The sequence below is a fragment of the Coturnix japonica genome, chromosome 18 (assembly GCF_054131305.1).
Source record: "Coturnix japonica strain WE chromosome 18, WE-NBRP24, whole genome shotgun sequence".
Lineage (NCBI taxonomy): Eukaryota > Metazoa > Chordata > Aves > Galliformes > Phasianidae > Coturnix > Coturnix japonica.
In genome coordinates, this window is record NC_140680.1 from 11,039,822 (window position 1) to 11,282,088 (window position 242,267).

Genomic DNA, 242,267 nt, shown 5'->3' on the forward strand with positions numbered 1-242,267 from the left:
GCGGCCCGACGGGACCATCGCTGTTCACCTCGGCCTCACGTGTCAACGTGTCGACCTGCCACCGCCGTGACACGGCGCGGCGTGGGGCACCGAGCCCCATAGGAACGTGGCCCCACGGCCCCACGGCCCGGCCACTCGAGGCCCCGGGAGCTGCTTTCCCTCCTTCCTCCCGCAGCCACGTGCCCCGCACCGCGCCGTCACACTCCCCACATTAAGGCGGTGGTTTTCATTGAGTGCCCCCCGTGGGCGGGCAGGGCTCTGCACGGCTCTGTATGGCTCTGCATGGAGCTGCATGGCTCTGCAGGGCTCTGTATGGCTCTGTATGGCTGTGCAGGGCTGTGCATGGAGTTGCATGGCTCTGTATGGCTGTGCAGGGCTCTGCATGGCTCTGTACGGCTCTACATGGCTCTGCATGGCTGTGCAGGGCTCTGCATGGCTCTGCATGGCTCTGTATGGCTCTGCATGGCTGTGCAGGGCTGTGCATGGAGCTACATGGCGGCACGGAGCAGCGCTGCGCCTCGCGGCCATCGCAGGGTTGTGCAGTGCCGGGCTGGGCCCCCGCCTTGTCCCCCCTCGTTGTGCCCGTGGAGGCGGGGTGCTGCGGGCAGGGCCTGGTGCCGGTGCTGGGAGCCCCGTCCCGCTGCTCCACACGGCGCTATTCCCCATCCGACCCCCGGTTGTGGGGCTGACACGGTCCCTGCACACGCTCTTCCGGCCGCCACGCTCCCGCTCTGCAGCGCAGCACGGAGCCATGGCCGCCTTTGTGTGCGCACCGAGGGCTCTTTGCTCAGCCCTGCCCCGCTGCCCGGTGTGTCCGCTCTCCTTCCTGGCGGCCCTCGGGCTCTATCGCACACACAGCGCTATGGGGAGGGCTGGGGGCCGGGGGGAGCGCGGCCCCGGAGCGGAGCACAGCACAAAGGGTTCTGGGAACGTGGGGTTGGCGAGCGCGGGCGAAAGGGTTAAAGCTGGCGGGCAGGGGGAGGGCGGCTGGGGCCTGGAGGAAGGAAGCAGAGGAGGAGAGGAGCGCGGAGCATCCTGCCCGCAGGGCCCCAGGCGGCCTCTTCCCCGGGGAGCGCGGCTCGCCCGGCCCTGGGCCGTGGGGACGGGCTCTGCCTTGTGCCGGTGGCACCGCGCCCACGGCCACGCACCGCAGGCGGGCGGTGCTGCGCCATCCGCTGCCGAGTCCCGTGGGGTCCCCTGTCTGTGCACAGTGACCCTCTGCCGTACCCACAGCCCCGCAACGTCGGTCCCAGGACACGCGGGGACACGGGGAGGTGGGAGCCGGGCCCACGGAGCCGGGCGCTGGGCGGCAGCACGGCGTGCAGGGACGGGACCGATGCACAGAGCGGCGCTGAGCGGCGCGGGATGCGGCACAGGGCGGAGAAACCGGCTCCGCGCCCCGCTCCCTGCTCCCTGCCCGCCGTGCTGGCAGCCCCGTCCGCAGGGACGGCGATGGCCGCGCTGCCCCACGCCGCCTTCGTTCCGTTTATCGCCGCAGATCTGTCCCGGGAGCCGGGGAGCAGCGGGGCATCGCCCGACCGTTCCGCCGCCGCTCTGCACGGAGCTGCCGCCGCCGGCCGGGAGATGGGGCTCGCGGCCCGCCCTGCCCGCACGGCCCCGCAGCGCTGCGGCCCGGGGCTGCCGGCGGGGTGCGGGGGTGCGCCGTGCGGGGGGAGCGTGATTCTGTGCAGGGGGGGCTGTGTGCGGTACTGCGGGCGTGTGTCCACGGGAGGCTGCGAGCGTGGGGCTTTGTGCACGGCCAAGCAGGGCGGCCGTGGGGGTTTGGTTGCAGGCGGATGGCCGGGAATGCAGATGTCTCGCTTTCCTCTGCCTTGCGCCCGGGAAGCAGCGTGGGATGCGATCACGCGTGAGACTTCCCGGTGCCCTTTCCCCGCCCTCCCTTCATTGCCTGGGGCCGCCGGTATCCACGTTGGGGGGGAGGGAGGGCGAGGACGGGAGCCCGGCGCCTCGCAGCCCCCAGCCGCACCCAGCAACCACCCGGCCCCGGGGCAGAGGTGTTCTGCATCCCACCAAAGCCAGATGCTGCCGGGAGATAAGATCCCAGCGCCTTTGTTTCGGGGAGAAAAGCCCAAAGCACCCTCCCTCCCGACAACTGAGGGTCGTTAAGCGAAGGCGTCACCGGCGATGGGCTGGCATCAGGAAGCGGCTCGGTGCCCCCGGCACTCAGCATCGCCCCCGGGACTCAGGGCTCCCCGTGGGCAGCGGAGCGGCGGTGAAGCAGATCCCACGTCCCGCGTGAATCAGACCCGGCCCCGCAGCGCGGCACCTCCCGGGGCTCGGTGCCAGGGCCCGGAGCTGGGGGAGGGCGTGTGGGAACGGTGCCTCAGGAAACCAGCGGGATTTACTGGGCTACACGCTAAATCCCCCTCACAAAAGGGGCCTGTTCGTGGGGACAGGATGCCGGTGGCTCAGCCACACTTGTTTGGCCAGCAGAGCCTGGCGGATTAAGGACAATTGGTTCAGCCCTGACAGAAAACACCAGGAATGTTCAACAATAAAATCATCCTCCAGTTGGTGTGAGGCTGCAGGCTCCGGCAGCCACCCCTGCCCCACGTCCCATAGAGCCGTCCAGCCTGGTGCTCCCCAGCCCCAGGATGGAGGGGATGCACGGATGTGCAGGGCAGCAGCAGCCCCCAAGCAGTGGATGGGGCACAGTGCAGGGCATTGCTGGGATCCCAGAAGCAGTGGTGAGTTGTAAGGATGATCCTCCCCAGCCTGTGAGCACACAGAGAGGAGGACACGGCACAGCCCCATCCCCAGGCACAGCCCAGGAATGGCTCTCCTCTCTCAGGGGGCCAGGACTGTACAGCCCCCCTCTGCCTGGGCAGTTTGCCCTCCGGCATGTGAATGCCCCATTCAGGGCTGTGCTAAATGCATTGGTTCTGGCACATTAGTGGACAGCTGGGATCCTTCCTCGGGGCAGGGAGGCTGTAGGGCCAGGGCAGGTTTCACACCTGCTGGTGGTCTGGGGGCCCCGGGGGGGAGATATGCCCAGGGGAGAGGGAGCAGGGCCCCATGGCCAGGAACTGGGAGAGGGGACGCAGGGCTGGGCTCCCCCTGAAGTGGGGAGGGGGCCCTCGGACAGCCCTGAAAACACACACAATGCCAGCACAGCACAGCACAAGTGCACGGATGAGACTAAGGGGCCTTGTTCCACCTGAGCCCCAGCACATCGCTCCCCAGAGCTGCACCCCTTTGTGCTGGGGGCTGCTCCCCTCCGCTGGAGCTGCCCCCACAGCTGGGAGCTGGAGAAGGAAACAAGATCCTGGGGCTAACGGCCCGGCAAAGCCCAGCCCTCACTGGAGCAGAGGAGACGGGGTGAAACCCTAGATCCAGGCAAACAGCTGCAGCCCCTGCCTGCCCACGATCCCTGCAGAGCTGAGCTGGGTGGAGCAGGGCAAGGCGGGCACCAGGAGCAGGGCCTGCAGCTCCCAAATCCTGCTCCCAGGGGCTCCGGGGTTAGGAGAAGGCAGCGCAGAACCCATAACTCACTTTTATCGGGTGTCCTGGGGAAGGCCGAGGTGGGGAGGGGGGGACCCCACTGTGCGGGGCCCAGGGCTCTTTCCCAGCCTGGGAGCCAGCAGCAGTTGGTGGATCAGTTTCAGGGTGATGGTGGTAGCGGAGTTCACGGTGGCTTAGCACAACAGCAGCTAATGGGGAACAGATGCAACAGGACTTTGTGCTGGAGTGGGGCTGGAGGCACAGGACCCCACTTCCTGCACCTGCGGCATTGCCCCCCCTCCAGCAGCGCCTGCCTTTCTCCCTCACCCCTGGGAGCAGCCCAGAAACTGCACCAAGATCTATTAAAAAAAAAAAAAATAATAATTTATCAGCTCGATATTTCATGTACATAAATATTCATCTCTATGGCTATGTACAGAGGCAGGCAGCGGGGCTCCCCCCCAGGAGCCACTTCCATTGAAGCACTGGACAACAGCTGACTCTCCAGGTAATGCCAGGGGCCCCAGGGTGATGCCCACCCCTGTGAGGCAGGGGATGATGCTGCCAGGTCCCAACCCAGGCTGCAGGCTCCAAGCAGAACTGTTGAGGAGCCCAGTCCCCAACAAGTAAAGACCCTTACGCCCAGAGAAGTGGGGGATCAGCCCTGTGAGGATATCTGCTGGCATCGCCCGGCCCTGCTGCCCCTAAGTCCTGCCGCTGGGGCAGGTGAAGAGGCAGGGAGCGAGCGGCATCGGGTCATGGGTGAAGACAGAGTCATCGGAGGAGCAGGTGCTGGTGGTGTCCTCACAGGAAGGCGAGTACTGCTCGAAGGGCATGGAGAGGTCCAGGTACTGCAGAGGACACAGCGCTGTCACTGCCTGCCCTGTGCCCCTGCAGGGGCCATCCCCTCCTCCGCTCACCTCCTCCGAGATGGCCGCCAGGATCTTGTCCAGCCCCTCCACCAGCTGCTTGAAGGTGGGCCGCTGCGAGGGGACCGCGTGCCAGCACTCCCGCATCAGCATGTACCTGGGGGTGAGGGCAGGTTATGGGGGTGCCGCTGCCCACCCTCACCCACCCCCTGGAGCTGGTACTCACAGCTCATGGGTGCAGTTGGATGGGCAGTCCATGCGGTGCCCCTCCTTCAGCAGCTTGAAGAGCTCCTCCACGGGGATGCCAGGGTACGGGGAGCCACCCAGAGTGAAGATCTCCCACATCAGGATCCCAAAGGACCACCTGCGATTGTACATGGCACTGAACTGTGTGACTATCCCAGGCAGGGGGCTGTTCCCCCCACCCTGCCGTACCCTGCCATATGAGAGCTCTGGCCAGCACCAGAGCAGAGCTTCACCCCATGGAGCATCCCTACCCTATAGCTGAGGACCCTACAGTGCTACCTCACCCCAAAAACATGGGAGCCCTTGGCCCCCAGCACTCACACATCACTCTGGTGGGTGTAGACGCGGTCGAACAAGGCCTCAGGTGCCATCCACTTGACGGGCAAGCGGCCCTACAGGAACAAACTTCAGCTCAGCCAGGCTTATGGATTTCCATCCCACACCCTGCCCTGCACCTGGCCTCACACTCACATTGCTGGTTTTCTTGTAGTAATCAATGTCGTGGACATCTCTGGCCAAGCCAAAATCAGCAATTTTCATCACATTTTCTGCTGTGACCAGGACGTTGCGCGCAGCCAGGTCACGGTGGATGCACTGCCAGGGGGAACACATCACCTCTGGTGTGAGATGGCAGCTCCCACCCTCGGCCCCCCAGCACCACAACCCCCAGGAGATGCCCAGGCCTCGTGCCCTGCACTGTGGCACTCAGATTGCCGTCCCTACCCGCCTGGACTCCAGGTACTCCATGCCGCGGGCCACCTGGTAGACGCAGGACACCAGGTCCTTGAAGCAGAGCTGCTCCTCGTGCAGCTCCGTGATGTCAAAGGTGTAGTCGGGTGTGGGGGGCCGCCGTGCCCGCAGGTACTCACGCAGGTTGCCCTTGGCAGCAAACTCCACTATCACATAGAGGGGCCCTAGGGAAGACACACAGCACTCAGCCCTGCCCCATCCACCCCAGCACCCCCCTGCCCCTGAGCCCCTCACCGTCCTGCGTGCACACTCCTAGCAAATTGATGATGTTCTTGTGCTTGTCCATCAGCTTCATCATCTCCATCTCGGAGATGAGGTCAGCCAGGTCTTTGTCAGTGGCGTTGTCTGTTGACAGAGGGCCGTGTCACTGATGCTGGGGTGGCACCAATGCAGCAGCCATGCCCAGGACGCCACAGCACGACTGATACCTTTGAGCATTTTGACAGCCACGGTGACAGCTCGGTCCGGCCACTGCCTGTCGATGCCGTACGCCTCCGCCCGCACCACCTGCCCAAAGCAGCCCTCGCCCAGGGGCTTCCCCAGCACCAACCTGCCAGGGGAGGCAGAGCTGTGAGCACACAGTGGGGCTGACCCTGCTCCAAGCCCATGGGGCACAGTGCCCCGGCACTGCCAGCCCTCTCCAGCTCCTTACTTTTCTCGAGGGAATTCCCACTTGGAATCCAGGGGCAGGTCCATCTCCACGACGCCCGCCAGCATGGGGGCACAGCTGGAGGAGAGGCGGGTGACACGCATCAGCGACGTGCTGGACTTCCCTGATGAGCTGGAGTCCAGGGAGAACTGCGGGGACAGCACAGCAGCCCTCAGACACCTGGGAGTCACACTGAGACCTGGTGCTGCTGAGAGCAATGGGGTGAGGGCAGCCCCAAGGACAAGCAACAGGGACAGGTGGCAGCAGCAGGGCCAGTTGTCACCAAGGTGCCCCCAGCTCAGCCCTCACCTGTCGGATGAGTGGGAATTTGGAGAGCTTGTGCACTGCCATGGGCTCCAGGGGCTGCTTGCTCGACTGTGTCTGCATGCGGCACAGCACCACGATGATGAGGGCCATGGCCACAGCCAGCGAGCCCGACGTGTAGATGATGATGTCGGTGTACTTGGCCTCGGAGGTCTCAGCTTCATGCACCAGCTCTTCTTCTAGAAGGAGAGCACACGTCAGTCCACACCACGGTCCCCATGCTGCTTTCAGCCCTAACCCCAGCTCTAACCTCAGCCCTACCTGGGAGCACAGTGAGCCACGCTGACTGGTAGGAGAGGCCGATGGAGTTCCCTGCCAGGCAGGTGTACTCGCCTGCGTCCTCCATGGTGACATTGCGCAGGTACAGCACCTCCACCTCGGAGCTGTTGATATCTGCGGTCTGTGGGCAGAACGAGGGACCGTGAGCATCCCTGTGTGGGGACAAGCTCCATGTGACCCTGCCACCCCCCAGCTGCTACCTTGAGCACTTGCACGTAGGGCACCCCGTCAGGGCCATAGCTGCTGCCGTTCACCTCAATGTGCTTCAGCCACTGGATATGGGGCTGGGCATCGCTGTACACCTTGCAGAAGAACTCCACGTCGCTGCCCACCAGGGCAGTGGTGTTGGCAGGCAGCCCCGCCTGCAGGATGGGCCGGTGCGGGGACCTCTCTGCACACAGGGCATAGGGGCAAAGTCACACACAGTACCCAGGGGGGTCCCAGCCCTACCTCCCTCAGGTGCTGGGACACGAGGGCTGCTCAAGCAGAGCAGATGAGGATGGGCTCCTCTGCCTTCATCCCCTGCAGCCCATCCCCTCTCGCCAGCACAGTGGCAGCAGGGACCCCCCTGGCACCACCTGCGGACCCTCACCCAGCACATCCAGCAGGTAGCTGTAGCGGATGCTGCCGAACCTGTTCTCCACCAGACAGGTGTAGTTGCCACGGTCCGAGGGCACCACGCTCTCCATCACCAGGCTCCAGTGCTGGTGCCGGAGCTGCGACGGGGAGCAACAGGTTCAGGGGGCTGCAGCTGAGCCAGACACCAGGAGGAGAGGATGACATGGGGGGGGGCCCTTACCCGTATGCCCCCGATGCGGTGCTCCCCCCGGAACTCACGTCCATTCTTGAACCAGCGGATGCTGGGGCTGGGGCTGCCCGAGGCCGGGCAGCGGAACTTGACGGTGTTCCCCGCAGGGACAGCATACAGCTTCTTGTCCATGCGGTGAGGGTGAGTCCAGTACGGTGCTGGGGAGAGACGGGGGGCATCGTGGGATGTGGCTTATGGCCTCGGGTGGGGGCTGCCCCCAGTCGCTCCCCCCATGACAGCACTCACCTCTGTGCACATAGACCGGCTCCTCGCTGCGGTCTCCGTGGGGACCATCCCCATCACTGTCTTCATCGTCATCACCCGATGCCAGCGAGTCTGCAAAGGAAAGCGGGTCACGAGGGGTGCCCCTGTCTTCAGGATGGGGTAAATCAGGCTGTGCTCCCCTCAGTGCTGCTCCGGGCCCTCACCCACTACAGAGATGGTGAAGTTGTGCAGGACTTCCCCGGTGCCCCGCGCCCGACACACACACAGCCCCGAGTCCTCGTAGGCGACCTCAGAGATCTGCACTGTGCCCGGCTGGAGGCGGACGCGGGGCCCCGGGAGCAGCGGCCGCGACTCCTTGTACCAGACCACAGTGGCACCGCTGCGGTTAGCGTTGCAGTGCAGCTTCAGAGCATTGCCCGGCTCCAACAGGAGCTGCTGCTCCTCCGACTCCAGCAGCGGGCTCTCAATCAGCTCTGCAGCCCGGGAGAGACGCGCTGAGCGCCGCGCACAGCGCCCCGGACAGCAGGAACCCACCGCGCTTCTCGGCGTGCACAGCGCACACACACACACACACACACACACACACACACACACACACACACGTCCTGGCCAGAGACGCGTGTACAAGGGCTGGACTCTGCCCCCGGGCGCTGGGACAAGGCTTCCCCCGCGACCGCCTGGCACTGCCGCGTTCCCGGCCAAGGCCACCCACGCCACGGTCCTTCCAGAGGGGTCTGCGCCCATTCTGCCGTACTGGGACGGGAAGGAACCGGGAGCGATCAGCGTCAAAGTTCCACCACCACCTCCGGCTCCCCGCGGACCCGGCCCACGCTGGTAAAGCGGCTCCAAAGCAAATATTCAGCTCTGTACTAAACTCAAGAGCCGCTCGGAGCAAAACCACCGCTGGGACAAACCAAAGCAGCGACGGTTCGGCCGCTCCGGGACCCGCAGCCCCCGCCCTGTCCGCGTGTTCCACGCGCCGCCGCCGCGCCCCGAGCCCCGCAGCTGTCAGCACCGCGTGCGCCCCACCGCACCGCACCGGCACCGCCCGCAGCACCCAGCCCAGCCCGCAGCCGGGCTGCCGATGCTCGAAAGCACGAGAAGCGGGGCCGGGAAAAACCAGCACCGGAGCCGCCTTCACCCCCCCAGCCGTCCCGTCCGTACCTGGCTCCATCTCCCCGCGGTGCGAAGCGGCCGGGCCGACCGCCAGCAGCAGCCCCGCCAGGACGAGCCAGAGCGGCAGCATCTTCCGGGCCTCCCGTGGGAAGCGGCACCGCGGCCAGGAGCTGCGGCGCCCCGCGACCGTCGGGCAGCGCCGGCTGCGCGGAGCCCCGACGGCGCGGCTGCTCCGGCTGCTCCGGCCCCGCACCGGCCTCGTCGGGGAGGGCCCGGGCAAAGTCCTGCGGGGCCGGGCGGGCTCCGCTCAGCGCCGCGGCCCCATGGCGGCCCCGACTCTCGCCCCGCCGCGCTGTGCCGAGGGCGCGGGCACTTTGTAGGGCGGCGCTCGGGTTACGCGGCGCCGCGGGCGGCCTCGCCGGGGGCGGCCCCGGCCCCGCCCGCTGCCCGCTGCCCACCCCCCCCCCGTCCCCCGCCCCCGGGTCCCGGCCGTTTCTCGGCGCCGCCCACCGCCCGCAGCCCGCAGCCCCCGCGGCGCGTTGCTGGGCGCCGTTCCCGTGGCTGGGCGCTCGGGCTAATTGCCGCCGCTGCAATTAGCGCGGCGTTATCGCTGCCGGGGCCATCAAGTGGCCGTGACCCCCATTAGGAGTCCATAAGGCTGCGTCGTAAAACACCGCGGGGCTGCGAGGCGGGGCCGGCCCGGCCCTAATCCGTGCCATAAACACCTCTCCGCGGAGAGACCCCCGACACCGGGAGCGGTCCCGGCCGCGTCCCGTTTTCCCGGTCCGTGCGGGAACGAAGCCGGGAGCCGAGCCCCGGAGCTCCCCGCGGAGCCGCTTTGAGACGGTGCCGCGATGTTGCGCCGTCCGGGGGCTGCCGCTGTCCCCCCCCGTTGCTCGGGGCCGTGACTCCGGGTTGCAGCAGCGCCGCGTGCTGTGCTCGGCCGCTCCCTCCTGGGGTCCCGCTCCCTTCCCGGAGCCCCCACGGCCGCAGCCCCCGGCAGCTGTTCCGCACGGCACATTCCTGCCGGCGCGTGAAGCGGACGAGAACATCAATTTCACGGAGCAGCAGCCGCCTCCACAGGGCTTTGAAAAGTGCCGGAAGTGCAGAAAAGCGCTTTGGCTCCATCTGAACCAAACAGAACCAAAAGAGGGGCACGGAGATGCCCAGCAAAGCAGAGGCAGCGGTCAGGCCTTGGGTGGTGGGAGCGGCAGATCCACAGCTGTGTGGGGAGGGATGCACAAAGCCCTGCAAGGGTGCTGGGAGCCTGGGATGGGCACCGAGACCCCTCCGTATCCCTGCCTGGTTCCTGCAGTGGGGATGGAGCCAGGTGGGCACATGGGAGCAGGGCAATGGGAGCCGTGCCGGCAGCTTGTCCTGTGCCAGGATGGGGCAGTGGGGGCTGCAGGGAGCTGCTCCCCTCCCATCAATGGGGCCAGGGGGATTGGGCTGCCTCGCTTGATTTATGGCAGCAACTGAAGGCAAACAAAAAGCCCTTCAAGGCAGCACAGCCCTCTGCCTGCTGCCCGGCTCTGGCAGCGCCGCCATCGCACCGCCACGCCAGCAGCTCAACAAGGGGGGATTGTGCCAGCGCCGGATCCCTGTGCCACGGCACAGCCCTGCCCTGACACCTTGCTTTGCCACGGCACCGTGAGGGACACACGTCCCCATGGCCACTGAGCTGCCCAGAGAGAGGGTGCTCAGAAGTGAGCATGGGGTGGATGGGGCAGCAGGAGTTGCTCTACCCTGTGCCCAAGGATCCCCGCTGTTTCCCTGTGCCCAGCCAGACCCACAGCCCCGCTCGAGTGCAGGGCCCCGCGGCAGCAGCACGAATGAGGGGCTGGGCGCAGGAGCTCCATCCTCCCACCCCTGCCCCTTCCCCCAGGCAGTAAATCATCCTCGCTCCCGTCATGAAAGGCCCATGTATGCGCTGCCGGCGCAGGGAGCCTGCCTGGTGCCAACAATATTGCTCTTGGAAGGCAGCCGGGGCTGCGGGAACACAGCCGCCCCTTGTGCCTGGCCCCAGCGCTCGCCGCCGGTCCTGCTGCGGTCGCACCTGCGGCCAGCGTGCACGGCCGGCGGCTCCTGGGGGGGCCGGAGCCCGGGGGGCTCTTTCCTCCTGGAAGTTTCTCTTGGCCGCTCCTGAATGGCTGTTGTTAGGGGTGCAGGTCCCCAGCTCTCAGCACCCTGTATGTGCACGGCGTCAGGATGCTGAGGCCAAGCGAGTGGGGCCACAAGAGCCATGTGAGAATATCCCCACTGCCCTCAGCATCACTGCTCCAGCCACAGCCTGCAGCCCAATGATCAGACACACTAGTGGCTGCTCCAGCCTTGTGTGTGCATGGAAACTGGGCAGGAAGGAGCTGGTCGTGGGACACAGGTCCCAGCCCTGCGGCTCATCCTGCAGAGTGGGCTCAGGGCAGGAGCTCAGTCCGTGCTGCTCCGGGAGCAGAATGCTGAGCTGCTGCTGATCCTTATCTCCCACAGGGAGGGACCGATGAAGCAACCCAGCCAGGTTAAGGTTTAACCAGGCACCACTTGGCAAACACAATCCTGTTGTTCCCTCTGTGGAGGTGAGAATACAGGGCCTGGCACAGGGGCTGCTGTGTGATGGATACGGAGCCCCAGCCAAGCCCCCATCAGCAGGCACTGTGCTCCTTCCAAGGCAAGCAGGGAGCAGCATCCTGCAGCACAGCATGAGCAGTGAGATGCCCATCCCCATCGCAGCCCCCTGGGGACAGCCATGCCACACTCAGGAACAGGCTGTAGGGGTGCTGCCACCCAGGGTGCCGCACACCCCATGTGCTGAGCAATACTCTGGGAGCAGCAGGGTGCTGCAAGGCAAGAGCCGGGCCACCCCTGTGTTCCCAAACCCTAATGGCAAGCAGGCACCCTGCCCTACATCTGCACCCGATTTACTTGCTGGAGACAGCGGGGCCACGAGGGAGGGCAGTGGTTAGAGCTGCAGATGGGGCTGAGCTCCTCCCCAGCCGAGGGGCTCCCAGCGCCGTGCTGGGGCTCAGCTGGGCAGGCTCTGCAGAGCTGGCTATGGAAGGGCAGGGGATGGCGGCACTCCCATGGGGATGTGGCCGTGGTGGCTCCACACCCTGTGCTCGCTGCCAGCACGGAAGGCGCTGGGGTTTGGCCATGGCAGCCGCAGCCCCGGCACAGCCAGGTGCTGCCCGCAGGGCTCCAGGCAGGGACAGGAGGCACCGCTGTGGGATTAAAGGGCCATAGTGTGCTCAGCCTCCCCCAGCACACTGCCCCACTGCTGGGTCACAGCTCCCTTGGCATCACACTGAGGGTGCCCAGGATAAGTGAGGGCTGGAGCGTGCCAGCTGGCCCTGGCAGCAGGACATAGCCTGGACAAGGCACAGCCTGCAGCTGGGCAATGGGGCACCACTGCTGGGTACCATCTAGGCTGTGCTGGGAGCACATCCTGCCCCAGTGAGGCGTGGTGCAGACAGAGCAGTGGCTGTGCACCATCGCTCTGCTCCCACGCTGCCAGGAAATGGTCCATTGCCCCGTGGCTGTGATGGATGTTTTCAGCACAAGCAGCACAACAGCACATAGAAGTGCCAGCGCTCTGTGGGTGCAGACTGTCCTGCCTTCCCCTTGGTGACGTTGTGCGCCCCAGGCCACGCAGATGTGGCAGAGGAGCACAGTGAAGGCACTTGGCGGCTCCGTCCGGATCTCAGGGTGCCCGGGGAGAGCAGATGGGAACACAAACCTCCCATCCCTCCCAAACAAGTCAGAGGGGTCCGTATCCTCTCTGCTTTGCTTTGAAGGATGGCAGAAACCCAGGAATGGCTGTAGTAAAGAGGCAGCACCCAGAAGTAGTAATAAACACTCTATTCGGAGAGCTTCACCTTAGGGAAACAGCAGATACATAAACATCATGTACAGAGGAAGGCAGAACTGTCGGTACACAGTGGAGTGACACACCAGACTGGGCAGTGCTGGAAATGGATCCCTCCTGGTGTCAATGCACATCTAGCAGACACCTGCCCTCGTGCAGCGAGACGAGAGCGAAGCAGTGGAGATGGGAGCTGGAGGCCATCCAGCAGCACCAGGCACACAATGCTGCCTTTACTTCACTGCAATTTTCTGCTGGTTGATCAGCTCGCTTGGTTTAACAGGACTCCCTCTCAAGCAGGAGGCTGAGGTCAGCCCTCAGACGTAGAACAAGACTGGAAAACATCAGAAAGGCGAACCCAGCCCAGCAGTAGCCTGTCCTAAGGGGAGATGGCAGATCCTGTACAGGGTGAAGGCAAACAAAGCTTGTGCACAACCTTGAGCTGGGGGTAGGGGGAGGAAGGCACTCACTCCAAGTGCAGAGATCAGCAACCAGCTCTCTCCCATTGCTTAACCTGATCAGCACCCGCAGGGTTTTGGAGGTGCCCCCCCAGCCTGGCTCTCAGCCTCGCAAAGGCGGCAGCTGCTCAGCCTGGAACGCAGCACCGGCAGTGCAGGGCCCCACAGTGCCCTCCAGCAGCTGCTGCAGCAGTGGGAGGCAGCAGCTCTGCTCTGCACGTCCATCACCTCCACTCCTGTCAGCCAGGCAGGTCCTCGTCCTCCAGCTCCACAGCTGGGACAGGGACAAAGCCATGTGGTGCCCAACATGGAGCAGTGGCGCTGAGCACAAGGCCAGCCCGACAACACGGCCCCTGCGGTGGCCCAGCAAAGAACAGCACTGCCCTCGCTCAAGGGCGGAACATCTGAAGGACTCCTCCTAAATGCACAACAGCCTCAGATCCCCCCCTTCCTTCTGGGAGCTCTTTGAACAGACCCAGTGCATTAACACCACGAAGAGACCATCTGTCTTAATTTCTGGTTTTGAAAGACAGAACATCTCCGTGATGGTACAAATGTGTAAGAACTTTGAGGAGAGGGGTTGGGCAAGTAGTGCCTAATGAAGGACTAAGTAAGACTTGGAGGTTTCCAGCCAGCAAACAATTCAACCAACCTACACTGCACTATCCTGTTATTTCTAAACTCATCTCTATTCTTGTTTCCCTTTAAAACTCTCCTCCTCTATCAGCATTTTGCTGGCAGGAGGGAAAACGCTGCACTTACACACAGACTGACAGAACCCGAGATGGACCCTTCCTGCTCACCTTCCTCTGCTGACTGCATTCAGGTCTCGGAGATTTCCACCACTGCCAAGTTTGGCTGAGACTGGTTGAAGTTATGAAGGGTAAAGACACACACAGTGAATGATCACATACACCTGTTTCCATAGGAAACCAGGCTAAACTGTTTCTTCCTCCCACGTGGCAATGCTCAGAGTGAAGGGCTGAGCTGCCTGGAGAGCCACGAGCTCCAAGTCCTCCATCAGCCCAACGCTCCCACCAGCAGCACTGTATGTACACCATAAAACCACGACTACTTGTTAGACACCAAACGACACAGCTCCTCAACTGCAGCACTGAGAAAGGCTCTGACAGCAACCAGCGGCTCAAGGAATTCTGCACACAAACCTGCCCAGGGGAATCACCACAAGAGGTGCCATGCTGCCATTTCCTATGTTAGTTCTGTAAAAAGCCAGGCAACCCACACGGCGTCCCATTCACACTGCATAAATGCTGCTTGCTATGGATTAGGAGATCTCCTCCAGCTAAAGACACCTCTAAGCACGGGCTGCTGGCCTCCAGGTGCAGAAATCCACTATTTGCTCTGGTGAGGGAGGAGGTAGATGTTACCAGCCTGTTGCCAGACTCTCCTTACACCAGATACACACCTCTCACACTGCACCCACCTTTACAGGAAGCAATTACACAATGAAAACTACTCTAAGGGAGTGAAGTATTTGCTGTCTACCAAGTCTCTTTCAGCTGGATCCTTTTTTGGACAGATTCAGTCCCTGTTCTGCTCAACGAGTGCATACAGGAGAGTAGGGCTTTGCTTATCCAGAGGGATAATGAAACCATTGTGGGCTGGCAAAGGATGTGTGTTCTTGGGCCACCAACAACTCCAAGAACGGTGCTGCAACTCGCTCTAGAAGTCTTGGCTGAAGTAACTGTAGCCTCCTGGAGCAGTTGTTTCTTCCCGGACATACTGCTGTGGTGGGAATGGTCCCACAACCGGCACCGCTCCCGGCATCCTGGACATGGGAGGGAGAAAGAGGAAGAGAAACAGTGTCAGAATGGCTCTGAAATCTGTCAGCTGCAATCAGTGCTCAGAAAACACGGCTGCCAGCAGAGTAACAGGCTGCTATAGATAAGTCAACAACTTGCCAGAAAAGCTTCCAAGTGGATTCTTATCCTCTGTGTGTGTGTGTGTAAACAGACACCTTTAGTATGGCAGAATTAGCTATTGCTTAGCTCAAGGACCGTGAAGAGCTTCCACTACAAAGCAAGTATCCTGGCTCCTTTCAGACTGCAGAAGCTGGTCTGGAACAGGACTTAGCAGCTAAATCCAGAAGCAGCTTTCTGAAAGGGAATTATTTGGCTGAAAAAGCTGGAACAACATCCATGGCCTTAAAGTGAACAGTTACGCATGTGTGCTGGGAATGCCTTCAGTGTTATCTTTCTAGAACGGGATAAATTCAGGCTCAATGTCTGCCATCCACTGACCCTGCCGTGCTGTTTGAGAGTTGGCCTTCACAAAGAGACAGATAGGGCTTATGCCCTCCCAGCAAATACTCAGGAGTGCAACAGGGCTGTAATTCCACAGGTACACAATGCAAGATTCCAGTTTTCCTTTTGGTCTGTCTGGGAAATTCAGTCACCATTTCAGGCAGTATCTCCTAATACCTCTTTCTTCTAACCCACTAACCAGCTTCTAAGCTGTCTCACCACCCCGGGTCAGTTACCAACCCTCCTTAATGTAACGCTTTGAAATCAGAGATCTGAACTTTGCCAGCGTCCAGAGTAAGTACATTCAGTGTTAATCATTTCCCTGGCAGAAGACGAACGATACGTGCAGGGGATTCTCCTGTTTAACTCACCAGATGTGAGAGTGAGTTCAGAAATACAGTCTAGGTTTCTGGAGCGTGGTGACTATGTGCCACATTTTACAACAAGCAGATCCAAGGGAGACCAGAATGACAAGTGGACCTCCACTACATCACACTTTGCTTCTGCTCACATCCTGGTTCTTACAGAAGTGTTGTTTAACAAGAATCAGGATGGACGTGCTCGCTGCAGAGGTCCACGCTGACCTGAACCTCTAAGACACAAAAGCAGTTGAAAGGCACTTCTGCTACAGCAGCATCCTTGAGCTGTCTGCAGATGGAGCTGCTGAAGAGGCTGAGAGGGCGCAAACCTACACTGGTTAATTGGCTTCAGAGCAAACAGTACAAGCTTGCACAAAGCACATTGTTCTGCTTGCGAGGGTCAGCTTGAAATACACATGCAATACTGTATTAAAGCTATATTGAAAACAGTTTGAACAGCAAGGCTGGAGATACAGTTAAACAATACAGTTACTTACTGATTCTTGTGCTTGAAGCCACTGATGTGAGCTTGGTACTGCTCTATGGAGTTCAGTACTATGTTACATGTGTTGCAGGGGTAGCCCTTCCCAGCTGAAACAGACATCAATGTTAACACACACAGCACAGCTAGCCAACAACTTGGTGCCTGAGGTAGAAACAAGTGAGATAATCAATCACTTGATGTGTTAAACAACTGCTCAACAAAGCAAGTAGCAAATGAATAGCCTGACCAGGCAGGGAGGTCACGGGATCCCATATCCCACCAGAGCTGGGTTAGTGGTATGTGGGAAACAGGGCCAGAAAACCTTTCCTGATCAGAACGTGGGTTTGTTATCTACAAAAACAAACACCCATTTCCTGTAAGCAGTTCACAATATCAGATGAGGTGAAAACTTAGCAATTAGAACAGCAAACCTGACGTTCTAATGTCTCTGTAACTCCACTTTTCTCCCCAAGTCCCACTTCTCCCACTCTGTGCATCTCCTCACAACAAATCAAGGGAGATAATACGTTTGTAAATTTGATGTTTCAATTAAGAAAAAAAAAAAGAAAAGAGGGGAAAAAAGAAGCAGCCAAAGGAGATGATACAGAATGTCAAATTCCACAGCGCAGCGCTCTGCTAAGCCTTGCTGAGGGTGCCAATTGGGAGCATTAAACTCTGTCCCTTGAGCCCTTCAGTTACAGTCAGTGTTCAAATTAACTGCAAAAAAAAAGCAAGTCTCCAGCAATAGCTGCAGGATGCAGACTGGTGCTTCTGTGTATCACAACAGTGATACTGCTGGAATGAAAGTTCTGGGGGTCATAGATAGCAAACAAGCAAGCAAAGCAGCAGAGCTGGCCACAGCAGCCCGTAATGGGAAAGTCTTGGCATACATCCCTGTGACACTACATGCCCCTCGGTTCCGGCTCCCTGGGGAAGGGCTCTGCCTGGGAGTCTCACAAAGTAAACACTTCCTTAAGGGAAAAGGGGACACTCACTCTAGGGGTGCAGAGCAGCATAAGCACTGAGTGAGAAGCACAGTCCTTTACGGCACACTCCTGCACCCTACACAGTAGACTCATAGAGGAACTTTAAGCAGAAAGGCATCTTGGCTCTGCTGTGAATGACACTTCATCTGCTGAGGGTCAGATCCCAACAGGGATGGTGTGTTTAGAGATCAGAGCCTTTATGAAAGTATATATCAGAATTCAAGCCCAGTTTAGTAAGAGAAAACAAGAAGCTTGGGCTGGGAAGAACTGTGCTGGCATGCCAGCTTGGCATGGCTGTCAGCACAGAGAGACAAGCAAAGCGAGCAGGGAAATACACCCCTGAGTGCAGCCTGTCTCACCAGAACAGCTCCACACTATGTCACAGCTCTGCAGCCTCACCTGGAACAGCTTAAACACCACAGAGCTGTGGATGGAGATACTCCAGCTCTGTAAGCACTGCACAGAACACATCGATCACACGGCAACAGCACTGCCCACTTTCCCAGCCTGGGCTGGGGCTCCACAGCCTGAGTCACAACAAAACGGAACCACTGATCAGGCCCCGCTAATTAGGTAAAAGCTGATGGGTAACACAAGATTTGAATCACCTTTTCCATCTCCCACATGACTACACAATGTGGGAGAGAATATTGCTGGGATAATTGAGTTTAATTTCTCTTAAGTGTTACCAGTAGCTAAAGGTGGCCCGCAAAGTATTAGAATAATTAATCTTCTGCTTATGGGCATAGTTATGACAGGGAAAGAAGCCCTTGAAGAAGATTTTAAGATGATTTGTCTGCTTATTTACTTCAAGCATCCAGCAGGGTACTACACAATTCCTGGTCCAACAGAAGGATGCTGGAAAGAACAAGGGAGTTCACTGTGTGTGCTTTCACTGGACTCCAAGGGCTTTCATCATACAGAAGTACTCAAAAGGAACAGATCATAAACCAAATGAGTGTTAACTGTCTGCCTAAAGTTCCTCCTTAATAGCTCAATTTTTTCCACATTCCTGCTTGCTCCAGAGAGAGTTGCATCAGATGAAGTGCCCACACAGAGGCAGAAAGCATTCGGGGAGAAATCTCTCTGGCTTTCATGTGCTTTGAAGCAGCAGGTGCAGTTAAACCTATTTCTTCCATCTTTGCCTAGTCCCTTAGACATTTTTGAAGCATCAAATGCCACTTTTATCTTTCCATTTTGGATGCAATCCACCTAGCTGGAAACAGCACTGGCCAAAATCCCTGGATTATCTTCACAGAGAATAAAAAGGACACGTACTTGATGAGACAACATTGCAAAACACAACTCAAAGCTCCTCACGAGCAGCTACAGTCTAAAAACCTCTCCTGCTGCCAAGGCATTACAATACCAACCAGATCAGTCTTGTGAGACATCATCAAGATCCTCATGACAAGCAATTCTCCCCTACTCCCTCCACACAGAACCCCTCATTCAGAGTCCTGTCAGATGCACAGTGCTGCTCTCCCACCCTGCTCTCCAGCTCCTTACCAACCTGTCTGCTGTGAACTCACCGAGGAAGGACGATGTCGGTGCGTCAGGAGTTCGGCCATAGCGTGCCATCAGCTTGTGTTTGGTTTCTTGCTTTCTGTGTTTCTTACCTACATAATGTTGTTTTGCCATAAGGGGGTTGTTGAAAGTAGCGTGGCAGAGGCTACAGAACTTGTCTGGGTCTGTAATGTCCTTGTTCTCTTCATTAGAGGATACAGTAGAGGTGGGGAGGGTAGCGGGATGTTTCTGTGGGGGCACCACTTCTGTAGGATGAATCCAAACTCTTGGTCAGTTAAATAGAAAAAAAACCCAAAAAACAAAAAAACGAAAAAAGGTAATTTTATTTCCCCCAAACATGCATTAAACAACCAAAGAAACCAACCCAACTCAACCCCAAAACCATAAAACAGCCCCAAAAAGAAACCCAGTCAGAGGATGTAAGACCTCTGGATAAATCCGTGTTGCTCCAACCTCCTCCCTTATTGCTCCAGAACTGGAAGGCACAAGGTAAGACAACTCCCAGCAGGGGGCACAAACAGCAGAGAGGAGCTAAACACCTGCAGGCTCCTCTCACAGGGCAGCAGCAGACAGCAGAACTATGTGTGCAGCCTCCCTTCTTGAAGGCTCCTCACAGCCAGACCCTGCCTTGAGAATGGGCCGTGGCAGAAAGCGGAGGCAAAGCACGAGGTCAGGGCAAGCACACAGTCCCACTTCCCAGCCTCCGGCTGTTTGCAGCTCAGAAGTCGCCGAACCACAGAAGCTACAACCCTGTAGCTGAGCAGGCCTGACAAATTAATCTCACAGCAATGGGCTCTGTCCCATTTCTTGCATGCAGGAGCATTTAGCCAAGCCATTCTACCAAGCACGTTGTTGATAAAGGCCATGGATCTGGAGGCAGGCTGCTGGCTTTCCCTGCTTCACAGCCAACACCACACAGATGTAACAAGGATGACATATGTCCAATAGCACCTCCCAATGGAAAGTAATTACGTGCAGCATTTTCCTACTTTGAGCTTCACAACACAAAGGCACTGCAGGACAGACACACCTTCCACTTTAGGGGACTGTTGCTTCAAGTTCTTGGCATGAGTCTTCCCCAGGTAGTGAGATGTGGCCACAGCAGGAGAAGAAAAGGTCATGTTACAGATGGGACAACACTTGTTCCTGTCCTCCCCATTGGTGCCTTCCTGCTTGCTCTCCTGTGCACACAGAACGGCTGAGGTTAGGAAAAGTTTGTTACAACGAGGAACTCTAAGGCATTCAAGGAACTGAATCATCAGAGATGCTGAATGTGAAGTTGTTTGAATAAGACTTCCATTCCGCTCCTTCAGCAGAAGTGTTCCCACTTCAGATTCTCTTTTCCTCAGTCTTTTAGTGAAACACTACAGGTTCTGAGCCCAGAACAAGGCTAACTGCAGGGCAGCATGAACCAATCTGCCCCCTGCTCCCTAAGGTGTGAGTGAAGGAGCACAAACAGCGCTATCAGCTGGGCCATCAGCAAAGAAACGCCAGCTGGGCAGACAGTGGCAGTCACTGCTAGGCCTCACAATGCATGAAGGCAACCTCCTTCATCTCCCTTCCATCCATGCAACAAATCTATGAGGGTCAGGGACTACAACCAAAGCAATGACAGAAGTAGAATCTATTTCCCAAACGAGTCATGGAGCAGACGGCTGGTGAATAAACCCCTTAATGACCAAGAAGATGAAATAAAACTAAAAAAAGTGCAAAAAAAAAAACCCAACAACCCATGACTTAAAGAGAAGTGTGGTGAAGCAGGAACCCTGTGATATGCTGTCAGTGAAACAAAACGTTATACATGCTGTGATAACACTGACAGCTCCTTGCTTCTCTGCTCTTCTTGGAGGGCCCTTCAGAAAGAAGCAGCATGTGGTTCTTTAGGAGGGAAAGGCAACAGGAGCCGTACTCACCAACAGGGCTTAACCACAGAGCCCTTCCCAAAAGCTGTTCTTGGAGCCCACACCCACACAGCACAGGCTCCCCTCTCACCTTGGCGTCCAGCTTCATCTTCTTCCCAGGTGCCAGCTCCTCTTCGCCGTGGATGGAGAGATACCTCCGCACCTTGTTGGCGTGTTTCTTGCTCTGCGGGCAGCCACAGCGTTACCCATTGCTACCTATTGCAACCTATTGCTACCCATTGATACCCATTGCTACCCACTGCTACTAATTGATACCCATTGCTACCCATTGCTACTCATAGATACCCATTGAAACCTATTGCTACCCATTGATACCCACTGCTACCCATTGATTCCTATTGCTACCCATTGTTATGCATTGCTACCCACTGATACCCATTGCTACTCACTGATACCCATTGCTACTCACTGATACCCATTGCTACCCATTAATACCCACTGATACCCATTGCTACACATTGATGCCCACTGATACCATTGCTGCCCCCCGTTACCCATCGTTACCCATTAATACCCATTGCTACCTATTGATACCCATAGATACCCATTGTTACCCATTAATACCCCCCGTTCCCCCCCTCACCTGGTAATGCGCCAGTCGCTGTGACTCGGAGATGAGCAGCGCGCTGCACACCTTGCACTGCGCCTCGGTGAAGATGTGCCCGTTCTCCCGTATCAGCCGCTCCACTGCCAACACAACACAAACAACACAGCACACACCGATCTCAGCCCCATCCTCCCCCGGTGCCGCCTCGGTTCCGCTCCCCGCCCCGTGTCCCTCACCTGCCTCCTTCCCCACCGGCAGCGCCGCGGCGTCCCCGTTGCTACCCGCCCCGTCCGCCATCTTGGCCGCCCCGGTCGCTCTCGCGAGAGCGGCTTCCCGCGGGAGCGCCGTGTGCAGCACGTGTTGGTGGGGCGAAGCGGCGGCGGCCATGTTTGTTGAGGGCAGCGTAGGGGGCTGTGCGGCGCCGCCATTTGTCGCCGGGATCGCTGCAAGCAGGGAGGGGGGACTTGAACGGCTGCTGATTCAAGGCTGGAAGACCGCAACTCAATTAGTGGACACCGTTATGTTATTGCACCGTGTGAACTCAAGCAGTAAATAAGCCATCCATCCCGGCTGTACCCGAGGGGCTCCAATGGAGGCCTCAGCTCCGCTCCCCCGCTCCTTTAGGCCGCGCCGCCCGCACACGACATGGCGCCACCCGCATCGCACGGCCACGCCTTCCTGCCTCCCACGTGACGCGACGCCGACGCCGCCATCTTGATTGAGGGCAATGAGGCCTTCTCCGCCAAGTTGAGTGCGGGTAAGAGACCCGCGGTGCGGGGCGGCAATGGGTGGGATGGGATGGGATGGGGGCGGCGTGCGGGGTCCCGGTAGATCCCGGTAGATCCCGGTGGATCCCGGTAGATCCCAGCAGGTCCCGGGCCCGGCCGTGTCCCGCGGGGCCTTTTCCCTTGCGGTCAGCCCTATAGGCCTCAGCCCTGGGGCGGTACCGGCGGGGCCCGGCCCGGCTGTTGGCCCCGCACCGCCCCGTGCTGCCCGTCCGCTGTGTGTCCCTGTGTGTATATATGGGGGGGGGGGGGGGGGGGGGGGGGGGGGGGGGGGAGGGGCAGCACCGTGTCCATCCCTGTGAATGGGGGGAAATGGGGGGTGGTTGTTTCCCACACTCCAGCCTGAATCTCAAACGGCTCCAAAAAACCCATCGGCAATGAGAGTCATTCATTTGTTGGCTCCGTTTTTGAAGCATTTTTCAAGCTGTCGCAGCTCTGGCAGGTCTGGAGCTGCGGTGTCAGGATTGAGGATGATTCTGTGGGTAATTGCTTTCTGATTCATCAAAGTGATGGACGAGGGGGGACATGACAAATAAGCACGAGCTGGGGATCTTCAAGGATATCCCTAAACATGGGCCTGGGGAACGGCCATTGTCAGGGGGTCACCTTCACTGCCAGAGCGTTTGCAAACTCAAAGCTTGGATCTCAAAGCTGGAAAATATGGGAAAATATGGGAGGCAAAAGGTGGGTTTGGCCAATTCAGGCTTTGTTTCACTGGACCTGAAAGCAGCCTGGTCCTTTGCAGAAGTGCTGAAAGCAAAATGCGGCTCCTATGCACAGCTTCCTTATCTGCTTGTTTGTTATCTGCTCTGCTGCTTGTTTTCTTCAGCTCTATCAGCTGGGCTAATAAAAGCTGTTACTGCTCCTACTCACAGCCCCGCGCAGCTACAAGTGATCTCTCCTCGTCTCGTTCCCTTAGTTACATTCACACAGAGGCTCTTTGCCACAGCTCCCCTCGTTTTCGGCAGCGTTGTGGGAGTTGTGTGGTTACATCTTTTACATCTTCTTTCCTCTCCCCCCCCCAGTTTTAAATGTTGGAGGTAGGTGACTCATGGTAACTCCAGCTGATCTCTTATTTAGCGCAGCGCATCGAGCGGAGGGGAGAGCTGGTGATAGCAGCATGGATTTGAACAGGACTCAAACACAAACGCTTTGCAGTTCCTTGTTGCTGGCTGCTGTGTTTTGCTACTGACATCTCCAAAGCAGCGACCCTGCCCAGGCTCAGAACTGAAACCCCTGTGTGTCCTGCTGATAACGGGGTGCAGTTCTATTATACCAGGTGGGCATCGAGGTTCATCTCTCTGGACAGAGGGCAAAGAGACCAGTTGGAGCTAAAGATAAAAAGCAGAGCAAGTATAACTATGGTGTTCCAGCAACAGCCAAGGTTCAGCTCAGCTGGAGCAGAACAGCTTTGTTTTGCAAGAGCTTCTCTATAGAGCAGCTCTTGTTTTAATTTTCCCATCCCAAATAGACAAGTGTTTTGAGACTGCAGTGATGATTGCAGCCGCTTCTGGAGCTGTGCGTGCAGTTTGTGCAATGTTCTGTCTTTAGAGGGCTCAGCAAGTCTTCAGCGTAAATCCTTGCTCACCGAATCATCATCTTTTGTCTCCACACCAATGTGTGCAGAGGAGACAGGCAAGGGAAGCTCTGTGCTCTGCAGTCATTCAGAGGCAGCACGTCCTCTTGGTTCAACCTGGACCCAGTGCTGCTGGCTGTAGGAGGGGGTGCACCCCTGTTCTGTAGTGCTAATGTGGCTCTGAACTTTGTGCTTGCAGCATTTCCACATGTAACGGCTGTTTGCAGTTCCGCTGTGCTACAGAAGAGGGTTTGGCTGTGCGTTGTGTAACGCGGGGTCTTTTGTCGCATCTTGTCTGCCTCTTATTTTAGACCTCAGCAGCGCATTTGAGCTATTTCAGTGCTCACGAAGGAAGGCAGAGGGATCCTGGGAAGGACATTGGTCTGGGAGCCGGCCAACTTGGGCTGCATTTCCAGCCCTGCACTGTCTGTGTGTGATGAGGGGCTCATTGCTCACTGCCTTGCACACATCCTTCCAGTGCTGGTTTTGCTCAGCCACAGAATCACAGAATCACAGAATCACAGAATGACCCGGGTTGGAAGGGACCTCAAGGATCATGTAGTTCCAACCCCCTGCCTGGCAGGGCCACCAAACATACACCTTTACTAGATCAGGTTGCCCAGGGCCCCGTCCAACCTGGCCTTGAACACCTCCAAGGACGGGGCATCCACAACCTCACTGGGCAGCCTGTTCCAGGACCTAACCACTCTTCTAGTAAAGAACTTTCCCCTAACATCCAACCTAAATCTTCCCTCCTTCAACTTAAAACCATTTCCCCTAGTCCTGCTATTATCAGCCCTTTCCAAGAGTTTACTCCCTTCCTGGCAGTAAGTTCCCTTCAGGTATTGAAAGGCTGCAATGAGGTCACCCCGCAACCTTCTCTTCTCCAGGCTGAACAAACCCAACTCCCTCAGCCTGTCCTCATAGGGGAGGTGTTCCAGCCCCCTGATCATCTTCGTGGCCCTCCTCTGGACCCTTTCCAAAATCTCCATGTCTTTTTTGTACTGAGCCACCTTGTGGGGCTCCCTGGTTCCCAGCTCAGGAAGCCCTCAATGCTGTTGTTGCATTACTTGCTCTTGTTCTCATCCCAGTCCTCTCCTCCCAGTGCTTGATTCAGCATCCCATCCAAGTGTGTTCTGCACCAGGGCTATGGGGGTGGGAGGCCTGGGGTTGTGTTGGGGGCACTTGCTGGGGAGCATTAATGGCTGAAGCACAGGGGGAAGCCTGGTTGTGTTGGAATAAGGGCTCTGGGCGAGGAGCTTATCTGTTGTTGTTCCCTTGAAACCCCTTTTTGCAGTCAGCTCTAATAAAGTGTTCTTAACTAAACGAGTGGTGACAAGCACGTGTGGCTCCCAGTACTGCTAAATGTACCACGCTTTGTAATAAGGTTCTAATGGCTGCTGTATTCTGCCTAAAAATAGTAAAAAGAAAGGGCTGTCTGTTAGAGGAAATCTAAATGAGGAGGAAACAAACGGCTTTTAGTCTTTCCCTCTGTTGCAGAGTGAAGGATGCCAAGGAGAAAGAAGGCCGCGGAGGGTCCTGACTCTCGAGGTCAGGATGGAGAGGTAGAAGAGGAAGAGAAGAGGGGTGCAGCCAATGCCAAGAAGAAACGCAGCTTCGTGGACGCGTTTATTGTTATATCTGACAGCGATGGAGAGGTCAGTGCTCAGCCCATGCCAGGCCCTGCTGCTGCAGGAGCACCCGAGTGATGTGCTGGGGCGTGTTGTGCCGTTCCTTTTCTCTCCTGTGAGATGAATCCGATCCTGTTTGACTAGGAAATGAATGGTGTGCTTGGTGAGGGTGAGTTATGAGTCTGGGATTTGATAACCAAATCCTCTCAGAAGTGAATTTGAAACGTAATTTAAAAGTAACCTTTCCTCAATCCCTTTACAAATCTTTTTTTTTTTTTTCTCCGTAATTTTTATTTGATTGATTCCAGCTAAACCATAGGAACATGATTCTGTATTATCTGCAAATAGATAAGAGAATGATTCAGAACACGGGCTTCGAGTAGCTCAGGCACAGCTGGTGTCTGGTAACCTGATCCTGAATAACTGAAGTCTGAATTCTTCACCCATTGCCATAGGGGTGTAAAGGTGAACTGTGCTGAGGGTGTGACACAAAAGCTCACGTCCAATCCCTGGTGTCATCTCCAAGCCTCACCCTGCAGTACTGAGCTGTTGATGCCTGTTACACTGATGCTGGGATACATGCAAGAACTCCCAGCTGGAAAATCCCAGAGCTCTGAGAGTCTGTCCTCAGCTTGAGGTACACGAGAGAAAATTATTAGAGTCGTTTTTTAATGTGTGACTGTTGAGGCTTCGCTCTGTCTTGCCAGTGATTTGGGATCCTAAGCTGCTTTTTGTAATTCCACCATTTTCAAAAGCATTTCAGTTCTCTCTCAAGCTGTAGATCTTAAATCAAGTCCTTTTCGTTCCCACATCTGGAGCATGAGTCTCTACAATAAGGCGATTATCATGTGAGGAGGGGAAAAGCACTAGAAATAAACAGTAAAAAGCTGTAGGGCAAATGATATTGGATGTTTTTTCTTCGCATTGTCTGAGTTCTTTCCCATTGGGAAATTCCCTGAAAGAAATGGAACATATGGCAGTAATAGTTCATTGGGGTTAAACCCTTAGCTCTGCAATATGCTAAGTTAACTTCAGATGTATGCTGCATCGCTGGCCTTTATTGTGAAACCTATAAGGAAAAAAAGAAATCAGCGCCTGTAAGAGATGCTGCAGTACATAAAAGATCAGGACCTGTTATTGTCTACAATTATTCATCTCAATGTGCACGTATCTGAAAAAGAGGAAACAAACGTCTCTCCAAGCACATCTATAAAAAGGTTAGGCTCCCTGACTGTTCTGTAAGTTTGTCTATAAACAATAAATTCTGATGGCATAATCGGTCATATTACAGAAAAGGATATGCTCAGAGAGGCCGTTAAAGAGCCAATTAGGTTCTGTTTAAGTGACAACAGCTCCGTCGGTTGAGTGAGTGGATTTATTCAGTTCGGTCTCTTTCTTTCTGTGAGTCATCAGCTCCCGGATCCTGTGCCACAGTCTCTTGCAGCGTTTTCTTCTGCAAAACCACCCAAAAACTCGATTTGCATGGGATCTCAAAAGGAAAAATCTTGTCTGCTTTGTGTTACTGTCACAGCTCTTTGGTGCACGTCGAGTTGGATTTCAGTTTCAGACCCTGTGACTGTTGTTCTTGCTCCAGCAAGACCTTGTTATGTGTTTGAGAAGAGGTGTGGGAAACTCAGATCAATAGCAATTTTAGAGAACAATACATTCTCAATTAATCTTGCATCTGTTAGGACATGGTTCCTTATGAATCAAAAGCTGCAAGGACAATTTGGGCATCATTGATTCAATGGCTTTCTTCCTTGGCAGTCTCTTGGCAGGTATCTATGGAACAAGTCCCTAGTTCTGCTTCCAGACCAGCAGATCTTGTAGCAGCTGCACCTGGAAAGCCTCCAGCTTCTCACTTTTGATGATCTTTGGCAGCCTGCCTCTCCCAGGAATTTTTCAGTCATGCTGGATTATCCAGCTCATCCATGTTATTTTGCCAAATTTGCTTTCTTTGCTCATGTCTGCGCTGTGGCATCTGCAGAGCTGCATCAGAAGGAATTTTTCTGGACACGAGGCTTTTTGATCTCTATTATATATAATCCTGGATTCAGGGAACTCTGTTTTTTTTTAAGGGTCAGACAAATTAGGAACAGTCTCTCTGGCTTTGTGGAAACAAGAGGAGATGATCTCCTTTGTGCAGGCTGCTTCTTTGAGAGCACAGACGTGGCGAGGGAACAAAGTCATTCCTGTCTCCCTTGACTGTTCAAGTCCTGTGGAGCACTGGGTGCCAATAGGTGGGTCATTCACTTGAACCCAAGCACACACAGCATTCCTGGCAGCACCCAACAGAGCTTTCTATGAGCATGGCGAGTGCTGCTTTGCCTCATGACCTCCCAGCTGGGTTGCTGGTACCCATGGGATTTTCTGTAGCGTGGTTGTCACCCAGCAGGAGGGGCAGGGATGAGTGCAGATAGCTGGAGGCCCAGTCAGTCACTGTGCAATGGATCTGCAGATGCCATAATGCTGCTGATCCGCTGTGGAACCTCGCAGGGGGCTCACGTAAAGGTGGCTTCATCCATTTCTTTTGGATAGATCCTTTGTGAGCTTTGCTTGCATTCGTAGCATTCACATGAAGTCTCACATGCTCCTTCTGCCCAATCTGCCATCCATCAGCTCTGCAGCCTTTGGAGAACGTGACAGTGCCGGCTCGTTCTGCGTGGCATTCAATGCCTGCCTCCCCTCAGGCAATGAACATCCCTCTGTCTGAATATTCCTGTTCGAAGATGCTCAGAGTCTGAGTAAACACCGGCATTTATTGGTGTTCTGGATCAGATGATGTTTGGGGGAGATAGAGCATTGTTTAGGCACTGGCTGGATAAGCTGGTCACTGAAAAGCCCTCTTTTTCTTCCCTGGCTTCCTGCTGTGTGTCAGAAACCACATCTGGCAGGAGGCTGCTCGTGTCTCCTTGTTCCACGCTCCGCTTCCAGCAGGTTTGTTCTAATGAGCTGAAAGACAGAGCAGAACCAAAACAGATCCTGAACTGAAGTCAGAGACTAATAAAGTAGGGTGTGATATTAATTTCAGCAGCAGCCTTGGCTACAACCAAACGTGGCACTTCCAACATCTAATTAGCTTTTAAAAATAAATGAGTCTGGTTTTCATCTGCGTATTTCCCATGTAGGATGCACGGCGTTTCGCCGTGCCCTATTGTGAGATGGTCCCAACTGCTACTGAGCAGCAAAATGAAGCAGACCTTTTGACTCTACGTTCTGCTTCTCCTGTAGCCTTTCCTTCCCTGAGTCAATAGAAGCTGATTTCTGTGGTTGATGATGTGGATTCATAGGAGCAGGATGTGGGAGTCTGGCGAGTCGTTTCCATTTATGGGCTTTTAGAAGCAAGCAGAGCTGTATCTGTTTCTGCTGGTGGAGCTGGGTTCTTCTATGTATGTGCAAAAGCATCTTAAAGTGGGAATGTGATTTCCTGCTGTCTGTTGAAACCGAGCAGGTTAAAAAACAAGGGAGAAGAATAGCGGCTGCCATCTACCAAGTGTGTGGGGAGCTTTGGAAACCCATTTCTTCCTTGATCTGTGTACAGTGCTGACAGTGAAATTGCTCATAAGAGAGCGTCATAAATTAGACTGTGGAGCCTGACACACAGGAGGAGAATTTGGATTCCTTCTAGCCATTGCACTTTAAATTGACGGCAAAGGAGAGATGCTCTCCAGGCTGGCACTGAGCAGAGGTGTGCAGCTCCTACCTCACCTCAGCTGTAACAATTAGTTTCCCCTGGAAGTTGTGTGTTGCAGATGACCTTGTAACTAAGAGTATTGGTGGCAGTCTGGGAATATTTTAATTGATTAAGATTATTTTTGGACTAGTGATCTTATTAGAAAGGCAGTTGGTTGAGTGGCCCCCTGAGTTCCTATTATCCTTGTAGACAGATGAGCATTAAAAGGTTGGGTCAGGAGGAGCAAGCCCTGTTATCTTCCCTGCGATTCCTTGGCCCCTTCTGTTCTTAGCATCCACTCCCACATTTATGCAAAGCACTCCGGGGCCTGCGGGGCTTTCTCCCAGCAGAGGTACGAACAGCCATAAATCCTAATTAAAAGGTATGTTCTATTTTCTGGTTTTAAAAATAAAGAAGATTTAAGAATTCTTGGAATTGAGATGTGTGTGTGTGTGTATTTTGGCCCATCAGGATTAATTGGATTTGCTTCACCAGTTCGCTGTGCCGTGGCCGTTCAGTAGAACGCTGCTGAGCAATTTAAACATCTCGCTCAGATGTACGAGGTTGGTACAACACATGTCCTGCCATCGTTTTGCTCCTGCTGCTGCTCTAAGTGCCGATGTTGCTCAGGTCCCAGCACGGAGAACAGAAGCACACGCTGGGGATGCCCAAGATGTGGGCATGCCGTGACCCCCACGGCCTTGGAGGTGCCTTGAGCCCAGAGCTGCCCCGCAGTGCGTGCTGTAAATGTGCATCTCTGCACACCAACCAATGGTGAGTTTGGTGTGCTCGTAAATCACGTCAGTGCCCTGGAAGGGAGCTGCAGATGAGTGTCAGGTTGACCTTCCGGCAAGAGCAAGAGTGATGAGAAAAGATTGATGCCTGGAGAGGAGAGCTGGGGATTGGCAGAGCCTGCGAGGATTATATTGCCCCGGAATTTGCAGCACGAGTTTAGCACTATCAGATGAGTGGAGGGAGAGGAGGAAGGCTTTTGCTTTTCCTCCTCCAGCACACGCTCCTTGCTGTGATCCCACTTCCTCAGGGGTGAGCTGCCCACAGGGATGCCTCAGAAATGAAGAACAAAACCCAAACTTGGTTGGGGATGAGAAGGAGCCTAAATAAACACCCTTAACGTGAGCCGGAGTGTGCTGCTGGCTTACTATAACCGGGCTCTGATGTTGGTGGGAGTGAGGAGTGAAGCAGGTATTAGGGGACATGAAAGCTGTGATGTATTAGGATTTCAGGAAACCACTTAATGGCACATCTTGCAAAACCTTACTTGGATAAATAATTCAATTTCTTCTAGATAGTAACGTTCCTGGATTGAAATCCTGCTAAAGGACTGTCAGCAAAGGCTGGTGATGAAGAGAAGAGGCTTGTTCAGGGGAGATGTAAAGCTGAGGCCGGGGGGATCAATACGAGGGCTGTGTGTGTTTTAACACCCTCATTAATGATCTGTGAGAAGGAGCAAGTGGTGTATATACATTAATAAAATCTGCAGATAGAGCTAAAGCTGGAGACATCTGAACAAAACTCAGCGCTGAGGTTCAATCTAAAGGACTCCGCAGGTTACAAAACGTGGGCAGAAGGAGCTGCTGACATTGGGAAATGAGCAGAGCCTCCCTTTGCAGGAAAACACTGCCCCACTATGAAGACCCAAAGGTGACATGAGGCAGAAGTGTGGGGCAGTCTGCTGTAGGTGTCATGGACAGCAGCACCCCAAGTGGGGCTGCAGATGGAGTAATGTGGAGCCCTTTCCTGGCCAGGCGTGGGTGTCTCTGCCTAAAACGCTGTGTTTGATTCTAATCCTACCTGATTTAGAGAGACAAATTGGAAGGGGTCCAGGGCCAGCCTTCAGTGATGTATATGCCCTCACTTAAGCTGTTAGGACAGCAACTTGCATAAATGCGTGCCAATTAAGCCTGTGACCATTCTTGTTGCAGTCAACGTGCTTAAAGCAGCACGAGCTGGGGTTGTTCTCATGGGTGATGTTGCTGTAGGCCACTTGACTGCAGATTTCTGAAGTATTCAAGCTTCAAAAATGACACAATCGTGGCAGTTCTCAGGGCGCTGCGAGGATAGAATGGCACCAGAACTAAATACAGCTGGCTTCTACCCTTGGGGGTCCCCAGAAATGGCTGGGATTCTGTTTTTGGCCACCGACAATGGTGTGGGCTGAATACTGGTGGGCTGAGTACTGGGAGCTGGATGGCAGCAGACAGCCCTGGCTCACAGGTACGAGCCATTCACTCACAGAAAGGTTTTCTTTCTTCTTTCTGAGAGCTCGAATACCCAAGTTTTAGCGAGGCCAAACACATTCCCTCTCAAATCATAGGCAGCAGGTGCAGAGCTTGGTGGTGACTGGCACGAAGTCTATTGTCTCTCCTACTTCTCTGTTTATGTCAGTCTGTAACTCTTTTTTGCTTGTTATGCTTATCACACTGCTTTTAATAGTTACAGAATGCGCTTGAATTATGTTTGAAATTCAAATTTCACACAAATAGCGGCTCGTTCTTGAGCCAGTGTTTGTGTCAGCGTGGTGGGGGGGAGGGAGCTGGGAGTATTTCCTACATATTGGATGCGCTCACCATATTTTTTTTCCCATTGCAGCAGGAGTCAAAGGAAGACAGCGGATTGCAAACGAAAAGAACAAAACAGCAGCTGGATAGAACCAAGTTTGCTGCTAAAAAGAAAATTGCACGTAGGTCTCGAACGTGGGGCTGGGGAGGCTGACTGGGGCTGGGCAGCTTCTGCTGTTTGTGTTTGAGGTTATTTCCCTTGCAGAAAGGCTTTGAAGGGGCTTGAGACACACAGCTCCCCTTCTTAGGGGTAGAAGCTGCATTCTGAATGTCACTTGCATGCACCCCGTTGCTTCCAGAATAGTTATTCAAGATTGTCTGTACCTCACCAGGTTTTGAGATCAGCACATCAGCAGTGCTGTATGCAGTTCTGGTCTCTGCATCTCAAGGACAAGGAGAGGACATCCAGGGAGAAGCTGCTTGGGTCGTCATGGGATGGAGTCACGGGCTTGGGACCCCCCAGCACAGAGAGTGAATGGCTGTAGCGTGGGATCAGTCTGCATCAGGAAGCAGAGCAGAAGCTGAATGCAGAGCTGTTGTTTACCAGCTCGGGCAGCCAGGGTGCACTCAGTGGAAATAGCAGGAGAGAGGTTTAAAATGGGTGAAGGCAAGTAATGCTTCACGCAGCGTGTAGTGATCTCCTGGAACTGCTTGTCACGGGAGGTTGTAGAGAGGTCAGCATCAGCAGCTTTAATGAGGGATTAAATGCATTCATGGACAGCAGGTCTATAAACAGACGCTAGAGGGAATGGGCTGGAATGTTCCTGCTAGCATCCCTCACAGAGTGGCTGTCAGTGCTGTGGGTATACAAGCAGAAGGACTGCTGTCAGCGCTCTGTGTTGCTCCGTTGGTTACAGACACTGGGTGAGGCAGGCTGCTGCTCTGCCCCAGCACATGGGCTCACGTTGTTGTGCTCCGCAAGGCAGCCGGCCAGCCTGCATGTTCAACTCAGACAAGTTCAATTCAGACCACTTTAAAATGAGAGTGAGGTTGTCTGCTGCAGAGCACAGAGCAATCACTGAGCAAAATGGAGCCCGCCGGTGCTCTGCGAGCGGCAGCAGTTGGGCTCATCAGCCCTCAGAGGGCTTGTGCGAATTAAATTGTTTTTAATAGAGGCCTGAGGCCATGGCACAGAACAGCCTGGCTCTTGGTGGGAGCTGACATCCTCTGCGTGAGCCTGGCGTGGGAGAGGGGGGAGAGGGGCTGAGCTCTTTCATTCCCCTTTCTCCTCAAGGAAGCAGCACGCAGAGCTCTGCCCCTGTGTCACGGGGACTTGTGCTGCATTTGTAGGTGCTGAGACTCCTGATGTAGGTCTTCCTCTTTCCTTGGTGGGTGCCAACGTGGGGCACGGCTTCATTGCAGCATGGGGATACGGTGTGCGTGCGGTGCTGGCTCGCTTCCCTCCGTCATCGCAGGCTGTAATTGGACTTTTGGTGTTTGCCCCTAGGCAAATGAAGATTCGAAATAGTAATTATTTTTTCCCGGGGTCTTTAAGTGAATCCTTTGAGGTGTGAGGCGAATTGGGCTTTTGTAACCATTTGGTGCTTCTGGGTAAAGAAAACACTTTCTCCTTCAAACTGGAAAATTGCAGATATTTGCAGGCTCTGGTTATGAAGCGTGTCCTCCCATCTTCGCTTTGTTGTGGTTTTATTCCTTGTAACCTAAAGCCATAACTAAAATCTATCTGTGACGTTTCATCCCGCCGGGATAAATGGGAGTATAGAGACGTGAAGAAGTCTCCCTCTCCTTTGCTGGATGTACTGGGTGCTTTCAAGCAGGCTTCCATGTTTGTACTGTGATTGCACTTTGGGTGTGTGGAAATATGGAGATCCTGCCTTCCCATTATTTTTGAGTAAATCTCTTATTAGTAAGTGTTAGAGCTACAACTAGCGGGGTTTTGCATCTCATTCACTTTGCAAATGTCAAAATGGAACATAAATCGCTTAGCAAATTGCCGTATTAGCATTTAAAAAGGCTCTGAAATGCTTTAATTTGTTTAGGGCTGCCATGTCTTAAAAACAGCCTCCCCCTGACCCTCCCTCCCTAGGACAGCATCCAGTGGCCTCCAGCAGCCTTCAATGGCCTCCAGCAGCCTCCAGTGGCCTCCAGCAGCCTCCAATGGCCTCTAGTGGCATCTGGGAACCAGAGTGAGCTCCAGGCTCCTGCTGTTCACTCCCAAAGCAATACTTGCATGCAAGCAGTGGCCACAGCACTCTGAATCTCTGATCTACCGCCATGATGACCCCAGAAATCCATCTCCAGTTGGTAGAACATGGAGACGCCGGGCTGTGGCACACAGACCTGCCCCAAGCTGCAGGACGATGAGCACGTTGGCTCTCTGGCAGCCTTTCTATTGCCACCAACACACCAGGTGGAATTCAACTCGAGCGTTCCCCGTCCCCGGAGCACCTACTCCATTGGAACGAGAATCAAGTGCGTTTTGTTTGTCGCTGGTTTCTGTGCCAGAGGCAGCATTTGTCTGGCACGTTCCCTGTCCCCAGAGGGGAAATTGCTGTGCCAGGGAGGGAGAGGAAAACAAAATGTACAGTAGTAACTCGCCAAAAAATGTTTCTTTACACTGAGCTTCATGGCTGTTGATAGCCCGAACGGGAGAACACTTAGGCCCCCGTTTTAATTTAAGCACGTGGGAAGTCTCGTGTTGTGGGAACCATCACATGCACCCGTTCCCTTCCACACGTCAAAACGAGCGGGGTCTGGCCTAATTGCCATGATGGTTTGGGCAGGGAAGCAAGTCACGTACCCGCTGAATGCTTGGGAGGTGTTGGTATTGTGCAGCGCTGCCGTGGGGACAGGAGCCTTCTCCTACCCTGGGCTGTTGTGTGACTGCCATTAAAGCAAGCGTGTTTTTCCCTGGTCCCTGCTGGCTGGAACACTGCAGAGTGACTTTGTCCAAGGACAAAAGATCCCCACGAGCCCTGTGTGTGCTGTTGTCTGCCTTCGCCTCAACCGCCGCCTTAATTCTTCAAGAAATTATTAAAGAGAAATTACGCGTCCAAACCTAAGTGCTGATTTAGTGGGACATGTGAGGAGATGTAACGGCTGGGAATCAGAGCAGCCAACAAATGCTGCAAGGTGCACGGCTTAGAGCTGTCGGAGCCCATCGGAGGGGAAGGCTCTCGGTTTGTGTGTGAGATGGCTGTGCAGGATTCTGCCCGAAGGAAGGAGCGGGTTTTGAAGGAGATCTGTCAGTCTGTTGTGAGTGTGAAGACGCATTTGTCAGCTCCTGAGAGTGCTGTTGAGTTGTTTTCCACGCTGCGCTCTGTTCTGCAGGCATCGTATATTTTGAGCGCAGTGGAAGCGTTGGATTGAATCTAAGTAAATAAGTGTTTTCCAAAGTCAGTAGCTGCGTTGTTTTGAAATAGCCGGTCTCAGCTTCTGCTTTGCTTTGAATGAGGAATATTTCGGGAAGAAATTTGCTGCTGGAATAGCGGTTTGCGGCTGTAGGAAACCTGTTCCCCATGCATGACTGACTCAGTGATGCAGTGGAGTAATGATGTGAGCAGAAGGGGGATGTATGCATGTAAAAGATCCTTCATAATACCACCGAGCAAGTAACATTATCCTCCATGGAGCTTTCCACCTGCAGCTCGGGGTGAGCAGCGTGCGGCTCTTTTGCTCTTGGTTGGGTCCCCTGTGGTACTGCAGACATCTTTGTGTCAGAAGGCAGTGAGACATGCTATTTGGCTGGAAGTAAAGTGCATTAGGGAGGATGTGTCTTTATCCTGCCTTACCCCTGACTCTATCCTGTATAAAACGAGCACGATTTGGCAGTCTTTATCCTCCGTCCTTTCACATGTGTTCTGTAGCTCTAGAATATGTTGTTTGGTGAAGGCAGTAAGACATTCCCTTAATATACCCAAGGAGTCAGAGCTCAGACTGCTGTAGAAGCCCTAACTGGAGTTCCTGACCTATGTTATTTGTCTGTTTAGTGCTGCTGATGCCTTCCCAGGAAAGCTGAGGTTTAGCTGCTTTGCTCTGCATTCCTCCTGGGGGTGTGGGACTCCGCAGACATCTCTCAGGATGTTGGATAAACGTAGGGTGTTTGCATACACCTACAGCTGTGACATGACATTATCCTTTTTTTCCTACTGTAGAGATGACTGAAGAGGAACAGTTTGCACTGGCCCTGAAAATGAGTGAGCAAGAAGCCAGACAAGTGAACTGTCAGGAAGAGGAGGAAGAGGAACTCTTGAGGAAGGCCATTGCTGAGAGCCTAAGTGTAAGTGTGCTTCTGTGAAGAGGCTTACTAGGGTTCTTCAGCAGTGTCGCTTTCTGTGCTTGCTTTGCCACGCTGCACAAAAGAAGACTTTACTGGATGCCTTGCAGTTTCCAGCAGGAGCTGGAAGCAAAGCGGTCACAGGGTAGATGTTCTGTGCCATTCCTAGTGAGCGGCACATGAAGTCTCCTGTTTTGGGGTACTCTGATTTGACCTGGGGATGCAGCGTGCAGGTTTCTGTAGTCCTTGTTATGCCCTGCTGATGGAATGCACCTATTAGAAAATCAATCTCTTGTCTTTCAGAGCTGTCAGCCCTTGGATTCCTCTGATACAACCCCGCAGTTGTCTGTGGATGTGCTGGACACACAAGGCCAAAGCCACCCCGCTGAGCAAGAGGGCTGTGGGATCCTGGGAGGCCTTGCATCTTGCCCTGTCACCCTTTCCTCCAAGGGCAGCTCCCACTCACAGAGCACCAGCACTGATGGGAGTGGACAGATGGATGTTGCCCGGAGCCCCCTGGTAGTGTTGAGGAGGTTAAGCCAGGAAATCGTTGAAAGCTCACTAGTATCCAGCATAATCGTGTCTCCGGGGAAGAGCCAGCCTTTGACAAGGTCAAGCGAAAAGTCTTCCTCGCCACCTAAGAGTGATTCTAGTCCCCTGAGAGAGGACTTCATCTCTTTGAGTCCCACCTTTGGCAGGGTTTCTTCAGGTTCCTGGCGGCTGACACCTCGGAGACTGTTCACAAGCCCCTCTTCCAGAGCAGCAGACCACAAACCAAAAGAGCAGCCCCTGCCCTGCTCTGACCATTCTGCGGGAGAAGGCAGTGCTGGGAGCTCAGCCCAGCTCCTGAAGAGCTGGACCACAGAGCAGGGTGGCAGCCGCAGGATGAGCGGTGCTGGGGCAGGCACTAAGCACACCCCACACTCCAGGCGTGCTGCCACTGTCTATGTTAGCACAGAGCAAGCAGAGCAGAATGAGGTGTCCAGCTCTTCTCCTGAGCTTTGCATGCTGGATGTGGCGGAGAAGAAGCACGAGGAGGAGGCAAGAGACACAGTGCACTATTACTGGGGCATCCCATTCTGCCCCAAGGGGGTGGACCCCAACCAGTACACCAATGTCATCTTGTGTCAGCTGGAGGTTTACCAGAAAAGCTTGAAGCAGGCTCAGAGGCAGCTATTACATAAGAAGGAGTTTGGTAACCCAATTGTGCCCAGTTCTTCCTTAAGCCAAAATGAGCTCGGGAAAGGAGAGCAGATAAGCAGAGAGAATGGGGTTGCAGATGACACAGAAGATGGAGATGCAGGCACTCAGAAGGAGTGTGAGAACATCACCTGGCTCCTCCCTTCAAAGAAGAGGGAGGCAGAAAGTCCAGGGCACAGTGTGGAAGAAGAGAAGAACTCTGCATCTGATGATGAGCCAACCACAAGCTACTGCCAGGTAAGAGCTCTGCTGAGCAGCTGTTGAGCAACCATGTCTTCCCTCCATTTTAGGGTTCAGTCTCTTCTGCAAAGCAGGCACTGCTGATAAGTGCTCCTTGTACGTTTCGAGGCTTCCTCCCTAACCACGCTGCTTACTGTGAGAGAGAGAGGAGCAGGCTGCAGGCTGATTGGCAGCACGCAGTGGTCGGGCCATCATGCAGCCTGGCAGCTGTCCATCGCTGCACCACTGAGATAAAGACTTCCAGCTGACACTTCCCTTTCCAAGGGGTGTAGCCTGGCAGGGCGTCAGGATATCGAGTGCAGAGACAGCATGTGCCCCTGGCAGCTCCAGTAAACCAGTTAGGAACCTGCAGGGCCCGTATTGAGAGCCCTGCCTTTTCCTCTGTGGCTTTTGTCCTTGCAGTGCAGCCTTCCCTCTTCCATCCACATGCCCATTTGCATTCATTTACCTTCACCCTGCAGGTGCTCTTTCCCCTCATGGTCCTGCATCTGGCTGCAGCTGGGGGGTGGTGGCTGTGCCCTGCTGCACGTGTGTGCTGCCTGCCCAGGGTGCTGTGTCACAGCAGCACTGCTCGCTGTCCTTGGAACCGTGGCCGGGCACCTTCTCCCCACTCCTGCTTGTTGGGGCTGCTAGACGCTAGGTGTCAGCCTCTGTCTCCATCAGGGCTCTCGTTGGAGCGGAAGGCAGCTTTCTGTCACTGCTAAGTTTAAACAGATTGCAAGTCAGATGAAGTATTTATTACTGCTGTATTTTAGGTTTGTGTCAGCCTTTTCCAACCCTCATTTTTCATAATGACTTCACTCCCAGATCATTGTATAACTTTATCTTCTCTACGACTGAAGCCTCGACTCTGTTGTTCCTGTTTTCAAGTGTATTTGATCATTTACCCTGGTGTTAGAAAGATACTTAACTTGTTTTGTGATATTTATATTCTGTCTTGTAATATTGAGCACTTAAGAAAAACGTTATGTCTGCATTTTCTGGTTGCAGAAAAAGTGCAGAGCAGTCTGTGCTGAAAAGTGACTTTCCATGACAGTGCTTTGGCTGAGGCTTAGCAGATATGGATTGAAGCGAGCCTTAGAGGTGACCTGCAGAGGAAAGAAGCCGACGTGTGCCCTCCTCCATTTCTTTCTAAGATACAAAAGCCCTTAAGATGAACTGCTTTTTTTTCATCCACACCTTTTCCATTTGGGGTGGCTGCAGATCTGTGCATGTGTGCACCCCAGGAAGCAGCAGCAGCTGGGGGGGCATGAACTTTGAATCCCTAGTGTAAACTGTGGGGTATTGTTTTTTGTTTTCTTATGATGCATTTAGTGCTAACATCTAATTAATTCTTAGGGAGAGAAGAGGTTTTAGTGGTGTTGAGTGGGAACTTGTAATCTACTCATCCTGACCAGAAGAGCTCTCAGGGAGCTCTCAGTGGATGCAGATTTGGTCTTCCTGATATTTTAAGGTGAAAAACCAAGAGGAGGAGCGAGCTTTGAAATAGCAGCCCCAGCCCCACATTTCCCAGCCTTTCATTTACTGGAGAGAAAATAATTTCTAAATACCCTTTCATCTGCCTTATCACTCCGAGCCCGGGAGGCTGCTCCCTTCTCCCTTCGCCTCTCTGCCCAGTCACATGCTGAGGCCAGTGTAGGTGATTTACTTGCAAGATCGATATGTTTGATGTTTGCTTGTGCCTCGCCTCCGTTTTTTTTCCTCTATCAAATCCAATTCCACCGGCAGTGACAAAGCAGGGACGCAGGGCAGCACTGACCCCTGCTGCAAGTGATGCCAGGGACCCTCCAATGCCACAGGGGGTTGCTTTGCTACGGGGACAGCGGGAGGTTTTGGGGTGTGCAGGAGCTGGAAACATCCCTGGGGGCTCACAGATGTCCTTGGAAAGCACCATGCCTTGTACCAGAGGAATGAGGGTGCAGAGGAGCCACCTCAGCACACCATGGGTCATTGCTGGGAGGTCCCATCAATGGGAAGCCGCTCTATCACACCTCAGTGCCGAGCACATGTTCCTTCATAGCTTCTCAAATAAGGTCAGGGGCCTCTTTTGACAGATTCAGAAGAAAATGACCCAGTTCTGTAGAGTTGGAATCTGGTGACCTGAATTAGTGCCATACCTTAAACATACCTACCACGCAAAACAGCCTCATGACGCAGCATTGTGATCAAGGCAGAGGCATTGTTAAGATATCTGCAGTTCAGTGGATAAATAAATAAAAATAAAGGAGGAGCTGCTGGTATTTTATGTTAATGATGAGTTAGGCTGGGAAGAAATAAGAACAATATAGATAAAACAGAGGGAAATCTGGCAAGAGAATCTGTTTGGGGACTGGTGGTGATGGAAGTTGAAATCTATGGCAGTAATCAGGCTCTGAGAGGAAGGGGGAGAAAAATCCTTTGGATTTCTTTGAGAAATGGCTTGAGAAATCACAGGCCTGACAGCATGGGCTGCTAATAAAGCGTTGTAATTCCATCTGATTAGAGAATGGCAAGTGTAATATGCACACTGAAGGAGAATAAAGGGATCTGGGTAATGACTGGCGTGCTAGCCTGACCTCAGCAGTGCACGAGGCTTTTGAACAAATTTTAAAGGAAAGAATAAGTGGAGTCATAGAGGTAAATGAAAAATGGGATGAAATGCGCATGGCTTTACAGGCTGTAGATTGTGCAGGTTAATCTGTTCCCTCTCTTTGATAGGACAGCTGATTTCCAAGCCAAGAAAAATGCAGCAGATCTTATCTACACGAATTTCAGGAAAGTACTTGTGGTGGTCAAACATCAGCTGTATGTGTTGATCAGGTCACCCAAACTCAGGCAAATAAATACAAAGCTGGAGCAGGTGAGGGCTGCAGGAGGACAATAAACCCTGGAGGTGTAGAAGGGCTGTGATTGCTGCCAGCTTCAGACATGGGGAGGAGGCAGGGGCTGGGAGGTGATGGACAAGGTTGGTTTGGGAATGGATGGACACAGGCTGTCCAGAGCACGTCTGCAACACATCATTGCTGAGTGAAGGGAGGAACTGAGTCAAAAGCTGACTAGTTCAGGATGGATACTTACCATTTCTGGAAGAAAACCCATGCCATGGACAGAACTTGGTGACCCAGCAGAGCCTGTCTGGCCCTGTTAGCTGTGTGCATTGCTTTATATAATATCAGAATTCTCCTTTTCAGGCCTCCCAGGTGCTGTCCACAGAGGGTGTGCGTGGAGATGGGGAGCCCATGCAAACCGCACAGAGGTGAGGAGGGGTAATTCAACACATGGGGTTTGTGGGCTGGCTCTGTAGATGTGGATTCGTCCTTTCTCTTGGAGCAATTAGAAGCACGGGCTCTCTGAAGCCAGGCTGGCAGCAGCAGACCTTGCTGAAAGGGCTGCTACAGCTGCTGCTCTTATATCCCTGCAACTACATGGCTCTGGAGCACTGTGCAGCTGGGGAGAAGAGATCACTTACTGTTGTTCCTGTATAAAACGTGCAAGTGCATCGTTGTACAAGCGAGATCTTACTGTACAAGTAAGAGGACTTGATCCTTACCCTCTGCAGCTAATTCGACATGGTACAGTAAAGCTGGAGAGACGGGTAGATGAGCTAAAGGTGAGTTAGAGCAGTGCAGTCACGTGGGCTGTCTGAAGGCACATATGCAGCACGGTGAATGGTTTACTGGATTTCTGTGTGTATTTTTATATTCTCGCTGTACTGCTGATGAGGAAAGCAGGGAGGAGGAAGCCAGACGGCACTGCCTATCAGCCAAAGATAGAGTGCAGTGCTCCAGAAAAACCACTTCAGCAGATGACAGGTGTGGGACAAGTCAACATGACTTCCCTCACATTTAAGTCTAGTCGTCTTTTTTTTCCCTCTTCTTGTGGGATGCAGCTCTGCAGTGAAGGCTGTGAGAGAGGAAAGCGAATGGGAGAGGATGCAAGGAGTAATTTGCAAGAGAGGGCAGAGAGTCTCATGGTTCTTTTATTTGCTGGGTTTTGTAATTTCAACCCATTCTGGGACAGAACGGTCAACTTTCCTTAGATCTGACAGTACTGGCCCAAATAGCTGGTATCAATCTGCAGAGTAGGAAACCCTCTGCTTCCTGTAGGCCACTCAGCCTGATAGTTCTATGCTGTGTGCAGAGCACGGTAGATTGGGATTTTAATAAATGATTATAGGCTTTGTTACTGGGAGATAGTTGGTGTAGCAAGAAATGTGGTTTGACTTCAAATTGATTAGCCCATTTCATAAATGTCATAGCAAGTTGTGTTGTGTGAGTCCTTTTGAAGTGAGCCCTGATGTTAGACACAGAGTAAAACACGCTCAGCCTGGATTCATAACAAATGCTCTGAGATGCTTTATTTAGAGAGAAAAGCCACTTGTGATTTCCTATCAGAATTTTGTTATTTATCATAAATCAGCGGTGGCTGTTCTCTCCTCTCTGAGGCCTGTGGTTGAGCTTAATAAATCTTCTGTTTGTCAGGATGGGGATTCGTGTTTTTAAAGTGTGCTCTTGCATACTTGATCAGACTAATCAGGAAGCCATACAAAACGCAGAGAGTGTCAGCATGGGTGCCAGACTCGCTCAGCAATGCCTGCCTGCTCCAGCAAGACATTGTGTTGTGCTGGTGGGAAAAAAACAGCGGAGAAGGTTAAAGGGAGAGGGACAGCACGCTGCGGGGAGCTGCCGTGCCATGCCGGTGCAGCTTTGCCGCAGGGAAGCCCAGTGTTGTGCTGCATCTGTGTGCCTTTCCCCCTAAGGATTCCCTTCCTCAGAGGGCAGATAGCACAGTGCTAATACCCGCACAACTCCCAGAGCTAAGAGCAGAAAGAGTCAGGAAGGACCCACAGCTGTGAGCAGGTATGCTCACTCCCCCCACGTGTGGTGTTAATCCTTCATGTCTTCTAATCAAGGACCTCTCTAAGCTCTAAGAGTTCTTCTAGTGGTTTCTGTTTAGAACAGCATTTCATAGCAATATTCTTCTCTGTTATCCTGATCATTTCTGGCTATCAAATAATGACCACCTGGAAATGACAGAGCAGTCTGAGCTGTGCAAGGCAGGCAGGTGTGTGCTGTCACACTGATGGATTGGAGATCTATATTACATTTATGTTTTGAACAGCGTCTGCACATTGACCCCACTTGGCAGTAAGAGGAGCCCAGACATTGCCAGACAGAACTCTGCAGAAGAAGAGATCTCCGTTTGCCCAGGTAAAAGACACCTGGGAATGTTCTGAGTTTTGAACTGAAAATCATACACTTCTAAAATTCAGAGGGAAGGGGAGAAGTTGTTCAAATCAAACCAAATTTCCTTTCCAGCAGTGTTTATCCAGGCTGGAATTATCCAGGTAAGTTTGGATGATCTCTCTGGTTTTGGACCCTTTTTCACTAAGGCAGCGTCCCAGTTCTGTGCACAGGGGCAGCTGGGTGCTGGCTAATGGAGAGGCACCATCACACCCATCAGCACGGAGGGACCATTCCCAAGAGCCAGGTGTGCTCTCTGCAGTGCTATCAATAAATTGTCACGTTTTTCACTGTCAATATATGTAAAGCACGACAGCTGAAATAATTTTGGTCATGAATTAATTAAACCTGTTTGGTGCCAATTCTTTTTTTCCTTCCTTGAGCTCTCCTATCATGTTCGACATTTTCCAGTTCAGAGTTTTAGGGGAAGGAGCTCACCAAGAGCCTGCTCCTGTTGATGAGCAGCTGTGGGGAGGTCATAGCTTGGAGGCATGTTTTGTTGCTAAGGAAAACATGGAGGTCTGAAGACCGTAGGATGGGAGCTCTGTTTGCCTTGCTTCTCAGATAGAGCAGTGTACTGTTCTTGCATTGTCTCCATTCCAGCAAGCATCCCACGTGTCTAGTCTCACTCCCCATGAAGCTGCAAAGCTGCAGTGGCTTTGTCCTCACACCATTGTGCTGTGACTCTTAACCCCTCATCCAACTGTGTTGTTGCACGTTGTCTGATAACATTTGTGAGAAGCCTAAAAAATGTTTTGTAGCTGTGAAATGCCTCACAACAACAAATGAGAAGGTTTGGGGGCTGCAAACCTGTGCTGACGTGGGGCTGTCTTTCTGCAGAGACCCAGCCGAGTCTGTCGGAAAGCATCGAACCAGAGAGAGAAGAGCTTTCCTCGGTCAGCAAAGATGCACCCATGCAGGTAAAGAGCCTGGAGCTGGGGATGTGTCCTGTTTGCAGTGCTGCTTTCTTCAGCTGGGCCATGCTAGCACTTGTGCCTGGTAGCTGGGTGCATGGGCTTGGGTGGCATCCTTGTAAACACTTCACACTTCCTCTGCTGCTTCATAGTTCGAATTCCTTTGGCTAGGGGCTGTGTGCAGCTGCATCTGGAGCCTTTCAGCCTTGTAGCTGGAGAGTTGTTATAAATTCCAGTTTGTTCTTGTATGCTGCACAAACTGCTGTGCTGAAGGACATTGTCACTGGGAACAGCAGCACTGTTGCTGTGGGGCTCAGGATTGTACAGGGACCCCAGCAGCTGTGAGAGGGGTCCCAGTAAATCTCAGCCACACATATTATGACACATTCTACCCCGTTACAGTCCTCTGTATGACATTGTTGTCTACAGACTCTCTCCAAGAGGTTGGGATAAAGACAACAAGGAGGTGTTGAGAGCTGCCGGTGGTTTACAGTCCAATGAGAATGAGCTGAGCCCCAGAATCCTGATTTGTATGCAGTGATAGCTCCCAGCAGCAGTAAGCCAGAGGCAGGGCCATTCTCTTACCTCCCAATCCAGATGTGCGCTGTTGTGTGGCTGCTTTCCCTGTGTTGTCACACCTGTGCAGCAATTGCCTTGCAGCTGTCACTGTAGCGACATCTGACTTCAGTTCCTGCTTCTGATAAAACTCCGTTTGTCTATTAATTTAGAGAGCGATATCAAAGGGGTTGCCAAGTACTCCTCTGGCAGGGTACATGAATACAGAATCATACAGCTCTTGACAAGAGGATTCATTTGTGGAAAGCTCACTCTGGAAGCCTGCAGCTTGTACAGTGCATCTGCAGCTCCCGTGTCTCATTGTCACAGGCCTCTTAATAAACCAGGTTCTGCTCTCGTGTGCCTTTCATTCTGCAGGTATCTCAGAGCACCGCTCAGTCAATTAGAGACTGCAGCGGTCCTGTGCACAGCCCTGGATCCTCAGCCCCAAGGGCACAGTCATGACCCATTTGGCTGTGGCAGGGCATTGACCTGTCCCTGCCGCTGTGCAGAGCGTGCCCCTGGGTCTTGCACCTTCACCTGCACAGCTGCTGGGCACAAGGTGAGCAGCACAGCGCATCCCAGGGATTGTCACAGCGTGGTCTTTGGCAGCGGGTACCAGCCGTGAGCCTGCAGCCTTGCAGGGAAGCAGCCATCACATAGATCAGCAGTTAGCGTGAAGCAAGCATGGACCGTGGGGACAGAGCTCTTCCTCACGGCTGCTGAGCCGGGGCACAGGAGCCTTGTTCCTGAGCTCAGCCTCCAGCATCGCTCTTGGCTGGTTGCTGGCTGCTGGCTGCAAGCACTGTATCCTGTGGGCAATTTTCTCTGCTAAAGAGGAGAGGCAGCAGTCTGTGCCTCCGACAGGGCTGTGCAGTCAAGGTTTTCCAGGCTGTCACCACAAGGTTTTGTACGTGTGGATTTGGGACTCTGGTGTCTTGTGTTACAGAACGTTGCATTTCCATTTAAAATTAGTGATTTATCACCGAACGTAGGTGGGCAGGGTGTGTGGAACCAGTGATCTCCTCAGACTGATTTAAAAATGGCAGCTAGCAGGAGCAGCGCCTGCTGCTTTTCCCGTCCCTTTTTTTGCTGCGTTGTCAGACCAGAATAACGCAGGTTTGATCTGATCATTCATAGTTGACACATCCTGCTTTTTATGACTCCTCTTTGTAACGCGCCGCGGTGAGGACTTCACAGGATGTAGTGACACTGAGAAGTGAGAGCAGGCTACAAACGCTAATGCTGTGAGTGATGCGCTGCAACAGCTTGCGTTGGCTGGAGGGACTCTGGTGGCAACTCCTCCGTAGAAATCTGGTGCTGAGTCTCCCTGGAAATGAGCGCAGGGTTTTTGGGGTCAGTCCCAAAGCCTGTCAGACAGCGTCGGGGAGAGTTTTCTGACTCGATTCTTTGCATAAGACCCCATCGTGCAATTTCTTGCATCGTTCTTTTGAGACAACAAAGCCCTCTCCTTCCCTTTGGGACATAAAAAGGTGGATGGATGCTCAGGATCAGACCCTTGTTTGGCAAAGCAGTGTTACATGACAATGTGCTCCAGCAGCACCGAGCATCCTGGCTGGCCCTGGTTACTGCTTCCCTGATATTACACCATTGAAGGGATGCAGGCAGCAGTTTTACTGCACAGTGGCTGCATGTCACCGCTTAGCCTCAAGAACAATGAGCTCTCCTTTATTATTTCCCTTCAGGTTTCTTCTACATGGTTAATATTGAAATATTTATTTTAATGGGGGGGGGGAAATGGCTCTTTCTTAAATAGGAAGAGATTTTGTAGCAAGCCTGACTAGGCAGAGATCTAATTGTGAGTGATATGGCAGCAGTCTGCTGTGTCTTGGAAACATGCACAGCGTAGGGAGCAGTCTGTGTCTCTGTGGGTGTGTAGCAGAGCACCTTTGCAGCTGTGTAACCAATGCAAAAGGCAGTGCTGGTAAGTGAGAGTGGCACCCTGTGAACAAACATGAGCAAAATGCCATTGTTAGCAATGCTGTGTGACACGGGTTGCCTCTCTCTGTGCAATGTCCTCTGGACGAGGAGGAGGAGCAGCCCAGGATCTGAGGCCCCGCAGCCTCCTTTCATCCCAGAGGAATGTTCCCAGACAGCGCAGCCTCTGTAGTGTGGATCATGTCCAGGAACTGATGAGCGCAAGTCAGGTGTTGAACTCCCGCTTTGCCCCATGAATTTCCCATCAGTTTCGCTTCTGAGCTTTCCTGATTAATGGAAGCCTTGCCATTTTTCAGCAGTGGTGTAGGTGATGTTTGCCTTAAGTGGTGTGCACGGCTGTGCAGGGAGGTGTCACCGTGATTCAGCAGGACACACTGCCTTTGGAAGAAGAATTAGGTATTAGAGCCCTGCAGTTTACTCAGGTGGTGGTCTTATTTCTGACCTGTATATGAAGAAAAGAAAATAAAACTTTCCAAGAAACAATGAGTTTATGGGAAGGTGAGCAGCTCCAGCTCTGCGGTTACCAAGAACAAAGGAAGGAGAAATCATCTGTCTCTTTTCCCTCTATTTCTCCAGGCTGGTGCAGATGGTGGTGCTGACAGGACTCTGTCTGAGGGCAACCACATGGCTGACCACGTTCCATGCCCACTGTGTGACCGAGTGTTCCCAGCTGCGGAGATCGAGCTGCACGCCATGTACTGCAATGGCATCGCCGCCACGGACAGACCAGGTGTGCCATGCGCTCTGTCTGTGCATCTGCTCTCTGTGCTGGTCCCCCTTTTCCTGCTGCTTGCAGTTGGGTTCTGGAGTCCTGTTCCTCTCTGGGTATTTGTGTGTGATGTGGCAAGTTAGGTTTGTCTGCCCTGCCTTGGTCCATCTCTGGGCTGGTCTGCAGAATGTCAGTGGAGACTCTGGTAGTTTCTAGGACCTCCCTCACAGAGATCTCTCTGATCTCTTTCATAACTGACCACGTTGATAGTCCTTTGGGAGGTCTATAAGCTGATTATTGCACAAGTATTTAGCCTTGGCTACTTCACACAGTACTCCCAAGACAAATCAATTTCGTATTTTGAGAGGACCTGCAGAGAATTTGCCAGTGGTAGAAAATGGCACCTCCAGAGCCATTCGGGTGAGCATCCTTCAGGGCTCTCAAGAAATGAGAATGTTCTGTAATGCTCCGAGTACAATCTCTGCTGTGCAATGAGTCTGACATTTGCGTGTGCAAAAATGGCTTGTTCAGCAGGAAGGCACTGCAGAAAAGTTTTCCTCTGGTTCCTCCAAAATTGCAAAATGATAGCTATTGATTTGGGAGCTCAGTTTTTCCTCCTTCATGTGAAGAGTGAGGCAGAGAAGTGTGGTCAGAATGCCCATATTAAATCCTCTTGGCAGCCTTCTCTGTGTCAGGTTTCCATAGCCAACCTTTGTAGAGCTTAACTGAACAAATACACCGGTTGGTTATCAATGTATTCAATAAGTTATGTTTTAGCTGCTGCTTGAAATGTAAAGTCTGTGTTAGCACAGTGTCAGGTAATATCAAAGTGGTAGCTTGTAATAAGATTAACTTTTCAGGTTGTGAATATATAATTTTCAGTTACATGCTGGGTTATTAAATACAGCCTAAATCTGTGATGTTTGAGCAATTTGAGCAAATCAGAGCTGATACAAGAACTGTAACATGTACATTCCTCTAGCAGGAAGAAGTTTCATGCTGCAATCTTAATGCAGAGTTGATGTAGTTTTAAAATACGTGGTCCCTGTTATACGGAATCACTGGGGATGTGACATGGGTCCTTTTAAGATAACACGAGCCAGAGTAGCAGCTGATACTGTGTGTGCTGAATCCTGGTGGGGAGTTCTCTCTGCAGGCACAAACCAGCTCCTAAAGCAAAGGGGCACATTGTGAATTGTCACAGTTTGTCTCCCTTCCTGATAAAGGTCTTATCTGCACTACAAAACGGAGCAGAGTTTTCAGTATGCCTTTCAGCAGGAGCATCTTTGGCCCCGTGGTAAGCTGGTCCCAAGTGTGCCTGGATTGTGAGCGTATCCATTGATCCTGGGAATCCTGGCTGTGATCAGGAGGAGGCTTAGAACTTTTTGCCTGTGCAGGGGAATTTGTTTGTTCCTTTGGTGTTGGCTTTCAGCAGGGCAGAGTTCAGAGCTGGCCTTTCCACTCCACCTCCAGACTGGTCTCCCTAGGGATGCTTGTAAGGGTGGCTATTTTGAAATTGCTCTGCTGCTATTCTGCCTTGTTCAGAACAATTCCCCTAGAAAGAAAACTAGCCTCAAATAATGGAGATCTTGGTCTACAATAATGGCTCTAAGCCGAGCAGTGGTTCTGGGACAAAATCACAGGAATTTGGGTTTTCCATTGCCAGCTATTCTAGTATTTTCGCTGTACAGACCAAACTTTATTGCCCATAATGCCTGTGCTGTTTGGGCCAAGGCTCTTCATGTGGTTCCGTGTGCTCTGAGATGTGCACTTGAGCCTGGAGGAGAAAACAACATGGAAGAGAGGTACGATGATGCCTTTGGCTTGTAGGGCACCTCACTGCAGTTCCCAGTGAGCAGACAGGGACAGGCATCCCACAGAGGTTCCATTTGATGGACTGATCAGCAGGATTTGGGATGAACTCATAGGGCTTTAGCTCAGCAGAGGTGAGACAGTAGCTTGATGCATCTGTGCAGGGACAAAAGGACTCTGCTTCCAGAGCTGTCATGTTGTCACCTTTTGCTAGCGTAACACTCACAGGTAAAGGTTATGCATGGGGGGAAAGAAAATCATTCAAGTGTTTTCTATAAGGAGGCCAGCTCAGGCTGCTGGTATTTAAGAACAGGCTTTCCAATGAGGTAGCTGGGCAAGAGGGGCTACGTTTCATTCCCTTACAGATGTCTGTGGTTGCCCTGGCTGGGTGCCCAGACCACCACACACCTGGGCAGTACGGAAATCTCATGTTGAGTTTCCATTTTCCTGTGGTCAAAAAGGAAGGGTCTGCTGTTACTTTAGCTGTGGCATTAGGCTGAGGAAGGCTCACATCTCAGGTTTCCAGCTCAATGGCTGCTGCTAATTCCAAGTGAATGAGTGAAGCGGTGGAAGTGTTGTGCCAGCTCCATCCTCCTTCCTGCAGCCAGCTGAAGGGCTTACATGTGTGAGAGGATCTCAGTGGAGCTGCTGATCTGTTGCCTGCTGCTGCCCTCCATGAAGCTGCTGGTTTCCCTCTGGATGTGAGCCTTGGCTGATACTGAGCACATCAAACACACTGTTCCCATCGTCCTCCTCTGATGCACTCCCACCTTCCCAGTTCCCATGTGAGCCTGGAAAAGTGAGGATTTGGTCTATTCCTTTTTCCCCAAGCTCCAGTACAACCTGGTGCAGCTGTCAATCTTCGGAGCAACAGCAGCAGTAGTGGTGCTGTTAAAAATCTCATGGCATCAATAAAGTGGCACTGATACAAAGAGTAATGGAAAGGATGCAGAGAAAAGCTTCACCACTTCTTAAGACAAGATGCCTGCAAGCCTGCCATTGCTGGGTCCTGCACATAAAGCAGTGTGGCTGGTAGGGAGAGCAGGGGAAGGGGGCTGGTGTGTGTTGTCAGGGTTGCCAGTGCACCCAAGGATGCAAACAGTGGGGGCTGGCCCTGCTGTGCCTCCAGAGCCGCTGGCACTGCTGTCCCCATTCTCTCCCCACACTTCTGCTGTCAGCATCACAGCTGGGGGTCCTCCCCAGGCACCTGCAGGCTGATCCCAGAGATCTCTAATGGGCCCATTATGCCAGATGTGTTCACTGCTTTTGAAAGAAAATAGAGCTGATTAACACCTGAGCTAGTGCACGAGGCTCCTGAAATGGTGCTAAAGGAATATTAACAAGTGCACGCTGCTTCAGAGAGCAGCTTTCAGCACGCTGTCAAATGCTTGTTGTTGGGGCTGTGGGCACGCTGGGTGGCTGGGGGGCTCGCTGTGGCCATTAGCCCTCCTCATCAGGCTGCCACTTCGAATCTGGGCCAGGCCAAGTCAATGAGGTGTCTGCCTGTGAGAAATGAGCCGCTGGAATCAGCCATTGCCCACGGGACAACATCAGCAACCCAGGAATGCTCTGGAAAGGGAGTTTTGCTGAAGCTCTGAAGGATTTCCTTTGTGCTGGACAAAATTTTGTGCCTTCCCATCTTCCCAGCTTTGCCATGCTTGTAGCTTGGACTCCAGCCTCTCTGATGGCACACAGCATGGCAGGTGATGTTTCTGGGCGGTGCATGGGCTCCATGCATTGCTCCTGCATCCCACGACAGCTGCTGTGGAGCTGGAGTCTCAGATGTCCCTGGCGGAGCAAGCTAAGCTATCTGATGTGCTCCCTGAGGATCTTTGCTGGTGGCGTGTCAACAGAGATATGCTGAAAGGAACTCAGCTGAAAGAGACAACATTTAGACGTGCTCCCTGCAGATGCCCGGAGAGCAGGTTTGGAAGGGCTGCTTGGGCATGTGGAAAGAGCAGAAACTGTCAGAGCTGCTGTCAGCGTGCTGGTGGGGCTGGGGTCTCTCTGGCCACCTACAGATCCTTATGGGTCCCTTCCAATTTGGGGCATTTTGTGATTCTGTGGTTCTATCCTGCAGCCACTGGAGAGCAGTGCCAGTGCAGCTCTTCGTCCAGCACTGTGTGCAGGCAGTAGTAAAGATCCCCTCTGTTTTGCATGGGAAGGGAGACCATGGGACGCAGAGGGCCTGGTGCCCCTGCAGCAGGCAGAGGGTTTGCCTTAGCAGTGAGTGGTGCAGCCATGCTGGAGCAGCAGTGCATCTCCTCTCCCAGGCTGTTGTGCTGCTGTGTGCCAACTTCAGAATGACTGTGAGCTGTTGATCCAGCTGTTTCTGTCAGAGGACAGGTTGGGGTGTGACACGGAGTGCTGTCTTCCAAGGCCTGGAATTTAACTTCTTACGTATCCCTCTGAAAATTGTCCAGCTGCCCCTTGGCTGGAAGGAAGATTGTGCCCATCCCAGTCCAGTAATTGTCTTGCTTTGCATTGCTCAACTGAAAGGGATTGAAAGGCGATGCTGGGGATGGATGGCAGTAACCATTTCTGTTTTGCTTCCAGTGCTCACTCGGGGTCGGAGAGAGTCACGAAGTAAAGCTGCAGGCGGTGAAGGCAGCCAGGCATCCTCAGATTCTGACAAGTAAGTAGGTATGCTGCTCTTCCACATTGTTTCTGTGCTTCAGTTTCACCACGTCTCTGCATAAATGCCTTTGTCCCCATGTAAACGCTGGCTGTTGGCCTTGTAGTGTTGTCTCCCTCAGAAACTGCCTTTACTCAGTGCTTATTGTCGCAGTGCTGTGGATGTTTACATCAGAACAAAAGAAATTTGCTGTTCTCAGGTTGGTTACTTTGCACTAATTTCCTTTCAGCCAATGCACAGTGGGTCAGGGTGCTGTGGTCTCTGACCGTGGTGGGGGAGCTGTAGTTAAAATGCTGCTAACTCAGCTGGTTTCTTCTGGGGGATTTGAGCTCAGTAACCCTGGGAAAAGAGGAGGCCGGGACGGGGAGGCTGTCAACATGGCACCTGTAGTGATATTCTTAATTAAATTAGACTTTCAGAATAGCAGTGGCTTTGTTTAATCTCTTCCCATGCAGCCCCTCCTCCTGCCACCCACACAAAGCATCATAAGAGAGGATCTGACAGTAAAATCCCTGCTATGGAAGCAATTTTGCTGTTACAAACAGTGGATGGCAACATCACTAATGGAATTAGGCTAATTATAGAGAGGACAGCTTCTGTTTAGACACATTATCTGGGTAATCAGCACTGACTGGAAAGAAAATACGGGAAAAGTGCTGCAGAGTTTTGCTCGATGGGGGCTCTCCATATGCATTTTGGAGCCTGGAGTGAGTTTTACTGAGAGAGAGCTGCTTATCAAACTGAACACGATGCTGCTGGGGTTGTTTCTTGGGGCTCTTGGCCCATTCCTGAGCAGCACTGCAGGTGGATGCTCTCCTGAAGAACCAGTGCTCTCCCCTGCATGGCATGGTACCTTCAGAGCTGGTGTGGAAGTGGTTGTAGCTGTGTAAATCCAAGGCTGACCTCCATCTCCTTTCACCCAGGCTGATTTTCTTCCTAGGCACTCAATTGTCCTGAGCCTGGGCATCTCCTGCACAAATGAGGGGGTTTGAGGAGCACGATGCAAGAGAGAGGGCACCTGTGCCAACCTGCAGCAGGAGTGTGTGCTATGGCACGTTGGAAAATGGAGACAGTGCAGAGAAGGACTTGATTTACTAGTCAGACAAGTTCATCCAGCCCTGGTAAAAATGCCTCTCTGATTTAACACACTCGGTTTGCTTTTCAGGCAGAATTGAACTCCCTTTTGCAAAGCCCTCGCACTTCATTTCTGTGGATTTTGACAGGGTGCTTTACGTCTGGGGAGAAATCGGCAGCGTTGGAGATAGTTAGATGAGCAGATTTGATTACCGTCCCGCTGCTGCAGCAGGATGCAGAGGAGCAGGCAGGGAAAACCGATAATCACTCAGTCTTTGTGATTGGTGCCGGCCTGACCCCACTGAGCCAGCCCCGATCTGGTGACACATCTTCTCAGGGCGCGGTCCGGAGGAGGAAAGTCACCGCTGGTGGCTGGGAGCCCAGCGCAGGGCGAATCCTAATGCGGTGCTCTGTCCTTTCCTGCCTGGCAGGTGTGAGAAGTGCTACCTCTGTAAGTCACTGGTGCCACTGCTGCAATATCAGAGGCACGTGGACAGCTGCCTCCAGGCTGCTAGGCAAGCTCAGGGAACCAGGAAGCTGCGAAGCACCAAGGTGAGGGGCGACCCTGCAGACTGTCTGCTTTGCACTGGGTTTGGGGCTGGGTTGCCAGCAGGAGCCGTGTCCCTGGTCCCAGGGGTGAGCTAATCCAGCAGAGCTGCCAGCAAGCTCTCCAGCAGGCAGCCAGCCAGCCAGCATCGCTGCCAGCAGCCACAGTCCTGCAGCCTTCCTTGGCTGAATAGAGACACCGTGGAGGGCAGTGTCAGAGTGACAGGCGTATCCGACTCCATCCTGAGCCCCTTCCCATGGGGAAGACTTTAGAGCCGAAGTGGGAAGAGCAACTCGGTGCCTGGAGCATCTCAGGAGAGCTGCAGGGAGCTGTGCTGGGGGTGGAGCAGGAGCCCTGCAGGCAGCAGCTGGCGTGTGGTCCCTCACAAGGTGCTGGTCCCCACTGTGCCTGCTCCTGCTTGTGGCAGCCCGGGGGGAGCGTGGGGAGGGTCCTTGTAGCCTTCCCACTGGTTCCTGCCAGCAAAACCCTCACGCAGCAGCTTTGCCTGCACTCAGCAATGTGATTCTCAGCATGAAGATGCAACATGATGTCTTAGTTTCATATAATCCTTTAAATCCATCACAGGCCTCAGCCCTTTGGGGATTCAGATGCAAATGATGAGATTTCTGGTTGGTGATTTTGGCTGGGATACAGCCAAGCTCTGCGTGGCTCAGAGCCCTGTTAGGGCACGGCTGCCCCTGCATGTGACTGGCTCTGGGAGCTGTTGGACTCCATCCCTGTGCCCCGTGGCCACCTGGAGTGTGGGGGTCCTGCCTGTGGCCACTGGGGATGGTGCCAGTACCGAGGCCCTTGGAGATGGCTTGGTGAGGCTCTGGGTTCCCTGTGTCTCTGCCTCGTGCTGAGGTGGGAGTTCAATGGGAAGCGGTCACACTATGGGAGAGCTTCCTGGTGGCAGCGCTGGCCTTGCAGGTTCCTCCCACAGCCCATTCTGGGGTGCTCAGCAGCTGCAGCCCAGCAGCCAGGATGGCAGTGCCCTCTGGGGCAGCATCTGGGGTGAGGAGCAGTGAGGTGAGGGGACTTTGTTGGGCCAGCAGGGCTGAGCACAGCCAGGCAATGTGACCTGAGTTCTGTGCACTTGTCTGGCTGTGGCTCTGCTCCTTTACATGGCTCTGCTTTGTTAACTAACACCCACCTTGCAGCAGGGCTGTCCGGTGGTCTGTGCTGCACGGGCACCCAGGATGGCTGTGCCCCTCATAGCAATGCTGTGACTGTGTGCTCTTCTTCCTTGACAGGTTGCGGCAAGGCACAAGGGGGGACTCCTCAGCATGTTGGAGCTCTCGGAGAGCAAGTCTGCAGGTGGGAGCTGCTTTCTGTGCCTGCCAGCTGGCTCAGGGCTGCACAACATCCCTTTTCCTCTCTCTCTCTCTCTCTCCCTCCCTTTGGGGGTGGGTGGCTCCGAGGTCTGGGATGCTCCTGGAGCCTTTTGGGGTCGAGGGTCTGTTCTGCATCCCTGCAGTACTCAGTGTGCTCACAGGGCTCCCCGAATTACTGGCTTTGGGAGGGTCGCGGCGCTGCCCCACGGCTGATGGATGCTCCCATTGCAGGTGCTGACACGGGGACCCCCATCCCTGCAGTAGAAGACCGAGGGAACCGCCCGGCGCTGCCGCCCGGCGCCGAGGATGCTGAGCCGGCCGAGCACAGCGCTCGCTCCCTCCTGCCCCCCCCGTCCGACCCCCCCCCTCCCCGTGCCGGGCGCCGCAGGAAGCGCAAGTTGTGAGCCGGACCCTCCTCCCCCTTTTCTACGTTTTGTACGATGGGCGCAGGAGCGTCGGGGAGGAGACGCGGCGCGTTTTGTATGTGCGCGTGTCGCTGTGCTCTGCTCCAGAGATGGAAATATATTTATGTATGTTTTTATGAAGCTGCGGCGAGAGACGGAGGAGCGCTGCCGTTTGTCTGCGGGGAACGAGGAGGGGCGGGGGGTTGTGGAGCCGCCCGCTGCCCGCACCGCGTGCCCCGCATCCCCGCCGTGTCCGAGCCGCTCGCGGGGCCGTGGGTCCCCATTGGCCTGGGGCGGTGCGGGCCGCCCAATGATGTGCGGGGCGGGGGGGGCCGCGAGTGCTGCATCTGTTGCCGAGGTAACGGCGAGCGGCGTTAGCAACCGCCCTGCGACCCCATCGTGCTCCATCGCAGCCGCCGGACCCCCAGCCCACCATGTCCAGCCCCACACGGCGCAGTGGCTCCCCCCGCAGCTCCAACCCCGCGTGGCGGGGGATGAGCCCCGAGCAGAGGGGTCGGCCGACCCCGATGCCCGTCATGAACCGGTGAGGGCCCGTGGGGTGAACGGCGGGGGACGAGCGGGGTCCCCCCTTGTGTCCAGCCCCTCCCTCCCTCCCCCCCCATGGTTTGAACGCCCCCTCCCCGGGGACAGACCACCCTCCTGCCTCTTGCAGGTGCGTGGGCTCGGTGATGTGGGAGCTGCACACTTCGGCATACGGCCCCAACAACGGCCTCTTCGCCATCGTGGGGCACAGCTGTACCCTCTACTCCCGGGGTCGGGACAGCGACCACGGGACTCCGCAAAGTGCTGTGGATGCGGAGGGGAGGTGGGGAGGCACGACCGGGATGGGGGACCCCTAGGCCCGGTGTGGGGGCTCAGCCGGAGCTCAGCGCTGCCATTGCTCCCTCCGTGCAGGGCTCCGGGGAGCCTCCAGATGGGAGCTCAGGACAGGGGTCCGTCCTGCACGCCGGTAAGCCCCGTCCCTGCCCCGTGTGCGCGGAGAGCCGCCCGCAGCCCTAACGAGCCGTCTGCAGGTGCAACGGGCGCTGCTGTCGCTCACCCCGACGCTGGAGAAGCTTCAGGATGTGAAGGGCTACGTGCTGGAGGCCCTGGAGCGGGGGATGAGCCAGCAGGGCCAAGCGCCTTCCCCCATGAAGATGCTGCCCACCTTCATCCGCTCCACCCCCGACGGCACCGGTGAGACCGCTCTGCTGGGGGCATCACCGGGCAGGGAACGGAGCGCAGTGGTGCTGGGTGCTGAGCAGGGCTCTGCCTGATCCCATCTGTGCTCCCATGTAGAGAAAGCCGACGTGCTGGTGGTGGAGCTGTGCCAGAACCATGTCCGCACCGTCTGGGCTTCCCTCACGGGCGGCGGAAACCAGAACCCACAGCTGATGCACCACATCTTCGAGATTCCAGTGAACATCCCGCAGGGCCCCGGGGAAGCGGTACGGGTGGCAGGCAGTGCTCAGGGGGGTCCCGGGGTAGGGGGGCAGCTGCCCACCCGTGCTGTGCCTTCACAGCTCTTCGACTTCATCGCACAATGCCTGAAGACCTTCCTGGGGGAAATCGGCAGCCCCGAGACCCGCCTGCCCCTGGGCTTCGTCTTCCCATTCAGCTGTAGGCAGATGGCGCTGGACAAGGTGAGCCCGGCCCTGCGCTGCGGCCGCCTCTGCTCCCCGCTGTGCTGAGGAGCAAAACCTCATCCTTGAACTCCCTGCAGGCTGAACTCATCTCCTGGTCCAAGGGCTTCCAATGCAGCAATGTGGAGGGGAAGGATGTGGTGCAGCTGCTGCAGGCGGCCATCAGCAGGCAGGAGGTGGGCGCTGGGTGGGGGTCCTGGCTGGGTGGGCTGCCCCACACACAGAAGCTGATGGTGCCGTGCTCCTGGGCAGCTCAACCACGTGGAGGTGGTGGCCCTGATGAACAACACGGTGGGCGCCATGATGACGTGCAGCACACCACAGAAACCTTGTGAGATCGCCTTGGTTGTGGGTGAGCAGTGGGGCTGGGGGCTGCAGTGGGGCTGGGGGCTGCGGTGGGGCTGGCGGCTGCAGCGGTGCTCAGCCCTCCTCGATCCTGCAGGTTCGGGCACCAACTGCTGCTTCATGGCCGAGTCACGCCTCTTGGAACTGGCGGATGTGACCAGCGGGCGGATGTGTGTCAATAGTGAGTGGGGCTGCCTGGGGGACGACGGCGCACTGGACAACGTGCTGACCCCGTATGATCACCGTGTGGACCAGGAGTCCTCCAACCCCGGGGAGAGGAGGTGTGCCACTATAAAAGGCTCCTGGGGCTCCCCATGGGCACGTTGTGCCCTGCTGCCTTGCTGCCCCACAGGGCTGAGGGCTGTGCCCAGGGAGGGGACTGACACCCTGCCGCACACAGGTTTGAGAAGCTGGTGGGCAGTGTGTATCTGGGGGAGATTGTGAGGCACGCCATAATCACACTGGCCTCTGAGCAAGCACTCTTCGTCGGGAAAAACACCTCTGCCCTGGCGAACAGGGGCATGCTGACAGCACAGCAGGTCCTGGGGATCATGGAGTGAGTGCCCAGAACCACAGGTGGGTGCCCCCCTCCCCAAGCAATCGGCTCCACGAGCCAGCACGCTTCTCTCCTTTGCAGCAATGAGAACGGCATGGCCAAGGCTCAGGACCTGCTGGAGTCTCTGGGGCTGCAGCCCAGTGAACAGGACTGCTGCCGGGTGCAGCAGCTGTGCCGGGCCGTGGTGAGCCGTGCCGCCGCGCTCAGTGCCACCGGGCTGGCGGCGGTGCTCAGCCACATGTGCTACAGCCGGCAACAGGAGCAGCTGATGGTGAACGTGGGCGTGGATGGAGGGCTGTACCTCACCAGCACCAGGTGAGGGGACGTCGGGCTCCTGGCCACTCGGTGCCTCATGCCTGGCCCTCACCGTCCTCTTTCTGCTGTAGGTTTGGTGAGATCATGCGCAGCGTGGTGGGGCTGCTGGCCCCTGAGTGCACGGTCAACCTCGTGCCCACAACTGATGGCAACGGGCTGGGGGCAGCCATAGTGACGGCGGTGGCTCTGCGCCTGGCGGCACAGCAGAAGAAGATGCAGCAGCTGCTGGGCCCGCTGCAGCTCAGCCATACCGATCTGCAGCGTGTGCAGGCACTGATGATGCAGGAGATGGAGCGCGGGTTGGACAAGGAGAGAAACGCCGAGTCCTCCCTCCGCATGCTGCCCACTTATGTGTGCCACACACCTGACGGCACAGGTGAGGGAGTACAGTAGGGACAGGTCCTGCTGGGGTATCCGCGGTCCCGCTTGCATCCCCTATATGCTCCCCACAGAGAGAGGAGAATTCCTGGCGCTGGACCTGGGAGGGACCAATTTCCGTGTGCTGGCGGTGAACGTGTCACAGGAGAACATCGACATGTCCAGCAAGATCTACGCCATCCCCACGGCCATCATGCAGGGCACTGGCGAGGCGGTGGGGCAGCACACAGGGATAGGGCGAGGGCTGGGAGCTCCCTCAGTGCCACCAGAAATGGGGTGGGAGAGATCCCCCACCCTGCATCCCCCCACTCTGACTGCAGCCCCTTCCCACAGCTCTTCGACCACATCATGGACTGCATTATAGACTTCCAGCACGAGAAGCAGATGAGGGGTCAGGCCCTGCCACTTGGCTTCACCTTCTCCTTCCCCTGCCAGCAGCTGGGCCTGGACAAGGTGAGCGGTCAGCTCTGGCCCCGGGGCGTGGGTAGGGTGCTGGTGTGGGATGCTGCCCACAGGGGCTGACCTGCTTGTCTCCATACAGGCTGTGCTGCTGAACTGGACCAAAGGCTTCAACGCCTCTGACTGCGAAGGGCGTGATGTGGTTCAGTTGCTGCGGGACGCTGCGCAACGCAAACGGGTGGGAAAGGGCTGGGGATTTGTCCCCTGATCCCGGTGTTGCTGCCCTGCAACCCCCTGGTGACACCTGGCAGAGCTGTCTGGGTGCTGCTGAGCCACATGTCCCCATCTCCTGTTTGTTTGCAGAACACAGCGCTGAAGGTGGTGGCTGTGGTGAATGACACTGTGGGGACCATGATGGCCTGTGGCTACCATGACCCCAAGTGTGAAATTGGCCTAATTGTGGGTGAGGAACACCTCTGACCCCCCAGGGTTCCCCACTGCTCACCACATATCGTGTGGCCGTGGGTGCCAGGCTGTGACACTGATGCTGGGCTGCAGGAACGGGGACCAACACCTGCTACATGGAAGAGATGGCAAAGGTGGGCACCGTGGAAGGGGACCAGGGCCGCATGTGCATCAACATGGAGTGGGGCGCCTTCGGGGACAACGGCTGCATAGATAGCTACTTCACCAACTTCGACCGGCAGGTGGATGAGAAAACCATCAACGTGGGCAAGCAGAGGTGGGTGATGGCTGTGGAGTGGGCAGGTGCTGGGGGGTGCTGGGGGCACCGAGGCAGCAGGGCTGTGCCCGGGGCAGGTTTGAGAAGCTTATCAGTGGCATGTACCTGGGTGAGATTGTGCGGCACATCCTGCTGGCACTGGTGGAGGAGGAGGTCCTGCTCCGTGGCAAGTCGTCCCAGAAGCTGAAGAACAGAAACCTCCTTCAGACCAAGTTCCTTTCCACCATTGAGGCGTAAGTGTTGCAGTCCCACATGTTTCCATAGCCCAGATCTCCAGGCAGCACCCCAAGAGGGGCCGCCACGTGGAGACGGTGACAGCGATGCTCACAGCAGCCCTGGGTGGGGATAGCCCCGGCTTGTCCCTGCTGCAGGTGCAGGCCATCCTGCGCGACCTGGATCTGGACGCCAATTACGAGGACAGCGTGCTGGTACGGGAGGTGTGCCAAATCGTGTCCCGGCGTGCCGCACACCTCTGTGCTGCGGGGATGGCCGCCGTGGTGGAGAAGATGCGAGAGAGCCGCGGCCTGGAGCAGTTCACTGTCACCGTGGGGGTGGACGGCACTTTGTACAAGATGCATCCATAGTGAGTGTGCCCACCAGGTACCTGTGCCCTATGGGGGACTTGGGGCAGCCCCAGTGGCACTCAGCCCCTGTCCTTCCCCACAGCTTCTCCCAGAACCTCCATAAGATGCTGAAGGATCTCGCACCCCGCTGCAATGTCACCTTCATGCAGTCAGAGGACGGCTCGGGGAAAGGGGCTGCACTAGTGGCAGCGGTGCATTCCCGTCAGTCCAACCAGTCCTCCTAACAATAAAACGCTTTGCTCTGCACCTGTGAGTCCCAGCAATGGGTGTTATGGGTCTGGGGCACAGCACAGAGCCCCACGTAGCAATATATATCGAATTTATTTACATTCACGTCCGCCAGACCCCCCCGCCCCGCGGCACCGCTATGTACATAAGGCCAAGTGTAAATACTTGAATGCACTTAATACAGAATTAAAAAAACGGTCTTTACACAACACGGCACGGGGCCCGGGGCCGCCCAGCCCCAAGCGCAGACAGCACGACGGCACCGCACGCACCACGCACACACGGCACCCGGCCTGGCCCCCAGCACCATGGGGGTGCAGGCCAGTAGCTGTGGGGTAGCAGTGGGGCCCAGGGGCCGGCCAGGGCCCCAACCCTGCCCCACAGAGCCCCGGAACTCAGCACTCGGCTTCAGACACGGCAAAGAGGGTACCGTCCTGCTTGCCCACCTCAGCCACGGCGGCAGCCAGCTGTGAGAGGTTGCCATTGGGGAAGTGTCGGGCCTCCCACAGGTTGAGGATCATGGCCGTGGGGCTGGGCTTGGAGGCGTAGAAGCTGACATGGCTGTGGGGCAGAGGGATGGCATTGGGGTGTGGGGATGGAGATGGCCCCGCCATCAGCTCCACCCCATTCTCATGGGTACCAGAGTAGGGATGAGGGCAGACATCCCCTCCCCATCTCTGAACCCATCCCACCTGTCCAGGTTGAGTTTCTGGGCCAGCGTCCTCCAGTCAGCCCCGCGGGCGCATGGCGTATCCAGGCTGCTGATAATCTTCTGGCGGATGAGGAAGGGGATCTTGAAGGCACTGGGACCCACCAGGGCCGGGGAGCCCACCTCACTGTCAGGAATCAGCCAGTCCGAAAACCTTGTGTCCTATAAGGGAAGTGCCATAGGATGAGCGCAGCCCAGGGGCGCTGGGGGTTCCCCTTGCCATGCCCTCACCTTGGCGATGTTGCAGTTGATGGTGAAGCTCTGTCCATCGCCTTCCACCTGCCAGATCCAGATCTTGCAGGCCAGCTCGCAGGTGCTGGGGCTGAGGCGCTCCAGGGTGAAGGTGCAGTGCAGGTAGGGCTGCAGCCCACTCCAGATGTGGTAGAAGGGGATCTCCTGCAGCAGAGCACGGCCGGTGGTCACAGCTCTGGGTGCTGCAGTGGGACCCCTCACTGTGTTCTCCTTACCTGGTAGCTAGCAAGCAGCTTGCTTTTCCAGAGGGAGCTGGGCATGTCGTGGATGGAGAGCCTCAGGTTGTGGTAGCTGTCCTTGAAGTGCAGCACACGGGGGGCTCCGATCAGCTGCCCCCCCATCTGCTTCTCCAGCTGCATCACCTCCTGTGTGCACAGACCGCATGGGGCAGGGCCCAGAGGGGGGAACAGACAGACACCCCCCATCACACCCCAATACCTTCAGCGCGTCCTGCGTGTCACTGAGGCAGTAGACGCGGATGTTGTACTCGAGCGAGGGGCAGGCGGTGGGCGCGAAGAGGACCAGCTTGAGGCGCTTGGAGGCCGCCATGCTGAGCGACTCGCCCACCAGCGCGAAGCGGCCCAGCTGCTCCGTGAAGATGTAGCATGCCTGTGCCTCCAGCTGGCAGTAATACAGCTCGGTGCGCGGCTCCGCACCCAGCTGCAGCACGTCCTACAGCACCAAGACATGCCATGTGAGCACAGAGACCCCCTCGCTCCCCCCATAGCAGGAACCCCCACCCCAGTGTGTACTCACCTCCCACGTCCCCTCGCACGACTGCTTCTTCAGCCGCAGGCTCCAGTGCTCAGCACCTGCCTCCACGCAGTGCCCCATGGCCAGGATGGCGGGGCGGGTGAGCAGCACGCCGGGGGGGCCGCAGCTGACGATGGGGCTCAGCAGCGTCTGGCAGCCGGCGAGGGGCAGCCTGGAGGAGGGACACGGGGTTGGGATGGGTTTGGGGTGGTGGACAGCCCTACAGCCTCATCAGCTGCTGCTCCTGGCAGCTGGAGGAAGGGCACAGGGCTGGGTTTGGGCTCGGTGCGGTGGGCAGCCCCGTAGCCCCATCGCTTGGCAGCCCCATCACCTACCTCACCTCCTCGTGCTTGTGCAGCGTGAGGTACACCTCATAGATCTTCCCTCGGGGGATGGCGTCGGGAGGGATCAGCAAGCTGACACCTGTGGGATGGGGTTGCTGAGCCCATCCCCGGCACCCCGCGATCCCCCTGCACCCACCGTACCTGTGTTGGGGATCATGAGCCGCCCCCCCAGGAAGTTGAAGGTGCCGTAGGCCATGTTGGCGGTGCCACGGGGCAGCGAGCGGAAATAGCTCTGGGTGGAGAGCCGGGCCATGAAGTCAGCGCCTTCGGCAGCAGGGGAGCTGTGGTGCAGCGTGTGCCGCCCGGCACCCAGCGGGCTCAGCAGGTGTCCATTGGGGAGCTGGAGCTTGGCAGGGCCATCCTGGCGTGGGCACAGTGAGCCCTGGTAGGTCATGGTGGTGGTGCTGAGGTCGGGCTGGATGGTGAGCAGGTTGTCTGCGGCACAGAGTGGGGCTGTGGGGCTGGTGCCATTGGGCATGGGCACCCCTGAGGGTCCACCTGCAGCCAAGGGCCTTTGGGATGCAAAGCACTGACCCTATAACACTGCCTAGAGGGCACTCGGTCACTTCCCAGGGACTCTGTAGGACACAGAGCGCATTCCCACAGCTCTGGGGGCACAAAGCACTGACTCTTTAACTACACTCCCCACGGGGTACTCAGTCACCTCCCAGGGGCCAGATGGAGTGCAGAGCTCCTACCCAGCGTCTAGAGGTCTGTGACACAGTAAGACCCCATCCACAGCCCAGAGACCCCCCAGGGACTGGGGAATATGGTGTCCCAGCAGCAGCGTGAGTGCACAGCCCTCACTCACCAGCCTTGCTGGGCTTGATGCTGACAGGCTGGAAGCCAGTGGTGAGGATGGAGGAATCTGCCACGTCGGCGTCCAGGCCGCCCTTCTTGCGGCAGTACACCAGCACGCCCACCAGCAGCAGCAGCACCAGGCATACAGCCACAGCAATCAGCCCCACGTACAGCGCCAGGTCCTCGGCACCCGGGGTGGCTGCGTGGGGCAGAGCATCAGCACCCCATGGGCACACTGAGGGTCCCCCCCATGCCCTCCCCACGGCACTCACTGGGGCTGCACAGCTCAGAGGTGCAGTTGTGGGTCTCCAGCTCGGGGCCGTGGCACTCCTGACCTCCGTTGCGGGGTGCAGGCTCCGAGCACTCGCGGCTCCGCCAGTGTGTGCACTCAGCCCCACACACCGACCACTTGCTCCACTCCGACCAGTCTCCATCCACTGTGGGTACAGCGGGCATCAGCCCTCGCCACCATCCCCTGTGCTCCTTCCCTGTGCCAGGGCTGAGATGGATGCACCCACGGGGGGCACAGGGGTACCTGGGCAGAGTGTGGTGCAGGCGCTTTTCTGCACGTTTTGGCCCTCGCAGAAAGCTCCCCCATTGAGGGGTGTGGGGTTGGTGCAAGTCCGGCTACGCTTCTGCCAGCCTCGTCCGCAGCTGGTGCTGCAGCCTGACCACTGCGTCCACGTCGACCATCCGCCGTTCACTGTGGGAAGAGGAACCCATTGGCTGAGGGATGCCAGGAGATGCTGGGGTGGCACGGTGAGCAGGGAACAGCGGGGCTGTACCATAGACAGTGATGGCTGCAGAGGCACTGCGGCGGCGCGCCACGATGTTTTTGGCCACGCAGGTGTAGTTGGCGGTGTCGGCCAGACGGGCCTGGCGCAGCACCAGGCTGTGCTCTGGTGTCACCAAGACATTGGCATCCAGCGCCGGGTCCACCAGCTCCTCATTGCGCAGCCACTCCACCTGCAGGGCATGGGGATGTCACTGGGCACAAAGCGGCAGGCAGAGACCCCTGGCACATCACCCCCAGCTCACCTCGGCAGGAGGGATGCCCTCAGGAGGGCGGCACGGCAGCACAACACCCTGCTCGATGGACACCTCCCTGGCTGTCGGCTCCTGCTCGAAGTTCTTGCGCAGATCTGGAGAGGTCAGAGGTGAGCAGGGAGGGGTTCCATAACCCTGTGCCCTGTCTTCCACGGGGACCCACGGGGGCTGCTCCCGCACTTACAGGCAATGCGCACGAACGCCTTCTGGCTCTTGGTGGTGCCGGAGGAGCTCCACGCCACACACTGGCACCAGTACTCCTCCAGACCGAAGAGCTTCTCCACTTGCTGACGGGTGATCTCAATACGCACCTCCATCACGGGCAGCCCTAGGATGGGATGGGGCACATCACCGGGGTCTGTACCCATCTGCAACCCCAAGAGCGATGCAGCATGCTCCCCGCACCCACAGGCGCTGCTGATGAGGGGAAGCAGTGCCACCAGTGCTCACCAGTGCCACGGTCAGTGCTGCGCTGTGTGACGTGGTCCCCCTGGTGCACCCACTCCCCGTTGCACTTGAAGTAGATCTGCGTGGCGGGGGTGGCACGGCAGGCCAGGCTCACCGCCTTGTTCTTCACGATGTAGACGTCGTCGGGCTCCAGCAAGAAGTGAGGCAGCAGGTCGGGGGATGCGCCTGATGCAGGGCTGGCCGCCGTCACGCTCTGCTGGGCGCCTGCAGGGACACGGGGGCTCAGCCACCTCCAGGGACACCAATGGCCCCACGTCCCACAGCTGTCACCCCCCCGCCATGCCAACAGCACCCCCCATCCGTCAGTGAAAGGAGCAGCACGGTAGCTGTGCCCACTGAACCCACACCAATCCCTCATGTCTGCACTTAGCGCTAATGAAAAACAAATGGAGTGTGACCAATAAGGGACATCGCTCACTCCCCCAGGGCACAGCACAGTGCCCGCTGCTCTCCAACCCCTGAGCATCACCAGGGCTGTATCCTGCCCAGCGCATTGCTTGGTGCTGTGGGAGCCACACATAAGGGCAGGGACACCACGGGGACAGTGACACTGGGGACAGGGCACATGGCACGGCCTGGAGGTGCCAGTGTCCCCAGCCCCACTCAGGCACCACTGCAGAGAGAGTTAATAAAACAGGGCCCTAAATAAGCATTTGATTAACAAACGATAAAATAGCGATTGTGTCACCGAATGAAGCTGTAATTGCTGCTGCTAATTGGCTGGTTAGGATTTAATAAGCAATTAAATGGGATGGAATGCGCAGTAATTAAGTGCCTTCGTTTGGCACCCACCCGCTGCCCCCCATGTGCCCGCTCTGCCCCCACTCACTGCATGGGGCATGGGGGCTCCTGCCCACCCACACAGCGGGGACACAGGGGGTACTGGGGTCACAGGCATCCCTTGGGCTCTGGCTGAGCCATCTGGGGGTGTCAGCACACACTGCTCCCCCTGGATGGACGGGGTCTCTCCACGGCAGGGAGCGGTGCTGAGCAATCCCAGCTGCTATGCCCACCAGGACGGGCAAGGTGCGGCAGCTCATTTACACGGGGAAGATGAACGGCCACCATAACGCGCCGGTTATTACCCCATCAGCACTTTTACAATGTCACTAGCAATTAATTTAATTAAAACCCCTGTCTGGGATAGACAGGCATTTCATATTTCACTGCTTTAATGACCCCCCCATCCGCAGCCTGGGGCCAGCCTGGGGGTCACGGTGCGGACATGGGCTGCAGTCCCCCCCCGCAGCGTGGCCACGTGTGCCAGTGGTGGCACAGAGCCCTGTGGTCCCCACGGCTCATCCCACAGGCTTATCCTACACCTCCCACCCATACACCCTGAGGCTGTGCTGGGCAGAAGGGTGATCCAGTGCCAAATATAGATGAAATCACCACTTTGCTCTGCACAGCAATCAAGCTGCCGGGCTGCGGCTGGCATGCCGGTGAATGGGCGAGCGGAGCTCTGGAGACCTGCCTTTCATCACCCACAGAATGAGGCCAGAGAGCTCTGGGCTGGGTGTTTGTCCATCCCAGCTGTGCGGGGGGATGTGGGAGGCAGCACCCCAGGAGCCCCCCACGAGGTGCCTGGTGGGCAGGGTGAGATCAAGGGCAGCAGACCGTGGGGATGGGCACCGAGCACAATGCAGCACATGGAGCTCCTGGGGGGGAATGCCATCCTGCAGGGCAGTGCCACAGCACAGGGATGGCAGCCAGGGGTTTCAGTGGGGCTGCAGCCATGAGGCAGAGTGGCCGTGCTGTGGGTGCTACATGCAGCACGAGCACCCCAAGCCTTGCAGGCACCCCAAGCAGCCCTGGCTCTCCCTGCACCTCAGGCACCCTGAGCACAGCCACCCCAAACACCATCAAGGTGCCCCATGCACCAGTGGTGTCACACACACTGTGAGCACCCCATGTGCCACCGGTACCCTGAGCACTGCACACCCCTCGCAGCCCCCGGGCAGCCCCCGCCGTGGGCACACGGAGCACCACGGACACCCCACGTGTGCACGGGACTCCCACACTGCGCGCTCGGCCTCGCGCTCACCTGCTGCTGCATCACCATGGAAACAGGAGAGATGCTCATGTCACCTTGGCAAGCGGAGCCGCCTAACTTCAGGGAGGATGGGGGACGGGGATGAGGGGCTGTGGGTCCCGCTCCCCCCCAGCCCCCCCCACTGCAGAGCAGGGAGCACAGCCCCATGCAGCCGCCGTCTCAGCAGCAGAGCAGGTAATTGGGATGGTGGCTTGATAAATCATCGCCAGTAAACCGAGTGCATTAGGCAGGGCTTTATTATCAATTATCCCCCACCCACGTGGTCTAACGAGCACACCGGCAGCCTAATGAAAGGGCAGCGTGCCTGGGCCTGGACACGGGACTTTGGGGTGCTGCAGGGCCAGGTGCTCCCTATACCAGTGGGGGGGGGGGTGTGGGCACCCCTTCACCCAGCACCCTGGATGCTGCCCCATAAACACAGCTGCTGCAAAGAGATGCAGGAAGGTCAGTGTGCTCTTGGCAAGGACCAGCTGCCCATGGGTGGCTGCAGCAGTGCCACCAGCCCCATGCTGTCCCTGACCCCAACACCCCCTCCCCATCCCCACAGTGGGGACCCGGCTGCCAGCCCCTGCCCCCTCCAGCTGTGGACCCCCCCCCGGGGATCTCTCCTCATCACTGTGGGCTCTGCAACCGGCAAATTAAATCCCCAGCTGGAGCCCCATAAATCGCGCCCCGCGCCAGGCCTGGCACTCCATTAAAATGAAAGATATCCTCACACTTTGCAGGCGCCCGGCCTGCACCCCGGCAGCAGGTAATTAAAGCGATAATTGCCGCTGATTGCACCCGCCTAAACGAGGGGAAGGAGGGTGGCCGGGGGGCAGAGGATGCTGGGCCAAAGGCTGCCAGCATGGGCTGGCGATGGGGTCCCCTTGGGCAGGGGCTGAAGTGGCAGTGCCAACCCTGTCTGGGAGCAGAGCCAGTGGGGTCGGACGCCAACGCCGGGCAGGAGCGTGCCCTACAGGTGCCAGCCAGCCCCACGGCCACGTCCTGCAGCGCTGCAGGAGGGGATCACAGTGTGCCCAGCTCCTGGCAAGCACATGGCGGTGTCTGGGCGCTGATTAAGCGTGTGGTTGTTATGAATGAATTAGTCAGGCGGGTTTGCATGACAATGGAACTGCCTAATTACGGATTTTAGCTGATAACTCTCTCCCCATTACATGCAATTAGCATGTGCCAGTGTGGGCACAGCTCTGCAGGCTGCACCCTCGCACCGCCAACGCGGCCCAACGCGTGCCCACGCCACAGGCACAACGGAGCATCTCAGCCACTGCACTACAGCACCCACTGAGCTCTGCTCATGGTGCCTCCCTGGCCCCAATCCCCCAGCAGGACGTATGCTGTGCTATGGTGCCATGCCAGCCCCACAAGTAGCAATAGGAGCACAGTGTGAGGAGAGGGTGCCAGCTTGATGTGGCGCCTTGGGACTGCCCTAGCTCCATGCTGGCACCAGGCTGTGCTGGGGATGGAACCAGAACCGGGAGAGCTGAGCGGCTTCTCTGGCTCTTCTTTAATTGGCAGTGAAGAGCAAAGTGTGCTCTGTCCCCGCCGGGAGAAGCGTCAAGGTCACCCTCAGCCCAGGGTCCCTGGTTGCAGTGGGAGGGGAGCTGGGTGGTAGGACACACACGGCCCTGGTGCCAGGTCTGGCTCCATCCCACCCACAGGTTTGTGCCTACATAGCAGTGACCTGCAGCCCCAGCATGCCACAGCCCTGGGGCTGGGAGGGAAGGGGCTGGGACCTGAGAACGCCCCTGGGATGGGGAAGGGATACCCACGTGCCCTATCTGCAGGGCAGCACACAGCCTGCGGGAGCAGCCACGGTGCCAACAGCCAGAGCAGGGCAAGCACTGAGGGTGGGATGCTGACATCCCCCAGGCACCGACACCTGGGTGGCCCCAGGTGGGGCAGCACCCCTGGCCCAGCCCCAGGCACCACCTCCAGCACCCCATCCCCTCCCACCAGCACCTGCCAGGCTCCTCCAGGTTTGATGTAGTGCCAGCCCCACGTGGCACCCAGCCAGAACAAACAGCCCTGGGCAGGTTGTGTCTGCTGCGCTCGTGCTGACAGCTGGCACGGCAGCTTCCCAGCCACCCCACGAGCAGCAGCACTGCCCTGCTGCCTGCCCCATGTGGGATACAGCGAGCTGGGGGGTCAGGCTGTGCTTCGGAGGTCCCTGAAAGGGGGGTGCCGGGAGGAAGGGAAAGGGTTCTCAGGCAGCGATGGGAAGGATTCTGCCTCTGTCTGCTGGAGCAGCGGCTGGACAGTGCAGCCCTGTCACCTCAGTGCTGGCCCTACCTGCTGCCCATGGATGAGCCCCAGCCCGTGCGGCTGCTGCTGCCCTTCCCTGCGGGCACCGAGAGCAGAGCGAGGTCTGAGGATGGTGCTCCGTGGCTGCAGACAGGGCCCCGGTGCAGGCACCTGGGTACACAAATCCCCCAGCATCTCTATGCAGGGGAAGAGGTGCCACACGGCGCCAGACCAGAGGGGTGCTCAAAGGTCCATCCCACCTCGCCGAGCAGCGGACACGCGTGTGGCTGGGCTCTGTCGCGCCGCGGCCGGCTGTGAGCTGCCTGCCAAGCGAGCGGTGCTGGCGGGGGAGCTCCCGCAACGCGTTACCCCGCACGGCTGGCACCGCCACCCCCCGGCCGCACAAATCATCCACTGCACACCCAGCACGGGGAGCAGTCCCTGCCCCTCCTGTGTCCTCCATCTGTGGGTCACTGCGGCCCCGCGGTGCCATGAGGATGGCCGCGCTCCATGCCCAGCCGGGTGCTGGTACCGCGGCACCCTGCGGATGCGGAGCTCTGCACCCAAAGGGGCCGCAGCCGGGGGCATCGTGCCACCCGCTGTGCCAGCTCTGCAGCGTCCCTCTGAGGATGGAGCCATGGGGGGAGCGCTGGGTGCGGGATGCCCGGCCAGGAAGGACGTGTGCGGGAGCAGGGGGATATAGCCCCCCCTCCCCGTAGTGCGGGGTGCGTGCCCAACTCAGCCCAACCGGGCACCACCGCGCCAGCTCTGCGCATCGATTCCAGGCTGGGGGACGTCTGTGCTGGTGGCAGCGGGGTGGTGGCCGGGACCCCAGGCTGCAGAGGGTCCCCGTACCTCGTGTCTCTCCCCGCAGAGCTCACGTCCAGCTCGGGCGCAGCTCCCCTCCCCCAACTCGGTCCTTTGTCTGCAGCCGCCACTTTCAGGCTAACGTGACACCTGCCAGGAGCCGCCGCCACCGGCACCTCCCTCCCGCCCCGCAGCCCCCGGCCCAACGTTGTTGAGGGGAGGCGAGGGGGGCCGAGCCGGCACAGCAGCTCCCGTCCGTGCGTGCGGCACGCGGGGGACAGCCGGGCTGCAGCGACACCCGCACAGCTCCACGGACCCCACGCCGCGGCCACCCAGACTCAGTCCCCAGGGCGAGGATAATCCCGTCCCCCGCGTCCCACCCGCTGCTCGGGACCGCACGCACCGGGTGAGAACCGGCGGACGGAGCCGCTGCGTTTGGGACACCGAACGACCCACGGAAGAGAGGAGCCGCGGGGCGAGGGGACACGCGTGGACGCGGGGCGGCAGCGCCCGGCTCGGGGAACGGCGCGGCGGAAGATGCCCCGTGACTCCGCGCCGGGGGAAGCGGGCACCGCGTACCGAGGGCAGCCCCCCGCCGGCCCCCACCCGTCGCCCTCCCGGTGCCGCTCTCCCGGGTGACCTTGCCGCGCGGGGACTCACCGGCGGCGGCCAGCAGGGCAGCGGCGAGCAAGGAGACGAGCGCTCCCGGTGCTGCGGCGGCGGCGGAGGGGGCCCGGCGGCGGCGCGGCCGCGCACCCATGGCGCGCCCCGCGGAGCGCTGCGCGGGGCGGCGCGGGGCGAGCGAGCAGGCGGCCTCAGCGGGCCATGCTGCCTCCGGGCACGGCCCCGGCCCCGCCGCTGCTGCCGCCCGCGCCGCCCCGCGCCGCTCCGCCCGGCGCCGCCAATGCGGGGCGGCCGAGCGCGGACCCGCCCGCGGGAGGGACGGCGCAACAGCTGGGCGCGCCCCCGCCGCCAAGCGGGCACGGCCGCCCCCGCCCCGCGCCTGGCACCGCACGGCACCGCACGGCACGGCACGGAATGGGGCGGCACGGCACGGAATGGGGCGGCTCGGCACGGCTCGGCACGGCACGGCACCGCACAGCACAACACCCCGCTCCCGCCCCGCGCGCCGCCCTCCGGCACCGCACTGCCCCCCCCGCACACACAGGTGGGGCCGCTCCCCTCCCCGAGCAGCGCCCCACGCGTGGCACCGCGCTGCACGCCCCCCCCCACGGCGCGGTACCCGGACCCGGTGTGCCTCCCGTGGCGCCCACGGAAGCGGGGCTGCTGGGGACACGTGCCACCCGCTGACACCGCCGGGCACAGGGGGGGGCACCGCCGTGGGGCTGCCCTCCCTGCCCCCCCTCGTGGGCCTCATCCAGGGGGAGGATTTATTGGGGTGCTCAAGCTGACACCGACCCCCGTGGCAGTCAGAGCCCGGAGCAGCTGAGCTGCCCCTGTTCCCATTGCTGCCCTGTCCCCAATGCTGCTTCTGTCCCCGTTGTAGCCCCTGATCCCAGCGGCAGGACCACGGCAAGGGGCAGAGCGAGGAAGCAGCTCCAAGTGCGGTGTGGAGGTAATTTCATTAGCAGCTTCAGGAGCAATTAACAACCGCTCTGGAGCCTTCAAGAGCTGCAGCAGGTGCTAAGGCAGCACGCATCTCTGTTTGTCCCACACAACACCGGCAGTGTGGGGCACAGCAGAACAGCCCTGGCTGCGTCAGAGAGGGGAGACCCACTCAAACCTCCCGCAATTAACCCCCCCCATCGTTGGGGTCCCCCATGCTGATACAGTCTTGTGTATGTATGGGGCACATGGGGCAGCACCCCGGGATGCTCCCAGCCCTCCATCCTACACCTTGGAGTCCAGCACATCCCTCACATGGGTGGGTTTGGTGGAGAGAACCTTCAGCCCCATATCCGTGCATGGGCAGGAGCCTGGCACAGCAATAAGCCCAATTCTTCAGGCTGGCTCATTATTACTAATGGCATTCGCATGGAAACAGGATGTTTTCACTCCTTGCGGCTCCATCTGCTCCTGCTGCAGTCACCACACACACGTGAGCTCTGGGGGGCTGCCATGGGAACTGGGGTCCCACTGCATCCCCAATGGGGTGAAATCCCATTGCAGCATGGGGACCCCAGCCCATATTCTGGACCCCTTGGTGTGGTGTGGGGCAGGGATGCAGGGCTGGCTCTGCCCCATTGGCATGGTGATGGTGCTACGTGTGTGCCACGCTGGCGCTGGGCTCTGCCACACGTGTCCCTTGTCACCCTCAATGTCCCTGCTGCGCCGTGGCCCAATGTGGCAGAGCTGTCACTGGGGAAGTAGCTGGGCGCGCTGACGAGTTAATAGACACTAATTAATACAGATTGGGGAGATCACTTTCAATTCTGCTTGCTCTCCCTCTTGCTGTGGAGAAGCCAAGGGGGTGGACAGGCTGGATCCAGCCCCACTGCCCTGCCACACCTCGAGGACAGCACCGTGTCCCCATTGCACCCCACGCAGTGAGGTGATGAGGTCAGGGTGGTCAGTGCCTGGACAGCAGGACGGGTGTCTGTCCCACAGCCACAGCACCCTGGGGGAGCGCCAGAAGCACCAGCCCCACTGGGTTCTGTAACTGGATTATAACTCTGAGTAATTAAGATGGAATTAAAAATTAATTCTTTTCTCCAGCGTGCCGCGGTCATGGCTGAGCCCTGTGCTGCCTTCGTGCCAGGGCTGATGCCCAAGAGCTTCTGTGTTGGGGCAGAATGGCACCTGGGTGCTGGTGCCGAGTGTCCCCAAGGGACAAGGCTGCATCGCTGGGCACATCAGCAGCCCTCAGCACATGGCTGAGGTGCAGCCGAGTACAGCCCTACCCGTGACCTGGGCAAGGCCAGCACCGAGGATCCCCACACTGCCTTGAAACGCTGAAATATATCGATGCCTGAGCTCATGTATAATGGATTGCCCTCGTGCTTCTTCCCCATCCATTCGTGGTATTTAAGGAAGTAGAATATTAAACACCATTGTATTAACAAAACTGCCGACTGCCTCTAATTGAGTTACAGGGGGAGAAGTGCTGACGAATAAACAGTGCACCATGCGTGGCTCTGGTGGGCAGGATGCAGCTGTGGTGCTGCATGGCACAGCATGGGGCACAGGGCACAGCATGGCACAGCATGGGGCACAGCATGGCACAGCATGGGGCACAGCATGGAATGGTAAGGGAAGTCCCGACCCTGTCCCATGTGATGGGGATACTGGGATGCAGAGCCCGGAGTCTGAGCTCATCCCATCCACACGAGGAAAAGGAAGATTATGAAAATGCAAAGTAAATAAATATGGATGTTGAGGACCTAATTCTGATAAGAGGATTTTCAAAATTAGCCATTTGCAGGAGCAGATTAACTGCGTCTGACGCTGGGGGTGGGAAGGGCCCTATGGAGGCACAGCACACCCGGCCCACCCTCCCCACACAGAAGCACTCGCTGCTTTTGCAGGAGATGGGTTTGTTGTGCTGGAAAACAGCCGGGTGTGAGACAGCCCAGGTGTGGTACCGGTACCACCATTCCTACCTGGGGACATTGTGACACTGAGCCAGGTACCACCTGGGCTGGGATGGAGGGGATGGGGCAGCGGGCAGCAAAACCTCTGGGCTGTGCACCCCATACAACCCCACACAGTGGGTGCCCCACCTGGACAGGGTGCTGTGAGTGGGGCTGGGGCCACGTCCCCCCACAGCCAGTGGCACCAGGAGGCTGCCAGGGCTGGCGGAGATTCTCCACATCCTCCGTCTCAGATTTTCTATCCAGGCAGCCAAGCAGAAATCTCATTACAGCCCGGCACAAAGGCAGCGTCCCTGAGCGTGGCTGGGAGCTGGCGCAGGCACAGCCATGAGCGTGTCACATAGAGCAGGATGGGGCCCTACCCTTCCTCCCCTCCACCCCGCGGTGCCCCCATAGCCCTGCAGGGCTCTGCACTCAGCTGCCCCAGACCCCCGGAGCCCCTCACCCTGACCCACCCACACTATGGGGGCGGGTGTTCATCTGATGGGTGCTGATCCCAGGGCAGGGTGCAGCCACCCTTCTGCCCACAGCTCCTGCAGCAGCAACAAAGGCAATTAATTAGCCGGGCGGTCGGAGAGCTGCCGGCAGAGCACTCAGAGATCGATGGGTGCATCGACTGCTTGGGAAATCCCAGCCCTCCCAGTAGGTGCAGCGCTGTGTGGGGGGGAAGGGGGGGGACACAGCCTGCAGTGACTACAGCCCCATAGTGAGGGACAGCAGGGGGCACACAAGGAAAGGACGGGCACACGTGGCACTGCAGCCCTGTTCCCTGTGCCATGCGGCGAGGACACGGCTGTGCTAATGGAGGCCCCCCCTTCCCAAGCTGTTCAGTTGCATCTGTGTCACAGGGAGATGTGAGCTGCAACCTTCGAGGGGGTGTTACTGGTGGGGGAAATGATGCTGTGCCACGGGTAGTGTCCCACTGCGCCCCAAGGCACGGGCTGCACACGTACCATGCTGCAGGAACAGCACGGGATGGGGTACACCAAGGTCATCACATGGGGACAGCAGAGCAAACCCCAAAGGCCCCGTGGCCATAAGGACGTGGGTCAGAGTGGAAGGACGCTGACTGCAGACCTATGGAGTGCAACACCGCAGCGATGCCTGCAGGCCCCCCCGGCCACATGGCTGCTGTCCCTGTCCCCAAACCACCCACCCCCTCCCCCCACCCACCTCTGCCAAGTGGGGAAGTGCCAGCCTGTCCCTGTGGGGAAGGAGAGTGCTCAGCCGTGTTGCAGGAGCGCGGCTGCTGCCGTCATGCAGATGAGAAGTGACAGTGAGGGACCCTCCTCAGGTACAGGCTTCCTGCAGCACAGGGCACAAGATGCTGTCCCCCTCTGCCCCTCCTCTGCCTCCGGCACTGGGGATAGTCCTGCAGGCACTTAACCCTTTCCCTACCACACAGGCCCCTCTGTGCACATCCCTCCATGCAAACACCACGGGGTCATACCCCAATGTGCAAACCCTGCCTTGATACCCTGGGATGGGGCATGGGGGTGCAGCCCCTCCCTTCCGCTGTGTGTGGGAGCATTAGCACAGAGGGTCCATGGGCCCCTCTCTTCCTCCTCCTCCCACACTACCTTCCGTCTCTGGGGAGGTTGTCATGGGAACAGTGCATTGTTGGTACCCCTCACCATGGGTACCCTCACCACGTGCTCTGCTGCTCAGCCTGCACCCACACCAGGATGGGGTGGGCAATAGGGGTGATGGCCCCCACAGGGACTCCAGAGGTACCACGGTGCTGCTGGCCATGCCCAGAGGACCCCCTGCACATCCCACTTCCTCCACTCATTCACCCCTGCTCCCCAGGAGCACAGAGTGTCCTTACAATCCCTGGGGAAAGGAGATGGGTGCTGGCTGCACCCTGACCTCATCCCCAGCCCCAACCCCAGCGCTCCCCTTGTCCTCTCTGCACCCCCAGCTCTGTTGTACCCTCCCCCCACCATCCTCAGCTCTGCTGCCATCTGCCTCTCCATTTTGATCAGTATTAATTTTTAATTATGATTATTGACAGGACAACCAGTGCAGCTGCCACATGGGACAGCTGAGTTGTGTGACACTGCTTCGAGGGGCAGCCTCAGCTCTGCTGCTCTCTCCAGGTGGCCCTCGGCCTCCCCTCTACCCATGTTAGTTGTCCCAAAGTGCCCCCTCACCTTGCTGTGCTCCCTATCTCCCCCAGCTTCCCAACAGTGATTCAGGGTGCAGGAGCTAAGGATGGAGCTCATAACACCCCTAAAGGTTGGGCACCTCAAGGGGCTGCAAGGATGGGGGGAGACCCTCAAGGACAGGGCTGGCAGCAGCCCCTGAAGCAAGGGAGAGTAATGGCCTCTATCACTTTCCCAGTCATATGGAGCCCCACAACAGCTGCAAACAAATGGTAATAAACCACAGCAGCTCACAGCCCACTGCCCAGCTGGGTATCCTCAGCCTCCCTCCTGCTGCTATGCAATGGGAGCACCCAAAGGGCCCAGCTCCATGCACCCATGGTCCCCATCTGGGCACCCCCCTTGCTGCCCCCCAGCTCAGGGGTGCGGGAATGGAGACATGACCTGCAGGACAAGGGGGAGAAGAGCCTGCCAGAATGGGCAGTGGGGCTCAGCCCCATAGCAATGGGAGTCGTAGGACGGCCGCGCTGTGCAGAGGGGTGGCAGCCCGCAAAGCTTCACGCTGCCCTTGTGGGGCTACAAAGGGCCATTAACGCCGCGTGAGATGGAGCTCAGCACCCGCAGACCTCCCCCCATCCCGCTCCATCCCCGTCACCCCACAGCCAGCAACGGGCGGGCGGCACCACCGCGTGGTTCGGGGCCGGCACTGCAACACTGCAGCCCCTACAACCGGTCCCGGCTTCGCTGTCAGCCCAGGGCTGCCCCCCCCCCGTGATGGGAAACAACCCGAGTGCGGGTGGTGACACGGGGACAACCCCCAACAACAGCCCGCCCCGTCCCTACCCCCAGCACACACGGAGCCCGCTAAGCTGCAGCCATTTATTGAGGGGTCGGGCAATGGGGTCCCGCTCCCTCCATGCTCACACCACAAACTTGTTCTTAGTGAGGGATCCGCTCTTGGTGGCCGTGTCCGCGTGAGCCTGGTACCCGATGGCCACCTTCTGCGACAGCCCCAGGTGCTCCTTGTAGATACGCCTAAGGGAGAAGGGTGGGGGACTGTAGAACGGGGAGCATCACCCACACAGTCCCAACGCCCAACTCTCCACCCTGCTCCATAGAGGAGAACGAGCTCAGGGCAAAGCCTCGGGGACAGCCCTACCGCCGTGGGTCAACCCCACCAGGAGCCGCCCCGCCCCTCATTACCCGATGTGAGTGACCCCCTCTCGGTTCTCCGCCTCCCGGGTCCAGATGGCGATCTTGTCTCCCTTGGCACGGATGTTGATGACGGCCCCGCACACTTCATCGCTGTACTCATCGAACATCTCCCCGATGAGGCACAGGAGCTGCGGGGAGGAGAAGGACCCCAGGCTGGGCTCAAGGCTGCAGCAGGGGCACGTCCCTGCCCCGACCCGGTACGCACCGTCTCCAGCCAGAAGCGATCCAGCTCCGTGTGCCTCTGCTGCTTAGCGAGGGTGATGAGCCATCGCCCACCACGCTTGTTCTGGCTGTCCTCCCACATGGGCTCGATGCCATCCTGGGACAGAGAGGGAATGCTCACAACAGCCAGGGCCAGTTAGGGGCACAGGGGTGGGGTCCAAGCAGCACCCTGTGCCTTATAGCACTGGGGCACAAGGCCATCACACCTTAAAGAGGGAATAGTCACAGCCTGATGTCAGCTTGCTGGCCAGCTGGATGTGAGTGTACAGCCTGCAGCAGAGACACAAGGAAAGCAGTGAAAGGAGCTGCCCCACAGACACCCAAACCTCCAGACCCCAAACCTCCCAGGGTGGGGATGGCACTCACGCCCAGAAGTCCTCCACTGTGCTGAACTTGGTGACCAGGCGCAGGTTGGCCTGCCACATCTTGCTCTTGTCATTCTTGAAGAACCACAGGGCCCACCTGAAGGACAACAGGGCTGTCAGCTGGGCTGGACCCCTCACCCAGACCCCTACCTGGTGCTGAGATGCCTCCTACAGCCAGAACCCAATACCTGTTTTGCAGTGGGTGCTTGCCCAGGCTCTCTGCCACCTGCAGCTCCTGCTGCTGAGCCCTGCGCCTGCGTCGCTCCTCCTGTCTCCTCTGGGGAAACAACACAGCCACCCCAATAGGGAACAGCCCCACAAGTCAGAGTTGCCAAGTACCCACTGCCCATCCCAGTCCCATAGAAACTGTGGGATCAAGAAAACACTCACCTGCTCCCCAGAAGCCATCCCAACCAACACAGCCCTATCTCCACCCTGTGCTTTTAAGGGCTCTCAGCTGGGTGGGATAAGGGTCCTGCTGCAGCTGGGGAGAGGGTGTGGGGCCTGTAGGGAGGGAGCAGGTGCAGGAAGTGGAGATGTAGTGGGACAGGGTGGGACCAGAATGTATTGATGAGGTTGGGGGAGTGGGATAGCAAAGGGATAGGCTGGAATGTGGGACAGGGATGGCATGGGGTGGGAACAGAGTGCAGCAGGGCAAGGAGTGGGATCAGGAGTAAGGAAATGGTAGGGAGAGGCCGGGTCTGTGCTGAGTTGTGCCAAAATGTGCTGTGTCAAACTGTGCCAAGCTGTACCATGCCAAGAAGAGCTGAGCTGTGCTGAGCTATATCATGCCAAGCCATGCAAAACTGTGCCAAACCTTGACAAAATGTGCCAAACTGTGCTGAGCCGTGCCAAGCTGTGCCAAGCCAAACCTTGCCTAATGATGCCATGCAGTGCTGAGCTGTGCTGAGCCACCCCAAACTGTGCTGAACTGTGCCAAACCATGCCAAGACATACCCAGCTGTGCTGAGCTGTGCTAAGCCATGCCACACTGTGCCAAACTGTGCCAAGCTGTGCTGAAATGTGCAGAACTGCACCGTGTCAAACCATGCTGAGCTGAGCCATGTTGATCCAAATTGTGCCCAGCTGTGTCAAGTTGTGCTAAACTGTGCCCTGTTGTGCTGGGCCATGCTGAAACATGCAGAACCAGACTGCACCGAGCCATGCAGTACCAAACTGCACTGAACCATGCTGAAATGTGCTGTGCCAAACCATGCTGAACAGTACCATGGCTTCACTTTGGGCACAGTCAGCCAAGCAGTGCCAAGCTGTGCAGTGCCAAGCTGTACCAAGCCATGCCAAACTGTTGCAAACTGTGCCAAGACGAGCCAAAATGTGCATGGCCAAGCCAAGCTGAGCAGTGCTGCAGCAGGGCTGAGGCACACCGCGCCGTGTGGTGCTGAGCCAAGCCATGGCCTGCCAAAATGTGCTGTTCTGAACCATGGCGAGCAAAGCAGAGCAGTGCTAGCCACCCTCGTACCTCACCACACGAGGGCAGTACATTCCCGTGCACGGCCCGGTTCGGCCCGGTGCTGATTCAGCCCGGTACCGCTCGGCATGGCCCGGCTCGGCTCGGCACTGCACGGCATGGTTCGGTTTGTCACGACTCGGCACCGCTGTGCTCGGCACGGCTCAGCACGGCTCAGCACGGTTGTTCCTGTCACGGCTCAGCACGACTCTGCCAGCCCAGCACAGCTCAGCTCGCACGGTCCCCCCCGCGCATCACGGCGCATCACGGCGCAGCGCAGCGCAGCGCGGCTCCGGCACAGCCGCACTGAGCCCGCCCCGCCGCAGCCCGGCCCGGCTCGGCCCGGCTCGTGCCGCGCCCCGCCCGTCCCCGTGTGCCCGTGTGCCGCCGAGCCAGGTCGGGCAGCGCGGAGGGAGCGGGGCGGTGCGGGGTCGGGGGGCGGCGGTGCGGGGCGGGGCGGCTTCAAGGGCGCGGGGATGCGCGGGGCGGGCGGGCGCAGGGCCGGGGTGAAGCCGTGCGGCCTCTCCCCGCAGAGCCGCCATGGAGGTGTTCATGAAGGGCTTGTCCAAGGCCAAGGAGGGGGTGGTCGCCGCCGCCGAGAAGACCAAGCAGGGGGTGGCTGAGGCCGCCGAGAAGACCAAGGAAGGGGTCCTCTATGTCGGTAAGGGCCGCCCCGGCCTGCCTGTCCCCCCCCCTCCCGTCCTTGCATCCTCCCGCATTTGCCCTTGCATTCTCTCGCCCATCCCCCCGCTGTCCCCCCCTGTCCCCGTACCCCCGGCTCTCCCCCCTCCACGCCACCGGCAGCGCCGGGGAGCTCCGTCCGCAGCGCTCTGCCCGCGGGGATGGGGCGGGGGGGGGGGACGCAGGGGTGGCACCCCGAGGATGGGACCCCCGCGGCTCTACGCCGAGGACTCTCCGGGGCTCATCGCTGGGCTGCGGCGATGCTCGGGCACTGCGTGCGGGGAGCTCCGCTGGGATGCGCTGAGATGTGCCCGGCTTGGAGCGGAAATGCCGGGGATCCGTTTGTCCATCCCGGGAGAATCCGTGCCCCGGAATACACGCGTGTGAATGGTGCAGCCGGGCTGCGGCTTCGGGCTGCTCGGAACTGGGTGCTGCCCCATCCTACGGGGCGAAGGGTGGCGCGGTGCCGAGCGGGGCTCGCCGTGCCCGGGGGCTGCCCCGGGTGGGGGCTGCGGGGTGCTCCGAGGCCCCGTCCCGCATTAGAGCTGCCCGCACCTCCGGGCTGCCCCGTGCAGCAGCGCAGCCCCCGTCCCGCAGGAGGGACCCGCCGGCATCCACAGCCCAACCGAGCCCTCCTGGGGGCTGCGGAGAACCGGGGGCTGCTCAGTGCGGGGCGCTCTGACCCCCCCCCGTCTCTCTCTGTTTCTACCCCCAGGGAGCAAAACCCAAGGCGTGGTGCAAGGCGTCACCTCAGGTACGGTCCTTCCTGCCCCCGGGAGCGTGGCCTCGCTAACGGGGTCGGGGCAAAGCGAGGGGCTGATGTCACCCGGCTAAAGCCACTTACATAACGGGGCCCGCAACGCAGGATTTGCGGCAGTGCCGCGGCCCCGGGCACGAAGGGGGGCGGAGGGGAGGGAGCCCCGTCCGCCTGGCTCCGTCAGCCCCCCCGGGCCCCTGTCCGCGGCTCGGGGCGCACTGACACGCACCCCCGGCTCCCGCAGTGGCCGAGAAGGCGAAGGAGCAGGCGTCCCAGCTGGGAGAAGCGGCGTTCTCGGGCGCCGGCAACATCGCGGCGGCCACGGGGCTGGTGAAGAAGGAGGAGTTCCCCGCGGACCTGAAGGTGATTCCCCCCCTCCCCGCACACCGCTGCGCCGCCCCCCGCTCGGCGGGGACCCCCCGGTATCACGGAGGGTCCCCATCGGAGCGTGCCCAGGAACGGGGACAGGGGGAAGGACGGAGGGTCCGGGGGACCCTCGTGGCGGCTGCGTGCGCGGCTGCTGCGGACGTGTGCGCGCGTGGGCTCCCGCATGGCGGCGCGGGGCCGGCGGGGCGGCATCGCCGCGTTGCGCCGCGAGGTGACCTGACAGCTGCGGGAGCTGGGGCGGGAGGGGCGGCGGGTTGTGCTGGCTTGAAGCTTAACCCAAAATAGCAGCAGCTGAAGAAATGAGGCCACGGCACGAACCGCCGCCGCGCGGGGGAACCGGCCGCCCTCCTGCAGCCGCTCTGCCCGGCCCCGGGGTGGGGTTACCCGCCCCGCCCCGCCCCGCACGGGATGCGGGATGCGGGATGCTCCGGCAGCACGAGGAGGGTGCAAGGCTCCAGCTGGCGTCACCTGCCTGGGATGAGCGTTGCGGGGATGCGCGCTTCCACAGTCATTTTTCTGTCCCTTCCCGGTGCGCTGCTCTGAGCACCGGGTGCCCCGCCAGCATTCCCACCTCGCCCCGTGTCATTCTGTCCTGGCTCCATCCCACCCCATGTGGGCACGTGGCTGGTTCCTGCCAGGTCCCCCTGGTAACCCTGCCCCGAGGGGGTGACGTTTGGGAGGTGCTTGCGAGGAACTGACCACTCGCTTCACCCCCAGGCCGAGGAGGTGGCCCAGGAGGCTGTGGAAGAGCCGCTGGTTGAGCCGCTGCTGGAGCCGGAGGGGGAGAACTACGAGGAGTCCCCACAGGTGAGGGGACAGGATGGCAACGTGGGGGTGCGGGCTGTGCTCAGTGCCCCGGTGGCATCACGGTCGGGAGCGGAGCCAGGAGCCTGATCTGGAGCAGGGAGCCTGGAGGTCAGGCGGGTGTGATGCTGGGGGGCACAGAACTGTCCCAGCTGGGTTTTCTCACTGCTCTTTCCTTACCCATCCCGCAGGAGGAATACCAGGAATACGAGCCAGAGGCATAATGGAGCCCTGTCCTTGCCTCTTCCACCAGCAGCACAACGAACCGCCGGTAGCCCCCTGCTCCTCCCCAGCCGGCCCCGGTCAGCGCCCACGTTCCGGGGAGGAGCCGGGGTGCCCCTGCCCCGTTCGCTCACAAGTTCTTCCTCCAGTTCCGTTCCAAGGGACCATGTCCATGTCTCCGTACCGTGTCTAGCAGTGAGAACCCGCCGTGTCCGAGCCCCGCAGCCTCAGGGTGTGCCCGAGCCACGGGCGCTGCCCGCAGGGGCTGCTGTGTGTGTGTGTGTGTGTGTGCCCGTGGTGCCCGGGCTTACAGCTCTGTTTCCCTCCCAGCGCCGTAAGCCCCGGCCGCATCCTGGTGTGTCTGTGTGTGTACAAAGCATGTTTACCTGCGCGTGGGCTGCTGTACATTTTGCTTGCATGCGTGTCCCCGTGGTTCTGCTCTGGTCATCGTGGAACTGGTTTTTCTTTTTTTCTTTTTTTTTTTAAATATATCCCTATCTCTATTTATGGGTGGACGGGTCTTTTGCCTTTGTGAGCCCTCGGTGTCCAAGCCCGCTCCCCAGCCCGCTGGATGGTGACGGTGCCCGCACCCTCCCCGAGGTCCCGTAGTGCTGACGCTGTGTTGTGACGTGGCATGGATATCCCCCCGCCCTCGTTGCTGGATGTGCAATACGAGTGCAGCTGCCAGTGACACAGCTGCCACCGTGTCCATGAATAAAGCCAACTCTTGTCTGTAGCTCCCTGGTGCTGGTTGTGGGGTCCCTTGGTTTGTTCCCTTCTTTGGTGGCAGGGATGGGAAAGAGTGCGGGGCTGGGGCATGCACTGAGAGCAGGTCCTCATGGAGACCAAACTCTCCTGTCTGCTTGCTGCTGTCAGGGCAGTTGGCAGCACTATGGATGAGCTGGGGATGCAGGCAGCATTCCTGTGCCACCTGTGCTGCCCCAAGCATCAGGGCATCCTGTGCCCACCCAGGGGACGATCTGTGCCCCTTCAGCTCCCAAGGGGCAGGGCCCCAACCCATCCTGGATCCCCAGCCAGCCTGCAGCCCCTTGGCTGCAGCACGGAGTGGAGAGGTTGTGCAGAGCCTCCCCCCGCTGTACTCCCTTGCCAGTTTTACTGGTGAACTGAAGCTTGCAGCAGTCAGCACGGACACACAGCAGGTTTGCTGATGCCTGCAAATCCCTGCCCTGGCTCTGCTCCCTGTGTCTGCACCAGCTGCAGCAGCACCTGCAGCACCCACCACTGGTGCACTGCTGGGTACGTCATTAAATGGTCTGAGATGGGGCTCTCCCTAACATTGGCAGGGCTGGCTCTCTAAGCAGAGCAGCTTTCAGAGTGGATGTGGGCAGTGGCTGAAAGCATGACAGACTCTGCAGGTTGGTGTGGGAGGCTGGTGGCACCCACTGAGCCAGCTGGGCTGTGTCCCCAGAGCCAGGGTGGGACTACTACAGGAGCAGCCTCTGGCACACTCAGCTGGGCTGGGGGCTCTGCACTGAGAAACACAGCCCCACAAGCCCTGCTGCAGTCAGGCTCTGCCTTGGCCCCACTCCAAGCTCACCCACAGCAGTGTGACACTGCAAACACTCAGCTGTCCCATAGACTGCCCTTGTTGGATGAGCAGGACCACTGCGGTAGGAGCACTTATAGCCACACGGACCCCCAACTCTGGCAGTGGGACAGTAGGGATCTCCCCTCTGGCTTTGTTAAACCACTGCTGCAGGCCACACTGCAATGATTGCACAAGGCAGTAGCTGGACTCCTGCTCAAGGTGAGGCAGCCATAGATAACGTGGTTCAGGTTCTTCAGCCACTCAAGAGGGATACAGCCACCCCACCTGCATTCACACAGATGTCCTGCCATGGGCAGTACTACACTCTAGGTCACTCCTAGGGGCAAGGCTCTGAGTGCTTCCTCCTCACCAGAGCTTTGGGGGGCAGCAGGTGCTCAGACCTCCTGTTTTGCACAGAATGATTAATGGCTCAGCCTGCAAAAGACCTTGGCTGTGTCAGAGTCCCAGGTTCCAGCATGCCCCATCCCTTATGTTCCCTAGAGCTCCCAGCACAGGGTGGAAGCTTGTTTCTGTAGCAGTTCTCCGTTTTTCTCACTCTTATCTTCATCCTCCAATTTTCAGTATCAGTCAACACAGTGACTCCCAGTATCTTCAAGGATGACACTTTCTCTGCCTTAAGGAGAGGATCTGATTAAAGAAAGACTGAGGCCACAAGAGCCAGCCAAGGTCACTCAGTGATCCTTGCTCCTGTCTGTGAAATAGAAGTAGGAACCCTCATCTAGCAGCCCCCTGAATGTTTTGGCTCAGTACAGACTAAGAGCTGTCAGGACAGAGGCTGCCTTGGCGAGCAATAGGATTGTGAAAAGCAGACCCTGGTGGGACAGGGGCTTCCAGCTCAGCCTGTTTTCATCACCTCAGTGCTCCTGAATGTGATGTTCCACGCTGTTCAGCTTCTGAGAGCTGATCTTAATAGGAAACAGATGCAGAGAGAAACAGCCCATTGTGCAGCACCTAGGCACAATCCGAGCAACCCTCCAGCACCTCACACTGATGGGTGCTGCGGCACCAGAATGAACAAGGGCCATAATGGTAGCATGATTCTCGTTATGGGAACAGATGATTTTGTACTGTCTGCCCCAAAGCACTTGCTAGCTTGCTGCAGCTCTTCAAAGCGGTGATGTTTCCTAAGACACAAAAACCTCAAAAACGAGTAAAATGTTACACACAAGTAGACGAGGACTCCATCTTTTTCATCCTCTACCACATCAGCCATCAGGGGGATGCAGGGGAAGGGCAGGAATGAGAAAGGCAGGATGGTGAGCAGCAGCCTCAGTCCAAAGCCTCCTTCCCCTCAGCAGGGAGCTGCGATGAGGAGTGTGTTCAGAGGAAAGCACCCTGCCGCCAGCTCCTGGTGCTGGACTCAGATGAGACTTTAGCTTCAGAGCTTTCAGTTCTTTTCCACCTCCAAAGAGCTCGGTGTGATATGCAGTGGGCCAAGCTGCAGGCAGTATGGGTGGTGAACAGCAAGCACTGGGGCAGCAGTGGCTGGCAGAGAGCAGCAGCTGCTGGAGTTGCAGCAGGGGGAAGCACTTCCCCACAGCTGTCAGCAAGACTTGGCTGCAGGGAAGGGAAAACCCTTCCTGGAAGCACAGGGGAAGAAGCAGGGCTGGCCCTATGAGCTCCCAGCCAGCTGCCTCCAGGTAGTGCCCGACCAGGCACCAATAGATGGGGGCTGCACCCACAGCCAGGATCTGTGCAGTGGGTAATGGAGGTGCCAGCTCTCTCCACCCCGTCCAGCAGAGCGCAGCGTCCTACCACCTGCTCTCTGCTAATGCACACACCAGTGTCAGTCACAGCTTCCATTTTATGAGTGTTTTATACTGGACGGCTACAGAGAAACATTGGAAATGTCTGCACAGTCTGAACAGTGCTGCACCCTTAAACCTCTGTGTGCAGCATATATAAAACATTGCACACAGGAGTGCCAGCTGCTACTGCAAGTTCCTCTGTCCAAAACCTTACAGTGGTTTTACTTGTAGGAACATCTGTTGTGCAATCAGGGGATGGGGCAGCACTGGGGACCTGGTGCTGAGACGTGCACAGCAGGTATGGGACATCTCCTTGTGGGACACTAATGGCAGAGATTATGCTTCTGGAAGGAGAGAGGATGGTAGAGGACATCTGTTCTAGATGCCATGCAGCATCCCTCATCCAGTGGTGGAATGTCAGCCATGGAGCTGACACTCCATGGAGCCATGGAGTTCTCACACAGGCCTGGGCATCCTGTGAGTCTGGTTAGCGAAGAGCAAAAGTCAATGTGTTCCCCAGTCCAAATCCTCTAGATAAGCACCCTTAGTTAACAAGTGTGTTTCCCAAGCCTCAGTTTCCCTCTCAGTTCAGCCCTAAGCCTTGGTTAAACAAGGGTGACTCACTGGCAAGGGTCCCTGTGCATAAACCCTCCAGCACCCACAGATCCTGAGCTCCAAACCCCCAGTGTTGGAGGTTACCCAGTACCCCAGCACAAGTGTGTAGGTGTCAGCTATCCAGGACATCTTCCACTCCCTGGTGCTGACATCAGGGACCAGCACATTAGTCCTGGGCCCTATGAAGATGGAAAATCTATCAATTCCCATCTTTCCAATTCAACTACTTTGCTCCAACCCATGGCATGTGTACAGCTACATGGCTTCCACAGGCTGACCATGTTCTTTCTCAATGGGGATACGACCACTCTTACCTATAAGTCCCTTTTTGTCCATCTCTACAGTAAAACGCCGCATTGTTTCCTCCAGCAGTTCCTTTTAGTGCAATAACACTAAAACACAGTTATGACTACAGGCTTAAAGGTAGAGAACCCTTCCCTGCTTGTACACAGCACACCCTGCTGCCAGCAGGGACTTAATTCACAGCAGCTGAGAGCTCTTGCTGGATCAACAAAGAGATGTGTGATCTCTGGGTCCCTCTGCCCCCTCCCAGCCCCTCTCTGCTTTGCAGCTTCCCCCAGCACAGCAGGCAGCAGGGGAGCATCCCTTTCAGCGTGTGTCTGCCTGCATGCACTGAGCCATAAATCAGAGCTCACCACCCTTCTCCCCCACCCCGAGCTGCTTTTCACAGCGGCTGGGTGAGTGTTACTCACCACAAGCATCTTCCCCCCGCCTGTCAGAGCGCATCACTGTGACACACGGGGAGGAAGGGCTGTGCAAATGGAGCATGAGTTATGGGCCGTCAGCAGGGGAAGGAGGGGGAGAACTCACAGAGCGTTTATTGGGGCTGGTCCTTACATCCCTCAATAAGAACATCTGGAGGGGACCCGGTGGGGCCGTCAGATGTTCCCTGCATGGACCCCTTGCAGCACACAGCTCCTTCCTAATGCTGCGTGGAGCAGATTTGAAGCCGGGGCAGGATGCGGGATGAGCCTGTCACAGGCAGCAGCAGGCAGAGCCGAATCCATGACAACACAGAGGCTGCATGTGAGATTCACAATGTCTGCTGCTCCCTGCTGAACGCCGGCGTCCCGCAGCCCGGCGCTGCATTCTGCAGCCGCAGCAAGCATTGCCCTCACACATCTGTGCCCAAAGGAACATCCTGCTCTCTTTGAGCTCTTCTGATTGTTCAAAGCTCCTAACGAGCTTTTCTGACTCACTGCACCACAGCCCCATCCCGTGCCCAAGTCTTTGCTTTCCTCTTGTACTTCTCCATCACGGCACATTTGTATGTCGTTAATGCAGCCGGGGCTTTTACTTCACCGACACCGATTGAACAGCAAAAACGAACCCCTGGGAAAAGAGAGAGAAGAAAGGCAGAGTGCAGAGCCTGCACAAAGGGCACGGGGGGGTGGAGGAGAGGCTTTGGATCTTCTGAAGCGGCAGCATCTTGTCACAATGGGTGATCAGAGATTGTTCAGCTGGGTTTGTTCCTGCACACACTGTGATATCCTAACAGCAGCCATCCTGCAGCTATGGGGCTGCTGTGGGGGGCTCTGATAGCACACCTGATGAGGGAGTATGGGGCTGAACCCATTGGGCTCCGAGCAGCTGTACTGCTGCAGGGCAGGGTTAGGGTGTGATACACTCTTAGGGTTAGGAGCCAGGGGGATGTAGGACAGGCCACATGCTGACAGCTGTATGGGAACAGCAGCAAAACCAGCCCTAGTTCTGCACTACCCTCCATTGCCACATGGACCCCAACATGGCGGCCGCATCCGCTGCTCAGCTCTCTGATTGGCTGAGAAGTGGCAGGGTGGCCGCCAGAGGGCGCTGTGCAAAGCGGCGAGGAGTCTTTCCTGATTGGCTGAAGCTGGAAATAGGGGGCGGGGTCTATGTTGGGAGTGGGGATGCTGCAGCAGCATGGCGGGGCAGCGCAATGGGGGCAGCAATGTGGTGCTGCCCTTGCAGGCGTCCTGCTGGCCCCATGCAGCTCCATCCATGCACCGAGTCCTGCCTGTGAGCTCCATGGCCGGGCACCATGGCTACCTGCATCAGTTTGGGTGCAGGCCGGGCGGTGTGGGCACGCTGTTGCATTCACGTGTCGCTGCCCGTGTGCGTGGGAGGCAGGGCCGTGTCGCACAAGGAGGGGGCTGCCATGTTACCTGCGCCCGCAGCCCCCTCCCCGCAGGGAGGATGTGCTTTTCAGGCAGCTGCCTGGCTGCCTCCCGAGCCGGGAGCGCGGGAGTGTGTTGCCAAGGCAATGGGGACCATCTTACTCATCCTCCTCGCTATTGTTATCCTGCCAGCCCGGAGGTGCCCGGGTGGGGAGAGGAGGAGGAGGAGGAGGCAGCTGGCCAGGGAGGAAGGCTGGCTGCAGGGAGGGGAGGAGATGCGTGGCCCCCCATATCACCATCTGATGGGGGTAGGAGATGCTGATGGGTGAGGGGAGAGCAGAGCGCAGGGAAAGGGCAGGTGGAGTGCGAGTCGGCAGCCCTACATCAAAGTGCTGGGCAGGGGGATAGAGGGATGGGGGGAGGCACCGTCCCCTCCTCTACCAGGACCTAAGTCTACCCGTGGTGTCTCTTGTCACCCTGTGCCCCTCTTGACCCCCTAATCCCCCGTATGTCAGCGTGGGGTGTAAACTCACAGCTACGTGGGATGTAAACCCAGAGCTGTACCAGGCAGGGTGCACCTCAGCTCTGCTGCAAGGGGGGACACGGGACGGTGAGCACAGAGCTGGGAGCAGCACAGGGCACGGGGCACAGCCCGGCGGTGTGACAGCTCATGGCCGTGCAAACACCTGGCAGCTCCGAGCTCTGCTTTTGCATCGTGTGTGACAAGCAGTGCAACAGCCGGCACGAGGTGCTGCGTGCTCGGGGGTCCAGGAGCGGGGTCTGATCTCTGCAGGCACCGTCTGCCCACGTGTGTCCCTGCTCACGCGTGTGCCACCCCGGCTGGGCGGGTTGCCTGTGGTGGTGTGGGGGTGCCCCGGGGTTGCAAGGCTGCGCTCTTTATTTTGATATTCTTCCTCCCTATTTTTAGCATTCGGGGTTTTGTTCCAGCCTCGCTGTTTACTGGGAGGAGCATTTCCACTGCCAACCTCCCCTGTCTCCAGGCAACCAGGTGTGCCAGCTCCCACCGCGCTGGCGCCGACACCGCACCACCCTATAGATCTATAGGGCTGGTGTGGGGGGTTAACGTTAACCTCAAGGCAGAGGAACCCTACCTCAGGGTTAACATTAACCTTCCTGACCCCAGACTCACAGCCCCGTCTGCTGCAGGGACCTGTTGCAGCACCCTCTCCAAAGTGGTCCCGGTGGCACCCATGGGTGCTGGGATGGATGGGGTTGGCCAGGCTGGCACATGGCTGTGGGATGCACCGTGGTGGCTGTTCTTCCCTCAGTCTCCACTGTCACGGAGGTTCCAACGAGGTGGACTCGTGCTGACTGGGGCTCCACGTGAGGTGCTGGTGCCCTCCAACACCCCATTGCACGGTGCCATGTGGGGGGCTGACCGCGTGCCCCCACGCGTGGGGCAGTGCCATCTGCCAGCACAGCATCCCAGCGGCAGAGGGGTGCTGGCCCTGCAGGGTTGTTGGGGGGCAGGCGGGGCCTCGTGGGGGGGGTTGTGAGCCCCGAGGCGATGCTCGCGGGCCGCCTTCCCCCCCGCAGCGCGAGCGGGAGTGCGTGGGAAGGAGTTAGACAAAGCCTGAGCCCGGGAGCAGAGGCAGCGCTGCCGGGAGGGAGACGGGGACGTTCTCCCCTCCCCATCCTCCCCCCCGGGCGAGGGCTGAGCAGGAGCCCTCCTCGTCCCCTCCGCGGCGGCAGAACGGACCGGCACGTCCCCGTCCCTCGGGCTGGCAGCCGCGGGGTGCAGCGGGCAGCGGGGCAGCGCCGGTGGCCCCGCGGTGATGCCCGGCGGGGAGGCGGACATCTCCGTCACCAGGTAGGAGGGGGACGGGCCCCGTGTCGCTGTCACCCCCACCCACGGGACGGCACCACGGGGCTCGTGCCAAGGGCCGAGGGGCAGCCGGCCACGTGCCCCCCCCGTACCCAGATGTAGCACGTCCCGGGGGCGCCGGGTGGCTGTGCGGGACAAGAGCCATTCCCGCACCCGGGGGCTGCGTCGGGGGTCTGGCGGGGCGAGGATGTCACGACCGGGAGATGGGGATGGGGGTGAGGTCCCCGGGATGGGGACAACGCCAGGACGGTGATGCCAGAATCCCCTCCCCCCCCCCCAGACAACCGGGCCCCCAACACCGGAGCGGGCGGTGCCGGTGCGGGGCGCGGACCGGGGGGTGCCGGTGCGGGGGGAGCGGCCTGGGGCACGGTACCGCCCCCGCCGCCGCCGCCGCCCCACGCATGCTCCGCCACCGCCACCGCGCCGGAGCGGAGCGGAGCGGGAGGGGACCGGGCTGGAGCCGCCGCCGCAGGTAACAGCGGCCCCGGGGCGAGCACGTGGCGGGGCCGCCCCGCTCCTCCCGGAGCCCCCGGGGCGGCATCGCCGGGACGGGATCGGCCGCCGCCTCCCACAATTCGGGGCTGCGGCTCGGGCGGCTTTGTTCGCGGCTCGGCCGGGGCGTGCCCACGCGTGTCCACGAGTGTGTGTGTGCCCGGAGCCGTGTGCGGCGGCTGCGTGCCCGTGTCTGCAGGCGGGAGTGCGTGTGTGCGTGTGTGCCTGCGGGTGCGTACGCGCGTGTTCGTGTCTCCCCGCGTGCACACGAGTGTGCCCCGGGCACGATGCTCTGAGGGTGGGTTCGGGGCGGCTGGCAGCCGTGCGGCCCCGCGGGGAGATGTCACGGGTGGGACCGAGGTGCTGCGTGGGGAGAAAGGCACGGGGGGGGCGGGGGTCGTTTGGAGACGCTTGTGTGACACCGGCTTGTGTCCCCTGTGCCACGTGGCCCCGTGTGAGTGTGGGTGCTCCGTGCAGGGCAGGTGTGCACCGTGCCCAGCTGCACCCCCTGCCCTGCCTGGCACTGCCCCGCTGTGCAGCCTGCAGCCCCTCCCTTGCCAGTGGGTGCCCTGGGCTGGGTACCTTTGTGCATGGCCTTGATGGACGCTCCGTGCTGAGCATCCCCAGGGCTCTACTGGGCACCACAGGTTGCCCTCCAGCTGTTCTCCCTCTGCAGGATCTCCTGGCCACGGCTCCGTGACCCCAGCAGCCAGAGCAGCCCCTGAATCCTGCGTGTGAATCGGTCGCACCAGGGAACGGCTGTGTTTGTGGTAGGTGGCTGACGCTGTGCTCCCCTTCCTGGGGTGGGCACTCTGCTGGGGCCCTCTGGGCACTGCCAGACCTGCTGTCACCTGTGGCTTGGCAAGAAGCAGTTGGTGACTGACGGAGCCCAACTCACCTTCCTGTCACCTCTCTTACAGGACTAGCATGGGAGAAGCCTTCCCCGGGCATGGGCAGCACTAGGGATCCTGAGGCCCTGCAGCTGCTGAGGCGTGAGGCTGAGGATGCCTGTGAGCCCAGTTCCAGCTCCTCGGGCTGCCCGCCAGTGGGTGAGCGCTTGCCCAGCTCTGGCTGCAGCGGGGATGGCCGTGCCATGAGGACCTGCTGCGTGGCTGAGCCCGAGGCCCTGGGCACTGCGGAGAAGGTGCCGGTGCCAACAGGACCGGGGAGCTGCGGGGCACCCGGTGGCACTGCTGCTGCCTGCGGCCCCATGGAGCCAGGGGGAACCCAGAAGGAGAAGGCCAACCCCATGCCCGCCCTGCCCGAGCCCTGCCTCAAGACACCCAGCAAGGACGCAGGCAGCGTGCCGGCTCCAGCCAAACACGTGGCATTCGTGGAGCCATCGGCAGGGGCTGAGCTGCCCTCCCCGATGCCAAGCCAGGAGCAGCCCCAGGGTGGTGCAGGGGGCAGCGAGGCCCCCGAGCAGCCCCAGGTTGTTGGGGAGGAGGGCAGAGCTGACAGGAGCACCGAGTGCACCCAGCAGCCCCGGACTGCCAAGCTGCTCTGCGGATCCTACTCGTTTGAGGTGACCCCCCCGCAGGACGCCGGTGTGCAGGACATGGGGACACAAGTGGACAGCCGTGCATCCCTGGTGTCGGTGGCACTGAGCCCCATGAGCCCCCCAGGTGGAGCCGCTGCCTTCACCTTCCCCAAGAGGGAGCTGGGCTCTGCCCCACGCCTGGAGCCCTCCAAGAAGGACGCGGAGATGCAGGTGTCCATGCCCGTGGAGACGCGCTCGGTGGCCACCGGGCCCATGACACCAGTGGCCAAGTCCCCACAGGCCTCGTACCCTGAGGTGCACGTGAAGGGGGTGGCAGAGGAGGCTCCGGAGCCCATCCGGGAGGTGAGCTGGGACGAGAAGGGGATGACGTGGGAGGTGTACGGGGCCTCCATGGAGGTGGAGGTGCTGGGCATGGCCATCCAGAAGCACCTGGAGAAGCAGATTGAGGAGCACGGGCGGCAGGCGGTGGCCACCCCACAGAGCACTCGCGCCAGCTCCATCAAAGGGGCTCCCCGCAAAGGTGAGCCCAAGAGGCAGCCCAGCATCTTTCGGGCTCTGCTGCAAAATGTCCGGCGGCCACGGTGCTGCTCCCGCACCGGCCCGGCCATGGAGTGAGCTACTGCACATCCACGTGGGATGGAGGGGACACGGGGAGGTGTCCCTGCCCTGCGCCCCGAGACGGCCGCTGCCAGCGTGCAGCGCTCCAGGTGGGTGGTGATGGAGTGCTGCAGGTGGGATGGGACGTCTCCTCTGCTGGGGTCTCCCCAGCCCTGGGACACGAGACAGGTGCCACCTCTCTGTGCAGGGGGTGGGGGCCTGGCCGTGGCTTAGAGCTGGGCTGGTGGGCAGCAGCAATGACAGCAGCCCCCGGCTGCCCACCCCACTCCTGTTCTTGCCACATCGGCATCGTGTCCCACTGCTGTGCCCAACAGAAGGGCTGTGGGGCTGGAGCACGGTGCCATCAGCTGCTTGTCCCCATCACTGCAGCTGGGGGCAGCTGGGGAGGTTGTCCCCGTGGTTCCCAGCCCTCCCTGGCTGCATTTGAAGCACGGGAACCCTGGTGCTGGGGAAGGAGCTGTGCTGCCTCCCAGCCACACTGCTGTGAGCAGCACCCAGAGCCCCCAGGCTGTCCCTCTGTGGGTTCCCCAGCCTTGCTTGCTGCTCCCCCCGGGGCTGCGCCAGCTGCAAAGTGCTGCCACTTTTTACTGCTGGGATTTTGCAGGGGTGGGAGGGAGGGGGGGCTTTTCTTGAACCGTGTTTGCATTTTTGGAGCTTTTTAAGAGACACTTTCAGCCGTCAGCCACCTCCTCCCCAGCAGCCTGCGGGGCTGCAGCTCTTTCAAAACACTGTTCCTATATCCCTGCCCTGCTGGGCAGCACCAGGAGCAAAGTGGGTGTGCTGGGGGGTGACACCCCTCTGCCAGCAGCACCTCGGTGTCAGTGCCAAACTGTCGGGCCCCACATCTTGCCCTGCCCCATCCCCACCAGCCTGACCCAGTGCACAGGAGCGGCCCCACAGAGCCCTGGGAGCACCTGAGCTGCAGGAGGCTGCAAAAATCGGGGTGCTGGGGAACCCCTGGTCCTGCCAGTCCACTCTGGCACTATGGCTTCATCCCCAACTTTCATTGTTTAACTCTGTTTGTTTTCTGGGGGTGTGGGGGGAGGAAAGGGGTGGGAGAACTACACTTGTCAGTCGGGGTGTTGGGTAATAAAACATTGCAGAAAGCTCTGTGCTGCCAGCACCTCTCGGTGGGGATGTGTGGGGTGACAGACAGACAGCGGGGTGGCACAGAGCCCTGCAGTGACACCAAACCCCTCCAGCCTGACCTCAACACACCAGGAGAGGGGACCCCCTGGGGCCTGCACCAAGGGGCTGGTGGCCATGGGACGCTGTCACCACGTGAGATGGGTTTATTGCCGGGATTGAACACGACATCGCCAGAGGAGCTGCCCGAGTCCCGCTCTGGCCCCTCTGCGCCCCGTATGCTGCTCACAGGTCGGTGGTGTTGAAGGCAGTGTTGATGTAGGCCATTTTGGGGGGATCCTTCATGTTCAGGGCGGCCGCCAGAGCTTCGTCCTCAGTGGAGTCTGTGGGATGTGGGCTGCCTCTCTGCAAACAAGCACAGTCAGAGGGGGGGGGGGGCAGGGACACCCCATCCACCCCCAGAGCTGGGATGGAGAGAAAGGGGCACGAGGGTCCAGCAGTTTGTGTGCCACCGCAGAATGGAGCTGGGCAGAGGGGGCGGGATGCCCTGCCTCCTACCTGGGCCTTGAAGTTGTCCTCCTTGGGTGAATCCACCTTGTTTTCATCCAGGGAATTGATGCTGCAGAAAGAGAAGGGTTAAGAGGTGGTGGCAGCATGGGGATGTAGGGTAGCAGCCTTGTGGCCTTTGGGGCTGCCTGTAGGGCTCACCTGGCCACCGAGCTGGTTTCTTCATGGAAGCCCAGGTCATGGGATGGGTCCAGCGAGAGGTTCAGCATGGGGTTGGCCCTAGCCAGGGGTGGGTGGTAGAGAGTGTTGGGGTCAGCCTGTGGGGTCAGCGATGTGGGAGCAACATGGGGACAGGCACAGGGAGCCCTCGCTCACCTCTCAGCGTTGTACTTGTTGGTGCCGGGGATGCCCGCTCCCTGCACCACAGCTGGGCTCAGTGTCGTGGCTGCCTTGAGAGCCTTCATCGCACTCAGCTTCCTCTTGTAGCTGCAGGGATGGTGATGGTGAGTGGGGATGTGGGGACAAGGGGTATGTGGGGACCCAAACTGGGTGCATGATACCTCCGGATGGTCAGCACCAAGGCCAGGATCGCGATGAGGATGAAGAGGACCAGGAACGCTGCCAGCCCCGCAATGACACCAATCATCTGCTTCTCCTTGCTGGGCTCTGTCACCTCACCAGGGCCCTAACACACAGTGGAGCTAAGGGTGCTGTGTAGGCACGAGGACCCCCAGTGAACCACATGGGGCTGCTGCCTTGTCCCTGCAGCCCTTGCCCAGCCCCACTCACGATGACGGCCAGGCCCAGGTTGATCAGGTTGGCCAGGACCAGCGGGTCGCTATGGATGAGCCTGCCAAGGGAAGGGAAGCGGGATGAGCAATGGGGTGGGCAGCAGTGCTGGCACACACACAGCTCCCTCCCCACCACACACAGGCTCAGCTGGTTGACGTCCAGTGCTGTGCCATTGCTGTAGACGAAGTACACCTCCATCACCGACTTGGGTTGCACCCTGCAGGGACAGGAGGAAGTGGTGAGCGGGCTGTGGGGCACAGTGCCCTCCCCATGGCCAATGCCATCGCTGCACCCCTGCTCACTGAGTGGCACGGCTGTCCTCATAGCTCCGGATGGCTGCCACATAGACCCCTGCCTTAGTGGCACTGGTCAGGGCCCTGCAATGAGGTTATAGGTGAGGTGTGTGTATAGGGAGCAGCAGGACCTGCAGCCCCAGCCCCTGCCAGGCCTCCATACACTCTGATGCTTTCCAAATTGCTCTGCACTTCATCCACTGTTGTCACAAACTGGAGGTGAATGCGGTAGCTCTGATCCACTGTGAAGATCTGTGTGGGGATAACGGAATGAGAGGGGCTCAGCAGGACATGGGGCATCCCCAGAGAGAGGATGGGGTGACACTCACATTGAGAGTGGTCTGTGTCGCGTGCTGCGGTGCTGCGCTGTCCCGAGCCTCCACAGTCACCTGGTACTTCCCCTTCAATGAGCTGTCCAGGTTGCTGGCTACCCTGAAGGGATGGGGACATCAGCATCCCATGGGGCTGGGTCTTCCGAGAGCCCCATCCTCCTAGCACGCTCAGGTCCCTCTGATGGGGACCAAGGAGCAGGGGGTGCCCTCCATCCATCCCTTCCACGTGGCAAAGGAGCTGAGCTGGGCTCAGCCCCACACCATGCAACCCCCAGCTCAGCCCGGCCCCATGGCATTACTGGATGCTCCCGGTGTAGCCGTCCTGGTCAGCTGAGGTCACCACCTTGAAGAGGTTCTCAAAGGGCCGCTTGGCCCCATCTTCCTGCACAAACACCACGCTGATGATGGAGAAAAAGATGGTTCCTCCCAGCCCTGAGTCGGCATCTGTGGCCTGTAGGGATAAAGTGTGTCAGCAGCACGGGTGGGCAGGGATGGGTGAGCCCAGCTCCTCAGAAGCAAGTACAGCTCCTCACCTTCACAGTAGCCACTTGCAGGTCCACTGGAGAGATTTCAGGGACCATGACTGTGGAGAAAGACAGGGCAGTTGTGGTGCTTTGCAGCTAAGTGTGCTGTGCACCCCATGCCCTGCATGCCCCATGGCTCAGTACAGCAGGTGCAGCCCTGAGCTCCTCCTGCTGCTCTTCATGGGGAGCAGCGAGTTGTCCCAGCCCGGACACCACACTGCTCACAGCCCTGGGGAGCTGGGCAGAGCCACACAGCAAAGAGCAGCTCAAGGATGCTGTGTCCTAAGCTCCTCTGCTCACCGAAGGTCCCAGTGACAGGCAGGAAGATTGGCGCGTTGTCATTAATGTCTGTGATCTGGATCTGCAGGGTTTCTGCCAAAGACACAAACACAGAGCTCTGGTCAGTCCTGCTCTGTGTCCTCTGGGAGCCACATTCCCCCAGAAGGCCCAGATCCCTGTGGCAGAGACCAAAGAACTGGGGACACCTCCCCACCAACCCAAAGGGACCAAAGAGCTGCGGGCAGCCTCCCCCCATCCCAAAGAGGCGCTCCTCTGGGGAAGCAGGAGCCCCAGATCCCATCTTCCTCCCTGCCCTGCTGATGGTGGACACAGGGTGTGGGTTCTGCCTGTACCGTTCTGGCTGTACTGGTTGCCTTTCTGAGTGTAGAGGTCTTCAACCCGCATGGTCAGCAGGACCACGTCACACAGCTCGTAGTCAATGTCCAAGCTGTTGGCCAACACCGAGCCATTGGGCAGCAGCACAAACCAGTCCCAGCACACCTCCCCAGCGCTGCTACCACCCTTATAGCAGGCGACCGACAGCTCCTCGAAGACCAGCGAGTGGTTGGTGTCTGGGTCAGAGGCGACCACGGTGTGGATCACACCTTGCTGCGTGCCGTTCTCACTCACGCTCACACCCTCCAGTGAGGATGGCAGGATGGTGGGCGGCTCATCGTTGACATCGAGGATGTTGACCCGCACTGAGACGTTGGCCACGTTCCCTGCATTGTCTGCTGCTGTGTTCTCCGCCAGCACCACCAAGGAGAAGAATTTATCCTGCATGGTGTCATAGTCTACAGACACATCGGGGTCAAGGAAGAGCCGCCCGCTGTAGTTGCCCGGCCCCAGGCGGAATGAGCTGATCAAGAAGTTGCTGGAGCCGGTGCTCCGCTCCAGCTGGAAGGAGATGCGGGAGTTGATCTCTGTCCGGTCAGCATCCGTGGCCATGACTTCCCCCACGAAGGACCCTGCAGGTGAGGCAGACTCTCAGTGTCCGTCTGTCCGACCCCACGCGCTGTTTGTCCCACAGCCTGACCACCCTCCTCATACCGTCAGAGCTTTCAAAGACGAAGAACTCATAGGACTGTTGGAGGAACACTGGCGTGTTGTCATTCACATCCTGCAGGAGATGATAGCCCATGAGCATCACTGTGCTGGAGATAGGGGTCTGGCACGGAGCAGGGGACAGGAGCACGGACACCTGCTCCCTGCTCCAACTGTGGCACATGGGAACACGTTGCCACCTTTCCACCTGCTCTGGCTGTGGCCAGTGCTCACCGCCACAGTGATGGTGACGTTCACCATCGTGCTCTGCTGCGGCACCCCGTGGTCGTACACCTCCACTGTCACCACCAGCTGCCCCTCGTCATCATCCACGGCCTCACGGTCCAGCGGCTCAATGCTGTGCATCTCTCCAGTGATCTGGTTGATGGTGAAGTTGTTGCTGTACAGCCCTGGCACGATCCTGTAGCCCAGCTCACTGTTGGGAGTGCCTTCCTCATCATTGTCGATGGCCTGCAAAGCGAGCACCAGGGGGATGGAGAGGGGTTGTTTGCAGCCCAGGACAAACCCTGGCTCCTCTGCTCATGGTGCCCACCCTGATCTGTGTGCTGACGTTCTGCCCCTCTTCCACGGAGATGAAGTAGGAGCCAATGATGACGGGCTTCTCGTCATTCTCATCTAGCACAGTGATCTCCAGCAGCGTGGTGCCCGTCATGTTGTCCCCGTCCTTGGCTTGCAGGTTGGCGTAGTACACAGAGCGCAACTCCCGGTCCAGGAGGGACCCATTCCTCACCATCACCACCCCGCTCGTGGCATTCACCATGAAAATGTCCTGGCTGCAGCACACACAGACCCATCAGCAGGGCTCCAGCCCAGGGCAGGTGGCACCCACAGCCCCCCAGCAGCTGTGCCCCACGTACATGCTCTCCGGGAGCAGGTAGTAGGTGATCTGGCCACCAGCTCCGCTATCTGGATCATAAGCCTAAAAGAGAGCAGGAAACATCAAGAGAACCTGCTTCAGTGATGGATGTGAAGCACTGGGTGTGGGCACTGAGCACCCCAAAAAGTGTCCCCAAGGGTCACACCGTGATGTTGGCAATGACGGTGCCATCAGGGCTGTTCTCCGGCACTCTCAGGTTGTAGCTGCTCTGTGGGAACTCAGGGATGTGGTCATTGGTGTCAATGATGTCAATGGTCACGGTGGCTGTGGAGCAGCAGTCTGTGGGATTCCCTGTGTCATTAGCAATGAGCTGTGGGGTGAAGTGACAGTGTCTCACATGGGTCCCCAAGTAGAGACAGCTGTCACATCTGGCCCAGCTCCTCTGAACCAAACAAGCTGTTGTGGCAAAGCTCTGCTCTGCTCTTGTCCTTGTAGGGGAAGGGCTGTGTCCCCAGGCACGTGGGGAGGAGGGACCCACCTGCACCACCATGACGTGGGTTAGCTCATAATCCACAGCTGATGGGTTTTGCACGAGGATCTGCACCTCCCCTGTACCCACGATTCTAGTGGGGGAGACAGTGAATGCACTGGCACTCGCACCCTGCAGGTACAGCTCAAAAGTGCCATTGATGCCCTGTTGGGGAGATGGACATGAGGTGAGGGTGATGGAGCAGTGGCACAGCAGCAAAGCCCCAGGGACGGGCTCCCACCTTGTCTGGGTCATGCGCAACGATGTTGAGGTTGGACACAGGCACTTTGGAGGAGGAGTGCTCCACGATGCTCCCTGTGAAGTTGCTCTGGGTGTCGTTGAAGTCGCAGTTGGAGAAGGAGCACTGGTAGAACTGAGGCTTGTTGTCATTGACATCAGTCACCAACACTGTCACCAGCGTGCTGGCCTGGGCCACGTTGCCATAGATGTCCAGGTTGCTCTCACGTGCCTGTGCAAGCAGAGGAGCAGGTCAGGCCTTGTGGGGCGAGGAAAAGAACGGGTGTTTCATGCTGTCCCACTCACCATGACCTCCAACAGCACCTCCTCGCTCGGCAGCTGCTCACGGTCCAGCAGCTGTCTGACAGTGATGGTGCCTGTCGTGTCGTTGATGGCAAAGGGGGCACTGGCATCTAGGGGACAGCAGGGGCCAGGTTCAGTCATGGGGAGGGTTGCTGGCTGCTGGAGTCCAGATGCAATCCCCTGGGTGCCCACCCTACTCTGTGCCCCTTCACTCACTGGTGATGCTGTAGGAGATCTTATCGTTCACCCCTATGTCTCTGTCCATGGCCGTGACGGTCAGCACTGTGGTGCCCTGTGGGGACACAGCCATCAAGGCACAGCCTGGGGACACCTCCAGCCCCACGGCAGCAGGTCAGGCTGCTCACCACTGGGCAGCCCTCGGGCACGGAGCCGGAGTAGGGCTCGTTGAGGAAACGTGGGTCCAGGTTGGGCACATCGATGACGGCGATGGACAGGTAGGTGCTGCTGTTCTGGATGACCGTCTGGTTGCCCAGCATCCCTCCGCCATCCTGGGGCACAGCACCCATTAGTTGCACATCACCACGACTTCACACCCACTGCCCCTACCTGGACAAGATGTCCCTCACCTGGGCAAGGATCTTCAGCTGGAAGAAGGTGTTCATGGTGTAGTCCAGCGAGTTGTTCAGCACCACGCTCCCGTTGGATAGGATGTAGAAGAGCCATTGGTTCTTCGTGGTGTCTGGGATCACCTGGAAGAGAACGCTGACACATGTCAGCAGACCTGGCCCATGGGGAGCCCCCACCACACAGAGCTGCGGTGCTTACCTCCTGGATGCTGTAGCTGACTCTGGCAGCAGACCCAGTGTCAGAGTCATTGGCAAACACGGTGTAGATGATGCTGCCCACTGTTGTGTTCTGGGTGCACAGAGAGGCAATGGTGGCATTGCACAGGGCAGCAGGGTTAAGGTGCTGAGCCCAGCCCCTCCCAACCCCATCTGGGGCTTAGGTCTCTGCATGAGCAGGGATTGCAGCCCCACTCCCTGTCTGCACCCTGAGCTAGCCTTGCCCTGTCCCAGGCTGAGCAGCTCCATGGGCACTCCCTGGTGTGTGAAGGAGAGGTGAGGGCAGAGTCCCAGTGCACACCAGCCCCAGTAGCACTGATATGACTGCCAGGAATACCATCACCAAACACCACAACCACACGCCCAGGCGCAGCGTCACTTCATGCTGTCACCACACATTATTATTTCCTGTTGTCACCAGGCACACCCATGCCATGGGAATTACCCTCCCATGGGGCTAACAGGTCCCAGGAAGGTACCTCGAGGACAGAGGTTTCATAGGGCAGGTATTGGAAGATGGGTGCGTTGTCGTTACGGTCATCCACGATGATGGTCAGGCGGCTGGTGACCTGTGGGGAGAGCTTGGATAAGGGAAAAGGAGCCGGCCAGCACTGCCCCCCTGGGCAAAGCCCCACTGAGCATCACAGTCAGCATTACTGAGACCCTGCGGAGACCCCACTGTGATCCCTGTTCCCACTACTCACTGCTGTATTGATCCCGTCAGACAATATGACAAAGATGTCGAGCTTGGCCTTGGACTGGGGAGGGAAAGTAGAGCTCAGTCAGGGCAGGCAGAGCTCAGCCTCAGTCCGAGGGCTCTGCCATTCATCCCCATGGCCCCATCTCCCAGTCCCTGCTCTCACCTCACGGTCCAGCAGGTTTTTCAGTGTCACCACACCTGTCTGTGCATCAACTTTAAAGTAGAAGGAATCTTCCCCAGTGATGTCGTAGGTGATTGGGTCCCCATCTAAGTCATAGGCTGACAGACTGAAAGCAATCGCGCCTGGGGACAAGGGGAGAAAGGCATCGTCATCCCCAGGCTCTCCCCCCATCCCAGCAGCCCCCCCGCAGCCGCCCCTCACCTATCGGCAGGTCCTCAGGCACGTACACGAGGGTCATGTTGAAGATGGGAGCTGTGTTTCCTGAAGCTGCAGGGAGAACATGAGCTGAGTGCAGGGGATCTCCCCCTCCTCACCCCACAACTCCCACTCCTCACCCTCCCCTGCCCAGCCCACAGTGCCACTTTTGGGGGTCATGGATGCCCCCAGGGAAATGGGATGGAGCTGGAAGCGTCTCTGATGCTTCCCTGCAACCCAGGCCTGCACCAAGCAAAGTCCTCACCTGCTGCCAGGAGGAAGGGGAGCAGCAGCAGCGGGTGCCATGCCATCCTGCCCAAAGCCTGTGGAACACAGAAGAGAAACTGGGGCATGTTCCGAGCCCCCCCACCATGCCCACTGGAAGAGCATGGGATGGGACTGAGCTGCCCAAGGGAACAGGTCCCATCCCATGGGGATACAGTGGGGGGATGGAGCTGGTCTGTAGGTTCTGGTGACCTCAGGAGTATCTGGGGACCCCAAGACCAGCTCCTGAGCACAGCTGAAGGCTGAGTCACTCCAGATCACTCCAAGCCCCACATGGAAGCCCCAGAGAGAGCTGTGACACCCCACAACATCCCCCTCTCTTACATCACCGCCTATGGGCAGCCCCCACAGCTCACCCCCTCCAACAGACATTCCCCCACCCCAAACCCAGACTGCAGTGCCCATGGGGGGTCGTGCTGGGATCCCTTACCTGCAGGCACCTAGCCGGGATGCTGCCGGCAGCTATGCCGTGCTTGCACCCTGGCAGCACTGCAGAACTTTGACTCCTGAAGTAAGCAAGTTCATCAATGATTAACTGCAATTAAGGGGTGAGAAACTGCTTTCTCCATTCTCCTCCCTGCTGCTCATCACCCAGCTCTGGCCCAGCCCAGCAACTGCTCCCCAGCTCCAGCCCCCTGTGCTGGGGACCATCCCCGTGGCTCATCCACCCCAACCCGCACCCTGGGGACTCTGCCTGTAGGGCTGCAGGGGGACCCCAAACCCAGGGCACTGGGGAGGGGCTGAGGAACTGCCTGGCATCCCCTGGGCTGGAGCAGGGAGGTCTCACCAGGACACAGGTGGGCACCGACCCAGTGGAGCTGCCGCTGGGGCCTCGTGCATCCCCCGCTGTGAGGTTCCCTCCCTGGGGGGGCCTAGAGGGCTCAGCTCTGCCTCCCTGACCTACTTCAGCCCTGCTGGGGACAAGGGTGGATTGTGTGGCTCTGCTCATGCAGAAGAAGGCTGGGATGTGAGAGTGGGGGGAGGCACAGACACAGCCTGTACTGGCTCTGCAGGACCTCGGGCCTGGCCCTCTTCCTTCTTATACACTGGGGAGGATCTCAGGGGGCCAGGAGCCCGCACAGCTCTGCACACCCCAGGACACCCAGCCAGGACACCCAGCCTGCTCTAAGGCCCCACTGCACCCCATAAAGGGCCAGGACTGGGGTGAAACTCTTGAGGGCTGGTCCAGGACAGCCCCTACTGCTGAAGGGTCACTGTGCCCTCGTTCCTCGAGTCCCTCAGGCCTGGTGCAAGGCAGCCCACTGCAAACCCTCCTGGACTGTCCCAGGACACCCCCAAACCTTCTAAGGGTTGGCCTGGGATGTCCCCAGCGCCTCCATCCCCATCCCTACCCAGATCCACATCCTATTCCCAGCTCCATCCCTGTCCCCATCCCTGAACCCAGCCCTGTTCCCGTTTCTATCCCTATCCCTTTTCCCATCCCTGTCTCCGTTCCGTTCCCATCTCTGTTCCCATCTCCATCCCTACCCACATTCCCACCCCGCCCTTCCCCCTGTCCCTGTAGTGCGCATCCTCTCGGATCATTACGGCTCTCACCCCGCAGCGCGTTTTAGTTGCGGCTCTTTTAGGCTCATTACGGCGCTGGGGCCGGGTTGGACGCTCCCACCTGGTGGCGGCGCAGGGGGCGGCCGGTTCCATCGGCTCGGGATCGCAGGGGGCGCCGTGAGGCGGGGCCGAGGCCGGAGCGCGAGCGGCACCGGGACGGACACCGAGCCCGGCGGGCCCGGCCGCCGCGCCATGCGAGCGGGCTGAGCCCGGAGCGCGGCCGGGGCACGAACCGAGCGGCCCGAGAGCGGCGGGGGCGGCGCCTCCGGTAGGTTGTGGGGCGCGGTGCCGGGCACCGGAACCGGCGGGGGGGGCGGCGGAGCCGGGGCAGGGCCCAGGCGGTGCGACGGGGGGAGCGGCACCGGGACCGGCACCGGGAGGGCGCTCCGGCGGGGCCCGGTGAGGTGTGAGCGCGGGCCGCACTCGGGGCTGTCGCCGTGTGGGCCGGGCCGGGCTCCGTGCTCGGGGAGCACCGGGCGGCGGGACGTGAGCGGGGACGGAGCGGGGCGGCCATGGCGGCTGTGCCGCGGGGTGGGTGCGCTGTGCTGCGGGTACGGCAGCTCCGTCCCGCAGGGCCCAGCGGTGCGATGCGGGCCGGGCCGTATGGAGGCCGCAGCGGGACGGCACCGAGCGGGGCGACCGCAGCACCGAGCGGCCTCGCTCCCTGTGCCGGCACCCGGAGCCAACGCGGCTCGGCCCGGGGCTGCACGGTGTGCGGTGCGCGGCTCCCGCATCCCGGAGCTGTGCGTGGGCTGGGGCCGGAGCCCCGGCAGCAGCAGCAGGAGGAGGAGGAGGAGGAGCGGCCGTGAGGGATCGGGCTGAGCCTGATGTCAGTGCGCTGCATGGCGGGTAATAATGCACGGTGCAGTGGAAATAATAAGGCCGGCTCAAAATACGGCGAATGCGGAGCGCAGCACCGGGCCTTTGTTGGCACCTTTGGGTGCTGCTTTGAAGGCAGCGGGAGCGGCTCCGTACCAACATTAGGACACGGGGAACCGCGGCCCGGCACGTCCCGGTGCTCGGATAAGGGGCAGCGGGACGTTGTCCTTAACCCCGGTGTGCGGGGTGGCTGCCCGGTGCTGCCCGTCCATCCCCGCTGTGCTCGGCTCGTGGAGCCCGGCACGGCCCGACTGAGGCCCCGCACTGCGATGGGGGTGGGCAGGAAGGGGAGGAAATAAATGGTGAGCGGAGCGCTCGGTACCGCTGCTCCGTTTGTTCCGCTTCTTGCAGGAGCTGAGAGCAGCCGCTGCTTTTTTGTCTGCCCGAGCTGGGCCTCGTCCCACTTGGCCGTGCTGCAGGAGGAGCGGTGCTGCACACAAGGCTGCGTTGCCTTTGGGGTCGGGGCCGTGTTTATGGGGCTCCCGCTGGTTGTCCCCTCGCTGCAGGGAGCAGCACGGCCCCATCTGGCTGCTGGGAGGGATGTTCCCACCGCCCCGACCTGATGTGCTGCACGGCTCCGCTCGGCGAGTGCAGAACAAAGAGCTGAGAGAGGAGACTTTGCAAATCCCCATTGATTTGCACAGTGGAAGCTGCTCGCTGTGTGTTTGTGTCTGCCTGCCTGGGACTGGGGCTCTGCGAGGGGAATTGATCAAGCTGTAAAACCCAAAGCCAGCTAATGAAATAGGGACTATGGATTTTTATTTTAAATGGAAGAGAGTTTAGGAGAGATTTAATTAGCGCTGGTTTATGGGCCTGTTACAGGAATGAAGTAACAGCCAGCAGGTAAAGCCTTGGCTTGTAGCATTGTATCCAGGTGTGCGCTGTTGAAGTCCTGTATTAGAGGCTGGGTGTGAAACAAAGCCATGGGATGCAGAGCGGGATGAGGTGATGTCCCACTGATCCCATCAGGTGTCCCAATGAATGTCCATGGGGCAGGAGCACACTGACATCATGGAGTGGTGTTGATGCAGGCTGGGCTCTTGAACCAAGGCTCTTCCTCCCCCAGATGTAGCACAGGCTCATCCTTGTCCATCAGAGGGTCCCATCTCCCCACGCTCACTGTTCCCTGTGCATCTCCAGCAGGCCACGGGCACCGAGCTCTTGCTGAAGCCTGCGTGTACCTGTGCATTGCGTGTGGGGTTTGTAAATGAGCGCTGCAGAGCGTTGGGATTTGCTGGGCTTAGATGTGTGTCCGACACCAGCGGTAAGGCTGTCACTACAGCCACTCCTACTGTGTGCATCCACTTGGCTGTCACGTGAGCCTGGCCGCGGGGCTTGGCTGGGCAGCCAGCACTGGTTATCGGCAGCAAAGCACGGAGCTGTTGGATGCTGTTGGGTTTTCATCTCTGAAGCCGGTTGCTGGCAGCACACGGCACCTTCCCGCTGTCCCTTGGCTCCCTGCGTGCAGCCCAGCTGTAGAGATGTGGCTCGTCACCTGCCTGGTGCTGGAGGGAACGTTGGCTGGATGGTTGGCTCAACCAGGTGTCCTAGAGCTGGGTGCTTTGGGAGGGCTCCCTGCTTGGCTGTGTGCGAGGCAGGAGCAAGGGGAGCACTGCCTACAGTGCTCTGGGAGCCTTATTTTTCCAATGGTGGCCTCAAGCTTGACCACATAGAGCAGAGGGGCTGGCCATGCTGTATGATGAGCTGCCTGCTCTGTGCTGATCCTGCCTCGAGGTGAGCTCAGGCTCCAGCACCTCGCTCTGTGGCTCAAGGAAGGGGGTTTGGCTTCACTTCTTCCTCCCCCAGCCATGCAGGCACAGATCCTGCTCCCCTCCAGCAGCTTTGCCTTTTCCCTGCTGTGCCGGTGCAGCTCCCCAGCTGCGTTTGCTTTTTGATCCAAGTGCTTTAGTTGCTTTTCTCTGTGTTGCCTGCGCTTTGGGCGAGCGGTGAACAATAAAAATGTGCCGGCGAGAGCTGGAGCAGAGGTCAGCCGGCTCCTGTGCCCCAGGCTGCTCTGTTGTCACTGCACGGTCGCGCTTTGTGCACAGGGGCTGTCAGCCTGGAAATCATGGTGCTGTTTTTTTCCCCCTCTTAAAACTATCCCCGGGCACTGGTGCGGGGTTTTCTGTGGGTGATGCACTGGGGAGGTATGGCAGCAAACTTCCTTCGTGCTTAAGGCAGCGGTCAGTGCTTGTTTAGGTGCATCTTGAAAGCAGAGCCCTGGCAAATTGTAAATCAAGGACAAAAGAGGGCAAATAGCAGCTGGAAATTGTCAATGTACCCGAGCTCCTTTCTGAAAATGATTGCTGCAGGTTGTTGGTGTCCCCACAGGCTGCCTAAAATGCAAAACAAAGCACCCAACCCAACTTCCTGACCGTCCCCCACGCTTTCAAGAGGTGTTTTGTTTTGAATTGCTTGCTGCCATCCATCGGCTCCTGGCTCTGTGTCCTTTTTGCCAGGTGCTGCTGCTAGAAGAGCAGTGTGAGCGATCCGGCCTGTGCCCAGCAGGCAGAGCAGCAGGGAGGTGTCTGGAGGCTGCCCCTGGTGCAGTGTGCTAGGCTGGGTGGGATGCTTGCAGAGGGTGAGGGATGCAGGCTGTAACCGTGCTCCCTTGGGTAGCTGTGCTCTGGGGGAGATGGGGTCTGTGCTTTAAGGCAGAGATGGATGAATGGAGAGTAAACACACGAAGGGCAAAGCAGCGAGGAGTCCTGAAGCGTTGTGCCCTGCAGAGGGAAGGAGTGGCAGGGCCTGGGGGCTGCCCAGGTGGCGGAGTAGGGATCAATGTGGAAGTGCTGGCTCTTCTCCACCTGCCCATGTACAGCTGAGCTGTGGGGCTGCCTGCAGCAGGATGGAAGGAGACGGAGGTGAGCATAGTTCACGGTGCTTGTAGCCATGGGACGGGGCCAGTACAGGCTGCTGAACACCTTCTGACAGCTGCTTGGGCTGGAGCACCCCATGGGCTGGCTGAGCTGGGTGCTTCCCATTGCTGCTTCCCATTGCTGCCTGCTGCTGAGCTACAGAGGTACCTGAACAGCTGCACCACAGCCTTCTGGTCATGCTGCTTAGGTCGTGCAGCTGTTTCTAGGGCAGATGAAGAAAGGTGGAGACATGTCTGCAGATTCCTGTCCTAAGGAAATGAAGGCTGCGCAAGCTTACTGTTTATTTGTGAGTCCTCTCTCTGCTTTGAACTTTCTGGCTGGTTTCAGTTAAGATCAGCAGCGCAGCATCTATTTCAAAGGTCTGGGAAGGAAGAGGCTGCTAGTTCTCCCTCTGCACTGCAGCTCAGCCTCGCTATTAGACATCAGAGAATCCACGTGGGAGAGAGATCGACAGGAAACTGGGTGTTATCAGTTCCGCTGCCTGTGCAGCTCCTCGCTCCTCATGTCAGCGTCTCCGTGCGTGTGGCTGGAGGCGTTTGATGGCAGTGCTGGCAGCCCGGGGGTGTGAGTGGGTGGTGTGCGATCGCAGCGAAGGCGTCCTTGCCTCCCCTGCCAGAGAGCTCAGCTCCAGCAAGGTGTGCAAAGAGGGGGGGGAGCTCCTCTCCCCAGCAGGAAAGCACCTCGCCGTGCAGCACCCGCTGATGTTGGGGTGTCCCACGTCACCTTGTCAGGTTTTGTACAGGGTGGGGATCCTCCTGCTGTCCCTCCCCAAATGTTGGGAACTCCTTGGTGCCTGGTGCTGGTTTCTTTTTGCTTGATTTGCAGGTGGTGGGAAGGGGGGGGGGGTCTCTCCTGGACTTGGGGAGGGTACGACTGGAAGCTGATGCCGTGCTGAGTGTTCAGGAGAGGCTGGGGGGGAGCCTGCTCCCAGTGGGAGTTTTCCTCATATCACTCCAATCGCCCCAGCTAATCCTGTGACAGACCTGACCTATATATGGGGCCAGGGAGGTGGCACGTCTGTAGCAGCAGATGGTGTCGCAAAGAGCCTGGGCTCAAGCGGGCTCCTATTGTGCTGACCTCTGGCTCTTGTGAGGAAGAGGATGGGCTGTGGGGTGCCTGAATTCAACCTGTACAGTTCTTTGTGACAAGAGCTGGGCATGTGCAGCCTTCACAGGTAGGAGCTTCACTGGAGGTGTCATTGGCTGATAGTGAAGGGCAGATGAATGGACTCAAGCCCTTGTCCTTGCCCAGAAGCACTGGCTAATGCTGTTGTCACTTGGGCTCCTTGTGTTCCTCCAGGCTTAAATCCACATCAGGATGCTGTCACACCAATAGTCAGAGTGGCCTTTTATATGGATGTCTTAGTGGCTGTGTGTCGTGCTGTGACCCTAAGACAGAACAGGGCAGGTGTGAGCTGAGCCACCTCCGTGTGCAGCCACAACCACTAGGCCTGGCCGGGCACAGGGCACAAGCACAGAGCTGCGTTCCATCTCCCCCCATTGTCCCGAGGACATCGATAGCTGCTGGCCGTGGGGGAGCTGGTGCTGCTGGAACACGCTGGGAGGGAGTGTGTGCACAGTTATCTGTCATCTAGGCCTCCGTGTGCTGTTTATGCAGTGTGTAGGACCAGGCTGTGTCCTGGCCACCTTGTTAATAGCACTGCTATCTCTGCCAGGAATTAGTGGCAAGCTCCAAGTGCCACCTCCCATCTCCCTCTTCATCCCTGGAGCCAACAGTGGGCACTGAGGGTGGTATCAGCTCCTGGGCTGTTCCCTTCTGGGCTGTCTGAGCAGAGTGACCCTGTCGCAGCTGTGCCCCCTGCCCAGCCATGGTGCTCAGTGCCCTGGGGAAGCCCTGGGGCTGCTGTGTGTGACTGGGGTGAGGAGGCGGCCATGAGAGGAGCCGTGTGCAGGATCCTCCCGGTGGTGACGATCCTTCTGAGCTGTGGAACCATGACCCCGGCTCTGTTTCCCTTTCGAAGGGCTGACGTTCCAATTCATTGGCTCCTTTTGGTTGTGAGCACGTTAAAGCCCAGCTGTCGGGCAGTGCTGTGTACAGCCATGACATAGCGCTGCCAGCTGCTGCCTCTCGTACCTGCTCGTTTCTCGTTGCCGTAAGGCGGCAGCCCGGCACGGATGCGGCTCCGGTTCCCGGTTCGGGCCGTGCTGCGCGGTGCCGGGGTGTCCCCGCTGTGCTGGGGGCTCCCGGTTGTGCTGTCGGTGTGTGCCGGGGGTTCTCCCGTTAGTTCCGTACTCAGTGCCGTGCTCCGTTCCCCGCCGCTCATCCCCCCGCTGTCGGCTCGGTTTCCCGTTCCCGCCCCGTCCCGCTTTGCCGCTGCCCCTCGTGGCGGCCCGGCCCCGCTCCAAGATGGCGGCGGAGCGTGACACGCCTGGTCACGTGGCTCTGGCGCCCGCTCTCTCCCCCCTCCCGCCATGCGCGCGCCCCCGGCCCCTCCGAGTGTTGTGGCTCGGGCCGGTGCCGCCGCGCCTTAAAGGGGCCGCACCCCCGTTCCCGCACCCGGCGGCGGCAGCTCCGGCCCGGCCGGCCCGAGCCGCGGGTAACAAAGAGACACCGGAAACGGCGGCGGCGGCGGCGGGGAGGGGGCCGGCAGGGCGGGAGGGAGAGGGGGGGGTAGGGGGGGGGGCGGCAGGCCCGGGCCCGGCGTCGGCGAACAAAGAGCGGCGGGAGGAGGCGGGGGCGACGCGGCGGCTCCACGAGCGCGGCCCCGTCCGGCGGTGCAGGTAGGGCCGGGGGCGGGGGGGGCGGCTCCGGGAGCGGGGCGGGGGCGGGCGCCGCCCCCCGACAGCCCCCAAATGCGGCGGGGACACCTGCCCCGGGGCGGCGCGGCGGGGCCCGGGGCCGCCTTTGTTATTGCTTTTGTTTGGCGCCGAGCACATGGCCCCGGAGCGGCCGCTCTTAAAGACACAGCTCCGCTGAGCCACGGCCCGGCCCCGCTCCGAGGGTCCGTGCGTGGGGGATGCGGCACTTGGGGCGGCGCCGTGACCCTGCGCTGCCGTGGGGACGGAGCCTGTGGGGGGGGGGGGGGGCGTGGGGCCGCGGCTCCCGGCAGATGGCACCGAGCGCCGCTAACTTTGTTCCCGTGCCCGGTGGCCGCCCAGCCCCGGCCGCGCGTGTCCGCCCACAGCGCGTCCCGGCTCGGGGCGCTGACCCCAGGGTGTCACGAACACGGCCCGTGTTCGTGGGGTGGTGAGCGGGGACACGGGGGGGACCCCGGAGCAGCGGTGAGGACGGACGGCGCACAGCTCTGCGCACCACGGCGGTGGGACCCGGTGGGATGCGGGCTGCTCCGGGGGCTCCTGCTGTGGCGGCTTTGTTTGAGCCCAAAAGAGAGATTGCTCTCAGCTTCACAAGCAGCATCCCGGGCTGGGCTGAGAGCAGCAGGAGACACTGCACGGCGTCAGGCTGTGACCCCTTGCAGTGACGCGGCCTTTTGTCCTTCTGGGGGCACCTCCAGCCTCCTGCTGTGCTGCTGCCGGGCTCAGGGCGCTGCACACTCAGCCTGTGCCCATGTACGTGCCCAGCACATGGAGGAAGGGCTGGAGCAGGCACTGTGCAGGGAGGTGGCCGCCAGCTGGGTCTGGGGACAGCTTTGAGGATGGAGCTGCTTGGGTCGGAACTTGTGCCACCTGGTGCTGCAGGGACACGGGGGGGTGTGGAGCTGGGGAATGAGCAGCCCCAGGAGTGGGCACCTCCTGGGAGTGATGGCACATTGCTGCATGGCAATTACATGGGGACACTGGCCCAGCTGGGTGCAGGGTGGTGGGACAGTGCCCCAGTGGCAGCTTGCAGAGGGTGCAGAGCAGACACACAGGAGCCCTGCAGGACAGAGCACTCCCAGAGCAGCACTGAAGCCCGCTTGGCTGCAGACACATTGGTAGTACCCAGTCCCATTAGCAGCTCAGGGCAGTGCTGCAGCCACCAGCCTGCTTTTCTCTGTGCCAAAAACATGTGCTTCTGTCTCACTCGGTGTCTGTGTCTTGCATGGGGAGGTCACACAGCACAGGGATGCTGCCTGGGTATCCGATGGGGGCTGGGCTCTGCTGTCTCCAGCCCCAGGAGTGGTGGTGGGCCCAGGTCTGGGTGCCAGGGGCAGTGGGCTGGGCGATGCTGGGGTCATGCTGCACTGTACATAGTGCTGCTGCCTGGAGTCAGCTCTACGCCTCTCCCCTATCCTGTATCAGGGAGGATCTGGGGCTCCTGTTTGTGCTCCAGCCCCGTGCTATCCTAGGGGATTATAGGCCATGACCCGCTGTTGTTCTGCAGGATCCAAGGTGCTGGTGTCTCGCCCTGCCTGGAGCCTGAGGTCCCGCGTGTCCATCCGCCTCCCGACGTCACCAATGCGACCATGGGAACTGGCAGTGAATAGGCGGCCTCCCTCTGCCCCTTTTAACCAACGTCGTTTCTCAGGGGGACCCTGCAGCAGCCCTGACCACCTCCGGCGAAGGTACGGGGCAGCACGGAGACCCAGTGGCCATCGTGCCTGTGTGGGGACACACTGTGGGTTGTACATCCTGCTGGGGCAACCGCCAGCACCTGGTGGGTTGGGGGAGCTCAGGGTGGGGAGCGTGGCCAAGGGGAACATCGTGGGGGTCCTGTGTTGAGGACGCAGGGTGGTGGCACACACAGGGCGAGTGGAGCTGGAGGTTGGCAGCCAGACGAGGAGCTCAGCCCTGATCATTGCACTGCTGGGCGCTGACCCTGCCCGGGGGTCACTCCTGCTCTGTTTCTCTCCTGCGGTGGCCCCGCAGCCCCCCTGTCCGGCGTCAGTGGGGACGACGCGACCGACCTCTGGCAACCCTGCTGGGCCAGGATGAGACCCAGCTGCACCCTGCCTTCCCCCAGCAGCCGCACATCCCTGTAGATGAGCCCCGCGCCTACGCTCTCCCCAGCACACCGCCACGAATGCTGCACCCGGCCGCTCACCCGCCCCACCAGAACCCATTCATGGTGGATCTTCATGACCAGGTAGGTGGCGCAGGAGCAGCCCTGGTGCTGAGACTGACCCTGCGCCTGTACCTTGGTGTCCAGAGCCAGCTCTATGACATGGTATGATGTATCCTGTGGTCCCCTTTGGTGCTGGTGGTGGGAGCCCATGTCACCTTGACTGCTGGTTATAAAGCGGGGTCCAAAGCTCACATGGAGCCCAGCAGGATGCTGCCTGTGTCCCAGTGCTGGTGCTTCGTGTCCTGCTGCTGCCCCTCCGGGATGGGGACAGCCCAGCTGGGGCCGTGTCCTCTGCCCACATCCTCTATGCCTTGTCCCCAGGTGCACCAGGGACCCGTCCCTCTCTCCTACACGGTCACCACCGTCACGACGCAAGGCTTCCCCATCCACACCAGCCAGCACATCCCTGGGTGCAGCACCCAGCAGCTCCCAGCATGCTCAGTGATGTTCAGTGGACAGCACTACCCGCTCTGCTGCCTCCCGCCCCCGGTGAGTCACGGTGGGATGCAGAAGGGGACACCTGGGGGTGACATTGCCCAAAGGCTGTTTGGGTGCCACCCTGGAGCGCAGGGGCTGTGGGCGTGGGGACCATTTGATGCTCTGAGGCCGGCAGCAGTGCCCCTGACCCCCATTTCTCTCCAAACCCTGCAGTTGATCCAGGCATGCGCCATGCAACAGCTCCCAGTCTCCTACCAGACGTTCCCTCCCATCATCTCCAGCGACCATTACATCCTGCACCCGCCCCCGCCGCCAGTGCCCCCCCACCAGCCGCCCCACATGGCTCCCTTGGGGCAGTTCGTGCCTCTCCAAGCCCAGCACCCACGAATGGTGAGTCGGGGTGGGACTGGGGAGGTGTTGGTGCTGCAGAGCCAGGCGTGGGGCCCTGGAACAGAGAGTGGGATCTCTGTGCGGCCCCCCAGGTGGGTGCAGTGCTAATGCCAGTGGATGAAACCTGGGACACACCTTCCAGCCTAACAGTTTCCCCTACAGCCTCTGCAGAGGATAGACAATGATGTGGACCTGCGAGGGGAGCAGCACCCCATCGCCGGCTTCACGTACCCCCCATCCCACCACGCTCCCACGCTCTCCCCCTCCGTGCCGCTGCATTACCTCCCCCACGATCCGCTGCACCAAGAGCTGCCATTCGGCGTGGTAAGTGCCCGTCCCGGTGCTGGGGGATGCAGGAGCTGTGGGCACGGCCCTGAGCCCTGCTCTCTCCCCACAGCCATACCCCCACATGATGCCCCGGCGGCTGAACACCCAGCGGTACCGGCTGCAGCAGGCACTGCCCCCCCCGCCGCCCCCTCCGCCGCCCCCTCCGTACTACCCGAGCTTCCTGCCCTATTTCCTGTGAGTACTGGGGTGGGGGGGATGTGGGAGGTGTGGGGCAGCCGTGGTGCTTCTGTCCCCATGGAGGAACCCTCGCTGAGGGCCCCCTCCTCCCTGCATGCAGCTCTATGCTTCCTGTGTCGCCAACGGCCGTGGGACCCACGATCAGCCTGGACCTGGATGTGGATGACGTGGAGATGGAGAACTACGAGGTGTGTGGCTCCGCCACCCCATGGGGTGACCCCGGCATTGCGGGGTGGCTCCAATGGGGCTGAGCCGTCCACGTCTCCCCGCAGGCATTACTGAACCTGGCCGAGCGGCTGGGGGAGGCCAAGCCACGGGGACTCACCAAAGCAGACATCGAGCACCTCCCGTCGTACCGCTTCAACCCCGAGAGCCACCAGTCCGAGCAGACCCTGTGAGCCAGCGGCGTGTGCGGGGCGGGGGGTGTTGGGTTGGAGGGGGGTTGGTGCTGGGTTTGGGCTCACTGCTGTCCCTCCCCAGGTGCGTCGTGTGCTTCAGTGACTTTGAGGCCCGGCAGCTGCTCCGCGTCCTGCCCTGCAACCACGAGTTCCACGCCAAGTGTGTCGACAAATGGTTAAAGGTGGGATGGGGCTGTGGACACCCCTGACCCCAGTGGGGTTTTGGTGGGCTTCGTTCCCTGCAGGGCTCTGCTTCACCGCCCCCTTCTCTCCTTGTTCCCCTGCAGGCAAACCGCACGTGCCCCATCTGCCGGGCGGACGCGTCGGAGGTGCAGCGTGATGCGGACTGAGGCCGGCGGGCGCCGAGCCGCACAATTCCTTACAGGATGAGGACGTCGTTCCAGGGGCGGGGGATGCTGCCGGGGCCTGGCCGTGCGCTTACCCCCCCCAGAGCCTCCTCGGACGTGGTGAGCGCTGAGCAGCCCGGGCTGCGGCCGTTCCTCCTCCTCCGCCGTGCACGGAGCCGCCGCAGGGTCTGAACGCTGTTGTGCTGGTGGCGGCCGCGTCCTCCGTGTCCTCCGCACTCCAAAGACGCTGTCGTCGCTCCATCACTCTGCAGGTCTTTGTACTCACTAGGAATTATTACCACCTCCCCCCGTTCCTCCATTTGTGTTGGTTTTAGGGTAGGTCGGTTTTAGTTCTTTTTTTCCCCTTCCTTTTCCTTTTCCCATCACATTTTGGTTCTGTGGCCGCTCTTCCCCTCGGCGGCAGGAGGAGAGCGGAGGGCGGCGGGGCTGGGGTCACTCTGCAGCGCTCCGAGTCCTTCCCAGGCGGGAGGAGGCCCCGGCCCCATCCCCAGCCCCGACCCCGCTCGGTCCGTGCTCTGCGGGGCGGCCGGGCCCGTTTCCCCCCGGGGCTCCCGAGCGCCTCGTCCTGCGGGCCGGGCTGCCCCGAGTCGTTTTGCATGATTAATTAGCGAGGAGGAGGAGGAGGATGAAGGGGGGGGGGGCGCAAGGAGGGGCTGCCCTCCCCGCGGTGCCGACGCCCGGGAGCCTCCGCGCGGCCCAATGTAAATGTTCACAATATGCATGCATGTCTGACCAGCTTGGAACGTGGTCTTGGCTACGTGTAGCCGGCTGTGGGGTGAGGGGGGTGGGGAGAGGGGTTTTTGTGCTCAGCTGATACTGCCATGCACTGTACTGCACATGTCCGCAACGCCTCTGCAGGACCGTCAGGCTTTCCGGGCCGTCCCCGCGGGGCGGGGCGGGGCGGCGGGGCTGGGCCCCGGCACGGCGAGATGCGGGAGGGCGGTGGGCACCGGGGGGCGGTGCGGGGCGGGTCGCTATTGGCCGGCTCCTTTTGCCTCCCTTTCTCGGCCACCCGTCTGCGGTCGAGGCCGCTCCGCCGGCACCGCTGGGCTCGGTGCCCCCTGGGCAGGATCCCGCCCCCCCCCCGTCCCTCAGTGACAGAACCAAAGGAGACCCACATCGCAACACGGAGACGCCCCCCCTGCCCCCCATGTCCCCCATGTCCCCCATGTCCCCTCCCGCCCTCGCGGTGCCCAGGGAGCCAGGAAAGCCTTACGGTCCTTTGACGGCGACTCGAAAGCTCACAGCTCGTGTGCTGCAGAATTTATTCCAATGAGCAGCTACAAGTATCATTTCAGAAGAGAAAAAAAATAAAAGCAGGAAAAAAAACAACAAAAAAAAGAAAAAAAAAAGAAAAAAAAAGAGAAAAAAAAATCCTAAAACAAAAACCCCAACAAAAAAAAAAATCCAAGAAACCAATTATTTAGGGTGTTTGTGATTGCTGACTGCGCTGTAGATACCACTGTTTACCAATGATTTCCTGTGGTGGGATAGTGGACTGTTTACTGTTCTATATACCAGTCCATGGGCCGACGGGCCCAGGACGTGTGTTCTGTGTTAGAAAGTTTTTATATATATATATATATATATATATATAAATATATATATATAATTTTTTTTGCTCTGTTACTTGCACATTTTACAGTTACCTCATTTTTTCCCCCCATGTATGTATTTGAAAAACAAAAACAAACAAAAAAAGGCTAATATATAGAAAAAAAAAACACAAAAAAGAAGAAAAAAAAAAGGTTCTTAAAGCTCTAAAAAGTGTTCGGTTTCGGTTTGTTTTTATGTTCGTTTGGTTTTATTTTTTCCTTCCATTCCATTGGAATCATCTTGGTTTTGTAGCATTTAACATTAACTAGTCTGTTGTATTATATATATGTGTATTATACTGATTGAAATTTTTAACAGATTTGTACTTTTTTTAAGATGAAAGTTGCTAGTTCTGCTTGACCAAGTAGTGCAATCATTATTTTTTTTAATGTCGTGGCTGATTTTGAGAGGGATATTCACTAATAAATGTATGATGTATACCAAGGCGCCGCGCCCGGCTCCTGTTGTGCTGTGGGCAGCCAGGGGTTGGGTTGGACTGGGTTGGGTTGGGCTCTAACTCCATCACCCCAACCTGCTTTTAAGGGGTAAGGGGGGGTTTGGCACCTAGAGCTGCTCCCACCATGGGCTGAAAGGAGCTGGTGGAGGAAGAGGAGGAAGGTCTGTCCGTGTTGAAGAGGACACAGAGTGCAGTGCTTAACGAGGGGGGTGCCCTCTTCTCCCCTGTGTGTCTCATAGAGGCTGCACTAAGTGTAACGCCACAGCCATCCATCCCAGAGTGAGAGAAGCCATGGGGGAAGGAAGAGGCCCCTGCTCCCTCTCCCCATGGCCAGCAGCTCCCCCAGCAAAGCCCGTCACATAGCAGGTTTAAACCCACCCCTCCATCTCTCTCTGCTGTCCTTACTCCCCTCTGCCCTCCCCAAGGACCCCCATCCCTCAGCAAACAATGGAAGCTCTCCCTTCTGCTCAGCCCAGGACAAGCTGGAGGCACCCCCATCCCATCCCACCCCACCTCCCCCTTGTTATGTATTATATCTGTCTTCAGCAGTTCTGCTGGCCCAATATAACCAACGAATCTTCAAAGCAGGCCAGAAATTGTGCAACCCCCCCCAGTGCTGTGAGCAGCAACCCCAGACCCGCAGCAGGATTCCCTCCACCGTGCCCTGTTCCAGCCGGGCAGCGCCGCAGTGTGTAAAGCAGAAAGCATCGCACGGACATGCTAGAGGCAGAGTTTATTACACTACGCAGGCTAAGAACCCTGGGCAAGGTCCCACACAGGTAAGAATCGAACCAGCTCTTTATCAAAAAAGTTAATACTATAGTCAACCCCGTTCTCCTTTGGTCATTACAAAGCAAGAGAAATATTAAAAGAAAAACTATTTATACAGAGAGGGAAGCTGAAGAGATTCTTGTCCAGCCCTTTCCCAAACCCCACTCCCAGCACATTCAGGTGCCCGGTCTTCTGGCTGGCAGGAGCAGCAGAGCATCAAATCCTCACAAGGTATCGGGTTGTCGGGGTTTTATTATTATTGTCATCAATAAAAGCAATAATTACCAAGAGCTGCCATTCCTGTTCCTCCCCTTGGAAGGGAGAGGGGCAACACGGGATCCCCTCCCTCTCTGCCCTCCGAGCGCAGGGGATGGCTGTGTACATGGGTGTGCCAGGACGTGCACACACTCCCTCTTGCCAGCGTGCACACGCAGCACAGCTGGCACAGGCGTCGTGGTCTCTGATCCCTCATTTGTACGCAGTCTTTTAAAAAAAAATATCGTATTATAATAATAATAATCTGAATTTTCTTTTCCAATTTGTGTCTTGTGGAAAAAAACAAACCAAACAAAAAAACAACAAAGAAAGTGTCAATCGTCCGTCAGGTCCTGCACAAAGAGGACTTCCGTGTGGCTGAGTCCGGCCTCCTGCAGCGTGGGGGGGTTGGGCCACTCCTCTGTAGGGAGGCAGGGCAGGACGCGGCGAGGGAAGTTGGCTTCGATCTGGAACTTCTCAGGGCTTTCTTTAAGGGAGAACAGGAAGTCGTGGATTACCTGGGAGAGAAGCACAGGGATAACTGCCAGCTGGGGAAGAGATGATGCAGCTGGAACGTAGCTGTGGTTGTAGCCCTCCATGTTATAGACACAACGCAGCCATGGTCTCAGCATGCATGGAACCAGACTCATCCTAGAATACCAACTCTGGCTCCTCCTATACTCCATATTGAACAGGGAGCAACGAGAGCTTTGCAGAAGAGTTTTGTTCCATCTTTTTCCATAATCTTTCTCTTCCAAATTGAAGAGATCAGATCCAAAGAAACCCTCCTTACCTCTAAGCAATATCAGTGGAACAAAAGGTTTGTCAAACCCCTTGTGGAACCTCTGAACCCAACCCACAATGAGAAGCAGCCTGTCAGCTGTGCCCCACGCTCACCGTCAGTGACTGCGTGAAGTGGAATCGCCGCTCCACTCTGGAATCGTTGGGCAGCTTGAAAATGATCTTAACGCTCTCTGGGTCATCAGGATGTGGCTCAGGAGGAAGACATTCCGACTTCCGCTCCTTCTCCTCCTGCAGCGTCTGCAAAGTACCAAGTAAGGAAGAAGAAGCAAAGGAGCAATGGGTGTGCACTGAGCTGACCTTGATGCTCGTCCCTTGCAGCACAGCTTCTCCAGGAGGCTCGGAGGATGCACAAGCCCCAAACAAGACCAGCAACTCCAGTCTGACTGGAAAATCCTACTGCAGACACTGCTCCTACACACCGCGAGCATCCAAGAAGAGCAGCCATCCAGCAGGCAGCCTGCACTCACCTGTCGCCGTCTCTCCTCTGCTAGTTTTTGCTGCTGCACTTCCTCCTCCTTTCTCTTCTTTCTCTCCCATTCTTCCTTCTTCTTACGTTCTTTTTCCTGGTCTGCACGCAAGGATGCCAAATAAGCCTCATCCTGTTGTTGCCTCAGTACTTGGGTTTGGTTCCTCTCTTCCCTACAAAGATGAGCAGGAAGTGATCAGGGTTAGCAGGCCCCACCAGTGAAGGCAAAGCAGGCCAACGGTACAGCCTCCAACTCTCAGGAGCACCAGGTAATAATTCATTTAGAGCACACAGAACCATGAGCAACCAGAAGGGAAGCTGAGTCCCTGCACTCCCTGGCACACAAACTCCTCCCCTAGGTTGAGTTGAGATTAACGGAACAAAAGATCTGTCACCCACTGCAGTCTGCCAGAACAGACAGATGCCACATAAGCAGTGGCTACAATTTCAGCATCACACTTTACACTGTTCATGGCTTTATCTCCATCACATTAACTCCTCGTTCATTTTAGAAGCCAGGAGCATCAAAACATGTTATAGGGTTATAGGATCCTCCACAGAGAAGGAGCAGGCAGGAAACCAGGTGCCGTCCTACAATGGAGTCTGCACATTATTCCTATGGAGCTATCAAGAACAGCAGCTCACATTAGCGAGGCAGCAGCAGCAATGCAGCAAATGCTGTTAGAATTCAGGACAGCCAATGTAGGCAGCACTGCTCAAAAGGAAGCTGGCTGCAAACACCAGCTCTCCTCCAACTCCTTCCCTCCTGCTTGGCTTCTGCTGCCTATTTCCAACCCTCACCTACAGCTCCAGCACAACACAGGTTTGCTCCAGCTGCATATAACAGTAGAACAGTCAGCCTCACCTGTCAGTAACAGGCCTGTATGGGCAACACATCAGACTCCCCAGCTACCGGGTCTCCTGAATTTATAGACCAGTGGTTCCATTGGGAAGAGGAGAGATCATGTACTGTGTTACTGATCAGGAGACACTGATCTACGTGTCTACACATAGCATCTGGAGGGAGGAATGGGGCAGAGCAGAGCCTGCCTCTCTACGATCAGCATTATTATTAAGCTCAGGTTCTGTCACACCTTTCCAGGCGTTCAGACACCAGGTATGTCTGGTTGGCATCCATGATGAACATCAGTTGATTAATAAGGTCATCAGCCTGGATGAGGCCTTCTAGCCGCCCAACTACAGTCATCCTGCGATCCTTCAGCATGATCACAGCCAGGAATGGATACGTGTTCTCCCGCAGAGCCTGGGAAACTGGAAGACAGGCACAATCGTTATCCCTTCCAGAAGGATCAGCAAAGGGGCACAGCACAAATGTTTTCATCACAACGGCCTGGGAGAGCAGATTCCAGAGCCACTATCTCTTCCAAAGCAGAAAAAGCCACAGGTTTCCTTTTGTCAACTGAAAACTGATAAATGAGCAGAACAAGGAGGTGGCTTGGAACACAGACAGCAAGGGGACGGGAAAAACAAAACCAACAAACACCAAAACAACCAACTTTCAAGCTCTAAAAAGTTTCTTGAATGTAAACAAGAAATATATTGCTCTGAATGGACACTCAAAATGGGACAAGAAGCTCTGGGTTTAGCTGCAGGAAGTAAAACACGGGGAAACACTTGCTGGTATTAAGGATGGCTGCGCTCTGGAAGACACTGCAATGGGGAAGATTGTTCATCAAAGGCATTTTAGAACAAAATTAGATAATCTCTGCCAGAGACAGACCGTCCTGAAACAGGGGATGGGCAGGTTAGGGGGGTTCTAAGTTCACACCCACTAACTCCCATTAACAAGCCACTGAGAGCAGCTTAAACACCTGTAGTTAAATACACGCAATTAGGACTGCCCAGAAACACATGGAACAGTTGAGGTTGAGAGTAGTAAGTATTCCTCTGCAATTAACTAGGCCCTATGAGATATCACACCAAACCAGCATGTAGTTTCCCATGCAGTCTTGTGACGTGCTCATCTTCTTGCACAGAAACCAGCAGAGCGTTTCAAACACATGAATCTGTCAAAGAGCATCTGGCCTGTCCCAGAGATCACAGGGTATAGGTAAAGCTGAGGAGGGACACACTCACCTCTGTATCCCTCTGGTTTATTGGTTGAGCAAGCCCAGAAGAGCATTCTAGTGTTTATGAGGGCAACCACCTCAGGTACGCACAGCGTATTGCTGGTGGATGAGAAGAGATGATGTGAGTAAATTTGCACTTAAGGTCCAAGGACAACAGTTTGGAAAACATTCCTACCTACCGGCAGAATTCATCCGTGTCTTGGTGGTCATCTCCATGAAGGTAAACCAACAGGAAGCGCAGCTCCCGCTTGGCATCGTTCAGTGCCTTGGCATAAAAACAGAGAACGTAAAGTTACAGGGTCCCTAAGGGAAAACAGCACCCACAAGACTTGTGTGAAACAACCTGGCAGCGTTCACCTGGGCCATTTCTCTGCCAATAACCGGTTTTAATGAGGCATCAAACGGAGGATGAACATACCAGACCTTCCAACTCAACCCTCATTTAAGAGGACAACAACTATGCTCTTCCACATTCCTTTTGGGATGTGGCTTTGGAGAATGTTGAACTCAGAGCTGGGTACACAGCTATGCAAGCTGACACCCCTGCACCTCCCCACCAGGCTGAGCTGGCAGCAAACAACCCTCCTTCATGCCTCAGACTCACAGCAGGTAAGAATGAACCTTCCACTAGAGCCTGTACAGGATGCAGCCATCACACCACATCAAATGAAAATGTTACATTTAAGAAAAACAAAGAGGCCAACTCAATAACGCTGCGGGCTCCAACGAAACAAACTCAGCAACAAAACTTTCTGCATATAAAATCTGCGGATTCCACCCACCCAGGAGCACTTCTTAACAAGGCCACATAATAAGTGTACAACAAACTCCTTGTTTCGCTGGTATTTAGTTTTGGTAGCCTAACCATTCCATGGTTATTTAAGTTTGGATTCCAGGCAAGACAGAGGGGCCTAGAAGAGCTGTGGAGGCAGAAAGCTCCATCATTGTGCAGCATGGAACAGACAGACACCACTTTCTTCTTTGGCACTTGGGAAGCAATGCGGATCCAACTGCCTGCTGGAATGCTCAGCAGGAGGCCCCTTCTCTTGGCCAGGCTGAGAGAAGCTGCAGAAGAGGCAGCACCCATGGGGACATCCTTCCTTACCAGTGAGCACTACCAGCCCAGATCTAACATTTGGAACTCTCACCTCATGTTATTTCTTGAGCAGCTCCCTCTGTCAACATTGAGGCCTTGCACCAAATTCTGGAGTTACATTATGATACAAGCCCAGGCAGCCAATCCCAATTTGGTGAACAGAAGGACAGATTCTGGCACACCACATCAGTTTACAAAAACAAAGACAGGATTACAAAGAATAGCTGTTGGCTACAGAGCCATACAGACGGTCGAGGAACAGTCAGAGCAGCTTTGCTTTCCAACTTTGCAGGCTTGGCATGTTAACAAGCCTGGCAGACACTGGTTTTCTAATACACTTGTTCACTAACTCTCCCAGTGCCCTGCTGAAGAGTTTGGAGACAAAACACTGGACTTCAAGAAGTGGTTTTGCCATGTAGGCTCCGATACCATGTGGTAAAATCCCCACTCTTCATCTCCCCCACATCTACACACTGACATGTAACACTGACCTGGCTGTAAGTTCCCTGGTAGAAGACAGGGTGTATCCTCCCATATTTTTCCTCAAACATATGAATAAATGAAATAATGTCACCCACTGGGTCAGTAACCCGACTACGAGGATCAGGACGTATAAAACGCAGAGCAAACCTAGGAAGGAAGCAAAGCACACTGGAAATTCAGCTCAATGACTTTCTGAAAAACAGGTTTTCTTTTCCACAAACAATCACTGGCATTCATAAGAAGGAAAAACCACAGTTGAGTCCCTTGAATGTTTATAATTCAAATTGCACTACCTGCTCCAAAAGAACACAATTGCAACAGAAAGGCCCCCAGATTAGCACAGGTTCAACTGGAGCCTGGCCCAGCAGGACAGACTTTGACACCACCTTTTGTCTCCCTTTTGCACTCAAACTGAAAACCCACGTGGAGTTGAAATTCCACTTCAATATTTCACTTTCTGAGCCACAAAGCATTATTTTCTTTTTCCTGCAGCACATTTTCTCTCTTGCCAGTGTAGGTGCTTAACAACACTGCATATTAAGTCAGCTGAGCAAACAAACAAACGGAAATGCTCATCTGTCATTAGAGTTAAAAAGATCCAAGTGATAGAGGTAGGGCCAGATCTAAGTGTGCCTTGATGCAATCGATACATGAGTCAGCAGAAAAAAATGCTTACCTAAATATATCAAGTAATGTGTAATAGGTAAAACGGAATGGAAGCATTATGAAGTAGTAACCCCATCCTAAAAGGCCCTGCAATTACAAAAGAAAGAATTAGAACATCGTCACCAATCCAGCACCGAACCAGTAGAAATAGAGAAGTATACACCAGCATCAAGCACACAGAGAGAACAGAGGCTCAAATCATCACACACATACACACAAAACCAACCTCAGCAACACTTTATGGCTTTGGAGAGGTTAAAATTTAAGTGATTAATATGTTTTACCAAGAATTCAAAGTAATGCTTCTGAAAACTGGCGTGACTGCTTCACTAAGCAATGGCTTCACACTCAGTAGTTTTCTTAACTGTACAGAGTGATTAAGAGCCCACAAAGGGCCCATGAAATATGTTCATGACACATGAATACAAATAACTGGAACTTGAGAATTTGAGCTTTTTATGGGGTCTGAAAAGAGAGATAATCACTGCCATCACGAGCGGATAATTCTTCATCCCAACAGAACCTACCAACAGGGAAGACATCCTATGACATGAGAAAGGCTGTCTCATTGTGAATTACACAACAGAGAAAATGGCTACAGAAATAACAGAGGCTGAAGGAATTGCTCTATGTTTTGTTTTTAGAAGACAAAATACTCAGAAAGGAGGTAACAGCTTGTAAAGAAAACAATTCCTTTCCCTATTTGTATGTCCTGTTGTTCACAGAGCAAACAAAGAGACAAGACAAAATCCACTCTAAGATAACTTACCCTTGGCTGTGGCCTTGAAACAACATAGCTGTAGATCCTGTGGTCTGCTGTATTGACCTGCAGCGGTCGAGATGGGGGTGGGTTAAAGACACTTGGGACACCTTCTTGCTCATTTAACCGGTCCTGTACAGCTGCCTTTAAGACAAGAAAGAGCAAAGAAACATTTCAGGCAATTAAGGGTACAGAATGTGTGAATATTTTGGATGCATTTACCCACAGACCCAGAGCATTCCAACTCAGTACAAACTGGAAACAGCAGCACCCATTTCTTTGTGGAAAACCTTCTACATGACAGCCTACATCTGCACACTATGGGGAAGAACAAAGCAGCAGACAAGAGACCGCAGCTCTAAGAACTCTCCAGCAGCATCACAATACTTTTATAGCAAGTTACTAATGTACATGCAGGGGCTAACAGGTTAAGTGTTACCATGAGGAAGCCCTCTCCCATCCCAAAGCTCATGTGAAGCTGTACCTCTATATTCCAGTTGTGCTGCTCCAGCGTGTGACGACATTGGTCCATGGACTCTATGCCAGTCAAGTCCTAAAGAAGGAGAGTAAAAGCAACTGAGTGCCAGGGAAGCCTGTTGTACAGCACAGCTTTTCTGCAGGATGCAGATGGTGATGTCTGTGAACACAAGGCAGTAACTTGATATACATCCTCATGTGCAATCTCTATTACATCTTGTGCTCCTATTAGCTGTTCACATTCCCTTTTACTTCCACTTGTCATTTTCCTGATTTCTTGCTTCACTTTAAAGCCTCCGAAGCCATCTCGACAAGCTGACTATATAAGAATGCACTGAATCAGGATTTGCTGGAGGACTGTGTATATATTCCCACTGTTTCTCCTATTCAAGTATTTAACACCAAGTGACACTATGGACAAATGACCTATTCAGTGTCGGAGCTCAGTTCTAACTTTAAGCATTTCCTGGCCACTTTCACAATATCTGAACAGATCTCTACCTTCTACTGGGCAGAAACCATTCTGTTGGACAGAGCTGGGCTGTTTGACTCACTGAGCTTCCCAGAGACTTCCATGAGGTGAACTTCAGTCCTTCCTGGCCATCACTATAGCACTACTGCCGTGCTGATGGTGTGTCTGATCTCACAAGCTCCTAAAATGGCACAACTCCACAGGAGTGCAGCTCCACATCTTGATATGTATGTTCTCAACATGAAACAGAAGCAACAAAGCCACCCAAATCCCACTCTTCTGATCAGCAAAGCCGCATCACGAAACACTGCAGGGCAGGAGCGAGAAATCCCCTGTGTAAGGGCAACTAAGAGCTCAGCACCTTTTGGAATGTTGCTTTGATATGCTCTGTGAGACAGAAGGATGTTCTGGAAGATGTGGGCTGTTCAGAACAACCTGCATACACTACAACAACAGCACGAAGACAGTTTAACTGCCAATTCACACAAAGCTTCATGGTAGATGCTGATACTGGTCATTCACACTTAACCACTGTTAACCCTTTTCTCTGCAGTACCTTCTACTGTTACTGTGTCAGCACAGCAGGGGATGAGAGACTTGAAACTTATTTGCTACCCATATCCATATACAATATCTTATAGTTGAAAATAAAGCAAATCCCATTGAATTAGTGCTCTCATACAGAAACCTCTATACAAGTGTAGGTCTAAGCCTGAGATAATGGATAATAATATTCAGAAGACAAAACACCGTGTCCAACAGAAGACAGGGAAGTTCAGCATTACCTTCTCAAACACCCCTCAAACACTGCCCCAAAATACACCACAGCTGCTGCTGGGTATCATTCTTTCTGTCTATCACCATTGAGACACTGCTCAGAAGCCCAAAACCTCCTTAATCCTGGAGTAGTGAAAAGCGCAACTCTACACTTCAAAGACCAAAGGGATCCCCTGGATGGACAAAGGTTGTATGCTGGGCTTACGAAATCCTCTCCCTCTGCAGATATGGTCCTATGTTGAAACGCTGCACAAAAGATGCAAATCCACCTGGCACTGCTCTTAATTCCCAACCCCTGAGAAATCCCACAAAATCCCATTTCCAATGGTAAGGAATATCTGACTTCAAGCAGCAAAATAGCCTTTAGCAGAAGAGTTTCTCTGTGCATATTACAGCAAATGTGTTTATGAAAGTTTTGATCGATACACGATGCACTGAGTGCTAAAGATCTCTGGAGTGTCTTATTTCCCCCTTCCTCTTTGAAGAGGTTTTCAGCCTCGAGTGTTTGATTTTCCCCAGCTGTTTTTACCAAAGTTTTTACCATAACACATCACATAAACATCAGCAGAGTTAATGCAAAGTATGTATGTGTAAGGGAAACTGTTGATCACAGCCTGAACCTCTGATTAACCATCTGAGGTAAGTGATGGGTCAGCTGTGGGAGCACAGGTGAAGGTAATTGAGCTGTATTCCCAATAGGGCTGTAGCCTGGCTGCACCTCCCCTAGATCCCATTTAAGGGCTGACCACCACTAAGGCCTGATCTCTTTCTGGAGATTGCTCACATGTGGAGTTTTGCAGTGAGCCTTGGCATCGGGAGCATCCATCCCTACTGTGAGCCTCAGCATCGGTGAGTGTTTGTTGTTTATCTTCTTTTCTGCATAACCTCTGCTTATCTGTCAACTTTACAATTGTACAATTACAACTGGACAGTGTGTAAATTGTACAATTGTGTATTTAAACAGTACAATAACCCAGCTGACTCAGGCCAGAAGCAGGCATCTATTTCTCTACCCTGGAAACAGTGATTTCCAGCACAAGGGCACAGTTCTTCCTCCACACTTTCCTTTTGGCTCCTAAATGTAACATTACAGAGGGCCTCCTACTATTGCTCTCATCTTTGCTGCCTCACGCTCTTCTCTCCATTCCTTATGCTTTACTCACGTTGCTGTAGCACGCCTTCTGTGGAAGTACAGAGCTCTGCCACCACAGAACGCTGCACAAATGACAACAACAGTGTGTTACAGTGTTCCTTTGCGCAGCTCTATGCTTCCTTGAAGAGTGGTAATGCCTGAAAGGTTTACAAGCTAACAGGAGCAGTGCTGTGCAGTAGCATACAGATGACTTTTAGCAAGACAACCATCCTCCCCAGACAGCAGGTGCTACTTAATACACAGTCAAGCTAAAGAAAAAAAGAGTCCCCAGATAAGCCAGCCATTGCACAGCCCCAGGGAAAAGCCTGCACAACCTAAGAGATGGGGGAGCAGGATGCTGGTGTTGAAGCCTTCTGTACTGCATCTCTCACACCAGGCTCCACACAGTCTAATAACTACCCATTTTATCCCCTCTGCAGCCCAAGTGTTTCACCCTCTTCAAACTGGGGCTCAACAGGAAGCTGGGCTAAAATATGGAACCTCCTCCCAAGCCCACAGTCTGCTCTCCATGGTAATACCAGGTACAAGGAGGAAATGCATGGGATTCTTTCAGTTCACAGCTGCCCACAGGGCTTTGAAAATAGCAACAGGGAAACTGATGAGTGCAGCTGGTCCTATCTGTCCAGATTCAGCAGGTTAAGCGCTGTGATGTCTTATTGCATAAGCTTCCCTCCAGCTTGTTTTGCTTCTATACATGAAGCACAAAGCAAAAGCTTAAGCCTCATACGCTTACCAGGGAAACAGTAATACCAAGAAAGTAATTGCTGATGCTCTTGCACCTTATTTGTCTGTAAATTAATAAATTAAGACTGTCCAACATGCTAAATCTGGGGTAGATATTTAGACAGGATCTCTATACTGAGAAAGACTTGAATTTAAGGTTATAGAAAAATGCTGCAGTAGATTCAGGAGTTTTTTCAACCCTCATGGCTCTAAGATAAAGGTTGGGAAAGTGTCAGGAATGATGAGGAGCATTTGCACCTAAATCAAGCCAAGGAAAGCAGGGCTGGATGCCTCCAAGGACCCTTTAAAATACAGGTACCTACTGAGATAATATCCTTAAATGACAAATATATATATATATATATATATTTTCCTTATTTATTTAAGACTGCAGTCCACATGACACCATATAATGCCTTACAACTGAAAAAACAAACCCTAGACACCTGAAGGCAATTCTCGTTGTCTGACAACACAACAGGTGAATTACTTTTCCCCCGAGCAGCCGCAGCAGTTCAGCTTTAGGGCAGTTTTCACCCCAACAAACACATCTGTCAGTTGCCTCTTTTGGGTCCCCTGCAGAGCAGAGGTTGGGACTAGCTCACGTCATGCAGTGGGATGAGATCACCGCAATCCCCAGCGGACAGCACCACACTGGATGTGTGAGATACGGCTGGTTCATGGGCTGGACTCCATAGAAACTCACGGACTAATTGACTGTGCCAGGAAGGCCTCGTCACTCCCCGCTATGAACAAAGGGCCGTTTGCAGCTCACCTGATTCAAACGGCCGGGCCTGTGTTCACTCAGCGCTCATTTCCTGCCTTGCTAACGAAGCACTGAGGGCACAGCCCTGAACAAAGCCCCGGACTAACACATCCCCAATGGAGTCTCACACTTGTCCCGTACCGAACACCGGGACACCGAGCACAGGCCGCTCCCCTCTCGCCTCCAGCCCAGCCTGGGCCCCGCACCCCGGTACAGCCGCACTCTCTCCAGGCAGGGCCCGTATGAACCCCCAGCCCTAACGCAGGCCGGCAGCAGCCCGGAGGCGGCAGGACGGGCCGGTGTCCCCTGCACAGCACCTGGAATTGTAGCAGCTTCTCGGTCTGTTCCGCCGTCAGCTCCCGCTCCTCAGGCGCCGCCATTTTCCTCCGCCTCTGACCCGCCGCTCCGTCACCCACCGGAAGTGACGCAGCCCGCTCGCACTTCCGCTCGGCTGAGCGGCCGGCTGCCGTTCGTCGATCGTGACCGGAAATGTACGAGTACTTTCCGGAGATTGCCGAAGCACTCTCGGAGCTGTCCGGAAATAGCCGAACTCCATTCACAGTGACCGCGTGCTCGATCCTCCCTATTGGCGCACGAAGATTCCCGAAGGAGCCATTCGGCTATTTCCGGAGATGGCCGGTAACACCCGCTCAACAGCCCGCGGGCGGTGGCCCCACCCAAGATGGCGGAGGCGGAGCCCGCTCCAAGATGGCGGCCGCCAGCGGTGTGTGCCCCGAGTGTTCAGAGCCCAGCCGACCCCTCGGCCGGCACAGAGTGCGGGCACTATAATGGCAGCCCCAGCTCCTACAGCGTGAGGGGCGATGAGATGATGCTGAGTTGTGGGAGGGGGGAAAGGGGAGGAGGGAAACGGGGCCGCCCCTCCGTGATGTCAGCGCCGTGGCCCCGCCCGCCGCCGCCGCAGTGACAGCTCCGGCCGGGCCGAACCGAGCGGGCGGGTCATGGCCGACGACTTCGGCTTCTTCTCCTCGTCCGAGGGCGCCGGGACCGAGGAGGATCCGGCCGCCGCCTTCCTGGCCCAGCAGGAAAGTGAGATCGCGGGCATCGAGAACGACGAAGGCTTCGGGCCCAACGACGGAGACTCGGCCTCCGCCCCCGCAGGGCAGGGCGCCCCAACGGAGCCGGGTGAGCGCCGAGCAGCACCGGGCGGGGCCTCCGCCGTGAGCACGGGGTGGGAGATGGGGTATAAAGGGGGGCTGGGCCCCGGGGCTTTGCCCCACCAAAGGGTGGGGGGGCCCTCCGGTGTATTCGAGGTTCCCCCGAGGTTGGGGGGTCGCTGAGGTGGGATGAGACATCCGTGTTCGGCTGGGTGGCCTCATGGCTGCACTCATAGGCAGGAGAGCGCTTTGGGGTGTAAAATGGAAGGCGTTTCCATTGTGAACATCACGGTCCTAGGCCCAGCAGGTAGAAGGCATTAATCCTGATCTCAAGCCTCCATATGAGCCCCAGCCCTGCTTTTAGGGGCTTCAGTAGATAATAGGAGCTCAGTGGTCTGTTATCCGCAAGGACAGAGATACAACACTGTCCTCTTGCTTCTGCCCGCAATGCAGGGAGGCCCCCAGGGCCTCTTTGGCCTGTCTGTAGAATGGTGGTTTCAGCTCTACTTACAGAGTCAGATCTGGGCCTAGGGAGCTGCTGCCAGCCTCCATGCTAAATGCAGTCATGGAGCTGGATGTAGTTGAAGCTGCGGGGTGAGCACCGTGGGGACAGTGCTACCTTGAGGTACTCTAGTGCTATGGCTGTATGTGCCAGCAGGCCAGCAGAGGCCCCGTGTTTGAGCATGGTCATCATTGGAGAGAGCTCAGGGCCTGAAGTCTTTCATCAAAGCTTCTTTACCCAGTGGCAGAGGGCCACATGCAAGGCATCAGTATGCAGCTCTTGGGGCTGAGAGGGAGAAGGATTGTGCTGCACTGTTGCTGTGAGCTTTGTCCCTGGCGGTGCTGCATTCCTGTCGCAGGCATAGAGCAGCTCTGCCTCTGCTGGGCACTTGGCTGACAGCTTCTGGGTCACCCATCTGTGTGCTGAGGGAGGCAGCTGCTGCCTTTTACAGAGCTGAAGTTGGTTGTTTTCTTACAGCCAGAGCATGATGTCCAGCCCTGTGCCTGGGGGAGTTTCCCTAATCTTCAGAAAAGATTAAAAAGAAAAAGCAGTGCAAACACTATAAAGACATAGAGTGCCCTGGAAGTTTTGTCTGGGAAAGAGGTGCTGGCTGAATCCCTCCAAGGACGGGAGGCCACAGCCTGGCCCAGATCCTGCCTCAGGAATGGCAGGAGTCCCCACGCATTCTCTGCAGCAGCAGCTCGGGGAGGGTTTGTTGTGTTAATGGCTCTGGACTGTAGAGCAGCACACTGTCCTCTTCCCATCGCTTTCCTGAACAGTCTGTATGAAGCAAAGGGGATCTGGGGTCCTGCTACAACTGGACAGGGACAAGTATGTTGGGAATGTGTCCTCCTCTGGATACTGAAACCTTGCTAGCCCTAACTTGAGCTCCAGCACACCAGCACACAGCTCTGCTGATGTCCATTACTTGGACCAGCATAGGATCTTTAGTCTGGGACCCATATATGTGAGTCTGTTGTGGATAGTAGTATTGGGTTGGGAATGGCACATCTGCATCCCCAAAGAACTGGCTTGTTTCTGTCTCGTGAACCCCAGCTCCTCCAGGATCATTTCAGTTGTCACAGTTGTGTTTTTCTTCCTTATTTTTTCTAGCTGGTTTCCAGAATGGAGGAGCCACTGTCAATGGAGATGTTTTTCAGGTGAGAGCTCAGGCCCATGTTCTGGCCTGGTGGTACCAAGGAGGATTAGGTGGGTGTGGGGGGAAGATTGCAAACCCTCTGTTCTCTACAAACTCCTCTTTTTCCAGCCTGGAAATCTCTTGGAGGCTGTCAGGGATGTTTGAGAGCATCTCCTGACTGAGTCCAGATCCAGGACAGGGTTTCCAGAGGCGCCTCCTCTGCTAACACATGGCTGTAGCCTTGCCACCAAGTCCAGCAGCGTCTCTCATTAAACTTGCATTCCCCACAGCTGAGGGTGTTTCAGGGGGACACCTGTGTGGGTCTCATCTCCTTCTGGGACCATGTAGCCAAGCTGTGCAGGGTACAGGAGAAGCTGTGCCAGCTCCTGACAAGCCCCCTGTGCTTTGTCTGTGTGTAGTCTACAGGATGATAATCACATCAGATCAGAGATGGGATACACTTAATTAGATTGTGGATCTTGGAGGAGAGCCGTAATCCTCTTGCTTAGCTCCATGTCAGCCAGCAGAAGGGTTTAGGAAAGGTGTTGATGTGGCACACAGCGTGATGCTGGGCCTGGTGGGAGCTGTGCAGGCTGCTCAGCTTGGAGAACCACAAGAGGGTCCCGCTTGTGGGCTGGTGGCAAAACAGAGAGCAGTGTACTTACGGGCCCTGACTCAGCTGGGCTCTTTCTGTCTATTGTGGCCCAGCCTAAGGTGGCACTCATTCTTAGGGCTTGCAGCTTAAGTGGTACTTTGGGGCACTGACAAGTGTCCTGGGCTGTCACCAACCTTACGTATCTTGGCTTGTCTTGGTGCTGGGAGTCTGGAGTCCAGTTCTGCATTGTCAGCCCATTGAGAAGGCTGGGCTGGGCTGTGTGAGGAGCTGATGCTGATGGCGAGGTGCTTGCATCCTGCAGGAGTCCAACGGGCCCACAGATGCCTATGCAGCCATAGCCAAGGCTGATCGGCTGACCCAGGAACCTGAGAGCATTCGCAAATGGAGGGAGGAGCAGAAGAAGCGCCTGGAGGAGCTGGGTGAGTCCCAAGGCTGTGCGTGGCCATGCTAGTTGTACCACAGAACATGGTGATTGAGATCCTTGGGATCCCTTACCTAGTGGTGATTGCACTGCACCCAAGATGTGCCTTTTGCCCTGTGCCATGTGGGTGTCCCCACCAAAGATCTGTCCTTGGATGCAGGGACACCTTTCAGAGAATGTTCTAGTGGGGGCTGGGGGCAGGTTTGGGGTGTCAGTTGGTGACAGTCTGTCTGATGGGGTCTGTCTTACCCTGGCCTTAGATGCGGCATCGAAAGTGACTGAGCAGGAATGGCGTGAGAAGGCCAAAAAGGACCTGGAGGAGTGGAACCTGCGTCAGAATGAGCAGATGGAGAAGAACCGAGCAAACAACAGGTATGTTGGGATGAGTATGGCCCTCTAGGGCCGAGACAGGCAGGGCTCAATGGGAGCAGCTGTTGCAGCCAGATGTGCCTTTCTGTAGTAACCGGGGAGCTCTGTCTCCATAGTGGACCCAGCCTTGCAGAGACAGGCTTTGCCAGACCATGCCCCAGTACTCCAGGCAGCTCTGGTGGCTGTTCAGAGCTGCACTGATCTCGACCGAAGGCTGGGCGAACACAGCAGGATTTGAGGGACTCCTGTCCCATGCGTGGGCCTCACTTTGAGGCAGGGTTGGGAAGCTATGCAGCCCTGTTATTGGCAGTTTTTTCTGATGCTGTGTGTGGCATGGTGAATGGGTCACGCTCCGTGGGAGGATGCTAACCCCCTCTCTGTTTCTCTCTTTCTAACCCTCTGCCTGCCTGTCTGCTCTGCGTTCTCTCTCTGTCTGTGCCTCGGGGCTAGGATCGCTGACAAAGCCTTTTACCAGCAGCCGGACGCCGATGTGATTGGCTATGTGTATGTGTGTCTTACAGACCATATTCTGCCCTGCACGGTCTGGGGGTCCTTGCCCCAGTACTTTGGCTGCCCAGTCAGGAAGGGGGGGATGGTGGGAGGTAATGGGCCCTGGTGAGGTTCCAGAGGGAGAATGCTTCAGCTGGAGCACCTCTAGATGCTTAGGAAGCAAGCAGAGCTCTTTGAATTGCCCCCTGGAGGAGCTGGTTGAAGGGACAAAGCTGTGGAGTTTAGGGCCTTTAAGGGACTGTCCTAAGGGTGGAAAAGTCTCGAGAGCAGGCAGACGCCCCAGTGCCCCTGGATGAACAATGTCTTAGGTGAGTGCAGCCAGCAGCAGCCTTGAGCATCCCAGGTCACTGGATCCTAGAGGATGCTGAGTTCATTGTCTGGAGCACTGAGACAGGAGATGGGGACACAATGGGTTCCCAGAGGGGAGGGTCTCCTTGGAAAGAGTTCTGCCAGTGACAACCCTCAACATCTCTGCAGGGCCTCGGAGGAAGCATTCCTGAAGGAGTCCAAGGAGGAAACTCCAGGCTCCGAGTGGGAGAAGGTGGCCCAGCTCTGCGACTTCAACCCCAAGAGCAGCAAGCAAAGCAAGGATGTCTCGCGGATGCGCTCGGTGCTCATCTCCCTCAAACAGACACCCCTGTCCCGCTAGCTGCCATCTGGCACAGCCAGGAGTGCAGCAGGGCAAGGCCCTCATATGGCCTTATCCTGCTGCTCACCAGGGCAGATGGCATCATGGGGTCAGCCCACACGAGGGGCCTATGCCCTACCTGCCCTCTGGTCTCTGGCGTGTACCTTGGCTGTGCTCAAGTCAATGGTTGTAACTCTCCCCATGGTTTTCCTTTGCTTAAAAGGTGCATTGGTCTCTTTTTACACTTATTTATTACTGTGGCATTTCCCTGGGAAGTGACGCTGGGTGGCAGAGCTGAGTTAGCAGAGGAGCCTCCAGCCAGAGTCAGCCCAGCTGCCTGGCAGGGTGAGAGGGAGAACACCTCCCACTCGGTGTCCTCCATCTCATCCAGGGCTGCACTCAGAGCAAACTTGCCCACCTCCTTTATCTGATATTTTGTCCCAGCCCTGGGGCAGAGATACTGGGGGGAGCCTTGGTTTCTTTCTACCCTCCTGTGGGTTTTAGAGCAGAACTGGCTGTAGGGCTGGGGTTGAGGAACAGCCTAGGCTCATCTCCACAACACAAGGTCCCACAGGGAGCATGGCAGAAGCATGATGCCCCAGGGCTGGTGGGAATGGAGGGATGTGAGTGTGGGCACTCTACCTGGCCATGCATTCCAAAAAGTTAGCAGCTGTATTGTCGATATCCCATCTGCCCTGTGGGGCTGCTCTTGGCAGACAGCTCTGTGGTCAAGGGCGCTAAAAAGAGGCTGCAGGACAAGCAGGCAGGGTGCTTCTTGTCCCCTCTACAAGGCCACTGGCTTTGGGAAGGCCACTGGAAGATGGAGTGCCAGGCTTTGGGGGTCCTTGGCTCTGCTCTGTGCCTTCCCCTACTCTGAGGGAGGCAGCTGGAGGTTGTGTGGCTGCAGAGAAGCAGGTAGCAAGGTCCAGCTGCTGTGGGATAAGCCAAACCTCCAGCTCCCTCACCTAGAGGTGTGTAACGGGATTAGGCAGAGGTTTGGTGCTACGGCTTTTACTGTCCCTGGAGAACAAATCACACATCTATCTGCAGCTGGACAGCTGCTCTGTGGCTTCAGTCTGGCCCATGTGCCACTGGATCTGCACACCAAAGGCAGCATGGCAAGATGTAGGTCCTGCTCATTGCCTCATTAGGTGCACTTTCCAGCCCAAACTCACCTTTTTCTCCTTGCTTGGCAGGTCTGGCACTGGCCCCTCTGGCTTTGAGCCCCAGCCCTGGAAGGGCTGCTGAAGGGGGTTGATGGGTCTGCTTACACCTCGCAGCAGAGCAGCTTGCTGTGAGCTCATGCCCCTCCACTGGCCCATTGTGGATTGGTGAAGGGCCTGCAGCAACAGCCTGAGGGGACATGGAGCAGAATGCATAAACCATTTGTCAGAGCTGTGCTGCAGAGCCCTGTTCCACCAGTAAATTCAGTATGCAGAGCTCTCTTGCACAAATCAAGGTTGTCTGCCTTACTGCTTCAGTGTTGGAGGGATGACCTGGCACTGTAGCTGTGGGGATTGGGCACAGCAGAAGCTCTGCAGCTGTCTGACAGGCCTGGAGAATGCTGTCATCTTTGGTAGTGGGCTGGAAAAGGGAATGGGTATGTAGGAATAACTTTGTTTTGTGCTGGAATCGAGCTCCCTTGTCTGCAGGGCTGATCACTCCTCTGTGTCTCTGCACTGTAGCACATATAGGCATCTCTGCTGTGGTGCAGGATGGACCCAGGGATCTGGCTTCCTGCATCTGCCTTTCTTTGCAGAGCAGCTGGAAGAGCCTCTGGCTGCGCTCTGGGCCTGCAGTCCCAGCAAACAGGCTCTGCAGTCCCCTGGCTGCCGTGCACCCTGTGTCGGGCAGGGCATCTCGGGGAGCAGTGCCCACTGCTGTTCTACATCCCTTTGGCTTTGGTATATGTGACTGTTCAAATCACCTGTTAAAATAAACCGACATCTCCAAACTGAGCCTACAAGGCACTGTTGTCTTTATCCTTCAGCATGTGTGCTTAGGAGAATCTATACCTGCAAAGCCTGCAGGAAGGACAGTGCTGTTGGAGGATCACATCCTCAGGCTACAGGGTTTGCTCTGAGCTGAGACAAGCAGCAGGATGAGGGGGCAGCTGCTCTCCTGTGGGACTCAGAGCCCCATATGTGATGATGTTTGCCATAGTGAGGGAGATACAGCTCAAAATGCAGCTCCTGGGAATGGGATCCTGCCCAGCAGTTGGTCCCAGCTCATGTGATGCAGCAAGTCGTGCAGAAGTGACCTCAGAGAAAGCAGCTGAAGCACCAGTGCTTTGCAAAGAACACGAACAATCTGCTTGGGAACCCAAGTTGTTTGCACAGGGTGTTACACCTCGTGTCCTACTTGTGTCCTACCTGCAGCTCAGAGGCAGCAGTGCCCGCTCCCACTCCTCCCACACTATTGACTTGCCCGGCCCTGCATTGCTCTGCAATCCCGTATCGCTCAGCTCTTCCCTGTAATTCACTGTTACCAGCTGCACAGATTGCACCTTCTCCCCAAACAACTCCTGCACTGATGAACTCTGCCCTGATCAAACCACAAACAGAGCCGTTCCTTCACACCCAAACAGCTTTTTCTCAACAGCCTGATTAAAACCACACCTGGCTGCTGGGTGGGCAGACACGGCAGCAAGTAGGGAAGCACAGAATCAGCACAGCCCACACGTGAGGTCAAACAGAGCTCTATTAGCCTCGTTTCAAAGTGCAGCATCCCCGACCCCGGTTCCAAACCCCGCAGCCGTCTCATCCTCCATCCATCCATCCTCCCGCTCAGCTCCGTGCCTTCATTGCGGTGAGCACCATTCCCCCCAGCAGCGCCGCCAGGGTGAAGCCTTGAGCCGCCACCCGAGCCCGCATCATGAGCTGCGAGTGCCGCGTGTTGCCCCTCTTGAAGCTGATGAGCCCGTATGTCAGCACGCCCAGGGTGCACAGGCAGCCTATGGACAGACACACACACACACCATCAGACCGGTCCCCCTCCGTCCCCGTAGCCCCGCAGGACCCGGATCGGGCCCCCCCGAGCCCTCACCGAGCGGCACCAGCGGGTTCTCGCGTGTCTTGCGCAGGAACTTCTCCTTGAAGCCCTCATCGCGATACACCGGCACCGGGACGGGCTCCAAGGGCGGGGGAGGCCCGGCCGCCATGACTGCGGGGACAGCGAGCGGTGTGACCCTTCCCACCCGCCGTACTCCGGGGGTGTGCTGGGAGTTGTAGTTCGTAGCGTGGTGCGGCGCTGCGGCGGCTCTAGCACGCAGGACTTTGTTTCCCGTGGTGCTTTGCGGCGCGGCCCAGCAGCAGCGTGGTGCAGCCATGCCGAAAGCCAAGGGGAAGAACCGGCGGCACAAGTTCGTGTATCGCCTGAACAGAAAGCGGCTGTACCGCAGCGCCAGGCGCAAGGCCGCGCCCCGCATCGAGTGGTGAGCGACGGGATGGGGGTTGTGTGGGGCCGGGTGGGGGCACAGCCGTGATCGCTGACCCTGAGCCGTGTTGTGCCATTGCAGCTCACACATCCGCCATGCGTGGGACGCCAGCAAGTCGGTGGCGCAGAACCTGGCCGAGATGGGGCTGGCAGGGGACCCCAACAAGGCCGTGCCCATCGGCAAGAGGAGGATGAGGGTGAGAGAACGAGGCTGTGCTGAGCTGAATGGGGGAAAAGGGGGAAAATGGGGGAAAAAGGGAGGAAAATGGGGGAAAAAAGTTCAATCTGGGATGTGGGAGAAGTGGCTGCTTCGAACTGCACAAGGAACGTGTTGGCAGCGCTCTCCAATCGCCCTTTACATTCAATAGCAAATGGGATCCTGGGCTCCATCAGGAGAGGGGTGGTCAGCAGGGATAGGGAGGTGATTGTCCCTCTCTACTTGTGAGGCCCCATCTGTTGTACTGTGTCCAGGTGTGGAGCCCTCAGTACAAGAAAGACATGGAGATTTTGGAAAGGGTCCACAGGAGGGACAGGAAGATGATCAGGGGCTGGAGCACCTCCCCTATGAGGACAGGCTGAGGGAGTTGGGTTTGTTCAGCCTGGAGAAGAGAAGGTTGCGGGGTGACCTCATTGCAGCCTTTCAATACCTGAAAGGAACTTACACCCAGGAGGGGAGTAAACTCTTGGAAAGGGCTGACAATAGCAGGACACGGGGAAATGGGTTTAAGTTAAAAGAGGGAAGATTTAGGTTGGATGTTAGGGGGAAGTTCTTCACTAGGAGAGTGGTTAGGCCCTGGAACAGGCTGCCCAGGGAGGCTGTGGATGCCCCGTCCTTGGAGGTGTTCAAGGCCAGGTTGGACGGGGCCCTGGGCAACCTGATCTAGTAAAGGTGTATGTTTGGTGGCCCTGCCAGGCAGGGGGTTGGAACTACATGATCCTTGAGGTCCTTTCCAACCCGGGTCATTCTGTGATTCTGTAATACAGAGCATGGAGACAGAGAGTGATGAACAGGAGCAGAAGACGCTGGTGCGGAAGCCCTACGTCCTGAGCGGTCAGTGCTGTGCGGTGTCAGCAGGTTCCCTGCTGAGCTTTGGGATCCAGGGGGTGTTTGGTCTCTCACGGTGTCTCTACCCTCTGTCTAGAGATGGAATTTGAGGCCAGTCTTCCCGAGAAGAAGTCAAATACACTCTCCAAAGACCTCATTGACTATGTGCGGTACATGATACAGAACCACGGGGAGAACTACAAGGTGAGCACTGGGTGCCTCAAAGCAAGGAACAGCTCCGCTCGCTCCTGGCTCTTCTGAACAACAGGAGTTGCCACACATCCCTGCCCTGGCTCTTGGTTTGCTGTCAGCTGATTGCTAAGGGGAAGCAGCGCTTTGAACCTCAGCCAGCACCTGGCGGGCACAGGCTGCAGCCTGCCTGGAGCGTGGCTGTGCAGATCCATGTTTGCTGTTCTGATGTGTTCTCCCCTTTGTCACAGGAAATGGCTCGTGATGAAAAGAACTACTACCAGGACACTCCCAAACAGATCAAGAGGAAGATCAGCGTGTACAAGAATTTCTATCCCGAAGAATACAAGGATTTTGTTGCGTCACTCAAGCAGGAGAAGATGGAGGTGCAGTGACTGCTTCTTTTTGTCCTCTGCTTTGCCTGCAAGCACAGACTTTGTGTTACCATTTCTGAACCACAGACAGGTGACTGTCACTCATCGTCTGTGGCAGCTGGGTAGGCTGAGCTGTGCAAAGCGATGGAGGAAGGACCTTCATTAGACAGCGTTATAACCAGGCATGAAAGACTCTTGGCTGAGGCTTGTGGCACGGAGACTGAATGTGCCACACCACTCCCTTCTTTCTGAGTGCGAGCCAGCGTTTTTCCACCTTGTTAAAATAAATTACTGCTTCATGCTGGTGGGAATGTTTTACCTGTGGGCCTCCATTCCTGCTAGAGCTCCTAGCAGTGACGTGTAGTACACAGGCAGCATGCGTGTGTTACTCTCTGTGGCTGTGGGGCTGGGGGCTGCAGTGGGTAGGCAGTGCCTTAGCTGATTTCCTTGTAAGCAGCAGGGGCTGCTTCCCCCAAAGCAAAACCTCTTTGCCTCCGGTTTGGGGAGTGTGGGCTGGTGGCACCTTTACTGCAAGGAGCCAGAGAACAGAGCCAAGTCATCAGCCTTGTTTATTCATAAGAGGAAGGAGCAATGGTATAAAAGGTTTCACAGCAGAGCCCAGCTGACATTATTTCCTTACCCCAAGTGCTCCCTGGCTTCCCCTGTCAGTTTCCCAGGGCTCGGTGCTGTGTCCTGATTTCCTGCTGCAGACGGGGCTTTCTGCAGCTCCTGAGACGAGGACGGAACAGGCAGCAGAGCAAACAGCACGCTCATATTCCCTGTTCAGGATGAAGCAGGGTGCCTTGTACCTGCTTTCATCTCTGCTCAACAGGCTTTTAAATACTTAAAATACTCCCCCTGCTTGGGAAAGGGCGAGTTGTGCTCAGCCCTGGTGAGGGGCTCCTGCCTATGGCTGTGCACCAGACCAGCCTGGGCTGCAGGGCAGCATCACATGGCTTGGCGTGTTTGTCAGGAAGGAGAGCCCACGTGGCCTTCATCCACAGGAAAACTGAGAGCTCTGCTGCAGGCAGAGGGGCTGTTTCTTCCCCTAGATCCTGGGTAAGCTCTGTGGGCTGATCTCTTCCTGTGTGAGCAGGGAGGGGGGCTGCATCAGCCACATCAGCTCCAGGGAGCCCTGTGGGGGGCAGGGGCATCATGAATCCAGACCCCGCTGCCATCACAGCAGGGGAAGGGATTGCTCCAGCTTTCCAGGAGCTTCCTTGTGGCTGCACGCTGCCCTGCGCCTCCTGTCCACCTTATGGGCTTCCTTTCAGACAGCAAGCTGGGTTCAGCCCCATTTATTCAGTATTCTGTGGGGCTGCTGTTTAAGGTGCAGGGCCCTGCCCTGTGCTGCTGCTGCTGCTCTGAACTGGGGGACACATCTGCCTTTCCCCTGAGGTAGAGAGCAGAGCCCGCTGCTCACATCCCTGCATGCAGCCATGTGTCAGCCCAACCCCAAACACTGCAGGGTGCAGTCCCAGCTCCAGCAGCTCCCTCCATCCCAGTGGGATCCTGCCCACTCAGGGCTGGGACAGCAGGGTGACCAGCAGGTTCTTCACGTGCAGGACGCTGGTGGCTGTGCTCAGACTAGCCCGAGTCGCACTGGTGGGCAGGAGGAAAAGCTCCCGCTGCTCGCTGAGCAAGTGCAGGGCCAGCTCCTCCCGCAGCTCCTCCGTGCTCAGGGCATCGCTTTTATCCTGTGGGCAGAGAGGAGGCAGATGGGGAGGGTGGTGTGGCCACGAGCCCGTGGGTGGGGAGCAGCACACTGCATGCCGAGCCGGTTGCTGGCTGGCAATGCAGCCCTAGCAGGGATTGCTTGCTCTTGCAGTGGAACTACTGTGCAACCGAATGGGAAACAGCAGCAGGCATGCACTTGGCTGTCTGCCTGGGCAATGGATTTCCCCTTGGGGTTTCTGCGTGCTGCACTCCTGAAACTTATTTGCAGGGGTGAAAGGAGCAGCACCCACACTTGTGATCGTGTCTGGAGGACGTGGGCACTGAGAGCACAGGTTGTGCAAAAGCCGGGGGATTTGGGTCATAAGGATTTGCCCTCGAGGTCCCCAGGGAGGGATGTTTTGGTTGCAATCCATGCTTAGAGGCACCCACCTGCTTGTTGGCCAGCACCACCAGCGGCAGCCGGGGCTCCTCAGCCAGCAGAGCGTGCAGCTCCTGGCGTGCTGTCAGCAGCCGTGACCTGTCCACGGAGTCCACCACGAACACCAGCACGTGGGCATCGCTCAGGTAGAGCGGCCAATACGCCCGCAGGTTGTAGCTGCCACCCACTGTGAGAGATGGGCAGTGTTAGTAACCAGGGGGGATGAGGGTCTGCTGCATCTCTATGGGGACAGAGTGGCCTTACCCTCCAGCAGGTCCATCTCCAGCCCCTCAACACGCAGCTGGACAGAATTGAAGCCCAATGTGGGTGGGATATGAGTCCTGGCCTTTTGGCTGCAGATATAGTGCAGGACGCTGCTCTTCCCTGCTCCATCCAGCCCCAGCACCAGCACCTGCTTCCACACCACCTGCAGGCAGCACAGACAGAGCGGGGCTGCTTGGGGGCCCCCAGACCCCACACATCCTTTCCCAAACTGGGGGTGTTCTGGAGCCTCCTCGCTCCCCAGGAAGGGCTGGGGGGTCCCATTGATACCCCCACCCCGAGCCCCCTTCTCCAGCTGGGTGTGCTCTGGGGGGGGGGCTTCATATGTAGCAGCTTCAGCACCACAAGGAATGAGCCCCCACCCCATTCATTCCCCTGCCCCATCCCGGCGGGGATCCCAGCTCAGTACAGCCCCGGTACAGTCCGACGGGCGGCGGTCGGAGCCCGTTACCGTGTTTGCCGCCGTGTCTCTGTCCCGCAGCTCCCGCAGCTCCCGGTCCCACCATCCATCCCAGGTACCGGGTGGTTCCGATCCGCGGCAATAGAGCTTCCATGCGATGAACAGCAGAGAGCCCAGCACCACCACGGCGGCTCCCAGCGCCAACGTCAGGCTGCGCAGGGCGCCCGTCGGAGCCATGAGGGACCGGCACCGGCACCGGCAGCGTGCGGGGCGGCCAGATGTGGCCAGATGTGGCCGCCCACGGCGTCACCGCCGCGCTTAAAGGGGCCGCTCCGACCGGGGGTGGAGAGGGGAGGGTCGGTGGGTCCTTAAAGGATCCAGGCGGGATTGGAGGCGGCGCTGCCCTTATACACGGTGTGACCGTGCAGGGATAGGGGCGGGGGGCGGCGTTAAACTAAACTAAACTAATGGCTCCTCGTCCCGTCGCACCCGCCCCGTGTCCGACTCACGCTCCCTCCTCGCGGACTACATCTCCCGGCGTGCTCAGCCGGAATCTCGCGAGACCCAGCGCCTATAAAAGCTCTCCGCGGAGGGGTCGGGCCCACTCGCGTCTCATCGCCGGGCCGGGCCGCGTCGCCGCCATGAGCGCCCGGCAGCCGGACACCCCCGGTAAGGCCTCCCCGCCCCCGCGCCGTGTGTCGGCCCGGCTCGGGCCTGGCGCTGAGCGGCCTCTCTGTTCTTAGCGCTGGAGCAGCGCGTTGGGGCCGGGGCCGTGTCCGGCAGGATGTCGTTGCCGCTCGGGGTGCCTCGCAGGGCCTTCAGCTACGACGACGCCCTGGAGGACACGGCGCCCATGACTCCGCCGCCCGCTGACCTGTGCGCCAACGTGCTGTGGAAGGAGCCCGTCAAACCTGAGCGCAAGTACCAGGAGCTCGCCAAGGTTTGTAAGCGGGATCGCTCCTTATCGGCACGGCTGGGCTGGGGCTCCGTGCTACGGCTGAACTGTTGTGTGTGTGTTCCGAGGGGCCTTGTCGCTTTTTGTGGGCACAACACTTGTCAGGCTCTAGTTAAATGTAATTAAAGCAAAGCAAGTGTCTCAGGGGATGCTTCCAGTGCAGGACTAGCTCTTATAGAACATCTCTTTAGAACATCTTGAACACAGTTTGGACAGAAGTAAAATAACCTTGTATTCCCTTGAGCTTAACCTTTACGCTTGGTTTTACAGCCTTTCTTGTGGAAGTAGCCCAGAAACTGTGGTTTGGCACAAGGAGCAAATGCTGCGGTCAGGGAACAGTGACCCCTGTGTGAGCAGGAGGCAGTTTGTGCCAGCGGCTCCTTGTTTCCTGGCATCTTTGTTGCTGGGATCTGAGTGTCAGCAGGGCAGCAATGAGCACTGGGTGCTTCCAATAAGAAACTGAAAACATAAGAAATGAGGAGAAAACAAATGCTAACCATCAGACGGCAGCATATGTGACTGCTGTATACATGCAGGTGCTTCTTTGCTGGCTGCTCTGCTCTCACCCAGCTGACCTTGCAGTCCAATTTGCGGTTATGTAGATAGAAATAGATCCATTGAACTGCTCTGTACTAAATGTAGCAGTTGCTGGCTCTGAGCTCAGTGTGTTCTAAGATGTTGGGTGACAGTCACTTGTTGCTAAGAATGATATTCAGGCTTTAAGCTTTCCTGGGCTATGGGTAGAACAGCACGTGGGCTTTTTCTGTAGGACAAAGGCTAGCAGTTCTCCCTGGTGTTTCATTTAAGCACTTAGAGATGCATCATGACAAAGAGTTGTGGTAGTTCCTGGTCTAAGTCTATGCCCTGTTTCTTCTGCACAGATTGAAGAAGGGGATGCTAACATGAACGCGCCTGTCATCACTCCTTCATCTTCCACTGAAAGCGTGAATAAGGTACCTGTGGTGAAGGCCAAGGCCACTCACATCATCATGAACTCTCTCATTACAAGTAAGAGCTCGCTGTTCTGTAGCGGTGACTAATTGGGTGTGGGCACATGAATGGTCCATCAGTGCATTGAGGTAACTGCCAGAGCTCCTGGTTGGGTTATGGATTCCTATTGCCTCTGATCTGAAAGTGCACCAGGTTTGTGGAGGACACTCTATGAGGAAGCAAGGAATTAAAGAATAGACCCATGTTTACAGCCTCTGTTTTTCCAGGTGCTTTAAGCTGGGTGATGAGGGGGAGTGTGGGAACATTCAGTGCTGATAGGGCACTGCAGACCACACCACATTATGCTGCAGCCTGGTGTTGCTGCTACTGTATGTTTGCTTATTAACTTGCTGTTTCTAACTGATAAGTAGAGCTCTGCAACTAACTGAAGTACTGTGGATGGTTGATGTGCTGAGCTAATGGGGCGCTCGGTGGCATTTCTGATAGTAGCAGCAGGTGTCCTGCTAACAGTAATGCTTTAGAAAACAAGCCTCATAAATCATGAAGATTTAAAGCCTAATTGGGTCAGTTGTGTTTATGGAGAGAACATTCTCATTTGCAGCAAGGGAAATTAATCACATATTACCCTGTGCCTGCTGCCTCTTAACATCTGGGATTCATTTTTTTCCCTATTATCAGTGCTTCAAAAGACTTCTAGACATGCTTAGATCAGCATTTTGAAATAGGCTTAAGCTTGTATTGTTTCTGTCTTGGCTCAAATTAGCAAATAATGTCCAGGAATAGGGGCTTACTGTTGGAAAGCAGCTTTTGTTCTAGACCAATGGCACAGGGCTAACCTGGATAAAAGCATAATAGCCTAAAAATGTTCCTGTGCAGTAAGAAGTCAGGTACTGCAAGCTGCTAATGAACTGTAAATAACTGTAAATAGAGGCAAATAGCCTCTAGATTTCTCATGTACTGTCTCACTGTCCCTGCAAGTAACTTTAACATGGAACTCTGTTCTTTTAAAGACTTTAAGCTTTTTCCAGCAACTTTGTTTTTAGGTCTCCTAGTGAGTAAATTTCCAGTGCTGGCAGCAAAGAGTGCTCATTTTCTAAGTGCTGAGGCTATGTCAGCCTGCTGGCTGCTGACTGTGCTTGGCTAAAGTAGCTTGTTTCACCTCATCCAGAATTGCTGTGGGAATCTTTACCACCTGTTCTACGTGTGTGTGGCAGATCAATGTGGGCAGGATTTCAGAGGATGAGGGGGCACTTGAAATATTCATCTTACTGGGGTCTCCTAGATTTAGGAAGTTGTAATTAGCACTGATGCAGCTTGTTGGACGAGGTGAGTTTAATTACTGATGATGCATTTTGTAATACTTCCTCTGATTTGGACAAATCGCTGCTTCTCTGAGTCACTGAGCCTTATGACTCAGGATAGTTTTCCAGTATATTCTGTAGCTTCATCTTGCTGCCTCTGTCAACTTGTTACAGTATATAGATATGAATGATGAAATGTCTGTCTCTTGGTCACTTCAGTTGTCTTTGTTTGCTAGAGCTGTCTGTGGGGTTCTTCACTGTGAACGTGTGCTCTTGTTGATTCCAGAGCAGACTCAGGAGAGCATCCAGCGCTTTGAGCAGCAGGCCGGGTTGAGAGATGCTGGCTACACTCCCCACAAAGGCCTCACTACAGAGGAGACCAAGTACCACCGTGTGGCTGAGGCGGTCCACGTAAGACTTCTTTTGCTTTGGCTTTTTATGTAGGCTGTGTACTGGCTTTTCTTCCATGAACATATAACTTAGAGCATAGCTGTTCAAGTGTGAGGCACTCCCAGATCTTACAGTGCGGAACACCACTAATGAGAGGGTAGGGTGAAGGAGGTGACATTATTTTAGTGACATCTAAAATAAACGTGCTTGTTTTGAGCATTTTAAAGGTCCTACTCATAGCTTCCAGGTTGAAGTTTGATAGTCTAAACTACCTCCATCTCTTCCTCTGCTACTTTCCTTCAGTGTTTAAGTTATAAAGTACAGAAGTACTTCATATGTTTGTAGTGGGCTAAGCAGTGAATGATCTGAACTTAAGGTTCTGTTCACTGGTGCCTGAGTGTTGCCAGGCCTCATTTGACTCTTATAATGAATCCAGGAGTTCCTGGTGTGTGAACTGTGATGTTGGAGTTCTGCGCTTTTGCAGTACAAATGAAGTCAAATTTTCAACCTGAACACGTTCAAAATAAGCTGTTCTATTTAGGTTGCCTATTCCTTGAAACAAGCCAGACGTAGAGCACTTGTAAACCTTGCATTTCTGGTGTGGAAATTGGGAAATGAAATTGAATTTGCTTCTAACTGGAAATAAGATGAAGGTGTTGGATTAATGTGTTTCTGGAGAGCTCGGTTACCCACAGCAGTCGTGCAGTTGCAGTTCAGCAGTGAACCGTCCAAGTGTTCTCCTGCAAGGTCAAAGTTTCAATAACAGCGTTAGTGAATTGTGTTAGCATGGCCTGGATGGCTGCAGGAAATGTTCAGAGAAGGTGCCTGTGTCGTCAGTGTTTGAATTGTAACTGCCCTTCAAGTGACTTCTCTGAAGTTCAGTTTGTACCATCTGAATGAGTCGTAATAGCCTGGCTCATGCGCACCCATTTCATGATCTTCTTTTTTTTTCCTGAATGTGCTTTTTAAACACAGCTCAACTTTGTGTTCTAAGAGCAGTGCTTTCATCTTTTTCTCATGGGGCACTTCTCAGGGTCTAATTCTCCTAGGCTCCTGTACAGGGGTTGGTCTGCCCTTCATTACAGAGCTTATGGGACTCAAAGCTTTTGCTCTAGACAGGTGGCTGCTGTGACACTGAGACTTGTCACCCTGCAGCCAGCAGCTCAGTGCCTGGTAAGTTAACTCTGCTGCAATGCAAGCACCTTCCTGTGAATGCTGGGATTGAAGCAATGTGCTGCTGCTGCTAAGACTCTGAACTGCAGAATGAGTTATGTTATCTTACTGCAGCTTGGAGTATGTCTTGAGCATAGTGGACTTCTGGAATGCTTGTATGTAACCTGGGAGGAAGCTTAATGGGTATATGCAAGTACTGTAATATTGTGTGTAGCTTGAGGTGAGATATCACAGATGAGATTTAAGTGTTATAATTGCTCAGTTTTGACTGTAAAACTACCTTTGTTCCTTTTGCCTGGTACTTAAGATCTGTTGCTTGTGTATCTCTTGTCTTTCTTAACAGAAACTAAAAATGCAGAGTGGAGAAATGACGAAGGATGACAAACAGGCATCATCTGCTCAGTCCACTCCAAGCAGCACCCCCCACTCCTCTCCCAGGCATAAAAGCAGGTACGCTGTTTCTGGCAGATCACTTCCTCTGCTTTCCTGCAGGCTATTGAGGTGGGAGTGAGGGACCATCTAGGAGGTGAAATTCATGGGATTGCTGTGTATTCATATTATCACGGAATGCACTGAAAACTCATGGAACTTGAACATGCCTGTCTTTATCCTGATTGGTAACAGATCTGTTTAACTTGCTCCTGGTAACTACATGTATATTTCCTGGTGTGCTGAGACCACCTGAAGTATTTATTCTATTTATATATATCAGTGATTATTTTTTTCCCCTCTAGGGGTTGGTTTAGTCAGGGATCCTCTGCTTCTATTACTGCCCCAGACTTTGTTGCTGTGGAAGCTGGTGGGGACAGGTTGCCGTCTGAAAGGTGGAGTTTTTTTGGACCCAAAGCCATCCAGAAATCCACCACTGATCCAGGTATGTCCTCTGAAGTCTACCCTGCAAGAGCCAGGGGAGAACTGTTAAAGAGCAAAACTGCAACTATTTCTGTTCACCTTGGGAATGGTGTGCTGTTCAAATCAGGACCTGTGCCAAGAGCAGAGTGTGAAGGTGGCAGCTTTTTTGCTCTTCAGCTTTCTTGGCTGCCTGGTGAAACCAGGACTGGAAGTGTTGTTCCTTGATGTAGAGTAGGTTTTAGATGACATGAGGCTCTTTGGCACTGCATAAGACTTCCAGCAGATCTGGCTGTCAGTGGTACAGTGCTCTGTACTGATGGGAGTAGAAAAATGACTTAGCTAGTTTTCTGGTTCTTAATTGTGATTTGTTTTCATCAGGAGGCTTTACCATCCAATCTTATAAGGGTGCTCAGAAGCCATCCCCAATGGAGCTGATGCGTGCTCAGGCTACTAGAATGACAGAGGATCCGGTCACCTTCAAGCCACCCAAAATGGACATTCCAGTCACAGAAGGGAGGAAACAGTCTTCACATTCCCATAATATCAAACCTCGGGATCTGAATGTGCTCACTCCAACTGGATTCTAGGAAGAGTGGTGTCGTTAGTAGGCTACAGGGTATCTTAGGCTCTGCTTTCCTGACCCATTGTGCTGCAGTAAAACAGGAATATCTCCTTTCCAGCTTTCCATCTCAGAAAAGGAAACAACTGTGACTGTCCTAAATTCAGACCTCAATTGGTCATGGAAACACTCTTGCACTTATACTAAACCAATCTAAACCATCCTCTCTGCTGTACTGCACTAGTCCTGTGTGCTCCCCAGTGCACTGTGCTGCAGTAAAACCTTGAACTGCGTTTTGTGGGAGAGGACTGCATGTAGTGTGCAATAGGCTGGCTTGTCTACCTGTAGTCTGTCTTGTCTCATGCTCAGTGCTGAAGTTCTGTCAAGAGGACGATGGTTCTGTCTGATGTTTACAGAACACCAGCAGAAAATGGTGAAAACAAGCAGGGACTGAAAACTGGATCATTAACTGCCAGGAGAAAAGCTACTCTGACAACATGATAAATTGGCTCTAAATGTGCAGCTCACTTCAGTTGTCACCTTGTAGTTCAGTTAGTACTTGTTCCTGGTTTAATTTCAGAGGAGTGGAGCACTGTCTGTTCTAAGATGCTCTTATTAGGAAGGCAGGGAGGAGAATCTAATGGAACTTGACAGTAATAATGAAGAATTGTTTATCTTCCAAGTCTTCACATTCCTCCAAAAATGGGGGAAATGACCAGAGCTGGTGTGGCTTGAACCATGTGATCTTTTCTGTGTGCAAAACAGCACTGCCCTGGCTTGTCCTAGACAACAGACTTACAGTAGTTGTGGCACTCTGGCTTGATTGTTTTGGTTTTTTCCTAGCATCCTGTGTGAACCGTGTGTAGAAGTGTTTTAGGCATCAGTGGCACTTCTCAAATACAGCTGTTTCTTTTTGTTTTGTTTCACGAGCATTAAATTGATTTTGCAGAGCTGGCAGAAGGTGAAGATCGAGACTAACCATTCCTTCATCCTCTAGTACAGTGATACGTTGTTTTTTGGCCTAGTCAAACCCAGTTACTGCAGACAGTTAACGCTTTCATGAATAATGGAAGGACCTCTTAGCTACCAGCCAGTCCCCTGTGCACTGTAGGCAGCATTGCTGTGATTGTTACCTGTCCTGTGGCAACCAAACATCCTCTTTCTTGACATCATGATTGTTGCAGAGTACCCTCAGCCAGAAGTACTTTCTGTAGTTGTAAGAGTCGCACCTTCATTTGAAGCTTTTCTGTTACAAGGACTCTCAGAATTGACTTAAGGTAACAGTTGTGCTCTGGAGCTTTTGCCTGCTCCAGCCATCCGTCCATGAGGGTGAGGCAGGATTGGCTCACATTGCTACCTGCTGTACCCTCTGAATAAGTGCATTTTGTTGCTCTGCTTCATTATAAGCTTCAACAACACTGCCAGGTATTGAAAATCTCCCACTCAACTGAGCAGTTATTGTCACCAGTCATTTGCACCTTGGGAATTGATCTCTTATTTGATATTAATTTATTGTCTGTGTCATGTCTTTAATTGTATGATTTTTGTTTTTGTTTGTTACAAGAAAATAAAATCCTTGTGAATTGAGGTCTTTGTTTATTAGCATTGGTAATGTGCGTATAGAAGAAATCTGAGGCTGTCAGTATCTACCAGTCTGCTACTGGTTTACAAATGGGTCAAGGCTCAGCCCTATAAGGCTGTAGTAACATGCACTGTGGTAAAATACTTGCTGTGTACATCTCCTTTTTGACTGGGGGATTAGATTTAAGACCAGATTCAGTTCTGCTTTTGACTTTTAATGCTGTTTTGTCAGCAAAAATCTTAGTATTTTCTTGAGCTATTCAGGTGATTGTGTTGTTTGTGCTGGTGCTGTGGAGGTGGGCACAGATGTAGGAACCAGGCTGATACATGCCTAGAGTTACCCAGCTCTTGGTTGTGTCTGTTTGCTTTGACTTTGTTTGGTTTGGGTGCTGCTGTGGCACTTACTGCATACATCTCTTCTGAACTGGAGGTGACTGGGCTGAATACTGATGTAATGTCTGTCTTTGAATGTTTGCAGAGCTGAAAATAGTAGAATAGTTCTTTGAACTCCTGGTTACTCTTGTATTGTCTGTTGCTGTAGGTCTTTGTTGTGCAGACGAATCTCGTTTAGTTGCAAAAGCTGTGCTTAAAGGGTGTTCTCTTTGTGTGATATTCTTCATGTATCTTGCTTGAATTTTTGTCCTGGTATCTCAGCAGCATATCAGAAAGAACTATCCCTAACTGGTCCTTCTGGAAAGCAACTTCTGCCATCAGGCTAGTACAGAAGTCATTTCTAGTAGTATATAAGAACTGGAAAATACATCAAAATTGAATACATCAAGCAGGAGAAACAGCTTCCTGTAGCAAGAAATGCTTGGAGTTTGTACTGCTGGAAATTCTTCTGGCCTGTAACTTCAAACACGACTTCACCTCTCCCTGCATGACATACCTCCGGATTAAAGGGAGATGATGTAGAACAGATCTCCCATTTGCACATCTGCTGTTTGGAGAGAGGCTGACTGAAGAGCCCTGGATCGTGGCTGGCTTTAACTTCTGCTGGATTCCTGGCTGTGTAGCCAGCACCAGATCTACAGTGTATTCAGTGCTCCTGTCAGGACTACTGCATTCCTGGCCATCACCACAGCTCTGTTCTCCTGGACTCTGTTCTCTTAAGGCTCTTAATCCTCTTCTCTGGAGCATGCACTGCAGAATGGCTGAGCTGCCAAGGTTTGCCAAGCACAGGGGCAGATCAAAGGGTGATGGGCAGATATGGAAGTCTTACTCCCATTTGCAGGGAGATCAACATCTGTTACTGATGAACTCGGGACCTTCTGTGTAAGTACCCAACTGCTCTCTGACCTCAGCTGTGACTCATACTTGAGTTGGTGGCATTGGGTACTCATCTTCTTGATAGTACATACTTGACTGCACTGCAGGCACTTCAGTGCATTCTAGAAGTGCAGCCCTTCCAATGGGTGCTGCTTGTCCAGTCCCATCCCTTGCCATGGCTGAGGTACCTTGCTTGAAGTCACATAGATGTGTTTGATTTGGAACAGAAAGGTTCATCCCTTGAGGACTGAGCAGCGTGTCTTAGAGATCTTGGCACTGTGAATCTTCTCTCCGAATTCCACACTGGTGCTTTTCAGAAGTCTATCAGCTTTTCCCATGTACTGAACAGATATGTTGGCATTGTGCTTGCTGTGTGAACTGCTGTCGCTTAATGGCTGCTTTAGTCTGATGCCATTCCGAGGAACAGCAGCAGAGCTTTGTGTCTTTTGGGCAGGACACAAAGATGGAAGAGCCAATAAGTAGAGAAACAATTTATTTTTTTCAGATACACAAAGTGCTTTGTAAAACTGTAGGATGAGACAAGTTGGAAAGGAAATTGAGGCTACAAACCAGTGACTTCTTTGTCTAAACACTCAACAGGACAGATGACATGGGAATCTGCAGCATGAGCCAGGTCTTTACATTCATAGCTTTGTGCTTTCTGCCACAATGGTTGGCTTCATCAGGTAGCAGCGACAATGAGAAACATCTTTTTGAGCATGCACACTTTGTCCTTGATCTGCACAGGAAGGGGCTCCTCCAGGATCTGCTGCATTCGGCCGAGGAAGTCCTTTATCTTCAGGTGAATGTCCAGCTGGCTGATGTCATCGTCATCTTGGAGTTTGGGCTTAGCTTTCTTAATGATTAAGTCCACCCGCTCACTGAGTGAGCTCCGTAAGTGCTCTGCAAGAGGAAATGCTGTTGGGGGGGGAGGTAACACAATGGGCTATCTGACCTGTTAAGGGTCAGATTGCAGAATCCCTTAGGCAGCACTGTGCTGAGGTAAAGAACAGCTGGGAACTGCACAGTCTTTCATTGCTATCCTTGATACTTCTGCTTGGCACTGATTCCTCCTCCTCAGTCTGCACACAGAAAGTGCCTGAGAAACCTTGAGGGAGCAGGACTATATAGATCCTTCTTCTAGTGCTAGCACCAGACTGGACTAGTGGAGCCTGGAAGGCGTCAGTGAGCTTAATGCTCAAGATATGTGATCATGGGTTTCTCTGCATTTATCTGAGAGCCTTATTAACCCCGGTAAAGCAGCAGAAGTTGGCAAGAGACTTTAAGGAGTTTGTTGTTAATTTTGACTTGCCCTACGCTGTTCTAAACCAGTGTGTATGCAACTTAGTTATACTCTGCTACCCGGCTTTGCAGTGCTGGGGTTGATGCTGTAGGTTGCAGGCTATTTCTCAGCAGCTAAATGTGTTGTGTGCTCTGCATGATGTGTTATCATTTCTTTGCTCTGAATGCAGAGAACAGTTATTGGCAAGAGTGGAAGCGTGTTATCTTTCTAAGGCTGTGAGCTCACTAGTGATGAGATGAAGAAGTATTCCTTGGGCTCTTCCACTGCATGAGACCATGTTTATTAAGGCCAGATCAGGCTACTTACCTGTTATTACATTTTGGTAACTTAGCAGCAGCAAGCTCAGGTATTGCAGCAGCTCATCCCATTGTTGCCATGTAGCTACTTCACCCTATGACAATAAATGGTATTTGGTTTTAGGAGAGGTTTTCTCAGGAGAGGCCATGCAAGGGAGAAGGATGGCTGGATACCTGGTATTGCAGCAGCACAGAAGAGTGGCCTAGAAAATAGAGGATCTTGGACAGAGACAAGGGCAGGTTTGTGGGCACATCACAACTGTGCTGGAACATCAACTCGAGCAGTTTGCAGCGCAGCAAGTTGCTCTCCATGGTGTTTAAGAGGGCTTCCCTGCAAGACAAAGATTTACTCTGATGGAGACAGCACAGCCTGACAAGGAACAACTACTTCAGTGTGTTCCTTCATCAGCTGTGCTGATGTGGATTACTGCCTTTTAGTCCCACTTTGCAGTTCTGAGGTGAGAGAATCGGTTGTTCTCAGCATCATGCTGGCCTGGTAATACTGATGGGATCTCTCAGTCCTACAGCTGTGTTCGTGCTGGCTGGGTCAAAAGTGAGTCCATCTTTCTATGCTCCATACTACTTAATGCATCCAGAAACAGGGAGTAAGACTATTGTTCAGAAAGGAAATGCTGCTTTGCACATTTCTCACCTTTGGCTCCTTACGGCAATATTCAGTAAAAATGGGAATATTAGATCTGCGATCTTACAGGAGCTGCAGTTGGGAGATCTGTCCACTTCCACTGCAAAGGACAACATCCGCTGGAGGAGGAGCATTGCCCTAGGTAAGAAAAAGAGTTAAAACAAAAACCAAAACCCATTGGTTTGCAGAGAAGATGCACTGAAGATGGCATCTAGTTCAGCCTTCTGCCTTGGAGTGAGAGACATCAAGGAATGCATCAGGTTACATTTGTTTTGCTTCCTACAAAGCCCTGTGGTGTCTCTTAGAATATATTAAATCTGATGCTCTTGGAAGCAGAGCCAATTTCCACATGGACATTAGGGGAGCTCTCAGTGGTTGTACTGAGTGTTGGTAGAGCAGCATGGGGCAGCCTGCACTGTGGGTTGAGAGCTCTGGCCTCATTTAAGAGGAAGGCATTCAGTGAACCAGCTTCCTGCCAGGCAAGAAAGTCTCTTGCTCTTTTAACCTGGTCTTTACCTGCCCTTAGAGGAAAACGCTAAGAAAGTTGACCACAGGTACAACCTGGCTTCCTTGGTAAGATGGAGACAGCAAATGGACTTGCTTTTCTAACTTGGACCCCATATTATCATCAGCAGGGAGCCAGCATTTGTGGGACTTACTTCTGGGCAATGAATGTTGGTGGAGTCAGCTGTGCTTGGTCAGTGCTGGCTGGCTGTGCTGCAGATGAGCTACCTTTGGCTTCTGCTGACAAGCGTGTCATGTCTTGTGTCTGCTCCTGCAGCTGGAAGGAGCTGACTCCTGTCACTACTGCAACCAACCATTCAACCACCTCCCTGGGACAGAAACAGGAGTGTTAGATGGGCCTGGCTTTGCATGTTCTGACCTCTAACTCCACTTGGAGCTTGAAGAAGGACTACGAGGATGAAGGATATGTTATGATTGGACAGTCTTTTCTTTTTTTGTTTTAAAAAGAAAAGTCTGCTTGTGGCTGATAATGCCCTTGCATCATCTGTGGGGTTTTTTTTTATGGTCATAAACATGCTCCTTTTCTTTATAGCTGGCCCCTATGCTTTACTTTTCCAAGCTTGTTTCTTGAAAGGTCTGAGCTGGAGTCTCAACAAACATTCCATAAGCTCCTGCCTCTCTGCAGCTAATGTAAGTATGGGAGAGGAGAACGCATCCCTTACTTGACATTGTTGAAGCATGTGTCACAGGAAAGCACTTTCTTGGTTATTGACTTCTGCAGCAGGTGCAGTCTCAGGTTTTGCTGGAAGTCATCCTCCAAGGTCTGCACCACGTATTGCAGGAAGAGGAGTCGTCCAGGGAGCTTCTCCTGAGGGCACACAGAGATGGTGTGAGTCTGATGGAGCTGCAGGGTGAAGAGCAGTAGGAAATGTGGCTTTTTGGGAATGAGGTGATGTATGTGACTGAGGAATAGTGCAGCTGTTCTCTAGGAGGGGTTGCATGGTTTCAACGATGCCCCAAAGCCTTGGCTGGGGCTGTTCGACTTGGGCTTCTGGCATATTGCTCCAGTTCAAAATGATTTTGTCTGCTGCTGTGGTTTCTTCAGATTCATCAACCTGCCTGCAGTTGTGCAGCATGTTAAGGGGTACCATGGATAAAAACACTTGCTACCTTCAGCAGCTGCGATAGAACTGCACACTGGACTGAGCTGTTGTGCAGCAGAGCAAGGCCAGGTGATGCAATGGGGCAAGTACCAGGTACTGGGAGATCCCTGCCTAATGTGACGCATGTAGTGCTGAGTACCTGGCTCTCCATGGTGTGTTTCAGCAACGTCCAGTCCCATCCTACTGTGGTGGTGTTGGCTGGATGGAGCCTGCAAGGACAACACCATCTAATTTGTGCTGAACTGCCACACTGTCTGCCTTGATGTCAAGCATCCCACCCACCCAACCCCCCCCTTCTATAAGGTAACCCTTATACTGGGCACCTAACCAGCCCCAGGGCACGGTGGCAAAGGGAACACGTACATTTGGATCTTCATCAGCAGCGTGTAGGTGTTCTGGAGGATCTCCTCCTGGTGGGTGTGCAACAGGATGTGTCTGATCAGATGGGAGATGATTTCTTTAGGAGGGCAGTGCTGGCTGGAGATGAAGTCACTCAAGAAATGCAAGGTTCCCTCCAGGAAGTTCTCCTCCATGGTGGTGCGTACCATGCTCATCTTACTGCTGGGGATGAGCTCAGGTTTCCGCTGTGTGCAAGGTAAGGCAATGGGTGAAAGCCAGCCCCCCACGGTACAGAGGAACCTAGCAGTGATTTGAGGCCCACCATTAAGAGAATTGCAATAGCCAGAGATCCCAATGGCCTGGCAAAACTTCCCCTGGAAGTTTTTCCCCTGCTCTGAGTGGACCTGGCTGGGCAGTAGCTGCTCTGAACCCATTTACCTGTGGTGTTCCCCTGTCAGATGTTGCACCGTGAAAGAAGAGGTGCTGGACTCCGCTCCTTCTGAAATAGCGCAGTTTGTTCAGCCAGGCCATGCTGTCAGAATTAGTCCTGGCTGAGGTCCCATGTCGGATTGCTCCTTGTGAGACACCTGCTTCCAAAAAAGTCCTTTTGACCTTCCCTGGGCTCTTGGTGACGCTGGCTGGAGCAGGGCTCAGTCTTGGAGGGAGCTCCCTTCGTTGGAAATGAGGGGGACTCTCCTCTATGCTGCGTGTGCTGCCATTACTGTCCAGGATGGGGGGGGGTGGTGAGAACAGCACTTGATCTGGCTGTGTGTTGGTCAGGGAACTCAAGTCAGTGTTATACGTGGTGGTGCTGTAGCTCGGTTCTTGCTTGCAGGAGAAGCTGTGGTGGCTGAAGGCAGGAGAGAAGCTGCTCTTGTTGTCTGTTTTTCCTGCTGTGTCTGTACCAGGCCATGTGGGATAGCCGTGTAAGGGTGCTGCAGGGCTCAGCTCTGTGTTCGTCTCCGTATTTTTCTTTGTGCTGAAGCAAAGCTGGGGATGAGACGTGTGTGTGATGGGGGGAGCACACAGCTGGTCCTGGGCAGTACAATCTGCAGCCGGGGGAGGACTGCAGGTGTCCTCCTTTGTCAGGTCAATGATGGGGATGTAGTTCCATGGCAGTGGCTCTGAGTTTGAGTCCTCCTGGGTGAGATCAATGATCTCCTGTGGGGACAAAAGGGTCAGTCAGTCAGCAATGATAACAGCTGGGTGCCTCGCTCCTCCCCTGCTCAACTGGGGATCCCTTAGAGAAACCCGGAGCCCGGCCATGGGCCCTGCACCCCGCTAACAGCCCCCCCTTGTATCCAGCACTACCTTCACATCCATCGCATCGCAGCACGGCTCTGGAGCTACGACACCACGGAGCCTTTTGTCAAGACCTGCAAAAGAAAACCAATTTCAATCCATGTTTCCTGCCCGCGGCCCTTCCGTCTCCCCTCGTAGGGCGCCGTGCAGCCCCGATGCCCGCTCTGCCCGCCGCGTCCCCTCGTTACCGGGCACCAACTGCCGTGACGGAACAGCGGCCGACGGATGCCCGGCAACCCCCCGCCCTCCGTTCTGCTGGGGGTCGGGGCTTCATAGGGCCGGGCCGGCGGAAGCTGCGTCAGGGCGGCGGGGCGGGCGGCGCGTTGGGGCGGGATGGCGCTGTCTCCGTACGTGCAGGCCATGCAGGAGCTGTTCCGAGCCAACACGCGCAGCCGCGAGTTCCCGGCTCACGGAGCCAAGGTTCACTCCGTGGCGTGGAGCTGCTGCGGCCGCAGACTCGCGTCGGGATCGTTCGATAAGACAGCCAGCGTGTTCCTGCTGGAGAAGGACCGGCTGGTGAGCGGGGGGAGCGGGCCGGGAGCGGGTGGGACTGAGAGACGGAACGGGAGCGGGGTGCTGGGCAGGGCGGCCACCCTGCAATGCTTCCAACACATGGCTGTGTTGGAAAGACCCTTAAGAGCCCCCCCAGCCCTGCTATGGGTGGCTCACGCCCCCTCAATCGAGCTGCCCTGGGCCCTACGCGTGGCCTTTGGCACCTCCAGGGATGATGGGACTACGGCTCTCCTCCTTTTCCAGGTAAAAGAGAACAACTACCGAGGTCACGGTGACAGCGTGGATCAGCTCTGCTGGCATCCCAGCAACCCCGACCTCTTCGTCACCGCGTCCGGGGACAAAACCATCCGCATCTGGGACGTCCGCACCACTAAGTGCATTGCCACCGTCAACACCAAAGGTGGGGCCCCTGACATTGAGAGGTCTTTGCTGCTTTTGGTTTCCTATCACACTCTGTTAAAGGGTCACGGGAGCTTGTCTGGAATCTATGGGCAAGAGGCTGGTGGCTGGGGAACGTGTGTGTGCAGAGAGATGTGGCAGAAGTCTGAGTTTACATGGATTCATAAAGCAGCCATTCTTATTAATGGGTTGATTAGCCCAGCTACCGCCTCTGGCCTAAGAAATGTGAGTCTTCCAACTGTCAGGGTTGAGAATGGAGTTGTAAGGTGGCATATCTGCAGCACTGCTTGGTCCTTGTTCACACGCGTGTACTGTTGGATGTTCTGCATATCGGGGATCACTGGGTTAAGAGGGTCTTTTGATTTGATCTTGCTTTGTGGTTACTGTGTCTAAAGGGAAGGGATGGCAATGCAGTCATATTGGCTCAAAGCTACAGCTCTCAGTTTAATTTTCAGTGCAGAGTTTCAGTGTTAAATTGCAGACCTGGCAGTTCTTCCCATCTGGGAGTGATTCAGAGTTAGCAGAGCAGACTGTGGCCTCAAATCAGAAACAAAAGCCTCCTGCCACTGTGACTCTTGCAAACTGCTGGGTGGAAATGGGACCTGCTGCTTTTCTGTCCCTCTAGGGGAGAACATCAACATCTGTTGGAGCCCTGACGGGCAGACCATTGCGGTGGGGAACAAGGATGATGTTGTCACCTTCATCGACGCCAAGACGCATCGCTCCAAAGCAGAGGAACAGTTCAAGTTTGAGGTGAACGAGATCTCCTGGAACAACGATAACAACATGTTCTTCCTCACTAATGGGAATGGCTGCATCAACATCCTCAGGTGGGTGCCTGTGGCAGCTGCTGGGCAGGGTACCAGGGTTGGCTGCCCTCGTGCATCGCTGCTTGTGGAGGCAGTTTGCACCACTCTGCTGCTTTGGTGGAACCAGAGTCCCACATCCCAGTGATTCCCAGTCACTGTGATGGCAGCAAACTCACCCTGCAGTGTTTTGTTTCACACCTGGTCCCTGCATGTCTCACACCTGCCCTGCTTGCACAGCAGCCCTGTGCTTCTCTCACTGTTTCCTGCCCTCTCCCTTCATCTCTGCAGCTACCCAGAACTGAAACCCATTCAGTCCATCAATGCCCATCCTTCCAACTGCATCTGCATCAAGTTCGATCCCATGGGGAAGTACTTTGCCACAGGCAGTGCTGATGCTCTGGTCAGCCTCTGGGATGTGGATGAGCTGGTGTGTGTGAGGTGCTTCTCCAGGTAGGTAGTGCTGTGTCGGAGCTATTTGCTCCCCTCTCTGGTGACTCCATGGGGGTTCACTCACTGTCAGCTTTGCTCTAATGCTGCAGGCTTGACTGGCCTGTGCGAACACTGAGCTTTAGCCATGATGGGAAGATGCTGGCATCGGCGTCGGAGGATCACTTCATTGACATTGCAGAGGTGGAGACAGGTAATGGTTTGCTTTTGGGAAACAGAAACAAGGGAAGCTGATGGAGGTGTGCTGGTGTGGCTGGGAGGGCACGGGAAGAAACGGCTTGGCTGTGTGCAGTAGAGCACCGAGAGGGGGAGCCTCTGCCTCATCAGACCGCTGTCGATATGCGTGTCATGTCCATGCCTTGTCACCAGGCGATTAAAAGGCGCTGAAGCAGCGTTTGTTCCTCCTCTGCCCTGCGTGGGAGGGAAGAGGCAGGTGTTTAGCTGCGTTGTGTGCTGCGGGTCAGCCTGCAGTGGAGAGCAGGAGGCTCCAGGCTGATGTGGGCCCTTTTCTGTGCAGGAGAGAAGCTCTGGGAGGTGCAGTGTGAGTCCCCTACCTTCACTGTGGCCTGGCACCCGAAGAGGCCTCTGCTGGCCTTCGCCTGTGACGACAAAGATGGCAAATACGACAGCAGCCGAGAAGCAGGCACTGTTAAGCTCTTCGGGCTCCCCAATGACTCCTAATGGAACTGCAGCAGGGCAGGGAACCAGGGGCCACAACACTTCCCCACGCTCGGGGATGGAAGAGTGCTTAGTTAGCATAGGATGGGGTAAGGATGTGGGTCCTCTCCTTACCTGCTTGTCAGTGCCGTCCCCTTTGTCTCAGCTCCACGTGTGCTGCTCTCAGAAGCATTTGTAAAAAGCAGCTTGTGTGCTGGTGAGGATGGGGGGTGCCATCTCAGGGCTGCCTCATCCCTGGGCATGGAAGATCTGTTCCAAAGGCAAACAGCCAAAGAAAATCATGGAATGTGACTGCTGGAAGGGACCTCCCGAGGTGGGAGCGCTGCTCCAGGGCAGCAGTGTGGAAGCCCCAGCAGCAATGAGCAATGATTGTCCCTTCTGTCCTCCCCCATAGCCCGGTGGTGAGGGCAGCCATGGAGCACAGCCTGCCCCCTTCCCTATGCAGAGCATCACAGGGGCTGCATGGGAGGGTGTGGGATGTGAGCTGGGGTCGTTCCCCCCCCAGCTGTGGGATTTGTGTTTTTTGTATTTGTGGTTGTTTTTATAATTTTGATAAATCCTCTTCCATAACGAAGTGCCTGCAGCTGCTGTGGACACAGGAGGAGATGAGTGGGGAAAGGAACGTGGTGCTAAGTGACTGCTCCCATTACCCCCACGGTGTGGCCGCGGGTGGGCCCCACTGGCAGGGGTCTGTGTTAAGGACTCGTCCCCATCTCGTGTCACCCCACCAGAGGGCGCTGTGCCCCCACACTGGGGACAAGATGATGAGGGATGCTGCACATAGGATGGGAACAGCCACACACAACTGTCCCCATCCCGTAACCCAGCCCTGCCCTCTGCTCCAGCTAACAGCACCCACACCAATGGAGCAGTATTGTGGTGGCAGCAGAAGGCACCTGCCTGACCCACGGCTGCCGGCCTAAGGCTGAGCTGTCCCTGTGCCCCCCATCCCCTCTCCCCCAGCGGAGCAGAGCGGGTCCCTTCCCCGCCGTGCGCTGGGTCACGTTGCAGGCAGTCACTGGCGCAGCCTGCCTGTGATGGAGACCTTGCCTGCACGATCTCTATCATTTCCTAGCCTAATATTTCCTTCTGACAGAGGCTTTTCCAGGTGACTGCACTGCTGATGCCGCCTGGGTAACAGCTGAGCTTTTTGCTGTTAAATGATGGCAAATCAGTCGAAGCTGAGGCTGGCTGCAGGCAGAGCCCTCCCAAGCTGTGCTGCATCAGGATTGCAGTGTGCCAGGGGCCCTGCTTGCCTTGGCTTCTGCTCCTGCTCTTGGGGAAACTGGGATTGAGGTGCCTCCAGCCTCAGCCCCAAAAGGTTGTGCATAGAAAAAGAGCCCTTGTACCCTGTGGGTGACTCCAGTTAGTCATGGGGAAGGGGCCCTCCTACCGTAGCCATGGGTCTGCAGGATGGGCTGCAGAACCCTTTTGTCCCCATAGAGGGCACTGGGAAAGTGGAGGCAGCTGGGCTGAGGGCAGCACTGGGGGACTATGGAAAGCCTTTCCCTCCACCTGTGGGTTTCTGGATGCCATGCAGGCTGAGGATGAATCCCGTGCCCTCCAGTAACCTGCTGAGTGGCTGGGTCTCAGCTCTGGTGGGAGATGGAGGGATGGGGAAGGTGACAGGGAAGTAATGGCTGAGAAGAGGCCGGAGCAATGTACAAATCCCTTTATTTTATTAGTTTGTCAAAGACTAGTTCGAGCAGGATGGTCACAGCATGACTGCGAAGCCCCGAGCTGCCCTCTGCCAACCGGGAAGGGCTGGGCTGAGTGGCTGGGGGCTGTGGCGGAGGAAGCATGGGGGTAAGGAGGACAGGAGCACAGTACGGCAAGGGACGGGCCGGGGCGATGGCGTGCCCCTGCTGGGGCGCAAGCAGCAGCTCCTGGGACGTACCCGGGCAGCTTTACCTGGAGGAGCTGCGTGCCCAGCGCCGGGGGGGCAGCCCGGGACAGGCTCTGCGGCCCCCAGCCCCGTACTGGGCTTATTGCAACCCGCGGGCACGGCGCTGTCAGCTCAGTGCTGCGGGCAGCCCCGGGGACTGCGGGGCTTTGGGGTTCGAGGCGTGAGCAGCGGACACGAGGACGCATGGAGCAACGGGGCGCACCCTGGCACACAGACACTAATGCGAGAACGGGGCAACGGGGCCGAGACACGGACGAGCGAGCGGTGGGGACAGCGGGGACGGGGCAGGGGGACGAGGCAGGGAGGACCCTGCCCCGCACGCGCCTTTATACACGGTCAGCGGAGCGCGGCGCCTGCTCCTCCCGGTGCTGAAGTATTGCAGTCTAACTGATATGGCTTTAACTATGGGGCCAGAGATGCGGGAAGGGGGTCCCCTCCAACCCCCCGATGCTGCGGCACACCGGGCAGCCCCGGGGGACCCCCGTGCCCGGGGATCAGGGATGGGGGAGCTGCGGGCAGGGCGCCTGGCTTTGTGCTTTGGGCTTGGCCCAGGGCAGGATGGGGTCGGGGATGGCAGTGCTGGGGACGAGGGCAGGCACGAGGAGGCCTGCCCGGGACCCCTGGCAGGTGGGGGTGTGTGTGTATGGGGGGGTGTGGGCAGAAGGGCAGGGCTGAGGGCACGGGGAGCTGCCCCGGGGTCTGGTGGGGCCTGGGGTGCCCCCAGCCCGCTGCCAGGTTACATCAGTGCATTTGGTCCCGGTTCGCCCTGTCCGGCCAGGGACGCTCCCCTTTGGCACGGCGTGGTCGGGGGGCCCTGCCTGGACAGGATGGGATGGTTTGGTCTGGTTGGGGGACGAGGGAGGGGCAGGAGATGGAGAGGGGGTGCAGGGACCCCCTTGGGGCCAAGGGAACTGATGGAAGGGGGGAGGGAGGAGGGCGCCCGTGCCCCAGAACCCCATGGCAGGGTCGGTGGTGCTGTTACTTCTTGAACATATCCTGCAGCGGGCCGGGCAGGTACTTGAGCACGGTGTCCAGGATGCTCTCCTCCTCCTCTTCCTCCTCATCCCCGCAGCCTGCCGGGATGGCTTTCTTGGGGCGCGTCAGGCTGCCCTCACATGGCTGCTCCAGTGCTGCCTTCTCCTCCGCCTCCTTCTCCTCCTTTTTCTTCAGCCCATACTGTGGGGACACAGGCTCTGAGTGGGGCGGGCAGCACGCAGTGCCCATGTTGCACCCAACACCCGTCACCTCTCACTCTCATCTCCCCAGCAGCACAGGGAGCTGTTTGCCCACCTTGTCACGGATCTGCTGCCGGACTTTCTCCCTCTCGGCCTCCATGCGGGCATGCTTGGCTTTCCGCTCCTCTTCCTGCTGGCGCAGCGCTTCCTGCCTCTCCTCCTCCTTCTTCTGCGCATCGGGGTCCTTCTCCTCCTCGCCCCCCAGCATCTTCCCCATGTCCTTGGTGGCCCCTGCATAGCATGATACTCTCAGCCAGTGCCCACAAAGTCAAGCTGGGCAGGGAGCCAGCCTGCAAGTACAGCCTGGGGTCCCCTCATCCCCTGTGCCACCCTCACCACAGCCGGCTGCGTTTGGGCTCTGGGTGCTGCAGGGACGGGGAGTGCTGCGGGCTGCCAGCACTGCCCTACTTCAGCGTCAGCCGGGGGAGACGCTGGCAGCTCCAGCACCGGCACCCAGGGGACCTGCTGGGGAATCCCACACCACCGGGAGAGCAGGGATTCCCTCACCAGGCGCTGCCGGCTCCACCAACAGAGCCCTGGAGGGCTCTGGCAGCTGCTCATTCCCCCACTGTTGCCCTCCCCGACTCCATGCTGGGTGTGTTGTCACCCCACAGTGTCACTCCCAGGGGAGATGTTCCCCACTCACCGCCCAGCGCTTGCTTCATAACGAAGTCCATGGTGCCGGTGTGTGCGTGTGGCTATGCCAGTGCCCAGTGCTCATCCACTGCTGTCCAGGCTCTCTGACCAGGGCCACCTGGGTACAGAGAGAGGGAAGTGGTCAGGGACACCAAGCCTGGGGTCCGCACTGCCCTGGCACACAGGGACCTGGCTTCAGGTGGATTTAGCAGCCTGGTGCTGCCTGTAGCAGGGTGGCAAGGGCATAGAAGCACTGAGTACCACTGGAGTGACACCCACAGTGCCACCAGCACATCCCTGCACGGTGGGGGCAGACCCAGCCTGGGCATCACAACATGACCCTGTGTGCGTGTGTGTGTCGCAGTGCTTGGGCTCTGCAGGTGGGTGGAGATGAGGCTGCCGGTGGGTTAGAATTGCTTTTTGGGGTTGCAGATGTGTGTGTGCGTGTGCTCTCCATGTATGTTTGTGCAGCTGTGTGTGCTCAATGTGAGGTGCATTCACAGAGCTGTGTTGATGTGTGGGGCTACATGCATGCGTAGGGTTGGAGCTGTGTGTGGCCACACTGCGGGGGGTTTGCAGGCTGCTCGTAAGATTTGTGCGTGTGAGTTTGTGGGTTCACAAGCCGTGTGTGCACGGGCTCGTGTGTGCGTACAGGTTTGCAGGTTGTGTTTGCATGCCGGGTGCGTGTGTTTGCACACCGGTGGGCTGCGTGCTGGGTGTGTGTATAGCACGGGGGTGTGTGTGCGCGCTGCTTTGCAGCCTGTGCTGCGCGTGTGGGGGTGTTGCAGGCTGCTGGAACGCTGCGTGTGCACGCGGGTGGGATTGCAGGCTGCGTGTGCACTGCGTGTGCATGTAGGAGTGCTCTGTGTGTGTGTGTGTGTGCGCCCTGCGTGCCCTGTGCGTGGGCGAGGGCTGCGCTGATGCTGCGTGTGCACTTTGCAGTGTGTGTGTGTGCCCGGTGGGTGCCGCAGCCCCACGGATCTCCCCCAGCTCCCCGGGACTCCCGGCGATGGGGACAGTCCCTACAGCCCGGGGGGGGGGGAGCGGGGAAGTTTGTTCCTCCCTGCGCCCGGGGGAGGATGCGTAGGGGACACCGAGGACGCGGAGACAGGAGGGGAACACGGAAAACGGGGGGGAGCGGGACACGGGCAGCACGGAGCGCAGGGAGCGGGATGTTGGGGCGCGCGGACACGGAGGACGCGGAGGAAGGGGGGAACGCGACATGCGGGAACGGTGCGGGAGCGCGGGGACACGGAGGACACGGGACGGGGGGGGACGCAGCGCGGCCGCAGGGGACGCGGCTCCACGGGGACGGCAGGACCCCCCCCCCTCCCTCCCGCTCCTCCCGTTGTGGACGCGGCTCGCCCCGCCCGGTGCCGCAGCGGCGGCGCTGTCCGTTCAGCACCGGCACTCACCGGCTCCGCCGCCGCTCTCGGCCGCCGCCGCTCCGCCCGCCCCGCCCCTCCCCGCCCCGCCGCGTCCCGCCTCCCTCCCGCCCCTCGCCGCACGCGTGGGCCCGCCCGGGGCGACACCCCCAGCTCCGCTCTGTTCCCGGCCCCGGAAGGTGGGAAAAGAAGAGACTACGGGACCCCCCCATCCCCATAGCGGGACGACCCCGGGAGAACGCTGCCCCCGCCGGGACCCCCCGCTCCCCAAGTGAAGGGATGGGGGGAGCCGTCCCCCGACGTGTGTTAATGCTTCACCTCCGCAATCCACGGGCAAAGCCGGGCACTGCTCAGCCGCATCACCGCGAACAGCATCACCCCCAGCCGTCCCTGCACCCCGCACCCAAACGGGGTGACCCCTTCAGCATCGCACACCTGAGCCTCTGCGTATCTACCAGGCCTTCATGACCCCACCGTGACTAATAGCAGGGATGTGGGGCACCGCGGGACTTCTCATAGTCCCTGATACATCGTTTGAGCCTCAGCACTCCCTGCAGCCACACAGAGTTCCCAGCCCCATATTCGTGGCACTGACTCCCATGAGATGCTGGGGACACACGGTGACCTTGTAGCCCCTGTATCCCCATGACTAGGGCAGAGCTCAGGGTCTGCAGGTGCCAGGACATGTGCATGTCTCACCCACAGAGCTGATGTACCATCCATCCAGCCCCGGGGTATCAGGAAGGGAATGAGCTCATTGCAGATGGGACTCTGAGCCTGGCAGTGAGGTGAGGCCCTGCAGCCCTGCGGGGGTGCTCACAGCCATAGCCCCTCTATGAGGCACACAGCGCTGGGGGAACCCTCATTTCTGTCCTACTGCTGCCACGCACAGCACAGCTTTAGCACAGGGAAAGCACAACCAGCACACATCCCACCTGCTCCCTGTGCCCTCCACCTCTTCCCACACTGCCCAACTGCTTTGTTTTCCTCCACCACGGAATAAATGCCCTCTGCCTCAGCTCCTAACCCTGCTGTGAGCGCTGGGACAGGCCTTGGTCTGTCCATCCATCCATCCATCCATCCATCCATCCATCCATCCATCTGTCCGTCCTGCAGCACCCCGCTCTGCACGCTGACGTCAGCGCTCCCGGCAGCCGGGCGGTGGGCGGGTGGCACCGCTGCTATTGTATTAAAAATAATACAGCGGAGCACAAATTCATTACAGATAAGTGTGACAGCCAGGAGGAATTAACGAGCCCGTCTCTCAGCGCCTGACAAACGCCTCCTTTTGTTCCTGGGATGGGTCCTTGAGTCTTTCAATCTTTGGAGACGCTTCGGCTCATTGAGCGCGTCCTCCCCCCAGCAGCTCCCATTGCACCCATGGATCTCTCCCAGTTGCAGCTCTGGTTCTGCACCCCAGCAGCTCGGTGCCGTTGGGTTATTTATGCTCCCTCCGCCCCCATCCCTGCAGAAAATACTGCTTGGCCCCTCCACGTCGCGCCGAGGGATTCGAAGTGGTTAACTCCATTTGCAAAGGCTTTGTTACGTCGGTTTTCCCTGGGCTGCAGCGTGATGCGATGCGCAGCGTGCCGGCTTGGCGGCTTTTATCAGGTTGTCTTCTGGAGGTAATTGGGTTTTTCAGGAGCCTGCTTAAAATTCGTAACCCGGCCTCTTAAACAAAACAAAAACAGCGGAGGGGAACAGGGGAGAGGAGGCACAAAGCAGCGGCAGCTGCAGCTCTGCAGAGTGGTCCCGACCCCTCAGGGCTGGCACCTGGCAGAGACAGGGCTGGGGATGGGGACCGGTCCATGCGTGCTGCAGCATCGGGTTGGAGCTGACCTTCATAGTGCAGCATCTGAGTGTGGTTTGGGGCATGCAGCGGGCAGGAACAGCCCTGCCAACCCGGGGTGACACATAGAGAGGGTCACAGGGTCACCACCATGCCGTGCTCCTGTTCCCTGCCTCGGACCCATCAGCATCAATATTGCAGAGCTGGCTGCATTGCTATCGCAGCCCCTCGGCATTACTAATGCAGGTTGCCCAGGGGAGCACGGGACACCCCCAGCCTGGCCCTGCCAGCTGCTGGGTGCTCCAGGTGCCACCGGTTCCATGCCACGGGGCACAGCGTGAGCTGCGAGTGGGTGTGGGGGTGATGCTGCAGCAGATGGTTGGCGGAGCCGATCGCGGCATCGCACGCAATGAGGGACGCACACATCCCCCGGCGGCCGCGTGCAGGAGCTGTGTGTGCACTGGTGCTGGCTGTGGGTGAGGAGGGGACCAAAGCTGCAGCCTCCAGCTGCTCCCAGCACAGTGTCCGTGTGTACGCAGTACAGCTGCGCTGCCCTCCTGAGCTGCCCTAAAAGGCGGCCTGTGCAAGAGTGATGTGAGGGATGGACATCGCCTGCGCTTGGGCTCTACTTGCTGTTCTTTCCAGGGCTGACAGCCACCACAGCCCCACGGCTCTGCCACCTACAGCCCTGCCTGTGTCAGGGACACCAGCACCCTCCTGGCTGTGCACTGCAGCAGCAGCTCTCGGAGCATTGTGTGGCCGCTGCCTCTGTGCTGTGCATCGTTAAGCAGCAGCACTGCAGCCCCTCGCTGCTCATCCTGTACGGGCTGCATGTTACCGGGCTGGGGGAGCGGCTGCTGCTCACTGCAGTCTGGCAGCAGATTTTACTTCACCCCTTCCCACCCCGTGCTGAATACAGCCCCTGTGCATTCAGCCTCAGTGCTGCACCCGCTCTGCTTCCCCCAGTTCGTACAGCATTCACATCCCGAGCACTGTGTATAAAGGCACACTTGCACCGCGTCCGCCCCATCAATATTTATGGCAGGCACGCACACTGCACAGCTCTGCAGGGGCTGGCATGGAGCTGGGCGCAGTGCACCCGGCGCCGTGTGGGCAGAGGACAAAAACCCCCACGCAGCCCATATCCTCACCCCATTGCTCCCTGTCCCAGCAATTGCCTTTGGGGTTGCAGCCATCCCATGCACATCCTGACCTACCGTCCCTGTGGCCCTGGCAGGAGCCATCCAGAGCCAGTGCTGATGGTGGAGGTGGCCAGGGCTGTGTAGGGAGCGGATTCTCAGTGTCCCCCAAGCTCCTCTCTCAGGCTGAGAGTTGGGGTGGGATCAGGGCATGTGCCAAGGAGGGTGAGCTCCTTCCCTCCTGAGATGGCCACCCCACCATGGGAGAGCTCTGGGGCTGAAGTGCTCCATAGAACCAGGGACACCTTGACCTCCAGTGGCAACAGATGGCCGCATGCTGGGGGTCTCAGTGGTGGCAGGGAGGACATCTGGGTGGCTGCAGCATGGTGGGGGCAGGATGAGACCATGCTGAAAGCACATGGAATGGGGGACCCTGTGCTGAGGGGGGGCCAGGAGGGATGCTGCCATCTCCCCCCCTCTGAAGCCGCCCCCAGCCCGCCTGCATGTGGGGTTTCCGCTGCGGTGTGACGCCGGATGAGCACGGCGCCGCTCCAAGAGCTGCTGGGGCTGTGGCCAGAAAACCATTCTTGGCTGCTGCCAGTGGGGTTTGGCTCATACCTTGCCCATCTGGGGGCTTTCAGAGGCAGGAAAAAAAAGAATTGAGAAAAGGAAAAGCAAACCAAACCCCCCCCCCTGTCCCTGCACCACCTGCAACATCACTGCCAGCTCTGTGCCTCACATCCACCCCATCTGAGCCCCATCAGAGCCAGAGCCTACCTTGGTGTGCGCAGTGTCCGTGGCCTTCAGCACCTAATGCAGCGCTGCGAGGGGCTGCCGGGGACGGGTGGGCATTGCAGGAGGGTGGGCCTGCAGAGACACCGATGGCAAAAGGGTCAGTGATGGGGGACCATCCCCTAACGCACGGGGTGCTGGGGCAGAGGGCAAAAGGAGGGGTTATCACACTGCACCAGATACCCAGCTCTGAGGATGGGAGTGATGCACTAACAGAGCCACCCCAGGGTGAGGAGGGAAGTGGCAGCCATCGGGAGGTGGCAGCGTGGGGGTCTGTGCCCCTCTTGGACCGAGGACATGGCTGCTGCTGGCTGAGCTGCAGACAGACACCTGGCAGTTCGGATGCCTTCATTAATTATTGAGAGGGCTCTCAACTCTTGGAGGGTTTTAAAAATTTGCATTAACTCTGCATTCCTCAGCTTTCAAGCAATGATTTTCTTCTTCGGAGGACATAATGGTGGGTTAAAACGGGGGGTAAACAAAGCCTGGAACAAAGGCTGCAGTCTGAGAGATCCTCCTCTGGGAGCCCAACTTCAGCCCAACTTTGAAAAGCTTCTGCCTGGGGTTCTCCTTGTCCTGAATGTCCTTGGAGTGTCCCCATCGTGCTGGGGAGGCTCAGGGGATGCTCCTGAGGATGGGGCTGTACAAACACCTGGGCATCATCTCTGAGTGATCTGCCCCCATGGTGCCACCCTGATGAGTGGCACGAGTGTGACATGGGGTGTGGGATGCAGGGAGCGGGTTCCTGGGGTTGTCATAAATGTGTCCTAATACAGAGTCACCTCCTTTCCTGCACCCCGGGGGAGGGAGAGGGGGATGCACTAAGCAAATTGAAGGTAAATAATGGCCCAGGGGAGAAGAGGAGGAGACAGACTCGGGGAGAGAGTGCCGGGTTTGTGGATGTGGTGCTGGGTTGGGGGATTCAGTGCTGAGCCTGGGCATGTAGCAGCCTGTGGGCAGTCAGCCCCTCACACTCTGCTGGGACCCCCATGGAGACCCCTAAAAGGCAGCTGCATCCCCGGGAAGCACAGCACTGAGTGCTCAGCCTACGAAGGGCTCGGCAGCAGCGTGAAGGTGACCTTTGCTGGGGACAAGCGCTGCCTCCTGCGGGATGTGGGAAGAATCGGAGCCGGGTGGGATGGAATGCAGAGCTCTAAGACTGGGGCCAGCCGGGATTTGGGGCAGCTCAGTGTGAGGGAGAGGAGCTGTGCTGGGACAGGATCAGTCCCTGCTGCGCTGGCTGTGTTCTGCGGTGCACATCAGATGCTGTTCTTTGCTGAAGCCCCAGAGTGTGGTCAGAGCTGGGCACTGCCTGCATGGGGATGTGGAGAGATGCAGCCCTGGGGGGGGGGGGCTGGGGGCCATGCTGGACGGGTCATCACAAGACATTGATTCTGGGGCCAGATCAATGTGGCTGTTATTTATTTATTTTATTTTTGACTGTCTTTGTAATGAGCAGAGCCGGCCAGGATCATGGAGCTGTATCTCACCTGGACAGATGGAGATAGACAGCAGCTCTGGCTGTCCATGAGTCTGCCTGTCCAGACAGTCAGATGCCAACCACAGCCAAGGCAGAAGTGACGTAAAGGGAAGGACAATGCAACTGTGCCAGGACAGCCCTGGCTCGGGGCTGTGGTGCACTTGGATCTGGAGGGGCTGCTTTTACCCAGCTCAGGGCATAGCTGCAATATACGGGGTGGTGATGGAGATGAGACCACCTCCCGTTCACAGCACCCCACGGTCATAGCCGGCCTTGTCCAGCCCCTGGGATGCCAGAGGGAAGTTTGTGGATGAGGAGGAGAGGGGTGCATGGGATGGGGCCAAGGGAAAAACTCTGTGACCTGTTTGGGGCTGGCAAAAGCCTCATGCCCAGGCACTGTTTATTGAGGTGGGAAGGCACAGAGCTTCTGCACTCTGGGGAAATGGCTTCAAAGCAGAGTTGGGAAAGCAGAGCCCATCCCCCAGGGATGTACAGGGCTGCATCTGAACCAAACCTTCAGCCCCCAAAATCTCCTGTCTATGGGCCAGGTCAGGGGTGGGTACCACTGCTGCAAGGCTGTGCTGATGGGTGATTCTGAGCATTGGATAGTTATTTTTACAGGAGGTGGGGGGCAACATTTGGGAGAGATGGGGCTGGTGGCAGGAGAGGGGACCTGCAGCACAGCGAGGTGACAGTGACTGCTGGGGATTATAACCTGGGCCATGAGGCAGAGCCCAAAGAGCCCGGGGAGGTGTGTGGTTGGGGCTTCCGCAAGGCCAAGGCAGGTGGAAGGGAAAGCTCTTGGGATGGGTGAGCGGAGCGCTCACGTGAGAGCGTGGCTGTTTACTCTGGCTGAGCAACCTGATTGCTCTCTATAAATACACCCGGCGAGTAAACACCAGGGAGGGAGCAGGAGCATTTAAACTCATGGTTGATGCTGGCAGAAGAACAAATGGGAAGGTCTGGCCAGGAACACACAGAGCTCCTGCGGCTGGCTGTGCAGTGCTGTGCCTGGTCAGGACAGCCTTGGGGACAGCTGGGGCCCCTCGGTGGGGATGTGTCACCTGCTGTTGATCCGAGTGGGGCACACGGGTGCCCAGCAGAGGGTTCTCTGCAGACAAACAGCGGTACCCAGCCTCTGCTGGGACTCAGCTCATGTGCTAAAATCATGATGGGAAACTCAGTTCAGGTTCCCAAAGGGCTCCTGATGAGTGGCACCAGGCCTGGCAGGCTCTGCCTGCCAGTAGGCAGTGATGAAACCCAGGAACGAGCCAAAGTGTGAACCGCAGCCATCCTCCAGCACTACAAGGTGTTAATCGCTTTGTCTGGTTGGGGTCATTTCAATACTAATGTTCTCACGCAAGGCAATCGAAGAAGCAAACAGCCCACAGCCGAGGGACATTTTTCTGTGCCAGTTTATCTCGGCTGAGCTCTCACATCTTCCCCAGCTTTGCAGAGAAGCCCTGAGCCATCAGCCCTGTTCCGAGTGAAGGCGCCAGCCCTGCTTTGCTGCTCTGAATCACCACGCCGGTGCCTGGGGCAGCAGCTGCCCGGTCACGCTCCCACCATGTGGGTGGCACTGCCACTGCATGTTGTCAGGCCTGGGTCACGGTGGCCACCAGCCCTGTGTGCTGCTGGGGACACTGCAAGGGGAGGGGATGGAGTTCGGGGTGCTGGCACCCCCGAGAATCAGTGCAGCAGGATGGCACCCCGGGAACATGCAGCAGGATGGCCCAAGAGGGGCTGGCACAGCCGAAGGGGGCAGGATGGGAGGGGAAGGTGGTGATGGGGAGTCACGGGATGAGCCCGGCAGGGCACCAGAAGCTCCCCCCGGCAGGAGGCTGCAAGGAGCATCCTCGAGAACAAGCAGCGGAGGGAGCAGGTGGCCTCTCCTTGCCCACGGCCCTGCTCCACAGCCCCAGCTCCGCAGTACAGCCCTGGGGGGTGACACCCCGGCGGTGACAGCCCTTCCCCTGCCACACGCACCGCATCCGCAGCCCCTACCCAGCCTTGCGGAGCGGCATGGGGGGGGGGGGGGGGGCACACCGCGGGAGCAGCGCTCAGCCCGCATCCTGCATCTGCATCCCGCGCTGCTCATCCCGCACCTCGCACCCCGCACTCCGCATCCTGCTTCCCGCATGCCGCAGCCCCGCGGCCGCCGCCCCGTTACATAAGCCGGCGGCCCCGGGAGGCTCGGCGGGCCGGTCCCCGTGCCCGAACCGCCCGCCGGGCCCTGGCCCCCCCCTCCCCGAGCTCTGCGGCACGGCGGGCCCGCCCCTGGTCCCGGCCCCGCTCCCGGCCCCGCACCCACCTGGTTCAGCGCGGCTCGGTGCGGTGCGGCTCCGGTCCGCCCCGTCCGCCCCCGGCGTAGGGAAGAAGGAGCCGCCGCCGGAAGGGAGGCGGGAGCCCTTGCGGTACGGGGGGGCCCGGTGCTGGCTCCCCCTCCGCCGCACGGCCTCCCGGGCGGAGCCGGCTCCGTGCCCGCCTCCGGCCCGCCCCGTGCCCCCGGCGGCAGCCCCCCGCTCCCGGCGATTCCCCCCGGTACCCGGTAATTGCTCCCGGTACCCAGCAATCGCCCCCGACAATTGCCCCCCTGCATGCAATCGTCCTCCCCAACAGTGCCCACCTCTCCTTCCCTCCCATTACCCGGCCATGCTCCTGGTGCACATCAATCCCCCCCAGCAGCCACCCACCGCTACTCCCCGTGCCCCTCAGTACCCCCACTTCCCATCCTTGATCCCCATCAGTTTCCCCTACTATCCGCCCATCTCTCCTGCTCCCCCCATCCTGCAGCAATTCCCCACTCAATATCTACCCCCAACCAGGGCCCAGCACTTTGCTCCCCCAGATTCAGTGTCCTTCTTCCATGGCTGCTGTCCCACACCATGGGGACAAAGCCCATTGCTGGCCATGAGGTTGTATGGGTGCCACCTGGGATACGGGGTCCTCTATGTCTGCTGGGTATTGGGTGCACCACCCCAGCAGGCAAAGCACTGTGGGATCTCCAAAATCTGAGGTTGGATGAGCAGGGCAAGTGCAAGGGATGGGGACCAGGACCCTCATCTTTGTTTCTGCAATAGGTTCAGCCATTGGCACTGCTGATCTCCCTTTGGAAAGTAGGTTCCCTCCTCTCTGCCCTGCAAGGGGCACAGGATGGACACGCTTTAATGCAGCGCAGCTCTGTGAGGGTCTGCTGCTCACATTTCCCTCCCCATGGCATCCTTCACCCCCTGGGCACAGTGGCATGGGGTCAGCCAGCCCCACTGCCTTGCGTGCCATGCTGCTCGTCGCACCGCCGCCGCTTGTCATGGCCTTCATGCGGGGATGGTGCAGGCTGGAGCTGCTGATGAATAAATCAATCCCCCTCGGTGCTGAGGCTGCAAAACACGGCTGCGAACACAGGAGCAGCACTTGGGCCACGGGCCTGATGGCCGAGGAGGTGCAGCTGTAAATCCCCTGTGTGGGCACTGCGTCCCAAGCAGCTGAGTGGGAAGCTCTGATTGCTTTGGTGCCATGATTTATTTATTACAGTGCTCCATTGGCAGGCTCACACGCTCTGCCCCACATTCTGCCCGGATGCTCCTGCCTGCAGATGGGAGCGATGGTGGGAAGGACTGTGGGTGCTGTGGGTCCCTCTCCTTCACCATGCCATGCTGTCATTGTCAGCCTGCTGTCACCCAGCTGCCATTGCCGTGCCAAGGATCCTGTGCCCCTCTGTGTGAGCGGAAGGATGATGCTGTGCCGCTGACCTTTCCCCAGCTCTGAGAGCACTTTAAGGCTCAGCCAGGCTCCCGCTGCTTCCCCTGCGCTGTGCCAAGAGCAGAATCATCCTGTGCCCTGTGCTGACGTGAGGACAGAAGGAGGTGCTGGGACACCTCCGTGTCACCCCGCAGCCACACTCGCTGCTGGTGGCTCTGATTTGCCTTTGTCTGTCGCCTCCAGCTGCCTGCACCGGAGGAGATGGAGCTGCAGGGTGCGTTCTGCTGCCGTGCTGCTCATAAATAAACCCCGGTAATGAGTTGGGCTTTGGTGGATGGGCAGGTGGGGCAATAATCCCCCGATTAAGTGGACGAGGAAGGCAGTTAAGTGCAGAAAAACCACAAATAAACAATAATAAGAATAATTTAGGAGCAGGGAGGAGCTGAATCCCTTCGCCTTTCCCGGGCAGCACGCAGGGCCAGGAGCACTCTGGGAAGTGTAGTTTCCTCCCTGCTGACATCCTCTGCTGGCAGGATGGAAATCTCTCAGCCTTTCTCTCCATTCCTCCCTTTGTTCCCAATTCAAGAGTCCCATGGATACCAAGGCAGCTCCCCTAGGGACTGAGAGCAGGTGGGGAGCTGGGCTGCAGCTGGGTACCCCTGTGCAAGGGGTTGAGCAGGGAGCCCCCAGGGAGCATCACTTCTTTCCTTCTCAGGATGGAAACATGGGTTAGGGGAGGGGGGTTCTGCATGGTGTGGGCTGTGCACTGCAGGGCTGTGCAGGGTGCTGGTGGGGTGCAGACTTTGTCCCTGCACCCCAGGTGGTGGCAGACCCCCCGGTGAGCCCAAGCACTGATTTGGCACTATTGATCGTGGCTGCACGCCACGTGTGTGTGCATGATGCCGAGCTCACAGGACAATCAATAGTCGTTTTTCTCCCCAGCCTTCACCCTGCTAATGGAAACAGCTGCCCTTATCATTTCTCACCCAGGTGCTGGGGGCTCTCACGTCATCCTCATGGTCCAGGTGCTTGGGTAGCTGCACTTAGCCATAAGCAAACACTTTTAAGCAGAGGTCCTGCAGCTGCAGGAAATGTGCTTCTGCGGGATGGTTGCTGCCCTCGGTGCACATGGGGGCAGGAGGGATGCTCAGCCCTGGGGAGGCAGCGCTTTGCCACGGGTTCTGCAGCAGAGGAGGGACTCAAGGCAGACCCCATAATCCCTGTGTGAAGTGTAAGTAAGAAGTCGTTGGGGTGTTTTCTCCTCAAGCTGGGAGTGTGCAGCCTGGTCCTTGTAGGGAGAGGCAGGGCAGATCCATCAGGGCTCCCGCTGTGCAGATGAGTAGTTGCAGTCACAAAGCATTGCGGAGTGAAGCCAGGGAGAAGGTGGCTGCGTGTTCTGACGCTGGGTAACGGTCAGGTCCAGCCCCGTGGTACCGGGTCCGGGTGGTACCGGGTCCGGGTGCTGCCGTGATCCGGTTTCAGAAAGCGGGTGAGGAGATGCTGCCCTTCACGGCACGCTGCCGAAGATCGATGTGTTTTTGAAGTGAAACTCGGAGTTTTTACCCGGAAACAACGCGGACGCCTGCTCCGAATGCTAAGCAGCTCCTTGGGAGGACGTCCCCCAGCACAAAGGGTAGCGTGGTGCTCAACCCCCCCACTCAGCTCCGCGCTGGAAGAGCCACAAACCAATGCACGCACCAAGGCAGCCCTGCGGGGCCTCCTGCACAGTGAATGGAAGTGATTTTCACCTCCTTTCATGTGTAAAACCACGCTGGAGAGCAGAGAACAACTCCCCAGCAGCACGGAGGGGGCTGCACGCTCACAGCAGGTGACCCAGCTCAGAGCTCGGTGCGGGGACAGGAGGGACCTGGCACACAGCGCTGCTCCGTGCCACCGAGTGGGGATGTGCCACGAGGGCAGAAGTCACCGAGACCGATGGCGGCTCCTTGGGAACCGCAGTAATCTCATTCCGGGAGCAAATCACATTCCCAGCAGCCAAGGACATGTTAGGTCTTAATAAAAATGGTAATTCCCGGCAGATTGATTTGGGAGCAGGGAGTGCTGCTTGCTTCCCATCGCTGCTGCCCTGGGGGTTGGAGGTGGTGATGGGCAGCAGCGTGGGGCAGCACTGGGTTTTGGGGTTATGCAGCATGGGCTGGGGGTTGGTACAGCTGTTACAGAGCTCCCTCTGCTCTCATCCTGTAGGACATGGCTGCTGTGCCCTGCCCCAGTGTGCACCCAAACGGCCCCGAGGGTCAGAGCTGTTTGTTTGCAGTTTCCTAGGAGAGAAATCACGTTTAGGGGGGGGAAAACAATTAAATTAATTAATCACACACCTGAAAAGAAAATGTGCCTGCTCAAGTGCACATCGGGGATAAATGGTGTGCTCCAAATTAGACAATTTACAGCTTGGGTAAGTAATGAGAAAACCCATCCTGGCGTGAAAGCAGAGTGGGAGAGAGTGACCTTGGCTCAGGGCTCCCTCCCTGCACCCCAGAGCCTGCATCTCTCCCACTGCACCTTCATTGCTGCTCACTCCAAGCCCCACATTGGCTCAGCTCTGCCAGTCAAGGTGGCTCCTTCCCTTCAGTTTCCAGCAGGGGTTTGGGGTGAGTTCTGGCTTCTTTTGAGTTGTGAGCTCCCTCAGGAGCAGGTCTCAGCCCAGAGATGGCAGAGAGGAGGAACAGACAGGAAGGGGACAGATGGAGCAGGGAGTGGAGGGAAGGGACCCCAGCATAGAGGGGCACCCCACTGCGCCCCAGCCCCCCCTGGCCTATGCTGGCCCTGCAGTCCTCCACTGTGCAGTGCGTGGGAGGGCTGGCAAGGAGCAGGCAGCTCTCCAAGCTTTCCAGCAAGAAGAAAATCATTTTTTTTTCCTCCCTTATTTTTCTGGGTAGGGCGTCCCAGTGCGTTCTGCGATCATGGGGATTTAAAGGGGCTGAGCCCTGGTGTCAGTGCTCTGGGTTGGGGCAGAGGGGATGGTTGGGGTAGGTGGATTTATGTCACAGAGCTCAGCTCTGCTCTGTGCACGGGCTGTGGGGCTGTGCAACACACACAGGGACTTTGGGGTCCCCTCCATCCCACACCCCTAAGCCTCAGCTGAGCAGCCAAAATGTGACTGAGCCAGTGCTGGGGGGAGGTTAGTCCCCCACAGTTCCCACCTCTGCTGGGAGCCACCTCCGAAACCAGCCAGCTAATGATGCGTTGATGCAGCAGATGGGGGCCCTGATGCTGTATGGATTAAGCATGCAGATGGATGTACGGCACTGCGGTGCCTCCTGGCCTCCCCGCTTCCACCCCCACCACTCCTGTGATATTTGGATCCCCGGTCTGAGTGCGGATGAAGGGCAGGCGGATGGGATGCTCTCTCTGGGTTCTGTGGGGTTGTGGCACAGCACCATAGGCTTTGAAAGCTGTTCTGAGTCCTCAGATAGTAGACTGGGGCTATCCAGAGAGGTTGCTCTGCATTAGCCCACTGCAGGAGTCCTGCAGCCCCCCTTAGAACTGCAGAGTCCCCCCCTTCTCAACATGGGAAGGAAACTCCCTCCACCTGCAGCAATGCTCCCCTTGTCCCCACCGCTGCGGCGCAGTGCAGCTCCGTTATCTCCAATGCCTGGGAGCAGGGAACGGATTAATATTCATCACCAGGGAGCGGAGCATATGGAATATGAATAATGCTAATTGTGCCTGTATAGATTTAGCGTAAGAAGCTTCCATGCATTAAGGAGGGAGGGAATTAGCCCTTCTCCAAAGTGTTGCAGGTTCATTTGCGGTGAAGGAACACCCGCCCGCCTGCGGATCTTGGGAAGCAATGGGGATAAAACTTCTGTCCCACGCCAAGTGCAGGGCTGGGGATGTGTGGGTGGGCGCACACCCCTGCACAACACGAGAGATGGAACAAAGTCGGTCACTGCAGATGCAGAGGAGGAAAGGAGATGCCTGCAGCTGTGCAGCCCTGCTGCCGTCCGTGGGCTGCTGCTGCTGGACCCCCACCTACCTGCACAGCAGCTCTCAGCCTACATGTGCTGTGTACTCCTGAGGCTCACAGCTGCCCCTGTGCAAAGCAGAGCACTGCGTAGCCAGAGCTGAAGTGGTTGCAGCTAATGAGGCACCGGGGGGTGAAAGGATTCCATTTCTTCACCATCCATCCCTCCTGCCCGCCGGGGATGGTGCTCTGTGCCCTGTTTAATCGAATCAGCTCATGGCAGCCTGGCAGCTTTAATAAGGTCAAGAGGAGAAGGTTGATGTGTGTAGCCCGGCAGTGGGCTGGGTGCTGCGGGGATGGGGACATGTGTGTCCCTCTTGCAGTGTCACTGAGCCCCCTCTGTGCCAAGTATGGGCACATGTGGGGAAGAGCTCAGGTTGGCACAGGGCTGCCTGTGGAAATTCTTCAGCCTGAGGATGGGAAAAATCCAGGTGCTGCTTGTACCCAGGATGTGCCTGTTGTCTGCAGCATCAGGGGGAAGGGGAATCACTGCGTGCATCTCTCCTGGGCCACCAGTTGCAATCTTCCCATCCTTGACCACTGTCATCTCTCCCCCTTCTCTTCAGAATCACTGAGAACGTGGGATTCCTATTCCTGCACTTTGATCTCTCCAATTTTCAGCTCATTCTGGCTGCCTTATAGGCACTAATCCCTCTGCAGGCATCGGAGAGAATCCACCTACACTTCATGCAGCAATCACTTAAGTCTTATTGTGTAAATAAAATCTCAAACACGAAATCCTTAATCCTTGATGGCTGAGCCTCCGATACCCGCTCCTCCGTGTCCTGCCTGATAGAGGGTGGAAGAGGGGAAGGCTGTGGCCGTGCTCACACATATCCTGGATCAAGCATCTGTGGATGCTTCTAGCCCTGGGCTTTTCCTCTCTCCCCACTGGTCTGATCCCCTCCCCGCTCATTGCATTTGTTCGAGCTCAGGGGCTGATCAAGCCGGGTGATGTTTGGAGTCTGGGAATATTTCAAATGCAAATTCCCCTTTGGTAGATCGTAGAATTTGCTCCTTCTTATGAAGGGAACCTCTGGGAAGAGCTGAGCTTGGCGGCCATCAGGGCTGAACACAGACCTCTGTTGGAGGGGGAGGGAAATCACTGCCTCTCATTCCTGCTGCCTTTTTCTCCCCCTCCCCGTCCCTTCGTTCCTGGGCCAACACTTGTGAGATAACCGTCACTGTCACCAGGAGCAGGAGGCGGCTCAATTTCCCTCAACCACAGCTGGAGAGCGGTGAGGTAAGGGCTGTGGGGTCAGCAGGAAATCCTGCTGCTTTCTGGGTGCCAGGCAGGGAGGGGGGAATCACGGTGGCTCTTTCTGTAAGCCCAGAATTGATGTTTCCCTCCCCGGCGATCAGGGTGCTGCTGATATATTATTGTCTCTCTCTCTCCCAGCTCTGAAATTAAAGCTTTCACCACTTTTCTCACTGCAGTGCGTGTGCGAGAGAGAGAGATTTACACTTTGCTTCCCCGTTCAGAAATGGAGCGTGATTTTCCAGTGGCTGCAGACGTGGGGCCTGTCCTGATGCATTGGGATGGGCTGGGGGGGAAGGAGCCCCCATCTGCTACTGGAGCTGCTAATTTCCCCCCTAAACAGACAAATGAGAGCATCTCTAGGGAACAAAATACAACAAAAATAGGACTTCTGCCAGCCCCATCCAGGATGCAACATGCAGATCACGTCTCGTTTTGGGGATGGGAGGGAGAAGGGGGTGCAGAGGTGCACAAAGCAACCTGGATATGGCAGGGTGAATCCCTCAGCTTGCAGCTCTGGGGGATTTCTGGAGCTGTGCATGGGTTAAAGGCACCCAGCACACTGGGGCTGCAGCAGAACGCCGGCCCCTCGCCTGCCCAGCAACAGTTTCACCAATGGGGAGAATAACAACAGAGAGAAGTTCAGTGCTGTGGGGTATCTCTGGAGCTTGTGCTGCAGGTATGGGGCAGGTTGGGGGCACTCTGCAAACAAAGACACCCTGAGGAGCATCCGGAGCCTCATAAATAAATGCTGGGTGAGAAGGAAAAAGGATTTGAATTTCAACTTTGATGCATAATGTGCTTTCTCTCGAAAAACAGCCTTCTTGGCAGGGACCAGGCAACTTCCCACTAAATCTCCTGGAAAAGCGCGTTACCAGTCGCAGAGATAAAACCTCAATGAAACATCAGTGTGCTACCAAACTCACTGCTCCCTCCCCAGCCATGTGTGCCCTGACCCTGGGGGTGCCTGGGCTCCTCTGGCCCCATCTGAGCTGAGCACCAGGAGGGTGTTGGGGTGTATCCAGCCCCTTAATGAAGGGTCTAATCACCCTGGAAAGAGCAGTGGACTTATCTCAACCTTGAAGCAGGCTGAGTGAGTGGAGCGGGCACGCAGCCCTCGGGGAGGGATGGCGGAGGGGGGCCGAGGGGGCCTTTTTCCTTTTGAGCTATTTGCAGATGTATCAACGGAGAGAACAAAACCCCACAGCTCTGCTGGAACGCCTGTCCCCGTTGTCCCCAAGGTGTCCCCGTGTGCCCTTGCTGCCATCCCCTGTGCGAGTCCCATCCTCCCACTCACAGAGGGCTCCGTGATGACCACTAAAATCAGGGCAGGGGGGCTGCTGGCCAGGGCATGTGGGCTCTATGGGGTCCCCTCTCCTGCTGAAGCCACGCGGTGAGCACAGTGGTGCAATGGGGCTGTGCACAGAGCCTGCCTCTCCCTCAGGAATGAGGACAAATGACCCAAATATAGCCTGGGGTCGGCACAGCCCAGGGACGTGCAGGAGATGAGGATCATTTATTGCTCTGCAGTGTGATGTTTGCAGGGAAAGGGAGCCCTGCGCGGTGGGCATTGCTGCTGCCACGGAGGGAGGGGACTTTGTGAGCTGCTGAGGGAGAAGGATTTCTCTGGCTTGGCTTGTTTTGCTGCAGAAAGGCGGTTTCAGTGCTGAGGGTAAGGGAAATGAGACAGAAAAACGCCTCCCATTAAGCAAAAAGGATGGAGAACCATGCGTAATGGTGCTGCTGCAGGGGCTGCGGGCACTGGGTTTGCATCCTCACACCAGTGCCTGCAGGAGCAGCAGCACACACACAGTGTGCCATGTCCTGCTCCATCACCACCCCATGGACACGGGCAGCTCCACTGTGCCATCACATCACTCTGCCTGTGTGGTGTCACCCTGCGTGGATTCAGTGTTGGCCGGGGATGCTCCTGCTTTGCCGTGTTAGTGTGGGGGGCTGGTGGTCCCCAGCCTGTGGGCTGCCAGTGCTGGCATCTGCAAGGTCCTGGGCTTCCCCACTGAGGACATGGGGTGTCAGTGGCTGGACGGATGGACAGGTCTCCATCATGCAGCTGTGGTGTCATCTTGGTGCCTGGGGACACCAAACCCTTGGGACCTGAGCTAAGGGCGGACTTCTGGGAGGTGCTTTGAGGTGGGAGATGATACCGGACTCCGAGGACCCCGGCACTGCTGCCCTGTGGGGCTGGAGGTGACCTGAATGGGGACACGTTTCTGTCCTACTTGTGCCCTCTAGTGGCTCTGTCCTCCCTCCGGTCCCACGGCCACATGCCCGGCGGTCCCACGGCACGGAGACCTCAGAGCCAGAGCTGTTTGGTGTGCGATCCCATTGCGTTTTATTGAAGAAAACTAAATCTTGGGACTTGCAAAACAAAGTTTCTCTCTCTCTCTCTCTTTTTTGTTTGCTTGGGGCTGCTTTCTACCTTTCCATCTCTGTTTAATTACATGAGAGCCCAAAAAACCCCAACAAGGATTTCTTCTTCTTCTTCTTCTACTGATGTTTCTCTTTTATATAAAAGAAATAAACCAGTCCTTTGCTACACTCCTGGGAGGGGGACACACCAGAGTGCCCTACAGCAGCTCCTATATCCCCTCCCCACAGCCCTTTCTGTGCCTTTGGGTCCTACCCGGAGCTGTGGCTGCATCCCTGAAGAGCCCAAAGGATGGAGGTGTCCCTGCACACTTGGCTGGCAGGAAGATATTCCTATCTGAGAAAGCAGATGTTGCTTAGGAGCTTTCTAAGCGCTTTCTCCTCCCTCTCAGAACTGCTGCTTGGAGAAAGAATTTAATCCCCTTTTGTTGCACATACAGGGGAGAACAAAACCAAATGCCACCTGGAAAAGTTTCCTGCTGTTGTTCTGCAGGGTTTGGCACCAGGATCTGGATGAGCTGTCACTGCAGTGGATGGGATCAAAGGGCGACAGGTGCTGGCACCTGGAGATGGGCTTCACCCCATGCTGACACAGCACCAACCCAGCCCCATGGCATCAAACCAAGCAGCACCAGGGCTCTGCCAGCGTGGTGAGGGGCTGCAGGGCTGCAGCCACGCAGCTGTTCTGCATTTTGGATTTCTCCCCCTTCCAGCCTCGTTAGTATTGAAATTAAAAACAAGTGCTTGCAAGTTGGTGGCTGTTCTCCAGGACCCCAATTAGTAAATCTCTTCATCCCCCCAGGGCTGCAATCTAATAATAATAAAAAAGAAAACACACAACAACCCCAAACAAGCCCCAAACCTTGTTTGATGGATCGGGAGTGCTACCAAAACAGTCGGGAGCGGCTCTTCCTGCTTAGTACGGTAATTAAACACTTCAATTGCAATTATTTTTGCAATTAGATCAGTCTCTAATTGTTATCATAGGTGGCAGAGCTTTGGGTGGGGTGCGTTTTTCAGATCTTCCTCCCTGAGTTGGGGGGGAAGGGTGGATGTTATGGGTATTTCTGGCCTGGCACAGGGTGGGGGGGGGGCTATGGGACAGAGAGGGGCCGGGTCTGGAGCCGCAAGCAGAGGGAGCTCCGAACACATAATGCTGCCCGGTCCGGGGGGGCTGAAGCCGCTCTGCTGCCCCCACTGCCCCCCCCGCTCTTGGAGTGCTGTATGTGAGCGCAGCGGAGAGGAAGGGGTGGGTACAGAGGGATGGATGGAGGGGGGGGGTTAGAGGGGGCTCTTCTCGAGGCAGAGTGTGCTTGGAGAAATCAATCGTGCCGTTCTGCCTCTGTGTTAAACGGGATTTTATACGGCTGAGTTCTGCCCAGGCTCGCTCGCTTATATCCCGGTTTTGCAGACTCGGCGTTGAGCTGCTGCGGGTTCGGAAAGAGCCTGGGGCAGCCTCGCTGCTTGGTGGCTCCCGTGACTCTGGGTCATCTCTCCTTGCCGGGGGGCTGAGGGTGTGAAGACCACAGAGAGCAGGGGACGCCCCGTATCCCCGAGGTGGAGCTGCTCTTTGCCCCGTGAGGATGCTGCAGGGATGCACGTGTTGTGATAGTGGCCGTCTATAGCCCCCTGCTGCCCTGCCCCACCGGGACCCTCTGGGAGGTGGATGTTTCCCTTTGACGGAGCACCGGGGGGCGCAGTGCCTGTCCTGGTTTGGGCTGTCTGGCACCGAGGTTGCTGCTATATCTCCTTTTCTTTGCTGTGCCTGATCCCCAGACCTGCTGGGGGTGTGCCCTGGCTCTCATGGTGCAGGTTCTTCTGTGCTCCTGGGAAGAAACGTGGGCAGGCAGAGGCCTTTCCAGCATCATCTGGGGAGGCAGCAAGTGCCACGTACCAGCACAGGGATCCTACAGGGGAACAGAGAGACCATTCAAAGCACGTGCAGGTATTTCCTTGCCCCATGTTCCACTTCCTGCCGCACGAGGGATTCTGCATTAAGCACTTGTTGTGGTTGGGGGGGGTCTATGGTGTGATGCTGAGAGGATGTTCTCAGCAGAGTGCAGCTGTGTGCTCAGAGCTGTTGAGGGGCAGAGCTCAGCAGTGTTACCCAGAGCTCATCTTCTGATGCTCCCTCAGAGGAGCTGTATGTTGCTTTGTGGCTTTCTCTGCTCACTCTTCCCCTCTCTGTGGGCCAGCAGCAGTGGCTGTGCTGTCACATCTGTGAATAACTGAGTCAAAGTGACACTCGTGGGCGTGCTGGGGTCAGCAGTGCTCTGCCTCAGAGTGATCCCTCTCCCTCCTTTGCAGGTGGGTGCTGCAGGGCTTTGCTTGGCTCCTGTTGAGGTGCATTCAGATCAGCCCTCGCATGAGGTGATGTTTCCTGTCCTCACTTCTATGTCAGAGAGAGGAAATCTGTGGCCGCAGCAGGACCTCAGATCTGCAAACCTCTGCCTAGATTGACTGTGCTTTGCCGTGCTGATTAGATTAGAAATCTCTTGGGGGAGGTTGGCATCTGGTCTCTGCTCTGTGGAAACTAAATGTTGTTCAGAAGATGTGTGCACAAAGAGCGTGACTGGAATTGGCTGCTCCTCTATTCTGCTGGCTGGGAGGTTTGGGACACCTCCAGCTTGGGGTTGGGGTGGTGGTGATTTCTCCCCCTGGGAGCAGTCTCTGTGCTGTGCTCTCCCCATGCTGTCACCTCCATATGTCACAGCCAGGGACTTACACCCCAGTGGGGCCCCATACTTGGGGCTGTCAGCATGACCTTGGCAGGGGTGTGCTCCTCTAGCCTGCCATGTATGGGTGACCTCATTTTTCACCCCCTGGGCTCAATCAATACAGGAGAGCCCACGTTATCAGCATGCAGAGTTTGAGAGAGAGAGAGAGAGCGTGGAGGTCAGGATGACCTTGCCCAGTCCTTGCAGGGGAGGGCTGCACAAAGTGGCTCTCGGGAGCTCAAGGGTATCCCATTGCACAGGGGCAAATGGCCATATCCTCTGCATAGTGCTGCTGGGGACAGTGGAGATAGCCAGTGTCAGTGTCTCAACCTGGCAGCCCAGTCAGGTGGTGACTTATGGCATTAATGTAGGCTTGAGAGAAAACAGTGTGCTGGAAAGCTGCTATTTGGCACAGCTGCCTCTGCAGTGCGTAGTGGCAGCTCTAAACATGGACAAGGGGAGCTGGCAGCATCTTCCAGAGCATCATGAAGTGTTTTCTTGTGCCCTTGCACTTCAAGAGCAGCTGGAGAAAGAGAAGGGATAGCTCTGGGCAGCTGCCCTGGGTTTGGAGAGCAAATGCTCCCAGAGGGAGGATGTACCTCTGGTGCTATTGTTCCCTGCATGACTGACTTTTGGGATGGGATGTCTTGACCTGGAAAAATGCAATGGATGTTCCCATTCATTAAACACAGCAGCACCCTGAGACCCCAGTCCTGTACTCACCCTGCAGACCTTGCCTCTACTCTCAGGTTTCTCCCCAAGGGAAATCCAGCTGCGTCCTTTCAGCCTTGCAGGGTGATGGAAGAGAGCAGCCAGGAGTGGAGGCCGGGAGGTGGGGTGGCTGAGGCTCATGGGAAAGCTCTGTCACTAGAAAGAGTGAAATTGCACATGGAGATGTAAAGAGATGAGTTGGTGCCAGTGTGGGTGAGCCTGAAGGCTTTGCTCTGCACACACCAGTTGATGCCTGCATGGAGTTGAGCCCATAGGAAGGAACAGGATGTTGTGGCTGGGGCAGGTCCCGTCCCATGAGAGTTGGACTCTGCTTTCCATTACTGCTTCTTCAGTGAGTTCTTTCCCTGCTTAATGTGTGGCAGGAGGTGAGGAGTTGCTGCCCTCCATTGCCCTGCACACTGCCCATGGAAATGCAGGCTGTGTCACAATGGCTGTGGTGCATGCTTTTTCCATACCGGGGATGGGGCTGACCCCTGTCCCTGTGCTTGACATCCCCTGAGACCACTCAGATTTCTCCAGTGCTCTTACTAATGGTTGCTTGTATTTTTCATGTACTTTGTAACAGGAAGGAACATAATGGGTAATATTTCAAAATGCTTTCCCCTGAACAACCCCATGGGGCTGCTCTAGGCAGAGCTCTGCTGGGCTCCAGTCTTATTTGGAGGGAGATATGGGTTTGTCAGTGATTTGTGCTGTTCTGTCACTGTGGCTGGAGGAGAGGGACCGTGTTTCTATGAGCTCAGGGTGACGTTGGCTGTAGGGGTCTGGGTGACTCCTGCATGGTCCTGGGGTCTCAGACACCCAGTATGTGGGAAGGGGAGGAAGTGGGAGAGGCCCATGCCATCCTTGGTGCATCATTTCTAGGTAAGTGAGTAGTCAGATAAACAGGGAAAGTAAAACCAATAACTGAACGTTCGGCCCTCAAATTGATTTTTATCTGATCACAAGCAGAAACCACAGCAGTGATGCTGGCTGGTACGGGAAAGAGCTCTCTGGTTTTTGAAAGGTCAAGAAACATCCCTGTCCTTGTGTCTTCCCCTCTGCTTCCTGCAGTGCCCAATATGTGCCCCAATGCAGCACTGCCTGCTATTCAGCCTCTTCCCTCCAATGTTCTGCTTCATTTGGGCACAAATCCAGAGAGGAAACATTTATTTCTCCTGCTGGAAAGAGGTGAGAGATGCTCACCTTCTTACTGATCTCATTCAAGTGCACTCAAGTATTAGAAAGGAGCCAAACCCGCCCAACTGACTGAGCCCCAGCACCCGATCCAGCCTATTGCTGTGTCCTCCCCCAGTGTTCTCTGCTCTCCCCTGGGTATGGGCTGTAATGCTGTGCAGGAACCAGCTGCTGTTTTGCACTGCACAAACAATTTAGTTAAATAAAATCCCACGTGGTGCTCTACAGGAGCAGCACAGGTCTCCTTCCAGCCCCATCTGTGTCTGCAGAAGCATCTTTGCTGTGCCTGGTGTGTGTCTGAGCCTGATACAGGCTGAGCCTTTCGCGCAGCTCTGCCCTCTGCTTCACCTCCCTGCTTTCTCCTTCCTAAGGCTTCACACTGTGTCTTGGGAATGGTATCAAGGACACGTGCAGCAGGGAGTGAAAGAACAGCTTATCAGTGGGATGGAAAGTTTCTGGGCTATCGGGAAGGGTTATCAGTTGCCACTGCCTAGAAGTTAGATTAAGGTTTGGGAGCAGCAGTTCACATCATGGCACAGCATGTGTCTGTGTTCTCCTTATCTCAGGTGGGCCAAGAAGGTGCAGGCTGATCCCATGGGATGGGGATGCCTGGGCACAGTGCGTGTTTCCCATCCATCTTCCCCATCACTACACCCCTTCCAGGGTCCTGTCCCTGGTGATGCTTGGGGTACTGCTGTGGGGAGATTTATGGCTCTATGTGTGGATGTTTGTGTTCCTAGAAAAGTTTGCCAACCTAATTTTAGCTGTTTTTGCTCCAGAGATGGGAATGGAACTTGCTGTTGGCTGAGCTTGCTGCTGGGGCAGACTGAGAGCAGCAGTGCTGGGTGTCTGAGCTGATGGGGTCCTAGGAGACCAGCAGTGTGATTGTGGGGGGCTCTTACCTCTGCAGGGCTCCATCTGCCAGCAAGGAGCCCTTCCCGTTCCTCATCTCCAGCTTCAGGCATTTCCCCTCCTGCCCATCCAGGCTTTCCCCGCAGCTCCTGCCCCGGGGCTGACTCTTCTGTAGGGAGCAATTGGGGTCCCCTGTCCTCCAGCAGTGCAACAAGTGCTGGTATGCCACCCGAAAATCTCTGTTGAACGTCCCATAGAGGATGGGGTTCAGTGCTGAGTTGGCGTAGCCCAGCCAGAGTACGATGGACATGGGTGTGCCTTTCACACTGCTGTCCCCCCACACCCCTCGGTATGTGAACACTGTGAAATAGGGGAACCAGCAGACAATGAAGGCTCCCATCACCACTGCCAGCGTCACAGTGGCTTTGTGCTCCTTCACCATGGGTGGCATGGGGCTGTTGCTGCTGCAGCACCACGTGTGGTTTATCCTCTTGGCCTGTTCCCTCGCTATCTTGAATATTCGGTAGTAAGTGATGCACATGATGACCAGAGGGATGTAGAAGGTGAGCAAAGAGTCCACCAGCCCGTACACAGAGTTCACTTCCAGCTTGCACTCCCTGGTGCAGTTGGGTGTTGTGTTCTGGACCGTTGTCCCATTGGTATTCCATCCCAGGTGGATGGGGAGGAAGGAGACCATCAATGAAACTGTCCAAATAACAACCAAGCCCACGGCCACGCGGGATGGAGTGACCAGCTGCTGGTAGCGCAGCGGGGTGGTGACGGCGAAGTAGCGATCCAGGCTGATAATGAAGAGGTTGAGGATGGAGGCCGTGCACAGCATGACATCCAGGCTGAGGTAGATGTTGCACAGTGTGCTGCCGAAGGGCCACTCGCTGGTGAGCTCATAGAAGGCAGAGAAGGGCAGCACCAGCAGGGCCAGCAGCAGGTCGGTGATGGCCAACGAGACGATGATGCAGTTGGTCAGGCTGCGGAGCCGGCGGTCCAGAGTGACGGCCAAGCACACAATGATGTTACCACAGAGAGTGAACATGATGAGCAGGGCCAGGCAGGACCCGACCAGCAGCTGCAGGGGGAAGTCCATGGTTTTTGAAGGGTTTGTGAGGTTGCTACATGGATCCATCATGCAGTCGCATGGGTGGAATGGTTCTGCTCTCAGTGACTCTATAGATGCTTTGAGTGAGCCTCTACTGGGCAGTCCTGGAATTCCTTCCAAACCAGTCTTGGGCCTATGATGGCCTTGGAGATCACAGCAGGGTCCCCTTCGCACATTCAGCCTTGTCTACTGAGCATGATGTGACAAAGGAATGATGTTCCCCTGCAACTTTCTTGTGTGACTGGGTCCATCTGGGGCTGGAGCTGATCCCCGTGGCACTGCTGGTGGGTGTCAGCTGCTCCCTTCTCTCATGCAAAGGCCAGCAGGATCAGATGCTATGGGGTCAGGTCCCACGGTGCCTGGTGCCTGCCTTGCTCTGTGTGCTTGGGTCAGAGATGGTGGCCAGCAGTACTCATCAGGGAGCTCCTCTACCACAGGACAGCCTGCAAAGATAGCACCAGGTCAGGGCTATAGTGGGCAACAGTCCCTTGGGCAGCCCCTCCAGAAATAAATTGGGCATCTGCATCTCCCTGGTGCCTAGGCTCAATTAGACCTGAACTGGAAAGTTCTTTGGCAGCTGGGGACAGCAGACCCTGCTGGCTGCCTCTCGCTTTGGAGTGCCCATGCGGTGTAGGGGTGGTTTCAGAGGAAAGAAGTTCCTACAGGCTTGTGATATGAAAAAAAAAAGGGCTGGATTGAAATGAGGAAAGAGCTTTCCAGAGGGAGCGGTGCACTTCATTTATGCACTCTAGTAAAATTAATCAGCACTGCGTGATTCATGAGGCTCCGCAGCTGAACTTCTTAAACTCTGTGCCTCTAACAGCACTTTGAGCAGTTCCATGCCTTGTGCTGATCTCTGCTGTTAGCAGCCACGTGGCTCAACCAGCTCAGGGAGGAGATCTCCCATTACTTAGAGGCTCCTGCTCTACCCCAAGCAGAGCAAGATACAGGCAGGTACCAGGTGCTCTGAGGGGAATTGGGAGCAATGAACTCATGGAGGTGCCCCACATCGGGGCACTGGGATGAGGGTTGCAGGGAGGTGGCAGAGTGGCTCCTCACCTCCTGCTGCAGTACGGGCTCTTGCCATGGAAAGCTCTTCGTTCGTGCACAAAAGGATCATGGCATAAGCTGAGCGCTGCCTGCCTGCTGAAGGCAGCCAGGAGAACAGGTTGTTCTCAGAGAAGGGGGTATTTCCAAGTGAAACGGATGTTTTTCCCATTGCTTCTAACGTGCTGGAAATGGCAGGATAAATTATAGGGGGAGTAGCAGGTTTAGAAAAATACAGTGGGTGGATCAAAGCCTCCCGTGTAGCTGCTCTGCCACCCACCAACAGCCACTCCTGTGCCAGCTCACGTGGGCTTAGCTAAGGCTGTGCTCGTGGTCCAGCATCACTGCAGGGCAGGGGCACTGCTGCCTTCCTGGTGCACGTAGGGAACCTGGTCATGGTGCCCAGTCCTGGTGATGCTGGGTGAGACCCTCCTGGCAGGTTCTGCTCCTTCTGCTGTATTCAAAGCCTCCTGTGCAGGCCATGCTGACGTGGGGCAGCTGATCCTGCAGGCTGGGTCAGGAGGAGTTCTGCTCCTGTTAGCTGAGGGCGAGGAGCAGGCCCTCTGTATTTCTTGGGCAGGGAGTAGGAACATTTCCAAGTGTGACATGGAGCTGCCATCCATGGGGATGGAGCACCCATCTCTGCTGAGCTGCTACGAGCCTCTGTCCCTCCATGGGATGGGTCAGGACTCATGGGGTTGGGTGAAGGATGCTGCACCTTGGGCTGGTTCTAAGGCACAGCACTTGCAAAGGCAAAACCTGAACCCTAGTGTGAGACTGCCCTATATTCCATATTGTCTCAGGGAAACGTTCCCCAAGTGATGGCCACTGACACACAGCTCTGCAGGAGGAGTGGCATTGCATGGCGATGCATCCTGGCCTGGACCTGTTTTTGGTCAAAACTCTTTCCCCCGAAAGCAGAGAGCTGAGCAGTGCGGTGCTGCTGAGTCACCTTGTAGTTCCTTTCCCAGCAATATGGGGCTCTGACTGGACTCTGTCACTGCTGGGAGAGCTGGTCAGGCACCAGCTGTCTTCCTACAGACACTCTGGGGTTCCCTAACAGCCACATACTTCTGTGCTGTTTTCACTGCTTGGGGCAGCAACCTTTGCCTTTGGACCCTAAGTGTGTGAATTTGTGACATCCCATCTGGTTTCTGTTGAATTTGAGAACCTTTGCTTCATCTCCTGTAGCCATGAAGTCCCTTTTAAGGTTCAACAGTTCTCCGAAGATTCTCACCAGTACATTTTCTTAGAGAATTTCCATGTTCTGAATCAGGAACTCTAATGAAAGCTACTAAACAAAAATGTGTCTCTACTCTGATTTGTAAGGAACTATTTAATAGCCTTGAGTGCATTAGCTTCTCCTGTGGCAGCACGCTACAATCTTCTCCATCAGCCCGTCCTTTAACCTCACAGCTCCTGCAGTAATTCCTGCCTGAATGGATGCTTCCTGTTCTGTGGAAGCGTGTGGACTTTTGATCGGCTTTGTTCCCATATAAATGCTGATTATCTCCTCTAGGGCTGTGGCTGTGATTTGTTCATGAGAAATTCTCACTCACTCTCCCTTCTTCCTCCTCCTCCCTCACCTTTTAGCATCCTTTCCCCTGGTATTGTACGTTCAGGCACTTTGAACGCTTTTGCACGGAGGCAAATGGGATGTTGCACCTGGTTCTGCAGTGCCGGTAATGTTTGTTGCTCCCCATTTGTGTATTCCCTCTTCTGACTTAATAGGTTTGTGGCAAATGTATTAAAAGCAGATGGACAGGAGAGAGCACTTGGCGTGTGCCTGGACATGGCATTGGCTTTGGGGAGCATTTCCAGGTCCCCAGATCTGAGAGGTCCCCCTCTCCTGCATTAGTATGGAGCAGGGTGCTGGGACATCTCACATAGGGGCAAAACTGATTTCCTGACCCCACAGAGCTCGTGGCTTTTTCCAAAACTGTGCTCAAGTGTTTAATCAAGAGATTAAACACTTGGGTTCTGTGAGAGGTGCTTGTGACAGCGTAGTGCAGCGGGGAGGGGATTTTTTGCTGCCCCTAAAAAGGATGTTTGAGGTTTGGTGGTGGGGAACAGGCAGGGCTTGGGGGGCAAAAGGACCCCAGCAAAGGGCTGTTCCCATCTGGTGCTGTAAGCGTGCCCCACGTACACCAGCAGTTGCTTCCTGGGGGATAAGCAGAGGGGCTGGGAGGCAGAAGCCAATCCCATCAGGGCTGCAAGCCCTGGGAGAGCAGGAGCTATGTGTATAGGAGTGTTCAGGATAACCCTGAATGCATTCAGCCCAAAGACTGATACAGAAATAGGCAGAGAGCCTCCAGCACTGCAAAAGTTTGTTCTTCAGCAACTACATGAGAGGTGAAACTGAAAACAGAAGTGCTGGGCAGGCAGACATGATTTTTAGCTGCAGAAGTCAGAGCAGAGAAACTTGGATTCAGTTTCCTGCCCAAAGGCCACAGCTGGGTTTGGGGCACAGCATCCCTCTGGTCCTGGGGGCAACATCCCCTCCTGTGCCCGGGTATCAGCCCCGGGAAGCAGAGCAGCTGGGTCGGAATTGGAGGAAGGGCTTGGGCAGCTCGGAGCAAAAAGTTTACTTAGGAGCAAACCTCGTGGGGATGCTGCTGGGAAGAGGCTTGAGTGCTGAATCAGGGCAGTGCTGCTGCCCCGTGCCCCCTCTCTAACCCTGCTGTTCCCCCTCTGTCCGCTCCCACCAGTAGAAAACCCCAGGCTGCCTTCTGCTCCGGGCAGGGCGTGATGGAGATAGCACAGAACGCAGAGCGGAGCACACTCCCACCCAGCGACCCCTCTGAGCTCTCGCTTAGAAATCCCTTCAGCAGTGGAAGAATCAAGAGAAATAAAAAAAGTCAGGCAAAAGCTTTACCTGGGAGCGGTCCCGGAGTTGTGCAGCCCTGCAGCAGGTGGGAGCGAGGATCACCCTGTGCCGGAGCAACGCGTGTGCGAGCGGCAACCGCCCGCTCCTTCCCTCCTCCTTCCCCACCAATATCCAGGCAGCGCAGTGAGTCACAGCACCGGTGGGTGGGATCAGAACTCTGAACTCAGGCTCCGAGGTTACCAGCCGGTCCAAGTCGAAATGCTGGAAGGAGCCGGGCACGCTGCTTGTAGGGCTGCTCTGAGCCTCCCCCAGCGCATCCCCGAGTAGCTCTGCGTTGGCTGGTGTTGCTGCTCTCGGTGCAAACCTGGCTTTGCCGTTGATGCGAGCTTACGACGTGCTCAAAGCTCGGGCATCTCAGGGGGCTCGGAGAATGCAGGGAGAATCGAGGCTCTTTGGTTGCACGGGGAAAACAGAAGCAAAAAGGGGCAGAAAGCTGCAATGCGGAAGCGGGGAGCCCCGCTGCTGGGGTGTAAGTTTGCTCCTTTTGCAGCTCGAGGTGACAGGAGCAGCCCGTGCTGCTGTGTGTGTCCCAGGCTGGTGGCAGGGGTGCTCTGGGCTGAGAGCAGCGTGGGGCTGCACCGAGCTCTGCCGGAAGCATCCACTGCATGTGTGGTGTCACAGGGAGTTGAGCCAAGTGATAAGCAGCAGGGGTGGCCCTTTGTGCTTCTGGTGTCTTTCACTTGTGGGTTTCCACAAATACTAACTGCTGGGCCAGCTGTGTGGGGAGCTGCTCCCCCTTTCTGCTCTCCCCCTGGTGCTGGGCTGTCTGTGAGCTCCGTGGAAGACCATTTCCATTGACCATTTCCATGCCTCCCCAGTGAGCAACCAAGGGGCTGTTGTGTCACATTGCTCACCACGTGCACCCTGGGCTTCCCATGATGAATGGAGCTGGGCTGCAATCCTCACCTCCACCCCAGCCAAGCAGAGACCCCAGCAGCCCTGGTGCACACAGAAGAACGGTCTTGGTGTGTTTGTCTCCACAGACCCAAACCCAGCTCTGTATTTCACAACCTGGGAGTCTGCTGGAGCTTCAGAGTGTTCCTGTTGGCTGGCAGCAAGGAGGTGTGTGGGGAGGGAATGCTCTGCAAAACAAGGCTCAAATCTGCTCAGGAATGTTCACCATCTGAAATCGCTGGGGTGTTGCCTCCTTCTGCCCCTCAACTCTGCTCAAGGAGGGATCTTTTGGGCTAGAATCTGTCTGAGGATGGGAAGTACCCTGTAGGAATATGGAACTCTGGTTATGGGGGCAGAACCCCCTTCAGTCCCATTGCCCTTATCTCTTTCAACATAACGTTCTTGCTGCCTGGGGGCAAGAAAACCCCGCAGGCTCGGAGCTGAGAAAGCTCCATCTTCCCCTGGGGAGCTCACAGGGTTCAGAGCCCCATGAGGATCCAGCATGTGTAGTGATGGCAGGGACATGGGAGCTGGTGGTTGACCCACTGCTGACGACATCAGGGCTTGCCAAATAAACTCGTGGGCTGGGATATTCCCCATGTGGGCAGTCTCTAATGGGCAGTTTATTAAAGGCCAAGGCAATGCTGGGAACTGGGTGTTGGGAAATTACAAGTGAAGTTAGGGAAAGTCTAGGACTCCGGGAATAGAAGTGTAAAGTTTGGCAAATGAGGGGGCTTTGGGAAACTCTGACGGGGGCCAATGGGGCAGCATGGGGCTGGGGGTCCTGCTGGGCTCCAGCCATGGCCGGGTGGGCCCACACTGTGCAAATGGGACTTGTGAAAGGCTGCTTCCTCTATGGATGGGAGAGACTGATGGCTCACTCTGACCATTAGGACACACAGTACAACTAAAAGATGAGGATCTCCTAGATGTGTTCAAGTGGTTATACCTATCTGGAATGCTTGCTGGTCTAGGAATATCTTTGTCCCCAGGCACCTTTGCTATACCCAGACCAGGGAAGAAAAGGTTGCTCGAACCTTTTCCACCCTCCCGGATGCTGCAGTGCTGATCCCAGTCAGGCCCAGCAGGATCCCATCTGCTGTGCTGCAGTGTCAGACTGTGACGTATTCCTGTATGTTCTCATAGTGCAGGGAGAGGATGTTAGAGGTTTATTTCCAGTTTGCTGATCTAGACAAAGCTCTCCAGGCTCTAACAAGGACTGGAGGGTGCTGGATTGTTGGTATTAAGCACCCTGCAGCTGGCTAAGGGCTACATGTTTTACACTGATTGAAGCGGGTCCTCACCTCACCCTAGTGCAGCTGCCCATAGATGACATCTGGGGCAGGCATCTATTGGGGTGGCTGAAACCAGCTGTGATCTTAGTGGAGGCTGCAGAGCTCCATAGGTGAGGAGGAAAGCCTGTTTTGCAACCGTGAAGTAGGGCAAGAACCTCCCGACCCCTGAGAGGAGAAGCAGCCAAGGGCTTAGTCTGCAGAAATGAAGCTTAATTTAAATTTACTCACTGTGAGAGTCACATGCTGGAAAGAATTTCTTAAGAAAGTTGAGGTCAGACAGAGACCCAAAGGCAGCCTGGAGCTCAGCACCTGGCAATGCAACACACAGCCCTTGTGCAGCCACCAGTGTGAGAAGAGCTTGGGGTGAGGGTCCCACTGCCTGGATGGGGTCACTAAGTGGGGTGAAGGCTGAGGGACAGCTCTGGGGATACTGCTATGACAGCACCAGGCATATGGGTCGGAGCCATTGCACTGTGCAGGAAGGGCACGACCAAGGCCTGCAGGGAGCACATATCCAAATATATATATTTTTCCCTTACACAGCCTGGAATGAGGCCAAAAACCTAGGGCTGGAATCTCTCTCCAGACAATTAATTATTGTGGAGAGACAATTTGTTAAGCAAGAGAGGCTTTTAATTTGCAAGAGCTCATCTATTCTTATTGTATCTTTTAAGCTGAAGGAAGTGGAGTTGATCAAAATAGGCTGGGAATAGAAGATTTTAATTTAGAGGCTATGTTCAGTGTGCTGACAAAAATAAGAAGCGGCATTCTCAGAAGAACATGCTCCCCCCAAAACCCGGCTGGAGCCCGCAGGGAGTGCTCAGGAACAATGCAGATCATTAGGAATATGCTTGAAAAATCTTTTAGCAGCTGGATTTGCTCCGAAAAGGACCATCCTCGGATTTATGGGGTGAGCCTTTATCTTTCCTTTGCACAGCACTGAGCTATTGTGCAAAGTATATGGCAGCTCTGGAGTGCGAGGTGATGGTGAAGGAGGGTGGGATGGGTTGTGGGTGCCCCATCCTTGAAGGTGCCCAAAGCCATGGATGGGCCCTGGGCAGCCTGAAGTGGCTGCCAGCCCACAGCAGGGCTTGGGGCAGGGGGGGCTTTGAGGTCCCTTGTGATTCTATGATTCCAAGAAGGATGCGGTGGCTCTTCAAAGCCATCTGCCTGGTCTCCTCCTTGCATTGAAAGCAGCTATATATAGAAACCTTTGTGAAGTTGCACAGTGGCACTTTTCAAAGGAATTTTTTTTTTTTCTTTATTTTTTGCTTTGAAACAACTTCTTTAGAATTGTGTGCTTGTTATTTGTGCAGTAGGTCAGGCTGGGAATGGAAGCCATAACCCTTCCTGCCATGGTTCTGAGTCACCTACAAACATCCCAACTCACTGTCCAATTGTTTCGGTAACTCCATGCACAGAAGTCATTTCTTGTCTAGTTTAAGTGCCCCACGAAATAGCCACTAACTGGAAACTGCTGCTTTCTATCTCCAAAATGAGTGTTGTGCCCTCAGGCTATGGGTATGTGGAAAGGAGCCTTGCTGCAAAGGTTGCACGGTGGCTGGAGGAGAGGAGCCAGCCCCCAGGCAGCTCAAATGGAAACAGAATCAACTGTGAAAATAATAATAATCTGTAATGAAGTGAAGGCAAAAGGGAAAGAGGGTAGAAATTAAATTAGAGCTGTACTGGTTCCAGCAGTCCCCTGTGGCCCCTTCCGGGCTGGCGGCAAATGGGCCTATGGGGCTGTTCCTGTTGGGGTGCAGGAGGGGGAGAAATTCAAGGGTAAATCACTGCAGATCAGCAAAGCACCTCTGGGCTGTGCAGCAGGAGCCCATCAGCAGCTGGGGCTGTGCGCTGCTGGTGGGCTCCGCTCTGTTGCAGATGAGGCGTGTTGAAGACATGACTTTCTGCTTAGCAGAGATAAGGATTTTCCTGGAAATACAGAGAAACCAGACAGGAACTCAAGTGCTGCAGTTCTGGGAAGGAGAGGTAGCACTCATACATGTGCTGAAGGAAACATTCATGACAACCTGTCCCACACCATGACCCATGGCTAGAGCTCGCTGCCTTCTGACTCCTGATCCCAGAGGATGTGATGCTTCCCACTTCCACCTCCTCTCGTCTTCTCCTGCCCTCTGCACACCTGCAGGACATTAGAAATAGCAAGCTTTTGTTTTGGATTGCGCTCGGCCTCACTTTAATCCATGCTCCATCCTTCCTGTACAGCAGCTCCATTTCTTCTTTCCTTCTTTTCCTCTGATGTGTAAGGCTAAAACTTCTCTCGCTATTTTTCTTCATATCTTTTGTAAGAGCCAATTCAGCCTGACCTCCGCTGTTCTCCCTTTATGCTTTGGGCGTTTCAAGACATGGGGGTAGGCTGCCCTTCTTCCTTTGCAGCATGATCTCTTCACCCTTTTCCTTATCAGCTCTCTCCATCTTTTCATGTAGCTATTTCCTTAGCCAGTACAGAAGCCTTTCCTGGGCTTGAAATACATCTCAAAGATTGGGCATGTCCAACCCATGAGAACTCACTGAGAATGGCAAGCACTGCCATTGAACCAACCTGATGTGCTGGTTTCACAATAACAAGGACACATATCCCACTAGTTTTATGGTGTTGCTGCTCTCTTTTTTATATGTTTCAAGAAAAAAATTAAAAATTAAAGTAAGCTCCCAAGGATGGGGATGGGAGCTGCTCCCAGTGGTCTGTTTGTACCCCATTCTCTTCTTATTCTGGGGAGCCACCATTACAGAGTGATGTTCAGCCACTGTCCTGCTCTGCTCCCTCTGAGCTTTGAACTGCTGTTACAAAGACGGGGGACACAGAAGGAAGCACCACCTGCCCCTCCTCTTGCTGCCTGGTTTCCAAGCGGGGCAGGCAGCGTGAAGATCAGCCATGGCCATGCTGGAGGGCAATGAGAGAGCATGGGAGCTGTGTGGGATCTGGGGCATGTGGATCCCAGAAGAATCATTAAAGAAGGAATGGTAACACAAGGCTAAGGGCAACTGGAGAGCACTGTTTTCTTTGGCCACACGTAAAACAGCGAAAGAAAAAGGAAGGAAAAGGAAGAAGAAAAAGCAAGACCAAAGCCCAAAGATTCTGTTCAAACACTAGAGGAGTTTTGGACAGTCCAGCCCTGGGATTTGGAACTGTTTCCTACCCAGTTCATTAGCGGGTTGCTAATTAGTGAGGACAGTTTCCTGTTAATACCCAGGGAACACCAGGTCCCCTCTAAGAGCCCAAAAGCTGGGCTGGAAGTGTGGCTGGGAGCAGCAGTGAGGCTGCAGCGTCCTGTTCTGCAGTGGGTCCAGCTGTGGGAAGGAACATTCATCCTTTGACCTCCAGCATCAATGTGCTGAGGGGCTGCAGGCTCCCATCACCCAGAAGAACAGCAGGCTGAGGGGGTAGTGCCTCAGCTCCTATGCAGCCCTCCTCCTTCCTAACCCATCTGCCACAGACAGATGTGACCACAACGTGATGGCCTTCCTGTTCCTCTCACTCTGCAGGGAGGACTGATGTCCTTTGGCAGCTCCAGGACTGCAGCCTGAGCCCAGCCCTGATGCTGAGGGTGCTCTGATGGTGCAGGAATGCTGGAGCAGACATTGCTGGAGCACCGGAGGGTGGGAGATGTGTTCCATCTGCTCAGGATTAGGAGGTACATCCACAGACCCAGCAAACAGGAGTCCATCACTTTGCTGCCAACACAACTTGTTTTTCCAAGGCGTAACTGTTGCCAGAAATCCATGGAGTCAAGACCCGGCATTTCTCTGCTTCCAAAGAAAACTCACCCCAGTTTACTTTACCTCCAGTGAGAAGAGCTCTTGTCTGCAAGAATAAAATCAGAAAGAGAGCAACCTCTGCTTTCCTCTCTCATTTAGTAACAACAAATGGGGGGATCACCTTGCAGGGGCTGGCAGCCTGGCTGTGCTCTGGGCTGCACGTGGAAATCTCATCCGTGCTCACAGGGTGTTTTATGCATCTTTTTAACCTGCTGATCCTTTCCCGGTGCCTTAGGCACTGCAAGCAGCATGACAAGCTCACCACCACGGCTCAGCAGCATGCTCATGTGGAAAATCCCTGGGTAATTTACCCGGAGTGGGATCCTCTGATTTGCTGACATCCCTCATAAACAGAGGCAGACATGAAAGGAATGAATGCAGAGGTGCTAATTTGGAAACTCATTTTGTCTAACTGCTCACAGAAGTGGTAACGGTCAGCAGGGAGCCCCAGTGATAAATAATGGTTGTTGAATTCCTGAATTGACTGTAAATTGGCATGAAGGAGTGGCATCCCCTGCACGAGGCACAGCTCAGTGAGTTATTCTGCACTACATCCTCACCAGGTAAATGCAGAGGTAGCTCAGGCAGCAGCTTCTCCTCCCGTGGGTACAGGCCATGATTCATAGCAGCCACTTGTTTATTTTGAAATGTCTTTTCTATATGATAAATACTTTGGAAATGTCACCCTGTAAGTGACTCCGGAGAGATTGGCCCCGTTGGAGCCTTTGGCTGCAGCTTTTGGCTGCACGTCCTTTGAAAGGCTGTTTAAGATACATGTCATGTTAGGCAAACTGTTTGCAGGCTGAAGCCATCCAACAGCCATGAGCAATGAGTGCTTCATGCACCAGAAGATGTAAATCTTCCCTTAATCCTGCCTGCCCTTTGGCCAGCTTGTCCCCAGCCACTCCGGACTTAGTGCTGTGTTCCCCTGAGTGCATATCATCCCAACTGCTGGGCAGCAGTCACTGCTCCGTGTGCATGGAGAAGTGCAGTGGGCGGCTGTGGGACCCACACTGAGCGTCTCAGCATGGTTTCCTCCATAGAATTGGGAACAAAACTCTGTCCTGTCTGCGACCTCTGGCTCTCAGAAAACAGTGTGAAGCAGTGTGAAGCCACCAGCTGAAAATGAGTCAATGACCCCAAAGCTGCAACTGAAGACACAGCCCATAGTGATGAGTGCTCTGACTGCAAGGTCTGCTTCCTCTCCCATGCTCCCTCCCATCTAGGACTGATCTCTATAAACTCAAAACAAACTCAGAGATGACCACAAGAGCTGCTATTGTAGCCAATGGGAACTTTCCAAGCTTCCTTCAGCTGGGGCTGGAGCACAGCTTTACAAGCCAAAAGGCTGATTTCAGGATTGCTTCATTCAGCAATGTTGGGAACAGCTAATAAACACTACTAAAAGCTTGCTAATAGCTTTAATTAGGCTGCAGCTGATGCTTCATAAGTGGTTCTCTTTCCTCTTCCACCCCTTCCTTGCAGCTATTTCCTGGTGGAGCTCAGGAAGGTGAGGTGCACTAATGCTTCTTGGGGAGACACAGCTGTGAGATTACATTTTTTGGTGGCTTTTATTTTTTGTCGGGGTCTGTTACAGCACCATACAGCTGCTGGCTGGGGTACAGATGGGACATTCACCTTGCTGGATGGGAATGGGCATAGTGTGGGGGTATGGCAAACTAGAGGTAAAATGAAAACACAGCTCTGAATAGCAGTTTACCTTCATTGCTGCGACCCTTCCTGGCTGTGAGAACCTACAAGCTGTGTCCTTCAAATCACGTAATCTTTGTCCCACCTTGGATGAAAGAAACTGTGATAAAGGGGTTTGAAGAAGGAGTTCACCTTAAAGTGAAAACTTTGTTGTTGCTGTAATTCATTTTCTTTTTCCTTTTTTTTTTCCCCTTCTTTTTTAACCTTGAGGGTTTCCTAAAGCAGCAGTGATTACACATTGAGGCATGAAGCTGCCTTGTGGCACACAAGGCTTTTAAGCTGCTGCAATGCTGATGAACCTGGCTGTGAAGCTACAAGGTCATGCAGGTCTCCAGAACCCATCACATCAGCACAGAATCTATAGGCCTCCAAATACACCCCCAGCAGCCCCTGACTCAGAGTATCATGTGCTGCGTTTCTCACCCAGATTCTCCACTTACAGATGCTGGCTTCCTTCTATGTGTGAGCATTCTGAGCTGTTGGACACCGTGGGCTCCTGCTGCAGCACTGTGGAAAGCACTGTTTATCACATCACAAAGAGAGGTGGGTTGTGGAACCTTTGTGGTGACTGAGGCTGCAAAGCTGAGGGGTTCTGCTGCTCTTTGGCTCAAGGGTCTTAATTCTGGCTCTTTTCTCCTATGCTTTTGAGTACGGTTCTTATAATGTGTGTGAGCAGCCTGCTGTGTGGCCTCCCTCCATGGGGATGTATGAACCTATCTTGAAAGCATCTTTACTTCAAGCCCCCACAGAAATCAAACCAAACATACTTTGGAAAAAACACGCATGCAGATGACTTGGAAGTGGCTCTTGTATAGTGCTGTCATTGTGTGCAGGCAACTGTCCCCAGCTTCTGTGTCCTTAAAAGTAAGAAAACACAGCAATAACATGAGCAGGACTTTCCTCCTTACAGAGATCAAAGCAAGGAGCAGGCTGGATTCTCGTGGCAGTGATAGCTTTTTGAGTGATGCTGTCATTGAAACCTCTTATGAAAGAAAAAAATAAATACAGGCTTCTGTTGGGAAAGGAAATAAGTACTGTTCCTCCCACAGCCCTGGGCAGTGATTGCAGAACCTGGGTTTGTGTGCGTGGCTTGAGCTGAGGGTTTGTATTTCCCCATGAGTAACACCTGGGAGGAAACTAGTGTGGGAAGCAGAGGGAAGCACGATGAGCTGTACCTGTGCATGTGAGGGCAGGCAGTGATGGCTCAGTGCAGGGCTGGTGTTCTTTCCCTGCAGTTGGGCTGTTGTGAGAGCACTGCATTATTTCAGCTTCAGCATCTCCTTGGGATAGCAGTGATCTCAAGTGGTGTGTGTGTTTCTCAGGGTGCAAGTGAGGTTTGCAAAGAGGATGAGATCTGCTCGTTCATTTGAGAAGAGGACCAGCCACATCTGGGACTAGCATAGGACAAGGTTTTTTTTCTCCAGCCGCAGGGGTTATTTGAGTTCTGAAAGGAAAGCTGAATTTGTCATATACAGTATGTGGGACTCGAGGGAAAAACATTCCTTGAAATCTGACTAAAGACCTGGCACATTTTATTTTATTTTTTTCCTGGTGACAGCGCTGCTGACCTCACTGATCTGAGTGCTCGTAGTTCTTGGCATCCCTTCCTGGCTGCTCAGGGATGGCTGCACTGCAGCCAAAGTAGCATCAAATATAGCTCATAAGGTATTTGATGCCCGGAAGAGATGAGATTTACTTGAGAGCTTCCTGTGCTTCTGGGAGTTGTGCTGCCCAAAGGGACTCTAAGGAGGCATAGAGGTCACGGTGGGTTTGCTCTGTCCCAGCCCCTACCTATGGTGGTGCTGGCTGAGATGTTTCAGCAGCTGCTTCCTGCTGGGATGTTGTAGGTGTGGGGACATTTGGACTCTGGGAGCATGCAGAAACACCCCACTGCTGTGGAACCAAGGAGGTGCTCAGTGCTGTATGAGGCTGGGGAAACAAATGCTTCCTTTGGTAATTTGCACCAAAAAAAATCTATTGGGAGCACAGCTGGTAGAATTGCTGTACTGACTGTGGGTGAAAAAAAGCCCCACAGATCAAAGCAAGCAAGTTAGTACTTGAAAAGGATGGAAACTTTTAGAGTGAATATCAGGGAAAAAAGGAGTCCTGGGTGTGCTGGAAGCATATGCTGCTTCCTGAGATGTGGATCTGTGCTGTTGGCAAAGGCAGAGCTATCTGTGTGCTCAAGCCTTGGTGGATGTATGGGTGTTCTGGTGCCTCCTGCCCTGATTTTGCAGGTCTCTGAGATTTTAACAAGCTGCCCATGGAAATGGTGGAGTCCCCATCCCTGGAGATGCCAGTATGGTAGCAGTTAGTGAGCATGGTGGGGACAGTGTGATGGTTGGACTAGATGACCTTAGTGGTCTTTTCCAACCGGAATGAATCTGTAGTTCTATCTTCTGCCTTAGGGAATACGAGTTTTGATGGCATTAGAAATTGCCCTGCACTAGATTCCTTGTCTCTAGTGTAAGCCATGAAGTGGGAAATGCTGTGCTCAGAGTTCCTCAAAACCTGCCCTAAGTGTACAGAGCAGGGGATTGTGTTGTGGTCAGGGATGTCAACACATCCGATGTGAGAAAGGGCAGGAGATATTTCAGTTCAGGAATTCCTAGGAAACTGAGGAAAAGGAAATCCTGGAGGCTCCTGGTTGACTCAAAGGAACTGCTTTCTTTAAAAGGGATGGAATTATAGAATATCCCACTTTTGGAAGGAACTCATGAAGGTCATCGAGTCCATCTTTTAATTTATAGGTTTGTTGAAATAGAACAATTCTGAAATGGAGAAATGATGGGGAAAGTCCATTTTTACAAACTGCCAGTGAAGAAAAATCAGAAATGTCAGGAGGAAAAAAAAATCCAGCAGCCTTGAAGAATTTCTAAAGAAAACTTAATTTCACCAAACAACTTCACCGGGGGAGAGAGGTGTGGTCCTGGGCTGGGGTGTGCAATGCAGGCAGGAGGACTTGGGGAAGGAGATGCCTTCACTGTCACATCAACCAAACAAATACAAATCACTGTCCCAAGGTTTGCATTGTAAAAACCTTCCGTGCCTGTTTTTGGAGACAGCTGCATCCCAGGGGCTGGAAACTGCCAAAGCCTGGCAGCGAGCAGGCAGGGCGGTGCGGATGGATTTTCAACCATTATTCGGATGTCACCTTGTCAAAATCCCTACGGACATTTTGCTTCATTGCCCAGACCCTGTGCTCATGGGAAAGCTGCACGTGTCCCAAGCAGTTCTGAGCTGGGTCTGGCATTAGAGGCGATGCACGCTGTGCCTGGCACCAGCCAAGCCTGTCTGATTATTCAGAGGAGAAACGGAGAGCAGTGCTGAGTGGTAGTTATTAAAGCAGGCACCTGTGGATCCCGCACAGTGTGCTTGAGCTCTGCAAGCCCACACAGGTTTGCACAGTGTCTCGTACCAGCAGGCAATATTGGTGTCGTATCTCAGGTTTGGACAACATAATTATCAGCACACCGCACCCCCCTGCCTTGGTTTAACGTGCTGCCAGGGTTGCATAAGAAAAAGAGGAAAAGAGGGGAAATTAAAAAAAAGGAAAATAGAAAAGTTGTGTTTCCAGTGTACAGACAGTAATAGAGGTGTTTGTATGGCGGTTGTGACTGGTGTAATCTTAGTTGTTACGCAGATCTAAGTGGGATTTGAAACAGTCAAAGATGCCAAAACACATGTCAATGAGATGGATGGTCTATTAGGTGCAGCTCGTTTGAGTCACTCGTTGCGGGGAGGATTCTACCTGTTTAGTGGTGAACCAGCAGTGCTGCATGAGAAGAGATGGGTACACTCAGCCTTCAGTCCCAGCCTGGGCTGCTGCCATCCCCCAGTGAGAAGATGTGGCTGTGGGGACACAGTCCTGGCAAAGCAGACTGACAGTGTCAAGCCATTGATATCTTCCATGCACATGCCACGTGCCTGCTTGTCCCTTCAGGGAACAGAAGGCACTTTCTTGTCTCCAGCCATGGCCTTTATGTGACATTCGACAGTGGAAGCCCTAATTGCATAAACTAGTGACTTGCAGAGCGTGTGCTCTCCCAAGGCTGTCTGGTGTTTGTCAGTGAAGGGGAGACAAGCAAAGCTAGTTTCAGGGCCAGCCGGTTTATATGCTTTTGCTAAGTCAGTTTGCTGCTGGTGGAACTCTAATTGACTCAGCTGTGCTCTGGGAACCTCTGCTGTGCTGGGCAGCAGCTCTGCACAACCACCTCTTGCTTGTGCTCCCATTGCTCTGCTGGAGGGGTTTTCTCACTCTCTTTCTGCTGGTTTTACTTCTTACCCTGTAATTACTTAATTCCAAAAGAGAAAAGAACCAGAACAAGAAACTTGAATAGAGAGATAGATGAAGAACTCCTTTTGTACCAAAGATCGCTGGGAATTAATTTGATGTCCTCGCCTCGGTGCAGTCCAGACTTCATTAAAGCATTTGCACAACTCCTGGCAGCTAAGCGTGTGGTGGAATAATTTTGGTCTCCCGACAGATTGAATTGGTATCTGCCTTTGGGTTTGGCTGGTCTCATTTAGGAAGTGTTTGTGTTGCTTGCCGCTGCACAGAAGGGACTCTTTGTACTCCTTTGCATAACAAAGCGGTGCGCTCCTTAGCAGGGCATGCAGCGGCAAGGCGGATGCAAAGGCAATGGGTTCCTGCTGAGGGTTTGCTGAATAGGTTGGGGAGTGGGAAAGCAATGGGATATAGCGCCCATGGCTGTGAAAACAGGATCTGAGCTTGGCCCCTACGTGTCTCTAATGGGGGAGAGGGGAACTTTAAAAAAAGCCAGGAGCTGAAGCTAAGAGGGTGGAGTTTTCATGGGTTATGTTGGGCTGAGAAGCACCCACATGGTGCTCCCCAAGGACCCTCATCTACCTTGTGTGCATAACTGTATGGCATGCAGACCCTTCCCTGCTGGTTTTGTATCTGGAGCAGCCCAATGTGTTACCGTGATCTGACTGGGACAGGTTGACCCAGGAAAATGCGTTCTGCTCTGCTGTGTGCTGCCAATGGCTGGGCTCCCCAGGGAGCAGCCGGCTGTGAGCTGTGCCAATGTGTGACTGAATGTTGTTCTCATTAGGAATGGTGGGAGCCTGTTGGGCTGCATGAGAGTGGCCAATCATAATAAACACTTCCAGGAATTTAGCTCCTTGGTGTCTCTTTGGATAACGTGCACACCGTGGGACTGCTGGAAATCAGCCTGAGGTGGTTTTGGTGGGGGGGATGTCTACTTGCTACAATGGCACTGCAGGAAGAGCTGTTCTAGTTCTGCTAACGTAGCAAACAGTGCACATGTCATGATGTGCATTGTGGGTGCCCCCATCCCTGGAGGTGCCCAAGGCCAGGTTGGATGGGTCCTGGGCAGCCAGCCCACAGCAGGGAGTTGGAGCTTGGTCATCCTTAAGGTCCTTCCCAAACCAAGCCATCCTATGACTGTGGGATGGAAGTGGTGGCCCCAACATACTGCTGGAAGGTTATTTTGGGCTGGGACTGAGCTGCAGTTGTTGCCTTTTGGTTCTGCTGGGGAGCATGGACAGCTCTCTCTGTCACACGTGTGTGCCGCAGGGCTCACTGTGGCATTATTCTCACTTACATGCACATAATTATATGTAGCAACTTCTTTGAGATAGTTTGAGGCAATGTAATGACTGTAATTAGGCTGCCACACGGTACAAAAAAGAAAAAAAAGAATCCCAAACACGGAGCACATTGAGCCAGGGTGAGAGTAAAGTTTAGACAACCTGAGAGTGTCCCCAGCAGAGCAGGTTTGTCCAAAAGTAACAGCAAAATATACAGCCCTGCAGTAGCATCAGGCTGCACAAGGAGAGGGCAGCTGTTGTCTCTGGACAAAACTGCTGCCTGCTGCAGAGCAATGCTGACCCCAGCTCTGCCCCACTGCTCCCCTGGGACTGGAGCTGCAGGAGGCTGATAGCTATGGACAAAGAGCTGAATTTCCCTCCTGTGGTCTAGAACCAGCATGGAAGCATCAAGATTAGAGAATCTTTACATAAACAGGCCAGCACTGGAAGGAGGAGAAGTATGCATCCTGGAGAATAATGACTGAAATGTCAGGCATTTATTAAATCAGTCCTGATGTTGACAGCTGAGCCCATTAATAGGATTCTTGATCAAAAAAACCCCAAAGGCAAATCTGATTCATAAATATCCCAGTTGTTCTTTGTGACCTAGTTTTAAGATTCTTAAGAAAGGGGGAAAAGGAAAAGTTCAGAAAATATTTACAAATGCTAGAAATGAAGGCTCGTGTTGCAGCTGGTGACTATTCAGGCCTGCAGCGAGGCAGGGACAGCAAATAGAGCACAGGAAGGTGAGCAGAGACCTGAGATGTTGTCTGTTAGTGGAGATGCATGCTGATAGAGATGGAAAGAAAGGAAATGATTTACTGAAGGCAGGTAAAGCAGGAGGAGTGTGAAGCTCATCAAATGTATAAAAAGCTACTGCAAAGAGGAAGAAAATGTTTCTTCCTCTGCCTCTCGTGGCCAGGAGAAGATGTCATGAATGTAAGCCAAACCAGAAAGACACAGATGCTGGGAAATGGCTTTTTAGGTGCGGTAGAAATTCCATTACTGGAAGCCTTTGAAAAGAAACTAAAAAATTATCTGCTACAGTTAGCTGTGCTGTGACTTCCTTGGGCTCCTTCAAGCCTTATTTTCTAATAATGCATTGATTTATGGCTATTACCATGATACTGGAGTGATGGGGTAGCTTCTGATTGTATTTTGGAGGGACTTAATGCCAGGGCTACAGTCAGATGAGGTCAGAGGCAGCAATGGGGTTGCAACGCCAAGGTCTGGCTCTGCTGATGGGACCATGGTTCCTCAGTCCTGCTAGACCAGGTGTTGGCCAAGCCCTCCAGTTGAGGTTGCCAGGCCCTCAGGTCCACCACCAGCTCCTTGCAGGCTGCCTGATGGGAGGTCAGAGGGAGCAAGAGGGAGGAGAGCAGTGGCTTGTGCCATTCACATCTCTGTGGTGCCCCAGGGAGCCGTGCAGCCATGTTCTCCTGGTGGAGGACATATTGTGCTGGAAGCGCAGTACTTTGCCTAGGTGGGCCTTTGGGGCTGGAACAGCCATTCCAATGTCCTTATTTAAATTTCATTGATTTTTCTAAAGAATTACGTCTCCCTTGACAGTCTAGAAATAAAACCTCTTGCCCCGACTGGCACAACAGCCTCATGATTTCTATATATTGATGAAGCGGATTCACACTGTCTTAACATGGGCAAGCTATTCTTCAGCACGCTCGATCACAGAAAGAGAAAATTACATTTATGCACCTCCTGCCGCTCTCCTTACATTTCCCATCCCGGCCATACAGGGGCAGGTGTTGCTGTGAGCTCCCACCTGCAGCCTGCCCAGCGAAGCCGTACAGCGTTGGGTTTTCACAGGAATATCTCCTCCCCATGTGGGCATTGCCCAATTAGGCACAGTGCCAGAGTACGAGTTGGCAGGGATATTTTTAGTCATCCTCCGAGGTTCCTTTCCGCCTCTTGGCTGAATTGAAACAGTTTGTATGGCAGCTCTCTGCATCCCGAGCTGGTTTCTGGCTCATTTCTCAGGGTCGGGGAGTCAAGGAGCTTCTAGGAGGACTCTTCAAACTTAAATACTTTCAGCAGCAATGGAGAACAGCCTTCACGCTCCATCTATGGAAGCTGTGTACCATGGCAGGCTGGCGTGTTGTGCTCAAATGGTGCTGTTTTCTGGCTTCCACTTTGCTGGCCATTATGTGTATTATGTGCCATTACGTATGTGTGTGTGTGTTGGGGTTTCAGGTGAGGAAGCCTTCGAAGGTCTCAGGATGACTATCCTGCTGTTTCCAGCATGTGCAGTCCATGCAGATCTGGTTCTGGAGGTCATTCCTGTGCTTGCATTTTGGTGATGTCATTCAGGCAGTGTTGTCATAGAATTGTTGTAGACCACCAAGATCAACTAGTTCAGCCATCAACCCATGATCGTGACCACCACAGGCGATGTCATTCAGTGCCCCATATACCCTTATCTTAAACACCTCCAGGAGTGGTGACTCCACTCGTTCCCTGGGCAGCCTGTTCCAATACCTTCACCTCTCTTTCCGAGAAGAAGTATTTCCTAATATCCAACCTGGTTGAACCTCCCCTTGTGCAACTTAAGGCTGTTGCCTCTTGTCCTGTGGATTGGGTTTTCCAGAAACAGGTGAGAATGACAGATATAGATGAGACCCAACACCTGACAGCCATGTGCTATGTCACACCAGGGAGCTGCACGACCCACCCAAGCCCCCAGTGATGGGTATTTGTTTTCATGGGAAACTTCCACTGTCAGGACTGGTTACAGCAGGAGACCTTGCTTTCATGAACTTTATTTCTGGGAGTGACAGCTCAGCTAGGCAGCTCTAAATATATGTTCCCCGGTCCCGATGTCCTATTTAGGTCAATGCCTGTGCTTTGCCTTCAAGAGAGCTGGAAAGCATAGGCTCACCATTGTGGATAATTAGCTGCCTCTGAGGCAGGAATTATCTTTAAAAGGAGTTGAGGTGGGGCGGAAAGCTTGTGCCAGATGTGGGGCCAGAAAATGCTTATTTGCTTCTGTGTATGCAGGTGTGAATGACTTTTCCTAACAACTTCCAGGGAAGTAGTAAATGGATGGCTGCTTTGCTTTCCCGGCGCTGGGAGGCTATTTATCAATCCAGATTAAGAAGGAACAGCAGATGGGACACTTGCTACGACTGAGCCACATTATCTTTAATCTTTCAAACAGTCTTTTCAGGGAAGGACCTTGCCCTTGAACTCTGTTGTAGTTTAGCTGCTGTGCTCATCTCTTTTGTGCTGCTGGACAGCATCACTTGGCTGTGTGAGCAGCTCTACTGCTGCAAAGCTCTCAGGCGTGTTGGTGGCTGCTGAGCACCGAAACTGCTGGGCAGTGGCTGTGGAATAGGGTGGTAGGGTTGAGGTCTGCAGCTGGTGCAGTTGTTCTGCTCCATGTCTGCACATTCCCAAGCTGCCTGAGCACCAGGGCATTCAGAAGTGCTTTCAGCTCAATAGAAACTGCAGTGAAGCTGTGGCTATGTTTAGTGTCTGGCTGGGACTGGAGCCGCTTGTTCTAGCATGCTTTACATCAGGTGTTTGTGTCATCTTGCTGCTGCTTGTCCCCTGCCTCCTGCCTTACAGCCAGTAGCTGGCCCTTGGAATCATTGCCCTGGGCTTCAGCACCTTTTGTGCCTCTGAGGATGTTAGGGACATAGGGAGCACCCCCTTCCCCAAGGCAGGCTGTTGTTACCCTTCCCAAGCATGGATGCTGACTTCAGGAAAGAGGATTGCTGGGGATCTCTGGTTCATGCATTATTTCTTGGTCCATGAGAGTGATATTTGCAGCCTACAAGATGGATGCTTGCACTGGCCTGATGTCTTTGTCTTTAGGCTGCATTAGCACCATCTGCCAGGAAAGGAGAGCTTCCAGCACCCACCAAATGATGTGGGCATCATCATGCCGGGGTGTGTTGGGAAGGACCTGACTTGTGGTTTTCTGTTGGTGGTATTCCTTCACACAACTAGTTATGTTCTTATGTTTTTGGAAGAGGCCTGTGCTCCAGCCTGCTTCCTGCTCAGCCTCTGCAAACAGGGAGCTCCTCTTGCCAGCTCTCCAAACTGGGTTCGGTGTAGCTCCCTGGAAGAAAACATCTCCTGGAATGGAACACATCCTGCAGACTGTGCCCCTGGCAGCTGCAGCAGGGGCAAGGAGGGCTCTGCTTATTTTCAGAACAGAAAAGCAAACCTAATGTTGGAAACTTGGTTAAAATAGAAGCCTTCATACCGGGGAAGGCTGTAGTGGGTGAAGACTGTGCCTATGCTGCCTCTTTCCAACACAAATAGTTGGAAACTACCAAAATTCCTGAGTTTCTGCTCAGCTGAAGCGTTGTGTTATTAAAATTCCTCAGTGCTGTTCTAATCTTGACTTAGCAGTTTGTTATCTTGACATTATAAAGTCAAATGCCATCAATGATAGGAATAAATATTTCCCTGTGGAGGAGGGCATTATCAAAGTTGATGTGGGGAGGTTTTCCTTAGTTAAATCCCACCGAAATTTCTGCTGGCAGAAAAGTCTCAGTTGTAAGAAACCAAGCAGCAAATGCTACCCAGGGCCATCTGTCCCTGGCTGCCTGGCCATTGTCACTGTCACGTCCCTGAGGCTGCTCTCAGGCCTGCTTTGGAGATACTGACCAGAATATGACACTGTATTGAAGGACTCCTACCCCAGCATCAAACCCTGATGGAGGTTTGTTTAAACCAAAATTGGGGTGTGAGATGGAGGTGGTCTTTTCTGGGAGCTTGCCACCAGGTCTGCCCATTGTGCAGGGTGGCCCTTGGGGCCATCTGTTACTGCTTGTTGATCTCAGGCCTGAAATGGATCTTGCTGTGAAATGGATGTGACTGACATTTAGCAGAAATCCTTGTCCTTGTCAGAACACTGCCTGGGGAGATGCAGCACTGCTCAGCCATCCAGCCAACATTACCCCTGTTTCATGAGCTCGTACAGCACCTCACTCCATCAATAAATGCTCTTGGCTAATAGTGGGTGATGCTTCCCAGAAGTAGCATGAGCAGGAAAGATGTTTTGCTCAGCATTAGTTGGCCTCAGTGCAACCCCCAGTAGTGTTGTCTGGGTGCAAGGAACCAATCTGGACCACTAAGCTGGATTTGGCCACGCCACAAAGTCTAGGAGCAGTGAGCAACAGGGGGCCAAGGCTGCCCTCCTACATCCCCATCTGCAGAGAGCTCTCGGGTAAATGCTGTGCTCCATCCCTCATGATGCAGCAGAATCAGAAACATCCCAGCTGAGGGAGGTGCGCTTCCAGCATCCCCTTTGAGCAAAGGCATTGATGCAGTGTGCACTCCTGAGTGCATTTGGGGCTTCCTCCTTCAGTGCATTAATTTTACATAGGTGCAAAGTGAGCCGTTTTTCATCTCTCCCTTGACCGCAGACTTGCTGGCAGACCTGGGAAGAGGCGCTGTGCTGTCCCCCCACCCCCCGGCTGCATCTCGTCATTTCAAGTGAGTGCTGGAGCTTTTTTCTCAGCCTGATCGTGCTTTTTTTTTCTTCTTTTATGCATCAGCCACCTCTTGAAGGAACGGAACTCATAAGGACGCAAAGAGAACTTCAGCAGATGTTTCTACCCAAACTGAATCTCAGGCTTTGCTAAGAACAAAGCATTTGATTTGCTCAAAAGACAACCAGATATCTGTTCAAGGGCTGTGATTCGCGAGGAACACCGAGATGCTCCAGCCCATAATGAGCCCTGCTCAGATATACCGGTACTCCGTACCCGTCGGGCCGGATTTCACGCACCGAACCGGATCCCCGCCGGGCTGTGTCGGTTCGCCGTGCCCGCTCCCGGGTTTGCCCCGGTCTCCAGCTGCGGCCCCGGCCCGACTCCGCGGAGCAACAGCGGCCTCCAGCGCCCAAACCTTCTCCCTCCGCATCCCAGCCCCGTCCTCGCATCGGCTCCTGCTCTGCACTGCATGGAGAAGGCAGATCTGCCACCACCGAGGGGGACCTGTTGGACCTCATCCTGGCAGAGCCCTGGAGTGGGAGCTTTGACGCCTTTGCTTTTAGCAAACGTCATGGAAAGTTACGAGGATGCTTAAAATATCCTCTATGGGAAGCTTAGGAAAATGGGATTCTTGATGCTAAAGAGAGACTCCTCGGTAAACCAGGAGTCTGATGCTCTTCTTGGCAATGACTTGGAATTTCCCCTGGGGCTCCATCAGTCCTCTCTGTGGATGTTACCAAACCTGCCCATGTATTTTAAGGTATTTTAAATGTTGGGGAATGGGGTGTGTTGTGTGTGTGAGAAATCCCAGAGCGAGTCAATTTTGTGCTTCCAGTTTATTTGGAGTTTGTAGAGGTGAGGAATACCTTCATGCCGTCTTCTCAGTCACAGCAATGCCTTTGGTTTCAAGCAGAGCTGGAGCGTGGAGAGGGCTCTTGGCACTTCCCCCTGTTCTTTATGCGCACGTTCGTGTGTCTTTGCCTGGAAGAGAGGTTCAAAGTGCCAGAGGATGCCTTCAAGTCCCTGACACAAAGAGCCTGGCTCAGGGGACAAGGAAATAAGTGAAAATACTGCTTAATTCTTCCTTCAAGCATTACGTTTAAGTAAGCCACAGCTCTTGACAGAGAGTTCAGGGTTACCGTGGGCATAGGTTAATATTAATTAACCAGTAAGTAGAGAGCTGGCACTCCCCAATGCCTCTGGGCAGAACAGTCTGCCTCCTTGCTGCAGGACCAATGTCAGTCACCTCCAGTGCCTGTCTGGCTGGAGATGCTGAAGGTTACGACTTTGTGTGAGTTTTTGCAGACAAATGCCTGTCACAGTGCCTTGCTTGTGTTGGGCCTGCTCCCAGCTTCCCATCTGACTGCTTCTGTAGCAAAAATAAGGAAAATAGTTTTGACACTCCTCAATTTCCCCCCTATGACCATGGAGATCCCCATCCCCCCCAAAGCTGTGCTCTGCCACAGAGGGGACGTGGAGCCCTTGATGTTGCATTGCTCCCTGCTCACATGGCTTCAAAGCCTTCCTCGCTCTCCTGGTTCCTGGCCAAGGCCCTAACGATGTTGTGTCTGACGAACCTCCCACCCCCATCTGCTGCACAATGCAGCCGGCAGCTGGTGCTGGGCTGCTGGCTTCCAGCACGGTCATTACAGCCGCGCCGTGTCATTAACTGCAGTGCCTTCATTTGGAGATCCTGCTCAGCACCTCAGCCCTAATGCATGTTCTTTAAGTGTAAAAGAACAGAATGTGGGGCTGGAGCCTGGGTTAATGAAGGACGGGGGCCAGCCAGACCAATGGTTCTCATCCAGGCTCTTTGGTGATCTGGACTCTGTTCCTTGTTATTGCAGCAGACATTGCTCCTAAGAAAATCAGAATTTGGCTCCGCAGCTCTATTCATCCAGGGACTGGAATATGAGCCCCTGTTGGAGATGTCTCTGCTGATGGATGACAAATGTGGTCACCCCAAACCCAGGGTCCACTGGGGAAAGCCAGTGTGAAGCTCTCTTAGCCCCGCAGACTGCAGCACCTGCTTATGGTACAGACTCACTCTTCCCAACAGAGATTTTCAAGTACTTAATAGCACTGAGTTGGAAGTAATTCCCTCACTTGTCTGCCATGAAGCACTTGCAATATATAAATATACTCAGAATTACCTAGGGCCCAAGTTAGATGAAATGAATCAAGTCTTGCCAGACACTTCACTGGCTTTTGGTCCCGGCCTTCTGCAATCTGGCACCAGCACAGATTAAATAAAGGCTTATTCTTAAAAATATCCACAGCAAATTGTAACCTTTCAGATGCAGAGAAGACAGAAAGCAGAGCTCAGCTGTAAACTGCTGGTGTGAGAAGCGGAGTATTTCCTCCACCCGAACAAATGCTTCTCTGCCTGCGTGTGAAATCCGGGCAGGCTTTGCAGGTTTTGCCATTTGTCTGAGCTTCTGGACAGCCTCCAGCACAGCCTGAGCTGCAGCAAAGCTCGACAGCTGCAGGTGTGGGGAGATGTTGGCCATTTGATCGCGGTGTGTGGGCAGATGGGTGCTGCGAGGCACAGCCTGCAGACCTATTTCACAGCCGGAGCCCACGTGCTCCGAGCAGCCTCAATGGGAGGCCAGATGTGTGCCAGATGTGCTGGGCTCGCTGCCCACACTCCACCCAGCTGCATGCAGACAGCCTGCTGTCTAGGAAATCCCGGTGTCATCATCTGTGTGGTATTTAGGCTCGGAGGAGGCCTGGATACTTACATGTTCTGAATGCACAGCAAGCACTCGTTGCCATACAGGACGTTGTCTGTGCCACAGATGGGGTCAAAGTTCTTTGTACAACCTTTCCTTATGTCATAATTGCCACATGCTGCCTGGAGACAGGAAAGAGAAATGCTGAGAATATCAAATGTGCTTTCAGTTTACTGAAGATGCTCTGCGTTCCCAGCAATGTGCATGTTTTGTCTGTCTTGGTAACCCGTCCCAGCTTGCTTCGCATTCTGCTATGAGCTGGTGGGCACTGTGTCATCATCCCTTGGCAGCTGAACTCACCTGGCACTCCTGCACACCCGCGGCAGTGCCAGCACTGAGCAAGTAATGCTCCATGGGCAGTGTCTGATCATGTTATCCCCAGGTTTTATTTCCTATGGCCACAAGAATACCTGCCCTCATGCTTATAAGCTGAAGAACAATGGGAGTTTTGGTCTCCTCTTGGCAGGTAACAGCAACGTTCAGCTCTTTGTTAACAGTTTTCCTTCACTGAGTGTGGGAAAATGCAATGGAAAGCCAGTGCCATCCCTGGGATTTGGCTGCGGTGCAGCAGGTGGAAGGAGGTTTGCAGGCACCCGCGTGCACTCCCAGCCCAGCAGCTCATGTTGCTTCACTCTATGTAGCAAGAGTGGAACCCCGGTGTACGGATTAGTGCTCACTCCCCAGAGTTGTCCATACCCTCGTGCTACACAGAAACAGAAGCCTTCACCTCTGTTCCTTGGTCACCAGCGCCGTCAGGATCAGCACTCCCTAGAGAAAGCACAGAGAGAGAAAAGACACCTTAGCACCTTGCTTCACTCAGGTTGGTTTCTAGGGGTCCAAACAACATACTTCAACCTGAGGGCTTTGTGTTTTCACTCTGACAGCTTTGCTCTTTCAAAGGCCCAGCAAATAATTTCCTCCCTCGTGTCTCCCCTATTTTACTTCTTTCCCTCAGCAGAAAGAGCATAATGATGCAATTCTTTCCAAGGCCAGATGTGCACCCTGTGACTTTCCATGCTGTTTGTTCCAGCTGCCAGGGAGCAAAGGTGGCTTTTGTTATCTATTATAACACGTTCATGGGTAACTGAGAAACTCCTGTTGGTGCTTGGCTGCTCCTGGAGTTAATCCAGGGCGAATTTTCTGATGTCAGAGGTTCTGAACCACAAGGAAACAGAGCAAAAGGCAAGTTGGTCTCTACCAGAAGGAGAAATAGTAGATTCTGAGGTCTTACACCAAAGCTGGTGGGAGCAAGATGTGACTTTGTTGGGCTTTTCTATGGAGAAGCTGGCCCTGAGCTGATGGTTGGGATGCTGTGGGTAGAACCCATGGTGGGTTGTTTTTCATAACAGCCTGGATCTATCTGGCAGAAAGCAGTACTGGGAAGGTGGCTTTGGGTTGCCTATATAGAACCAGATCTCATGTACACAAAGCATTTAGACTACATCTACATCAGCTGCCAGTGTGGCCCAATAGCAGTGGGTCTGTAGAGTGAGGTGGTTTGTTGCTGAGGATCTGGTAGTCGCACTTCTGTGCTTCAGGGGTTTTATTCTGAATTAGCACCAGTCCAGTCCCAGGAGCTGTGGCTTTGTATGTGCTTAGTTCATATAAAAGGAGGCCATGCTTTGTGCTCAGACTGCTCTGCAATGGCAACTGCAGCACAGAAAATAGGATGATGGAGTGGCTTCAGAAGCGTTGGGAATGAGCTCGCTAATGCAGAAATCCCTGGTGAGCGGGACCTGGAGAGCAGCAACAACTCATGTTCTCATCCCTCTGCACCATATGGGATTTTGAAAACACAGTTGGCTTAAACATTGACTTTGGAAACAAGAGCTGCATTTTCCCTTCTATAGATTTGTTTCCTGTCTTCCTGGTTTTGCTTTTTTTATAACTAGAATAGCACCTATTTATTCTAAAAGAACTGCATCTTCCTAGAAATGACCAGCTCCCACCAAATTCCAGCCCCAAAGCAAGTGTCAGACCAGCAGCTTTGCTCGCTGTGGGAGTCGGGCACCTTTAAAGCTTCTCTAGGCTTGCTCACAGACCACTGCTTTATGTCTGTTGGCACTGCAGCACTCTCTGGGGAGCACTGCTGCTCACTGCCCAGCAGCAAGGCCCCAGCACAGCTGGCCCGTTCCCAGGTTCGCCTTCCCACGTAGCAGGCTCGGAGCTGGAGCAGGGAGAGGAAATGGCTCCTAAGCAAAATGTTGCACTCACCTTGGGTGAAGCAGGTTGCTAGGAAGAGGAGCAGGAAAACAGCATTTGTTTTCATGGTCGAGATGATGCTCGACTGGAGACAGCAAAGAGGAAACAGGACACTGCTCTGGATCGCGGAGATGTCATCTCCGGCCGCATGTGCAGAGACCTTTATACTTTCCCACCGCTGGCACCACCCTCCATGGCCAGCTCCACCCCGCAGTGTCATGATGACCATGGTGAAAGTACAGGGACAACGCCAGGTGGCAAATGGCACGAGGATCAGAGCCTCCCGACGCCAATGGCGGTCACAATACTTATCAATAACAACGGCCGGAGCCACATATCGCTCATGGGGCTGCAGGGAAGAAATGAGGTTGTACAAGAGCCAGCCTGGAGAAATGGTCAGGAAAGCAAGGGGACACCTGCATCAACTGGACTCCTCTTGCCATGAGTGTGCAGCTTTGATGACCAGCCCTGCCAGACGCAGGGCTCAGGGTTGTCACAATCATGGGTCCTGCTTGGACAGATGGAGGCAGCAGCAGGAACTGCTGCTGGAGGGCAGAGAGTCCATATGTGCCATGCGGCTGCACGTGTAGAGCTGTGATTCTGCCTGCTCCTCTCTCTGGTTGCAGGCTGAATTGAGCTGAATGGGTTGGGTGCTGCTCCCTGCTCCTCTCCCTGCCTGCGGGCTCCAGTGAGCACTGGGGATCTTCTGCATTTACTCCTGCAGTGGTGCGCTGCAGAGAGTGGATCAGTCCCTTGGGCATTAGAAGGATTAATTAATGTTTCTAAAGCACTTTGATATCTCAGCCATAAATCACTGGAGAAGTGCAAAGCAAATTATTACTAATGGGGGCTTATGACTCAAAGACAGATTTTTAATTAGCTGAGCAGAAAAAGTCAATGCCAAGAGCAATTCAAGGAGCTGTTTGTGAGACAGAAATCTCAGCTCACGCAGCTGCCCTGCTGTCCAAGGGAGACCCCAGTCCAAATGCAGCCCTGGAGGATGCTTCACTTGCCAAAATGTCCCCTGTGAGATCGCTTACACAGAGATGGAGACTTCTCCTGCTCTCACTTAGGTTTCCCTCTACTCTCCCTAGGACCATCTGCTGTAAGAACTACTCTGAATGGCATTTTGCATTTCATTAAGGGATTACTTAAAGCTGGTGTTGGGTGTGACCCCCTCAGCTGCTGTGAGAAGCCTGGCTTGGTGCTCTGTGGATCACTGTGGGCAGGAATTGCCCTTTGGGTACCTGGGACAAAGCATTGCTCTCTGAGGAGTGAGGTATGGCCATTTGTTAGAGCTGAAAAGCATTCATTTAAGTCCAGCACTGTACCTATTGCTCCTCCAGTATAGCAGACAGTGCCAATAGATGCTTGGGTGTCACTTCCCAAAGCTGGAAAAAGACTTAGTAAGGGTGTTTATGGATATGGCAGGCCAACTGGGGATAAGATTTTCTTCTTCAGTCTTTAACATATGTAAATAGAGCAGTGCTGCAAAGGGTTTCTCTGATTATCCTTGTTTGGGATGTGCCCACTCGTGGTAAAATGTGTTTGCATATTTTCTAGTTTAGAGAATCTCACTGTAGCCAGGAAATGTGATAGTTTTGATTGTCCAGAAACAGAAATGTCTTTCCTCAGATTCCTTGGAAACATTCAGGCACATCTCCAAACTTGAGTCTGGTGGGTAAATCCTTGGTGTTTACAAAAGCTGATCTGCAGATGGGTACTGTTGGTTCCTGGATCACTGCAGGTATGTATGATGCTGTGGTTTTCATCTCTCCTTCCTCTGCAAGCCAGATGCATCAAAGCAGGGACCAGCTGCCTCCTGGACACTTCTCACCCTCTGATTGCTTAAGCTCATGTTGGATTTGCAGTGACTTAACTTTGTGTTAATGACCCTTCCCAGAGCTGTTGGAGATTAAGTGTTTTATTACTGAAATGTGTAGTAGAAACTCCCCATCATGCAAGACAATGAGCTGAACTTGGTTATTCCAGAACAAATGGATCCAAACCAGCCATTTTAAGGGCAACTCCCTCTGCCAAATGGTGAACAACATAACACTGCTGCACTCAAGCACAAGGTTTTTAATGCAATTTCTCTGTTAGCAATTGCCCTTCTTTCCCAAATGCCTCCACTGATGCCTATATGTTTGTGAGATGCCTTCAAAATGTGGCATTTCAGCTCTCGTCTGATTGCCATATATTCTACATCTCTCTGGAAAATAAAACAGAAATGCTCGGGGCTGATTTGAGCAGGGAGGGATGAAAAAGAGCTGTTAGCTGCGATGGCGCTGAGTGCTCCTGGTAGAGGGAGCAGGGAGATGTCTTCAGCAGTGTGGGCTTTCTCGGGATGTGTCACCTTGTCAGAGCAGTGTGTTCCTCCAAACACATCAGCTGGAGGAGTAGAGAAAAATGAGTCAGGCGCGCGGTGTGACTTGCTGAGCACAGCCCCCAGCGTGGGGAAATGGGGAGGACAGGCAAGCTCCAAGCAGGGGCTGCAATGGGGCAGTCACCATGTTGGGTGCTGGCTACCATAAGCAGTGTGGGACAAAGGAGCTCTACAAACCCTTTTGCTGTATTGTCCAGGCTTCCAGAAGGCTTCTGTAGGGGCAGCTGGGGAAGGAGAGATGGACACGCTGAGCCACCAGGTCTACCTTGTGGTGGATCAGCAGGAAGAGATCATCCCCCTTTTGCAGGTGGGATATCTGCACCATCTTTTGGCCAAATCAGAGCACTTCCAAGTTGTATTTTTATATGTTTTTGGTGCAGTATGATGTTGCAAATGAATGAAAAATTACTTTGAAGAGGAACAAAAAATCTGTGAGCTCACCTACCTCCCTGGGACGGCCCATCCATGACAAGCTGGAGGAGCACTTGTTGCACCAGGGCTGGAAATTACTTGTTGTTGAAGGTTTGATCTACTGAGAAAAACCACCAGTGCCCGGGGGGAACTGCAACAGAGTCATGAGTCGAAAGCATTCAAAGGTCACAAACCAGGTCCAGATGATTATGAATCACAGCTTAAAAACTGCAAATGGTTTTTACCCTCTGGAAAAGGAAGGCATTTACCAACAGACTCATTCGGGGTGGTTCACATTTTCCAGCCTTCCTCTGAAGCTGAGAGAGGGAATGGGCTGAAGCAAAAGCAGAGCTGCTCTTGCAGTGCTGATGCCTGGGAAGAAGGTGGTAAAAGGTTATGATTGCAGAGCTTGATGTGGGATGAGTGAAGACTGGAGAAAGGCTGGTGCAAATGGGAACACAAGAGGTGTTACAAGAGCAACTTCCCAAGATGGCTGAAGCTCTCATGAGTCCAGTTCCATAGAGCTCTGATATCTGACAGGTTTGCCAGGCCTGGAGCTTGTTGGTGTGTCCGTGATCTTGCCTGTGGTATCCAGTTTGGGTTTGGAAGCAGCTGGTGAAGACAGGGCAGTTGAGCAACCTTCGTGGCGTGCCCTTGGGGGGAAGAGGGACATGGTGCCCATGGAGAAGAGTGGAAGATGTCTGGAGGAAAAGTGAGGGTGCGGCTGTTACCATTGGGCACAAAGGAAAGGGTAAATCACTTTGCATCAGCAAGGTGAGGGCTAGCTGCTGTGCAGTGATCAGCTGCTCTTGCATCCCAAGGATGCTGCTCAAACATGTCTTTTCTTAGGAAAAAAAAAACCACTAACAAACCAAACATAAAAACCAGCATCATAATTTGGCTATTTTTTTTTTTAATCCATAGCAATTCTGTCTTGGATTCTTTGCCATTAAAGCTCAGAAAACTGTTTTGTTGCTCTGATATTGAACACTCTGACAGTTTGGGAAGCGGGATCCTGTGACTGGCTGGTGTGAAAATATCGCTTATTTTCTCCAGCCGTAGGAGACTCTTTGGAGCTCAGAACAGTACATCAATTTGTTTTCTCCTCTTTCCTGAATTGAAATGCTGTCCCTGGGGCCTCTGGTTTCAGGGGAGGAGGCTGAACGTAGCCACAGGGAAGAATTAGCAAATGATCATTTCTACTTTTACCAAAGCTTCTGTTTGTTACCCTTCAGCAAGGGCAGCGCAGCCACGATAACGACCTTTGGAAATCTGCAGGCATCGGCGGTTTCGCCTGCGGATGGGGATTGCTGACAACACTGTCTGAAAACAAAGGCATCGCATAAATCATAGCTTGGGTTGTTCAGAAGAGGTCGTGCCTGAATGCCAATCAAATGCTTCCTGAGGAGGATGGATGTGATGGGGACAGGCGATGTGTTAGCGAGGATTACTGGGCTGAAATTGCCTCGGTTGCAGTTGCACAGTTCCCTGGCGTGGTTGTGAGCCCCCAGCCCAGCTCCTGGCCCATTTGCTTGTGCTCTCCTACTGCTGCAGTGACATCAAACCACGCTCAATCCCCAGAACCTTTCCTCCCAGCTGCTGTGGCTTTACTGGGTGAGGGCATGTGGCTGGTGGAATAGCTCTGAGCTGCGGTCACTCCTGGTCTCAGCAGTGGCTTGAGGGAACTGTCCCTTGCAGAGGTGGTCCCTGCTCATCCCTGCAGTGATCCGAGGCAAAGGGCAGCACTAATTGCTTGTGCCCCTCTGCTCAGCCCCTGGCCCATGAACAGTGGGAGCATGTGGGGTCAGACCCCCAGCAGCTGCAGCACAGAGTTCTGCTTTTCTCACTTTCCTTGGCAATTTTGAGGAAATTGCATCATTTTCCCACTCTTACAGAAAATGCCAAAAGCAAAGAATTCCTTTATAAAATTGCTTTTTTTATTAAACCCTTTCTGCCTCCTGCCTCCACATTCAACTGCCCCCGTGTCTGCCAGGGCAATCCAGGGCAGAGCAATTAAGTGCTGTGCTCAGTGATTGGATGAATGTAGTTTTCAGTATCCTCCAGCAAAAGACTCCACTTTTCTCTGAGCTAAGAGCAGCCCCCTGCCCACTCCTTTCTTACAGCTGAAGAAGATAGGAGGGTTTGGCACCTTCCTCTACAGGTCACAGACTCCTGGAGGATGATCTGGTCTGATCTGACCCCAGGAATGATCTGACCAAGCACCACATGTGTATTGTCCAGGGCTGGATCTCGCTCAGTGGCGGGTGCAGAAGTGGTCAGGTCATGGGAGAAAAGATTGAACCAGAGCCCTGCGGGAGCTGTACAGCATCCATCCATCACGTGGTGATGGAGTCAAATCACAGGAAGGATCATCCCAACCCAACTCCCCATCACTGGACAGGTTTATAACCCAACTGTAGGAGGCAATGCTTTCCATGGAATGTTTCAAAAGGCAGCAGACAAGCAAAGCTGTCCCCCCTGTGGTCCTTAACTAACCCGACGTTCCCATTTCCAGTAGTGATTTTTAGGCTGCTCTCAGTGGAGGTCTGAACTGCAGAACATTTTCACATTTCTTACATTTTTTTTCCCCCAATTTCATGAAAACATGAAGTCCAAATTCTCGCTGAGTTTTTAGACTCTTTTCCATCACTTTGGAATCCAACTGATAAACAAGTGAACAAAAAATTGCAAATGACTTTCAACACGACCCCAGAAATATTTGGCATTTCTGGTTACTCCTGTGGGTTCCATTGGCAGAGCTCACAGCTATTGATCCCCAGCCCAGTACTCAGGAAAACACGATTGTACTTCTGATCTCCATGAAATACGGAGCTCAAAGAGGCTGAAGCTCTTAGGTCTCACTGCACTGTTTTGGACAATTAGAGAGGCCAAGGTTTTCCAGCAGAGAGATCTCAGCCTCTTAGAAATATGGGAAAAACTAGCTATTGAAAAACAGAAGGATGCAGAAAGGAAGGGAAAAGTAATTCAGACTATGAAATGTGGCTTTCATTTTCTGGCAGCATTTCTTCTCGTTAGCCACGGAGAGGTTTTAAAATGAGAAGAAGGGTTTTTCTGCAGTCTGTTAGAAAGGAAATGTTTGGAGGAAAAGGAAAAAGTAGTGGATGTGGGTTGGATCTGGTGATGCTGTTTCTGTTGCTGGACTCTGATCTTGAACATCTCAAAAAAGGGAGAGGAGACCTTGGCGGAGGTTGGAAATGCTGCTCCTGTTTCCAGAGTTGGTTTTTCCTCGAAACCTGACTGCTATGAAGCACCATGAGACACATGGAGTGTTATTTCAGGAGTTCATTTATAAATTTGGATCGAATTCATGACAAGCTCTTACCCTGCCAGCATCTAGTGCTATCTCAGGTTGCCGTAGCGGCAATAAATCTGCATTTATCATCGTATTGATTGTTCCTATCTGCTATCTGGTGAGGGTAAGCAATGCTTCCGGATCCCTCCAGTGCCACACGCAGGAGTGAAACCTCCCCAAAGCTGATAAACGTTGGTTAAACATCGATAAACCTCAGCAACCTGCTGCTGACCCTTGGGTTGGGCTGAGGTTAGATAAGGCCCAATTAACAGCTGCTCCACTTCTTAATGACTGCTTGAGCTTGAAGACAGAAGCTGAAAGCTGAAGGCAGTTGAAATGAGGGCATCGTGGTGCTCTGGGCATTTGCTGATGGCTTTTGCTTATTGTCCCTCCAGGAATGTGCTTTGTTAGGAGTGGACGAGGACCAGTTTGGGGTCCCAGCTGGCAGTGGGAGGACATGGCTATGGGGTGCTGGGGTTTGAGAGCAGCCCGGCCATGAAAGCAGTGTTGTGGCTCGGTGTGCTTTCAGCTTTGGTCAACGGCCTTGATTAAAGAAGGATTTTGTCTTTGATTTAGGCAGCCTTTGAACATAGTGCCTAAACATTTCCTTTCAATCAAGGGTTTCCCTTTGATTTCTGCATGTAGTCAGCTCCCTGTGTCCCTCAGTGAGCTTTCTACTTGAATCACTTCCCTAATATATGTGACATTATTTTTGATGCCCAGTATATTTGCAGCCCAACCATGGGAGCACTGCCATCAGCCCATCAGGGACATGCAGAGCACTCCTTTTGCTCTGGTACTGGAAATGAAATAACCAACTGCTGAACCTTCTTTCCCAAGAAGCTTTCAACTTGGGTTTTTTTCTCTACACTAGGAAGATGCTGCCAAGGCTTGTGGCTGCTGCCTGCAGGATGCTTTCCCTTCTCATCCTTAATTATCCCTTCCAGGATCCTCTTCATTTCTTCCTATTTTTTGAGCTTCTTGATGCCTTTGGCTCATGGCTTCACACCTCCCTTAGCAAGAAGCTTGGTTTTTCTGTGCAAAGCCAGCTGAGGTTCCCATGCTATGCTTCCGGAGTAAACACCTGGAGAAGCTGGAGAAGAATCCCATCCCTTTTCTGAGCTGAAGGCAGCCCCACTGCTGCTTGGGGCAGCTCTCCTTCAGTGATGCTGAGGCAGTGATGCTGGGCATCATTGCTTTCATGCTCTTCTGTTTCTTTAGTATATAAATCACGGAGCTGGGGACAAGTTGGAGCTGCCCTGCTGTCCCCCAATCCCACAGCTGGGCCACAAGGTCCCCCAGTCTCAGTACGCCAGGGGCTCACTCCCAGCCCCTCCAGGCATGCAGCACATTGCCCCTTTTACCTCCCTGTTCCCAGGCACCAGCACTGCAAGAGCAGCTCTGCTTTTGCTTCAGACCTTTCCCTCTCTCAGCTTCAGAGGAAGGCTGGAAAATGTGAACCACCTCAGTCGAGTCTATTGGTAAATGCCATTATTTTAAAGAGGCTTAATTACTACTTGTGGTTTCTAAGCCATGATTCATGATCATCTGGACTTGGTTTGTGATCTCTGAATGTTTTTGACTGGCGACTGCCACAGTTTGCCCACACATATGGAGCTTGATCTTGGGAGGACAAATCCAGTTGGGATCTCTGGCTCCTGCCTGGGCAAGATGGGCTGGGATGGATGGGATGGGTGGCCAAAAGGAGCTCTGGCAGGAAGGCTTCTTGCTGGAGGGGCACTGCTCAGGGTGCAGGTCACGTTTCCACTCGATACAGAGGGAGCTGAAATAAAAGATCTGGTCGGTGCCTTCTCCCATGCCGGAAGGAGAACAGCTGCTCAACGCTGTTAGTGTTAAAAGCCCTCAATTAGGAGGAATGCTGAGGGACAGCACAGGAAGCCAGAAATAGCTGAAAGAACTACTGCGAGGTGCTGTGACATGGGGTGGCACCCCTTCCTGCCCAGAGATGGACCCTTGATCAGGCTGTCAGGAGAGTGCCCTGTAGGTGTAGTAAAATAAAGGGAATTTGGCTTCACATTCAAATGATGCTCTGCTCTATTTTCCCACAGATGCTGTAATTTATTTATTTATTTTAATTACACAGAGACAACCAATTTCTCACCTTGGAAATAAAAAGCCTCTGACATCACCTGCTGCTTATCTCACTGCAGTGACACGTCTTTTCTTTCCAGGCCTAAAGAGCACAACCCTGACTCCAATTGCAGCTTAATTGCTATCAATCCTGTTAATTGAATTGGGCTCTCCTGTGACACTTAGCACTGACTGAAGGAGGGAAACAGGAAAGAAAAAAAGCTAAAATCTGGGAAACAAGCTCAGCTGGCATAAGGGGTGTGGCTGTTGGGAAGCACAGAAGCACTTGGCCCTCTGAGCTGGGCAGGTAAGGTTGGTTTGGGCTCATTGGGAAGAAATGGCTCCTGGGCCTTGAGGAATCTATAGGCTAGATCTGTAATTAAGGTAAATTCCAAATATTGATGAGATTTGGGGTTGTGGGGGGCTTCCTGCGCCCTGGTTGTACAGAGCTTGATGTGAAAGCTGCTGTGAGTTCTGTACTTTCTGTTTCAAAACCAAATGTTCAGGGGAGCGGAAAAGGTGAGTTTTGAAGATGTGTTTCTCTCCAGGTGGACTGCTTGCAGATGGCTCTGCTGTTGGAGGTGTGCCTGCAGCTGCCTGTGTTCACGGCCAGGCGGGTTCTTAGTATGTGCCAGGTCTTGGGGGAGCCCTGCTGCGCTGGCATCTGTGCTGGCATCTGTGCCTGCCCATGGCTCCTACAGCACCAGGGGCAGTGTGTCCTCTTTACAAACAGGTTGTTCCATGCCATTTTTTTGTGCTTAGACCCTATCCTATATAGGATTCAGAGACCCCTGGCTCCTAGTTTGTGCCTTCTGTGTGTTCCCAGAGCTGCTGAGCATTGCTGGGCTGTGGAACAGGTAGTGGGGTGTGTTTGGGGGAGTGCTGCCAAATAACAGCATGGGAAGATCTTGTATCAAAGATCACGTAAGCTCAGATTGGAGATCTGAGGTGAGTCAGAGGTTTAATTTAATTAGTTCTAAAATTAGAACAGAGTCTCTGTAAGGGGAAGGCAGGGCAGGAGGAAGAAGATTTAGGGGTGTGCTTGTAAGTGAGAGTTGAGGAGTATGGGCTGGAGCTGTTTATGTAGACTGATAGCAGTGTCCCTGTGGGCTTTAATATATTTAATAAGCATGTTTTGAGCACAAATTAGCATGCACAGCTTGGTATTGCCATTTGCTGTATAACTTAAGCTACTCAATTAATTTCTGGTTTTGCTTCCCGTGTGAGCGATGTTTTCTTGCCTTTTGTCTTTCCTCTCTTTATAGTTATTGCAGAAAAGAATATTGCCTTTCAGCATGTGCATATTATCCAGTACCTGACACAATGGCAATGGGGCTTGTAGTGACTGCTGCAGTGTAAATAATCAGCAGTAATAGTAGTTCATACACAAAGAATGTGACAACACGTATCTGGAGATTTTCTCTTTTTGTAAATGAGCTTTAAGTATCCTAGTGAATCATTTGGCCTCTTTCACTTCTTTAAAGCAAGTGCTGATAAATTTTGGTCAAGGAACAAGGTGAGATGTGACCCAAGGGTCTTATTGGCCCATCAGAAAAACAAGGAAGTTTAGGAATGGCTTAGGAAATGAATCTTTTGGAGGGACCACATCTAACTGAGAAGAGTAGGGTGAAGGTTAAGAAATTGGTGGATCCTTAATCACATCTTCAACCATTAAGAAGGTTCTGGTAGTGAAGGCTAAGAGCCTTCCAGGTCCCTGAGGGCTCTGGAGTCCTGCTCTTGGCCTTGCCTGGGGCTTTGATTCTGTTTGGGCCATGCTGCAAACATTGCCTGCAGGGATCATAGGGAGTTTGTGAGGATGTTGCATCACTGTAGGGCTAAATCCAACCCAATAACCATTATCAACAAAAACAGGAGGTTCAGGAGGGTCTGTCGTGATAGGACAAGGGGAAATGGTTTCAGATTAAAGCAAGGGAGATTTAGAGTGGATATAAAGAAGTTCTTTATGATAAAGGTGGTGAGGCACTGGCACAGGTTGCCCAGAGATGTGGTGGTGTGCCATTCATGGAGACATCTAAGGTCAGGGTGAATGGGGCTGATGGAGCTGTGGGTGTCCCTGTTGACTGCAGGGGAGTTGGTTAGAACCTTTAAAGGTCATCTGGTCCAACTCAACTGATTCTATGATTCAGCATCGAATCCCATGTTACACTGATGGCCTTGGTCAGGCAGTGAATGGTCCAGCATCTGTGTCTGCCCTGCACGTGTTCATAGAAGGAAGTAAAGGAGCAGCTGAACTTGGGCTGTTCCTCTGTCACCAATGTGAGCTGAAACAGGTTTCTAGAAAATAAGGGGTGATGTGGGTTGGTTATCACAGGGTGATACTGCCTGGAGCCTGTTGGCTTGCAAGGTGCAAGTGACAGCAGTAGCTTGGGTGGATCACACAGTGCAGGGACACTCAGTCCTGGACTGCAAACACTGAAGCTGTCCTGCTAGGAGGGCTGGGGACAGGGTGTCAGCAGGTGGCACTGTGTACTGCACCTCGGGGTGCTCCTGCAGGACCTGGGGAGCGCTGGTGCAGATTTGTCACCACTGTGGAGGTGGGTGAATGGTGCTATTAGATATTACTGTGACATCAGGTCTGTGCTTAGTGATAAATTCAAAGCACATTATGTGTTGTGGCGTTCTAACAAGTTTTTCAGAGTGGTTCTTGACACTAAGCGCTCCCTTGGGATGGTTTTGTGTCTGTAATAGAAGAAAGGTTTCTACCCCCATTTCCTCTCAGAACTGCAGTTAGAAAATAGTTTCATCAGCCTGAAATTCTCCTGCTGCTTCAGTGAGATACTGGAATCATTTGGGGTATTGATCTAGCATTGCTTAAAGGCTGCTCCTCTCCATCCAAAAGGCTTTGGGATCCCTACATCTTCAGAGGATTTCATGAGTAATTTGAGACCTTAGAATGAATGGTAATGGATAATTGTCTGCAGTCAGCATTGGGCTGTTGGAAACAATGAGAAAAATGAACTGATACTTCCTTGTAAGCCCTGAAATTGTGGGCTCTCACTGCTGGCAGAGCAGCAGAGGAGCCAGAGTCCCGTTCTAGGTCAGCAGTGTTGCAAAACAGAGTGACTTTCACTGGTGTGCTATGGGGAGCCCTGAGGATGGAGGTTGTTGCAGGAAAGAAAGGGAGCTGGGAGCAGCTCCCAGCCCTGCCTGAGCCTATGGCACTGAGCAGGAGCACTGCTGGGGCTCAGGTAAATCCTGAGTGTGAAAGCACACCTGGGTGTCCTTGCATGGAAGTTCTGACCCCCATCTGCTGGGTGATGGAGTGCTGCCCATGCTAAGGATTTCCTGCAGGCTTCAACACAGAAATGCTCATTTCAGTGACGGTGGTTTTTTTTGGTTGTTAACACCTTGGAGGTATGTGATGGACCTGGTGGATGTGGGTGCTGATTGCATCCTGACTGATGTAGATGATGGCTCCGAGGGGGAGTGCTGCTCCTGGTGGCACAAATCCCACCCAGGAAGAGCTGCTGCTGTGCTGTGTGCTGCTTTTGTACAGTCTCCAGGTGGAAGCTGGCTGTCCCTCCAGCATGCTTACCAATAATTCCAAAGGTTGTGAAGTGCCCTAAGCCAAACTTTGCCTGAGCTGGAGAAAATTATTTGGGAGGGAAGAAGTGCAGAATGAGCTGGGATATTCTGCACTGATTCTTAGCAAATTCTAAGCACTGTCAGTAGCTCATGTCATTCTTTGTCAGCGTATGTAGCTTCATTTATGTCAGAATTTGTCCTCACACCAGATCCAGCCCCATTGGCCTATGCTTTCTATTACAAAATGAAACATTTATCATCAGCCTGCTAAACGCGCTTATTTTGTGTGTGTCCTTGGCTTTCTGGCTGTTTCTGGGCTCTCTGCAGCAGAGGCCAGCTCTGAGCTGAGTATCTTGGATCACTTTCCTTTCAGGTCATTGACTGATGATGAACAGAAGGTGCTTGTGAATCCAGCTCATACGTGGCATGGAGAAAAACAGAGGTGCTTGGTGATAGCCCTGCTTGGCCAGCTGTGATAGTGCTGCAGCAATTCTGTCAGTCCAGGTGCATGCATTCATGCCATGGCCGGGGGCTGGGAGCTGAGCAGCAGCTCTGGGAGCCAGCTGGAGTGGTCTTATGACAGGCACTGAATTCTCCTCCCAGATGGGGAAATGGATAAAAATAAAGATGCTTGCCTCCCTCTGAGGGTGGTGAGAGGATTAATTGGTTAATGTTTGTGAAGTCCTTTGAAGTCGAAATAGGACAGATGAGTGCCAACCAAGATTGCAAAAGCTGGATGTGTCATGTGGAGGTAAAGGCTGTGCTGAGAAGGCATTGTGAGCCTTAAACCTTCTGTTGTTCAGATGTCAGGTGCTTCCCATGTTCAAAAGCAGTCAAACAAAGGGATTAGAGGGATTTGAGAGTAGCAATTGCAACAGGGACCTTTCCCTTCTCATTAAGTACCTGGCTGACCTGGCTTGCAGGGATGGGGCCGTGGTGTCAAAGCCCCATTTAAAGGACAGTCTGGCTCTGGATGCGGTGGTGACAGCACCTGATCCTCCCCGTGCTTGGACCAGGGCTGCGTGGGCACAAAGGGGTGACACGTTTTGTGATGAGTGAAATGGAGTTCCGGGTTCAGTGCAGGGGAAGCTGAAGATGGAGTGGGGTGGGGGTTGAGCAATGTGGGTACCCTCCCGGGGGAGGAGCGTGAGAACCAGTGCACCTGAAGCAAGAATGTGTTTGGAGGCCTGAGTAAGCCCTGGCAGGTGCGGGTGGAGGTGCTGGAGTGCTTAGCCTGGGTGTGTGCCACCCACTGGTGCTTGCTCAACTGGCTGCAGGAGGAAGCGGGATGTTTGCTTGGGCTGAGCCTGGCCAAGAGCTCCAGGCACAGTGGGATGTCCCGTTCCCAGGTGGTGTGGCTGGGGCTCTGGTTTGGAGGCAGAGCTCTCCTGGGTTGTGTGTACATGTTCTTGGTTGGGGGTGAGCTGTCTGCATACCAGGTGTGGTGGGGTGTCACGTACACAGAGCATCTGCACCCCATGAAGTGGGATCAAAGAATGCTTTCCCCTCTGTAGGTGACTGGAGAAGGCAGGGCAAGACTTTGTCCCATAGGGTGGGAGCAGAAACAGAAGCCCCAGCATCGGAGCTAACTGTTGGTACCTATGCTATCCCAAAGACTTGAGACCTTTCTTCTGGAAGAGTGGAGCATGTGGCGATGGTGCAGCATTCATCTGCTACTGCTTGTGGACTCTGCTGTGGTTCATGGTGCTCAGTCCTCATGGATTTGTCCCTTCATTAAATAAGGAGAAATGGAGATGATGGGTCAGGTCTGAGAGGAGTGTTTGGGCAGGAAACATGGAGCCAGGCTGGGGCAATGAGCTGTGGGCTTCAGGCTGGGATGAGAGCTGTGCCCAACTTCTGGATGATTGTTCACCATGTGTGTCAGCACTGGTTTCATCAGGAGGGTTTGTCTCTTGGACTTAGTGCACAAGACACCTATTCTTTGTGCTTCACAGAGCAGCTTTCCTGTTTCTGGGTTCAGCACGTGGAGATGGACTGGTGCTGAGATGGACCTCCAGTGGGTCTTGGGGACAAGCCAAGGGAGAGCTAGACCGAGAGCCACCTGGTTCTGAGGCAGCTCAGAGCTCAGCTGCAGCCCTGCATCAATCATCAATATCTGGGCAGCGAGGCCTTCCTGGAGTGGGCTGGGTTCTGGCAAGCAGATCAAAGGGATTTGTGTGGGAGAAGCTAAGCAGCCTCCTGGGGAGGAGCAGCCAGTCTGCAGGGAGGCTGGGTGGCCAGGTGGAGCTGGAAGGAGGGTGCAGGCATCTTTCACTTTCATTGACTTCTCCTGTAAACCCAAGCCAAGAGATGGCATGGCAGCTGGCACCAGGTTTTTGCAGGGTCCATGCTGCCAGAGCAGGTGGGATCCCTCCATCTGAATCTGTTCTTGTATGGGATGTGTGTGCTGCTTGGTCGGTACCATGCCTGCTCTGTGCCATCCCTTCCCCTCAGGAAGGATCCAGCTGATGACAATTTGTAACAGCAAATGCCTGTAAATGGGGGAGAGCCTGGGGACCTGTTTTACAAGGGTCAAACAGATGTAAATAGCTTTTCTATGAAGATTTCTGCTCTACTTCCCTTGTCCCAAAGGCTGTAGCAGCCCCGGAGGAGGCTTCTTTTTTGCGTTGGTTACTGTACCCTGCTGAGGACTCAGCCCACACAGCCAGTTTTGGGCTCTCTGAGGTTTCTTCAAAGAATCAGCCAAATGTTGTTTGTTTTATGGACACCCTCATAACGCAGATGGGTTTCCCAAGGAACAACCGAAGTGTTGGCGGGGGCGTGGGGGGGAGAAGGGGGACTGAGGAACTCTTCATCTGGGTTGGCTCATGCTTAGTGCTTCGGATGGGTTTGTTATTCATCGTGTACCCATTACTGCCTGGGGCCTGCTTAGCTCCAAGTTTTTTTTCCCTTGAACCACATCACTGCAGTGCTGCTGAGTGCTTGTTTGCTGTTGCCATTACTGCCTTCACTCTAAAGTTCTGGGAGGAGGCAGGTAAACTCCTCTCAGCTGGAAAACTGTAGCATCAAGTGAAGTGATGTGCAGATGTGGTAGTCTCATTTTGTGAGTCCTTATAGCTACTGCTGTGAGAAGGGGGTAACAGTAGGAAAGTTTAAAGTTTTGCCCGCAAGTCTTGTCCTGAGTGTTAGTTAGATGGGGGATAGCTAAATGAATCCAAGGCTCAGCTCCAGGGAAGGTGAAGCAAGCCCTTGTGGCCAGTGTCAAAACTTGGCTTTCTTCATGGTTCAGCTGATAAAGAAAGGATGCTGCTCTTACATCAGCATCTCCTGGCTATTGGGAAAATTAGTATAAAGACCCTAGGTGTTGGCCAGACTGTTCCATAAATAGCAGGTATTCGCTAATGGAAGTGTAGCACCTGGGGCTCTGGGTGGGATTTAAGTCAGAGGTGGGAAGCTGATGAGATAGTGCCTCACCAACCAGCATTTACTATGGGAGGGACAGCTTTGTACCAAAGCTAGGTCCTAAAACAGACATCTGTGTAATAAGGCACTGCAAAACCATGCTTGTGGGGGAAGAACATGGGCTAGGACATAGTCTGCTGACAAGGAACAGGTTGCTTATTTTCATGTCGCTAATTTTCTTGTATCCTCTACTTGTTGAGTGTGCCCTGTCATTTACAACGCAAATGACCCAGTTTGAGTGGATGAGTTACATCTTTAAGTTGTGTTGATGAAAGACAGCACAAGAATCTCAGACTTTGCAGAGGTTCTTTTCACTTAAGTTTGATTTGTTTGGGAAATGTTGTGTCTAGAAGTGAGAAATGAAACTCATGATAAAGAAGTCAAGTTCACTGAATGTCCTGAAGTTATCCTGGCATCTGGACAGCTGTGCTTTGTTCAGAGTTGGGCACTGACTTTCCCACATCTCTTTGGTTTCCTCTGTGTATTTTTTTTGCTTTTGAGAGCTGTCTTTAGTCTTGCTTATTAATTCTGTTTGCTGTGGTGGTACCAGAGGGAGCCTCTGCCACTGGCAGCAGAGATTTCAGTCTAATTTGAAACAAGATGTAACAAGGGAGCACGCTCTGGAGTGGGAGGCAGAGGGTGTAATGAGATCCCAGGTCTGATAGTTTGTGTATTGCACAACATGATATGTTTGAGTGCCTTGTTTGCAAACCTCGGGTGCTTCTTTGTAAGTTTTAGGGAATGACATCGACCTGAAGGTTGAGTGTAATACCTAAGGAGGAACAATGTTTTGGTTCCAGCTGGCCCCGATCTATTAATTTGCCTTTATTTTTGGAGATGAAGTTCAGCAGAGGGTGGCGTTTAGAACTGGGGCACAAGGAGTTCAAGGGTGATGCCTGTAGGATAAGCTGCCAAGGCTGCTGGTGTTGCTGAAGCAGAGCAGTATGATGAGAAATTAAACAAGAGTAGCCAAGGCAAGAGGCTGTAGCTCTGGGAAAATGCAAAGGTGAGGAGAGCAACGTGTTGGTTTGAAAGGGAACACAGGGAGTTATTAAAGGAAGGATGAAGGATAAGCAAGGATGGAGCTTATCAGCTGCTTTTAAAATGTAGGACGTGGGAAAACCGGGGGAAAAGTGTTGGCATGCATCCCAGGCTGCACTGACTTATTTTTAAACAAGGAATCTATCATTGAGATGCAAGGACTTGGAGCAGCTGTTCAGTGTGCAGGGATGTGAAAGTCCTTGGGCATTCTGGGAGCACAGAGAGGAAAGAGCCACTTTCACTCCTTGTTCCTCTGCAGGTGAAGTTGATGAGCCCCTCCCTGCTAGAAGAGCCAAATATTGCCTTTTGATTTATTCCTGTTCAAATTAGCTTCCCTCTGCCCTTGCAGCTTGTTCTGGTTCAAAATGTCTGTGGTTACCATAGTGCTGGGGATTTGGCAATGGAGCTGTGACTCAAAGGGTTTGACCTTGAGCCTTCAGCTCAAGGCAGCTGGCTGGCAAAGGGGACCTCATTATCAGGAGGAAGGGGCTGTTTCTGGAGCTGTGCTGCCCTCTGAGAAGGGTGTTCCTGGGCTCTTCTTTCCACCTGTAAAGCAGGTATGACAGAGGGCAAAGAGTCCTTGAGCAGAGGATGCTGAATCTCCCAGCAGACAGCTCCCAGGGCAGATCAGACAGGCTCTTATAGGGTTTGAACCAGTGCATCTCTTTCCAGTCATTGGCACCAGTGAGTAACTGGAGCTCCAGTGGAAGCAGAGCAAGTGGTGTTTGCTGGTGGCAGAGAGAGGGTGCTGGGTCCTAGCTGTGTACTCTGCCCTGGCTCTCAGCGCTGGTCCAGCAGCATCCCGCATGGCTCAGCTCTCTCAGGCACCAGGAGAAGGGATTATTTCTACAGCGCATAAAAGGATTGCAGGGTTTGGCATCTGCTTTGAGGCTCTTGCTGCCAGGCTTAGTAAAGAGGCTTAGGAATGCTCAAACCAGGGAAATTAATCTGCTGCATCTCTCGTCAAAAATAATAACGAGTGGGCTTCAAAGGAGGAGGAAAATCTTTGTTTTGTAGCCTGTGCCTTGTCTTGCTGATTCTTAACCTTGCCTTTTTGTACTGGAGGAAGAGAGAGGAAAATAAATAGCAACTGATATGTCTAGGAATAGAGCTGGCAGTTGGGTGGGACACCTCCAGTGTTGGCCAGGGGAGGAGGCTCCCAGGGAGTGGGGGCATCTGTCTGCACCTGGGCTGCTGCTGTGGTCTGCTGAGGGGTAGGGCACCTGTGTTGTGCTCACGCGGCCGCCCGAGGGGCATTTAATGGAGCAATCATGGTAATTAGTGAGCACAAGTTTTTCCACGTACCAAACATTGTCGAGGGCGGTCATTCAGCCCCATGCTTGTTATTGCAGTGAGTGTTGGGCAGGAGTGTCCTGGGAATTTGTCACATCCCAAGGAGGGGGGAGAGCCCATCAAAGTGTCCCTGACTTGCTGATGTTGGCTTACCACCCTGAAACAAAGGACTGATGAAATAGCATTAGCCAAGCTGGTCGCTAATGAGGGCAGAACATCTGGAGCCAAGTTTTGTTTATACCTCTTTGTTTTGTCATTGTTAGGGAGACAGAAGAGGAAGTGTCACTCAGGATGTAAATCACGACATCCAAACAAAGGGCTGACATCTGGGCGTGATTCTGGATTTCATGTGCTGGGATTCTCCTGAGGTTTAAGCCCAAAATTTTAGCCCAAGATGTTGGCTATTTTTCCTGTTTTCAGAACGTTCAGTGTCAGTTCAGGACAGAAACCAAGGAGCAGTCCCAATCCCAGGTCTTGGTACACAGCAGCTTTGACCTGGAGCACACTAACTCCTTGATACAACATCACCCACACTGGGTGCTGGCTCTGACCGTGGTCAGTTGTGGCTGCTGAGGGGAATAAACAGGACAAGCACGGAGCAGTTCCTCCTGAGATAAAGCTTCCTGTGGTTTTGGGGATTCACCAGCCAGAGGCTGCATCTCCATCATCACATTTAATAGGCACTGATGGACCAGTCCATGAGTTTAATTGGCTTTAGACTCCCTTGATGTGTTTGGCATCCACAACATCCTGGGGCGATGAGTTCCGCAAGGCAATTAGATTGTATGGAAAAGGAGGGAGGAAAAAACAACAAAAAACCAACTTCCTTTTCTTCAAACCTCCTATATGAAAATTTCCTCTAGCAACCTTTGATTTGAGAGCTGTGAGTAACTTAAAAATCTGTTTTCTTTGGGCACTCCTGACTTTAGACAGTCAAACCCATACCCTCTTTGCAGTCTGACATTTATTTGTGACCTTACAATGTCTCCATGATACAGCCCTCAACACTAATTGACTGAATACGGATAAAGCTGTAATGTGCAGGTAGATAATAAATAGCTATTTTTTTCCCATCTACATTTTTAACACTAAAATTAATCTGCCATTTTCTTGTCCAGCAGCTATGTCACGAGTGACTTATGTTTTTCTCTCAGATGATTTGAAGCTTTGAACTCCTCTGAATCATTCAATTTGTTCCTTTGCTAATCTCCTTTTACAAGTAATTTATAATAACTTGAGCTGCAGAGATTCCTGTTGGGTCTCGCCTTTGCTGTGACAGCTGACCTCTTACTACTGTTTTAAAAATCATTTTTAAAGCTCAACATTTTCCTCCTTACCTTAATTTTCTTAGGAGCTCAGAGGGCAGATCTTAGTATTGTTCTATTGGAATTAAAAGCCCATCATGTCAAGCAGTGCCACTGCTTGTCCACTGTTGGTGGAACTCTCCTGGGTGGCAAGACAGGACTTCCATTCCCCAAACCTGGCACGAATCTTCCATAGTCTGTCCCTTCTCTCTGTCCTTGCTGTGTTATTTGGGATGAGCTTTGCTCTCTTTGCTTTGGAAATGCAGTTTGGTTTGGGCTGGATAATAGTATTTGAGCTCCTTCAGCCCTGCTGGGTGTTTTAGTACGCTTGTGACCCAATTTTACTGGGATTTGTCCATTTTGTTGTGAATAAAAGAGTTATTTTAGCTTTTCTGCTATAATGTTATTGTCCTTGGAGGCTCCCTTCTCCCTGTGGAGAACATCCAAACTTCTTTTATTGATGCCCACAACTTGAAAGAACTTGCTCATAATATCTTTGGTTGTACTTTTTGGTGTGAGCTGAAGGTTTTGTGTGTTTGATTGTTCTTATATTTTTTGCAATGTGTCCAGTACCTTGACTTAGCCCTGAATTACTGCTGGTTGTCCCATTTGATGCAATGCACACCAACTTTTCTGAAGTATTTTCCCTATGGAGATACATGTGCAATGGTTTCTTCAAATGGTTTTCCTGCCTCTTAGGCGTCCTTTTTCCCTATCAGCTTTTCCTCTGTCTTTGATCAAGTGACTGTGTTTTTAGCAGCTCCTTCTTTTCAAGTTAAACTTAGAGTAGCAGGTTTGCAAAACTTCTTCTTCAAGACTGTTGGTTTTAGGTTTATTACCAGTGGTTCTTTGTATCTTAACATTCAACTCGCCGATATTACTGGGTGTTACTTGGACCATAGTGAAGGAGTGGCTTTTTGCTTCAGAGGTCACTAATTGCTGTTGGAGAAGCAGTAGCTTCTCACCCTACATTTAGACATCTTTCCATCCTGTCACCATGCGTATCTGGGGAGATGGACATCTTCTGTTGTTTGTTCTTGCATCCTGATGTTTCCATCACAGCCTCATTTACCTTCCTTAGATTTGTGGTCATTGCCCTATTCTGGATGGATGAAGTAACACTAATATTACAATGCCTGGGCACGGGACTTTAATCCTAGGGATTCTGTGGCACTTGATACAGTTAGTTTGGTTGTGCTCTTTGATCAACTCTCTTTAATGTATAGCTCCACTCCTCCACCTGCCCAGCCTATTCCCATTCCTGTATAATTTGTTGCCACTCATTACCACATCCCACTGCTTATCTGCCTTCCACCAGATTTCTAAGGTGTTGGTTATGTTAATAACCCATCTGAAACCAGGGCACTGCCGTTTGCTCGTCTCTTTCAGACCCTTGGCACTGGGATAGAAGTGTGTACGTGGTGTTGTCTCATTCTGTTCTCTCTCTGCATGCCTGAGAGAGATGTTGTCTGCTGGGACTGCAGTCTGCTGTATCCTCCCTGACTGTTCTTGGCAACTCTCCTATCCCTTTATTCAAGGATACAAAATTTTCATGACTTCTCCACTGGAGACTGCATTTCCCCAAACCACATGTCTTGTCAAACTCTTGGCTTTCCTGCAGTATCGAGTTTAAAAGACCTCCTTTATGTGCCAGAAGCTTTGATCCATTTTTACTTGGATTTAGTATTTAGATCTCTACTGTACGATCTCTACCTATTCGAGCCTGTTCTCAAGGTACAGTTTTCTGACCTCTGCAGTGCCTCTGGATTTTTCTACAGCACACTGTAGGATGCTTCTCAGTAGTTCTGGCCTTTAGCCTGCCAGCCACCAGCTAAATTTTGCCTTCTTCTCCTCCATCCTGTGTTGGTGGTGACCATGTGGACCACACCATGAGTTCATCCTCAGCTCACTGGGTAGGGGGCAGTCCAAATGTGAGACCACCCTCTTGGTGTTTAGCAGGGAAGCAATGTTCTCTTGCTCAGCTTTTTCTATTGCAGTAGCCTTTCTCCTGCTATTTACTGAATTCCCCATCTTCAGAGGAATATTCTTAGCATGGCAGAATACTTCTCCCTCCTTCAGTGGCTTTGGAAGGACACTGAGTTCTCCATAATGTCCTTGGAAGAGTCACTGCTGCATTTTGGGTCCTGCTTGGACCCTGCAAGCATTTGTTTGGGCCACTCCTGCTACAGGGCATATAACTTTGTCTTTGAGGTCCTTCATAACGTTGCAAGGATGACACATGTCCTGCCTGTGGCCAGCCTTAGCATGTTGTGATTTTGTGTGTATGGTGGAGTATAGAATGAGAATGAAGAAAGACAAATGCACACTGCATTTGCTCTGAAGTTATTTTACCCCCCTTAAGTCTTTCTCCTCCCCCTGGAACTGACAGAGAGGGGGGGAGGAAAAAATAGTGGGAACTAACACTATTATAAACACCATTATAGGCATGATGCAATGTGCACCTGCACATTTAGGAGAAAATATCACAACAAAAATTCCCCAGCTCTCTAACTAAATGAGACTTATTTGTTTATTAATTAAATCTTCAGCCTGAAGATATGCTAATTGCCTTAGATGTCAGTCTAATCTCTAGGAGAGCATCTTCAAAAGCATGTGGAAAAAAGCCTGGGGCATGTGGATGTGGTACCTCTCTATTTCATTTTATGCTTTACCTTGAAAACAAATAATAAATTCTATTAAACTGCTTGTTTTTGTGAGCCTGGGGATGGGATGCAGCTCTATGGTTAGGGTGGGATTTAAACCAGTTAATTAGTCAGAGAAGAGCAGTTAACCAGCCAGAGACTCGCTGTGAGTTAACTCTTGTTTCAACTGGGGCAGTGTTTTTATTCCAGCCGTTTCTTTCAGCTTGATGGATTCCTGTGGACCTCTCCAGGGAAGGTGAAATTCCTTCAAAACATTCACACTGAGTTTCACTGTTGTGCAGCTGATGGGAACTGCTCTTCTTTTGCTTTCACAACCCCTGTGCTGGTAGTCTATTGACTAATGGATTTTAGGCAGAGATCCTAAAGATGAGATTGCATTGGCAAAGTGTATAGACTAGGCTGAAAATTCACTGGTGATGCAAAATGCCCTGGACTGCTGCTCTTCTGCACGAACCCAGCACTGCTGAATGGAAACCTCTTGTTTCCAGCCTGACTGTGCCTAGTTGCAGCTTTTAGTCTTTGGATCCTTTATTCTTCAGTCAGACTGAGGAGCCCATTAGCTGTGACAGGCCAATCAGACTCTCCCTAATTGATCTAGTGATGCGGTTACTAGTGACGACAGGCAGATGAACTTGATGACCTGGGAGCTCTGTTCACTTCTGTGCTCCATGCAGGTAGTGCAGTATTAATGTGAGAGTGAATCACAGTATATCTGTCCTACATCTTTGGAAGCAGGCTCTGTGGCATTTCCAATAAGGCGATTAACAAGGCACAGTGTGTTCCCTAAAGTCAGTGCATTGGGCAAAACAGCCTGTGGGGCCAAACATGGAGAATGAGTAGAAGAGATATAGGCTTTGGGGACTGTTCCCCTCTGCTCTGCCCTTGTGATGCCCCATCTGGAGGTCCTGAGACCCCCATCACAAGAAGGTGAGGAGCTGTTGGAGTGGATCCAGAGGAGATGCTCAGAGGTCTGGAGCACATCCACTATGAGGGGAGGTTGAAGGAGCTGGGCATGTTTAGCTTGGAGAAGAGAAGACTCTGGGAGTCCTCATTGTGCCATTCTGGTACTTGAAGGGAAGTTGATATGCAGAAGGGAGAATGACTTTTTGACTGGTGAAGTACCAGCCTGATCTGGTACATCTGATGCTTGGGGAGCAACTCTGCCTGTGGCAGAGTGTTGGAGGTGGATGATCTTTAAGGTCCCTTCCAATCTAAGCCAATCTATGATTCTATGATTTTATTTTTTTCCAGGTGCTAAACAAAGGGCAAATGCAAACCCAGCCCTGGAAGGGATCACAGGCTCAGGTATTTCAGCAGTCCACCAAGGAACACAGTTTTGTTATTGGTCTTGAGTTATTATGGTCAGACACTTGGAGTATGTTCAACTAAGATGTTGTATGTTTTAGAGCACAAGTGAGCACCCATGGGAGCTCGATTCCCTTGTCAGATACTGCCCATGTGAAGTACCAGTCACTGACTGGCAGAAGAGGAGAAAAGGGCTAGGTTATGTTCCAAATGTTCCTAGAAAACCTTGAAATAACATTGATTTGGGTCTTTCCATGGCATTGTTTCAGTTCTGAGATGCTGTCAGTATTTGCCACTTGCTGCTCCCAGTAGCTAATTTGTTAATCGCTGCTAGTGAACATACTACTTTCCAATGCTGTCATTAGGTGTTCACTAACCTATCTGCTCCACCACCAGACTGGTGACCTGGTTGGACTGGGATGCTTATTAAGCTGAAAATGGGTACACAGGCTAGAGTGTTGTGTGGAATGATGTTATTAAACAAGCAAAAAGCCACAGGTAGTTAAAGGTAATCAGGTAAACCTCAGGGCTTCCCGTGGTGACTGCATTCCTGCTGCAGGTATAACAGAACTGCATATGGATGAGTGCCTATGGGAAAGAATGGTTTATAACAGTACTCAGGGAAAGTGGTTGGCTTAAATGTGTGCTGAGCTGCCATGAAGGTGCAAGTTGACTGAAGGACGCTAAGGATATTTTTTGCCAGGGTTTGGGAGAGTGCTACAGATTGTCAAATAAGATGGAAGGGAGAAAACAACAGCAGAAGTGAATGGCCCACAAACTCTTCAGTAAAGCTTTATTTTAGGCATGGTGTGCCCTTGCTTGCTGGCACTTGGATGGGGGCTTGATGGGATGTCTTGGCAGGCTTTGTGCAGCTGAAAGCAGAACCAGAGCAAATACTTGACTCAGCACAAGTTTCTTTGTGTATTATAACTAGTGTCTTGAAAATCCTTTCAGTTTGGTGATTCCTCTCCCCTCTGAAGCATCATGGACTGCTCTGTTGGCTTTAAGAACAATGAACTCTTTAGCAAACAGGTATGATTGAAGCTAATGATGCTGTTTCACGCTGTGCCTCTCTTTCCAGATGTGACTAAACCTTCATGCAAAGGAACAAATCTCCTCTTAATCAGGTACTGCCACGGCAGATTGGGGAGATGTTGTAGTGTCTGAATTTTAACGGGGATGCCACAGAGATATTCCACAGCTTCTCTTTTTTCAGGCAGGGCTTTCCACTAAATGTAAATCATCAAAACTTGAGAGTTGTGTGAATTGAGGAACATAGAGTGAAATAAGATTATGGAAATCCTTATGCAAACATATTTCATTTTCAGTTGTGGCTACGTTTTTATGGAAAAACTTGGTTTTCTATGGAGCACTTTCCAGCAGTTCCAGTCACAAACCACAGCGCCAGATAACGAGTCATGTGGAAAAACTCAGGTGGAAAGTCAATAGTCATATATGCGCGGAAATGCTTTATTCTCAATTACTCTCTATGTGGCACTGAAATGGGGGTTTTTCCCACAGCTTTCCCCAGTGGAACAGCTAACACTGTGATGGATCACGTGCGTGGATAAGGGTACTTGCCATCAGGCTGGCAGTGGGATATGGTGGAGATCTGAGTTTCATGGTGCAATTAGCTGAGTGGGGTGTGGTGATACTATAATCTAAGAGCAACCAACACCCACATGGGGCATGTTTTGGCTACCTGCTCTTTCTGCACCGATGGGTACTGGTGCTTGGGCCACCACGCCCTGCGGCCAATTCCAACATTATAGTGTCTTTGCCACTAATAAAACATAAATAATAATTTTGTGGAGATGAAAACAGCATGTTCTTGTCCCTCCTTGTTCAGGCTGGTGATACGGGTTGGTGGATGGCATGGAAGGGCCTTGCTGGAAGGCAGGTTGCTGGTGCCCCCCCCCCTTACTGTAGCAGCATTTACAGGGTCCAGCTGGTGGCATGAGATGGGGCAGCCTTATTCAAATGTGTCATTTTGCATTGTGTAATCCTTTGTGTGCTGTGCCTGTGGGCTCGCTGCTGCTCTTCTCAGTGTCCACGGGAAACTAATCTCAGGACAGATTTTTCATCCTCTGTTGAAATTCTGCTGTTTCAGCAGCCCAGTGACAGTCATTGTCTTCTATTTCCATGTGTGAGTTGAAGCCAGACTCAGAATGACTCTACTTTGTCTCTGAACAATGGGGCTGTGACTTTTGCATGACGATTCCGGCTTGTAGCTGGTGTGCCACGCTCTGCTTCTAACCGTGGCCCACAACTGGTGCTCGGTAGAAGCTAGAAAATACCCACAGTGAATCTAGGCAGTTATGCAACCCTGCACATGAAGTAAAATTCCTTTCTAACCCCTGCAGGCGATCAGTTTACGCCCTGAATGATGAGATTTTGATTACCCTTATCTAAGCTACAAATACTGTTAACGGCCATGAAATCAGCTAGCTCTGGTAGGGCCCATCAAAGCATGGATCTTGGTGGCCTTCTGAGCCTGCAAGTCCTTTGCAGCTCAATGGGATGTCATGGTGCCTTGCCGTGGGAAATCCCATCACTGTGCAGATGTTATTTGCTGAGGCCCTGTAGATCAAAACTCAACCACCTCCAGCACAGCAGTTTTTAATGAGCAAATACTGCCCTGGAAAGCGTTGACATTGGGATCGGCAGGCTGCTTCCTCCGAGTTGGTGGGAAGAGCTCACTGCTTCGATGCAGAGACTGGTTCCAGCATCCTGTTGCCCCAGCCTCACATGGTATTGGTTATAGCTTGGGGAGCAGTTTTGCTCTCCCACTGAGCACACTTCCCAGGGCAGCTCCATTCTTCTATGAACAAAAGCAGTTGAGCTGCAGGGAGACTCCTGGCGGGAAGGTGGGACCTTTCCCTGGGCCAGACTGGGGTAGTTGCATGAAACAAGATGTGTCTTTCCTTTGGTTTTCTGTCCTACATTTCACATCCAGAAAAAGAGCATAAGAAAAAATCCAATCTGAGACAAATTTCCTTGTACCCTTCAGCTTGGCAGGAAGGAGGGATTGATTAGCTGGTAGGTTTTCAAGGCTGGCTGAGATCAATAAGACCAGTCAGTCCAGTGTGCTGTGCAAATCAAACCGCAGATTATACCAGTGATTCCAGTACCAAACCTGTCTGGGAGATAGCATTGTTGTTGTGACTTGCAGGAGGATCTCTCACACCACTGGGATGAATGCCAGTAGAAGACCAAGGATGAAGAGACCGAAATAGGTGTGACCAAAAGGATAATGTGGCCTTCTGCATCTTAATATACCCACCTGTGAAATGCAAGTAATAACAGGGGAACCCTGTAGGGATTCATTAGTGCTTTGAAGATGGCATGTGTTACATGCTATTCCTGTGATCTTCCAAAGTTAGCCTCGTCCCTGCCTTTCAGATGTGCACTGCTCGTGGTTGCTCACTTCCTGCTTCACTTCCCCCTCCTCCCCAGCATCTTTAAGCTAAGTCAGCAGTGGCAAAGGCCTGTCCAGAACAGTCAGCACCGTGCTGTGGTGGCTCACAGCCTGGGAAGGGTTGCAAAGGCAAGGCCATGCTCTTGTTTAAGCACGGGGTGCTGGGGTTTGCTGTGATTGTACTGCAGATGTGACAAGGAGATTTGCTCTGTGTGTCACCAACATTTCATGCTGGAGTTTGTGCAACTGACACATAATGCAGCTTATAATCTGTAGTGTTTTTTTGTGGTTTTAGGGCTGATCAGAGTAAAAAGGTAGATTTTGGCACAAAAGGGTCCCACCCTGGGCATGCTTCTGAAACTTCTTGCTGTCTTTCTGTGTGCTCTAGGATGAACAGGACTTGCTGTGCAACTGAAATTCTCAGAACTGATGAAGTCAGGAAACTCCCATCATTCTTCTGGCTTCCAGCATTTTGGTCTCCTTTGTGAACTGGCAGGGAGGGAATAATGCCCCAGGATGCTTAGAGTTAACACAACAGTTGCTGCATTTGCAGCAATGCAGCCAGGTGGCGTGCAGAGTCAGCTGCTGGGATGCTGAGTTGAGCTGCATAGCCTGCACAAGGGTTGGGAATGAGCCACTTGGGAAGGACGCTTCACTGAATCAGAGTGGTGGAGTTTCATTTTGGGTTCAGGTAGTTCATCCTGGCTGAAGGGAGAGGAATCATGATGTAGAACCTGGGTAACTGGTGTTGGTGGGATTTCAAGATGACCAGGACTTGCTTCTGTGGAGATCTGGGCAAAGCTTGTATGAGACCTGTTGTAGCACTAGGTACAAACAGGGGAGCTCTGAGGCGTGATATTGTAGTCTGGAAACTCAAACACATTTCCAGTAGTTTGGGATTGACTGTCTTGCTGGCTGACCACTTCCTGGGTTTTGGCTGTAGAAGAGGGTGTAAGCCAAAGAGTGTCATCTGATGTCTTAAATTTCATTCTTTCCTGGGATGTGTGCAGATCTGGTGCCTCCCAAACTGTGCTGAAGAGATGGATGAGAATCATGCCTATTGTAGCATGGGGTAGGTACGAAACTGGGTACCAGTGGAGGGGAGGAAGCCATCCTAATGTGGTGACTGACAGCAAAAATATGTCCTCTCAGGCTCTAAGTGAGGCACCTAGGTGCACAGAATGGGGATAGTCAACATGCAGAGATGCAGCCCAAAATGCTGCATGTTCTGGCTTGCAATGTTACATGTGCCAGCACAATACCCTTGACATTCTCTAATTGAGAGGTGAGCCCAAAGAAGCTGCAAGGAACCTCTTGTTCTGAATCTAAAGTGTTAACAATGCTGAGTGGCTGATTAAAAATGGGGAAGTGTCTTCGGAGTCCTTGGGCTTTGAAATATCTCACTCTGGAGGTGCAGCTCATACTGCAATGCTGGAGCTGAGAGCTCTGGACTCTGCTTTGGCTGGAAAGCAAAATATAATCTGCTCTACATTTGGTTTGTTAAATATGCCAAACAGCTATGGCTCTTCTCTTTTAGCCCTGAGGGTTTCTGGCTTGAGAGAGAGATGTAGCGGTGGGCTGGGAAAGAGAAGCTTTCAGTATTTCAGAGAAAAAATTGTCAAGTACCGGTGTGGATACAGACCCTCTGAGAGGGGAAAAGAGATGGTAGGGAGGTAAAAAGCATGCAAATTAGGACAGAAAAGGAGAGCTCTGATGGGAATAATGAGTAGTTTTATTAAAAAATGTTAGTTTCCCTACTCGCGTTATTTCTCGTTGGACATGAAGAAGCTCATTTCCCTGGAACAGAAGCTGAGCTGTGGGAGCTGGTCTCACAGGGTGTCTGAACAGATGGGGAGTGGTGATGGAGGGTCAGTGATGGAGCAGGAGCTGCTTGACAGGGAGCCCTGGGACCATCGAGGCTGCGGTGGGATGAGCTTGGCAAGCAGGGCTGGTGGAGCACGGTTGTGTGTTGCTTTTCCAGTCTGGTCTAAGGACCCAACAGTGACATTAGGTAAAGTTTCCTTTACTCATTGGGAGCCATGATAGAGGTGCTGAAGCCACAGCACTGATTTGCAGGGATGTAGGGTTTTCAGGGCAAAAATAAAAAGGAGAAAAGGTAAACTTTAGCACTGCAAGAGGGACAGTCCCTGGGAGGAATTCCAAAGTAGGGAATGGAACATGATTTGGTTCTTATTAGGGCTCATTTTACTCCACAGCAATGGCTTTGGAGATTTCAGCCAAAACACAATGTTATTCTGTGTGAGAATGGGCCTGCACAGCTCCCACTCTTGAGCATGGAGCACACCCTCTGAACTGCTTGGGGTGGACACCAGCACCTTGCTGGTGAGGAGCTACCAAGGCAGAGAATTTAAACATTTATGCTGCCAGGAAGCTTTCCCTCAACTAAAACATCCCCAGGTGATACAAAACCCTTCTGGGCTTCCATCTCACAATAGTTTGCCTAATGTTCACGTTGCTCAGCCTTTTTTCCTCCCTTGTGTTTTCCCGGTTGCTCCTCCATGATTATTTTTATACCACTTCACATCTTTTTTTCCAACAGAGGGTGTAAGATAGTGGACCTAGTGAGAGCTGATCTACCTGGGATGGCATCATTTATAAGCTCTTTTCTTCCAGAATTGAAGCTGAGAAATGATCAAAAGTGTCTTTGCAGCACCTCTTGCTCCCAGCTGCTTTCCATGGTGGCTCAGCACTCTTTAGCTTTAAATCAAGGTTTCCAAGATGCTGTAGCAAATTTAGTGTTAAAGCATCAGGATCTTCTCTCCTACAGCGCGTCTGATCCTGCAATGCAAAATCCCTTGGAAATGAATGGGCTGACTGGATTTCAGTGCAGGACCTTAGACTGTATTGTGTAAATCCATCAATAGAAGTAATCAAGTACATTACACAAGGTTCGTTTAATGCGCTCTTACTGTCATGTCTCTTTATTCTGCTTGGGCTTCTTGCAATTCAAGTGCACCAGAGTAAATTTCTTAAACTCTATGGCTTTGTAGAATTCTCCCTATTCCCTTACATCATGTTTTGTTCTACTGATTTGTTTCCAGGAGGTTGTAATTGGGAAGAAAATTCTTTCTTTTTTTTTTTTTTTTTTTGGAGATTTTATGCTGTTTTTGGAACTTCTGATGGTGGTGTGGGTTTGAATCATAGACAGGGTGTAAGGGATGGGAGAATGGAATGAGATGCAGCAATCATGGGGCTGTTCCGGGGTCAGGACCTGGATCTCTTCCACCTTCCTTGACTACTTCCATCTTCCTTGTGCTGCCAGGGCCAGGATTTGCTCTTGCTTAGCCAGTCCAACTGGGTTCAGTATCCACGGTACTTCCTTCTGGAACAGGGTGGTCAGCCAGTTGTCTTAAATCAACACG

The 242,267-nt window shown here is 54.9% G+C and overlaps 21 protein-coding genes and 2 long non-coding RNA genes across 62 annotated transcripts; 11 read left to right on the top strand and 12 right to left on the bottom strand.

Annotated features, from left to right (window-relative positions):
* Positions 1-3,822: 3,822 nt before the first annotated feature.
* FGFR4 (fibroblast growth factor receptor 4) lies at positions 3,823-9,113 on the bottom strand. 2 transcript variants are annotated; one of them, XM_015876405.3, is made up of 17 exons: positions 8,777-9,113; positions 7,816-8,085; positions 7,634-7,723; positions 7,379-7,545; positions 7,172-7,295; positions 6,780-6,970; positions 6,562-6,700; positions 6,286-6,479; positions 5,980-6,125; positions 5,756-5,877; positions 5,562-5,672; positions 5,301-5,491; positions 5,049-5,171; positions 4,899-4,969; positions 4,558-4,695; positions 4,383-4,488; positions 3,823-4,313 (listed from the first exon to the last, which is right to left on the bottom strand). In XM_015876405.3, exons 1-17 carry the CDS (start codon positions 8,856-8,858, stop codon positions 4,167-4,169), a joined length of 2,412 nt encoding a protein of 803 aa, XP_015731891.2. In that variant the 5' UTR covers positions 8,859-9,113; the 3' UTR covers positions 3,823-4,166. The 2 variants fall into 2 exon arrangements, with proteins under 2 accessions (XP_015731891.2, XP_015731890.2); XM_015876404.3 differs by lacking the exon at positions 7,816-8,085.
* Positions 9,114-12,565: 3,452 nt separating this feature from the next.
* ZNF346 (zinc finger protein 346) lies at positions 12,566-21,440 on the bottom strand. Of its 2 annotated transcripts, none has more exons than XR_001558241.2 (7): positions 21,368-21,440; positions 21,168-21,271; positions 20,655-20,747; positions 19,693-19,843; positions 18,668-18,907; positions 16,163-16,311; positions 12,566-14,831 (listed from the first exon to the last, which is right to left on the bottom strand). XR_001558241.2 is itself a non-coding variant. In XM_015876244.2 (7 exons), the coding sequence occupies exons 1-7, from the start codon at positions 21,426-21,428 to the stop codon at positions 14,726-14,728; spliced, it is 849 nt and encodes a 282-aa protein (XP_015731730.2). In that variant the 5' UTR covers positions 21,429-21,440; the 3' UTR covers positions 12,566-14,725. The 2 variants fall into 2 exon arrangements, 1 of the variants encoding a protein (XP_015731730.2); XM_015876244.2 differs by having other exon boundaries at positions 16,163-16,256.
* Positions 21,441-21,842: 402 nt separating this feature from the next.
* On the top strand, positions 21,843-54,358 carry UIMC1 (ubiquitin interaction motif containing 1). Of its 16 annotated transcripts, XM_085519262.1 has the most exons (14): positions 21,843-21,888; positions 22,997-23,195; positions 24,993-25,150; positions 31,407-31,497; positions 35,491-35,615; positions 35,916-37,049; positions 40,223-40,287; positions 42,153-42,241; positions 43,115-43,194; positions 46,279-46,432; positions 50,780-50,858; positions 52,364-52,484; positions 53,733-53,796; positions 54,045-54,358. In XM_085519262.1, the coding sequence occupies exons 3-14, from the start codon at positions 25,001-25,003 to the stop codon at positions 54,215-54,217; spliced, it is 2,325 nt and encodes a 774-aa protein (XP_085375388.1). In that variant the 5' UTR covers positions 21,843-21,888; positions 22,997-23,195; positions 24,993-25,000; the 3' UTR covers positions 54,218-54,358. The 16 variants fall into 16 exon arrangements, 14 of the variants coding, with proteins under 14 accessions (XP_085375388.1, XP_015731719.1, XP_085375389.1 ...); XR_014935660.1 differs by lacking the exon at positions 22,997-23,195 and having other exon boundaries at positions 50,780-50,866; XM_015876233.3 differs by lacking the exon at positions 22,997-23,195 and having other exon boundaries at positions 24,975-25,150.
* A 155-nt stretch (positions 54,359-54,513) lies between these two features.
* Positions 54,514-59,425, top strand: HK3 (hexokinase 3). 4 transcript variants are annotated; one of them, XM_015876227.3, is made up of 20 exons: positions 54,520-54,761; positions 54,891-55,043; positions 55,133-55,187; positions 55,252-55,414; positions 55,517-55,665; positions 55,741-55,860; positions 55,941-56,036; positions 56,113-56,212; positions 56,303-56,486; positions 56,606-56,761; positions 56,843-57,076; positions 57,148-57,452; positions 57,529-57,668; positions 57,788-57,907; positions 57,996-58,091; positions 58,217-58,316; positions 58,412-58,595; positions 58,673-58,828; positions 58,945-59,178; positions 59,262-59,425. In XM_015876227.3, exons 1-20 carry the CDS (start codon positions 54,652-54,654, stop codon positions 59,401-59,403), a joined length of 2,997 nt encoding a protein of 998 aa, XP_015731713.1. In that variant the 5' UTR covers positions 54,520-54,651; the 3' UTR covers positions 59,404-59,425. The 4 variants fall into 4 exon arrangements, 3 of the variants coding, with proteins under 3 accessions (XP_085375386.1, XP_015731713.1, XP_015731715.1); XR_014935659.1 differs by lacking the exon at positions 57,529-57,668 and having other exon boundaries at positions 54,514-54,761; XM_015876229.3 differs by lacking the exon at positions 54,891-55,043.
* A 56-nt stretch (positions 59,426-59,481) lies between these two features.
* On the bottom strand, positions 59,482-69,953 carry UNC5A (unc-5 netrin receptor A). 2 transcript variants are annotated; one of them, XM_015876230.3, is made up of 16 exons: positions 69,546-69,953; positions 63,764-63,985; positions 63,498-63,641; positions 63,305-63,408; positions 63,052-63,232; positions 62,802-62,969; positions 62,539-62,703; positions 62,277-62,465; positions 61,607-61,900; positions 61,457-61,544; positions 61,125-61,293; positions 60,807-61,040; positions 60,584-60,733; positions 60,348-60,512; positions 60,100-60,278; positions 59,482-59,968 (listed from the first exon to the last, which is right to left on the bottom strand). In XM_015876230.3, the coding sequence occupies exons 1-16, from the start codon at positions 69,643-69,645 to the stop codon at positions 59,803-59,805; spliced, it is 2,718 nt and encodes a 905-aa protein (XP_015731716.2). In that variant the 5' UTR covers positions 69,646-69,953; the 3' UTR covers positions 59,482-59,802. The 2 variants fall into 2 exon arrangements, with proteins under 2 accessions (XP_015731716.2, XP_085375387.1); XM_085519261.1 differs by lacking the exon at positions 62,277-62,465.
* A 5,453-nt stretch (positions 69,954-75,406) lies between these two features.
* On the bottom strand, positions 75,407-76,948 carry EIF4E1B (eukaryotic translation initiation factor 4E family member 1B). Its single transcript, XM_015876413.3, has 7 exons — positions 76,734-76,948; positions 76,532-76,620; positions 76,345-76,440; positions 76,185-76,248; positions 75,962-76,075; positions 75,745-75,884; positions 75,407-75,576 (listed from the first exon to the last, which is right to left on the bottom strand). The coding sequence occupies exons 1-7, from the start codon at positions 76,749-76,751 to the stop codon at positions 75,462-75,464; spliced, it is 636 nt and encodes a 211-aa protein (XP_015731899.1). The 5' UTR covers positions 76,752-76,948; the 3' UTR covers positions 75,407-75,461.
* A 1,182-nt stretch (positions 76,949-78,130) lies between these two features.
* On the top strand, positions 78,131-81,398 carry SNCB (synuclein beta). The gene is made up of 6 exons (XM_015876414.3): positions 78,131-78,207; positions 78,345-78,472; positions 79,208-79,246; positions 79,494-79,612; positions 80,354-80,443; positions 80,632-81,398. Exons 2-6 carry the CDS (start codon positions 78,352-78,354, stop codon positions 80,662-80,664), a joined length of 402 nt encoding a protein of 133 aa, XP_015731900.1. The 5' UTR covers positions 78,131-78,207; positions 78,345-78,351; the 3' UTR covers positions 80,665-81,398.
* A 6,878-nt stretch (positions 81,399-88,276) lies between these two features.
* On the top strand, positions 88,277-92,275 carry GPRIN1 (G protein regulated inducer of neurite outgrowth 1). 2 transcript variants are annotated; one of them, XM_015876115.3, is made up of 3 exons: positions 88,277-88,543; positions 89,727-89,820; positions 89,971-92,275. In XM_015876115.3, the coding sequence occupies exon 3, from the start codon at positions 90,000-90,002 to the stop codon at positions 91,164-91,166; it is 1,167 nt and encodes a 388-aa protein (XP_015731601.1). In that variant the 5' UTR covers positions 88,277-88,543; positions 89,727-89,820; positions 89,971-89,999; the 3' UTR covers positions 91,167-92,275. The 2 variants fall into 2 exon arrangements, with proteins under 2 accessions (XP_015731601.1, XP_015731599.1); XM_015876113.3 differs by lacking the exon at positions 88,277-88,543 and adding an exon at positions 88,981-89,030.
* A 171-nt stretch (positions 92,276-92,446) lies between these two features.
* Positions 92,447-101,671, bottom strand: CDHR2 (cadherin related family member 2). Of its 3 annotated transcripts, none has more exons than XM_085519271.1 (32): positions 101,655-101,671; positions 100,078-100,135; positions 99,819-99,884; positions 99,600-99,739; positions 99,441-99,494; positions 99,216-99,305; positions 98,720-98,809; positions 98,521-98,643; positions 98,299-98,442; positions 98,150-98,225; positions 97,937-98,043; positions 97,635-97,862; positions 97,403-97,558; positions 97,070-97,234; positions 96,905-96,966; positions 96,580-96,820; positions 96,261-96,497; positions 96,033-96,102; positions 95,336-95,950; positions 95,004-95,075; positions 94,713-94,762; positions 94,479-94,630; positions 94,177-94,279; positions 94,011-94,099; positions 93,857-93,931; positions 93,694-93,771; positions 93,552-93,612; positions 93,323-93,447; positions 93,138-93,248; positions 92,964-93,041; positions 92,814-92,874; positions 92,447-92,660 (listed from the first exon to the last, which is right to left on the bottom strand). In XM_085519271.1, exons 2-32 carry the CDS (start codon positions 100,121-100,123, stop codon positions 92,541-92,543), a joined length of 3,885 nt encoding a protein of 1,294 aa, XP_085375397.1. In that variant the 5' UTR covers positions 100,124-100,135; positions 101,655-101,671; the 3' UTR covers positions 92,447-92,540. The 3 variants fall into 3 exon arrangements, with proteins under 3 accessions (XP_085375397.1, XP_015731589.2, XP_015731588.2); XM_015876103.2 differs by lacking the exon at positions 101,655-101,671 and adding an exon at positions 100,885-100,942; XM_015876102.3 differs by lacking the exon at positions 101,655-101,671 and adding an exon at positions 100,528-100,614.
* A 58-nt stretch (positions 101,672-101,729) lies between these two features.
* On the top strand, positions 101,730-113,821 carry RNF44 (ring finger protein 44). Of its 7 annotated transcripts, none has more exons than XM_032447457.2 (11): positions 101,730-101,931; positions 109,706-109,886; positions 110,191-110,407; positions 110,708-110,875; positions 111,038-111,214; positions 111,377-111,538; positions 111,612-111,736; positions 111,840-111,927; positions 112,012-112,133; positions 112,220-112,319; positions 112,425-113,821. In XM_032447457.2, the coding sequence occupies exons 2-11, from the start codon at positions 109,780-109,782 to the stop codon at positions 112,485-112,487; spliced, it is 1,329 nt and encodes a 442-aa protein (XP_032303348.2). In that variant the 5' UTR covers positions 101,730-101,931; positions 109,706-109,779; the 3' UTR covers positions 112,488-113,821. The 7 variants fall into 7 exon arrangements, with proteins under 7 accessions (XP_032303348.2, XP_032303349.2, XP_032303351.2 ...); XM_032447458.2 differs by lacking the exon at positions 101,730-101,931 and adding an exon at positions 101,940-102,062; XM_032447460.2 differs by lacking the exon at positions 101,730-101,931 and adding an exon at positions 102,032-102,067.
* A 1,455-nt stretch (positions 113,822-115,276) lies between these two features.
* Positions 115,277-126,716, bottom strand: FAF2 (Fas associated factor family member 2). Of its 2 annotated transcripts, none has more exons than XM_015876107.3 (11): positions 126,635-126,716; positions 122,434-122,502; positions 121,959-122,093; positions 121,200-121,276; positions 120,532-120,670; positions 119,124-119,209; positions 118,952-119,043; positions 117,949-118,126; positions 116,856-117,027; positions 116,482-116,625; positions 115,277-116,102 (listed from the first exon to the last, which is right to left on the bottom strand). In XM_015876107.3, exons 1-11 carry the CDS (start codon positions 126,695-126,697, stop codon positions 115,920-115,922), a joined length of 1,338 nt encoding a protein of 445 aa, XP_015731593.1. In that variant the 5' UTR covers positions 126,698-126,716; the 3' UTR covers positions 115,277-115,919. The 2 variants fall into 2 exon arrangements, with proteins under 2 accessions (XP_015731593.1, XP_085375403.1); XM_085519277.1 differs by having other exon boundaries at positions 122,434-122,586.
* Positions 126,717-127,222: 506 nt separating this feature from the next.
* Positions 127,223-133,574, top strand: CLTB (clathrin light chain B). Of its 2 annotated transcripts, XM_015876119.2 has the most exons (6): positions 127,223-127,460; positions 129,048-129,094; positions 129,990-130,107; positions 130,370-130,481; positions 130,929-130,982; positions 131,466-133,574. In XM_015876119.2, exons 1-6 carry the CDS (start codon positions 127,277-127,279, stop codon positions 131,635-131,637), a joined length of 687 nt encoding a protein of 228 aa, XP_015731605.1. In that variant the 5' UTR covers positions 127,223-127,276; the 3' UTR covers positions 131,638-133,574. The 2 variants fall into 2 exon arrangements, with proteins under 2 accessions (XP_015731605.1, XP_015731606.1); XM_015876120.3 differs by lacking the exon at positions 130,929-130,982.
* Positions 133,575-134,298: 724 nt separating this feature from the next.
* Positions 134,299-134,805, bottom strand: HIGD2A (HIG1 hypoxia inducible domain family member 2A). Its single transcript, XM_032447463.2, has 2 exons — positions 134,662-134,805; positions 134,299-134,569 (listed from the first exon to the last, which is right to left on the bottom strand). Exons 1-2 carry the CDS (start codon positions 134,774-134,776, stop codon positions 134,403-134,405), a joined length of 282 nt encoding a protein of 93 aa, XP_032303354.1. The 5' UTR covers positions 134,777-134,805; the 3' UTR covers positions 134,299-134,402.
* Positions 134,806-134,930: 125 nt separating this feature from the next.
* On the top strand, positions 134,931-136,970 carry NOP16 (NOP16 nucleolar protein). Its single transcript, XM_015876121.3, has 5 exons — positions 134,931-135,049; positions 135,134-135,248; positions 136,036-136,102; positions 136,194-136,300; positions 136,537-136,970. The coding sequence occupies exons 1-5, from the start codon at positions 134,943-134,945 to the stop codon at positions 136,678-136,680; spliced, it is 540 nt and encodes a 179-aa protein (XP_015731607.2). The 5' UTR covers positions 134,931-134,942; the 3' UTR covers positions 136,681-136,970.
* Positions 136,971-137,210: 240 nt separating this feature from the next.
* On the bottom strand, positions 137,211-139,965 carry ARL10 (ARF like GTPase 10). The gene is made up of 4 exons (XM_015876118.3): positions 139,488-139,965; positions 139,019-139,181; positions 138,766-138,941; positions 137,211-138,356 (listed from the first exon to the last, which is right to left on the bottom strand). The coding sequence occupies exons 1-4, from the start codon at positions 139,671-139,673 to the stop codon at positions 138,180-138,182; spliced, it is 702 nt and encodes a 233-aa protein (XP_015731604.1). The 5' UTR covers positions 139,674-139,965; the 3' UTR covers positions 137,211-138,179.
* A 74-nt stretch (positions 139,966-140,039) lies between these two features.
* KIAA1191 (KIAA1191 ortholog) lies at positions 140,040-147,204 on the top strand. The gene is made up of 7 exons (XM_015876116.3): positions 140,040-140,105; positions 140,180-140,376; positions 141,273-141,399; positions 142,930-143,054; positions 144,550-144,656; positions 144,941-145,080; positions 145,437-147,204. Exons 1-7 carry the CDS (start codon positions 140,078-140,080, stop codon positions 145,643-145,645), a joined length of 933 nt encoding a protein of 310 aa, XP_015731602.1. The 5' UTR covers positions 140,040-140,077; the 3' UTR covers positions 145,646-147,204.
* On the bottom strand, positions 143,547-154,292 carry SIMC1 (SUMO interacting motifs containing 1). Of its 6 annotated transcripts, none has more exons than XM_085519273.1 (11): positions 154,167-154,292; positions 153,988-154,052; positions 153,115-153,837; positions 152,701-152,921; positions 152,477-152,546; positions 151,897-152,042; positions 151,369-151,542; positions 150,719-150,847; positions 150,241-150,397; positions 150,077-150,161; positions 143,547-143,773 (listed from the first exon to the last, which is right to left on the bottom strand). In XM_085519273.1, the coding sequence occupies exons 2-11, from the start codon at positions 153,997-153,999 to the stop codon at positions 143,580-143,582; spliced, it is 1,911 nt and encodes a 636-aa protein (XP_085375399.1). In that variant the 5' UTR covers positions 154,000-154,052; positions 154,167-154,292; the 3' UTR covers positions 143,547-143,579. The 6 variants fall into 6 exon arrangements, with proteins under 6 accessions (XP_085375399.1, XP_085375401.1, XP_085375398.1 ...); XM_085519272.1 differs by lacking the exon at positions 143,547-143,773 and adding an exon at positions 148,944-149,370; XM_085519275.1 differs by lacking the exon at positions 151,369-151,542.
* On the top strand, positions 152,270-152,631 carry LOC146757935 (uncharacterized). The gene is made up of 2 exons (XR_014935664.1): positions 152,270-152,406; positions 152,501-152,631. It is a non-coding gene; the product is annotated as an uncharacterized LOC146757935 (long non-coding RNA).
* An 11-nt stretch (positions 154,293-154,303) lies between the features above and the next one.
* THOC3 (THO complex subunit 3) lies at positions 154,304-157,394 on the top strand. Its single transcript, XM_015876117.3, has 6 exons — positions 154,304-154,494; positions 154,735-154,891; positions 155,516-155,720; positions 155,988-156,149; positions 156,239-156,339; positions 156,664-157,394. Exons 1-6 carry the CDS (start codon positions 154,312-154,314, stop codon positions 156,825-156,827), a joined length of 972 nt encoding a protein of 323 aa, XP_015731603.1. The 5' UTR covers positions 154,304-154,311; the 3' UTR covers positions 156,828-157,394.
* Positions 157,395-158,481: 1,087 nt separating this feature from the next.
* Positions 158,482-169,637, bottom strand: CPLX2 (complexin 2). 2 transcript variants are annotated; one of them, XM_015876407.3, is made up of 5 exons: positions 169,498-169,637; positions 165,692-165,781; positions 160,612-160,719; positions 160,021-160,196; positions 158,482-159,906 (listed from the first exon to the last, which is right to left on the bottom strand). In XM_015876407.3, exons 3-5 carry the CDS (start codon positions 160,640-160,642, stop codon positions 159,709-159,711), a joined length of 405 nt encoding a protein of 134 aa, XP_015731893.1. In that variant the 5' UTR covers positions 160,643-160,719; positions 165,692-165,781; positions 169,498-169,637; the 3' UTR covers positions 158,482-159,708. The 2 variants fall into 2 exon arrangements, with proteins under 2 accessions (XP_015731893.1, XP_015731894.1); XM_015876408.3 differs by lacking the exons at positions 165,692-165,781; positions 169,498-169,637 and adding an exon at positions 162,017-162,138.
* A 9,720-nt stretch (positions 169,638-179,357) lies between these two features.
* HRH2 (histamine receptor H2) lies at positions 179,358-189,148 on the bottom strand. 2 transcript variants are annotated; one of them, XM_015876415.3, is made up of 4 exons: positions 189,030-189,148; positions 184,044-185,550; positions 181,957-182,100; positions 179,358-180,423 (listed from the first exon to the last, which is right to left on the bottom strand). In XM_015876415.3, the coding sequence occupies exons 2-3, from the start codon at positions 185,135-185,137 to the stop codon at positions 182,082-182,084; spliced, it is 1,113 nt and encodes a 370-aa protein (XP_015731901.1). In that variant the 5' UTR covers positions 185,138-185,550; positions 189,030-189,148; the 3' UTR covers positions 179,358-180,423; positions 181,957-182,081. The 2 variants fall into 2 exon arrangements, with proteins under 2 accessions (XP_015731901.1, XP_085375404.1); XM_085519278.1 differs by lacking the exons at positions 179,358-180,423; positions 181,957-182,100; positions 189,030-189,148 and adding an exon at positions 183,002-183,125 and having other exon boundaries at positions 184,044-185,292.
* A 2,870-nt stretch (positions 189,149-192,018) lies between these two features.
* Positions 192,019-208,516, top strand: LOC146757936 (uncharacterized). The gene is made up of 3 exons (XR_014935667.1): positions 192,019-192,140; positions 197,163-197,263; positions 207,820-208,516. It is a non-coding gene; the product is annotated as an uncharacterized LOC146757936 (long non-coding RNA).
* A 61-nt stretch (positions 208,517-208,577) lies between these two features.
* On the bottom strand, positions 208,578-212,829 carry LOC107320453 (pancreatic secretory trypsin inhibitor-like). Its single transcript, XM_015876338.3, has 4 exons — positions 212,703-212,829; positions 211,216-211,256; positions 210,498-210,610; positions 208,578-208,737 (listed from the first exon to the last, which is right to left on the bottom strand). Exons 1-4 carry the CDS (start codon positions 212,755-212,757, stop codon positions 208,662-208,664), a joined length of 285 nt encoding a protein of 94 aa, XP_015731824.2. The 5' UTR covers positions 212,758-212,829; the 3' UTR covers positions 208,578-208,661.
* Positions 212,830-242,267: the final 29,438 nt, after the last annotated feature.

Coding starts and splice junctions, on each gene's coding strand:
- FGFR4 (XM_015876405.3), bottom strand. CDS start 8,858: ATGCTGCCGCTCTGGCTCGTCCTGGCGGGGCTGCTGCTGGCGGTCGGC. Junction 5,172..5,300: donor AGTACCTGGAGTCCAGGCGG/GTAGGGACGGCA, acceptor TCCCCCTGGCAG/TGCATCCACCGTGACCTGGC. Junction 4,970..5,048: donor ACTACAAGAAAACCAGCAAT/GTGAGTGTGAGG, acceptor TTGTTCCTGTAG/GGCCGCTTGCCCGTCAAGTG.
- FAF2 (XM_015876107.3), bottom strand. CDS start 126,697: ATGGCGGCGCCTGAGGAGCGGGAGCTGACGGCGGAACAGACCGAGAAG. Junction 122,094..122,433: donor AGCACAACTGGAATATAGAG/GTACAGCTTCAC, acceptor CTTGTCTTAAAG/GCAGCTGTACAGGACCGGTT. Junction 117,028..117,948: donor GTGTCTGAACGCCTGGAAAG/GTGTGACAGAAC, acceptor TCATCTTTGTAG/GGAAGAGAGGAACCAAACCC.
- HK3 (XM_015876227.3), top strand. CDS start 54,652: ATGTCCAGCCCCACACGGCGCAGTGGCTCCCCCCGCAGCTCCAACCCC. Junction 56,037..56,112: donor CGGCCATCAGCAGGCAGGAG/GTGGGCGCTGGG, acceptor GCTCCTGGGCAG/CTCAACCACGTGGAGGTGGT. Junction 59,179..59,261: donor TTGTACAAGATGCATCCATA/GTGAGTGTGCCC, acceptor CCTTCCCCACAG/CTTCTCCCAGAACCTCCATA.
- KIAA1191 (XM_015876116.3), top strand. CDS start 140,078: ATGAGCGCCCGGCAGCCGGACACCCCCG. Junction 143,055..144,549: donor GTGTGGCTGAGGCGGTCCAC/GTAAGACTTCTT, acceptor CTTTCTTAACAG/AAACTAAAAATGCAGAGTGG. Junction 145,081..145,436: donor GAAATCCACCACTGATCCAG/GTATGTCCTCTG, acceptor TGTTTTCATCAG/GAGGCTTTACCATCCAATCT.
- GPRIN1 (XM_015876115.3), top strand. CDS start 90,000: ATGGGCAGCACTAGGGATCCTGAGGCCCTGCAGCTGCTGAGGCGTGAG.
- RNF44 (XM_015876112.3), top strand. CDS start 107,789: ATGGCGGCGGAGCGTGACACGCCTGGTCACGTGGCTCTGGCGCCCGCT. Junction 109,887..110,190: donor CCTGACCACCTCCGGCGAAG/GTACGGGGCAGC, acceptor GTGGCCCCGCAG/CCCCCCTGTCCGGCGTCAGT. Junction 111,539..111,611: donor AAGAGCTGCCATTCGGCGTG/GTAAGTGCCCGT, acceptor CTCTCCCCACAG/CCATACCCCCACATGATGCC.
- HRH2 (XM_085519278.1), bottom strand. CDS start 185,137: ATGATGGATCCATGTAGCAACCTCACAAACCCTTCAAAAACCATGGAC. Junction 183,126..184,043: donor GCAGATGGAGCCCTGCAGAG/GTAAGAGCCCCC, acceptor ACCTCTTTCCAG/CAGGAGAAATAAATGTTTCC.
- NOP16 (XM_015876121.3), top strand. CDS start 134,943: ATGCCGAAAGCCAAGGGGAAGAACCGGCGGCACAAGTTCGTGTATCGC. Junction 135,050..135,133: donor GCCGCGCCCCGCATCGAGTG/GTGAGCGACGGG, acceptor GTGCCATTGCAG/CTCACACATCCGCCATGCGT. Junction 136,103..136,193: donor GAAGCCCTACGTCCTGAGCG/GTCAGTGCTGTG, acceptor CCCTCTGTCTAG/AGATGGAATTTGAGGCCAGT.
- HIGD2A (XM_032447463.2), bottom strand. CDS start 134,776: ATGGCGGCCGGGCCTCCCCCGCCCTTGGAGCCCGTCCCGGTGCCGGTG. Junction 134,570..134,661: donor GAACCCGCTGGTGCCGCTCG/GTGAGGGCTCGG, acceptor GTCTGTCCATAG/GCTGCCTGTGCACCCTGGGC.
- EIF4E1B (XM_015876413.3), bottom strand. Junction 76,441..76,531: donor AAGCACCCACTGCAAAACAG/GTATTGGGTTCT, acceptor GTTGTCCTTCAG/GTGGGCCCTGTGGTTCTTCA. Junction 75,885..75,961: donor ATCGCTTCTGGCTGGAGACG/GTGCGTACCGGG, acceptor TCCTCCCCGCAG/CTCCTGTGCCTCATCGGGGA.
- UIMC1 (XM_085519262.1), top strand. CDS start 25,001: ATGCCAAGGAGAAAGAAGGCCGCGGAGGGTCCTGACTCTCGAGGTCAG. Junction 42,242..43,114: donor AGAGATCTCCGTTTGCCCAG/GTAAAAGACACC, acceptor GTCTTTCTGCAG/AGACCCAGCCGAGTCTGTCG. Junction 43,195..46,278: donor GCAAAGATGCACCCATGCAG/GTAAAGAGCCTG, acceptor CTATTTCTCCAG/GCTGGTGCAGATGGTGGTGC.
- ARL10 (XM_015876118.3), bottom strand. CDS start 139,673: ATGGCTCCGACGGGCGCCCTGCGCAGCCTGACGTTGGCGCTGGGAGCC. Junction 139,182..139,487: donor GAGACACGGCGGCAAACACG/GTAACGGGCTCC, acceptor TGCTGCCTGCAG/GTGGTGTGGAAGCAGGTGCT. Junction 138,942..139,018: donor GGAGATGGACCTGCTGGAGG/GTAAGGCCACTC, acceptor CATCTCTCACAG/TGGGTGGCAGCTACAACCTG.
- THOC3 (XM_015876117.3), top strand. CDS start 154,312: ATGGCGCTGTCTCCGTACGTGCAGGCCATGCAGGAGCTGTTCCGAGCC. Junction 155,721..155,987: donor GGCTGCATCAACATCCTCAG/GTGGGTGCCTGT, acceptor TCATCTCTGCAG/CTACCCAGAACTGAAACCCA. Junction 156,340..156,663: donor CATTGCAGAGGTGGAGACAG/GTAATGGTTTGC, acceptor TTTTCTGTGCAG/GAGAGAAGCTCTGGGAGGTG.
- UNC5A (XM_015876230.3), bottom strand. CDS start 69,645: ATGGGTGCGCGGCCGCGCCGCCGCCGGGCCCCCTCCGCCGCCGCCGCA. Junction 62,704..62,801: donor CTGCACCACACTCTGCCCAG/GTACCCCTGTGC, acceptor CTGTACCCACAG/TGGATGGAGACTGGTCGGAG. Junction 60,513..60,583: donor AGCTGCTTGCTAGCTACCAG/GTAAGGAGAACA, acceptor GCTCTGCTGCAG/GAGATCCCCTTCTACCACAT.
- LOC107320453 (XM_015876338.3), bottom strand. CDS start 212,757: ATGAAAACAAATGCTGTTTTCCTGCTCCTCTTCCTAGCAACCTGCTTC. Junction 211,257..212,702: donor AGCAACCTGCTTCACCCAAG/GTGAGTGCAACA, acceptor TGCTTTCTCTAG/GGAGTGCTGATCCTGACGGC. Junction 208,738..210,497: donor TTGCTGTGCATTCAGAACAT/GTAAGTATCCAG, acceptor CCTCTCTTCCAG/GCAAAGACACACGAACGTGC.
- CDHR2 (XM_085519271.1), bottom strand. CDS start 100,123: ATGGCATGGCACCCGCTGCTGCTGCTCCCCTTCCTCCTGGCAGCAG. Junction 97,863..97,936: donor AGGTGCTGTTGGAGGTCATG/GTGAGTGGGACA, acceptor CTGCTTGCACAG/GCACGTGAGAGCAACCTGGA. Junction 95,076..95,335: donor CAACCAGTACAGCCAGAACG/GTACAGGCAGAA, acceptor TGTCTTTGGCAG/AAACCCTGCAGATCCAGATC.
- CPLX2 (XM_015876407.3), bottom strand. CDS start 160,642: ATGGACTTCGTTATGAAGCAAGCGCTGGGCG. Junction 160,197..160,611: donor TATGAAGCAAGCGCTGGGCG/GTGAGTGGGGAA, acceptor CATGCTATGCAG/GGGCCACCAAGGACATGGGG. Junction 159,907..160,020: donor GGCAGCAGATCCGTGACAAG/GTGGGCAAACAG, acceptor GTGTCCCCACAG/TATGGGCTGAAGAAAAAGGA.
- SNCB (XM_015876414.3), top strand. CDS start 78,352: ATGGAGGTGTTCATGAAGGGCTTGTCCAAGGCCAAGGAGGGGGTGGTC. Junction 78,473..79,207: donor GGAAGGGGTCCTCTATGTCG/GTAAGGGCCGCC, acceptor TTCTACCCCCAG/GGAGCAAAACCCAAGGCGTG. Junction 79,247..79,493: donor GGTGCAAGGCGTCACCTCAG/GTACGGTCCTTC, acceptor CGGCTCCCGCAG/TGGCCGAGAAGGCGAAGGAG.
- ZNF346 (XM_015876244.2), bottom strand. CDS start 21,428: ATGGCGGACGGGGCGGGTAGCAACGGGGACGCCGCGGCGCTGCCGGTG. Junction 19,844..20,654: donor AGATGAAGCTGGACGCCAAG/GTGAGAGGGGAG, acceptor CTGTGTGCACAG/GAGAGCAAGCAGGAAGGCAC. Junction 18,908..19,692: donor ACAGTCCCCTAAAGTGGAAG/GTGTGTCTGTCC, acceptor TTCATCCTACAG/AAGTGGTGCCCCCACAGAAA.
- SIMC1 (XM_085519272.1), bottom strand. Junction 150,398..150,718: donor ATTGCCGTAAGGAGCCAAAG/GTGAGAAATGTG, acceptor TTTGTCTTGCAG/GGAAGCCCTCTTAAACACCA. Junction 150,162..150,240: donor CTGTGCTGCTGCAATACCAG/GTATCCAGCCAT, acceptor TTATTGTCATAG/GGTGAAGTAGCTACATGGCA.
- CLTB (XM_015876119.2), top strand. CDS start 127,277: ATGGCCGACGACTTCGGCTTCTTCTCCTCGTCCGAGGGCGCCGGGACC. Junction 129,095..129,989: donor TCAATGGAGATGTTTTTCAG/GTGAGAGCTCAG, acceptor TGCATCCTGCAG/GAGTCCAACGGGCCCACAGA. Junction 130,482..130,928: donor AAGAACCGAGCAAACAACAG/GTATGTTGGGAT, acceptor CCTCGGGGCTAG/GATCGCTGACAAAGCCTTTT.